The following is a 288,358-nucleotide window of genomic DNA, read 5'->3' as shown; positions in this document are numbered from 1 at the left end:
CAAGAAGCGGAAGAGACGGCGAGGGACAGTGGGACTGCAGCAACTGGGTGTGAGTGACAGAGAGAGAGGCTATGACGTGATGGGCGGATGGACAGCATGACTAACAGCATGGACGCTGGCAGGAAGTGGGTGTGGTGGAGAGAGAGGGAGTGTGTGTGTTTGTCTGTGTCTGTGTGTGTGTCTGTGTGTGGAGGGCTGTTTGTCTGTCTGTGTTTCTGTCTATTTGTGTGTGTGTGTCTATTTGTGTGTGTGTCTGTCTATTTGTGTGTGTGTGTGTCTATTTGTGTGTGTGGTGTGTGTGTGTGTGTGTGTGTGTGGGGGGGGGGGGGGGCATTCATTTAGAGGCTACTGATGGGGTGAAGAGAGGGGGGGCAATGTGTGTCAGAGTGTACTGTACCCACCCTGGCAGCTGGTGAACTGGCAGCTGGTGAACTGGCAGCTGGTGAACTGGCAGCTGTGTATGACTGGCAGGACGACGAGCTCACAGTCCTTGCTGTCACACCTCCAAAATGACATCAATGCTGGACAAACCTCCAAAATGACATCATTGCTGGACAAACCTCCAAAACGACATCAATGATGGACAAACCTCCAAAATGACATCAATGCTGGACAAACCTCCAAAATGACATCATTGCTGGACAAACCTCCAAAATGACATCATTGCTGGACAAACCTCCAAAACGACATCAATGCTGGACAAACCTCAAAATGACATCATTGCTGGACAAACCTCCAAAATGACATCATTGCTGGACAAACCTCCAAAACAACATCAATGATGGACAAAATGACATCACTGCTGGACAAACAGCGCCCTCTACAGTAGCTGACTTCCACGTTGTCAAGACGACAGTCTCCCTTAGTGATGTTCCTGACCTCGGTGTAATGGCGACACTCAACCACGGGCTCCCCCCGTAAGATGAGAGGAGGAACGGCATAGAAAATAGAACAGGGCGGACAGATAAAGGGAGAGGGAGAGATTAGAGAAACGGCTGTGGAGGAGGAGAGTGAAAGGGCAGCTTGGGGAGTTGAGAAAAGAAAATTGGGTTTTGTGTTTGTTAATGAACGAGAGTGAGCTTTAGAGAGAGAGAGAGAGAGAAAGAGAGAGAAAGAGCTTGTTAATGAACGAGAATAAGCTCTAGAGAGAGAGAGAAAGAGAGAGCTTGTTAATGAACGCTTTAGAAAGAGAGAGAGAGCTTGTTAATGACCGAGAATGAGCTCTAGAGAAAGAGAGAGAGCGAGAGCTCATTCTCTTTCAATGCCCCCTTACTAACTGTGATATTTTATACCAGCGAAGTACCAGATAGATAAATGCTGTTTTATTGTACATGCCCTGGAGGGGAAGGGAGAGGGGGAGAGAGAGGGGAGACTGGATGGGAGGACAGGGAAGGGGATGAAAAGAGAGGAGAAGAGTGGGAAGGGAGGAGGAGGACAAGGGCAAACGAGGGTAGCAGAAAAAGGTGAAAGGGAGGGAGAGTAGTGGGAGGTGGGAGACGGTGTGTCTGAAGAGGGAGGCCTACACACCAAACTCTTTTCAATTCAAATACAAGCTTTTGATGAGTTGAATCAGTGGTGCTTATGCTGCAATAGAAACAAAGTAGGACTGAGTTTGGAAACACTGCTCTAGAATGAAAGGCAGACCCCGTCCCCAACTTAGGGCCTACACACTCACCACAACCAGGGGCTCTTCAGGGGCAGAGGAGGAGTGATGGAGGCAGAGAGAGGGAGATAGAATGTAGAGAGAGAGAGTGGCATAGAGCAAGAGGAGGAGCGGTGATGGAGGCAGAGAGAGGTAGATAGAACGGAGGGAAAAAAGCATAGAGGCAGAGGAGGAGTTGGAGAGACAGAAAGCGAGAGGAGGGAGAGATGTGTTGGGTTTGACACAGAGGGATCCAGGTTCTGGTGATCAGGTTCTGCCAGTGGGAAACTACAGCGTTTCCATCTCCCACCTGCTGGCTGTTGCTGGTAGAGCAGCTTTCTAGTTTCCAATGACGTAGTAGCCTCCATATCATATCGACACTGTGCACAGCTACTAATACATTCAGAAGGCCAAAGAACCATACGCATCATCAAATGGGTCCCCGGTACAATTGAATACTTCTCCCCGACAAACACTTAGGAAGAGAGAGAGAGAGAGATTATTCATCAAGAGACTGGTACATTAGACCAGCGGTTCCCAACCTTTTCCGTTCCGGATACCACCAAATCACTGTCAAAAGCTCTTGAGGACCACTATTCGCAGCGAATGTAACAAATGAAAGGCCTATTATTATGATTGTGAAAAAGAATTCCCGGACCACCTGCAGTTAAACATAGGTTGAAAACCACTGCACTAGACAACAGACACGTTAGGATCCAAAGATGAAAAACCAAAGTACATTTTACAGTCAAGTCTCTCAGTCCCTCAGTCTATTAACCATGTATCAAACCCCTTTGTACTGTTAATATTTGAGATACTCAAGTATTCTGTTTTTGAGTTGACCACATCCCGCTTACAATAACTCCCCAAAAAAGAGCTTGTTATAAGCGGTTATGAGAAACCCAGATAAGATGCCTCGGATATACTGATCTTAGATAGGATACTGTGGCATGTAAACATCTTATCCCATTTGCTGTTGTTTTTCGCACTCTGAAAAGGCTCAGTTTTGCATATCATGGGTGTTGTGTGGTGTTTTCATGAGCGGGATATTAAAGGTGCTTATCCCGAATAAGACATTAAGCAAGATATCAAAGGTGCTTATTCCGAATAGGACGTTAAGCGGGATATCAAAGGTGCTTATCCCGAATAGGACGTTAAGCGGGATATCAAAGGTGCTTATTCCGAATAAGACGTTAAGCGGGATATCAAAGGTGCTTATTCCGAATAAGACGTTAAGCGGGATATCAAAGGTGCGTATCCCGAATAAAACGTTAAGCGGGATATCAAAGGTGCTTATCCAGAATAAGACGTTAAGCGGGATATCAAAGGTGCCTATCCCGAATAAAACGTTAAGCGGGATATCAAAGGTGCGTATCCCGAATAAAACGTTAAGCGGGATATCAAAGGTGCTTATTCCGAATAAGACGTTAAGCGGGATATCAAAGGTGCTTATTCCGAATAAGACCTATAGCGGGGTATGAGCTACTCTGCGGAAAAAGTACCAACGGTCATACTTGAGTAAAAGTAAAGATACCTTAATATGTGACTAAAGTGACTAAAGTAAAAGTGAAAGTCACCCAGTAAAATACTACTTGAGTAAAAGTCTAAACGTATTTGGTTTTAACTATATTGAAGTATCAAAAGTAAAGTAAAAGTATAAATAATTTCACATTCCTTATATTAAGCAAACCAGACAGCACCATGTTCTTTTTTTCTTTTTTAAAGGATAGCCAGGGGAACACTCCAACACTCAGACATCATTTACAGAGAGCCAGGGGAACACTCCAGCACTCAGACATAATTTACAGAGAGCCAGGGGAACACTCCAACACTCAGACATAATTTACAGAGAGCCAGGGGAACACTCCAACACTCACACATAATTTACAGATAGCCAGGGGAACACTCCAACACTCACACATCATTTACAGAAAGCCAGGGGAACACTCCAACACTCACACATAATTTACAGATAGCCAGGGGAACACTCCAACACTCACACATAATTTACAGAGAGCCAGGGGAACACTCCAACACTCACACATAATTTACAGATAGCCAGGGGAACACTCCAACACTCAGACATCATTTACAGAGAGCCAGGGGAACACTACAACACTCAGACATAATTTACAGATAGCCAGGGGAACACTCCAACACTCAGACATTTTCTTTAGGAATGTAGTGAAGTAAAAGTTGTCAAAAATGGGGCTCCCGAGTGGCGCAGCGGTCTAAGGCACTGCATCTCAGTGCTAGAGGCTTCACTACAGACCCTGGTTTGATTCCAGGCTGTATCACAAGTGGCTGTGATTGGGAGTCCCATAAGGCGGCGCACAACTGGCCCAGCGTCATCCGGGTTATGGTTTGGCCGGGATAGGCCGTCATTGTAAATAAGAATTTGTGACTTGCCTAGTTAAATAAAGGTAACGTTTTTTTTTTTATGAAAGTAACGTTTTTTTTCACTTAAGTACTTTACACCACTGGAGCAACTGTATGGAATACTGTGCGCATGTAAACATGGTCATTAGGTGTTATATACTGTACAGGATGTGAGGTGGAGGTCATGTACATCTTTCAATCAACAGCTATGACTTCCTAATAAATGTAATAGGCTAGCTCCAAATCTGGAATATGATTGTATATCTTTAAAACAAAATCTACACATTTTTGAAGATCTCCCATAAGCATTTAGTAAGTAACTTATAATGGCTACTGATGGAAGTGTTGACTAGCATGTGTTGCAGACATATCCTAGGACCATCCCAGGGGCCACCTCTTCGTTGGAGTCATCCAGGGGTCATGTTCAGGGTCCCCGAGAGGGAGTGAGGAGAGCAGGGACACGCATGATGAGGGACACATTATCTGTTGCACAGCACCTAATTAAGAAAGACGATCAGATTTAAATTAGATTAGATTAGTTTACAATCATCTTTTTACCTGGTAACTACATAACAACTATCAAGTAACAATGACAAGGCCTTCAGATCTTTTTGAACCATGTGTTACACAGTAATAAGCACATTGTCACGGTTACCGTACTGACCATCCCTATCCGCACTGACCAACCCTATCCGTACTGACCATCCCTATCCGCACTGACCAACCCTAGCCGTACTGACCATCCCTATCCGTACTGACCATCCCTATCCGTACTGACCATCCCTATCCGTACTGACCATCCCTATCCGTACTGACCATCCCTATCCGTACTGACCATCCCTAACTGTACTGACCATCCCTAACTGTACTGACCATCCCTATCCGCACTGACCATCCCTATCCGTACTGACCATCCCTATCCGTACTGACCATCCCTAACTGTACTGACCATCCCTAACTGTACTGACCATCCCTATCCGTACTGACCATCCCTATCCGCACTGACCATCCCTATCCGCACTGACCATCCCTATCCGTACTGACCATCCCTAACTGTACTGACCATCCCTAACTGTACTGACCATCCCTATCCGTACTGACCATCCCTAACTGTACTGACCATCCCTATCCGTACTGACCATCCCTAACTGTACTGACCATCCCTATCCGTACTGACCATCCCTATCCGCACTGACCATCCCTATCCGTACTGACCAACCCTATCCGCACTGACCAACCCTATCCGTACTGACCATCCCTATCCGCACTGACCATCCCTATCCGTACTGACCATCCCTAACCGTACTGACCAACCCTATCCGCACTGACCAACCCTATCCGTACTGACCAACCCTAGCCGTACTGACCATCCCTATCCGTACTGACCATCCCTATCCGTACTGACCATCCCTAACTGTACTGACCAACCCTAGCCGTACTGACCATCCCTAACTGTACTGACCATCCCTATCCGTACTGACCATCCCTATCCGTACTGACCATCCCTAACTGTACTGACCATGCCTGACTGTACTGACCATCCCTGACCATACTGACCATGCCTGACTGTACTGACCATGCCTGACCGTTCTGACCATCCCTGACCGTACTGACCATAACTGACTGTACTGACCATGCCTGACCATAACTGACTGTACTGACCATCCCTGACCATACTGACCATGCCTGACCGTTCTGACCATCCCTGACTGTACTGACCATGCCTGACTGAAGTGACCATGCCTGACTGTACTAACCATGCCTGACCGTACTGACCATGTCTGACCATCTCTGACCATACTGACCATTCCTGACCATTCCTGACCATACTGACCATCCCTGACCATACTGACCATGCCTGACTGTATTGACCATGCCTGACTGTAGTGAGACCCGGGTCCTCTCTCACATCAAAACATACCTGCAGACGAGAGACAGATGGATAGAGAGATATAGATTTTTTTTTAAACAAGGCTTAATCATGCTAACACTCTCAGTCATCATAATCATCAGGGGGTGAAATGCAAAACTGACCTTGGATCATTAACTCTGGGACTACTACATCTCCATCTGTATTTCAATCTAAAGCATATCTTTAATAATACTTCCTGTTGACCCGACCAAGTAACCACTCACCTCTGATTAAGCTGTGCCCTCTATGTCTCAGCCAGTTCAGATGTTGGAGGGGTTCACCGAAACAGCAGATATAACCTAGAGGATTTAGGCAGTATTTGTATTTGTTTAGTATGGTCAGGGCGTGAGTTGGGGTGGGCATTCTGTTGTGTGTCTAGTTTGTCTGTTTCTGTGTTCAGCCTAATATGGTTCTCAATCAGAGGCAGCTGTCAATCGTTGTCCCTGATTGAGAATCATATATAGGTGGCTTGTTTTGTGTTGGGGATTGTGGGTGGTTGTTTCCTGTCTCTGTGTTTGTGTTCTGCACCAGATAGGACTGTCTCGGTTTTCACGTTTGTTGTTTTGTATTGTTGTAAGTGTTCACAGTTCGTTAAATTAAACATGTTGAACACTAACTGCGCTGCATTTTGGTCCTCTCCTTCATCCCAGGAAGAAAGCCGTTACAGAACCACCCACCATACCAGGACCAAGCAGCGTGGTAAACGGCAGGAGAAGCAGCAGCAGCAGCAGCAGCAGCAGGAGAGGCTGCAGCAGCAGCAGCAGGAGAGGCAGCAGCAGCAGGAGAGGCTGCACTATTTGGAGGAATGGACATGGGAGGACGAATTAGACGGCAAAGGACCCTGGGCAGAGCCAGGGGAATATCGCCGCCCCAAAGAAGAGCTGGAGGCAGCGAAGGCGGAGAGGCGCTATTATGAGGCGCTAGCATGGCAGAGCGGCTGGAGGCCCGAGAGGCAGCCCCAAAAATTTCTTGGGGGGGGCACACGGGGAGTGTGGCAGAGTCAGGAGTCAGACCTGAGCCAACTCCCCCTGCTTACCGTAAGGAGCCAGTCAGGGCGGAACTGGAGGTGAGCGACGCAGAGACAGTGAAGGAGTTAATGGGGAAATTGGAGGAAAGAGTTATGAGGGAGGTGCTGGTTTGGTGCATGAGGCACGACATCCGCCCGACTGAACGTGTCGGGGAGTTGATGTCACCGGGAACAGCTCTCCATACTCGTCCTGAGGTGCGTGCTAGCCGTCTGGTTAAGACTGTACCAGCCTCACGCACCAGGCCTCCTGTGCGCCTCCCTAGCCCTGCACGTCCTCTGCCAGCTCGGCGCTACAGCTCTCCCAGCCGTGCTTCCAGTGGAGAGAGAGGGCGTCGTACCGGGCAGGCACCGTGTTATGCGGTGGAGCGCACGGTGTCCCCGGTGCGTGTGCTTAGCCCGGTGCGCAACATCCCAGCTCCCCACATCTGCCGGGCTAGGGTGAAGATCCAGCCAGGGCGGATGGTGCCAGCCCTGCTCTCAAGACCTCCAGTGCGCCTTCACGGTCCGGTCTGCCCAGTACCACCAGTGCCTACACCACGCACTCTCCCTGTGGTGCGTGTCTCCAGCCCAGTACCTCCAGTTCCGGCACCATGCACCAAGCCTCCTGTGCGTCTCCAAAGCCCTGTTCCTCCTCCACGCACTAGCCCTATGGTGCGTGTCTCCAGCCCGGTACCACCAGTTCCTGCACCACGCACCAAGCCTCCTGTGCGTCTCCAGAGCCCTGTACGCACTGTTCCTTCTCCCCGCACTCGCCCTGAGGTGCGTGCCCTCAGCCCAGTACCACCAGTGCCGGTACCACGCACCAGGCCTATAGTGCGCTTTGAGAATTCAGTGTGCCCTGTTCCTGCTCCCCGCACTAGCCTTGAGGTGCGTGTCTCCAGTCCGGTACCACCAGTTCCGGCACCACGCACCAGGCCTACTGTGCGCCTCAGCAGGTCAGAGTCGGCCGTCTGCCCAACGCCGCCTGCACTGCTCGTCTGCCCAACGCCGCCTGCACTGCTCGTCTGCTCAACGCCGCCTGCACTGCTCGTCTGCCCAACGCCGCCTGCACTGCTCGTCTGCTCAACGCCGCCTGCACAACTTGCCTGCCCAGCGCCGTTTGAGCCATCCGTCTGCCCAGCGCCGTCTGAGCAGCCTGCCTGCCCAGCGCCGTCTGAGCCATCTGTCTGCCCAGCGCCGTCTGAGCCATCCGTCTGCCCAGCGCCGTCTGAGCCATCCGTCTGCCCAGCGCCGTCTGAGCCATCCGTCTGCCCAGCGTCGTCAGAGCCGCCCGTCTGTCCCGAGCCGTCAGAGCCGCCCGTCTGTCCCGAGCCGTCAGAGCCGCCCGTCTGTCCCGAGCCGTCAGAGCCGCCCGTCTGTCCCGAGCCGTCAGAGCCGCCCGTCTGTCCCGAGCCGTCAGAGCCGCCCGTCTGTCCCGAGCCGTCAGAGCCGCCCGTCTGTCCCGAGCCGTCAGAGCCGCCCGTCTGTCCCGAGCCGTCAGAGCCGCCCGTCTGTCCCGAGCCGTCAGAGCCGTCCGTCAGTCAGGAGCCGACAGAGCCGTCAGCCAGTCAGGAGCCGCCAGAGCCGTCAGCCAGTCAGGATCCGCCAGAGCCGCCAGCCAGTCAGGAGCCGCCAGAGCCGCCAGCCAGTCAGGAGCCGCCAGAGCCGTCCGTCAGTCAGGAGCCGCCAGAGCCGCCAGCCAGTCAGGAGCCGCCAGCCAGTCAGGAGCCGCCAGAGCCGCCAGCCAGTCAGGAGCCGCCAGAGCCGCCAGCCAGTCAGGAGCCGCCAGAGCCGCCAGCCAGTCAGGAGCCGCCAGAGCCGCCAGCCAGTCAGGAGCCGCCAGAGCCGCCAGCCAGTCAGGAGCCGCCAGAGCCGCCAGCCAGTCAGGAGCCGCCAGAGCCGCCAGCCAGTCAGGAGCCGCCAGAGCCGCCAGCCTGTCAGGAGCCGCCAGAGCCGCCAGCCAGTCAGGAGCCGCCAGAGCCGCCAGCCAGTCAGGAGCCGCCAGAGCCGCCAGCCAGTCAGGAGCCGCCAGAACCGCCAGCCAGTCGAGAGCCGCCAGAGCCGCCAGCCGGTCAGGAGCCGCCAGAGCCGCCAGCCGGTCAGGAGCCGCCAGAGCCGCCAGCCAGTCATGAGCTGCCCTCCAGTCATGAGCTGCCCGCCAGTCATGAGCTGCCCGCCAGTCATGAGCTGCCCTCCAGTCATGAGCTGCCCTCCAGTCATGGACTGCCCTCCAGTCATGAGCTGCCCTCCAGTCATGAGCTGCCCTCCAGTCAGGAGCTGCCCTCCAGTCAGGAGCTGCCCTCCAGTCAGGAGCTGCCCTCCAGTCAGGAGCTGCCCCTCAGCCCGGAGCTGCCTCTCTGTCCGGAGCTGCCTCTCTGTCCGGAGCTGCCTCTCTGTCCGGAGCTGCCCTTCAGTCCGGAGTTGCCCCTCTGTCCTGAGCTACCTCTCTGTCCTGAGCTACCTCTCTGTCCTGAGCTACCTCTCTGTCCTGAGCTACCTCTCTGTCCTGAGCTACCTCTCTGTCCTGAGCTACCTCTCTGTCCTGAGTTATCTCCTCTATTTAGGAGGGACCTTTGGGAAGGTTCCTAGACCAGGGTCGGGGGCGAGGGTCGCCACTCAAAGGACGCTAAGGAGGGAGACAACGACAATGGTGGAGTGGTGTCCTCGTCCTGCGCCGGAGCCGCCACCGCAGACAGATGCCCACCCAGACCCTCCTCTTGAGTTTTAGGGGTGCGCCCGGAGTTCGCACCTTGAGGGGGGGGTTCTGTCACGTTCCTGACCTGTTTTCCCTTGTTTTTGTATTTGTTTAGTATGGTCAGGGCGTGAGTTGGGGTGGGCATTCTATGTTGTGTGTCTAGTTTGTCTGTTTCTGTGTTCAGCCTAATATGGTTCTCAATCAGAGGCAGCTGTCAATCGTTGTCCCTGATTGAGAATCATATATAGGTGACTTGTTTTGTGTTGGGGATTGTGGGTGGTTGTTTCCTGTCTCTGTGTTTGTGTTCTGCACCAGATAGGACTGTCTCGGTTTTCACGTTTGTTGTTTTGTATTGTTGTAAGTGTTCACAGTTCGTTAAATTAAACATGTTGAACACTAACTGCGCTGCATTTTGGTCCTCTCCTTCATCCCAGGAAGAAAGCCGTTACACATAAACATCACAAATGGTCCTTTTGTTCGATTAATTCCGTCGATATATATCCAAAATGTCAATTTATTTGGCGCGTTTGATCCAGAAAAACATCGGTTCCAACTCGCGCAACATGACTACAAAATTTCTCATAAGTTACCTGTAAGCTTTGTCCAAACATTTGAAACTACTTTCCTAATACAAATTTAGGTATTTTTTAACGTAAATAATCGATAAAATTTAAGACGGAATTAACTGTGTTCAATACCGGAGGAAAACAAGGTAGAGCGTGCTTTTCAGGTCACGCGCCTCTAACAAAGATTACACTTCCCTCGAGCCTCGTTCTGAACAGTGCTACTTCTTCATTTCTCAAAGGAAAAACCTCAACCAATTTCTAAAGACTGTTGACATCCAGTGGAAGCGATAGGAACTGCAAGAAAGGCCTTTAGAAATCTGGATTCCCATTGAAAAGAGAGTGACCTCAAAAAAAAATTCTGAATGGTTTGTCCTCTGGCAGAACCAAATAAGTTCTGTTATACTCACAGACATGATTCAAACAGTTTTAGAAACGTCAGAGTTTTTTCTATCCAAATCTAATAATATGCATATCTTAGCTTCTGGGCCTGAGTAGCAGGCAGTTTACTTTGGACACGCTTTTCATCAGAACGTGAAAGTACTGCCCCCTATCCCAAAGAAGTTTCAATATTCTCCATGGTTGGCCCTCTTGCCTATTCTATGACGGTGGAAGGAGCCACAGTTGTACACCTGAGCCTGCTTATTGCGCAACACAATCCATCAATCAGATTGATACATGAGTGTGGAGGTGTGGGTTATAGGGTGTCTAACTGTTCTTAATGTTTTCAATATGGGTGACTCTTAAAAGAGCCTGTTTTGTTTTTGTACAGGCATCACCCTTACCTGAACAGCACCCTCAATTGACAAGTAGAAGAAACTGGGAATTGAATAACTGCAGTTGACATAGATAAGTAAATGGAACAATACTCTTATTGCAATGTGGATGGCTCTTAAAATAGTCTTTGGTTGTGCATAGTGTAGTCTATGGTGTTGCCAGGGAACAGCACCCTCTTCGAAGAAGTAGAAGGTAAAGATCTCCCGCACACGGATTGCCTCCCATGCTGTGTTGTTGGACGCCATCCTTGAAACATCCTGCAGAGCAGCAGACTTCTCCTCTGGCAAACGGCAGCGAGCTGCAGATCCCCTCCTGGTCCTCGTGGCCATCCTCATGAAGTTATGCAGGACACAGATAGCCTTCACATGCCTGAATTCCCTCAGGAGGCAGTCCCAGATGGCCCTGGTCACCCAAACGTGCAGTACACGGTAACTGTAGGCAATCGTTTTGAAGGACTCTCCAGTTACAAGGTATCTGTAGGAATATGGAAGAGAATGTCATTATTAGACTTTTACATCACCAGGTCATGGTGGATTACTAAAGTACAATATCCCTTAGGAACAAGTAATGATAACATTGGGGTGGGCACACACATGTGCATGTGTAGCATGTCACAATAGCAGGATTATAACAAGGATCAAGGATAGCATCACAAATTAATTAATACATGAATACCACTTGAAGCTTGATGATGAGTTGATCATTTGAATCAGCTGTGTAGTGCTAAGGCAAAAACTAAAATGTGCACCCCTTTCAGTCCCCAGGACCAGGACTGAGAACCACTGCTCTTCACTGGGACCTCTTCATCTGCAGACTTTCACAGCTCTCTGTATCAGACGGACAGAAAATATCATAAGAAATAGACTTCATTATACTCAAATTACACGGCACTGAATATTATGTTACTATTATCTCCATCCTCACTTCTAGGGACAGGAACTACACAGAAGTAGCTGCCCTATCCAGAATAGCCTACTCTCTCACTTTGACAGTTGGGGCTGCTATCCTTTCACCCTCCTCCATGGCTGTTAGCTAGCTACCTACAAATGCATTTGGTGTTTGTTTTTTACAATGATGCATCAAGATAGCTAGTTAATATGAAGTAGGTATCTAGAGATATTTAATTCACTTAGCTAGCTAGCTATACAGTATGTACAGTTGGCTAGATAGCTAGCTAACTACGTTAGTAGCTCATTTGAGTTAGCCTGCACCGTAGCTAGTTAGAAAATGTAAAAAAGGTATTATTAGTGTATTTACTTACTTGAATAGGTTCTCCCAGCCATGTGAATGATTGAAAACAGGGCAGCGAAGTGTGTTTGCCACCAGAGCGGTTTAGATCATATTACTATTAACCTGTGAATAAATTCATGATATTGAGAATGGATTAAACTATGTTCCCATTTAATAACCAGACCTTCATACAAACTTGCAATGCAGAATTCTTGACGTACAATCGAACATACTGCTATATGCTGCCAGCACAGACACACGCGAGCCACTCTGGGTGGCCGGAGCGGCACGCGGCAATTTACTGCGTACTAATGTACACGTACGAAGACGGTGGAGAGAGAGGGCGAAGGGATGGGGCAGTGTTGGTCCAAATTAAACTTATGTCAAACTTGTGATCTAAGATCCGTACAAAGTCACATCTTTGAAACCAGGAGAGGTTTCAATACAAATATAGTCATAATTCACTTACATCTAAAACCATCTCAAAGACATTGAGCTATGCAGACTTTATAAGGTAATCTTACTATTCTGTCTATCTGTGTATATTATGATACTGTGGGTGCCATATTGACAATGTCTTGGTTCTCCTTCACTTGATAAAAGTGTGAAGTCACTCACCAGGTGCCTCGGGCCTATAGTGACCATATACCTGTGGGGTGATCACAGAGACAGGTGTCCCTGAGGTGGTGTGTTGGAGGACCACACAGGTCCTATTCTGCTGCAGCAAGCCCTGTGGACAGTAGCAGCCAGGAGCAGCCACTCCCGTTCCCTGTATACAGTTCCTTCTGTCCCCGCTGCTTCTCACAGGGGGTGCCACGTGCAGAGTACTGGAACGGCTTCTCACAACAGTGGAAGAGAAAATATTTTTTTACTTAGATCTCATGTTGCACACACACACACACACACACACACACACACACACACACACAAAACACACACACAGACACACAAAACACACACACACAAAACACAGACACACACACAGCATTATGATGTGGCCTCACCATGAAAGTGTTCCAGTGTGCGGGTTCTGCTCTGGGTGTCCAGATGTGAGCGCTGCTGTCCCCTGGTGGCTGGTGAAAGCACTGCATGGTGATGCCACAGCCGGACCACTCAGTCCAGTCTGACATGGGGCAGTCTGGACACAATAAAAACAGGGAACAAGTCAAAGTTGGAGAAAAGGATAAAGAAACCCAATCTTTATAGCCTCACCGTAAAAGTAAGTCAGTCTAGCCAAGAGGGAATCCAAGGGACTTTTGGGGTGTGTGTACTAATTGTTTTCTTAGTGGCAGAGGGTGGATAGCAGTCTTTCCTGGCCAGACTAAGTAAGTCATTTTTCAGTTTTAATAGCCAGGTTTCCATCCAACCTTTTTATATGAATAATGTACATGTCGGATCAAAAATGTCATGACAGGCTTGATGGAAAAAAACATTTGTCTGTAAACTTTCCAAATGTCGATAAAACAAACTACACCAGACCTCCCGAGTGGCGCAGCGGTCTAAGGCACTGTCGCAGTGTTGTGGCATCACTACAGCCGGGGGTTCGATGCACTCTAGAGAGAGAGTTCTAGAGAGAGAGTTCTAGAGGGAGTGTTCTAGAGGGAGCGTTCTAGAGGGAGCATTCTAGAGGGGAGCGTTCTAGAGGGGAGCGTTCTAGAGGGGAGCGTTCTAGAGGGAGCATTCTAGAGGGGAGCGTTCTAGAGGGAGAGTTCTAGAGAGAGAGTTCTAGAGGGAGTGTTCTAGAGGGAGCGTTCTAGAGGGAGCATTCTAGAGGGGAGCGTTCTAGAGGGGAGCGTTCTAGAGGGAGCATTCTAGAGGGGAGCGTTCTAGAGGGAGTTCTAGAGAGAGAGTTCAAAAGGGAGCGTTCTAGAGGGAGCGTTCTAGAGGGAGCGTTCTAGAGGGAGCATTCTAGAGGGGAGCGTTCTAGAGGGAGTTCTAGAGAGAGAGTTCAAAAGGGAGCGTTCTAGAGGGAGAGTTCTAGAGGGAGCGTTCTAGAGGGAGCGTTCTAGAGGGAGTTCTACAGAGAGAGTTCAAAAGGGAGCGTTCTAGAGGGAGAGTTCTAGAGGGAGCGTTCTAGAGGGAGCGTTCTAGAGGGAGCGTTCTAGAGGGAGAGTTCTAGAGGGAGCGTTCTAGAGGGAGCGTTCTAGAGGGAGTTCTAGAGAGAGAGTTCAAAAGGGAGCGTTCTAGAGGGAGAGTTCTAGAGGGAGCGTTCTAGAGGGAGCGTTCTAGAGGGAGTTCTAGAGAGAGAGTTCAAAAGGGAGCGTTCTAGAGGGAGAGTTCTAGAGGGAGCGTTCTAGAGGGAGCGTTCTAGAGGGAGTTCTAGAGAGAGAGTTCAAAAGGGAGCGTTCTAGAGGGAGAGTTCTAGAGGGAGAGTTCTAGAGGGAGCGTTCTAGAGGGAGCGTTCTAGAGGGAGTTCTAGAGAGAGAGTTCAAAAGGGAGCGTTCTAGAGGGAGAGTTCTAGAGGGAGAGTTCTAGAGGGAGCGTTCTAGAGGGAGCGTTCTAGAGGGAGTTCTAGAGAGAGAGTTCAAAAGGGAGCGTTCTAGAGGGAGAGTTCTAGAGGGAGCGTTCTAGAGGGAGCGTTCTAGAGGGAGCGTTCTAGAGAGTTTGGGGTGAGTCAGATAGAGGTCTATAGTTTAAGGAAGTTTTGAATGAGTGTTGAATTACCTGGTAGAGAGGGCTCTTCTGTTGGGCCGATGATCACTGTAAAAAGCATTACACAACAGATAATCTTACATCATACTGGTATATTGCTAACATGATGGTATTCCGGTCCTGGAGAGTACATTAGCCTGTCGGGACCGTCCAGAACCTGGCAGACTCTTCCCACAGGAGGCTGCAATCTCGGTGTGGGTCTTGAGGCCCAGTCCCCCACAGGACAGGGAGTATTGCTCCAGGGGCCCAGGCTCCCATCGACACGACTTCGAAGAACAGTTCCATAAGCCATGCTGACACTCGCTTACAGAGAGACAGGAGGGTCAGAAAAGACGTCAGGCAAGTGCTGTGAGCTGTTAAACGAGTTTTCCTTGGCTATGACAAAAAGGATACCCACTCACAGATACAGTATGTGCTTTATTAGTGAGCAAAAGTTACAACTTTTCCACCAGGTCTTCATCAGGTAAGGAGAGAGTAATACGAGGTATATAATCTGGAGGTGTATACCACAGACTATAACAGATTTAGATTCTGTTACAGTATACCTCTCAGTTCCATTAAAATTGTTCTAGCTATATTGTAAACACAATCGTAGCAGCTCACGTGGGAGTAAAAGTGCACTCTAATCACAACAAATTGCTTTTAAACAACATATATCTGCTTATTTGTATGATGTGGTGTGTGCTTCTCTCGCCCACCAGACACTACAGTCGTGTATGGACGTTTCCCCAGACTGGAACTCGACCCCTGGGTTAGGTTTTGGTGGGCCAACACTTCGGTCACAGACACATTCTGTAATGAGGTCAGGAGCTCCTCTCTCCACTCTCTTTCCACACGGGACATCACGTTGGAAGACAGCACCTTGCCCTTGGTGCAGTAACACCCCGCCTCACAGAGCCATTCAGTGATGCACAGGGGGGAGGGGCATATTGCTGTTTTCATCAGCATAATCATTATAATACCTATCTACATAATCATTATAATACCTATCACCATAATAATCATTATAATATCTGTCAGCATAATCATTATAATACCTATCACCATAATAATCATTATAATACCTATCACCATAATCATCATTATAATACCCATCACCATAATCATCATTATAATACCCATCACCATATTCATCATTATAATATCCATCACCATATTCATCATTATAATATTCATCACCATATTCATCATTATAATACATATCACCATATTCATCATTATAATACACATCACCATATTCATCATTATAATACACATCACCATATTCATCATTATAATACACATCACCATATTCATCATTATAATACACATCACCATATTCATCATTATAATACATATCACCATGTTCATCATTATAATACATATCACCATATTCATCATTATAATACACATCACCATATTCATCATTATAATACATATCACCATGTTCATCATTATAATACATATCACCATATTCATCATTATAATACACATCACCATATTCATCATTATAATACATATCACCATGTTCATCATTATAATACATATCACCATATTCATCATTATAATACACATCACCATATTCATCATTATAATACATATCACCATGTTCATCCTTATAATACATATCACCATATTCATCATTATAATACATATCACCATATTCATTATCTTTATCATCATGTTGATCATAACTTGCTGCCATCATCACCACCACCATAACCACCATCGTCACCACTACCACCACCACCATATTCACCATCATCACCATATTCACCACCACCATCGCCACCACCTCCATCATAACCACCACCACCACCATCATCACAACCACCACCACCATCGTCACCACCACCATCATAACCACGACCATCACCACCATAGTCACCACCACCACCATAACCACCACCACCATAACCACCATCATCACCACCACAAACATCACCACCACAAACATCACCACGAACCCCCATCATCACCACCACCATCAACACAACCATAAACACCACCACCACCATCATAACCACCACCATCATCACCACCACCATCATCACCACCACCATCATCACAACCACCACCATCATCACCACCACCAACCACCATCACCACCAACCACCATCATAACCACCACCAGCATCAACACCACCACCAGCACCAGCACCACCACCAGCACCAGCACCACCATCACCAACCACCATAACTTCCACCATCAACCACCACCCACCATAACCACCATCATAATCATCACCACCATCACCACCACCATAATCATCACCATAATAATCATCACCACCACCAACCACCATCACCACCACCACCATCAACACCCCCATCATAACCACCACCAACCACCATCACCACCACCATCATCATCATAATCACCACACTATCACCACCACCATAATCACCACACTACCATCACCACCATCATCACCACCACAATCACCACCACCACAATCATCACCCCCACTACCATCACCATCACACAGGCAGGCTGTTAATCCTCTAGACAAAAGAACTTGAGTTTCTCACCGTGCAGACCAGTGGAGGCTGGTGAGGGGAGAACGGCTCATATTAATGGCCGGTACGGAGCAAATGGAATGACATTGATACCATTCCACCAATTCCGCTCCAGTCATTACCAAGAGCCCGTTCTCCCCAATGAAGGTGCCACCAACCTCCTGTGGTGCAGACTGCAGACCACCTCAGACCCAGCTGAAGCTCCCACCTGTCTTTGACTCACACAGGTTCCTCAGAGCCAGGTTACGTCATCTATTCACCTTCTGACTCTGTCTGGAAGTGTACATCATCTATTCAGCTTCTGACTCTGTCTGGAAGACTTCTAGGAATGTGGTCCTTTGTCAACTTTGAACCAGGATGAGTATAAAGATGATGGTGATGGTGGTGGTGATGATGGTGGTGGTGGTGGTAGTAGTATGATGATGATGATGGTGGTGATGATGATGGTGGTGGTAGTATGATGATGATGATGGTGGTGGTGGTAGTAGTATGATGATGATGATGGTGGTGGTGATGATGGTGGTGGTGATGATGATGGTGGTGGTAGTGATGATGGTGGTGGTGATGACGGTAGTGTGGTGATGGTGATGATGGTGGTAGTTTTCTAAGAGATGAAAGGACAAGTCAGGATTGCTGCACTGAAGGAGGAAGAGCAGACAAAGAGACAAAGGAAGATTGATGAGAGGAGCAGAGCAGAGCGATATCATCCCATTCAGACACAATCAGAGACAGAGGAGGAACTGAGAGCGGAAGACGTGTTTATGAGGAATTACCAGGCTATAAAGGAAAGAGCCTTGGAGTGCCAGACTTAGAATGGTTTTCAGGAGTGCTGCTAGATGAGGCAAACACCTGGGCAACCTGCAGTTCAGAGTCTGGGAGAAGATGCAGGAGATTGTTCAATTGACTCCTGTGATTCTAGACCCCAACCACTGCTCACCCCCATCTCATCCTGTCTGACCACCTGATTCGTTTGAGAGGTTGTGACAAAGCAGCTCCCTGACAACTCAGAGAGATTTGATAACTACCGATTGGTTCAGGGCTCTGAGGGCCACACAGCTGGGACGTTGAGGTTGGGGACAATACATTATGGCTTGTGGGTGTGGTCACAGAGTCAGACCAGAGGAGAAGGGGTGTTACTTAAATTAAGGATTCTGGTCTGTATACACTAAGGACAGAGAATATAAATCTCTCTCTTCAGAGCCATGTCATGTCCTTCTCTAAGTGAGTCTGAGACCCCAGAGGATCAGAGTGCAGCTGGATTGGGACAGAGGAGAGGTATCATATTTTTTACAGAGATAGTCTTTCCCTGCTTTTGGAGTAAACATCTGAGCGTTTTACCAGAGAAGGTCTCTATAACAGTGGAACAGCATGGTTAGAATTGATACCACCTCTGTAACAGTAAACTGATACCACCTCTGTCTGTAACAGTAAACTGATACCACCTCTGTCTGTAACAGTAAACTGATACCACCTCTGTCTGTAACAGTGTAACAGTAAACTGATACCACCTCTGTCTGTAACAGTAAACTGATACCACCTCTGTCTGTAACAGTGTAACAGTAAACTGATACCACCTCTGTCTGTAACAGTAAACTGATACCACCTCTGTCTGTAACAGTGTAACAGTAAACTGATACCACCTCTGTCTGTAACAGTGTAACAGTAAACTGATACCACAGCACAGTTGGAGCTAATGTCACTTGTATCAGTGAAACTATCTGTATAAGGAATATGATCATATGTGACCTATTGTAAATATATCAACAATTAATTCTCATAATTTCAAGATCACATAGGCTCCGAGGAAAAATTTGATTTCATACCATTTGTAGTTCTTTACCAGTTTTTCCTGTCTTACTGAATCTCATTAAAGATTGATTTGATAAAGAAGAAAAATTGTACTGTACTGTCATTCCTGAGGGTTGGTACCTACCTGAGATGCAGCCTAAATTAAAAGTGATTTACATATCAAGTGTATTACGATCCTAATCATTACAACCTTGGCTGGGAATCCCCTTTCTTCAGTCTCAGTGTAGTCAGTGAAGGGGCTCAGGACCAGGGCAAAGGCCAGGTGGTACTTTGATAGGTAGCCCCACATCCCTTCAATGCCCTGGATCACCACGCCAGACACCCAGGTGGGCTGGAGGTAGGGCTGAGGTCCACCAGGAGGTAGCGCTGAGGGTTGCATGAGGCACCGGGCGGCAACCTGGCTCCATGATCAGACTATGAGATGAGACAAACATAAGACGTGAGAATGAGAAAATGGGTGAATAACAAAATATGTCAAATCAATAACAAAATATTTCAGGAACAATGAAATATAGTACCAGTCAAAAGTTTGGACACACCTACTCATTCAAGGGTTTTTCTTTATTTTTCCAATTTTATACATTGTAGAATAATAGTGAAGACATCAAAACTATGAAATAACACATATGGAATCATGTAGTACTAAAAAACTGTTAAACAAATCAAAATATATTTTAGAGTCTTCAAATTAGCCACCCTTGGCCTTGATGACAGCTCTGCACACTCTTGGCATTCTCTCAACCAACTTCACCTGGAATGCTTTTCCAACAGTCTTGAAGGAGTTCCCACATATGCTGAGCCCTTGTTGGCTGCTTTTCCTGCACTCTGCGGTCCAACTCATCCCAAACCATCTCAATTGGGTTAAGGTCGGGTGATTGTGGAGGCCAGGTCATCTGATGCAGCACTCCATCACTCGCATTGGTCAAATAGCCCTTACACAGCCTGGAGCTGTGTTTTGGGTCATTGTCCTGTTGAAAAAAAAATTATAGTCCCACTTTAACCAGATGGAATGGCGTATCGCTGCAGAATGCTGTGGTAGCCATGCTGGTTAAGTGTGCCTTGAGTTCTAAATAAATCACAGACAGCGTCACAAGCAAAGCAGACCCACACTATCACACCTCCTCCTCCATGCTTCATGGTGGGAACCACACATGCAGAGATCATCCGTTCACCTACTCTGCGTCTCACAAAGGCAAAGTGGTTGGAACAAAAAATCTCAAATTTGGACTCATTAGATCAAAGGACAGATTTCCACAGGTCTAATTTCCATTGCTCATGTTTCTTGGTCCAAGCAAGTCTCTTCTTACTATTGGTGTCCTTCAGTAGTGGTTTCTTTGCAGCAATTCCACCATGAAGGCCTGATTCACACAGTCTCCTCTGAACAGTTTATGTTGAGACATGTCTGTTACTTGAACTCTGTGAAGCATTTATTTGGGCTGAAGTGCAGTTAACTTCTTGAGCCTATGGGGGCGCCATTTCGACTTTGTTAAAATGAGTTCCCAAATTAAACTGCCTCGTACTCAATTCTTGCTCGTACAATATGCATATTATTATTACTATTGGATAGAAAACACTCTCTAGTTTCTAAAACCGTTTGAATTATTTCTCTGAGTGAAACAGAACTCATTCTGCAGCACATTTCCTGTCAGGGAGTGAGATTTCAGAAATCGAGGTCCCTGTTCTGAGGCCAGTTTATAAGTCCCCATGTAAGCCATCGGGCTACATGCACTGCATACGTCTTCCTCTAGATGTCAGTAAGCGGGGAGAATTTGAATGGAGTGGATTGCGCAATCTGGGCCCTTTATAAGACCGTGGAACGGAAGTACCGTCCTTTTCAACGGTGCGCCTGACGCATGAAGACATCACAATGGCTTCCTGCAAACGCTTTCATTTTAGTAGTTCTATATCTCCGGTCATGTTTTTATTCGTTATAGGTGTTAAAGACATCATAAGGTAGTTAATTTAAACCGACTTAGCAGTTTATAGCAGTTTATTGCGATTTTCTGGAATTTCTTTGCCATGCGCTTTCACGAGTTGGACACCTCTCCAGTTGGCGGCTAACATTAGCGGCTATTTCGACCGGACAAGAGGACATCTTTCAACCCAAAGATGATTGTTCTGGAGAAAGGACACCTTGCCCAAGATTCTGATGGAAGCTCAGCTAATAGTAAGCAGTCTTTATGCTGTTAATTCGTACTTATGTTGACAAATGTCAGATAATAATTCCGCCATGAATTATGGTGCGGTCTCGCTTTAGCGCACGCTGTATGCTTGAAGTAACGTTAATTTTAAAAATCTAACCCAGCGATTGCATTAAGAACTCATTTGTCTTTCAATTGCTGTCCAACCTGTATTTTTTAGTCAAGTTTTGGAATAGTTACTGATTAGAATAGGTGCCTCTTCAAAGATTTCTCCTGCCATTTTCTGGGCAGCTTTGCTACTTTTCTCATTGTATAACCACGATTTGTGCCGCTAAATATGCACATTTTCGAACAAACTCTATATGCATTGTGTAATATGATGTTATAGGACTGTCATCTGAAAAATTCTGAGAAGGTTAGTGAAAAAATTAATATCTTTTGGTGGTTTATACGTTATCGCTATGTTTGGCTTGAATCAATGCGGTTGTGATGTTTGCTATTGTGGTATGCTAATATAACGCTATATTGTGTTTTCGCTGTAAAACACTTAGAAAATCTGAAATATTGGCTGGATTCACAAGATCTGTGTCTTTCAATTGCTGTACGCTGTGTATTTTTAAGAAATGTTTTATGATGAGTAATTAGGTAATACACGTTGCTCTCTGTAGTTATTCTAGTTGCTTTGGTGAGAGTTGTGATGGTGGCTGCAATGGTAAACTATGATTTATACCTGAAATATGCACATTTTTCTAACAAAACATATGCTATACAATAAATATGTTATCAGACTGTCATCTGATGAATTTGTTTCTTGGTTAGTGGCTATTTATATCTTTATTTGGTCGAATTTGTGATAGCTACTGATGCAGTAAAAAAATGGTGGAGTAAAAAAAGTGGTGTCTTTTGCTAACGTGGTTAGCTAATAGATTTACATATTGTGTCTTCCCTGTAAAACATTTTAAAAATCAGAAATGATGGCTGGATTCACAAGATGTGTATCTTTCATCTGGTGTCTTGGACTTGTGATTTAATGATATTTAGATGCTACTATTTACTTGTGACGCTATGCTAGGCTATGCTAGTAGCTTTTCTACTGATGGAGGTGCTCCCGGATCCGGGTTTGGGAGGTGTTAGAGGTTAACTCTACTGAACTTATCCTCTGCAGCAGAGGTAACTCTGGGTCTTCCTTTCCTGAGGCGGTCCTCATGAGAGCCAGTTTCATCATAGCGCTTGACGGTTTTTGCGACTGAACTTGAAGAAACTTTCAAAGTTCTTGAAATGTTCCGTATTGACTGACCTTCATGTCTTAAAGTAATGATGGACTGTCATTTCTCTTTGCTTATTTGAGTTGTTCTTGTCATAATATGGACTTGGTTTTTTACCAAATAGGGCTACCACCCCTACCTTGTTACAACACAACTGATTGGCACAAACGCATTAAGAAGGAAATAAATTCCACAAATTAACTTTTAACAAGGCACACCTGTTAATTGAAATGCATTCCAGGTGACTACCTCATGAAGCTGGTTGAGAGAATGCCAAGCGTGTGCAAAGCTGTCATCCAGGCAAAGGGTGGCTACTTTGCAGAATCTCAAATATAAAATATATTTTAATTTGTTGATCACTTTTTTAGTTACTACATGATTCCATATGTGTTATTTCATAGTTTTGATGTCTTCACTATTATTCTACAATGTAGAAAATAGTAGAAATAAAGAAAATCACTAGAATGAGTAGGTGTGTCCAAACTTTTGACTATATTCAGTATTGATACTCCGGTTTTGAGAGTTCACACGCTGGGCATGATCTTGAGGCTCCCAGCATCCCCAGGGTTGTTCTCGCGGTGGGTGGACGAGGTCAGCTGACCGTAGCGAATTCTCCCATCCTCAGATCCTAGCGCAGAGGAGCAGATGCCTGTGGAACACATCATGTGCATTTATCACAATACAGATAAAGATACTTTCATACTTTCGCCACAATATATCATTTTAACATTTTGTTTTCAAAAATGTCATAATATAATAATTCTACAGGTAAACCTAAATAAAAAAATTGCACTATTCTAAACAACTTTATGCATCCATAACCTACTGATTATGCCTCCATAACCTACTGATTATGCATCCATTACCTACTGATTATCCATCCATTACCTACTGATTATCCATCCATTACCTACTGAGCTCTATAACCAGGGCCACCTGCCTGGGGGAGAAGGAAGAGATGTTATTGTAACATGACAAACAAGAGACACAAAATCAGAAAACATTAATACACACTCAATATTATTAATCCAGACATCATTTCTGATTTTTAAAATGTTTTACAGGGAAGACACAATATGTAAATCTATTAGCTAACCACGTTAGCAAAAGACACCACGTTTTTTACTCCACCATTTTTTTACTGCATCAGTAGCTATCACAAATTCGACCAAATAAAGATATAAATAGCCACTAACCAAGAAACAACTTCATCAGATGACAGTCTGATAACATATTTATTGTATAGCATATGTTTTGTTAGAAAAATGTGCATATTTCAGGTATAAATCATAGTTTACCATTGCAGCCACCATCACAACTCTCACCAAAGCAACTAGAATAACTACAGAGACCATCGTGTATTACCTAATTACTCATCATAAAACATTTCTTAAAAATACACAGCGTACAGCAATTGAAAGACACAGATCTTGTGAATCCAGCCAATATTTCAGATTTTCTAAGTGTTTTACAGCGAAAACACAATATAGCATTATATTAGCTTACCACAATAGCCAGAAACACAACACCATTTACCAGCAGCAAAGGTTAGCGATCGTAACAAACAGGCAAAAGATATATAATTTTTGACTAACCTTGATATTCTTCATCAGATGACAGTCCTGTAACATCATATTACACAATGCATATAGGGTTTGTTCGAAAATGTGCATATTTAGCGGCACAAATCGTGGTTATACAATGTGATTAGTGGCCAAAACTTCAAGCAATCTGTCCGGCGCCATCTTGGAGAGGCACCTATTCTAATCGATAAGTAATCATAAACTTGACTAAAAAAATACAGGTTGGACAGCAAATGAAAGATACATTAGTTCTTAATGCAATCGCTGTGTTCGATTTTTAAAATTAACGTTACTGCGCAATACAGCGTGCGCTAAAGCGAGACCGCACCGAAATTCATGGCGGAATTATTATTTGACATTTGTCAACATAAATACGAATTAACCTTTTGTCAATAGGGGGAGCTGTTAGCACTATTTTTTTCTTGACGTTTCCAAATTAAACTGCCTAGTACTCAATTCTTGCTCGTACAATATGCATATTATTATTATTATTGGATAGAAAACACTCTCTAGTTTCTAAAACCGTTGGAATTATGTCTCTGAGTGAAACAGAACTCATTCTACAGCACTTTTCCTGCCAGGGAGTGAGATTTCAGAAATCTTGGCCCCTGTTCCCAGGTCAGTTTATAAGTCCCTGTGAATGCTGTGGGGCTACAAACACTGCCTACGCCTTCCTCTAGATGTCAGTAAGTGGTGACAATTTGAATGGGGTCGATTGCGCAATCTGGGACTTTATATAAGACCAAGATGCGGAAGTACCTTTCTTTTCTGCCCTGCGCTTGACGCACGATGGACGTCGGACTGGCCTCCTTCCAAGCTTTGGTTTAGCCAGTAATATATCTCCGGTCATGTTTTTACTCGTTATAGGTGTTAAAGACATCATAAGGTAGTTAATTTAAACCGATTTATAGCAATTTATATCCGTTTATTGCGATTTTCTGGCATTTCTTTGTGACGCACTTTCAAGAGTTGGACACTTTTCCAGTACATGCCGAACGTTAGTGGCCATTTCGACAGGACAAGAGGACATCTTTCGACCAAAAGACGATTAGACCGGAGAAAGGATACATTGCCCAAGATTCTGATGGAAGCTCAACTAATAGTAAGAACTATTTATGATGATAAATCGTTGTTCTGTTGAAAAATGTTAAACGCATATTCCGCCATTTTTTTGGGGGTAGCTTCGCTTTGGCGCACCCTGTATTGCACAGTAAGGATAATTTTAAAAATGTAATTCAGCGATTGCATTAAGAACTAATTTGTCTTTCAATTGCTGTCCACCCTGTATTTTTTAGTCAAGTTTATGATTATTTATTGATTAGACTAGATCACTCTCCAAGATGGCGCCCGACATTTTCTGGCCAGTTTGGCTACTATTCTCATTGTATAACCACGATTTTTGTGGCTAAATATGCACATTTTCGAACAAACTCTATATGTATGTTGTAATATGATGTTACAGGAGTGTCATCGGAAGAATTCTGAGAAGGTTAGTGAAAAAATTAATATATTTTGGAGGTGATAACGCTATCGCTCTTTTTGCCTTGAATCAATGCTGGGGTAATGTTTGCACATGTGGTATGCTAATATAACGATTTATTGTGTTTTCGCTGTAAAACACTTAGAAAATCTGAAATATTGTCTGGATTCACAGGATCTGTGTCTTTCAATTACTGTACGCTGTGTATTTTTAAGAAATGTTTTATGATTAGTAATTAGGTAATACACGTTGCTCTCTGTAGTTATTCTAGTCGAGTTGTGATGGTGGGTGCAATTGTAAACTATGATTTATACCTGAAATATGCACATTTTTCTAACAAAACCTATGCTTTACAATAAATATGTTATCAGACTGTCATCTGATGAAGTTTTTTCTTGGTTAGTGGCTATCAATATCTTTATTTGGTCGAATTGGTGATAGCTACTGGTGAAGAGAAAAAATGGTGGACTAAGAAAAATGGTGTCTTTTGCTAACGTGGTTAGCTAATAGATTTACATAGTGTCTTCCCTGTAAAACATTTTAAAAATCAGAAATGATTGCTGGATTCACAAGAAGTGTATCTTTCATCTGGTGTCTTGGACTTGTGATTTAATGATATTTAGATGCTACTATTTACTTGTGACGCTATGCTAGCTATGCTAGTCAGCTTTTTTACTGGTGGGGGTGGTGGGGGGTGCTCCCGGACCCGGGTTTCTGAGGAAGTAGAAGTTAACAGCATAAAGACTGCTTACTATTTGCTGAGCTTCCATCAGAATCTTGGGCAAGGTGTCCTTTCTCCAGAACAATCGTCTTTTGGTTGAAAGATGTCCTCTTCTCCTGTAGAAATAGCAGCTAACGATAGCCATCCACTGGAGAGGTGTCCAACTCGTGATAGCGCGTCACAAAGAAATCCCAGAAAATCGCAATAAACTGATATAAACTGCTATAAGTCGGTTTAAATTAACTACCTTATGATGTCTTTAACACTTATAACGAATAAAAACATGACCGGAGATATAGAACTGCTAAAACGAAAGCTTTTGCAGGACGCCATTGTGATGTCCCTCTTGCGCCAGGCGCCCCGTTGAAAAGAACGGTACTTCCGTTCCATGAGCTTTTATAGTGCCCCAGATGGTGCAATCCACTCCATTCAAATTCTCACCGCTTACTGACATCTAGAGGAAGGCGTATGCAGTGCATGTAGCCCCATAGCTTACATGGGGACTTATAAACTGACCCTAGAACAGGGACCTCGATTTCAGAAATCTCACTTCCTGACAGGAAATGTGCTGCAGAATGAGTTCTGTTTCACTCAGAGAAATAATTCAAACGGTTTTAGAAACTAGAGAGTGTTTTCTATCCAATAGTAATAATAATATGCATATTGTACGAGCAAGAATTGAGTAAGAGGCAGTTTAATTTGGGAACGAATTTTTACAAAGTCGAAATGGCGCCCCCCTATTGACAAAATTAACAACTCATGGTGTGATTGTGACAACATACAGAAACTCAAGTCCTTTCGCTCACCTGACCTAGAATACCTCACAATCAAATGCCAACCGTATTACCACCCAAGATAAAAACTTATCTTCGATTATAGTCACAGACGTGTGAATCTCCCCTCAAGCCGATACCACGACGGCCAACAAGGAACTACACTGGACTTTATGCAAACTGGAAACCACATATCCTGAGGCCGCATTTATTGTAGCTGGGGATTTTAACAAAGCAAATTTGAGGAAACGCTACCAAAGTTCTATCAACAATAACTGTAATCCTCACTTAGGAAAAACACTAGACCACTGCTACTCACCCGTTCAAGATGCCTACAAGGCCCTTCCCTCCCTTCAGCAAATCAGATCACGACTCCATTTTTCTCCCCCCTTCCTATAGGCAGAAACTCAAACAGGAAGCACCCTTGCTAAGGTCTATTCAACGCTGGTCTGACCAATTGGAATCCATGCGTCAAGATTGTTTTGATCACGCAGACTGGGATATGTTCCGGGTAGCCTCTGAGAATAACATTGACATATACACGGACATTCTGACTGAGTTCATCAGGAAGTGTATAGGGGATGTTGTTCCCACGGTGACTATTAAAACCTACCCAAACCAGAAGCCATGGATAGATGGCAGCATTCATGCAAAACTGAAAGCGTGAACCACCTTATTTAACCACGGCAAGGTGACTGGGAATATGGTTGAATATAAACAGTGTAGTTATTCCCTCCATAAGGCAATCAAACAGGCAAAACATTAGTATTGGAATCGCAATTCAACGGCTCAAACACAATACGTATGTGGTAGGGTCTACAGACAATCATGGATTACAAAGGGAAAACCAGCTACCTCGCGAACACCGACGTCTTGCTCCTGGACAAGCTAAACATCTTCTTCGCCCGATTTGAGGATAACACAGTGCCACCGACACAGCCCTCTCCCAAGGACCATGGGCTCTCGTTCTCCGTGGCCAACGTGAGTAAGACATTTAAGCGTGTTAACCCTCGCAGGGCTGCCGGCCCAGACAGCATCCCCAGCCGCGTCCTCAGAGTGTGTGTAGACCAGCTGGCTGGAGTGTTTATGGACATATTCATCTCTCCCTTGAAGCCAATCCACCACCGCTCTTACCTTGTCAGAATCCATCAGAATATTTCCTGCAGCGATGACGTATCCTAGGAAGGAGATGGAGGAGCGATGGAATTCACATTTCTCTGCTTTAACAAAAAGAGGATTCTCCAAGAGAAGTTAAAGGACCTCTCGGATGTGGAGCACGTGCTCTTGAGTTGAACGGGAAAAAACAAGGATGACTGCGTGGCCACGCACGTCTCCAACTCAACCATCAAGTTTGCAGACACAACAGTAGTAGGGCTGTTTACCAACAATGACCAGACAGCCTACAGGGAGAAGGTGAGGGCCCTAGCGGGGTGGTGCCAGGAAAAGTACAAATACTACAAATCAACAGATTTGATATTTTGGTAGATCTCCAACAATATTCACCAGTGGTCTTTACATCAGAGAACAATGTAACAATGTAGCAATGCATCTGACTTTTGTTAATTCAATGTTTTGAAAGTATATTTTCAAATAAATTAATAGATAATAATACTGACCATCAGGTGGAAGGGGTATGTGGGGACCAGGGTTGTACTGCCCTCTGTTGGGGTGGAGGGTTGGACACTCACTGACAGTCACAGTCGTGGTCGCTGCCACAGAAAAGGTGTCGTTGCCACCTGACAATAGGGAGAAATTAAGCACTGACAAAAAACAACGACTTCCCACTGGTAATCTGTCACCACCTAATGTTAACTCTGTTTGGTGGGCCAGATATAACACTTACCTCAAATCAAAATGTATTTATATAGCCCTTCGTACATCAGCTGATATCTCAAAGTGCTGTACAGAAACCCAGCCTAAAACCCCAAATAGCAAGCAATGCAGGTGTAGAAGCACGGTGGCTAGGAAAAACTCCCTAGAAAGGCCAAAACCTAGGAAGAAACCTAGAGAGGAACCAGGCTATGAGGGGTGGCCAATCCTCTTCTGGCTGTGCCGGGTGGAGATTATAACAGAACATGGCCAAGATGTTCAAATGTTCATAAATGACCAGCATGGTCAAATAATAATAATCACAGTAGTTGTCGAGGGTGCAGCAAGTCAGCACCTCAGGAGTAAATGTCAGTTGGCTTTTCATAGCCGATCATTAAGAGTATCTCTACCACTCCTGCGGTCTCTAGAGAGTTGAAAACAGCAGGTCTGGGACAGGTAGCACGTCCGGTGAACAGGTCAGGGTTCCATAGCCGCAGGCAGAACAGTTGAAACTGGAGCAGCAGCACGGCCAGGTGAACAGCAAGGAGTCATCATGCCAGGTAGTCCTGAGGCATGGTCCTAGGGCTCAGGTCCTCCGAGAGAGAGAAAGAAAGAGAGAAAGAGAGAATTAGAGAGAGCATACTTAAATTCACACAGGACACCGGATAAGACAGGAGAAATACTCCAGATATAACAAACTGACCCTAGCCCCCCGACACATAAACTACTGCAGCATAAATACTGGAGGCTGAGACAGGAGGGGCCAGGAGACACTGTGGCCACATCCGATGATAGCCCCGGACAGGGCCAACAGGAAGGATATAACCCCACCCACTTTGCCAAAGCACAGCCCCCACACCACTAGAGGGATATCTTCAACCACCAACTTACCATCATGAGACAAGGCCGAGTATAGCCCACAAAGACATAGCCAACCCAGACAGGAAGATCACGTCAGTGACTCAACCCACTCAAGTGACGCACCCCTCAAGATTTCCATTTGAAAACAGACTTGGGAAGCAAGTCATATTAGCCAACGTTTCAGTAAAATATTGACTTTTGGATCAAACTCATTGACAAAAGAGGAACACATGTTTGGTGGAGACTTCACAATAACAACACCTGCCTTCTCCTGGAATCAGCATCTGGCCCTGCATGAAAAGACACACTATTCTATTTTTGCTAAGACACCGGGCCCTGACAGGAAAGTCGTGGGTCAACAGAACTATAGTTTATTTTATTGAGAATGTAAGGCACACAGGCTGGAACATTTAATTTAGATAAGAACCCTCTAGTCACACAGTGGTAGAAACCCGTTTTCAACATGATGTATTCTGACGCACACATACAGTACACACACACATGGACACATATGCATGAAAGTGATGAATATCATGAATATCACACGCATGAAAGTATGCACACACACACACACAGTGGTGAAAAAAGTACCCAATTGTCATACTTGAGTAAAAGTAAAGATACCTTAACAGAAAATGACTCAAGTAAAAGTGAAAGTCAACAGGTAAAATCGTACTTGAGTAAACGTCTAAAAGTATTTGGTTTTATATATACTTAAGTATTAAAAGTAAATGGAATTGCTCAAATATACTTAAATAATTTCAAATTCCTTATTAAGCAAACCAGACAGCACCTTGTTTTTTTATTTACGGATAGCCAGGGGCACACTCCAACATAATTTACAAACGAAGCATGTGTTTAGTGAGTCCTCCAGATCAGAGGCAGAGAGATGACCAGGGATGTTCTCTGTTTAGTGAGTCCACCAGATCGGAGGCAGTAGGAATGACCAGGGATGTTCTCTGTTTAGTGAGTCCTCCAGATCAGAGGCAGTAGGAATGACCAGGGATGTTCTCTGTTTAGTGAGTCCTCCAGATCAGAGGCAGTAGAGTAGGGATGACCAGGGATGTTCTCTGTTTAGTGAGTCCTCCAGATCAGAGGCAGTAGAGTAGGGATGACCAGGGATGTTCTCTGTTTAGTGAGTCCACCAGATCAGAGGCAGTAGGGATGACCAGGGATGTTCTCTGTTTAGTGAGTCCTCCAGATCAGAGGCAGTAGGAATGACCAGGGATGTTCTCTGTTTAGTGAGTCCACCAGATCAGAGCCAGTAGGGATGTGCAGGGATGTTCTCTGTTTAGTGAGTCCACCAGATCAGAGGCAGTAGGGATGACCAGGGATGTTCTCTTGATAAGCGTGTGAATTAGACCACCTTCCTGTCCTGCTAAGCATACAAAATGTAACGAGTACTTTTGGGTGTCAGAGAAAATGTATGAGTAAAAAGTACATTATTTTCCTTAGGAATGTAGTGAAGTAAAAGTAAAAGTTGTCAAAACTACTTAAGCAGTACTTTAAAATATTTTTACTTGAGTACCTTACACCACAGCACACACACACAGTTAAGCTAAGTGTTTGTGACCTGAGGGCAGCCAGTGGTAGTTTGTAGGCAAATGTTTCTGACCTGAGGCCAGCTTGTAGGTAGTAGTTTCTGACCTGAGGCCAGCTTGTAGGCAGTAGTTTCTGACCTGAGGCCAGCTTGTAGGCAGTAGTTTCTGACCTGAGGCCAGCTTGTAGGTAGTAGTTTCTGACCTGAGGCCAGCTTGTAGGCAGTAGTTTCTGACCTGAGGCCAGCTTGTAGGCAGTAGTTTCTGACCTGAGGCCAGCTTGTAGGCAGTAGTTTCTGACCTGAGGCCAGCTTGTAGGCAGTAGTTTCTGACCTGAGGCCAGCTTGTAGGCAGTAGTTTCTGACCTGAGGCCAGCTTGTAGTTAGTAGTTTCTGACCTGAGGCCAGCTTGTAGGCAGTAGTTTCTGACCTGAGGCCAGCTTGTAGGTAGTAGTTTCTGACCTGAGGCCAGTTTGTAGGCAGTAGTTTCTGACCTGAGGCCAGCTTGTAGGCAGTAGTTTCTGACCTGAGGCCAGCTTGTAGGCAGTCGTTTCTGACTTTAGCGCAGCCAGTGCTAGCATGTAGGCAGTAGTTTTTGACCTGAGGCCAGCTTGTAGGCAGTCGTTTCTGACCTGAGGCCAGCTTGTAGACAATAGATTCTGACCTGAGGCCAGCCCCTGGGCCCAGGCCCGTGAGGGAGTCCCAAGAGGCAGCAAATAAAACAATGTTCTAGTAAGGAATAATATACATAGTACGACGTATATTATATATGTAATATATATTTTGTATTTTTTCACTGCAACAGCCAATTACAGGAAGACTGAGGAGCCCACTCTCTACATGAGTGTAGAAAGATCATCAGATGGGAGAGGAGAGGAGATAGAGGGCCCACGTGGGTAACTGTGGGGGCCTGCCTTGATTGGATAACTGATCAAATAAAATAAACTGGTCAATTGTGTGAGTCAGTGTCACGCCCTGACCTTAGAGAGCCTTTTTTATTTTCGATTTGGTTAGGTCAGGGTGTGACTTGGGTGGGTAAATCGATGTTTCTATTTCTTTGTTGGCCGAGTATGGTTCCCAATCAGAGGCAGCTGTGTATCGTTGTCTCTGATTGGGGATCATACTTAGGCAGACCTTTTTCCCACCTTAGATTGTGGGATCTTGATTTTGTTAGTTACTGTGTAGCCTGCAGAACGTTACGTTCGTTTATATTTTGTTGTTTTTTGGGTGTTCATCAAATAAAGAAAGATGTACACTTACCACGCTGCACCTTGGTCTCCTCATTCCATCAACAAACGTAACAGTCAGGGGCTTGGCCCAAGCCCGTAGCAGGCCCAAGAGGCAAAAAAAGAAATGAAATGTTTTATCCAACTACAGGAGCCCACCCTCAATGTTCAAAATGAACCAGAGAGCATAATTTAGCCACAGAGTATCAATAGTTTATCAAAAATAACTGTGGATTAAGTTTTATCCATCTATTGTTTTCATAAGCCTTTAGAGACAAGAATCCTGTACGGATGGTAACAATTTAAAACTTGAACAGAAGTGAATCCTGGCTCGTGTTAAGGAAATAGAAAATAAGAGAAGATGTAGGGAGACCTCACTGCTCCGGCAACACGCACATCTGGGCGTTTCATCACCCGACCCTCTGGACACCAGAAACCTGTAGGAGGGAGGGCGACAGAGAGAGGGATGAGGTGGAGGGAGAGAGTGAAGTGAAGAACAGTGAAGACTAGGGAACAACAATTCCCCAGCTTGAACAACAGCAATTGTGAGAAAGACAATGCATGTCGTAAACACTTTGTGTGTTTGAGGCAGAGGTGGTTGCATCCCACCCCAGAACGGGGGCAGAGACTGCAACCAGCTCTCTGTAGAGTCTGCCCTGCCACAGAAATCAGGAAGTCCACTGAAACTGAAATGTATTGGACTAGATGTGTAATAATGCACCCTAGGGAAGGACTAATACTTGAAATGAACTGAAATGAACTGCAAAGTCATGTGTACCAAATTTGGAATGATCTCATTTACAGAGACCTGAAAATAGCTGTGCAGCAACGCTCCCCATCTAACCTGACATAGCTTGAGAGGATCTGCAGAGAAGAATGGGAGAAACTCCCCAAATACAGGTGTGCCAAGCTTGTAGCGTAATTTTTTTTAAATGTAACCTTTATTTCACTAGGCAAGTCAGTTAAGAACAAATTCATATTTACAATGACAGCCCACGAGGGAGCAGTGGGTTAACTGCCTTGTTCAGGGGCAGAAAGACTTTCTGAAGTGGTCTCTCTCTCTCTGCGGTGGAGGTAGAGCACATAGCGGTTGCCTGAACACAGGTACGCACGTGAACAGACACACCAGCACACCTTGCTCATTGGAAATCAACAGATGGAAACCCTATAGCAAATAGTGGACTAATATACACATCAAGTCCACTTTAAACATACTTCTACAGTTAACACTAGAGACAGACATCAACATACATTTCCAATCACACCCACCTTGCTCGTCAAACCGTCAATGAAGCCACAGTCCAGGCAACTGGCAGGCGGCACCCCAGCTGGCTGGCAGGCGGCGCGGGAAGCAGTGCCCCCCTACTGGGACTCTGACTCCTGACAGGGAGAGGAAGGGGGCAGGGGGAGGCCTCACATTGCCAAACGCCCTCAGTGCATGAGCTGGAAGAGGGTAGATACACACAGAGTATATAAAACCAATAAAAGCATTTAAGTAAAAACACTTTAAAGTACTACTTAAGTAGGTTTTTTGGGGTATCTGTACTTTACTTGAGTCTTTATAGTTTTGACAACTTTTACTTTACTACATTCCTAAAGTACATTTTGGGTACTTTTTCCACCACTGCTTAAAACGTATGCACTGCAATGCCTACAGGTACACATAGTGCCGAATCCTAACTAGACAGTATCAAAGTTAGTATTCCTGCTATTCATTCACCCAGCCATAGAACCTAGTACAAAACCTATTCACACAATTAATAAAATCTGAGGGCACCACACAGCCTTCACCTGTAAGGGGGAACACAGAGTCAGGGTAAGGATATGACGAACAAAGGAGAACTTCTGGGTAGTGCCAGGTTTTCTTCCATCCAACCACCAACACATCCGATTCAAATTAATCAATGTCCAAACCAAGTTTATAGTTTACTAAGTCGTTTTTTCATGAAATAGTTTTAGTTTCAGTTTTAGATAACTATAATAACCTTGGCCCTCATGGAAGTCCATGGTCTGTTGAACCAGGTGTCTTAGTGCTGAAGTGGAACAAAAGCCTGCATAAACCAGTTGTTCTCCAGGCCCAGTGTGAATGATGGCAGCTCTCCAAGCCCAGTGTGAATGGTGGCAGCTCTCCAAGCCCAGTGTGAATGGTGGCAGCTCTCCAGGCCCAGTGTGAATGGTGGCAGCTCTCCAGGCCCAGTGTGAATGGTGGCAGCTCTCCAGGCCCGTTGTAAATGATGGCAGCTCTCCAGGCCCAGTGTGAATGGTGGCAGCTCTCCAAGCCCAGTGTGAATGGTGGCAGCTCTCCAAGCCCAGTGTGAATGGTGGCAGCTCTCCAGGCCCAGTGTGAATGGTGGCAGCTCTCCAGGCCCATTGTAAATGATGGCAACTCTCCAGGGCCGTTGTAAATGATGGCAGCTCTCCAGGCCCGTTGTAAATGAATGCAGAGGGCAGGGAATATCTCTGAATTGAGACACTGCCATTGTGATCTTAGCTGCCGTCATTTACAACAGGCCTGGAGAGCTGCCATCATTCTGCCTGCGGGGCAGAAGCAGCTCTCCACACAGGAGTGGGTGGCACATTGGGAGTCAGAGCTCTGGGCTGCACTGGGACAGATAGGAGAACACAGACCTCATACACCAGACCATTCTCACACTGCTGGGCTGCACAGATAGGGAGGGTGGAGAGAGGAATGGAAAAAGTCTCTATTTTGTCATGCAGGGTGTTTGTAAAACTGAACGGTCTATCCATTTGAAATGAATGTTGCTCAATCAGTTTCATTCCAATCCGTTGCTGCAGGATTATATTCCTGCTGTAGTAAATGGGCTTAAATTAAGATCAGTGCCTAATTTGAGGTGGATCCTGATGGAACAGGAACCAGCAACTCTCCGTTTTAGGCTGTTTCATTCCAGAACCTATTTGGCTGGATTCGATACCTCTCGTGGCATGAAAAATAGTTACTTTTTGCAATGTAAAAATTCGAATAAACACAAAGTTCATTTGAGTTGCCTCTTCATTAATTCTCCTGTCTGTTCAGAAATAAATTTATTTAGAATAGCCTACTACCCCAACGGAAAGCCTACAATTTTACCACAAAGCATAAATAGCTTCTTTAAAAAACAATTGCTTAGCTGTGGAGTGTAGCCCAATAACAATCGGGAACGTGTGGCAAATCTGTCAGTGAACAAATAGCATGCAGAGAAAACTTGCCTTTTGCAATATTTCAAATAGACTACAATCGCAGGAAAACACAGGTTGGAAAGCAAATGGCTCCTGCTGAAAACAGTTGACTCTAACGTGTCAGCTAGTAGGCTACCTGTAACGATGTGAGCTGAGCGTCGGGAAGCAAGTTCAGGGAGGGAGTGTTTTAATGAATAAACACAACATAATACAAAATAAGAAACACGTCAAAGGGAGTGACAAATAGGGCAAGTAATCAAGGAGGGGATGGAGTCCAGGTGAGTCTGATGACGCGCAGGTGTGCGTAATGATGGTGACAGGTGTGCGCCATAACGAGCAGCCTGGTGACCTAGAGACCGGAGAGGGAGCACACATGACAGTACCCCCTCCCCAACTCGTGGCTCCAGCCTCAGGACGCTGATCAAAAAGAAGATCCCGGGGATCAGGTGCAGCCCGGTCACCTCTGCAGAGGCGTGAGAAACCTGTCAATCCGGCTGAGACGCAGGAGCATGGCGACCTAGAGCGCCGGAGAGAGCGCATACCTAACAGTACCCCCTCCTGGGCAAGTTCAGCTCCAGCCGCAGGACGCCAACCCAAGGGACGAACCCGGGGATCAGGAGCGGACCGGTCACCCCTGCTGATGCGCGGGAACCTGGCGCCGGCTGGGACGCGGGAACCTGACAGACCGGCTGAAGCCGTAACGATGGTGACAGGTGTGTGCCATAGCGAGCAGCCTGGTGACCAAGAGACCGGAGAGGGAGCACACGTGACACTACCAAAATATTTGGTCAACTTCCAAATATATATTTAAATAGTGCAACAAGAGACAGAGAGAGCGAGAGAGGCTTTTGCTATGAGCTCAAAGGCCATCACCAGTTAGTGAGCTGTGCATCATTGGGTGAGCCAGTGAAACTGGAAAGCATTTTTTAGGACTATAATTTCCTTCTCATATTGTAGCATACCATATGTGTCTTTACACACACACCTAGGCCTACTGTAGGCATTGATCTCAGATTCTCAGTTTGTCAGCGTCAAAGTAGCCTGTCATTTCCATCATTTGTGAGGTATTATGGTCAAATCATGACGTCAGTGATCTTCAGGTCGGAATGTCGGAGCTCTAGAAAGAGTCCAGAGTTCCCCAATTGGAATTCCAAGTTGGATGACCGTTCAAAACTCATTATCCAGTCAGAGCTTGCTTTTCCTCGATTTCCCAGCTGTCTTGAACACACTGAAGTCAGAAGTCGTATTTTTCCCAGCTGTCTTGAACACACTGAAGTCAGAAGTCGTATATTTCCCAGCTGTCTTGAACACACTGAAGTCAGAAGTCGTATATTTCCCAGCTGTCTTGAACACACTGAAGTCAGAAGTCGTATATTTCCCAGCTGTCTTGAACACACTGAAGTAAGAAGTCGTATATTTCCCAGCTGTCTTGAACACACTGAAGTCAGAAGTCGTATATTTCCCAGCTGTCTTGAACACACTGAAGTCAGAAGTCGTATTTTTCCCAGCTGTCTTGAACACACTGAAGTCAGAAGTCGTATATTTCCCAGCTGTCTTGAACACACTGAAGTCAGAAGTCGTATATTTCCCAGCTGTCTTGAACACACTGAAGTCAGAAGTCGTATGTTTCCCAGCTGTCTTGAACACACTGAAGTCAGAAGTCGTATATTTCCCTGCTGTCTTGAACACACTGAAGTCAGAAGTCATATATTTCCCAGCTCTGAATTCCCAGTTGTTTTGAACGAGGCATAACAAAAAGATTATGCCAAAGTCTTCAGTCATGTAAAAGGACATTGTGTTTTATAAAAGGCAAAAAAAATCCTGGACCTTAGGCCACAAAAAAATGTTTCCCATGTGTGCAACTTCTGTGAATGTCTCTACTCTTACTGCTCTGTGCCACTACGCAAATGTGATGATATGTGATATGTCATGCGTTCCGGTGCCTCAGAGCTCCCCAGGTCACCCCCAGGTCACCCCCTTACAAGTGAAGCACTGATTAAGAGGTTACATCTTCTCCTGAACAGAGATCAGAGATCAATACATTCTGCTTCATAAGGAAATATTAGATTTAACATTTTGTAACAGTTGGTAGCAGAACAGGTTAAATAGAGATGATTAAATATTTAGGAGAAGTGTATATATAAACGCCAGTTCCCTATGCCTATACAAATGTTAAATCTACTAACGACTCCTTATGAAGTTAGGAGTAGGGGAATGAAGGCAGAGAAAATAATTATTGTACATGCTAGCTAACACAATGTTGCTTGGCAACAATTTCGGAATTGACAGAAAAAGAACGGAGTAGGCGAACTGAGCATTTCAACTGTTCTTCATCTTAGCAAACCATTTTATTTTAGGCTCTTCAGGTGAACCGAGACCAGGTCTAATCCCAGCGTCATCCTCAGGGCCTGACAGAATGACAAATCAACAAACACACACAGACAGATAACAGGGCTCAATGGGCAGCAACAACAATAATAAACAATTGCAATTTTCATTCAACCCAAAGCTCACTCACCAAGTTACTCTGTGGGACAACGCTCACCACACATAGGCTTTCACAGCTCAACGGAAGGTACTGTGCCTTGCTGCATTCTCCCCGACCGTTACACACATTTCTGATGTATGACGTACACAGCTCAGGTCCCGTCTGTGGACCATGCTAGGATGAACATACAGCTGCCCTGGAAATGGAAGTGCTTTCTTTCAAAGTTGCGACAGTGCGCCCCTCCCCACATAATACAGGTGGCAGATCTCCAGAAGCTAAACTTTTAACCCCACAAGAAGAAAAAAAAAACTTTGTCTAAACCTCCTATTCTGAAAGAGTGATATTTGAAAACTTATATTAGACATTCAAAGCCATTAGAATATTTTGTCATCAATCGGACAGTTTTCCTCAATCAAATGATGTCCTCAGTCAGAGTGTAATATTGTGAGTGGCAGAGAAGGCGGCGCTGTGGAGCGAGGTCTAGCCCTGAAGCACTGATCAGGCAGCAGACTGTAGGTACAGGTCTGGTCAGACACATTCCTTCAGCTCAGGTCCCACAGGCTGCCACAGCACAGCTCCATAGGCACCAGAGAGGAGTTGTGCATCCCAGGGAAGTCCTGGCAGCTCCATGTGGCGTAGCAATGGCACACCGACACCTGGACCACAGAGGGGTGGCAGAGGGGGAGAGAGAGATATTTCAATCTCTTCTCAATATGCAGTCCATTTTTACTCCCACCTGCTGTCAAAATGCGGCAGGTAGCCTAGCGGTTAAGCGTGTTGAGCCAGTTACCGAAAGGGCTCTGTTTCAAATCCAAGAGCCGACTAGGTATACAATCTGTCAATGTGCACCTGAGCATGGTACAGGATCCTAATTTCTACCATACAGTGCAGTCGGGAAGTATTCAGTATACCACTTGACTTTTTCCACATTTTGTTACAGCCTTATTCTAAAATTGATCAAATCGTTTTTTTCCCCTCATCAATCTACACACAATATCCAGTAATGACAAACCAAAAACAGGTTCAGAAAATGTTGCTAATTTATAAAAAAAGGAAATATCACATTTACATATGTATTCAGACCCTTTACTCAGTACTTTGTTAAAGCACCTTTGGCAGCGATTACAGCCTCAAGTCTTCTAGGGGATGATGCTACAAGCTTGGCACACCTGTATTTGGGAAGGTTCTTCCATTGTTCTCTGCAGATCCTCTCAATCTCTGTCATGTTGGTTTGGGAACGTCGCTGCACAGCTATTTTCAGGTCTCTCCAGAGATGTTCGATAATGTTCAAGTCCGGGCTCTGGCTGGGCCACTAGGGAGCATTCAGAGACTTTGTGTGTTGACTTGGCTGTGTGCTCAGGGTTGTTGTCCTGTTGGAAGGGGAACCATTGCCCCAGTCTGAGGTCCTGAGCACCCTGGAGCAGGTTTTCATCAAGGACCTCTCTGTACTTTGCACCGTTCAGCTTTCCCTCGATCCTGACTAGATGCCCAGTCCCTGCCGCTGAAAAACATCCCCACAGCATGATGCTGCCACCACCATGCTTCACTGTAGGGATGGTGCCAGGTTTCCGCCAGATGTGACACTTGGCATTCAGGCTAAAGAGTTCAATCTTGGTTTCATCAGACCAGAGAGTCTTGTTTCTCATGGTCTGAGTCCTTTAGGTGCCTTTTGGCAAACTCCAAGCAGGCTGTCATGTGCCTTTTACTGAGAAGTGGCTTCCGTCTGGACACTCCACCATAAAGGCCTGATTGGTGGATTGCTGCAGAGATGGTTGTCCTTCTGGAAGATTCTGCCATCTCCACAGAGGAACTCTGGCGCTCTCTGAGTGACCATCGGGTTCTTGGTCAGCGCCCTTGACCAAGGCCCTTCCCTCCCGATTGCTCAGTTTTGCCGGGCGGCCAGCTCTAGGAAGAGTCTTGGTGGTTCAACCCCTATTACTAGCCTATTAAACCTCTCTTTTGTGTTGTCTGAGATTCCCAAAGATTGGAAAGCTGCCGCGGTCATCCCCCTCTTCAAAGGGGGAGACACTCTAGACCCAAACTGTTATAGACCTATATCCAGCCTGCCCTGCCTTTCTAAAATCTTTGAAAGCCAAGCTAACAAACAGATCACCGACCATTTCGAATCCCACCGTACCTTCTCCACTATGCAATCTGGTTTCCGAGCTGGTCATGGGTGCACCTCAGCCACGCTCAAGGTCCTAAACGATATCATAACCGCCATCGATAAAAGACAGTACTATGCACCTGTCTTTATCGACCTGGCCAAGGCTTTCGACTCTGTCAATCATCGCATTCTTATCGGCAGACTCAATAGCCTTGGCTTCTCAAATGACTGCCTCGCCTGGTTCACCAACTACTTCTCAGATAGAGTTCAGTTTGTCAAATCGGAGAGCCTGTTGTCCGGACCTCTGGCAGTCTCTATGGGGGTGCCACAAGGTTCAATTCTCAGTCCGACTCTTTTCTCTGTATATATCAATGATGTCGCTCTTGCTGCTGGTGATTCTCTGATCCACCTCTATGCACGACATGGCCGTTCTTTGGACACTGTGCTAACAAACCTCCAAACGGGCTTCAACGCCATACAACACTCCTTCCGTGGCCTCCGAATGCTTTTAAATGCTAGTAAAACTAAGTACATACTCTTCATTCAATTGCTGACGGCACCCTACCGCCCGACTAGCATCACTACTCTGGACGGTTCTGACCTAGAATATGTGGACAACTACAAATACCTAGGTGTGTTAGACTGTAAACTCTCCTTCCAGGCTCACATTAAGCATCTCCAATCCAAAATTAAATCTAGAATTGGCTTCCTATTTCTCAACACAGCCTCCTTCACTCATGCTGCCAAACATATCCTCGTAAAACTGACTATTCTACCGATCCTTGACTTCGGCGATGTCATTTACAAAATAGCCTCCAACACTCTACTCAGCAAACTGGATGCAGTCTATCACAGTGCCATCCGTTTTGTCACCAAAGCTCCATATACTACCCACCACTGCAACCTGTATGCTCTCGTTGGCTGGCCCTCACTACATATCCGTCGCCAAACCCACTGGCTCCAGGCCATCTATAAGTCTTTGCTAGGTAAAGCGCCGCCTTATCTCAGCTCACTGGTCACCATAGAAACACCCACCCGTAGCACGCGCTCCAGCAGGTAGATTGCACTGGTCATCCCCAAAGCCAACACCTCCTTTGGTCGCCTTTCCTTTCAGTTCTCTGCTGCCAATGACTGGAACAAATTGCAAAAATCTCTGAAGCTGGAGTCATATCTCCCTCTCTAACTTTAAGCATCAGCTGTCTGAGCAGCTTACCGATCACTGTACCTGTACACAGCCAATCTGTAAATAGCACACCTGACTACCTCATCCCCATATTATTACTTACCATCTTGCTCTTTTGCACCCCAAGTATCTCTACTTGCACATCATCATCTGCACATCTATCACTCCAGTATTAATGCTAAATTGTAATTATTTTCGCCTCTAGGACCTATTTATTGCCTACCTCTCTACTCTTCTACATTTGCACACACTGTACATAGATTTTTCTATTTTTCTTTTCTTTTGTGTTATTGACTTTACGTTTGTTTATATGAAACTCTGTGTTCTTGTTTTTGTCGCACTGCTTTGCTTAATCTTGGCCAGGTCGCAGTTATACATGAGAACTTGTTCTCAACTGGCCTACCTGGTTAAATAAAGGTAAAATAAATCCAAATTAAAACTTTCCGAATAAGAAAGTCACTCTAGATAAGAGCGTCTGCTAAATTACAACTTTTTTTAAAGTTTACTAACTCAGACAATGTTATTGTTAAGACAGACATGTATATTATACACACTGCCGGTCAAAAATGTTAGAACACCTATCCATTCAAGTTTTTCTTTTTTTTTTACTATATTGTAGAATTATAGTGAAGACATCAAGATTATGAAAAAACACATATGGAATCATGTGGTAACCAAAAAAGTGTTAAACAAAACAAAATATATTTGAGAATCTTCATAGTAAAACACCCTTTGCCTTGATGACAGCTCTGCACACTATTGGCATTCTCTCAACCAGCTTCACCTGGAATGCTTTTCCAACAGTCTTGAAGGAGTTCCCACATATGCTGAGCACTTGTTGGCTGCTTTTTCTACACTCTGCAGTCCAACTCATCCCAAACCATCTCAATTGAGTTGAGGTTTGGTGATTGTGGAGTTCAGGTCATCTGATGTCACATATCCCTGGAGGTGTGTTGGGTCATTGTCCTGTTGAAAAACAAATGATAGTCCCACAAATCAGATGCGATGGCGTATCGCTGCAGAATGCTGTGGTAGCCATGCTGGATAAGTGTGCCTTGAATTCTAAGTAAATCACAGACAGTGTCACCAGCAAAACACCCCCACACCACCATACCTTGTCCTTCATGCTTCACGGTGGGAACCACACATGCAGAGATCATCCGTTCACCTACTCTGCGTATCACAAAGACATGGTGGTTGGAACCAAAAATCTCAAATTCGCAATCGTCAGACCAAAGGACAGATTTCCACCGGTCTAATGTCCATTGCTCGTGTTTCTATGCCCAAGCAAGTCTCTTCTTCATATTGGTGTCCTTTAGTAGTGGTTTCTTTGCAGCAATTCAACCATGAAGGCCTGATTCACGCAGTCTCCTCTGAACAGTTGACGTTGAGATGTGTCTGTTACTTGAACTCTGTGAAGCATTTATTTGGGCTGGAATTTTTGAGGCTGGTAACTCTAATGAACTTATCCTCTGCATCAAAGGTAACTCTGGGTCTTCCTTTCCTGTGGCGGTCCTCATGAGAGCCAGTTTCATCATAATGTAGCACTTGATGGTTTTTGCGACTGCACTTGAAATGTTCCAGATTGACTGACCACGTCTTAAAGTAATGTTGGCCTGTCATTTTCTCTTTGCTTATTTGAGCTTTTCTTGTTCTTTGTATTTTACAAAATAGGGCTTTCTTCTGTATATCACCCCCTACCTTGTCACAACACAACTAATTGAGTCAAACGCATTAAGAAGGAAAGAAATTCTGCAAATGTACTTTTAACAAGGCACACCTGTTAATTGAAATGCATTCAAAGTGAATACCTCATGAAGCTGGTTTAGATTTTTTTAACACTTCTTTGGTTACTACATGATTCCATATGAGTTCATAGTTTGATGTCTTCACTATTATTCTATAATACTAAAAATAAAGAAAAACCCTTGAATGAGTCAGTGTGTCCAAACTTTTGATTGGTACTGTATATGTATTTATCAGGAGTTTGGTTTTAGAAGTGGGGAGGACATAACTCAGCGGGGGGTCTGGGAGTCCTCCCATTTTTGGGGGCATAATTTTTACACAGTCTAATATGACCCATAGCCCTTCTAGCAGTCTCTATTTAGAACAAAAAGTAAGCAAAAATGCCCACAGTCATCAACCCCGATGCAAATAGATTTGGTATCATTATTGAACATTTTGGAGTCCTAGTAATGTGATTGGTTATCTCCTGACTTGGGTAAGAAGCAGACAGCCTTGGGACCCAGTTGTTTGTAGTACAGTGTAATGTCGTCATCCCCCCGTGTTTGTGGCGCATCCTGTCTACTTCCAGCCTCCAGTCCTGCATGTTGTATTGACACACCTCGGAACAGTCCACCTCACACTCAAGACGGGGGGAAATCTGGTCCACTCTTTCCTCCACTGTGTGTTTACACCAGTGCCTAGAGTGGTGATAAACAACATGAAATTGAATTAATAATGTAATGATATATGCCATTTAGCAGATGCTTTTCTACTAAAGAGACTTACTGTCATGGATGCATACATCTTTTACATATGGGTGTTACCAGGAATCGAACCCACCATCCTGGCGTTACAAGCATCATGCTTGTGCTTAGCTGGAAGGTCCAAGTAGAGGGGGTCTGCTCCAGAGTCCAACAACGCCTTTATTTTCTACGTCAACCAAAAGTTTTCGGAGTTTACCGATGATGAACAGTATATAATCCCTGGATTGCAGATGGAATGTATTGGCCATTGAGAGGCTTTGAAGCCACCGGTTGGCCATATTGCCTGTCCAACAGCGGTCTGAGGGGCATAGTTGGAAGGGCCACCATTGGCCACCAGACAGAGGATGGTGACACTCGGTGACTCCTGCCTGTCCAACAGTACAGAACATAGCAGGATGGGGGCTGAGGAAGGAGGAGGAAGGAAAAGGAAGTGGGTGACACCTAGTAGGTACAGGTAAAGAGAGGCAGACCTCATTCATGGATGGAGGGATATGTTTGTGCTGTTACTAATCCTATTAAGAAAGGCGTTTCGTGAAGAACGGCAGGGCCGTTTATTTAATAAAGCGGGTAAATGGCCTGGTGGCTTTTTCCTGGTAAATATCCCTGGCCTGACCCTTTGACCCCCAGAGCGACTGACTGCCTGTAACGCTCATGGAAGCCATTTTGTAGACATACTCCACGGCCCCTCAACCAAATGGTCACCAGAGAGAGAACTGAGGCTACTCTCAGACAGGATTACCATTCAAAGCACTGAAACACTTGATTACAGAAACTACTTTGTTTCCACAGAACATCAAGTAGATATAGTAGATAACAGAGTAGATATAGTAGATAGAGTAGATATAGTAGATAGAGTAGATATAGTAGATAACAGAGTAGATATAGTAGATAACAGAGTAGATATAGTAGATAGAGTAGATATAGTAGATAACAGAGTAGATATAGTAGATAACAGAGTAGATATAGTAGATAACAGAGTAGATATAGTAGATAACAGAGTAGATATAGTAGATAACAGAGTAGTTATAGTAGATAACAGAGTAGATATAGTAGATAACAGAGTAGATATAGTAGATAGAGTAGATATAGTAGATAACAGAGTAGATATAGTAGATAACAGAGTAGTTATAGTAGATAACAGAGTAGATATAGTAGATAACAGAGTAGATATAGTAGATAGAGTAGATATAGTAGATAACAGAGTAGATATAGTAGATAACAGAGTAGTTATAGTAGATAACAGAGTAGATATAGTAGATAACAGAGTAGATATAGTAGATAACAGAGTAGATATAGTAGATAACAGAGTAGTTATAGTAGATAACAGAGTAGATATAGTAGATAACAGAGTAGATATAGTAGATAGAGTAGATATAGTAGATAACAGAGTAGATATAGTAGATAACAGAGTAGTTATAGTAGATAACAGAGTAGATATAGTAGATAACAGAGTAGATATAGTAGATAACAGAGTAGATATAGTAGATAGAGTAGATATAGTAGATAACAGAGTAGATATAGTAGATAACAGAGTAGATATAGTAGATAACAGAGTAGATATAGTAGATAACAGAGTAGATATAGTAGATAACAGAGTAGATATAGTAGATAACAGAGTAGATATAGTAGATAACAGAGTAGATATAGTAGATAACAGAGTAGATATAGTAGATAACAGAGTAGTTATAGTAGATAACAGAGTAGATATAGTAGATAACAGAGTAGATATAGTAGATAACAGAGTAGATATAGTAGATAACAGAGTAGATATAGTAGATAACAGAGTAGATATAGTAGATAACAGAGTAGATATAGTAGATAACAGAGTAGATATAGTAGATAACAGAGTAGATATAGTAGATAACAGAGTAGTTATAGTAGATAACAGAGTAGATATAGTAGATAACAGAGTAGATATAGTAGATAACAGAGTAGATATAGTAGATAACAGAGTAGATATAGTAGATAACAGAGTAGATATAGTAGATAACAGAGTAGATATAGTAGATAGAGTAGATATAGTAGATAGAGTAGATATAGTAGATAACTCAGTAGATATAGTAGATAACAGAGTAGATATAGTAGATAACAGAGTAGATATAGTAGATAACTCAGTAGATATAGTAGATAACAGAGTAGATATAGTAGATAACAGAGTAGTTATAGTAGATAACAGAGTAGATATAGTAGATAACAGAGTAGATATAGTTGTCACGCCCTGACCTTAGTTATCTATGTTTTCTGTATTATTTTGGTCAGGTCAGGGTGTGACGAGGGTGGGTATGCTTGTTTGTCTTGTCTAGGGGTTTTGTATGTCATGGGGTGTTTGTTAGTCTAGGCATATTGTAGGTCTATGGTGGCCTGATTTGGTTCCCAATCAGAGACAGCTGTTCATCGTTGTCTCTGATTGGGGATCATATTTAGGTTGCCATTTCCATTTTGGTTTTGTGGGTTCTTGTCTATGTGTAAATGCTTGTTTCAGCACTCGTTGTGTATAGCTTCACGTTCGTTTTGTTATTTTGTTAGTTTGTTTAGTGTTCTTTCTTTATTAAAAGAAGAATGTATTCATATCACGCTGCGCCTTGGTCTCATCACTATGACGAACTTGACAATAGTAGATACAGAGAAGACATTGTAGATATAGTAGATAACAGAGTAGATATAGTAGATAACAGAGTAGACATTGTAGATAACAGAGTAGATATAGAATAAGATTTTTAAAAATACCAGTGGGATGTGACGTTGGTATTTTGTAAGGACCTTAGCTTGTATTTCTCTGGAAATGAAACAGCTGTGTCCTTTCATCAGTTAAATCATTAGAGGAGATTAATATGAAAAACCATCTGTAAACAGGACCAACCCATCACTGGCAGGAAACAGCCAGCATTGTTGTGGTTCTCCAGAATGTACAAAAACGTCAGAATAACGTCCAATGTTAATAACAAGAAGTATCTGCTTGAGATGGAGAGGCATTTCAAACTGGCAAAGGTGTACAAACCATAATAAGCCTGCACGACACAGAGAAAGGTTAATGGTGTCAAAGATGATCAAAATACGAAATCTTTACACTTTAATTTATTTATTTTTTCAACAAAGTAGATATAGTAGATAGAGTGTATATATAGTAGATACCAGTAGATATTGTAGATACGGAAAACACAGTAGATATAGTAGATAGTTATTTGTAGATAGCATAGTAGAAAAACAGATATAGTAGATACAACAGATATAGTAGATAAAACAGTAGATATAGGATAACATATATGAAATAACACAGATATAGTAGATACAGTGTGTTTATAGTAGATAATATAGTAGATGATACAGTAGATATAGTAGATAACCGAGTATATATAGTAGATAACAGAGTAGATATAGTAGATAACCGGGTAGATATAATAGATAACAAAGTAGATATAATAGATAACTGAGTAGATATAGCAGACAACAAAGTAGATATAGTAGATAACAGAGTAGATACAGTAGATACCAGAGTAGATATAGTATATAGCCCCGCAATTGTTATTTTACTGCTGCTGTTTAAATACTTGTTACTTTTATTTTCTATTTTTTTACTTATTTTTCTTAACTTCTTAAAACATTGTTTAATAAGGGCTTGTAAGTAAGCATTTCTCTGTAAGGTCTACACCTGTTGTATTCGGGACATATTACAAATACAATTTGATTTGAGATAACAGAGTAGATATAGTAGATAACAGAGTAGATATAGTAGATAACAGAGTAGATATAGTAGATAACAGAGTAGATATAGTAGATAACAGAGTAGATATAGTAGATAACAGAGTAGATATAGTAGATAACAGAGTAGATATAGTAGATAACAGAGTAGATATAGTAGATAACAGAGTAGATATAGTAGATAACTCAGTAGATATAGTAGATAACTCAGTAGATATAGTAGATAACAGAGTAGATATAGTAGATAACAGAGTAGATATAGTAGATAACAGAGTAGATATAGTAGATAACAGAGTAGATATAGTAGATAACTCAGTAGATATAGTAGATAACAGAGTAGATATAGTAGATAACAGAGTAGATATAGTAGATAACAGAGTAGATATAGTAGATAACAGAGTAGATATAGTAGATAACAGAGTAGATATAGTAGATAACAGAGTAGATATAGTAGATAACAGAGTAGATATAGTAGATAACAGAGTAGTTATAGTAGATAACAGAGTAGATATAGTTGTCACGCCCTGACCTTAGTTATCTATGTTTTCTGTATTATTTTGGTCAGGTCAGGGTGTGACGAGGGTGGGTATGCTTGTTTGTCTTGATTAGGGTTTTTGTTTGTCTTGTCTAGGGGTTTTGTATGTCATGGGGTGTTTGTTAGTCTAGGCATATTGTAGGTCTATGGTGGCCTGATTTGGTTCCCAATCAGAGACAGCTGTTTATCGTTGTCTCTGATTGGGGATCATATTTAGGTTGCCATTTCCATTTTGGTTTTGTGGGTTCTTGTCTATGTGTAAATGCCTGTTTCAGCACTCGTTGTGTATAGCTTCACGTTCGTTTTGTTATTTTGTTAGTTTGTTTAGTGTTCTTTCTTTATTAAAAGAAGAATGTATTCATATCACGCTGCGCCTTGGTCTCATCACTATGACGAACTTGACAATAGTAGATACAGAGAAGACATTGTAGATATAGTAGATAACAGAGTAGATATAGTAGATAACAGAGTAGACATTGTAGATAACAGAGTAGATATAGAATAAGATTTTAAAAAATACCAGTGGGATGTGACGTTGGTATTTTGTAAGGACCTTAGCTTGTATTTCTCTGGAAATGAAACAGCTGTGTCCTTTCATCAGTTAAATCATTAGAGGAGATTAATATGAAAAACCATCTGGAAACAGGACCAACCCATCACTGGCAGGAAACAGCCAGCATTGTTGTGGTTCTCCAGAATGTACAAAAACGTCAGAATAACGTCCAATGTTAATAACAAGAAGTATCTGCTTGAGATGGAGAGGCATTTCAAACTGGCAAAGTGGTGTAAGCTATAATAAGCCTGCACGACACAGAGAAAGGTTAATGGTGTCAAAGATGATCAAAATACGAAATCTTTACACTTTAATTTATTTATTTTTTCAACAAAGTAGATATAGTAGATAGAGTGTATATATAGTAGATACCAGTAGATATTGTAGATACGGAAAACACAGTAGATATAGTAGATAGTTATTTGTAGATAGCATAGTAGAAAAACAGATATAGTAGATACAACAGATATAGTAGATAAAACAGTAGATATAGGATAACATATATGAAATAACACAGATATAGTAGATACAGTGTGTTTATAGTAGATAATATAGTAGATGATACAGTAGATATAGTAGATAACCGAGTAGATATAGTAGATAACAGAGTAGATATAGTAGATAACCGGGTAGATATAATAGATAACAAAGTAGATATAATAGATAACTGAGTAGATATAGCAGACAACAAAGTAGATATAGTAGATAACAGAGTAGATACAGTAGATAACAGAGTAGATATAGTAGATAGAGTAGATATAGTAGATAACAGAGTAGATATAGTAGATAACAGAGTAGATATAGTAGATAACCGGGTAGATATAATAGATAACAAAGTAGATATAATAGATAACTGAGTAGATATAGTAGATAACAAAGTAGATATAGTAGATAACAGAGTAGATATAGCAGACAACAGAGTAGATATAGTAGATAACCGAGTATATATAGTAGATAACAAAGTAGATATAATAGATAACTGAGTAGATATAGCAGACAACAAAGTAGATATAGTAGATAACAGAGTAGATACAGTAGATACCAGAGTAGATATAGTATATAGCCCCGCAATTGTTATTTTACTGCTGCTGTTTAAATACTTGTTACTTTTATTTTCTATTTTTTTACTTATTTTTCTTAACTTCTTAAAACATTGTTTAATAAGGGCTTGTAAGTAAGCATTTCTCTGTAAGGTCTACACCTGTTGTATTCGGGACATATTACAAATACAATTTGATTTGAGATAACAGAGTAGATATAGTAGATAACAGAGTAGATATAGTAGATAACAGAGTAGATATAGTAGATAACAGAGTAGATATAGTAGATAACAGAGTAGATATAGTAGATAACAGAGTAGATATAGTAGATAACAGATTAGATATAGTAGATAACAGAGTAGATATAGTAGATAACTCAGTAGATATAGTAGATAACAGAGTAGATATAGTAGATAACAGAGTAGATATAGTAGATAACAGAGTAGATATAGTAGATAGAGTAGATATAGTAGATAACAGAGTAGATATAGTAGATAACTCAGTAGATATAGTAGATAACAGAGTAGATATAGTAGATAACAGAGTAGATATAGTAGATAACAGAGTAGATATAGTAGATAACAGAGTAGTTATAGTAGATAACAGAGTAGATATAGTAGATAACAGAGTAGATATAGTAGATAACAGAGTAGATATAGTAGATAACAGAGTAGATATAGTAGATAACAGAGTAGATATAGTAGATAACAGAGTAGATATAGTAGATAACAGAGTAGATATAGTAGATAACAGAGTAGATATAGTTGTCACGCCCTGACCTTAGTTATCTATGTTTTCTGTATTATTTTGGTCAGGTCAGGGTGTGACGAGGGTGGGTATGCTTGTTTGTCTTGATTAGGGTTTTTGTTTGTCTTGTCTAGGGGTTTTGTATGTCATGGGGTGTTTGTTAGTCTAGGCATATTGTAGGTCTATGGTGGCCTGATTTGGTTCCCAATCAGAGACAGCTGTTTATCGTTGTCTCTGATTGGGGATCATATTTAGGTTGCCATTTCCATTTTGGTTTTGTGGGTTCTTGTCTATGTGTAAATGCCTGTTTCAGCACTCGTTGTGTATAGCTTCACGTTCGTTTTGTTATTTTGTTAGTTTGTTTAGTGTTCTTTCTTTATTAAAAGAAGAATGTATTCATATCACGCTGCGCCTTGGTCTCATCACTATGACGAACTTGACAATAGTAGATACAGAGAAGACATTGTAGATATAGTAGATAACAGAGTAGATATAGTAGATAACAGAGTAGACATTGTAGATAACAGAGTAGATATAGAATAAGATTTTTAAAAATACCAGTGGGATGTGACGTTGGTATTTTGTAAGGACCTTAGCTTGTATTTCTCTGGAAATGAAACAGCTGTGTCCTTTCATCAGTTAAATCATTAGAGGAGATTAATATGAAAAACCATCTGTAAACAGGACCAACCCATCACTGGCAGGAAACAGCCAGCATTGTTGTGGTTCTCCAGAATGTACAAAAACGTCAGAATAACGTCCAATGTTAATAACAAGAAGTATCTGCTTGAGATGGAGAGGCATTTCAAACTGGCAAAGTGGTGTAAGCTATAATAAGCCTGCACGACACAGAGAAAGGTTAACGGTATCAACGATTATCAACATATGAAATCATCACACTTTGATTAATTTTTTCATTCACAGTTCTCTATCCCCACGACTTCTGTTCCTGTTCATTAATTACTAATTTGGGTTTTTTTTCTTCTCAGATGTTATGAATATTATGAAGGACATTATTAACTCATAGGGTTTATTTCAGAGAGTATGTAATAATCAAAGATAAAAAAAATCCATTGATTAATTAGTTGCATTGCAGAGGATACGGCTGTCACATCTTAATTTGAACCAGTTTCAGACAGGAGATAATAATCCTACAGCAACAGAATAATAATAATTAATGGACGTTCTTTTGTAGAATTTGATACATTTTTCATTAGGGCAAATTAAAGTGGAAATTACTAACGTTAGAAGCCATTTTAAACCTCAAATAGACTACAAGCTTGCATTTGATCAAATGTCAGATATTTTATAATGTAGTTGAAGGTCATTAGGATGCCATAGTGATTTGTTGTGGAACATATTGGTTATACCAGAACTAACCCAGTTGATAGACCTGCAAAGCCACATTCCCCTTATGTTATTAGCATTGTGATAGTGAGGGGGGCTGTGATGGCAGGTTCACAAAGTCATGCAACACTAACATTTGCAATATCAAAACAATATATGTAAATACAAGTTTGGTGCCAATATACACAGCAGTGCAAACACATACTACTCTATATAATGTCCTGTCAATTGTATAGACACTGATTATCTTGTATTTTCCTTTATAGACTGAAGAAACAAATGACATTGAGGATTTCATATGATGTCCACAGGTTTTGTATGAGAACAGAGACAACACAATGTGCCCGAGTTCCACAATAGCCGATCCCTCCACTGGATGGTTTCTAGAAGGTACAGAACGTTTTATATTTGTTATAACAGGCTGTTTTCACCATTATCATAAAATGGTATGTTTGGTTACACCAGGCTGTTTTCACCAACATCACGTTGGCAATATTTTGCATGGTCATTTAAGAATAATATACACACATCCTGTGAAACTTGCCAAGCACTAGGAAGAAGGAAAAGTAACTAAAATAACTAGGCAGAGGGGAAAGTAACTAATATAACTAGGCAGAGGGAAAAGTAACTAAAATAACTAGGCAGAGGGGAAAGTAACTAAAATAACTAGGCAGACGGAAAAGTAACTCAAATAACTAGGCAGAGGGGAAAGTAACTCAAATAACTAGGCAGAGGGGAAAGTAACTCAAATAACTAGGCAGAGGGAAAAGTAACTCAAATAACTAGGCAGAGGGAAAAGTAACTCAAATAACTAGGCAGAGGGAAAAGTAACTCAAATAACTAGGCAGAGGGAAAGTAACTCAAATAACTAGGCAGAGGGGAAAGTAACTCAAATAACTAGGCAGAGGGAAAAGTAACTCAAATAACTAGGCAGAGTGAACAGTCTAGTAACTAAAATAACTAGGTAGTGAACAGTAAATAAAATAACTAGGTAGTGTGAACAGTAAATAAAATAACTAGGTAGTGTGAACCGTCCAGTAAATAAAATAACTAGGTAGTGAACAGTAAATAAAATAACTAGGTAGTGAACAGTAAATAAAATAACTAGGTAGTGAACAGTAAATAAAATAACTAGGTAGTGTGAACAGTAAATAAAATAACTAGGTAGTGAACAGTAAATAAAATAACTAGGTAGTGTGAACCGTCCAGTAAATAAAATAACTAGGTAGTGAACAGTAAATAAAATAACTAGGTAGTGAACAGTAAATAAAATAACTAGGTAGTGTGAACAGTAAATAAAATAACTAGGTAGTGTGAACAGTAAATAAAATAACTAGGTAGTGAACAGTAAATAAAATAACTAGGTAGTGAACAGTAAATAAAATAACTAGGTAGTGTGAACAGTAAATAAAATAACTAGGTAGTGTGAACAGTAAATAAAATAACTAGGTAGTGTGAACAGTAAATACAATAACTAGGTAATGAACAGTAAATAAAATAACTAGGTAGTGTGAACAGTAAATAAAATAACTAGGTAATGAACAGTAAATAAAATAACTAGGTATTGTGAACAGTAAATAAAATAACTAGGTATTGTGAACAGTCCAGCAAATTAAAAACTAGGTAGAGCGAACAGTAAATAAAATGTAAACTGTCACACTGTTGTATGCATCCAAGAGGTTTGTAATACCACATAATTTCCTCGTTGAAACAGTGAAATCCACAGACTCACAATGGGAGTTCATTAAACCAATTGTGGTGTGAATAATCCTTAATGAGCATACAGTGAAAGTGTTACATTCATTTTCCAGACTCTGTGTGAGCAGCAGAGTATCTCAGAACTCCTGCATGTTAGGGGAGCATTACTCATGTGTAATGAACCACTATCCTCTACCAGGATAAATATTTGACTTAGATGCAGTAAATTGACATCAGCATTCCACACTAATGGAATCAGTTCAAAACCACTTGATTCTAATTTTGCCTGGGAGCCTCTTCACACGCAGACCAGTGGAATTAATTATTTATACAGCACTCCTGAGATGTCAACACTTTTAAAATCCCTTGTTGACCAATCACATTCCATCCCTGCCAAGCAGAAGGTTATATATAAACATCTGTTCATTGAGCCCTGTTGTCATACTAGGTATCTTCCATTGGGACTGCAACGGGACGGATTCAACTGCTGGGCTGTTCTGGTTCTGGATAAAGCAACATTGTTTCACTCTGTGCCCTTCAACATTTGAAGTGCATAGCGTAGGTAGGTCAGTTTCTTTGTTGCAAAGGCATGCATTGGCTACAGCGCACTGATTTACATGCTTTTTAAGTTCAGCCTCATCGCAGCAAATCGCAATATTACATAAATAGGGTTAAAGGAGCATGTTATAACATCTAACTGTTTGAAAGAGGCAACTGTAAAACATAAATCCCAGATTCACCTGGGGAGGAGGAGGAGGAGGAGGAGGAGGAGGAGGAGGAGGAGGAGGAGGAGGAGGAGGAGGAGGAGGAGGAGAAGGAGAAAGGTTGCGTTGCCCGATGTGGAGAGAACGGGTGTGAGGGGAATATGTCTGTATCTGGATGCCAGATATGCTGTAAAGTATGTTTTTCTTTTCAGCGTAGGAAGCACTGGATGAAACAGAGAAGGCTATAAGATCAGTAGAGGGTTTACTCAAGTGCTTTTATTAGATAAGCGTCAGACATAGCTTAATAGCTCAAGTGCTATAAGAACACATTCTGCACTGGCTGTCTGTCTTCTCTCCCAGTTGGGTCTCAGTAGACATGGCCATGAGGTGCTTCTGTCTGCTGGTGCTGCTGCTCGCTCTGGATGTGTGTGAAGCTGACCGTGGTCGGGAGTGGGCTCACCACGGGGCATCAATGTTCGCCGACCTGACCCCCAATGAGATGCGCCATGTCCGGGACTACCTGCAAGGAAAGCCAGAGCTGGGTCTGACAGCGGCCCGGGGCAAGTCCCTGAAGAAGAATAGCATTCTGCTGATGGAGCTCCACCTGCCCCGCAAGCACAAGGCACTGAGGGCCCTGAACCGGGGCCAGGCCAAGCCCACGCGCCAGGCCAGGGTGGTGGTGCAGTTCGGGAACCAGTCCCAGCCCAACATCACCGAGATCATCGTAAGTCCACTTCCCTTTCCTACTTCGTACAGGGAGAAGACCTTCAAGGGAGACAAACCCATTCGGTTTGAGTCACGGCCCATTACAGTGGCTGAGTACTCGCACATCATTGACATCTTGCAGAAGATCACCGCCAAGGTCCACAAGGTGCTGTTTGAGACCACGGGGGGATTTTCTTTCCACAACTGTACCGACCGCTGCCTGACGTTCTCTGACATTGCACCCCGTGGTTTGGAGTCGGGTGAGAGGAGGACCTGGATCATGCTGCAGAAGTTTGTGGAGGGCTACTTCATCCATCCTGTGGGCTTTGAGGTCCTTGTGAATCATAAAGACCTGGACCCTGAGCGCTGGACGGTGGAGAAAGTGTGGTACAATGGCCAGTACTTTGACAAGGTGGAGGAACTGGCGGAACAATACGAGAAAGGAACGCTGGAGAAAGTCAAACTTCCTGACCATGACGACGAGGACTTGTACTCCACTTACATTCCCCGTGGGCACAGCAACACCCGCACCGACATCCACGGACCCAAGCTGGTGGAGCCCCAAGGCCCTCGCTACCATGTGGATGGGAACTTTGTGGAATATGCCGGCTGGTCCTTCGCCTTCCGTGTCCGCTCCTCCGCCGGCCTCCAGATCTTCGACCTGCGCTTCAACGGAGAGCGCATCGCCTACGAGGTCAGTCTCCAGGAGGCCATTGCCTTCTATTCAGGCGACACCCCCGCCGCCATGCAGACCAAATACATTGACGCCGGCTGGGTCATGGGCACCCATGACTACGAGCTGGCGCCTGGCATCGACTGCCCTGAAATCGCCACCTTTCTAGACCTGCACCATTACTACGATACGGACAAGCCTGTACATTACAAGAACGCCCTGTGTGTGTTTGAGATGACCACGGGGATGCCTCTGAGGAGGCACTTCAACAATAACTTCCAAGGGGGCTACAACTTTTTCGGGGGTCTGGAGAATCACGTGCTGGTGCTTAGGACCACCTCCACCGTCTATAACTACGACTACATCTGGGACTTCCTCTTCTATCAGAACGGAGTGATGGAGTCCAGGGTCAGTGCCACCGGTTACATCCACGCCACGTTCTTCACGCCTAATGGACTACACTACGGGTCCAAGGTGTATAACTACGTTCTGGGCAACCTGCACACGCATCTCATCCACTACAAGGTTGACCTTGATATTGCTGGTGAGTTCTGTTCTATCAATCTGGTAGTGTGATTATGTCATTCAGGATTCAGGAACCACATTTTGTAATTCTGTGAATGGTTGCTGATTATCTGTCTGTAAAGCTACAAACTTCTGTCTATATGTAAATAGGGCAATTTATAATAACACATGGGTTGGTATACTTTCAAAATAGAAAGGAAATAAAATACCAAAGAAATAAGGTGACAATGTTCACACGTACAGGCTTGTGTTCTAGCCTCTGTTTGATCTGACTTCTAGGGAAGCATGTCAAATTCTTGAAGGTATTTTAGATCTTTGGTCCACCATTGCATTATGGGTGTTGCTCCTAGATGGTTGGTTTATGATTGTTGCTCCCAGCCAAATACAACAACATGAGATTATGTCAGCCATTGTGATGAATCATTGACAAGAAACCCAAAATAACCTTTCATATCATGTGCCATGGGCAATACAACTGATAAATGTGATGATATGCCTAGTCTGTACAATATCAGAACATTACTTCAATGCCTAGGTCCACTGCATTTAAACTCAACAAAGGGCAATAAAGGTTTCAAATGCATTCATTATTGCATCTCAATTCTTCTTTTGAAATTGAAATGGAATTAATTGCAAACACCAGCCCTACTTGACCCCAGCCCTAATTGACCCCAGCCCTACTTGACACCAGCCCTACTTGACCCCAGCCCTACGTGACCCCAACCCTGCTTGACCCCAGCCCTACTTGACCCCAACCCTACTTGACCCCAACCCTGCTTGACCCCAGCCCTACTTAACCCCAACCCTGCTTGACCAAAGCCCTGCTTGACCCCAGCCCTACTTGACCCCAGCCCTACTTGACCCCAACCCTGCTTGACCCCAGTCCTGCTTAACCCCAACCCTGCTTGACCCCAGCCCTACTTGACCCCAATCCTGCTTGACCCCAACTCTGCTTAACCCCTACCCTGCTTGACCCCAGCCCTACTTGACCCCAGCCCTACTTGACCCCAGCCCTACTTGACCCCAACCCTGCTTGACCCCAGCCCTACTTGACCCCAGTCCTACTTGACCCCAACCCTGCTTGACCCCAACCCTGCTTGAACACAACCCTGCTTGACCCCAACCCTGCTTGACCCCAACCCTGCTTGACCCCAACCCTGCTTAACCCCGTTAATATGATTGCTTTTGTCAACCGCTCCAGGTCGGGAGAACAGCTTTGAGTCGATGAACCTCAAGTATGTGAACTTCACCAACCCGTGGAGCCATAAACATTCCGTCGTCCAATCCAAGCTCGTCAAGACGCAGCACGAGACGGAACGCGGCGCCGCCTTCCGCTTCGGCAAGAAGTTCCCCCGCTACGTGCACTTCTACAACCCCAACGAGAAGAACAAGTGGGGCCACCAGAAGGGCTACCGCATCCAGTACAACTCCCACGCCAACAGTGTGCTGCCCCGTGGCTGGATGGAGGAGAACGGCATCAGCTGGTCCAGGTAACGACAACACACAGCTAAAGGGACTGTTCACCCTGAAAATCAAAGTTTAGCAGATGTTTTCATACCTCAATCAACTTCAGTTCATCCCACGCCATCTGTTGAGTAGTTCCCACTGTAGACAGAGGAAATCTGCAGGCCACTACCAAAAATGTATGGGAAAGATTGGCACCATCTAATCATATGATGGGGTAGTATGGGTACTATCCCTTTAAAGGTCAGGTAGGCGAAACAGCACCACTTGCTGCCCCAGGAGCATTTGTTATTGTTTTTTATTCGGAGGAAAAAACGTCAACGTGGTAGAAAATAACTCTACAGTTGTATCGAAGAATGCAGTGATCTGTAATGACGGCCGAGAGATTCAGATTATTATAGCATCTGACATCTACTGTCAAGACAGTTCGGATTCAGTCTGAAGTGCACTACATATGATGTGTACTGGTGAGAGTGGCTTCCTCTGTATGTAGATACCCATTGGCTGTGACCAGACACAAGGACAGTGAGCCCACCAGCAGTAGTATCTACACTCAGAACGACCCCTGGGAGCCGGTGGTGTCTTTTGAGGACTACATCTGCAACGATGAAAACATCATTAACCAGGTGAGACCTGCTGTTACCAATAACTCAACTCATTCTCAGACTCAAAATAGAAGCTTCCCTACCCTGGATGGCATTATAATTGTATAATAACTAAATAATAAATACAATCAATCAATTAATCAATCAACCTGTCTCCTGTATAGGACCTGGTTGCCTGGGTGACGGTGGGCTTCCTGCACGTGCCCCACTCAGAGGACATCCCCAATACGGCGACGCCCGGCAATGCCGTGGGCTTCTTCCTGCGTCCCTTCAACTTTTTTGACGCGGACCCCTCTCTGGCGTCCCGCAGTACCGTCATCGTCCGGCAAGACAAAGAGGGCAAGCCCAAGGTCCAGAGATGGACCCCAGAAGTCGTAGGTCACTGTGTGACTGACAGGCCTTTCTTCTACAACGGCACCTACGCAGGAGTCTGAGGGACTGGTGCGACTGACAGGAAAGACACAAAATGGAGGTTCCATCCTTGGTTCTGAGGATGGAAATCATGTAAATGCTAAATAATATATTCTGACACAGGCATTAATAAAAGTTATATTATGTTGATATTGTTCCTGTTAAAATGTGAAAGAATAACTTTTTTTTTAATGAGTGCAAAAGTATTGCAACAATTTACCATTCCTATACATAGGCACATTTCATTAGAAACTCTCTAAAATCATAACTCAGACACATTTTACCATTGTACATACATACAGTACCAGTCAAAAGTTTGGACACACCTACTCATTCAAAGGTTTCTCTTTATTTTTACTATTTTCTACATTGTAATAGTGAAGACTTGAAGACATGAAATAACACATATGGAATCATGTAGTATCCCCCAAAAAACAAATCAAAATATATTTTTCAAAGTACCCACCCTTTGCCTTGATGACAACTTTGCACACTCTTGGTATTGGTGGGAAAGTCAATACTGACCTGTGACTAATACAGGGAATCAGATCGTGTTTAGCTATAAGGAGTATTTTATTTGTTCTTTCCAGTCAAGGTCTGTCCTGGAACAGTCCACAGACGTCTACAACTCTTGTTCCTTTCCTCTGCTTTTTCAAAACTGATTGATGTACGTTGGAAAGGTACAGAAAAACAGCTGTAAGGATCTTGGTGAGTAAGAGGACCAGTGCAAGCAACGGCATTGACGAATGGGAAGTTATGCTTGAGGATAGAGTATTTGACCACCGTGTCAAGTGTTTAACCTATTTTTTTTTTTAAACACCATCCATGATGAATAAGAAGTTACAACCCCATATGTCATCCATCTTAGAGAGAAGCATTATCAACCTTAGAGTGAGGTTCCCTGAGGAACAACCTTAGAGTGAGGTTCCCTGAGGAACAACCTTAGAGTGAGGTTCCCTGAGGAACAACCTTAGAGTGAGATTCCCTGAGGAACAACCTTAGAGTGAGGTTCCCTGAGGAACAACCTTAGAGTGAGGTTCCCTGAGGAACAACCTTAGAGTGAGGTTCCCTGAGGAACAACCTTAGAGTGAGGTTCCCTGAGGAACAACCTTAGAGTGAGGTTCCCTGAGGAACAACCTTAGAGTGAGGTTCCCTGAGGAACAACCTTAGAGTGAGGTTCACTGAGGAACAACCTTAGAGTGAGGTTCCCTGAGGAACAACCTTAGAGTGAGGTTCCCTGAGGAACAACCTTAGAGTGAGGTTCCCTGAGAAACAACCTTAGAGTGAGGTTCCCCGAGGAAAAACCTAAGAGTGAGGTTCCCTGAGGAACAACCTTAGAGTGAGGTTCCCTGAGGAACAACCTTAGAGTGAGGTTCACTGAGGAACAATCTTAGAGTGAGGTTCCCTGAGGAACAACCTTAGAGTGAGGTTCACTGAGGAACAACCTTAGAGTGAGGTTCCCTGAGGAACAACCTTAGAGTGAGGTTCCCTGAGGAACAACCTTAGAGTGAGATTCCCTGAGGAACAACCTTAGAGTGAGGTTCCCTGAGAAACAACCTTAGAGTGAGGTTCCCTGAGGAAAAACCTAAGAGTGAGGTTCCCTGAGGAACAATCTTAGAGTGAGGTTCCCTGAGAAACAACCTTAGAGTGAGGTTCCCTGAGGAACAACCTTAGAGTGAGGTTCCCTGAGAAACAACCTTAGAGTGAGGTTCCCTGAGGAAAAACCTAAGAGTGAGGTTCCCTGAGGAACAACCTTAGAGTGAGGTTCCCTGAGGAACAACCTTAGAGTGAGGTTCCCTGAGGAACAACCTTAGAGTGAGGTTCCCTGAGGAAAAACCTTAGAGTGAGGTTCCCTGAGGAACAACCTTAGAGTGAGGTTCCCTGAGGAACAACCTTAGAGTGAGGTTCACTGAGGAACAATCTTAGAGTGAGGTTCCCTGAGGAACAACCTTAGAGTGAGGTTCCCTGAGGAACAACCTTAGAGTGAGGTTCACTGAGGAACAATCTTAGAGTGAGGTTCCCTGAGGAACAACCTTAGAGTGAGGTTCACTGAGGAACAACCTTAGAGTGAGATTCCCTGAGGAACAACCTTAGAGTGAGGTTCCCTGAGGAACAACCTTAGAGTGAGGTTCCCTGAGGAACAACCTTAGAGTGAGGTTCACTGAGGAACAATCTTAGAGTGAGGTTCACTGAGGAACAACCTTAGAGTGAGGTTCACTGAGGAACAATCTTAGAGTGAGGTTCACTGAGGAACAACCTTAGAGTGAGGTTCACTGAGGAACAATCTTAGAGTGAGGTTCACTGAGGAACAACCTTAGAGTGAGGTTCCCTGAGGAAAAACCTAAGAGTGAGGTTCCCTGAGGAACAACCTTAGAGTGAGGTTCCCTGAGGAACAACCTTAGAGTGAGATTCCCTGAGGAACAATCTTAGAGTGAGGTTCCCTGAGGAACAACCTAGGTACCTGAACTGTTAAATACTAAGACAAATATACAGTAGATTGTAACATTGTTTTGACCTGGTTTCTTAAAAACTTTGACACAGTGTTAATGATTGATAGACCATGTGACATAACCTACAGTCTGTTAGTCATAATGATAAGCAGTAGGGGATGAATACAAACATGAGTTTTGCAAAGGAGGGAAAACTCCTTACACAGATCAATGCTACAGTGGTCTAAGTGACATTAACATGACCAAGTGTTCAGCAACAGAGAAACCAAAACACAGTGTTAATCATTAGCTTTATACAATATATGTTTGGAGGGCAAAATATACTGTCAAAGCAGTCCATTGATTCAAAAGGAAATCAGTTTCACCGATTCTCAGTGGTTGGTGGTCAGGAATGAGTCTGGGAAGATGTGAGTAGCTACTGCCATCTAGGGGTTAAATGAGAAACAACTCTAATTTCTGCCTTAGAAAATACAATACTTACTGTATATGTATATGGGAAAGGGGGATACCTAATCAGTTGTACAATGACAACTAGAAGAGGTGAATGTATGCCTGTAAATATTAGAGCGAGCAATGTCTGAGTCTGGAATATATATGGACAGGATGGTGTGTATAGACATTATGGACAGTATATGAATATATATATAGATATATATATATAATGGTGTGTGTATAGACATTATGGACAGTATATGAATATATATATATATATATATATATATATATATATATATATATATATATATATATATATATATATATAATGGTGTGTGTATAGACATTATGGACAGTATATGAATAGAAAAGGTGTGTACAGCAGTAGTTATATATGATGAGCCTTGACTAGAATACAGTGTATATGTACATATGAAGTGGGTAAAACAGCATGTAAACATGATTAAAGTGACATAGGATAACAGATCAGACAGGAGAATTATACCAGATAGGACAGACTGACCCTGTCCCTCGGCACAGACTATTACAGCATAGATACTGGGGACTGACGGGGGACACTGTGGGCCCTTCTAAAGTTAACCCCGGACAGGGCCAACCAGGCAGGATGTAACCCCGCCCACTTTGTCAAAGCACAGCCCCCACACCACCAAAGGGATATCAAGAGACCACTAACTTAATACCCTGAGACAAGGCCGAGTATAGCCCACGAAGATCTCCCCACAGCACAAGCCCGAGAGGGGTGCAAAACCAGACAGAAAGATCACGTCAGTGACTCTACCGACACGGGAGAGCGCGAGCAAGCCAGTGACTCAGCCCCGGTAATAGAATCCCAGTGGAGAGAGGGGAGCCGGCCAGGAAGCGTTTATTTTTGCTCATTATTGAGTCAGTACAGAACCTTTAAGTTGTGTTTTTCTTGTTTTAAATATATGTAGTTCTGTCCATGAGATGTTCTTGTCTACTAATGCTCTGTATTTTGTCATGTTTCATGTTTTATGTGGAACCCAGGAACAGCTAATGGGGATCCTAATAATATACCAAAAAAGAACAGGGAGACCAGCATGTCTTGGGGGTATGATCTTTGACACTGATTCAGGATTTTTCCGTAATCATGGTAACATCCAGATGAATGTAGAAGTGTTTAGAAACATATTATATTCTTATTTACAATAAAAGTGACTCCAAAATGACACAATACATTATTTACCATTAATTTCTATTGGGCATAAAATAATCTGAAACAAGACCAAAAACAAATTGCAAATGAATCCAACAAGTTTGTAGAGTCACAAGTTTAATGTAATTATTGCGTGCTAGATATGTGACCAAATACTTAACTTTTGACTACTTTATATGGGTGTCAATATTTCTGACCTCTACTTTTTTGAGAAAGATACGAAATCTCTTTCTCTGAGCAATTGTATTAGTATAAAATAATATAATTTCAACAACAAAAAAAATAGCATACTATATAGCTCAGTATTTTAGTTATTTATTTTATACAGTCTTTATTGCTCATCTTCATCAAGGGTGTCAACTTTCTCGGACCCCACTGTACCTCTCTTCCCTCGCACACAGGAAGCGAGTCTGAGAAAATCTTAGTCTGTTTCAGCCTTAATTTTGTAATAATAATAAAATCTTTATAATACATTTTAAAAAGTTCAGACAGTCCTCCTCTGGGTGCTTACAGGCTGCCTGCACCTGCTTGATTTAAAAACTAATATCAAAGTAGATTAAGGATTAATAGGACAGGCTGATGAGTATTTCTAACAAAATGATTGGTCAAATGATTGACAATCATTACCCAACTATATTACTTGGTCATCTATGAACATCTTGGCCATGTTCTGTTATAATCTCCACCCGGCACAGCCAGAAGAGGACTGGCCACCCCTCATAGCCTGGTTCCTCTCTAGGTTTCTTCCTAGGTTCTGGCCTTTCTAGGGAGTTTTTCATAGCCACTGTGATTCTAAAGCTACATTGCTTGCTGTTTGGGGTTTCAGGCTGGATTTCTGTACAGCACTTTGAGATATCAGCTGATGTAAGAAGGGCTTTATATATATTTTTTGATTTGATTACTTCTTACATTGTATTTCCTTTTAGAGCCAGTGATGTAGTTGGTCCCCCCAAAAAATTGGTGGGTAAACTCACTGGTCGTGGTGAAAAAAGTAACGCTCCCTAAAAGCATTTTTCAGCAAAAGGTTGTTAAACTGATTTCATCAAGATTCCAAAGCTCCCCATTGTGACGTCAGCACTTCCAACTGCCGTTCTTTGTATATTGGGCAACACCCCTGGTTGTGTCTCTGTGTTGACCGTCCACTACACCCCTGGTTGTGTCTCTGTGTTGACCGTCCACTACACCCCTGGTTATGTGTCTGTGTTGACCGTCCACTACACCCCTGGTTGTGTCTCTGTGTTGACCGTCCACTACACCCCTGGTTATGTGTCTGTGTTGACCGTCCACTAAACCCCTGGTTGTGTCTCTGTGTTGACCCTCCACTACACCCCTGGTTGTGTGTCTCTGTGTTGACCCTCCACTTCACCCCTGGTTGTGTCTCTGTGTTGACCCTCCACTTCACCCCTGGTTGTGTGTCTCTGTGTTGACCGTCCACTTCACCCCTGGTTATGTGTCTCTGTGTTGACCCTCCACTTCACCCCTGGTTGTGTCTCTGTGTTGACCCTCCACTTCACCCCTGGTTGTGTGTCTCTGTGTTGACCGTCCACTTCACCCCTGGTTATGTGTCTGTGTTGACCGTCCACTACACCCCTGGTTATGTGTCTGTGTTGACCGTCCACTACACCCCTGGTTATGTGTCTGTGTTGACCGTCCACTACACCCCTGGTTATGTGTCTGTGTTGACCGTCCACTTCACCCCTGGTTATGTGTCTGTGTTGACCGTCCACTACACCCCTGGTTGTGTCTCTGTGTTGACCGTCCACTACACCCCTGGTTATGTGTCTGTGTTGACCATCCACTACACCCCTGGTTATGTCTCTGTGTTGACCCTCCCCTTCACCCCTGGTTATGTGTCTGTGTTGACCGTCCACTACACCCCTGGTTGTGTCTCTGTGTTGACCGTCCACTACACCCCTGGTTATGTGTCTGTGTTGACCGTCCACTACACCCCTGGTTATGTGTCTGTGTTGACCGTCCACTACACCCCTGGTTGTGTCTCTGTGTTGACCGTCCACTACACCCCTGGTTATGTGTCTGTGTTGACCGTCCACTACACCCCTGGTTATGTGTCTGTGTTGACCGTCCACTACACCCCTGGTTGTGTCTCTGTGTTGACCGTCCACTACACCCCTGGTTGTGTCTCTGTGTTGACCGTCCATTTCACCCCTGGTTATGTCTCTGTGTTGACCCTCCCCTTCACCCCTGGTTATGTGTCTCTGTGTTGACCCTCCACTACACCCCTGGTTATGTGTCTCTGTGTTGACCGTCCACTACACCCCTGGTTGTGTCTCTGTGTTGACCGTCCACTACACCCCTGGTTATGTGTCTGTGTTGACCGTCCACTACACCCCTGGTTATGTGTCTCTGTGTTGACCGTCCACTTCACCCCTGGTTATGTGTCTGTGTTGACCGTCCACTACACCCCTGGTTATGTGTCTGTGTTGACCGTCCACTTCACCCCTGGTTATGTGTCTGTGTTGACCGTCCACTACACCCCTGGTTATGTCTCTGTGTTGACCGTCCACTACACCCCTGGTTATGTGTCTGTGTTGACCGTCCACTACACCCCTGGTTGTGTCTCTGTGTTGACCGTCCACTACACCCCTGGTTATGTGTCTCTGTGTTGACCCTCCATTTCACCCCTGGTTATGTCTCTGTGTTGACCCTCCCCTTCACCCCTGGTTATGTGTCTCTGTGTTGACCGTCCACTTCACCCCTGGTTATGTGTCTCTGTGTTGACCCTCCATTTCACCCCTGGTTGTGTGTCTCTGTGTTGACCGTCCACTTCACCCCTGGTTATGTGTCTCTGTGTTGACCGTCCACTACACCCCTGGTTGTGTCTCTGTGTTGACCGTCCACTACACCCCTGGTTGTGTCTCTGTGTTGACCGTCCACTACACCCCTGGTTATGTCTCTGTGTTGACCGTCCACTACACCCCTGGTTATGTGTCTGTGTTGACCGTCCACTACACCCCTGGTTATGTGTCTCTGTGTTGACCGTCCACTACACCCCTGGTTGTGTCTCTGTGTTGACCGTCCACTACACCCCTGGTTATGTGTCTCTGTGTTGACCGTCCACTACACCCCTGGTTGTGTCTCTGTGTTGACCGTCCACTACACCCCTGGTTATGTGTCTCTGTGTTGACCGTCCACTTCACCCCTGGTTATGTGTCTCTGTGTTGACCCTCCATTTCACCCCTGGTTGTGTGTCTCTGTGTTGACCGTCCGCTTCACCCCTGGTTATGTGTCTCTGTGTTGACCGTCCACTTCACCCCTGGTTGTGTCTCTGTGTTGACCGTCCACTTCACCCCTGGTTGTGTCTCTGTGTTGACCGTTCACTTCACCCCTGGTTGTGTCTCTGTGTTGACCATCCACTACACCCCTGATTAGAGCCACTGGGTCAAGTAGATAACCATCTTAGACAGCTTGAGGGAAGTATTCTCTTCACACTCAAGAGTTGAGTCTACGTCTAGAATAGGTTCCTGTTTATATTAGCCACATGTTATCTGTCAATATGAGTCACACCTGGAAGTCCCACATATGTCTGAATGATGAGTAACAGTTAGTGCATGGGTAACATATCCTGGTGGAAACAACATTCAACAACAATCAACACCACATTAAGATGTTAACCATTAACACAAGTTTTACACAAGTCTAGGGGCATCATCAACATCTATGCCCATTGACTTTAAATGTGCGGGTGTAAAAGAGAGTATGGTTTCCTGTCTTATGGAGGCTAAATAAATACCCTTCGAGGGAATCAAATGGCACCTTTTTGTGAACCACACAGGAGGACAAACCATGGCAAAAGATAAAAGAAACTGCATAGTCACCGAGGAACATACAGTACCAGTCAAAAGTTTGGACGCACGTACTCATTCAAGGGTTTTTCTTTATTTTTACTATTTTCTACATTGTAGAATAATAGTGAAGACATCAAAACTATGAAATAACACATATGGTATCCACATATTCTTCAAAGTAACCATCCTTTGCCTTGATGACATCTTTGCACATTCTTGGCATTCTCTCAACCAGCTTCATGAGGTAGTCACCTGGAATGCATTTCAATTAACAGGTGTGCCTTGTTAAAAGTTAATTTGTGGAATTTCTTTCCATCTTAATGCATTTGAGCCAATCAGTTGTGTTGTGACACGGTAGGGGTGGTATACAGAAGATAACCCTATTTGATAAAAGACCAAGTCCATATTATGGCAAGAACAGCTCAAATAAGCAAAGAGAAAACACAGTCCATCCTTACCTTAAGACATGAAGGTCAGTCAATAGGGAAAATTTCAAGAACTCTGAAAGTTTCTTTAAGTGCAGTCGCAAAAACCAAACTGGCTCTCATGAGGACCGCCACAGGAAAGGAAGACCCAGAGTTACCTCCGCTGCAGAGGATAAGTTCATTAGAGTTACCAGCCTCAGAAATTGCAGCCCAAATAAATGCTTCACAGAGTTCAAGTAACAGACACATCTCAACATCAACTGTTGAGAGGAGACTGTGTGAATCAGACCTTCATGGTCGAATTGCTGCAAAGAAATCACTACTAAAGGACACCAATAATAACAAGATACTTGCTTGGGGCAAGAAACACGAGCAATGGACATTAGACCGGTGGAAATCTGTCCTTTAGTCAGATTTGTGGTTCCAACAGTTGTGTCTTTGTGAGACGCAGAGTAGGTGAACGGATGATCTCAGCATGTGTGGTTCAAACCGTGAAGCATTGAGGAGGAGATGTGATGGTGTTGGGGTACTTTGCTGGTGACAAAATCAGTGATTTATTTAGAATTCAAGGCACACTTAACCAGCATGGCTACCACAGCATTGCCATCCCATCTGGTTTGTGCTTAGTGGAACAATCATTTGTTTTTCAACAGGACAATGACCCATAACACACCTCCAGGCTGTGTAAGGGCTATTTGACCAAGAAGGAGATTGACGGAGTGCTCCTTCAGATGACCTGGCCTCCACAATCACCCAACCTCAACCCAATTGAAATGGTTTGGGATGAGTTGGACTGCAGAGTGAAGGAAAAGCAAGTGGTCAGCATATGTGGGAACTCCTTCAAGACTGTTGGAAAAGCATTCCAGGTGAAGCTGGTTGAGAGAATGCCAATAGTGTGCAAAGCTGTCATCAAAAGGGTGGTCAGGCAAAGGGTGGCTAACAGTTTTTTTGGTTACTACATGATTCCATATGTGTAATTTCATGGTTTGATGTCTTCACTATTATTCTACAATGCAAAAAATAGTAAAAATAAAGAAAAACCCTTGTATGAGTAGGTGTGTCCAAACTTCTGACTGATCCTGTATCTATCTGCAGAATCAAAAACCTTTTCACTTACACGTTTGTCTAAACAGGACATTTTTGGTCCTCCAATCATGACTCTCAAAATACTTTCTTAATATTCATCTTTATCTCACCGTGACATAAAGAATAGAATCAGCTGGAAGCACTTAGCAGAGTCATGGATGCAAGACTGGCTGGCAAGTGGCCAAGAATTAATTATTTTAATCTCTACACTAATCTGATGTTCATGTAAGTAAGCATCAACAAGTAAGCTTGAGACACTTCGACAGACGCATCACAATTATTTTGATAGCAGTGTCACGCCTCGACTATCTATAAAAAGGCCTATATGGGACACTCAAGTGTATGTGCATACTGCATACTGTATGTGCATAGATATGGTAACTGGTTTCTATGTACAGTGTTTAAGCACAATCAATATGTCAACATGAGAGGAGAGAGAGGGGAGGGGGTAGTGTGGGACCATGCTGTGCCCTAGCAGCCCAGTGCTGCCACCATGCAGTGGGGTTGGGCAGCCTGTCTGTCTCCCCTGGTATGTCAACCATCCAATTCCTCTTTGTCCACCTCTCAAAATAACCCAGAACAGCTGAGACAAAGCCTGATAGAGCCAGGCGGGCAGAGTCCGGTCCAATCCACTACGCAGGGGCGGAAAATGGAAACAAAGACCCCAGGGTGGTGATCTTAGAGGATCTATTAAATCAATAATGCTCGAGGGGGTGTGGTATATGGCCAATATACCCCATGGCTAAGGGCTGTTTTTCGGCCATTTTTATACCACAAACCCCCCCGAGTTCCCTTATTGTTTTTTTTATCTGGTTACCAACGTAATTAGAAACAGTAAACAAGTACCTGTGGTATGCGATCTGAAATACCCCGGCTTTCAGCCAATCAGCATTCAGGGCTTGAACGACCCGGTTTATAACTAAGTAATAATACATGATAGGCCAGGTGTTATGACATTTCTATCATGGTTGTGAAGTGGTCATAGCAACGAGGCGAAGCCGGCTATTACGCTGACGTGAAAGGTTAGAGACCCTTCTTACACAGTACATGACATACAGTACGATTGTATCACAGTAGGTAAAAACAAATGGTTTTCTTGCCATTTCGTGCCATTAACATGCCACACACTGTAAAAGAACACCACCTGGCATTCATTCCCCCAGGGGTTATGAGAGCGTGGGGACATGCATGTCAGTGAATTTGGAAACACAGAGAAGGGTTGAGCCCTATTGCATAATATCCACCACCCCCAAAGGTTGTTGTGATCCATCTTCCAGGCCTCTCTTTTCACTGTGACCGGGGCCATCACCGCTGTCACACAGCCCCCAGGGAGGCATGGGGGCCGGGGCCATCACCGCTGTCACACAGCCCACAGGGAGGCATGGGGGCCGGGGCCATCACCGCTGTCACACAGCCCACAGAGAGGCATGGGGGCCGGGGCCATCACCGCTGTCACACAGCCCACAGAGAGGCATGGGGGCTGGGGCCATCACCGCTGTCACACAGTACCCAGAGAGGCATGGGGGCCGGGGCCATCACCGCTGTCACACAGCCCACAGAGAGGCATGGGGGCCGGGGCCATCACCGCTGTCACACAGCCCACAGAGAGGCATGGGGGCCGGGGCCATCACCGCTGTCACACAGCCCACAGAGAGGCATGGGGGCCGGGGCCATCACCGCTGTCACACAGTACCCAGAGAGGCATGGGGGCTGGGGCCATCACCGCTGATACACAGCCCACAGAGAGGCATGGGGGCTGGGGCCATCACCGCTGTCACACAGCCCACAGGGAGGCATGGGGGCCGGGGCCATCACCGCTGATACACAGTACCCAGAGAGGCATGGGGGCCGGGGCCATCACCGATGTCACACAGCCCACAGAGAGGCATGGGGGCCGGGGCCATCACCGCTGTCACACAGCCCACAGAGAGGCATGGGGGCTGGGGCCATCACCGCTGATACACAGTACCCAGAGAGGCATGGGGGCCGGGGCCATCACCGCTGATACACAGTACCCAGAGAGGCATGGGGGCCGGGGCCATCACCGCTGTCACATAGTACCCAGAGAGGCATGGGGGCTGGGGCCATCACCGCTGATACACAGCCCCCAGAGAGGCATGGGGGCTGGGGCCATCACCGCTGTCACACAGCCCCCAGAGAGGCATGGGGGCTGGGGCCATCACCGCTGTCACACAGCCCCCAGAGAGGCATGGGGGCCGGGGCCATCACCGCTGTCACACAGCCCACAGAGAGGCATGGGGGCCGGGGCCATCACCGCTGACACACAGCCCACAGAGAGGCATGGGGGCTGGGGCCATCACCGCTGACACACAGCCCACAGAGAGGCATGGGGGCTGGGGCCATCACCGCTGATACAGAGTACCCAGAGAGGCATGGGGGCCGGGGCCATCACCGCTGTCACACAGCCCACAGAGAGGCATGGGGGCCGGGGCCATCACCGCTGTCACACAGCCCACAGAGAGGCATGGGGGCTGGGGCCATCACCGCTGATACACAGTACCCAGAGAGGCATGGGGGCCGGGGCCATCACCGCTGATACAGAGTACCCAGAGAGGCATGGGGGCTGGTGCTATCACCGCTGTCACACAGCCCACAGAGAGTCATGGGGGCCGGTGCTATCACCGCTGACACACAGCCCACAGAGAGGCATGGGGGCTGGGGCCATCACCGCTGTCACACAGCCCACAGAGAGGCATGGGGGCCGGGGGACAAAAGCCCACACTGACCCTACTGCTGCTGCTGACTTGGCTGCACCAGAGAGGAAACATCTGAGGACCCTGATCCACCACATTTCATAACCTGATGATGGAGGATGCCTGCTCATGCATTTACATAGCCAGTCAATACAGCCATTGGAGCACGGGCGTGCGCGCGCACACACACACACACACACACACACACACACACACACACACACACACACACACACACACACACACACACACACACACACACACACACACACACACACACACACACACACACACACACACACAGCAGTCCCCTCTGAACAGAGAACACCCCTGGGATCCAGTTACAGACAGGATCCCATCTGCAGATTGCAACCCTTGGCCTAACATAGGATAAAAACAAAAGCAAAATAACATAAGTCTCCTTATCCTGCCCAGTAACCTCCCCTACTAGATTTACATTTTAGTCATTTCACAGACACTCTTATCCAAAGCAACTAGGGTTACGTGCCTTGCTCTAGGGCACAATAACACCTTTTCACCTAGTCGACTCAGGGATTCAAACCAGAAACCGTGCAGTTATTGTCCCACCGCTCTTAACCACTAGGCTACCTGCCTGCCCTGAGCCTGAAGGCTTTAGGTTACTGTTAGTGTGGACCATGATCCGACTGTGATCCACAGTTGTGTGCTGTGACAGAGAGAGCACAATGGCAGAGCAGTGGGGGGGGGGGGCAGTGCTGAGGGTACTGTAGTACTGTATACCGCTGACCCACATTTATACATAATTTCTGAGGGTACTGTAGTACTGTATACCGCTGACCCACATTTATACATAATTTCTCAGGTTATTACACTGACATGAAAGGGCAACCTTAGATTACATGACATAGGATTGTGTCACAGTAGTAGGTAAGTCAGATAGGAGTCTGCTAAGATTCCCAACCTATTTATAGAATCTATATAGCAGATACTGTATGCTATAGCAGGGCATTATGCCGATGTTTTACCTGTTTTAGATTAGAGGATAGAGTATGGCAAGTATTTCATAACCAATTAATCCTAATTAATCCTGTACAAAGACAAGCCTGAGTTATGTATCACAACAACATAAATGCTGCATTTATGGTAAGGCATAAATCCCCATATAACCCAATAACAACTCACTCCTCTTAACAGTAGAGCAAAACTAAAGTGCTGGGTTAAGTAGGACAAATGCATCCTCCAACCACCTAACAATCCCCTATTAAGTGACTGTCAGGAAGCCAATTTGTTTTATTTCCTTCTCTGAAGAGTCGAGTCACTATGACAACAGCCATCTGAGAGCACTAGAGTGTCAAGAGAAAATTAGGGGTAGCAACCGTGTTAGTTAGCAACCGTGTTAGTTACGACTCCTCAGAGAGCAGTGCACAGTCTGGTGCTGTTATGAATAGTGACAATGAAATATACAGTAGGACCTACAGAGGACAGCATCATGTCTTAGGCTAGATGTTCTTATCAACTCCTTTCCAGTGTTGTAATCTTTCATCCCGGGTTAGCCCAGAACTAAAATATGGTGTGTTGCGGTCAGTCTCTCCTGGATAGTCTCTGCTTTTGCAGTTTTTTCTTTGGTCCTATACCCTACTGTCTCATCCTCAAGGTACAATTAGGCTTGATTTCTGTTAGGCGACACAGATGCCTATGCATTGCCTACTGTATAATTTCCCTCAATAATTGTGCCTTGAGCTACTGTAATTTGACCATAGAGATGCATTTTCACACTTTCGTCTGCCACATTTGGGTGTAGCCGGCTGCAACCACTGGCACGTCTTTTCCTTGCCCGTGTTCTAATTTCTATCACAACTATCTAAAATAAGGAACACTTTACCGCCTACAGTAATTGATACCAGCTACCACTTAAGTTTAATTGAGTAAACTGGGAGTAAATTTAGCATCCTAGGAGGAGTGCTGAATGACAAGCTACCAAAATGAAGGCCTTCACTGAGACCTGGACTAGCGGATCCACCCAGTAATACAGCAAGTCTTTGAGGAAGGAACTCACAGAATAAAACCACATAAAATGTTTCTCTGTCTGGATTGTGGGTGGATTGATTCCCTTTGTGTATTAGATCCAAATGGATCTGTCTATTTCAGACATTTTAATTATATGTCCTAGCAGTGTCGACTTCTGAGTAGTCTACTGGAAACCTTCACCAAAAATATTCAAAATGATATAGTCCCTAGGCATAGTTTACAAACAGTCTACATGCACGTGACTCAAAAGACAGATAAAAGCCTCCTTCACTCCTTCACTTGTAAACTCTAATCTCGTGGGTCTAGTTACAATTCCGTATGAAATGGAGTATAAAACACACTGTTAAAATGAAGGCAAAATGAATAGGCTAAACCCCCAAAGAAAGGCTAAATGAATAGTCTCCAAATCCAGTAGGCTAAACCCCAAATGAATGCTAAATGAGTAGTCTCCAAATTCAGTAGGCTAACCCCCCCCCCAATGAAGGCTAAATGAGTAGTCTCCAAATCCAGTAGGCAAACCCCCCAATGAAGGCTAAATGAGTAGTCTCCAAATCCAGCAGGCCAACCCCGCCCCCCCAATGAAGGCTAAATGAGTAGTCTCCAAATCCAGCAGGCCAACCCCGCCCCCCCAATGAAGGCTAAATGAGTAGTCTCCAAATCCAGCAGGCCAACCCCGCCCCCCCCATGAAGGCTAAATGCCGAGCATGTTTTTGTTTTTTTGTACAGTAGCACTCATCTACTGTACTTTCAGCAGTAGCCCTATGATGGAGACTAAGGAAAGTCTACACTCAGCTAACATGTTGTGGTGGCGTAGAGTTGCTGTCTGTATTGGGAACACAGGATATAAGAGGTGAGTGCTAATGTCTCCTAAACCTCACACTCACTATTCAATGTTTGATTAAATGCCACTCAAACTTGTTTGTCGTGTTTTAGCGGGCAGTTTTGTTGTTAGGACTTTGTTAGACACAAGGGAGAATTAGCCTATCATGAACGCGAACAAAAAACAAACAGACGTGGTTTATTTATGTATCCCTTGAATGAGTACTGAACAAAATATATAAACGCAACATTCAACAATTTCAAAGATTTTTCGGAGTTACAGTTCACATTCGCCTCACTCCCCTCTATCTGATATACCTACTGCAGCCCTCATCCTCCACATACAGCACCCGTTCTGCCAGACACATTCTGTTAAAGGTCCCCAAAGCACACACATCTTAGGTCTCTCTGTATGTAGTGTTGTGGTGTCTCTCTTGTTATGATGTGTGTTCTGTCCTATATTTTTATTTTATTTTAAATGTTTAATCCCAACCCCCGTTCCCGCAGAAGGCCTTTTGCCTTCTGGTAGGCCGTCATTGTAAATAAGATTGTATTCTTAACTGACTTGCCTAGTTAAGTAAACGTTAAATTAAAAAAATACAAATCAGTCAATTTAAAAAAATTCAATAAGCCCCTAATGTATGGATTTCACATGGGTGGGCAGGGGCGTAGCCATGGGTGGGCCTGAGAGGACATGGGCCCACCCACTTGGGAGCCAGGCCCCCCCACTACAGGTGAAGAAGCCGAATGTGGAAGTCCTGGGCTGGCGTGGTTACAGGTGGTCTGCAGTCTTGAGGCCGGTTGGACGTACTGCGAAATTCTCTAAAATGATGTTGGAGGTGGCTTATGGTAGAGAAACTAACATTCAATTATCTGGAAACAACTCTGGTGGACATTTCTACAGTTAGCATGCCAAATGCACGCTCCTTCAGCACTTGAAACATCTGTGGCATTGTGTTGCATGACAAAACAGCACATTTTAGAGTGGCGATTATAATGATCATGCTGTTTAATCAGCTCCTTGATATGCCACATCTGTCAAGTGGATGGATTATCTTGACAAATGGTAAAATGCTCACTAACAGGGATGTAAACACGAATGTGCTCAAAATAAGGTTTTTGAGCATATGGAAATTTTCGGCGATCTTTTATTTCAGCTCATGAAACATGAGACCAACACTTTACATATTGCTTTCATATTTTTGTAGACCCAGTGAGCACAGTATTTTGCACAGTATTTTGCTCATACAATATTTTTCTCATAGAGCCTGCATTTATTTATATCAAGTTATTCACGTTTCAATAAAAGTAGGGTGGATATAGCTGTTCTAATTGCCCAAAACATGACAAACAATACTTTGTGTTATATCAATGCATCAACATAGACATTAACAGGTCTTTCATAACCAATTACCCAATTCTGAATTATATTTCGCACCGGTCTGGGAGCCCCCCAGCCAATGAGAGAACACTAAGGGATGGACACGCCTCGAGTGTAATCAATCGAAGGATTAGCGCGTGTCCTGTACATTGTCATCCCGCTAGTCGACCGGACTGGGAGTTTCAATCACAACGCAAAGCCGGTTTCAGCCTGAAGTTTTTCTCCACGGTGAGAAGTGTCACAAGGGCAGACGCAGGAGGGACATGAGCGAGAGGTTTGTGGTCGTCCGTGTCGGTCAGGGTGACGACGGGGTCAAAAATGATCCCGTACCTGATAGCGGAGGGGCTGAAGGCGACTCCATAGACCCACAAGATTATGTTCCTATCCTCGAGTACAGCAGAGAGCCCAACAGATACGGTAAGATTTTACCTGTCCCCGACTCAGCCCGTTATTATCTAGTGAGGATTAGCTATGCATTTCACTTTGGGTTGTTTATGGTTACGTAACCCCGAGTGTCCTTACAGAACTTTATGTACGGCACTTCCCAGATACATTAGGCACGAGCTGAAATGAGCGTCTGCTTATCGTCCAGGGTACAGCACGCGCATAATTTACCTATTCGATTTTCTGAGTGATCATAGCTAATTCAAGATATCACTAATTAGCCTACTTCTCCATGACATCAACGCTCTTTTTGCTACATACGTGTTTCTGTTCTGCTTTTAATGCACAACTGTAGTTGATGATAGTCATAATTAATAATTTTGTCACATTTAATATTATCATAGCAATTATGTATAACATTAGCTTTGCCTGTTTGCGTCTCACCTACCACACGTCAGGTGTTGCATGGCAACAGGTTGTAATGAAATTGGCACTCCTCTAAAATTAGACTGAAATGTCAAAAAGCATCACCAGGGATAATCATGTTGAAGAATAGATCTTTTACAACCATTACCCTATTTCAGCCAATAGTTGTCCTCCTGAATATAGAAAACTGTGCTATAAGTGACCATATTCTCACAAATAAACTGCATCACTAGTCTAATTTTGGGAGCCTATGCAATGTCTGGACACCTACAATCTCTTGCCTGTTCATGAGGAGGCTATCTACTGTTTCTGAATATAGAATCAAAAGCAGTGAGTGGTGTATTTTAATCGGCTTTCCTGAGTGTATTTGGGGAGTGCACAAGACTATTCAGAGTTATTGGGGCATGGGAAGCATGCTCATAGAGCAGTTATAGGGCAAGTTGGAACCTGGTTGGTGATCATGTTTTTGATATGAAGATATTGACAGCCATGCAAATTAATTCAAACTGTCAAATGAAATGTCATGAAATGTCAAGTGAGAGAGAGAGAGAATGTGTGTGTGTTTGTTTCAGTGTGTGACGAACATATAGAATAGTTTATGTTATCTCGGCTCGTATTTTCCAGTTCCCTTCTATTCGGGAATCTGTGTCCTCTATCTCCTTCCTTCAATAAACTTGATATTTTAATCAATGCTTTAATAATAACTTCATTTCAACATTTAATCGATTCTAATGCATTTAGTGATAAGGGGTAAGTCTGTAAATCAAATCACCCTCTAAAGAAGATAGGATAGTGGTGGGTGGGGTAGGGGATAAGATGATACCTAGGCATTGAAATCATTTATCTTTGTCTTTGATAGATCAGTGTTTTCCGACATTACGCTGGTAGGAAATGGTCTTCAGAGTTTCAGCAAACAAACCATAAGCCTATTTAGTAAAAAACTAAAAATACTTTAAATGTCCTAAGGAGTAGTTTGTTTTCCCTGGCACTCAATACAACAACAAAACAGAAACAACACGTGTTATTTGATCCTGAAAACATTTAAAGGAGTGTTGCTTAGTCCGTCGACATTGGAATTTGGGAATTTAGAAAATAGGTGGCTCTATACAATTTACCCCGTCAAAGACAATTTACCCCGTCAAAGACAATTTACCCCGTCAAAGACAATTTACCCCGTCAAAGACAATTTACCCCGTCAAAGACAATTTACCCCGTCAAAGACATTCTAACCCGTCAAAGACAATCTACTCTGTCAAAGACCATTGCTTAACACAACTGAACTCTCTTGAACCCAATCTACTGCGGTAGAAAAAGGGTTTTGACCAGCAGTTGCAGATTATACAGCAGTTATTCATATACTTATTTTTATAGGGCTTCTTAAATAGAGATTTACTTTCTGGAATTGATAGATTTTAAATGGAATTGGCCCCAAGTGTCAACACTGCTGGTCTTCTATTGTGCACTACGTATTGTGGTCTTCTGTAGTTCAGTTAGTAGAACATGGTCCTCTGTAGTTCAGTTAGTAGAACATGGTCCTCTGTAGTTCAGTTAGTAGAACGTGGTCCTCTGTAGTTCAGTTAGCGGAGCGGGGTCCTCTGTAGCTCAGTTAGCGGAGCGGGGTCCTCTGTAGCTCAGTTAGCGGAGCGGGGTCCTCTGTAGCTCAGTTAGCGGAGCGGGGTCCTCTGTAGCTCAGTTAGCGGAGCGGGGTCCTCTGTAGCTCAGTTAGCGGAGCGGGGTCCTCTGTAGCTCAGTTAGCGGAGCGGGGTCCTCTGTAGCTCAGTTAGCGGAGCGGGGTCCTCTGTAGCTCAGTTAGCGGAGCGGGGTCCTCTGTAGCTCAGTTAGCGGAGCGGGGTCCTCTGTAGCTCAGTTAGCGGAGCGGGGTCCTCTGTAGCTCAGTTAGCGGAGCGGGGTCCTCTGTAGCTCAGTTAGCGGAGCGGGGTCCTCTGTAGCTCAGTTAGCGGAGCGGGGTCCTCTGTAGCTCAGTTAGCGGAGCGGGGTCCTCTGTAGCTCAGTTAGCGGAGCGGGGTCCTCTGTAGCTCAGTTAGCGGAGCGGGGTCCTCTGTAGCTCAGTTAGCGGAGCGGGGTCCTCTGTAGCTCAGTTAGCGGAGCGGGGTCCTCTGTAGCTCAGTTAGCGGAGCGGGGTGCTCTGTAGCTCAGTTAGCGGAGCGGGGTGCTCTGTAGCTCAGTTAGCGGAGCGGGGTGCTCTGTAGCTCAGTTAGCGGAGCGGGGTGCTCTGTAGCTCAGTTAGCGGAGCGGGGTGCTCAGTTAGCGGAGCGGGGTGCTCAGTTAGCGGAGCGGGGTGCTCAGTTAGCGGAGCGGGGTGCTCAGTTAGCGGAGCGGGGTGCTCAGTTAGCGGAGCGGGGTGCTCTGTAGCTCTGTTAGCGGAGCGGGGTGCTCTGTAGCTCAGTTAGCGGAGCGGGGTGCTCTGTAGCTCAGTTAGCGGGGTGCCCTGTAGCTCAGTTAGCGGGGTGCTCAGTTAGCGGGGTGCTCTGTAGCTCAGTTAGCGGAGCGGGGTGCTCTGTAGCTCAGTTAGCGGAGCGGGGTGCTCTGTAGCTCAGTTAGCGGAGCGGGGTGCTCTGTAGCTCAGTTAGCGGAGCGGGGTGCTCTGTAGCTCAGTTAGCGGAGCGGGGTGCTCTGTAGCTCAGTTAGCGGAGCGGGGTGCTTGCAACGCCAGGATAGTAGGTTTGATTCCCAGGACCACCTGTACATAATATTTTGTAAGTCAACTTACCTGATAAAATAAGGGAACAATAAATACCTACATGACTGTATAAGTCGCTTTTGGCTAAAAGCATCTGCTAATTGGCAATATTATTATTATTTATTATTATTGTACATTAGGGACACATGCTACAGATGTCTGGGGCGCCAGGCATTACAAAGGTTTTGATGATGGCTCGCTGGTCTGGATAGAATACTTCTGACTCGTGGCTCAACACAGTCACTGTCATTAGACACATGTGTTGAGTCACTTGTTTCACAGAGCCTCCTGTAATTTATACACACTGTTGTCCCTGACCATGGAGAGAGAGACAAGTCTTGAGTGTTTTGAAATAAACTTATTTTTCACAGCCTGTGACTGCCTTCTCACAGTAGCTGTGTCTCTCCTTCTTGTTTTCCCTCCACGGGGATTACAATCACATTTAATAAAATAAAAATATTTATTTTATTCATTGTAAATTGTACCTTTTATTTAACTAGGCAAGTCAGTTAAAAACAAATTCTTATTTACAATGACGGCCTACACCGACCAAACACGGACGACACTTGGCCAATTGTGCGCTGCCCTATGGGACTCCCAATCACGGCCGGTTGTGATGCAGCCTGGATGTCAGGTTTCTATGTGATGATTTGTAATCTTCACAAGGGGGAAATCAATTTCGAAGCCACACATCTCGGTCAGCATTTGTTTCGGTTAAATGGCAGCTTCTAATGCAGGAACTAAATGTTCTGATCCACACATTTGAACACAGTGATGGTAAACATACAAACATGGATGGCACTTGAGTCAATCACAGAACTGCTTCTCTAATAACAACAGTCTATCAGTTATGTTGCCTGAGGTGTCGGGGGTCTAAACATTTTTGAGGGAGATACGTGGTGTCGGTGTCACGTCACACACGTCCCTATGTCTGGAGTATGTATAGGATGAGGCTACCCTGCTTTCGACACCCTGTCAAAAGTTGCTTGGTGTAGAATTGCAAAATGATGGGAACTTTCAATCAATTCCCTGGTTTTCCCGAAATCCCGGTTGTATGGTTCCCGGAATCAGGAGGGGATTGGCAGGAAATCTGTAATCCTCCAACCAGGATTTCTGGAATTTATTGACAGTTCCTGAAATTTTACAACCTTACCTTTGTGGCGCTATCAACACTCTGGACTCTCTGATGTAACCAGAGGACCCCCCAATGTTTATTTAGCCTACACAGATGTCCTCTTTTTGAAGATTTTCCAAACAGAAAGCTCAGAGGTTTAACTTTGAGGAACACTAAATCTCTAAGGTGATATGCTGTGACGGTCACTAGGAAGTGACGCCCCCCCCCCCAGCCTTGTAGTTTTTTAACTTTTGTAAGCTTTTTGAATGGTCTTCAGTGGGCAAAAACGTATTACAAAGGTTGTCTTATTACAAAGGTTGTCTACAGATGTCTTTAATTGTTTAGCTTAAAAAGACCATTGCACTAATGGTCTTTTTAAGCTAAACAATTAAAGACATCTGGCAGGAGTAAATTCCTCCACAAACACAAATATAATTATATACAGTACCAGTCAAAAGTTTGAAGAACACCTGCTCTTTCCATGACATAGACTGACCAGGTGAATCCAGGTGAAAGCTATGATCCCTTATTGAAGTCACTTGTTAAATCCACCTCAATCAGTGTAGATGGATTTTTAAGCCTCAAAACAATTGAGACATGGATTGTGTATGTGTGCCATTCAGAGGGTTAATGTGCAAGACAAAATAGTTAAGTGTCTTTGAACTGGGTATAGTAGTAGGTGCCAGGCACACCGGTTTGTGTCAAGAACTGCAACGCTGCTGGGTTTTTCACGCTCAACAGTTTCCCATGTGTATCAATAATGGTTCACCACCCAAAGGACAACTGTGGGAAACATTGGCGTCAACAAGGGTCAGCATCCCTGTGGAACGCTTTCGACACCTTGTAGAGTCCATGCCCCCGATGAACTGAGGCTGTTCTGAAGACAAAAGGGGTTTCAACTCAAAATTAGGAAGCTGTTCCTAATGTTTGGTGTACTCAGTGTACGTCTTAAATTACTGTGTTTTCACAAATGTTTTGATGTAATTGTGAAACCCATTCAAAAGATTAGGGGACGTGATACGCAAGTCTAGTGGAAGGAGTGGTTACTTTCACAGGGTATTGCCCATCATGCTTGCCTAACTCAAAATGAAGACCAAAATGCACATTTTCGTTTTTATGAATTTGTACGAATTAGCTAATTCTATTGAACCAGGGCCTACCAGTGTTTAAAAAACAACTTCCCTCTAATCTGTTGATGATCAGATACTTCCGTTGTAACTGTGGCTCTGTTGCGCTCACATTTTACAGTTGATAAAAAAACTTCTGTTACAAATGTACTCCTCTTTTTTTGGTCAAATGTCTCTGATGCTGCTGCGTTGTCTTGCCATCGATGACACAGGCTGTGACTTATTTCATGATCCACTCATATCAACATCTCTGCTCATTAATGCTGGGGTAGGCTAGATAAATAAACAGAATAGGCCTAATTTGAAAGAACGGTGATGAAGGAAATTAAATATACTGGGCAGAGTATGCCCAGAGCTCATGGCTGAGTGCCCTGGAATGAAATTGGAGCAAAATTTGATCGAAAGAGAAGACCGACGCTCCAATTGTTTTTTTTTTATCCGCTCCAGTCAAATTATGCTCCGTTCCCCACTCCACTCTGTTCTTATTCTCTAACTAGTGACACGCTGTCTGTGAGAACTGCAGTTGATTAATCAGATCCTTTCTCAAATGTCACCACACACATGGTATTGACTCAGCTGTCCACTTGACACGGAAGAAATGAAACTTTCTTCTATTTTGTAACAGTAGTCACATACGTGGAGAATTTAGTGTTCTCTGAATGGAACATTGGCATGTGTTCTATCCTGAGCTAGAGAGGGAGGGAACAGAGATGTGAAATCCATTTAAAGCCCAGAGCCACATCCTTTGCTTAGTGGTTCCCAAACTGTGAGGGGCGTGAGTGGTCGGCGGGGGGGGGGGGGGGGGGGGGACTGGGTAGTGAATCATCAGTTCCTCTTGTCATGTTAGTCATTGAATACCTTAGAGAGCTATTTATAACTTGTCAGAAAATGTCCAGATCACCGAGCCCATGTCCAGATCACCGAGCCCATGTCCAGATCACCGAGCCCATGTCCAGATCACCGAGCCCATGTCCTGATCACCGAGCCCATGTCCTGGTCACCGAGCCCATGTCCTGGTCACCGAGCCCATGTCCTGGTCACCGAGCCCATGTCCTGGTCACCGAGCCCATGTCAGCTGTTTTTTTTATTTCTTTTAAAGATTTTTTAGGCCAGAGATATTGTCATTTATTTTGTCACTTAAATATCACATGAATACACATTATACATGGCAAAATGTATAGAATTGCAAGAAAAGTTGCTTTAAAACTGCTAAATTGTCTTTGCACTCCATGACAATGTGTAGAATTGCAGGAAATAAGCTTTAAACCTGCAAAATCCTTTAGTAGTGGTGTTTCTGCCCAATGCAGGGAGTTGCCAGCAGTGTATTTCCTGTCGTGGCCCGAGGGTGCCAGCAGTGTATTTCCTGTCGTGGCCCGAGGGTGCCAGCAGTGTATTTCCTGTCGTGGCCAGAGGGTGCCAGCAGTGTATTTCCTGTCGTGGCCAGAGGGTGCCAGCAGTGTATTTCCTGTCGTGGCCAGAGGGTGCCACCAGTGTGACACCATTCATCTCAAACCCTGCTCTGATTCTATTTACTCTTGAGGAAAGGGGGAGACTAAAACCAGCAGCGTAACGTTTCATGGGAGATGTGTTGTGAAATGGAGAGCCACCCATGTCTGAACAGTTTGAGTCCGCTGTGCCGGTTATGTTATGTGCTAACTGACACGCTGCTGTCACAGCATGTACTGTCTGTGTTGTCAGTGCAGGATCCTCTTCCCCAATATCAACAGGGAGATTGACTTGGCCTGTAATCTTCCCAGTGGGGCAGGAAGGAAGGGTAAATAAACATTGAGAAAGCTGAACCATATAGCTATGTCTCACTGTCCTGGGCTGTACGTTGTGACGTGGATCCATTAGAGACCATATAGCTATGTCTCACTGTCCTGGGCTGTACGTTGTGACGTGGATCCATTAGAAACCATATAGCTATGTCTCACTGTCCTGGGCTGTACGTTGTGACGTGGATCCATTAGAAACCATATAGCCATGTCTCACTGTCCTGGCTGTACGTTGTGACGTGGATCCATTAGAAACCATATAGCCATGTCTCACTGTCCTGGGCTGTACGTTGTGACGTGGATCCATTAGAGACCATATAGCTATGTCTCACTGTCCTGGCTGTACGTTGTGACGTGGATCCATTAGAAACCATAGAGCCATGTCTCACTGTCCTGGGCTGTACGTTGTGACGTGGATCCATTAGAAACCCTATCTGTCTGTGTTTCTGATGTTTCCCCATGGCTCGATATTTTCTATTCCGGCCTGGGCAAGCAATGTGATACAATCTGCTCTTCCAGGAAATGGCAGTAGATAGGATTCTTAGTTCTTACTCTAAAGGTAGTAACTTTATCTTGAAGTCCCATCCCCTACACCTTTTCCCTCCATCCCATGCATAGCCATACTGCATCAATAATATCTGGTATGCATAGCCTAGAAAACCACCTACTGTACCTAATTAGCAATTTTATCATATTGACCAGGGCTCACTTGGAAAATACATGTAAATCTCATTGACTTTTCCTGGTTAAATAAAGGACAAAAAAATACATGAATTCAAATCTCTAGAATTGTTACCAGAGAGCAGGAGCAATTCATAGTTTATTTCAAACACATATCAACATGTTGCAAAACAAGTCATTGATAGTTTGAATGATAGCATGCGCTGCCTTTTTAAAGGAGACACTGTCATGCAGGTGCCACATAATATTGTTAATACATAAGTAATAAAATACCGTAGGAAACACGCCTTACAGAGTTACTTGTTGACCTTCATGGAAAGATGGCATGATGTGACCTGAACACCTCACTGTTTAACCTTTCGGTGACCTTTGGCCCTGGTTAATTGTTTCCCAAAGCATTGTAGAATGTTTGTTTCCCAGGTGTTATCCAATATCCACCTTGATTGCTTTTTCTTACCTGCCAAACCCCACTGGAATGACTTCAGAATTCGAAGAGGGAGTCTCTGTGAACACAAACCAAATCCTTCACGATTTAGACATTCCTGTTGTCTCTACAAGATTGCTCGGATATGATCTCCCTCACTAACCCTCAGGCTGTGGCGGAGTGTGGAAACTCTGGATGTCTGGAGCTCTAGCACTCAACACAACCTTGGGTAGTCTGCATGCTATGATACAGTCAATTCCCACAGTGGACATTGAGTCCTCAATAACACGGCATTCCTTGAAAAGAGGATCTGTTCAGGCTTTCTCAGCATTATCAGACACGGATGTGGATGCATATGTATGTGACCTTGTACTGGTGGAAAGCACTTGTGAGATGAGAAACGCAGCACATCATTGGTTATCTTCTTCCCACTTCCATGGCCTAGGCTAACTCCCAGATGCTTTATTTACCTGGGTAGCTACTGAACTGCTGAGTGACTGAGGAATCTTCCCAGAAGTGGAGGGATATTATCGATTTATCAACACACTTGACAGAGCCTGTTTGCTTAATGCAATTTGCAATCACTGATTCCCAGATCCTGTATCAGACCTATCGGACAAGAGCCCTTGTGCAGGTTAACTCACAATTGTGAAGAAGACAAGCTGAACAGATCCATGTTCCGTCGATATTCTACATGCTACAAGACGGGAAAACGTTGCATTACCTGCATACACAGCAGCTTCAACTGCTTTTACAATGGACAAGTAGTTTGAGGTAACAACAAGCACATGGACAGATTCTCTTTCATCGTGTTGTGGCTAGCTGAATACAACAGCACAGCTTGACATGAAGAAATACAATAACAGGACCCTGAGTGGCCAATGTGTACAGTACCCTTTTGTGTGATTTACTTTTTATATCCTGGAAACGGACATGGGCTGCTGCTTGATATACAGGCGAAAGTGCGGCTCTTGAGGGAAACCCTTTCCCTAACATTTACTGTTGTCATCCGGAGGCCGCATGTTTTTGAGCCAGATTGATCCTGCTAAACATCGGTGATGTCATTCTGAGGAGGGGGTAGGGATTGTTTTCGACTCAGCTGTGAGAGAACAGGGCAGCTGTGTCCTTGTAGCCAGAACACTCTCCATCAACGCGCTTTGGGGCTTATACTGGTCTAGGGCTGTTATTCTGCCTGTGGAGGAAAGATCAGTCAAAATACTAAAATGATTTAACAGTAACACAGTACTTTGTGCTGTGGTCATTGATGTTCTCTGTGAAGTGACAGTTCCCATGGCTTCACACACAGAAACCTAGGTCGAAAAAAATACAGGTTAAGACGACATAATAATTCCGTGCGGCAGCGTTGGGAAATAAACACATTCATTGGACCAGGGCTGTTGGTGATTCTACAGGATTAACATTAAAAACGCGACCAGCCGTCGGTAAAGTAATACAGTGGCTGTTGATCATTTTTGAAAAACTTTTAAATGGATTTGAATGACCGTAAAACAGTTATGCTATGTGTTTGTTGAGATGATAACTGAAATTCACTACGATTTGTGTTTTCATGTCAAACTTTATGTACTGCTAACATTCACTTCCAGTCATTGGTCCAATGAATTTGTTAATTTTTTTTAACGCTTCTGCATGGAATTATTACGTTGTCTTAATCGTTGATATCTTTAAAGGCTGTAGACGTGGAGTCAGAATCACATGGTTACACTATCGAAACCTTTCAGGCGCCATGGGGGGGGGGGGGGGGGGGGGGGGGTCTGATCGTCACGGCCTGAAGAGGCTGTCTGGGTGACGCTGTCAACCCGTCTGAATCACACTGGACAGATAAGCAGGACAAATACAGTTTTAGCAGCGGTTACCCCTCTCGCTGGGACTGATAACTGCACATAGACAGGAAAACTGAAATCTGTTTTACCTCATTTCTACCAGCATGTCACCAGTGCAAATAAAACAACTCTAGATCATCTTTACTCCACACACAGCAAGGCATACAAAGCTCTCCCTCGCCCTCCATTTGGCAAATCTGACCATAACTCTATCCTCCTGATTCCTGCTTACAAGCAAAAAGTCAAACAGGAAGTACCAGTGACTCGCTCAATAAGGAAGTGGTCCGATGAAGCGGATGCAGTGCATTTGGAAAGTATTCAGACCGCTTAACTTTTTCCACATTTTGTTACGTTACAACCTTATTCTAAAATGGATTAAATAGTTTTTTCCCCTAATCAATCTACACACAATACCCCATAATGACAAAGCAAAAACTGTTTTTTTCCCACATCTGTCTCATATCTCTACGTACAATTCCTTCGACTTTATGGCTTTGTTTTTGCTCTGACATACACTGTCAACTGTGGGACCTTATATAGACAGGTGTGTGCCTTTCCAAATCATTTCCATTCATTTGATTTTACTACAGATGGACTCAAATGAAATTGTAGAAAAATCTCAAGGATGATCGCTGGAAACAGGATGCACCTGAATTCAATTTCAAGTCTCAAAGCAAAGGGTCTGAATACTTATGTAAATAAGGTATTTCTGTTTTTTATGTTTTATACGTTTGTTAAAACCTGTTTTCGCTTTGTCATTATGGGGTATTGTGTGTAGATTGATGAAGAGAAAAAAAAGATATATATATTTTTTTAAATTTAATTTATTGAATACATTTTTGAATAAGGCTGTAATGTAATAAAATGTGGAAAAATTAAAGGGGTCTGAATACTTTCCGAATGCACTGTATGTTCCAGGATTCATCAGATGGCATTGAGGAGTTTACCACATCAGTCACCGGCTACATTAATAAGTGAATCGACGATGTCGTCCCCACAGTGACCGTATGTACATATCCCAACCAGAAGCCATGGATTACAGGCAACATCCCACTGAGCTAAAGGCTAAAGCTGCTTCTTAAAGCTAGAGTGACACTTACCCGGAGGCTTATAAGAAATCCCAGTAGGCCCTCTGACGAACCAACAAACAGGCAAAGCATCAATACAGGACTAAGATCAAATCCTACTGCACCGGCTCTGATGCTCGTCGGATGTGGCAGGGTTTTCAAACTATCACAGATTACAAAGGGAAACCCAGCCACGAGCTACCCAGTGACACGAGCCTACCAGATGAGCAAAATGCCTTATACGCTTGCTTCAAGGCAAGCAACACTGAACCATGCGTGAGAACACCAGCTGTTCCGGATGACTGTGTGATCACGCTCTCCGTAGCCGTTGTGAGTAAGACCTTTTTTAAACGGGTTAACGTTCACAAGGCCGCAGGGCCAGATGGATTATCAGGACGTGTACTCGGAGCATGTACTGACAAGCTGGCAAGTGTCTTCACTGACATTTTCTACCTCTCCCTGACCCAGTCTGTAATGACTACCCTTTGCCCAAGAATGCCAAGGTAACCGGTCTAAATGACTATTGCCCTGTAGGACTCACATTTGTAGCCATGAAATACTTTGAAAGGCTGGTCATGGTTCACATCACCATCATCCCAGGCACCCTGGACCCACTTCAATTCACATACCGCCCCAACCGATCCTCAGATGACGCAATCTCTATAGCACTACATACTGCCCTTTCCCACTTGGACAAAAGGAACACCTATTATGAGAATGCTGTTAATTGATTACAGCTCAGTGTTCAACACAGTGGCGGTCAGTGGTGTTTAAAATGAGGGAGGACCTTTTTTTATTTTATTCATGAGCATGGTCTTTATTACAGCATATTGGATGACTGTCGTTCATATTCCATTCACCCAGTCCAATGTAACAGCAATAGGGTTAAGCTACTACATGATACTAACATTTTCACTATACCCATCATGAGGTTGCTACATTCTAGGCTATGAATGAAAGTTTACAACAGGTGCACACAGGTCGAGAGAAATTGACACATTAAATATCGCCTTGCACACTCTTGCCTGCATCTATCTGATATATGGTGTAATCATTAGTCCAACAGTTGCAAACGAGAGTTTCTCTTGGACAAATTTAGGTATGTTTATCCCCGTCTTGTTCCAATTGCTTCCATTTAAGAAACTTTTTTTCAACAGAATTGGCGTAATCAATACAACTCTCATCGCGCAGAAAACACAGTTCACTTTCATAGCTGCCACGTTGTATTCCTTCTTGCATCTATGAGCTCTCCTCCTCTCACCTTTTCCCTTCGCTTGTTTACTTCAATGCACAACACATCAATTGTATGTGACCAGGTGAAAAAAAACGTTACAAACCATATCATAACCGCTACACACAGCCTACATCGTTGTCCCCATATTAGCTAAAGTAACGTCATAGTCAACATAGCTAATAGAACTAACGTGTTAGTAAACCCGCTACAATCATGCAGTAACGTTAGTGTATAGTCAGTAAGCAGTTGCACCGGCGGGCCCTGGTGGCAATAAATTAGTAAAACTAAAAGCTTACCTTGACTTGAAAGAGTTCCAGTGTTGTGTTGTATAGTCATAGCCAGCTAGCTAACATAGCATCCCTCTGTTTGAGCAGGGTGTTTTAGTAGGCTAAATTAGATTGCTGCATTTGCTAAGTAAGTGAAACTGAAATGTTCATTTCTGAAGAAATGTATTTGTTCAAAACTGTTCAACTATTGTCTTTCTCTCTCTTTGAGTCAACTACTCACCACATTTTATACACTGCAGTGCTAGCTAGCTGTAGCTTATGCTTTCAGTACTAGATTCATTATCAGATCCTTTGATTGGGTGGACAACATGTCAGCTCAGGCTGCAAGATCTCTGATGGGTTGTGTAAGTCTACTGTGTAAGTCTATGGAAGGGGGTAAGAACCAGGTTTTGTATTGAAGGTTTTGTATTGAAGGTTTTGAATGTAAGAACTAGGTTTTGTATTGAAGTCAATGTACCCAGAGGAGGACAGAAGCTAGCTGTCCTCCAGCTACACCATGGTGCTACCCTACAGAGTACTGCTGAGGCAACTGTAGACCTTCTTTCCAAAATAGTGTGTTTTAATCAATTATTTGGTGACGTGATTATATTTAGTAAAGTTTTCTCAAAAGGATAACTTAAAAAAAAAAAAAAAAAAATTCAACAATGTAGTTTTGAGAAAATACCCCCCAAAAAAGTAAGAGCTCAGAATAAAACATGATTATAGAGTACCAGTACAGAGTCAATGTGGAGACTATATACAGGGGGTACCGGTACAGAGTCAATGTGGAGACTATATACAGGGGGTACCAGTACAGAGTCAATGTGGAGGCTATATACAGGGAGTACCGGTACAGAGTCAATGTGGAGACTATATACAGGGAGTACCGGTACAGAGTCAATGTGGAGGCTATATACAGGGGGTACCAGTACAGAGTCAATGTGGAGACTATATACAGGGAGTACCGGTACAGAGTCAATGTGGAGACTATATACAGGGGGTACCAGTACAGAGTCAATGTGGAGGCTATATACAGGGAGTACCGGTACAGAGTCAATGTGGAGGCTATATACAGGGAGTACCGGTACAGAGTCAATGTGGAGGCTATATACAGGGGGTACCAGTACAGAGTCAATGTGGAGGCTATATACAGGGGGTACCAGTACAGAGTCAATGTGGAGGCTATATACAGGGGGTACCAGTACAGAGTCAATGTGGAGGCTATATACAGGGGGTACCAGTACAGAGTCAATGTGGAGGCTATATACAGGGAGTACCGGTACAGAGTCAATGTGGAGGCTATATACAGGGAGTACCGGTACAGAGTCAATGTGGAGGCTATATACAGGGAGTACCGGTACAGAGTCAATGTGGAGGCTATATACAGGTGGTACCGGTACAGAGTCAATGTCAATGTGCGTCGTCACCGGTGTCGAGGTAATATCTACATGTAGGTAGTGACTATGCATAGATAATGCAAATAGTCTGGGTAGCCATTTGATTAGCTGTTCAGAAGTGTTATAGCTTGAGGGTAGAAGCTATTTAGGAGCCTCTTGGACCTAGACTTGGCGCTCCGGTACCGCTTGCCGTGCGGTAGCAGAGAGAACAGTCGATTACTAGGGTGGCTGGAGTCTTCGACAATTTTTAGGGCCTTCCTCTGACATCGCCTGGTATAGAGGTCCTGGATGGCAGGAAGCTTGGCCCCGGTGATGTACTGGGCCGTACGCACTGCCCTCTGTAGTGCCTCGCGGTCGGAGGCCGAGCAGTTGCCATACCAGGCAGTGATGCAACCCGGCAGGATGCTCTCGATGGTGCAGCTGTTAAACCTGTTTAGGATCTGAGGACCCATTCCAAATCTTCTCATCTCGTTTCACCTCGTCTCCTGAGGGGGAATAGGTTTTGTCGTGCCCTCTTCACGACTGTCTTGGTGTGCTTGGACCATGTTCGTTTGTTGGTGATGTGGACCAAGGGACTTGAAGCTCTCAACCTGCTCCACTACAGCCCCGTCGATGAGAATGGTGGCGTGCTCGTTCCTCCTTTTCCTGTAGTCCACAATAGTCTCCTTTGTCTTGGTCACGTTGAGGGAGAGGTTGTTGTCCTTGCACCACACTGTCAGGTCTCTGACCTCCTCCCTATAGGCTGTCTCATCATTGTCGGTGATCAGGCCTACCACTGTTGTGTCATCAGAAAATGAAATGATGGTGTTGGAGTTGTGCCTGGCCTTGCAGTCATTAGTGAACAGGGAGGAGGGGGCTGGGCCCCTGTGTTGAGGATCAGCGTGGCGGATGTGTTGTTACCTACCCTTTCCACCTGGGGGCGGCCGTCAGGAAGTCCAGGATCAAGTTCCAGAGGGAGGTGTTTAGTCCCAGGATCCTTAGCTTAGTGATGAGCTTTGAGGGCACTATGGTGTTGAACGCTGAGCTGTAGTCAATGAATAGCATTCTCACATAGGTGTTCCTTTTGTCCAGGTGTGGAGTGCAATAGAGATTGCATCATCTGTGGATCTGTTGGTGCGGTATGCAAATTGGAGTGGGTCTAGGGTTTCAGGGATAATGGTGTTGTTTGTGAGCCATGACCAGCCTTTCAAAGCATTTCATGGCTACAGACGTGAGTGCTACGGGTCGGTAGTCATTTAGGCAGATTACCTTAGTGTTCTTGGGCACAGGGACTATTGTGGTCTGCTTGAAACATGTTGGTATTACAGACTCGAACAGGGAGAGGTTGAAAATGCCAGTGAAGACATTTGCCAGTTGCTCACCGCATGCTCAGAGTACACGTCCTGGTAATTCGTCTGGCCTCAACACGTTACAAAAAGAGATTTAACCTTTCTGGCGCAGGCGTTCCGCTAGCGACCCACCTCGACAACATCCGGTGAAATTGCAGAGCGCCAAATTCAAAATACAGAAATATAAATATTTAACATTCATGAAAATACAAGTGTCATACATCAAAATAAAGCTAAACTTCTTGTTAATCCAGCCGCTGTGTCAGATTTCAAAAAGGCTTTACGGCAAAAGCACACCATGCGATTTTCTGAGGACAGCGCCCCGCATACAAAAGCATGAAAAAAATGTTTCAACCAGGCAGGTGCGACACGAAAGTCAGAAATAGCGATATAATAAATGCCTTACCTTTTGAAGATCTTCTTCTGTTGGCACTCCAAAAGGTCCCAGCTACATCACAAATGGTCCTTTTGTTCGATAAAGTCCTTCTTTATATCCCCAAAAACTCAGTTTAGCTGGCACGCTTCATTCAATAATCCACCGGTTTCCCTCCTTCAAAATGCAAACAAAATGAATCCCAAACGTTACCAATAAACTTCTCCAAACAAGTCAAACAACGTTTATAATCAAACCTCAGGTACCCTAATACGTAAATAAACAATAACATTTAAGACGGAGAATAGTTATTGTCTTTACCGGAGATGAACAACAAAGAACGCACTCTCATTCACGGGCATGAAAACACAACAGCCAAAATGGGAGCCACTTAGAAAAACTACAAATTCTAGCTCATTTTTCCAAATACAATCCTGAAACTCTTTCTAAAGACTGTTGACATCTAGTGGAAGCCATAGGAACTGCAATCTGGGAGGTTTTTGCCTCATAATAAATATGACAGCCATTGGAAACAGTGATATGCGGAAAAACATTTTTGGGGATGGTTTGTCCTCGTGTTTCTGCCTGCCATATCAGTTCTGTTATACTCCCAGACATTATTCTAACAGTTATAGAAACACTAGAGTGTTTTCTATCCAAATCTACCAATTACATGCATATCCTAGCTTCTGGGCCTGAGTAACAGGCAGTTTACTTTGGGCACGCTTTTCATCCAGACGTCAAAATACTGCCCCCTAGCTCAAAGAGGTTAACTGTATAGGAAGTTCTGGGGACAGGTCATCAGGGAAGCTAGCCCTGGTCAGCTAGCCCTGGTCAGCTAGCCCTCCCTGTGCAGACAGCCCTGTGCAGACAGCCCTCCCTGTGCAGCTAGCCCTGTGCAGACAGCCCTGTGCAGACAGCCCTCCCTGTGCAGCTAGCCCTGAGCAGAGTGAGAGCTGTCCCAGAGCACACATACTGGAAATTCCTTTCATTCCAGACCAAAATCCCAGTAATTTATCATGCCTGCTTCTTTTGACCTGCTTGTATGTATGTCTGAAAGAGGTCGGGGGTAAAACATGGCAAATTAAAACCAAGCTAAAGACCTAGTTCATGCATTTTCACAGACCCTGTAACCAAAATACAGCTATCAGGTCTGTGGGAATGCTTCTCTGCAGGCAAATTGATTAACACTTCCATTGTTTAATACCTCCCCTAATTTGAAATGCAGACAGCCCCCATGGTTTAACAACACCTTCCCCACCTCTCCTAATTTGAAATGCAGACAGCCCCCATGGTTTAACAACACCTTCCACCTCTCCTAATTTGTCAGTTACCCACTGATATGTATAAAAGGGCTATACCTGCAAGAAAGTGATCAATAAGGGGCTGTTTAAAAGGGGCTCATATAAACATTATATATTTTACAGGTCTTATGTCTGAAATGGGTCAAAAACCCTACACAACCTGACGTTAGTGTGTGTCGAGCCGAGTCTGCCTCTAAAGGGTGGGGCAGTTCAGTGCTTCCTTATTTGGAGAGGGGGGGCTGGTCACATGGGGCCCACGGTAACCAAGCGATAGGGGAGAAAACTGAGAACCTTGAACCGACGGCAGAGCACGAGCCGACAGGGACAGAGCGAGAGAGGGAAGGAGGTACAGGGAACAAAAGCAGACAACAGAACAGAGAGAAACAGAACAAGGAGCGAGGGGGAGATAAGTGAGGGACGGGCAGAACACTGATAAGCACATGGTGTGAAAATGCCTACAAACTTCACAGTGGTTCCTGTGAAGGATGCCAGGAAGTCCCGGGAAGAGGAGGAGGATGAAGATGATGTGGATGACAACAATGTCTTCAGAGAGGAAGACGAGGCTGCCACCTTCCCAGGTGAGAGGCGGAAATTCTGGGGCTTTCGTTCTCCACACATCTTACTCCCTCTGCCCTGCGAAGGAGATGAGGACATGACTTGTGGGCTGGAGTAGCTGTTGCTAAGTTGCGACTGAGCATGGCTCTGTAGTTTTGTTTTGTCATTAGGTGACTCTGTCGTTTGGGTTTGGCTGTGTTTTGTCAGATCAGGTGTATAGTGAAGGGACGTGGTAGTGTATTGACAGATCAGGTGTATAGTGAAGGGACGTGGTAGTGTATTGACAGATCAGGTGTATAGTGAAGGGACGTGGTAGTGTATTGACAGATCAGGTGTATTAACAGATCAGGTGTATAGTGAAGGGACGTGGTAGTGTATTGACAGATCAGGTGTATTAACAGATCAGGTGTATAGTGAAGGGACGTGGTAGTGTATTGACAGATCAGGTGTATAGTGAAGGGACGTGGTAGTGTATTGACAGATCAGGTGTATTAACAGATCAGGTGTATAGTGAAGGGACATGGTGTATTGTAAGATCAGGTGTATTGTCAGATCAGGTATTTGATCACGACGGAGGTGGTTGGTGATGGAAAGGTCCAAGCAGCCCACTTCCTTGACCCTAACAAAGATGATGGCCAGGGCATTATAGGGTTGCAGTTGCTTTGGCTATACATTTTGTGTTAAGCAGCTTTTTCCTCTAGTTTTGTTGGTTTCTCAGGTAATAAAGATGGGAGACAGTAGACAGGGTCATGTTAGAGAAGTGTTTCCACATACTCCCAGGCTTTTTGTTTTGTCCCGACTCTCACACATGCCCCCTCCTCTCTTCCTCCCCCTCTCTTTCTCTCTTTCTGTTACAGTTTTGCTACCACACTTCCTGATCTCATTGCTCCCTTCCCTCAGTCTCTCCACAGTCACACTGTCAGAAATAATTAGCCGTAGCATCCAGACACATAATGATACATCTTCTCTAATTGAGACGCCAGTGTCTTTCTGTTCCGTTAGCATGCTGCTACACACTACAATACAGCTTACCACTGCAAATCATCATCAATTCTCCCGTGAACCAGAGACAATTCTGAATAACAAGCCTTAACAATGGAATGTCATTAGCTGAGTCTTCCCACAAGTCTGTGCTAACAGACTCCACACAGCCCCCCATTGTTGTGCCAAACCGTTGCTGTTATTTTAGTTTTTCCACTGTTTCACAAGGCGAGGGACAAACAGGTTCCACCGCGGCGCGCAATTATGGCCGCCCACTGTGTGAGATTTGACAAGACTGGGAAGAAGAGTGGTGGCTGGTTATATCAGGTCTCTAGCAGGGGTCTATCTGTGTGGCGCAGAGGGTCGGGCAGGGTTTAAAACCCATGCATTGACGTTGTTTACTTGGAGACTGCCAGAAAGAAAGGGAGAGTCGGATAACGGTCAACGTTATTGGCTTCCTGTTGGTTCTCTGTGGGGAGAGTTGAGATTCCACCTCAGAGTGATCTGTAATGGGTCTGCTTCCTGCTTTGTAGTACTTGTATAATACTGAATAACTCCCCATAATAACAATACTAGACTTTGGTTAGATGAAAAACATGGGGACATTTGAGACAATCATGACCTTGGGTGCAGCGGTCTAAGGCACTGCATCTCAGTACTAGAGGTGTCACTACAGACACCCTGGTTCGAATCCATGCTGTATCACAACCGGCCGTGATTGGCCCAGCGCCGTCCGGGTTTGGCCGGTGTAGGCCGTCATTGTAAATAAGAAATTGTTCTTAAGTGACTTGCCTAGTTAAATAAAGGTTCAATAATAAAAGTTGTTTTGGTGTCTATTGTCTTTACCCCAAGACTTTTTTGTGCTCAACGACCCAGCAGATATTGGAGGGAAGGCAAGCAACTCCTCATGTTTGTCTGTCACTGTCTCTGTCGGTGTTTGTCTGTCTCTGTCGGTGTTTGTCTGTCTCTGTCGGTGTTTGTCTGTCTCTGTCGGTTTATATGTCTCTGTCGGTTTGTCTGTGTCGGTCTGTATCTGCAGATCATTTGTCATCTGCCTTCCCTCTGTCTTTAGGAGTATTTAAACCTCAACTGGAACGAAACAAAACCTGACATCTGTGTCAAATTATTCCTGAGCGTAAAAAACAAACATTGAATAACAGGGTAGCAGTAAACCATTTCAGATGTGGCATGCACTCACTCAAAGCATCTCACTCAAAGGTTTACGAAGCTAAAGCCATCGTGCTTTTAGCATATTGCATAAGCCAGCCAAACTAAACAGCCGGGCTAGTTACATTCAACCTTTGCTTGGAAAAGACTTAGCTCTTTCTATAAACAGGTATCTTTTGAAAATAATAAATGGTTGTTGACATTTCAAAAACTGATTTTTAGACAAAACTGTCCTTCCGCGTCCTGTGGTTTAGTACACAACTTTAATTAAATCTGAATTTTGAGCCTAGCTGAATTTAGTGCTTCTTTCTGAATGAGAAGCAGAGTTTTTCTTTATGTTCGTCCAACTGGAATTCACATTGACCAAAAGTCATCTGTGCTGATGGCCTGTTTGCTCAGTGGACTTGGAAAAACAATGCAGGTGGATGAATGCAACGTTAGGTTGCAACTGGTTGATTTTTTTTTACCATGCATGTGTATGGCCTTTGACATGAATAGGCTATAATGGACACAGTTGAAAATTGTGTACCAGACAAAAGGTACATAAAGCTAAATCAAGGTGTTCAGTTTGCTGCTGTGTGTCTCTGCAGGCCAGCTGGTCACTGTACCGGGGACGTGACATGTGTTTCCTGTTTTTGTTTTTTCTTCTCTCCACGTCCTATATTGTTTAAAACCAGGCTGTGGTAGTGGCGGTGGCGGCGTTACCTCTACCAGCTCTCATGCTTTCGTAGTTGCGCAGTGGTCGTTACCAGTTAATTAGCAGATGGCATCAAATAGCTCTCTAGATCATACTCAGTATTTCCGACCTGTTTCCTCTAGCTCTCTAGATCATACTCAGTATTTCCGACCTGTTTCCTCTAGCTCTCTAGATCATACTCAGTATTTCTGACCTGTTTCCTCTAGCTCTCTAGATCATACTCAGTATTTCTGACCTGTTTCCTCTAGCTCTCTAGATCATACTCAGTATTGCTGACCTGTTTCCTCTAGCTCTCTAGATCATACTCAGTATTTCTGACCTGTTTCCTCTAGCTCTCTAGATCATACTCAGTATTTCTGACCTGTTTCCTCTAGATCTCTAGATCATACTCAGTATTTCTGACCTGTTTCCTCTAGCTCTCTAGATCATACTCAGTATTTCTGACCTGTTTCCTCTAGCTCTCTAGATCATACTCAGTATTTCTGACCTGTTTCCTCTAGCTCTCTAGATCATACTCAGTATTTCTGACCTGTTTCCTCTAGCTCTCTAGATCATACTCAGTATTTCTGACCTGTTTCCTCTAGCTCTCTAGATCATACTCAGTATTTCTGACCTGTTTCCCCTAGCTCTCTAGATCATACTCAGTATTTCTGACCTGTTTCCTCTAGCTCTCTAGATCATACTCAGTATTTCTGACCTGTTTCCTCTAGCTCTCTAGATCATACTCAGTATTTCTGACCTGTTTCCTCTAGCTCTCTAGATCATACTCAGTATTTCTGACCTGTTTCCTCTAGCTCTCTAGATCATACTCAGTATTTCTGACCTGTTTCCTCTAGCTCTCTAGATCATACTCAGTATTTCTGACCTGTTTCCTCTAGCTCTCTAGATCATACTCAGTATTTCTGACCTGTTTCCTCTAGCTCTCTAGATCATACTCAGTATTTCTGATCTGTTTCCCCTAGCTCTCTAGATCATACTCAGTATTTCTGACCTGTTTCCTCTAGCTCTCTAGATCATACTCAGTATTTCTGACCTGTTTCCTCTAGCTCTCTAGATCATACTCAGTATTTCTGACCTGTTTCCTCTAGCTCTCTAGATCATACTCAGTATTTCTGACCTGTTTCCTCTAGCTCTCTAGATCATACTCAGTATTTCTGACCTGTTTCCTCTAGCTCTCTAGATCATACTCAGTATTTCTGACCTGTTTCCTCTAGCTCTCTAGATCATACTCAGTATTTCTGACCTGTTTCCTCTAGCTCTCTAGATCATACTCAGTATTTCTGACCTGTTTCCTCTAGCTCTCATACATACACCGTGTGTCTAAAGTCCAGTGTAGTACAAAGTGTATTTTCACTACTCGCACACTCCTTTTTGGCAATGGAAGTGAGTTATAGACTGTGAGCAGGCTGAACAATCTAGTGCTTACTATTTGAAACCTGCAGAACCAGTCCAGGAATATTTTTTTTAACGTACCCTTCATTCCTGACATGCCATGACCTGACTGTTGTTATCTTTTGATACTACCAGACGTATTCAGAAGGAATTATAAGATTCAGCTCCATTTATGGATTATTCTAGTTGTAAACCTGGAAAATCTTAACAATACAGTAGTTATCTGATGTACGTTACCATTACATGGTATATCGACTGATTTAAAAGAATGACTTCACGAGCATATTGCAACAACTCATGTGAAGGAAGCAGAACATGGATGTAGGAACTACGATCACTTCTGCCTCCATATTGACCCTGACCTCCCTGAGTTCAGCATGATTCCTCCATGCTCCTATGCCCTGCGGTGTTGCTCAACGCTTAGTTGTTTTTACTGAACTGTGTACCGAGGTCAGCTTGCTCCAACAGCAGGTCCAAGGTGTATTCTGAGGCAGGTTCCATTGCAGTACAGCCCAACTCCACAGACAGTGTAGGCCAACTGTGTCTCCAAGTCATGCCACGCCCATTGGGAGTCATGGAGCACGATTCGTTTTCTAAACACGCGCGCACACATCTCTGGAATTCCGAAGACGGTTCAGCCGAGTTGTTCCTCTGAGCGCCTGTCCTGGACTGAGGATTGTGTAATCTAATGTGTTCATTGGGAATGTTTACAGTTGGAGGGAGAATGGAGTCACATGTCAAAAGAGTAGCATGGCCTCTTTCACTCCTTTGCCTCAGGGGAAGCGTTTGCACTGCACAGGATGCCGGTTGTGTGAGCCGGTTGTGAATGAAGAGTCTCTCTGGGAATCTATGTTCTCTGAGTAATGGCAGCCCACCCTCAAGCCTTCGCCCACACACCAGCAGCACTCGTGTTTTCACACTCATTTAATTGACAGGCTCTGTATCACTGGTGTGTTTGTAAAAAGCCTAGTTGGTCAAATAAAAGCGGTTAAACGGATTGGTTGAGAGCCTGGGACGAGTCGGAGCTACATTGACCTCCTCCAATCACACGTCCTGTTTCCAAGTCCTATGAACCCTCCCCACACAGCCCCTCTCCTGGGTGCTTGACCCGCAATGTGGCACCACTGATAAGCACCCTGTGTGTTCCCCCCCTCAGCCCTCACATAGGCACAGTATTGCCTAACACAAGTTGGTTTCCATGCTATTTCCTCAGGCAACGGCTCAGTACCAACCTGCCCTGAGGAGAAAATATTCAACAATAGCCTTTGTTTCATGGACAGAGCATCTATATTTGATAACACTTGAACCCTCTGTCATAAGGCCTACATAGAACTGTTATTATGTCATAAGGCCCACATAGAGCCTACATAGAATTGTTATTACCATGTCAAAGGCCACACATATAGCCTACGTAGAAGTGTTTAGTTTAGTTTATTAATTCGACCTTTAAAAAAAATCAAGCACACATAAAACTTTAAAAAGCCATACGTGCACATGAATAAAATCATGGAGGATAACACACATTAAAGTCTGGGACTTATTTCCATTGTGCTCCTCTTGAGACACGATGGCTAGACAAGATCGAACACAGTATGGCAGTGTTATGTCATATGGCCTGCATAGAACTGTTATTATAAGGACTACATAGAAGTTATGTCATAAGGCCTGCATAGAATTGTTATCATAAGGCCTACATAGAAGTTATGTCACAAGGCCTGCATAGAACTGTTATTATAATGCCTACATAGAACCAATAATATGATAATTAGGTCCCTCATGGAATCTAGGCATTACAGCATAATTCAACAATATAAAAACCTGCGTTGATCTTATTAGCGAATCAACTAAATGTAACAAAGTATTTATTTTCCTAAGTTTGTCATAAGACATGAACAGAATGCATCAGTGATTTGTATTTCCTGTGTACTAAGCTGATATATGGAATTGTTTTAAGATGGTCATGCCATGGATAATTTAGCCATTTTATGAAGAAAAAAAATGTAGGACCCCTTTTAGGTATAAAAAAATACATCTATAAAATATTGAATTTGGCCTTTACTACTATAGCCCATAGAAACACATTGAATAAAACATTCATAATTGGCAAGAAGAGGGTCAAAAAATGTATTGTAAGGAATAAGGTTGAAGTGTTTGTCCTACAGTGCATTCGGAAAGTATCCCTTTTTCCATATTTGTTATTATTCTAAAATTGATTAAATTGATTTCCCTCATCAATCTATCCCTCATCAATACCCCACAATGATAAAGCAAAAACATTTAAAAAAAAATGTTACCAAATGTATTAAAAATAGAAAACAAAGATGCCTTATTTACATAAGTATTCAGACCTGTTGCTATGAGACTCGAAATTGAGCTCAGGTGCATCCTGTTTCCATTGATTCTGTAGCTTAGCATCTGCTTCATCTGACCACTCTTTTATTGATCTAGTCGCTGGTGCTTCCTGCTTTCATTTTTGCTTGTAAGCAGGAATCAGGAGGATGGAATTATTGTCAGATTTGCCAAATGGATGGCGAGGGAGAGCTTTGTATGCGTCTCTGTGTGAAGTATAGGTGGTTCAGAGTAGAGGTCGACCGATTTTATGATTTTTCGATGCCGATACCGATTTATTGGAGGACCAAAAAAAGCCTATACCGATTAATGGCATTAAAATGTTTATTTATTTTATTCGTAATAATGGCAATTACAACAATACTGCATGAACACTTTTATTTTAACTTAATATAATACATCAATCAAATCAATTTAGCCTCAAATAAATAATGAAAGCTGTTCAATTTGGTTTAAATAATGCAAAAATAAAGTAAAAGTGCAATATGTGCCATGTAAAAAAGTTTAAGTTCCTTGCTCAGAACATATGAAAGCTGGTGTTTCCTTTTAACATGAATCTTCAATATTATCAGGTAAGAAGTTTTAGGTTGAGGTTATTATAGGAATTATAGGACTATTTCTCTCGATTACCATTTGTATTTCATATACTATTGGATGTTCTTATAGGCACTATAGTATTGCCAGTGTAACAGTATAGCTTCCGTCCCTCTCCTCGCCCCTACCTGGGCTCGAACCAGGAACACATCGAAAACAGCCACCCTCGAAGCATCGTTACCCATCGCTCCACAAAAGCCGCGGCCCTTGCAGAGCAAGGGGAACAACTACTCCAAGTCTCAGAGCGAGTGACGTTTGAAACGCTATTAGCGCGCACATTGATTGACATTGATTTTTATGGTTAGATACATTCGTGCAACGATTGTGCTTTTTTTGCAAATGCGCTTTTGTTAAATCATCCCCCGTTTGGCGAAGTTGGCTTTCTTTGTTAGGAAGAAATAGTCTTCACAGTTCGCAACGAGCCAGGCGGCCCAAACTGCTGCATATACCCTGACTCTGTTGCACACAACGCAAGAGAGGTGACACAATTTCCCTAGTTAAAAGAAATTCATGTTAGCAGGCAATATTAACTAAATATGCAGGTTTAAAAATATATACTTGTGTATTGTTTTTAAGAAAGGCACTTTTTTCGTGAATGCGCTTGTTAAATAACCGTTTGGTGACGTAGGCTATGATTTAATGATAAATTAACAGGCACCGCATCGATTATATGTAACGCAGGACAAGCTAGATAAACTAATAATATCATCAACCATGTGTAGTTAACTAGTGATTATGTTAAGATAATTTTTTATAAGATAAGTTTAATGCTAGCTAGCACCTTACCTTGGCTCCTTGCTGCACTCGCATAACAGGTAGTCAGCCTGCCACGCAGTCTCCTCGTGGAGTGCAATGTAATCGGCTATGATCGGTGTCCAAAAATGCAGATCACCGATTGTTATGAAAACTTGAAATCGGCCCTAATTAATCGGCCATTCCGATTAATCGGTCGACCTCTAGTTCAGAGTTATTTTCCCTCTGGTTGCGCATTTAACATGCTGATAGAAATTTGGTAAAAACGGATTTAAGTTTCCCTGCATTAAAGTCCCCGGCTAATAGGAGCACCACCTCTGGGTGACCATTTTCTTGTTTGCTTATGTGTCACGCACTGACCTTAGAGAGCCGTTTTATTTCTCTATTTGGTTAGGTCAGGGTGTGATTTGGGATGGTCATTCTATGTTGTCTATTTCTTTGTTTTTGGCTGAGTATGGTTCCCAATCAGAGGCAGCTGTCTATCGTTGTCTCTGATTGGGAATCATACTTAGGCAGCCCTTTTCCCACTTTCTGTTGTGGGATCTTGTCTTTTGTGTTGCAGATTGTTGCACTCCTAGCTTTACGTTCGTTGAGTTGTTTATTGTTTTTTTTTGGTGGAACATTTAATTTAATAAAGATAATGTACGCCTACAACGCTGCACCTTGGTTCATTTATGACAGGGAGTTTGAGGACAGCGAGCGTAACATTATGGCGGAATGCAGCTCATTCAGTGCTATCTTAGTGCCAACCTATGACTGAGGTGGTATGTAAACAGCTATGAAGAATACAGATGAGAACTCTCTAGGTAGATAGTGTGGTCTACAGCTTATCATGAGATACTCTACCTCAGGCGAGCAATGGCTCGCGACTTCCTTAGGTATAGTGCACCAGCTGTTATTTACAAAAAGACATAGTCTGCCGCCCCATGTCTTACCAGACGCCGCTGTTCTATCCTGCCGGTACATCGTATAACCAGCCAGCTGTATGTTGATATTGTTGTCGTTCAGCCACAACTCCATGAAGCATCAGATGTTAGTTTTTGATGTCCCGTTGGTAGTTTAATCTTCCCCGTAACTCGTCGATTTTATTGTCCAAAGAATTTTTTTAATTTTTTTTTTTAGTTGAGTTTATTTTTACAGGGACAGTGCACATTAATCAACGTTTCAGTAAAAGTGCCGGTTTTAGCCAGCCGGCTAATTTTCAACCGCAGTCCCTGGGCAGGTTATTAAAAACAATTACAATATAGACAATAGCAACATAGAACAAGACATAGCATACAGACATAGCAACATAGGACAAGCAAGACGTAGCATACAGACAGAGCAACATAGAACAAAAAGCAGCAAGACAAAATTCATAAAAGCAACAAAGTGTTTCCACACCTCACAAGTTACAGACAACAGACATGGAAAGCGGCAACACACAGCTAGGGACCATGTTCACAAATCTGATTGACCTTTAGCCATGTCTTCAAGCATTTTGTGAAAGTGTGATATGTGGTGCAGTTATGTGTGTCTGATGGCAGTGTATTCCAGACATGGGAAGCTCTCACAGAAAAAGCGGATTTACTAAAGGTGCTTTTCCTTAGGGGAACTACACAGTCACCTCTCATGGCAGACCTTGTGGATCTGCTGCCATATGTTTGGGTTTTCTGTTTAACAAAAATACTGAGTGGAGGGGGAGCCAAGCCATTTAGGATCTTGAATACAAGACATGCATCGGTGTATTGCACAAGATTTTCCCAACTCAGGAGCTCATGCTTTCTGAGGATGTGACAGTGATGATGGCTATTGGGCTTCCTATCAAGCACTTTGAGAGCCTGTTTGTAGACAGACTGAATAGGTCTTACTGTTGTACAGCAAGCTTGGGCCCAACTAGTCAAGCAGTATGTTAAGTGGGGGAGTATCATAGATTTGAAGTACAGTTTTGCTACCTCTGTAGTCAAACAATTTCGTATAAATCGGAAATTAGCTAGGTTGAATTTGGTTATTTGAATTACCTTTTTCACATGCTTTTTAAAAGAGAGGTTGGAATCAAGTATGATGCCAAGGTACTTAAAATCAGATACCACCTGGAGCTTCTCCCCTGACACATAGACATCTGGCTCAGTAGCATCTGTTGCCCTCTTTGTGAAGAACATGCAAACAGTTTTTTTCACATTGAGATGCAAACACGAGTCACTGAGCCACTTTGTAACCTGGACCATTACAGTAGTGAGTTCTTGTGCAGCTTGTTGTTTGCTCTTTGCATGCACATATATCACTGCATCATCTGCATACATTTGAACTTCAGACCCAGTACAGACAGAAGGCAGATCATTAATGTACAGGCTGAACAGGAGGGGCCCCAGTATTGACCCTTGGGGCACACCCACATCATAGCTAAGAGTGGGCGACAGCTCATTGCTCACTCTGACACACTGAGTTCTGCCTTCAAGGTATGATTTCATCCATCTCAAGGCATCGGGGGAAAAGTTGAACTTGGACAATTTTGTGATGAGAATCTCATGGTTAACAGTATCAAAAGCCTTCCTTAGGTCCAGAAACACAGCCCCAACAACGCCCCCTTTGTCCATCTTGGACTTCACATTTTCCAGAAGAAAGCAGTTGGCCGTTTCTGTGGAGTTTTTCGCTCTGAAGCCAAACTGCATGGAATGTAATGTGAAGGGGCTGTTGTTGAGGTGGGCAATCAGTTGTTCTGCTACACACTTTTCAACAACCTTTGACACCACAGGTAGTATACTAATGGGCCTGTAGTTACTCACGTCAGCAGGGTCGCCTGATTTAAAGATAGCCGTTATTATGGCCGACTTCCATACGCTTGGAAACACCCCGAGACCAATAGATGTGTTGGTGACCTTAATAATGGGGCCAATGAGTGACTCTTTGTAGTTTTTAAGAAAGGTAGAGTCCATCCCAAACACATCTTTGGCTTTAGAGTTCTTTAGTGAGATAATCACCTTGTCCACCTTTGACTCAGAAACCTCCCTTATGATGAAGACAGGTTGAGCATCATTTACTAGCACTGAGCCCAAGAAACCAATTGATCGATCGCCTCCGAATTCTCAGAAGGCAGCCTGCTCTCCGGTCTCTCTTTCTCCGCCCTCCTCTTCACGCAGATCACGGGAGTCGGGGCCTGTTCCCGAGGGAGCCGTATATTCTCCGCCTCGGGCTCGTCAGAGTCGTGAAAGAAGAAAAAGGATTCTGCTAGTCCGTGGTGAGAAATCGCAGTCCTGATGTCTAGAAGTTATTTTCGGTCATAAGAGACGGTAGCGGCAACATTATGTACAAAATGAGTAAAAAAATAAGTTACTAACAAGGCAGATAAACAAACAAAAACACACAATCGGTTCGGGGCTCGTAAAACGTCTGCCTTCTGCTCCGGCGCCATCTTAGTACCAGCAAAAACCAAGCCATGAGATTGAAGGAATCGTCCTTCGAGTTCCGAGACAGAATTGTGTTGAGGCACAGATCTGGGGAAACGGTACCAAAACAATTCTGCAGCATTGAAGGTCCCCAAGAACCCAGTGCCCTCCATCATTATTAAATGGAAAACGTTTGGAATCACCAAGACTTCCTAGAACTGGCCGTCCAGCCAAACTGAACATCTGGGGAGAAGGGCCTTGGTCAGGGAGGTTTTAGAGACCTTTCAGCACCACTTTAAAAAAAGTCCTGAATAATTATTTATCAAATTAATTATTTACTCTTTAAATCACTTAGTACCCTCTTTCTTCAAAAACTATTTCACCGCCACATATGAATTCCATAACTACTCAACAAGAAACGTCACCCAAATTTAAGAACAACCAATTCTGTTAAAATCAATAAATGACAAACTGGGTATACTTGAATTAGTTAGTAAAGATATAAAAGAGTTGAAGGCAAGCCTAGAGATGAGTGATGAAAAAGCTGCGGCTTTGGAGAAGGAAACACACGCGCTAAAAGGGACAGTCAATAAGATTGAAACCGAAATGAATGAATTTAAAAAGGAGAACAACGTTCTGAAGGAATGCTTACTGGACATACAAACTAGATCCATGAGAGAGAATTTGGTACTTACAGGTATCCAAGAGAAAGAAGGAGAGGTTCCTGAATCTGTAGTTAGAGAGTTCCTTTTTGCAGCGCTTCAGATTCCACGCGAAGTTATCGATAAGATCCAACTTGAACGTGTACACCGCCTCGGACAGAGAGGGCAGAGGTACGAACGCCCAATCGTTGCCAAATTTGCTTCATTTAAAGATAAAATAATGGTTAAAAGCCTGGGTAAAAGACTTGCTGGGACCAAAATTGGCATGAATGATCAGTTTCCGAAAGAAATTGCAGAACGGCGCAAAGTTCTGTATCCAATTTTCAAAGAAAATAGATTAAAAGCGAAACGAGTAGCTCTCGTCGTTGATAAACTATATATTGATAACCAGTTGTTCAGAGACACAAAGATTACTCCATGGTTATTTTAAAAATTACAAAGTTCTCATAGATGAGGAAAATAAACACAATTCAAGCCCGGTTACTGATTGTAACAATACAATACAAAATATAGCTTTTCTATAAATCTTCACATATAACTAATTGAACACAAGCACTATTTCTACATAGTGAAGATAAAAACTAAGTAAACAGAAGGCACAGTATGTGTGGATGGTGTGGCGTGTGTTTATTTTTATTTGTTATGTTTGGAAAGTTGAGTGAGTGAGTAATGAAATAGTTGCATATCCCAGAGCCAGTGTATTGCTGTGGGCCGGGTATGAGAGGGCTTTCAATGTTGTTCAGATGATGGATATACTTTTATAATGAATTATACGTCTTATTTATTTATTGTCCTATCATGGGGAACTACATTTTTAAAATAAATTATATCTAATTATTTATTATCCTATTTTAATGGTACGGTCCATGGCCCTATACCCTAGACACCCACATGAATGGCCCAGATACTAAGGAGAAGTCCCTAACTGTTTTATGTGCATGCTGTAAGCGGTCTGTATGCAGCCAAAATGAGGTCAGGGACCAAGAGCAGCACTGCCCCCTCAAGATTCTGAGCCTGCTTGGCAGGGTTGGTCCTGCAAAGCCAAAGCCCCCTAAAGGGAGAGCATAATAAACAAGGAAATTCTCAAAGCTGCTAATGAGAACCTTGACGACCTTGTACCTAGCCGGTGGGGATTCCGGTGGGGTGCCCCCACCCAGGCAGTGGCAGTGCTGGCAACACTAGCTGCAGTAACCCATGGGGAGGGGGTCACACTCGGACATTCAGAGAGGGGGTATATTATTGTGGCCCTGGTGGCACGAAACCAATCGGACTGCATGGAGATGCTTGGGAACATGGTCAAAATGGATGACCGTATTGTGGGTGTTTCAGGAAGAAGGTGTACATTTGACCTCCATCATCTAGGATGTGACAATGGTAAATAAATCTCTACATTTATGCTCATTTTTTGCGCGGTCTTGCAGGCCTTCTCATGCAGCTGCAACTGCAAGTACATTTGTAAATCATGACCCATCTTGAGTTGGGCTCTGGGATGGTGCAATTGTTGAGAGGGTGAGCTTATGGTTGTGTGGGGGTAAGGGCTGAATGTGTGTGGGTGTATGTGTGTATCCCACAACTGTTGCGAAGGAAGAAGTAAAAGATGTTAGGGACTATAGAAGATGATTCACAGCAATATGTAATAAAAATCGAGGTGAGGGCGATGGAAATGCATTTGGCAATGGATCTGCTTCGGTTCGGTGGATGGCGCTGTGTGCACTTTTCGAAGGATGGATCCCAGTCGGTCCGGGGCTGTGCGATGCGGGGGGTCGGGGGTGGTCTGCCGGGCATTGGGATGACAACCCAACTCGAGATGGGGGCTTTTGGCGGGTGGAATAGTGGGGACCAATTGGAGGTTTGCTTAGTGGAGATGCAAATGTCATGGTACAACTATATAGAAACTAAATCATTATGTTACTTTTTAATAGGACGTTTACAAACATATATTTTGATAAAAATAATTGAAAGGTGTGTCTCATTATGGTAAGTGGTGAAATAAGTATAGCCAGTTACAATTGTAATGGCTTAGCAGATAATAAGAAAAGACGATCAGTATTTACCTGGCTAAAAGAGAAGGATTATAATATCTACTGTTTACAGGAAACCCATTCGACAGTTTTAGATGAAGTTTTGTGGGAAAAGAACTGGGGGGGCGAAATATATTTCTCCCATGGGCAAAGAAATTCAAAAGGGGTGATGGTTTTAATTAATAATAACTTTGATCCAAATGTGCAACTTGTCCAAACAGATCCTCAAGGTAGATGGATTATTTTAAATATGTTATTGGACAATAAACATATATGGCTTATTAACCTATACGGTCCGAATAATGATGATCCAAGCTTCTTTGACAATATATATAAGAATGTATCAACTCTACAAGCAACACTAGACTCTATTATTATAGTGGGAGATTTTAATACGGTCTTAAATACCTCTATGGACCGGAAAGGAAATCACACTACAAACTATCACCCTCAGGCACTTAAGGAAATCAGGAATGTCATGGATATATTGGAAGTAGTGGATATATGGAGACTTAAATACCCTGACCTAGTGAGATATACATGGCGGAGGCTTAATCAAGCTAGTCGCCTTGACAACTTTCTTATATCATTCTCTCTGGCACCAAAAGTTAAAAAGTGTTTGATAGGGGACAGAATGCGGTCGGACCATCACATAATTGGCATATATATTACTCTTACAGAATTTCCACGTGGGCGAGGATATTGGAAATTTAATCAAAGCCTACTAGATGATAAATTGTTTAGAACTAGGACAGAAGAATTTATAACTGACTTTTTTAGACATAACATAGGTACAGCAGATCCCCATATTGTATGGGACACTTTTAAGTGTGCCTTTAGAGGCCATGCAATTCAGTACTCATCTATAAAACAAAAGCAATTTCGATCAAAAGAGTCCATATTAACAAAGGAAATTGAAGGACTAACAGTACAGTTAGATAACAATAAAAACGGTACCATAGAGGCACAGAATAAGTTAGAGGAAAAACAAAAAGAAATGGAGGAACTTATTCAAGAAAGATCCAGTGTAATATATTATAAAAATAAAGCGAACTGGATGGAATATGGGGAAAAATGCACCAAATTCTTTTTCAATCTTCAATATAGAAATGCTACCAAAAAAAACGTATTAAAACTTGTTACAAATGATGGAGTCACGCATGATTCACCAAATGATATTTTGAAAGAGGAAGTAAAGTACTTTAAGAATATATTTTCGTTTCAGGCTCCTCCATCTCCACTAACTGAAACTAATTGTATGGATTTTTTCCCTAATAATAATGTAAAATTAACATCTGTACAGAAAGACTCATGTGAAGGCCTAATTACAGAGGAGGAACTACTTGATGCAATTGGGGCCTTTAAGGATGGGAAAACTCCAGGACTGGATGGCATACCAGTGGAAGTATACAAACATTTTTTTGATATACTCAAAGGACCATTATTAGCTTGTTTTAACCACTCCTATATAAATGATAGATTATCAGACACGCAACAAGAAGGTGTGATATCATTATTACTGAAACAGGACCCAAGTGGTATATATAAAGATCCAGTCCATTTAAAAAATTGGAGACCTCTTACACTTCAGTGTTGTGATGCAAAAATCCTAGCAAAATGCTTGGCGCATAGAATAAAAAAAGTTTTGTCAGATATTATTCATCCTAATCAGACAGGTTTTTTACATGGACGATACATTGGAGATAATATAAGGCAAGTACTGGAAACAATAGAACACTATGAAATATCGGGGACACCAGGCCTGGTTTTCATAGCTGATTTTGAAAAGGCTTTTGATAAAGTACGACTGGAGTTTATATATAAATGCCTAGAATATTTCAATTTTGGGGAATCTCTTATAAAATGGGTAAAAATTATGTATAGTAACCCTAGGTGTAAAATAGTAAATAATGGCTACATCTCAGAAAGTTTTAAACTATCTAGAGGAGTAAAACAAGGTTGTCCACTATCGGCATATCTATTTATTATTGCCATCGAAATGTTAGCTGTTAAAATTAGATCAAACATTAATATTAAGGGATTAGAAATCCAGGGCCTAAAAACTAAGGTGTCATTGTACGCTGATGATTCATGTTTTCTTTTAAAACCACAACTAGAATCTCTCCACGGCCTCTTAGAGGATCTAGATACATTTGCTATCCTCTCTGGATTAAAACCAAATTATGATAAATGTACCATATTACGTATTGGATCACTAAAAAATACACATTTTACATTGCCATGTAGTTTACCAATTAAATGGTCTGACGGTGATGTGGACATACTCGGTATACAAATCCCAAAAGAAAGAAATGATCTCACTCCAATAAATTTTTATAGAAAGTTAGCAAAAATAGATAAGATCTTGCTACCATGGAAAGGAAAATACCTGTCTATTTGTGGGAAAATCACCCTGATTAACTCTTTAATCATATCACAGTTTACCTATTTGCTTATGGTTTTGCCTACACCTAGTGACCTGCTTTTTAAATTATATGAACAAAAAATATTCAATTTTATTTGGAACGGCAAGCCAGATAAAATTAAAAGGGCCTATTTATATAACGAATATGAATTCGGAGGGCAGAAATTATTAAATATTAAAGCATTAGACCTCTCACTAAAGGCATCAGTCATACAAAAGTTATACTTAAATCCAAACTGGTTCTCTAGTAGATTGGTACGAATGTCTCATCCTATGTTCAAGAAGGGCCTTTTTCCCTTTATTCAGATTACACCTGCTCACTTTCGGTTGCTTGAAAAGGAAATAATCTCCAAAATATCTTTATTTTTTAAACAAGCCTTAGAAAGTTGGTTGCAATTTCAGTTTAATCCACCTGAAAGGACGGAACAAATAGTACAACAAATCTTGTGGTTAAATTCAAATATAGTAATTGATAAAAAAAATGTATTTATCGAAGAAATGTTTAAAAAAGGTATAATTTTTGTGAATGATATCATAAATAGGACTGGTGGAGTAATGTCACACATGCAGCTAACACAGACATATGGAAATGTCTGCTCTACCCAAAATTACAACCAATTAATTGCAGCATTACCACAAAAATGGAAGAGGCAGGTGGAAGGGGATAAAAGTAAGGAACTTGTATGTCGGCCTTATATTAAAGAACATAAATGGTTAAAGAAAAGTGTGATAAATAAAAACATATACCAATTTCATTTAAGGACCAAAAAACTTACAGCTGTGCCATATAAATTGCAAAATAGTTGGGAAGAGATTTTCGATGTACCCATTCCATGGCACATGGTTTATGAATTGATACGCAAAACAACGCCGGATTCAAAACTTCGAATTTTTCAATTTAAATTATTGTACAAAATTCTTGCAACTAATAGAATGTTATATATATGGGGGATACAATCTTCCCAGCTCTGTAGATTCTGCTGTGAGGAGGCAGAGTCATTAGACCATTTATTTTGGTATTGTCCGCATGTAGCTCGTTTTTGGTCACAGGTCCAGGAATGGTTGAAGAATTGCAACATTTGCGTAGAACTAACGCTACAGATAGCAATACTGGGGGATTTGAAAAGCCATAGTCAATCAATCAATAATATAATAATTATTTTAGCAAAAATGTTTATTTTGAATTTACAATCCGTGGAAGCTATGAGAATAGGAAGATTCAAATCTTTTGTGAAGCATCACAGCACAGTTGAAAAATATATGGCAAATAAAAATCCGAAATGGATGATGTTGGAAGATAGATGGGAAAGGTTGAGTGGAGCTGAAGGGTGGGACTAATAACAAGATAAACAATGTAGGGCATACGGGATCTGTGAAATGTGTATAGGTGCGGAGCTATTGTGAAATAGCACAGTTACAAGTGGAAATCAAACTGGATGGACAACAGAAATAGAGGAAGGACTAAGAACAAACAAGAGAACTATTATAAAGTAGACTGTGTCTGTAAAATGTGTATAAGATGTATAAATTGAAGGTAAAAACAGAAATGTTTATCAGTTTACTCCAATTGGGGGATCGGTGGTAGGGTTTGCGGGGAATAATAATAAAGGTATACTCTTTAAAAAAAGTATGTATGTCTATGTAGGTATGTGTATGTATATATGTGTATATGTATGCATACGTGAATGGATATATATATTTACCCAAAAAAATATGGGGGATTGGAAATGATGCAGACAATTACATTGGAAGCAACATTCTTTCCGCAATATTAAGCTGATCCACCCCCCAGAAAAAAAAAAAAAAAAAGAACAACCAATTCTGAATTACCTACATAGGCCCTATGATCTCACTCCTGCCTGACATTGCCAAGCTGTCCACGTCATTGTTAAAAAAAAACAATAAAGAAGTACCTACTGTCCATCAGTTCTACATCCCCAGTAGCTTGTCTTTCTGCTTAGATTTATTATCTCTCTTTTGTGTCTAGTTTTTATTTGATATGTTTGTCCACACTGCTTGAACTTATTATAAAATTCATTCATTTGCTCAAGTCAATCAAAATGCATCAGTGATTCGTGTTTTCCTGCAACTTTTTGAAAACCAACACGGGACACACCAATCTGTGTGCTTGGCGGTGCACTCGTATGTCTATACTCTGTGTAGCCATGATACTAATGATAACATTTCATTGAGAAGGTTAACTACTATTAGCCATCAATCCAGTTTGTTTTGCAAACTCATGAGAACAAAACAACGGTCTCTGGCTGGTGCTCACTTCAACTAAAAGATAACGACACACAAAAATATACATTTCTTAGATTTTTTCCAGACCTCAAAAGTGGTCTCCTGATGTGGTTTAAGCATTGCTGTGGACTCAGAACATCTCATGTTGTTGTTTTTCTATTTAATTAAAGTGTGTATGGCTTTAATTGCATTTTTAAATAACGTTGACAGTACAGACCACACACCCTGCCATTATTCTCACCACTAAGTGAGATTGACATTATTGCCATTCTTCTGTAGTTAATTCTCACTAGATAGTTTTGAGTCGGGAAACAAGACAACTTGGAAGTGTTGTAAGGCGTTAGGTAGTAGTTTTGACATCTAATATGTTCCACTGAATGTGGATAAAGCAACCAAATGAAGATTAAACAGTATCCAAGTCTTGTTGCCTTAGTTTACCCAGTTTATACACTGCATGACCAAAAGTATGTGGACACCTGCTCGTCGAACGGCTCATTCCAAAATCATAGGCATTAATATGGAGTTTGTCTGCCCTTTTGCTGCTCTAACAGCCTCCACTCTTCTGGGAAGGCTTTGCACTAGATGTTGGAACATTGGTGCGGGGACTTGCTTCCATTCAGCCATGAGCATTAGTGAGGTCGGGCACTAATGTTGGGCGATTAAGCCTGGCTCACAGTCGGCGTTCCAATTCATCACGAAAGTGTTCGATGAGGTTAAGGTCAGTGCTCTGTACAGGCCAGTCAAGCTCTTCCACACCAATCTCCACAAACCATTTCTGTATGGACCTCGCGTTGTGCACGGGGGCATTGTCATGCTGAAACAGGAAAGGGTCTTCCCCTAACTTGCCATAAAGTTGGAAGCACAGAATCGTGTAGAATGTCATTGTATGCTGTAGCGTTAAGATTTCCCTTCACTGGAGCTAAGGGGCCTAGACCAAACCATGAAAAACAGCCCCAGACCATTATTCCTTATCCACCAAACTTTACAGTTTGCATTGGGGCAGGTAGCGTCCTCATGGCATTCGCCAAACCCAGATTCATCCATCGAATTGTAAGATGGTGAAGCGTGATTCATCACTCTAGAGAACGCGTTTCCACTGAGTCCAATGGCGGTGAACTTTACACCACTCCAGCCAATGCTTGGCATTGCGCATGGTGATCTTAGGCTTGTGTGCGGCTGCTCGGCCATGGACACCCATTTTACAGACGAACAGTTATTGTGTTGACGTTTCTTCCAGAGGCAGTTTGGAACTCAGTAGTGAGTGTTGCAACCGAGAACAAGTGATTTTTACGCGCTACCCGTTTCAGCCCTTGGCGATCCTGTTCTGTGAGCTTGTGTGGCCTACCACTTCCCGGCTGAGCCATTGTTGCTCGTAGACGTTTCCACTTCACAATAACAGCACTTACAGTTGACCGGGGCAGCTCTAGCAGGGAAAAATTTGACAAACTGACTTGTTGGAAAGGAGGCATCCTATGACTGTGCCACGTTGAAAATCACTGAGCTCTTCAGTACGGGACATTCTGCTGCCATTGTTTGTCTAAGGAGATTGCATGGCTGTGTTCTCGATTCTATACACCTGTCAGCAAGGGCTATGGCGGAAAAAGCCGCATCCACTAATTTGAAGGCGTGTCCACATACTTTTGTATATATAGTGTGTCTCTTAGAGAGGAGCGTCCATTAGACTCCTGGTACATTAGCTGATTCACGCCATCCGTTGCGTCAGTTATTAAAGTGGTCAGCCTGCAGCTTGTTTTCCTACGTTTATTATTTGGCTGCTAAACATAACCATGGCTTCTGGCATTTATAAATAGGCAACTGGAAAACACCTGGTTCCTACTTGAGCTGATCAATTCCCTGTTCATAGCTTTGGCAACTACGGTTAGGAAGTGGACTTTGTTCTTATTGAGTGGGCAACCGTGGCCAAAAAGTATTGTTTTGTGATAGATGGTGCGATCATACTTTTCCTCGCTATCACGCAAAAGGAGGATCTCTAATTAAAAAGTGTGTGTTTGTGAAAATCGTTACTTGTTAACATCTCCAACCTATCTAACAGTGACACCCTCTGGAGAAGCCTGGACTTTCTTCTTCAGTCAAATACTCTTATTACAATCTATTTAGAATGAAGGATGTACTGTAGCAATGTGTCAATTCCTCCCTTAACACTCTGAGTTCATGTTAAATCTCTAAGCTATTGAAATAGAAAATATGATTTTATCATGTGATGACTGTGACTGTACCAAGGATTTTTTTTTGTATGTTTAAGGAACCTATTCCCACAAAATGCAACATGTCACAACCGTTTTACTTATTTCTTTTCACAATTTCAGTCATTGCTTACTAAGGGATTGGTTATGGCATATATTTTTACCGGAGGAGGCAAACAGTAACCTAATCGGTAGCCTATAACCAATTATTAAAATATTACTAGCAGCCAAACAGTCAACAGACATTCCATATTATATTTGTCTATGCAACTCGTGTGGACTCATTAGACCTATATGTGCGATGTCCATTGAATGAAAGGTTTTAGTGACTGTGGGGAAGTCTCTTTAGAAACATCAAGTTATAACATTAGGCTGCTTATCGTTTTTCATTCATCTGTTGGACCTAATTGCCAAAATGCAGTGCATTTTCAAAATGCGAATGCAATGTGTGTAGACAAATATATATTTTCATGTTGAAGCCAATAAAATTTAGATTGGCTACATGTTTGTTATAACTAGGCCTATTGTAGGATTACCATATAATAGTTTTATTAAATATCTTCAATGGCTAGGACAAACATCCATGCCTCCTGCCGAAAAGCTCTTAGGTCTACGTGTGCACACATTGGCTTATGTTTATGGAAGGAGATATGAGATTTATGATTGCGCGCTTCTGATCCAATACTATTTCAAAATGTTGTTTTAAAAAAAAATAACTGATTTTGTTTTTCGTTTTAATTTGATTAAACAACAAACTTGTTAGAAATAATCACCGTCCGTGAGTTTAGAATGTGTGTTTCTGGGCTCGAATGCAACACAATTTCATCTGCTATTTCTGGAGAAGGGCAACTATGATCTGTAAGATGGTTCCATGATGTTTATAAAATATTACATTTGGAAGCAGTATAACCACAGAGATCATATTCAATTAATATGAGTATATTGGAGAGTGGACAGTCACCCTTTCTTTTTATATTGGGTCTTTGTCCAGCTCCTGTGGAAAGTTTGGATGTGCGTAAAACCCGTCGTAGTCTAAATGGCCTGTAACTGTATTTAGACATTGCATTTTTTTATTTTGTTTGTTTAGCCTATTTAAAACAAGTTGTTTCATTTTTATTCTGAATTTATTTGAATAATACATTGTCTTTTTAGGCCTTATCAATAGCCTAGTGAATTTAATCTTGCTTATTGACTACGTTCGGCACGTCCATGTCCCAACTGTAAGTTACAGTAGGCCTAGTCCCTATATCAGTGGTGAATGCTATAGTTTAGCAGGCTATTTAACGAACTAGGCTTCAACGGACTAAGATTCGAATTGGAGTTGATGACAAAGCAATACATAAAAGACCATAAATACACAACTTGAAGCAACCCCATATTTAGCAATGGAGCACATTCTGATTGGCCAGTGAGGCCTTGACACACCTTCAACCTGTTTTCATCAAAACCCAGCCCCTCCGTGCCACTGCCAGCTACTGCGCCCACAATTCTGGATGTGAAAATAGCAAAAATATTTCTGACACACCTGAACCTTTAGCACTACCGCCAGCCCTTAGATTTAGCATTGCGTTAGGTTTGTTAAAACAGAGCCATAAAGGTCAGTTGAGGTTGCAGGCATTCATTTCTGTCTTATTTTTTCCTAGTCAGCCATGACTTAAAAATAATGTTGGTAAAGTTGGACCATTTTATTGATTTATTACTTTATTGCTGTGAATGTGTGTGAGATTTGTAAGTACAGTGTGTGACAAAAGATAACATCTCTTGTGATATTAATAAAACAGTATTTTTAATTTAACAAATGAAAATAAAATCCTGCAATGTTCTGTACAATGTGTTCCACGGTAGCATTTTTTTCACATCAGAACGCCACAAAAAAAGTGAATCAAAGCCAAGTCAGTACATGAGTACTTCTCTAAGAGGAAACTATAGCAACAGTGTGGGCCAGAATTACCTACAGTGCAAGCTTGTAGCGTTATACCTAATAAGACTCGAGGCTGTAATCGCTGCCAAAGGTGCTTCAACAAAGTACTGAGTAAAGGGTCTGAATACTTATGTAAATGTCATATTTCAGCTTTTTATAATTTTGCTAACATTTCTAAAAACGTGTTTTTGCCTTGTAATTATGTGGTATTGTGTGTAGGTTAATGAGGAAAAACAAATGTTGAATCCATTTTAGAATAAGGCTGTAAATGTGGAAAAGTTGAAGGGGTCTGAATTCTTTCCAAATGCACCGTATGTGAGCAGAGAAGAGAGGACCATTAGGCCAAACAAACCAATAGACATTCTCCTCTTTGCCAGAATTGGGGCTGATCAGAAAAGGAGTGCTTTCTATTCTACCTGACTTGTGATGATTGGTACTGTCTGTTGAAAGTGTTCTGGTTAAATGAATATCTCTCTCTGACAGAGAGGTACGAAAACAGACGGACTAATAAAACTGCCTTGAGACAATTCCTACTGCCTAGGATCCATTCAGGTGCATCACCATGTTAACATTACGAACAAGAGTTGTGGGATGATGCAGTAGCCTATGTAGCTAGTTTATAGTAGAAGCTGCTGTTTCTCTCTCTCACACACACACACACACACACACACACACACACACACACACAAGCTTCCCCATCCACCCTGTTACGTAATGGACAACGATGATGTTTACGTGAAGGTCTTAAAAGCTTATGGCTACACGGACTACAACAAACCTGATTGAGCCTCAGTGAGCCTAGCTCCCATCCCCTCTAGTCACCGTAGACCTGACTGAGCCTCAGTGAGCCTAGCTCCCATCCCCTCTAGTCACCGTAGACCTGACTGAGCCTCAGTGAGCCTAGCTCCCATCCCCTCTAGTCACCGTAGACCTGACTGAGCCTCAGTGAGCCTAGCTCCCATCCCCTCTAGTCACCGTAGACCTGACTGAGCCTCAGTGAGCCTAGCTCCCATCCCCTCTAGTCACCGTAGACCTGACTGAGCCTCAGTGAGCCTAGCTCCCATCCCCTCTAGTCACCGTAGACCTGACTGAGCCTCAGTGAGCCTAGCTCCCATCCCCTCTAGTCACCGTAGACCTGACTGAGCCTCAGTGAGCCTAGCTCCCATCCCCTCTAGTCACAGTAGACCTGACTGAGCCTCAGTGAGCCTAGCTCCCATCCCCTCTAGTCACCGTAGACCTGACTGAGCCTCAGTGAGCCTAGCTCCCATCCCCTCTAGTCACCGTAGACCTGACTGAGCCTCAGTGAGCCTAGCTCCCATCCCCTCTAGTCACCGTAGACCTGACTGAGCCTCAGTGAGCCTAGCTCCCATCCCCTCTAGTCACCGTAGACCTGACTGAGCCTCAGTGAGCCTAGCTCCCATCCCCTCTAGTCACTGTAGACCTGTCTGAGCCTCAGTGAGCCTAGCTCCCATCCCCTCTAGTCACCGTAGACCTGACTGAGCCTCAGTGAGCCTAGCTCCCATCCCCTCTAGTCACCGTAGACCTGACTGAGCCTCAGTGAGCCTAGCTCCCATCCCCTCTAGTCACCGTAGACCTGACTGAGCCTCAGTGAGCCTAGCTCCCATCCCCTCTAGTCACCGTAGACCTGACTGAGCCTCAGTGAGCCTAGCTCCCATCCCCTCTAGTCACTGTAGACCTGTCTGAACCTCATTGAGTCTTGTTCCCATCCTCTCTAGTCACCATAGTATCCGTTTAGAGACTGGACTGTATCCCTCTTTAGACTCTCTTAGGACTTGGCTTTACATTTTAGTCAGAATGCAGCACAACCTATGCTTAAGGCTGGCAATCAAACTCTCCTCAGCTTTGCTCCAATGACAAAATGTAGCTAGTTTATCAAAGGCCACTTTTAGAGGGGACATTTGGGGCGGTAGGTAGCCTAGTGGTTAGAGTGTAGGGGCGGTAGGTAGCCTAGTGGTTAGAGTGTAGAGGCGGTAGGTAGCCTAGTGGTTAGAGTGTAGAGGCAGTAGGTAGCCTAGTGGTTAGAGTGTCGAGGCGGTAGGTAGCCTAGTGGTTAGAGTGTCGAGGCGGTAGGTAGCCTAGTGGTTAGAGTGTCGACGCGGTAGGTAGCCTAGTGGTTAGAGTGTCGAGGCGGTAGGTAGCCTAGTGGTTAGAGTGTCGAGGCGGTAGGTAGCCTAGTGGTTAGAGTGTCGAGGCGGTAGGTAACCTAGTGGTTAGAGTGTCGAGGCGGTAGGTAACCTAGTGGTTAGAGTGTCGAGGCGGTAGGTAGCCTAGTGGTTAGCGTGTCGAGGCGGTAGGTAGCCTAGTGGTTAGAGTGTCGAGGCGGTAGGTAGCCTAGTGGTTAGATTGTAGAGGCGGTAGGTAGCCTAGTGGTTAGAGCGTTGGGCCAGTAACCGAAAGGTTGCAAGATCGAATCACCGAGCTGACAAGGTAAAAATCTGTCGTTCTGCCCCTGAACAAGGCAATTAACCCACTGTTCCCAGGCCTTCATTGTAAATAAGAATTTGTTCTTAACTGACTTGCCTAGTTAAATAAATACAAATTTATAGGCCTGACCCCATTTAGTTGACTGGTCGATTGTTTGGTCGATAGGCTGTTGATTTCTTTAGTCGTGCAGTCACTTTTTTTTATGGTGCACAAGACACCTGTCTGATTCTCACCTGTCTCAATGGTCTAATCCATTACAGAGGCCACGGGATGGTACAGTCCATCACTCTAAGACATGTGATACTGAAATTGTATATGGTTATTGTCACGAGAATGTTCAATCCCAATGATAATAACTAACTAATCAATAAGCTTTGACCAATCCCCGAGGTTTGTAAGACCCCGAGTTTAATAATAATTAGGCAAAGACTCATCTTATGCAAAAGGTTCGCACAGTTTATTCACGAGAACGTTCTAAAGTCCACAATACAAAGACATCCATTTTATAACTCACTCCCTACTTACGCACATACCTCCACACAAACAGTAGATAGCCTACACACATACATACACACGAACAGTAGGTGGGTTGTATCCTTCCCCATGGTTCTCAACACTGTTTTATCACTACCAAGCTAGCAGTTCCATTCCCCCGAGATTAGAGGAACGTTGAAAGGACTCCCTGTCCTATCGTAAGTTTCTCCGAGTTCTAGCCAGGTCAGACCATACACAGTTTAATTGTTCTCGATATCTTCTTAGTCACACACACACACACATTTCTACTTGTCTCGACCAAACCTTATTAGACTGAAGTTTTCTAATTCATTATACATGTTACAGAATCGAATGATTACTAATAGATACGTTTGTCTAATTATTCATTATATCTGTTACATAATGTCATAATTACGTTTCAGGGTGGAATTGTTTAGTCATTACCTTTTTAAGCATATACATTCCCTTATCAGTTATATTATGTAAAAATCAGGGTGCAACACTAATAAATATAATATTTTATAACAAATGTGCATTCTCCTGCGTTGGAGACGGTCGCTGTCCGCGGTTCTGAAACATAAGTGTGCTGAAGAATTGGCACCTTTCCCCATGTTGCTATGTGCATAATAGCAAAGTTAACCAGCATATTGGGATTAAGATTTTTTTTTTTACATTTATTTTACCTTTATTTAACTAGGCAAGTCAGTTAAGAACAAATTCTTATTAACAATGACAGCCTAGAAACAGTGGGTTAACTGCCTTGTACAAGGGCAGAACGACAGATTCTTACCTTGTCAGCTCGGGGATTCGATGTTACAAATCCAATGCTCTAACCACTAGGCTACCTGCCACCTCTACACTCTAACCATTAGGCTCCCTGCCACCTCTACACTCTAACCACTAGGCTCCCTGCCACCTCTACACTCTAACCACTAGGCTACCTGCCACCTCTACACTCTAACCACTAGGCTACCTGCCACCTCTACACTCTAACCACTAGGCTACCTGCCACCTCTACACTCTAACCACTAGGCTACCTGCCACCTCTACACTCTAACCACTAGGCTACCTGCCACCTCTACACTCTAACCACTAGGCTACCTGCCACCTCTACACTCTAACCACTAGGCTACCTGCCACCTCTACACTCTAACCACTAGACTACCTGCCACCTCTACACTCTAACCACTAGGATACCTACCACCTCTACACTCTAACCACTAGGATACCTACCACCTCTACACTCTAACCACTAGGCTACCTGCCACCTCTACACTCTAACCACTAGGCTACCTGCCACCTCTACACTCTAACCACTAGGCTACCTGCCACCTCTACACTCTAACCACTAGGCTACCTACCACCTCTACACTCTAACCACTAGGCTACCTGCCACCTCTACACTCTAACCACTAGGCTACCTGCCACCTCTACACTCTAACCACTAGGATACCTGCCACCTCTACACTCTAACCACTAGGCTACCTGCCACCTCTACACTCTAACCACTAGGCTACCTGCCACCTCTACACTCTAACCACTAGGCTACCTGCCACCTCTACACTCTAACCACTAGGCTACCTTCCGCCCCTACACTCTAACCACTCGGCTACCTTCCGCCCCTACACTCTAACCACTCGGCTACCTGCCGCCCCTACACTCTAACCACTAGGCTACCTGCCGCCCCTACACTCTAACCACTAGGCTACCTGCCGCCCCTACACTCTAACCACTAGGCTACCTGCCGCCCCTACACTCTAACCACTAGGCTACCTGCCGCCCCTACACTCTAACCACTAGGCTACCTGCCGCCCCTACACTCTAACCACTAGGCTACCTGTCGCCCCTACACTCTAACCACTAGGCTACCTGCCGCCCCTACACTCTAACCACTAGGCTACATGTTTCACGTGAAGATAGCAAAAGGTTGAGAGAACATGGAATGTTTTCACTAAACAACATTTCGGTAACAGAAATTTTCAGTCAGAAACAATCAGAGGAAACACCGTGCACCCGCCCCCCTTGGTTAGCGCGCACTGCGCCCGGACCGCCACAGGAGTCGCTGGTGCGCGATGAGACAAGGATATCCCTACCGGCCAAACCCTCCCTAACCCGGACGACGCTAGCCCAATTGTGCGTCGCCCCACGGACCTCCCGGTCGCGGCCGGCTGCGACAGAGCCTGGGCACGAACCCAGAGTCTCTGGTGGCGCAGCTAGCGCTGCGATGCAGTGCCCTAGACCACTGCGCCACCCGGGAGGCAAATAGTGTGCTTTTCAAAGCATCAGACAAGCTCAGTGCATACACTACCGGTCAAAAGTTTTACAACACCTACTCATTCAAGGGTTTTTATTTTATTTTTACTATTTTCTGCATTGTAGAATAATAGTGAAGACATCAAAACTATGAGTAGGTGTTCTTAAACTTTTGACCGGTAGTGTATGTAGTTGATTTTATTCGAAAATACGTTTAAAAATTTAGACAAATTGATTGTCGGCAATTTATTTATTTTTTTGTCCGGACAGCCCTAGGACATTAAAATGCAGTAATTTCTATCCCAGTGATTGGATGGCATTGGCAATACGGGGTTGTAGTACTAGTGTTAGTCTCTGACCAGAGACCATCACAGGCCATTGCCTGTCCTGCCAGAGGACAGAGTTCTGCGGTGTGTTTTATAAAAAGGGCAGGATTTGGATAATCTGGTTAAGTGATTTACTGCCTAGTTCACATGGTCTTAGGGAGACAATATATCTCACTGGTCACCCTCAAAGCCAATTCTTCCTTTGGCCACGTTTCCTTCCAGTTCTCTGCTGCCAATGACTGGAACGAACTGCAAAAATCACTAAAGCTGGAGACTCTTACCTTCCTCACTAGCTGTAAGCACCAGCTGTCAGAGCAGCTCACAGATCACTGCACCTGTACATAGCCCATCTGTAAATAGCCCATCCAATCTACCTCATCCCCATACTGTATTTATTTATTTATCTTGCTCCTTTGCACCCCAGTATTTCTACTTGCACATTCATCTTCTGCACATTCTACCATTCCAGTGTTTAATTGCTATATTGTAATTACTTCACCTCCATGGCCTATTTATTGCCTTAACTCCCTTATCTTACCTCATTTGCACATGGTGTATATAGACTTTTCTACTGTATTATTGACTGTATGTTTGTTTTATTCCATGTGTAACTCTGTGTTGTTGTATGTGTCGAACTGCTTTGCTTTATCTTGGCCAGGTCGCAGTTGCAAATGAGAACTTGTTCTCAACTAGCCTACCTGGTTAAATAAAGGTAAAATAAATTAATGGGCAGTGGACATGGGCATTTCCAGTCACCATGCTTTCTCTCTCGATACCTGGATATAGGTGCAAAGCTTGGCAAGTCGGTCCACCATGTTGGCACCATGTTGGCACCATGTTGGCACCATGTTGGCACCATGTTGGCATCGCAGCACCCATTTTGATTCTAAATCTTAAACCAGATTTGTCAAAACACTTTCTAGGAGCTCTGGGCTCTCACATCACACACATTGACTGCCATTGTGCTTGTCAGATGAAAAAGACCTTAGGGAGTGAACGTTATTTATAATAACGGTTACATGGAGAAAATCGGACCTCTGAAATGAAAATGGATGGCACTCCTTTCAGTAAAATATATTTGACCTAAACCCACCCCTGAACGCTTTAAATAAAACAAGTGACCCTCCCCTACACCCAAGCTGATCATTTCAACATAAGATGGATAGCAGAGAACATGCCAACAGTTTACCGTCACTTCTTGGACAGACCTGAAACCCTAAGGCAGTTTTTAGAAACGTCTTCGTCCTGTAAGCGTTGCTACGCAGAAATTCTGATAGCGCACAGGGCTGCAGGTCACACGGTTGTGGGTTCACAGACCTCTTTTGACAACAGTATGGGTTGAAAGATCTCCTTCATAGTAAAAGCGTTGCATGAATCTATCATTGTATTTCAGCAGAATCTGTTTATTTTTTATACCACTCAAATGACCGAAATGTACAGGCTAAGAATGGACAGAGAGAGGTCTATGTGTTCATCTTATCGTATTTATCCATCGCCAAATCACTGTGTCTTGTTTGCAACGAAACTGTCCCTGTTTGAAAATAATAAAATCTGAGACATCATTAGGAATCTGAGCGTGGTACTTTTAAAATGTAGGTCTGCTTTTCCACTCCAGGGAGAGTAGCTTTACCGACACAGAAAAATGTAAGCTTTACCCATGCAGAGCAAGGGGAATAACTACTCGAAGTCTCAGAGCGAGTAACTGCTGGCTATTCGTCTTCTGTGGCTTAACTCAACACAAAAGCTGCCTGGGGTTTAAACATCGTCTTTTGTACAGAAAGTGAATAACTTAATCAATTGATAGTAACAGAATTAGATTACTTCCTAAGCAAAGTCAAATATTTGTCGTCTCAGCTACAGAAGGTTGTAGCTCAGCCTCTGAATGTCAAAGAAATTAAACTGATATCCCATAATGCATCGGAGTCACGTATTTCCTGTTTTTTTTACACCTTGTTTCTAGCATAGAGCATCGTGGTCCAAAGTGCCATTATAGATCACTTTATAGAGTGCCTTCAGAAAGTATTCACACCCCTTGTCATTTTTCCTATTTTGTTTTTACAGCCTGAATTTAAAATGGATTACATTGACATTTTTTGTCACTAGCCTACACACAATACCCCATAATGTCTAAGTGAAAATATGTACATTTTTTTTGTTGTGCAAATTAATAAAAATAAATTAAACTGAAATGGCTTGTCAGTAAGTATTCAATCACAACGACTAGGGAGGTTTTCCAATGCCTGGCAAAGAAGGGCACATATGTAGATGATTAAGACAAAAAGCAGACATTGAATATCCTTTTTTGATCATGGTGAAGTTATTCATTACACTTTGGATGGTGTATCAATACACCCAATCACTACAAAGATACAGGCGTTGCTGGAGAGGAAGGAAACCGCTCAAGGATTTCACCATGAGGCCAATGGTGACTTTAAAACATTTTGAGTTTAATGGCTGTAATAGGAGAAAACTGAGGATGGATCAACACATTGTAGTTACTCCACAATATCAACCAATTTGACAGCTTGAAAAGAAGGAAGCACGTACAGAATAAAACATACTCCAAAACATGCATCCTGTTTGCAACAAAGTCATTCCTGCAAAAAATGTGGCAAAGCAATTCAGTTTTTGTACTGAATACAAAGTGTTATGTTTGGGGCAAATACAATACACCACATTAGTGAGTACCACGAGTCATCCCTTACTATACTCCAAACATCCAACTTCAACTGAAAGACAGAAGACAAACTCATAATGTTCTCAAATCCAAAACCCCATTCTGTTAACACATTATTCTTGCAATACAGATGTTGGATCTTAATTTGATCACCCTGTTGTTGCATCCATTTAGGACAGAATGTGTTTTGAGGATGCGAGTGTCTGAAACTGCACTGTATTGTACAGTCTGCAGTGTATGTGTGTGTTGTAAATCCTTTGTGTTTCCTCTGAAGTAGAGCTACATTCGCTCTGTTCAGAGGCTTGGGATGTAATGGAGCGTTGGATGCTCACAGGTAGAGGATCAGCTGTACATCTCTCTCCTACTTGTCTCTCCCTCTCCTTCTACCACAGACTTGTCTCTCCTTTTTACTTGTCTCTCTCACTCATCCTCTCTCCTCTCACTTTCTCCCGCCCTCTCTCACTGCTCCTCCCCCCTGAGAGAGAATAGAGAGATAGAGAGCAAGAGATTAGGTGATGATTGGGGGGGCTGTGATGCGTGGCTGCTGCCATCTTCATCGGTCAGTGTCTCACTCACACACACAGAGTTGATCCTCGCTCGGGCGACATTGCGTCTCTACCGTAGCCACACAACGCTGGCAGCTCCCGGCCTCTCCTCCTTGACCTCTGCACTTGGGACCTCCCTAACAGCAGCAGCACTACAGGGACGTCTCCCTCCTCAAACCCCCTCCCCCGCCTCAGCCCCTCTTCACTCTAGCATGGAGAAAGGAGAAGGCTCGCTGTCGCGACGGAGGGGTAAGTGCCTGACGACTCTCACCTGGAGGTTTGTTTTTAAACCCTCTAGAGTCTTCTATCTCTCTACCCTGGGCTTTCTTAGTCAGAGCCAGGCTGCTACCTCATTATCCTGCACAGTAAAGGCTTCTGAACTAATATAATATATCTAATATTTAGCGGTCGCTTTTATCCAAAGCGACGTAGTCATGTGTGCATACATTTAACGTATGGGTGATCCCGGGAATCGAACCCACAAACACACTACCCTGGCGTTTCAAGCTCCATGCTCAAACCACCGGCGCTACAAAGAACATTTCTAAAAACACAATTGCATTGTGACGTTGACTTTTTCCAAATGTTGTTGTGTTACAGCTTGAATTTAAAATGCATTAAATAAAGATTTTTGTGTCACTGATCTACACACAATACTCCATTGTATGTCACAGTGGAAATATGTTTTTAGAAATGTTTACAAAATTAATTAAAAATGAAAAGCCGAAATGTCTTGAGTCAATAGGTCTTCAATCCTTTTGTTATGGTAAGGAGCCTAAATAAGTTCAGGAGTAAAAATGTCCTTAACGAGTCACATAGGTTGCATGGACTCACTCTGTGTGCAATAATAGTGTTTAACATGATTTTTAAATGACTACGCCATCTCTGTATCCCTCGTTGACGTTGACAAAAGATGACAATTAATCCAACTTTGTAACACAACATTTGGAAAAAGTGAAGGGGTGGGAATATTTTCTGAAGGCACTGTAAAAGTAAGTTGTGATATATCAGAAATTGTGTACTAAAATAATGATGCTGTTTAGGTTTGTGTACATTTATCTATAGTAGAAGTGAAGGTGGTAGGAGGTTAGTGTACATTTATATATAGTAGAAGTGAAGGTGGTAGGAGGTTAGTGTGCATTTATATATAGTAGAAGTGAAGGTGGTAGGAGGTTAGTGTACATTTATCTATAGTAGAAGTGAAGGTGGTAGGAGGTTTGTGTGCGTTTTATTTATTATAGTCTTTTTCCGTCTTTCCAAACTTGGTATTTTAAGTGGATTTCTGTACTTGGGATGATTTTTGCTGTCTTTATTGGGCTTGAGTTGTAGTAAGGCGAGCTAAAGGGATTGAAGGAAGTACTTTCTGACTCCCACTCTGTTTGTCTCGTACCGTGAGCTGGTCAGGCTGACTAACGTTGGGAGTGCTAGGCAGCTTAATGTGCACAGCTGCCACCGAGGGGAGCTTAGTGGTTATAAATACTGTGTGTGGCCATTTATTACCATAGAGACTGAGATGCTTGGCTTCCCCATTAGGGCACAACTAGCTGATGTGCTGTCACACATACCTTCGGGTTGCAAAATTCCAGGAATTTTCAATAATTCCCTGGTTTTCCTGAAATCCTGGTTGAAGGATTCCCGGTACCAGGAGGGAAGGAGCAGGGAATCCGGAATCCTCCAACCAGGATTTCTGGAAAATGTCACATCCTCTGTCTCTCAGGCTATTGTCTTCTCATGCGTGCCTGCTAGAGGTCAGGTTCAGAACTAGCCTCGCTCACACACCTGCATTCATTCATCAACCCAGACAGGACATGCCTTCCTCTACCGCGTTACCCTCCCCCTTCAATCACACTCATCTACAGATGTAGGATCAATTAATTTGACCAGTTTGTCACAACATGAAAATAATCCTGCAGCAGCAGGAAATATTAATTGTTTGTGTGGATTATAATGAGTGAAAACGCCTGTGCGAAAGAGTTGATTCTGATTCTGCTTTGTTGACATATACACTCAGTACACAAAACATGAAGAACTCTTTCCATGACATAGACTGACCAGGTTTAAGCTATGATCCCTTGTTGATGTCACTTGTTAAATCCACTTCAATCAGTGTAGATGAAGGGGGAGGAGATGGGTTAAAGAAGGATTTTTAAGCCTTGAGACAATTGAGACATGGATTGTGTTAAGTGTTCCATTTAGAGGGTGAATGGGCAAGACAAAATATCTAAGTGCCTTTGAACGGGGTATGGTAGTAGGTGCCAGGCGTACCAGTTTGTCAAGAACTGCAACGCTGCTGGGTTTTTCACACTCAACAGTTTACTGTATCAAGAATGGTCCTCCACCCAAAGGACATCCAGCCAACTTGACACAACTATGGGAAGCATTGGAGTCAACATGGGCCAGCATCCCTGTGGAACGCTTTCGACACCTTGTAGAGTCCATGCCCCCGGCGAATTGAGGCTGATCTGAGGGCAACGCAACTTAATATTAGAAAGGTGATTAGGTAGTAGTAGGTCCTAATGTTTGGTGTACCCGGTGTATCTGGACAGGTTTCTCTTTAATCCTCCAATGAGGAGACTACAGTGGCTTCCAGGAAGTAATGTTTTATGAATAGGTGTCTCCTGTTAGAGAGAACTTTGGTTTGATCTACAACCATTTACCGCAGCAAATGATCTTGTGGATATATTATTTTTCCTGATTGGTCTCTAGAAGAGTCATCTCTGTGGTGGTACTTCCTGTTGGCTCCTCATTGGCTACTCAGAGCCTCCAATTCATCAAAATTTTGGAGGGTTATTTTTTTGTACAGCATTGCTTCAAACAAACGCACATTACTACACATTTACTATTGGGTAAATTGAGCTTAATTATGGCCTCTTTTTTGTTGTGCTGTTTTACAGTAGACTTTGGTGTTACCATTCTTCAGAATAGATCATTGGTTAGGGTTCAGACATCCTTCAGCAATGGCACAACAGAAAGACTAGTGAGCAACGTGACAATGAGTCAACCCAAGAAACAGCCTGTTATCTCCAGAACCTGGTCCTTCAGGTCTGGCACTCGGGTCGTTGTTCCGAAAGAGAATGTGTTCTTAGCAAACCTGGTTGAATAAAGGCAATGCTTCATATTGGGAGTCTGATGCCAAAACCTTTTGGTGAAAGTTGTGGGGACTTTAGCTAAATGGCCATGGCAGCCACTGCTATATTGCTGGATGTCATTAGCCAAGTACAACTTCTCTGGTTGGATGGACTGGGATTGTGTGTCTGCCTGTGTGCACCATTGAGAGCATCTTGACTGGCTACTTCACCACTTGGTATGGCAACTGCGTGACATTTGTCCGCAAGGCATTACAAAGGGTAGTGCGTACGACCCAGTACATCACTGGGGCCGAGCTCCCTGCCATCCATGACCTCTATACCAGGCGGTGTCAGAGGAAGAACCACATTTTTTTCCAAAGACTCCAGTCATAGTCTGTTCTCTCTGCTGTCGGCAAGCGGTACCGATGCATCGAGTCTGGAACCAACATGACCCTGAACAGCTTCTAACCATAAGTAGTTCGTCCGGGTAGGAATTGGTTAACTATTTAACTGTATGCATTAACACTTTTTGCCCTAACTTTTTTGACTCATCACATACGCTGCTGGTACTGTTTATTATCTATCCTGTTGCCTAGTCACTTTGTCCTTACCTATACTGTGCATTTGGGAAATATTCATACTTTTTCCACATTTTGTTATGTTACAGATAAAGTTTTCTTCCTCTCATCAAACTACACACAATACCCCAAAATGACAAAGCAAAAAAAGTTTTTTTATTTTTTACTCTGTACTTTGTTGAAGAAACTTTGGCAGTGATTACATCCTCGAGTCTTCTTGGGTATGACGCTACAAGCTTGGCACACCTGTATTTGGGGAGTTTCTCCGATCCTCTCAAGCTCTGTCAGGTGGGATGGGGAGCGTCGCTGCACAGCTGTTTTCAGGTCTCTCCAGAGATTTCTGATCAGGTTCAAGTCCGGGTTCTGGCTGGGCCACTCAAGGACATTCAGAGACTTGTTCCGAAGCCAAACCTGCGTTGTTTTGGCTGTGTGCTTAGGATCGTTGCCCTGTTGGAACATGAACCTTCGCCCCAGTCTGAGGTCCTGAGCGCTCTGGACCAGGTTTTCATCAAGGATCTCTCTATATTTTGCTCTGTTCATCTTTCTCTCGTTCCTGACTAGTCTCCCAGTCCCTGCCTCTGAAAAGTATCCCCACAGAATGATGCTGCCACCACCATGCTTCACAATAGGGATGGTGCCTGGTTTCCTCCAGACGTGATGCTTGGCATTCAGGCTAAAGAGTTCAATCTTGGTTTCATCAGACCAGAGAATCTTTTATCTCATGGTCTGAGAGTCTTTAGGTGCCTTTTGGCAAACTCTAGGTGGTCTGTCATGTGACTTTTACTGAGGAGTGGCTTCCGTCTGGCTACTTTACCATACAGGCCTTTTTGGTGGATTGCTGCAGAGATGGTTGTCCTTCAGGAAGATTCTCCAATCTCCACAGAGGAACTCTGGAGCTCTGTCAGAGTGACCATCAGTTCTTGGTCATCTCCCTGACCAAGGCCCTTCTCCCTCGTTTGCTCAGTTTGGCCGAGCGGTCAGCTCTAGGAAGAGTCTTGGTGGTTCCAAACTTCTTTGATTTAAGAATGAATGATGGAGGCCACTGTGTTCTTGGGGACCTTCAATGCTGCAGAAATGTTTTAGTACCATTCCCCAGATCTGTGCCTCAACACAATCCTGTCTCAGAGCTCTACGGACAATTCCTTCGACCTCATGTCTTGGTTTTTGAGCTAACTGTGGGACCTTATATAGACAGGTGTGTGCCTTTCCAAATCATTTCCAATCATTTGAATATACCACAGCTGGACTCCAATCAAGTTGTAGAAACATCTCATGGATGATCAATGGAAACAGGATGCACCTGAGCTCAATTTCGAGTCTCATCGCAAAGGATCAGAATAATTCTGTAAATCAGCCATTTCTGTTTTATTTTGAATACATTTTTTAAAATTCTAAAAACCTGTTTTCGCTTTGTCATTATGGAGAATTGTGTGTAGATTTATGCTAACAAAAATGTAGTTTAACTCATTTTAGAATAAGGCTGTAACGTAGCAAAATATGGAAAAGGGAAAGTGGTCTGACTACTTTCTGAATGCACTGTATGTACAGTACCAGTCAAAAAATTGGACACCTACTCATTCCAGGGTTTTTCTTTATTTTACTATTTTCTACATTGTAGAATAATAGTGAAGACATCAAAACTATGAAATAACACATGGAATTTTGTAGTAACAAAAAAATATTATATTTGAGGTTCTTCAACGTAGCCACGCTTTGCACACCGTTGGCATTCTCACAACCAGCTTCGTGAGGTAGTCACCTGGAATGCTTTTCAATTAAAAGGTGTGCCTTGTTAAAAGTTAATTTGTGTAATTTCTTTCCTTAATGCTTTTGAGCCAATCAGTTGTGTTGTGACCAGGTAGGGTTGGTATACAGAAGATAGCCCTATTTGGTAAAGTCCATATTGTGACAAGAACAGCTCAAATAAGCAAATAGAAACAACAGGCCATCCTTACTTTAAGACATGAAGGTCAGTCAATCTGGAAAATTTCATCAACTTTGAAAGTTTCTTCAAGTGCAGTCGCAAAAACCATCAAGCACTATAATGGAACTGTCTCTCATGAGGACCGCCACAGGAAAGGAAGACCCAGAGTTACCTCTGCTGCAGAGGATAAGTTCATTAGAGTTTACCAGCCTCAGAAATTGCAGCCCAAATACATGCTTCAGAGTTCAAGTAGCAGACACATCTCAACATCAACTGTTCAGAGGACACTGCATGAATCAGGCCTTCATGGTTGAATTTATGCAAAGAAACCACAACTAAAGGACACCAATAAGAAGAAGAGACTTGCTTGGGCATAGAAACACGAGCAATGGACATTTAGACCGGTGGAAATCTGTCCTTTGGTCTGACTCCAATTTTTTTATATTTTTGGTTCCAACCGCCGTGTCTTTTTTGAGACGCAGAGTATGTGAACGGATTATCTCTGCATGTGTGGTTCGCACCGTGAAGCATGGAGGATGAGTTGTGATGGTGTGGGGGTGCTTTGCTGGTGACACTGTGATTTATTTACAATTCAAGGCACACTTAACCAGCATGGCTACCACAGTATTCTGCAGCGATATGCCATGCCATCAGGTTTGCGTTCAGTGGGACTATCATTTGTTTTTCAACAGGACAATGACCCAACACACCTCCAGGCTGTGTAAGGGCTATTGGACTAAGAAGGAGAGTGATGGAGTGCTGCGTCAGATGACCTGGACTCCACAATCACCAGACCTCAACTCAACTCAATTGAGATGGTTTGGGATGAGTTGGACCGCAGAGTGAAGGGAAAGCAGCCAACAAGGGGTCAGCATATGGGGGAACTCCTTCAAGACTGTTGGAAAAGCAAGATGAAGCTGGTTGAGAGAATCCCAAGAGTGGTTTCCTAGTTTTGATGTCTTCACTATTATTCTACAATGTAGAACATAGTAAAAATAAACACCCTGGAATGAGTAGGTGTGTCCAAACTTATGACTGGTAGTTACCTCGTACCCCTGCATATCGACTCGGTACTGGTATGTGTATGTGTCTAAGTTATCGTTACTCATTGTGTATTTATTCTATGTGTTATTTGTAATTTTTATATTATTTCTCATTATTTTTCTCTCTGTATTGTTGGGTTAGTTAGCATTTCACTGTTTACACCTGTTGTTTACAAAGCATGTGACAAATAACAAATGATTTTAATTAAATTAAACTGTATCAATTCACCTTTGACTTTAAAGCACTGTTGCCTTACTGGGGAATACGTTCCATTGTTGCTGCCTAAGGATTTGGATGAACCTGTGTTGGTTAATTTTGTGGACAGTGGTTTGCTGTCGCCTGATACTAATGGTTATCCCATGGTTTTTGAGGGGCTGTTTAGAATGGAAGTTTAGGTAAGGGAGCATTGGTTGTATGCCTGCGTCCACAGCATCAGTAAGATGTCTGCTTCACTAATGAGAGTTTTGACTGGGATAGGCCTAACTGTTGGGTCTTTCTCAGTCCACACACACACACACACACACACACACACACACACACACACACACACACACACACACACACACACACACAGAGAGAGCTCTATGTCAGAATCTCACATTACTATAAGGAAGATACTCAACCATTTAACCGCCTACGGCTTGGTTAGCTTGTTTAGTACATGGCGATTCTCTGTGGTTTTTTTGACCTTTATACTATGACGTAGAGAAGCAACAATGAAACTAAACAGTAGGAGACCAAGAGACCACACTGAAAATGGCACCGCGTGGTTCCCGTATCTTCTATCAGAGCTGACCTCGGTCAGTGTGAACGTTTGTTGTGCACAGATTTAGGGAAGAATAACAAGAATTTGGGTATTCTTCTTGAGCAGCCGGGCCGAGGCAAAACAAGATAGGTTTAGCGACACGCAACGTCGCCGCAAAGAATAACAACTGTCAGCCCAATCAGCAGCAGACTCTTTCCCGACTCGCACCCCTTCAGAACGGTGTGTGTTTTTGTCTCTCTCGTGCTCTCTCTGGCCTTCTCACCCAATCTGATGCTCACCCACCCACCCTCTCTCTCTCTCTCTCTCTCTCCGGCTAGTTATCTAATGTGAAGAGGTCCATTGTCTGGCCTGGAGTAGCTGCCTACCTTGAAAAGGGATGAAAAGGTACCTATGACGGCAGCAATGACGCGCCCACATGTCTGTAAACTAGGTCACCATCTTGGCCGTGGTAGGCTAGCCAATATGAAACTGGACCATGTCTCCAGAGACTTTTCTCGTAGTGCTCCTTCGACGTCCCTCTCCCCTCTCCCTTCCTCCTTCACACATGTACACACACACTCAGGCATGTTGCAATACACACTCACATTCGTTCACTGACAAATACACGCGCATACACACCCACACACTTTTAATTTATTGTCACACACTAACCTCCTTCCCCTTTTCACTCCCTCCAACATGGACCCCGTCCCTCCTATACTTCTGATAAGATGCTCCAGACAGTCTGTCTGGAGTTCTAGCTTACTATCAGACCCATAGAGAATACCATGCTAACGAATGTTCAATCTCATTGTCATCTGAGTGATGCTCCTGTGGTCTTTTCAGCTCCCTGCACAACAACATGTCTCTGGTTGGCACATGGATCCATCCTGTGAGTGACAGAGATCAGTGTGAATTTCTTTGGCAAGGTGAGGAGGTGTTGATGCTCATTTGGTGGACTTTGGATCTCTTCACCTGCTGTGTTGTCGGCTGTGTTGTCGGCTGATAGGGCATGATCCAGGGATTCTGCAGCTTCAGTGGCATAGATCGCAGCTACAGTACATGTAACCTAGATCAGATCTGTGTTATGTTGTTAACCTAGATCAGATCTATGTTATGTTGTTAACCTAGATCAGATCTGTGTTATGTTGTTAACCTAGATCAGATCTGTGTTATGTTGTTAACCTAGATCAGATCTGTGTTATGTTGTTAACCTAGATCAGATCTGTGTTATGTTGTTAACCTAGATCAGATCTGTGTTATGTTGTTAACCTAGATCAGATCTGTGTTATGTTGTTAACCTAGATCAGATCTGTGTTATGTTGTTAACCTAGATCAGATCTGTGTTATGTTGTTAACCTAGATCAGATCTGTGTTATGTTGTTAACCTAGATCAGATCTGTGTTATGTTGTTAACCTAGATCAGATCTGTGTTATGTTGTTAACCTAGATCAGATCTGTGTTATGTTGTTAACCTAGATCAGATCTGTGTTATGTTGTTAACCTAGATCAGATCTGTGTTATGTTGTTAACCTAGATCAGATCTGTGTTATGTTGTTAACCTAGATCAGATCTGTGTTATGTTGTTAACCTAGATCAGATCTGTGTTATGTTGTTAACCTAGATCAGATCTGTGTTATGTTGTTAACCTAGATCAGATCTGTGTTATGTTGTTAACCTAGATCAGATCTGTGTTATGTTGTTAACCTAGATCAGATCTGTGTTATGTTGTTAACCTAGATCAGATTCTGGGAAACCTGAGAATTGGATTGTTGACCTAAAACTTTGACGGTGTTCTTTTAATATGGATCGACTTGAAAAAGACATATGTAATTGTCTCTCAGCAATAGGTCAATGCAATTTTGTACTTTCACTTTCCATAGGTCGTAGGATTACCTGTGTCACGAACCGGCTCAAAGCCCGTAACAAAAGGGAGACAACGTGGAGATAAGGAGTAACAAAATATATATTTATTAACTAAAGTAACTAAGTATAATATACAATGGCGTGTGTAATCAGTAATCAGTAGTGTAAGTGAGTGTTTTGCATGCATGAATGTGATAATGCAGGGTGTTGAAGGATGCTAAAACAAACAACCAAAAAACCACCAAGAAACACAAACAAATCTATCAAGAGTCTCCTTCATGAATGGGGAAGTGGTGTATTTATCCTGGGAGACACCGGGCCCAGGTGTTTCCCATGTAGCTGACGACCCTCCCAACTCCGCCCACCGACATCCTAATAAGGAAACAAGAACAAAGAGAGAATACGGCAGACAGAGTGGGAGGGTCGTCACACCTGCTATTGGTGACATAAATAGTTGCTATGGTCTCCAGATGAAAAGGAATCCAGACCAATGAATTTTGTTGGATCGTCCTTACACTGTGTTCCACTTACACACATGGTAATGATGCAATGACTTAAGCACCACACTAAGACTAGACCCAGCACACAGGAATTAAACCTTGGTTCAAAGGGGATTTGATGACGTTGGGATTTAGCATCATTAAAGCCAACGATTACCTGTAGCGTGTACTGTGTGTCAGACCGAGAGTGCGACGTGGAGTTGCTGCCCCTTGCCTCGCCACATATTTACTCACATTCCCTATATTTATGTTATCCCTTCCCCCCCCACACACATTATCAATTCATTCACCATAAGCTCTCTTCTCTTTGCTCTGCGTATAACACAAGGACGTTCTGAATCTCTCTGCGATTACCACAGGGCTTAGGCTGCAAGCCTTTTATTCCCAGCAGCAGGATCAAGCAGCAAAAGTCACACAGATGAAAGTACACAGCAGTCAAAGGTCACACTCCACCAGGTCCATTTGAATGAATTTGGCTGACTCATATAATCACTTCAATGGGTGTGGAAAGGAGACGCTCTGGCTACCGGGTGTGGAAAGGAGACGTTCTGGCTACCGGGTGTGGAAAGGAGACGCTCTGGCTACCGGGTGTGGAAAGGAGACGCTCTGGCTACCGGGTGTGGAAAGGAGACGCTATGGCTACCGGGTGTGGAAAGGAGACGCTCTGGCTACCGGGTGTATTGAAACAGGAGACGTTCTGGCTACCGGGTGTATTGAAACAGGAGACGTTCTGGCTACCGGGTGTATTGAAACAGGAGACGTTCTGGCTACCGGGTGTGTTGAAACAGGAGACGTTCTGGCTACTGGGTGTGTTGAAACAGGAGACGTTCTGGCTACCGGGTGTGTTGAAACAGGAGACGTTCTGGCTACCGGGTGTGTTGAAACAGGAGACGTTCTGGCTACCGGGTGTATTGAAACAGGAGACGTTCTGGCTACCGGGTGTATTGAAACAGGAGACGTTCTGGCTACCGGGTGTGTTGAAACAGGAGACGTTCTGGCTACCGGGTGTGTTGAAACAGGAGACGTTCTGGCTACCGGGTGTGTTGAAACAGGAGACGTTCTGGCTACCGGGTGTGTTGAAACAGGAGACGTTCTGGCTACCGGGTGTGTTGAAACAGGAGACGTTCTGGCTACCGGGTGTGTTGAAACAGGAGACGTTCTGGCTACCGGGTGTGTTGAAACAGGAGACGTTCTGGCTACCGGGTGTGTTGAAACAGGAGACGTTCTGGCTACCGGGTGTGTTGAAACAGGAGACGTTCTGGCTACCGGTGTATTGAAACAGGAGACGTTCTGGCTACCGGGTGTATTGAAACAGGAGACGTTCTGGCTACCGGGTGTGTTGAAACAGGAGACGTTCTGGCTACCGGGTGTGTTGAAACAGGAGACGTTCTGGCTACCGGGTGTGTTGAAACAGGAGACGTTCTGGCTACCGGGTGTATTGAAACAGGAGACGTTCTGGCTACCGGGTGTATTGAAACAGGAGACGTTCTGGCTACCGGGTGTATTGAAACAGGAGACGTTCTGGCTACCGGGTGTGTTGAAACAGGAGACGTTCTGGCTACCGGGTGTGTTGAAACAGGAGACGTTCTGGCTACCGGGTGTGTTGAAACAGGAGACGTTCTGGCTACCGGGTGTGTTGAAACAGGAGACGTTCTGGCTACCGGGTGTGTTGAAACAGGAGACGTTCTGGCTACCGGGTGTATTGAAACAGGAGACGTTCTGGCTACCGGGTGTGTTGAAACAGGAGACGTTCTGGCTACCGGGTGTGTTGAAACAGGAGACGTTCTGGCTACCGGGTGTGTTGAAACAGGAGACGTTCTGGCTACCGGGTGTGTTGAAACAGGAGACGTTCTGGCTACCGGGTGTGTTGAAACAGGAGACGTTCTGGCTACCGGGTGTGTTGAAACAGGAGACGTTCTGGCTACCGGGTGTGTTGAAACAGGAGACGTTCTGGCTACCGGGTGTGTTGAAACAGGAGACGTTCTGGCTACCGGGTGTGTTGAAACAGGAGACGTTCTGGCTACCGGGTGTGTTGAAACAGGAGACGTTCTGGCTACCGGGTGTGTTGAAACAGGAGACGTTCTGGCTACCGGGTGTGTTGAAACAGGAGACGTTCTGGCTACCGGGTGTATTGAGACAGGAGACGCTCTGGCTACCGGGTGTATTGAAACAGGAGACGTTCTCACATTGTGTCTCGGTAGTGCTATACGTAGACCTATGGTATCTTAACCCCATATGTTAGAGGCTGTCCGCTACTCCGCTCACTCAAAACATTAGTTTTGCAGAATCCTGGGGAAGTGCCGGCTCAGCTCACAGTTTGGTGCTAGAATGTTGTGGCCAGACACATGAATCCGCCACCTTCCAGTGTGCTGTGTGCTGATATAGGAGCCCTCACAAGAGGAAAGGTTACACTATTAGTCTCTGAAAACTGCATTATCATTAGCTAAGGTAGCATTTTCAGGACTTCCTCATTTTTAGATTCGAGATATGGGATGAATTATGCCTGCATATTTAAGATATTTAATTTTTGCAAGGCGAACAATGTAGAGCATTGTTCTGCAAAAATATTAAGTGACCTAAAGCATCCTATTAATAACCCTTTCTGAGGAAACCTTATTTAGAATTAATCAATCAAATGTGCAGTGGCAAGAAAAAGTATGTGAACCCTTTTGAATTACCTGGACTTCTGCATAAATTAGTCATAGAATTTGATCTGATCTTCATCTAAGTCACAACAATAGACAAACACAGTCTGCTTAAACTAATAACACACAAACAATTAAGTTTTCATGTCTTTATTGAACACACCATGTAAATATTCACGGTGCCGGGTGGAAAAAGTATGTGAACTCTTGGATTTAATACTCAACCAAACATTTTCTGTAGTTGCGGATCAGACCTGCACAACGGTCATGGGGAATTTTGGACCATTCCTCTTTACAAAACTGTTTCAGTTCATATTCTTGGGATGTCTGGTGTTAACCGCTCTCTTGAGGTCATGCCACAGCATCTCAATTGTTTTGAGGTCAGGACTGACTGGGCCACTTCAGAAGATGTATTTTCTTCTATTGAAGCCATTTTGTTGTTTTTTTAGGGTCGTTGTCCTCTTGCATCACCTAACTTCTGTTGAGCTTCAATTGGCGGACAGGTAAGGTAGCCTTACATTCTCCTGCAAAATTTCTTGATAAACTTGGGAATTCATTTTTCCGTCGACGATAGCAAGCTGTCCAGGCCCTGAGGCAGAAAAGCAGCTCCAAACCATGACGCTCCTTCCACCATACTTTACAGTTGGGATGAGGTTTTGATGTTGGTGTGCTGTGCCTTTTTTTTTCTCCACACATAGTGTTGTGTGTTCTTTCCAAACAACTCAAGTTTAGTTTCATCTGTCCACAAAGTATTTTTCCAGTAGTGCTATGGAAAATCCAGATGCTTTTTTGCGAACTTCAGACATGCAGCAATGTTTTTTTTTTGGACAGTTGTGGCTTCTTCCGTGGTGTCCCATGAGCATTCTTGTTTAGTGTTTTACGTATCGTAGACTCGTCAACAGAGATGTTGGCAACCGTGCTGACCTTTCACCATTTATAGACAATTTGTCTTACTGATAAACTGACTAATGAACATCAAGGCTTTTAGAGATACTTTTCCCTTTCCAGCTTTATGCAAGTCAGCAATTCTTAATCTTGGGTCTTCTGAGATCTCTTTTGCTCGAGGCATGATTCACATCAGGCAATGCTTCTTGTGAATAGAAAACTCAAATTTTGTGAGTTATTTTTTTTTTATAGGGCAGGGCAGCTCTAACCAACATCTCCAATCTCGTCTCAATGATTGTACTCCAGGGTAGCTGACTCCTGACTCCAATCATTAGCCTAGGGGGTTCACATAATTTTTCCAACCTACACTGTGAATGTTTAAATGATGTATTCAATATAGAGAAAATAAATACAATAATTTGTGTGTTATTAGTTTGAGCAGACTGTGTTTGCCTGCTGTTGTGATTTAGATGAAGATCACGTCTAATTTTATGACCAATTTATGCTGATAAGGGTTCACATACTTTTTTCTTTACACTGTATTTATTAAAGCCCTTTTTACATCAGCCGATATCACAAAGGCAGGTGTAGAAGCACAGTGGCTAGGAAAAAGTCTTTAGAAAGGCAGGAACCTAGGAAGAAACCTAGAGAGGAACCAGGCTCTGAGGGGTGAGATTATAACAGTACATGGCCAAGATGTTCAAACGTTCATAGATGACCAGCAGGGTCAAGTAATAATAATCACAGTGGTTGTCGAGGGTGCAACAGGTCAGTACCTCAGGAGGAAATGTCAGTTGGCATTTCATAGTCGAGCATTCAGAGTTAGACAGCAGGTGCGGGAGAGAGAGAGAGTCGAAAACAGCAGGTCCGGGACAAGGTAGTATGTTCGGTGAACATGTCAGGGTTCCATAGCTGCAGGCAGAACAGTTGAAACTGGAGAAGCAGCACAACCAGGTGGACTGGGGACAGCAAGGAGTCATCAGGCCAGGTAGTCCTGAGGCATGGTCCTAGGGCTCAGGTTCTCCAGGAGGGAGGGAGAGAATTAGAGGGACCATACTTAAATTCACACAGGACACCAGATAAGACAGGAGAAATACTCAAGATATAACAGACTGACCCTAGCCCCCTGACACAAACTATTGCAGCATAAATACTGGAGGCTTTATAGAATCATAAGCTTGAGTCATCCAAGATGGCATAGCAGTTCAGACGTCATTTGTCCTTGTATTGTCGTGTCCTGTATATATATATATTTACACCTTTCTTCGCATATCTTTTATATATTTTATTATCCAAGAACTCAACTACAAAAGGCTTTCCTGCAACCCGCCTCACCAATTACAAAAAAAAGTATTATTTACCTCAAATCTGAAAATTCACAATTGAAGCTAACCAGAAGCTAACCAGAAGCTAACCAGAAGCTAACCAGAAGCTAACCAGAAGCTAACCAGAAGCTAGCCAGAAGCTAGCCTGAAACTAGCCAGAAGCTAGCCTGAAACTAGCCAGAAGCTACCCAGAAGTTAGCCGGTTTACTGGCTAACGTTAGTATTTCAGCTACCCACGTTTTGTGGTCATCAGCTATTCCTTTAGCTCGATAATCTATCGGCACTTTTGTACAACGCGACTCAGACCATAACATACCGGACCTATTTTTCTCAATATCCCCGGATTTCAACCGCAAGCTCTGGACATTTACACCTTGATTTCGCAGCTAGCTAGCTGCAAACCGTGTGACTATTGGCTTACGTCGATCCCGGAGCAAACTTAAATTATTCCGGAGCTAGCCAGCTGAAGAGTTCCATCAGCCATTCCTGGGCTACAATCACCTATCCGGACCCGTTTTTTTTTACTACAAATGCGGAGCCCCACCGGGCCTTCACGACTGACTACCGACGTTATCTGCCCGAGGGAGTTATCCAACTGGCACCTCCGTCGCGACGTTACCCGAACGCTCATCTGGGGCCCGCTAATCGTTAGCTGTCTTATCGGCTGCTATCTGAATAAGTATATCGGACAATTTTTCTTGGGTCACTATATCTATTTTGCCAATTGGATTGATCCCCTCTACCACACGGAACCCCACTAATCTACCGACGGAAACGCACGAGGTGAATAAAAATAGACCTCCATCCTATGCTATCTTGCTACCGATAGCCAGCTACCCGGCCAGCTGTCTGGATCGCCGTGACCCCAACCAACCTCTACTCACTGGACCCTTATGATCACTCGATTAAGCATGCCTCTCCTTAATGTAAATATGCCTTGTCCATTGCTGTTCTGGTTAGTGTTTATTGGCTTATTTCACTGTAGAGCCTCTAGCCCTGCTCACTATACCATATCCAACCTTTCAGTTCCACCACCCACATATGCGATGACATCACCTGGTTTCAATGATGTTTCTAGAGACAATATCTCTCTCATCATCACTCAATACCTAGGTTTACCTCCACTGTATTCACATCCTACCATACCTTTGTCTGTACATTATTCCTTGAAGCTATTTTATCACCCCCAGAAACTTCCTTTTACTCTCTGTTCTAGACGACCAATTCTCATAGCTTTTAGCCGTACCCTTATCCTACTCCTCCTCTGTTCCTCTGGTGATGTAGAGGTGAATCCAGGCCCTGCAGTACCTAGCTCCACTCCTATTCCCCAGGCGCTCTCTTTTGATGACTTCTGTAACCGTAATAGCCTTGGTTTCATGCATGTTAACATTAGAAGCCTCCTCCCTAAGTTTGTTTTGTTCACTGCTTTAGCACACTCTGCCAACCCAGATGTTTTAGCCGTGTCTGAATCCTGGCTTAGGAAGACCACCAAAAATTCTGACATTTTCATCCCTAACTACAAGATTTTCAGACAAGATAGAACGGCCAAAGGGGGCGGTGTTGCAATCTACTGCAAAGATTGCCTGCAGAGTTCTGTTTTACTATCCAGGTCTGTTCCCAAACAATTTGAACTTCTACTTTTAAAAATCCACCTCTCTAAAAACAAGTCTCTCACCGTTGCCGCCTGCTATAGACCACCCTCTGCCCCCAGCTGTGCTCTGGACACCATATGTGAACTGATTGCCCCCCATATATCTTCAGAGCTCGTGCTGCTAGGCGACCTAAATTGGAACATGCTTAACACCCCAGCCATCCTACAATCTAAGCTTGATGCCCTCAATCTCACACAAATTATCAATGAACCTACCAGGTACCACCCCAATTCCGTAAACACGGGTACCCTCATAGATATCATCCTAACCAACTTGCCCTCCAAATACACCTCTGCTGTTTTCAACCAAGATCTCAGCGATCACTGCCTCATTGCCTGCATCCGTAATGGGTCAGCGGTCAAACGACCTCCACTCATCACTGTCAAACGCTCCCTGAAACACTTCAGCGAGAAGGCCTTTCTAATCGACCTGGCCGAGGTATCCTGGAAGGATATTGATCTCATCCCGTCAGTAGAGGATGCCTGGATATTTTTTTTAAATGCCTTCCTCACCATCTTGAATAAGCATGCCCCATTCAAGAAATTTAGAACCAGGAACAGATATAGCCCTTGGTTCTCTCCTGACCTGACTGCCCTTAACCAACAGAAAAACATCCTATGGCGTTCTGCATTAGCATCGAACAGCCCCCGTGATATGCAACTTTTTAGGGAAGCTAGAAACCAATATACACAGGCAGTTAGAAAAGCCAAAGCTAGCTTTTTCAAGCAGAAATTTGCTTCCTGCAACACAAACTCAAAAAAGTTCTGGGACACTGTAAAGTCCATGGAGAATAAGAACACCTCCTCCCAGCTTCCCACTGCACTGAAGATAGGTAACACTGTCACCACCGACAAATCCACTATAATTGAGAATTTCAATAAGCATTTTTCTACGGCTGGCCATGCTTTCCACCTGGCTACCCCTACCCCGGTCAACAGCACTGCCCTCCCCTCTGCTACTCGCCCACGCCTTCCCCATTTCTCTTTCTTCCAAATACAGTCAGCTGATGTTCTGAAAGAGCTGCAAAATCTGGACCCTTACAAATCAGCTGGGCTAGATAATCTGGACTCTTAAATACAAGTAAAACTAAATGCATGCTCTTCAACCGATCGCTGCCTGCACCTGCCCGCCTGTCCAACATCACTACTCTGGACGGCTCTGACTTAGAATATGTGGACAACTACAAATACCTAGGTGTCTGGTTAGACTGTAAACTCTCCTTCCAGACTCACATCAAACATCTCCAATCCAAAGTTAAATCTAGAATTGGCTTCCTATTCCACAACAAAGCATCCTTCACTCATGCTGCCAAACATACCCTTGTAAAACTGACCATCCTACCAATCCTCGACTTCGGTGATGTCATTTACAAAATAGCCTCCAAAACCCTACTCAATAAATTGGATGCAGTCTATCACAGTGCCATCCGTTTTGTCACCAAAGCCCCATATACTACCCACCACTGCGACCTGTACACTCTCGTTGGCTGGCCCTCGCTTCATACTCGTCGCCAAACCCACTGGCTCCAGGTCATCTACAAGACCCTGCTAGGTAAAGTCCCCCCTTATCTCAGCTCGCTGGTCACCATAGCAGCACCTACCTGTAGCACGCGCTCCAGCAGGTATATCTCTCTGGTCACCCCCAAAACCAATTCTTCCTTTGGCCGCCTCTCCTTCCAGTTCTCTGCTGCCAATGACTGGAACGAACTACAAAAATCTCTGAAACTGGAAACACTTATCTCCCTCACTAGCTTTAAGCACCAGCTGTCAGAGCAGCTCATAGATTACTGCACCTGTACATAGCCCATCTATAATTTAGCCCAAACAACTACCTCTTTACCTACTGTATTTATTTATTTATTTTGCTCCTTTGCACCCCATTATTTCTATCTCTACTTTGCACTTTCTTCCACTGCAAACCAACCATTCCAGTGTTTTTTTACTTGCTATATTGTATTTACTTCGCCACCATGGCCTTTTTTATATTTTTATTTATTTATATATATATTTTGTTTGCCTTCACCTCCCTTATCTCACCTCACTTGCTCACATTATATACAGACTTATTTTTCACTGTATTATTGACTGTATGTTTGTTTTACTCCATGTGTTGTTTACAACTATGTGTTGTTGTATGTGTCGAACTGCTTTGCTTTATCTTGGCCAGGTCGCAATTGTAAATGAGAACGTGTTCTCAATTTGCCTACCTGGTTAAATAAAGGTGAAATAAAATAAATAAATAAAATTTGCTACAGTTGCCTCTCGTTTTCTTTGATTGTTATAAAAAGTTGTCTTTAGGCCGGTGTCGTGTCAATTTCCTGTATTACCAAATGAGGAGAGTTACAAACCACACACCAGTCAGAGTTATACTTAAACTTCATCTTTAATAATATGAGCTTTACAATAGCCCTTTGACTCTCAGATCAATTCAGTGTCTATAATGAATTCTGAGAGTCCCTACAGTAGAATACAAAGGTCTTTTATAGCCAAGATACACCCCTCTCAACTTGCATGATAAACCACAGATATTAGGAACAGTTCACAAAGAAAGACTTTTACTTGAGAGAGGAGTATCCCATAGCCAGATAGCATTCACTATCAATTATCATTCTGTTTGGTCTCTAAGACGAGGTTCTAATCTCGTTCCTGGTACTTCATAGTACAAAAACACCAACTCATCCAATGGCATAACTCAATTGTCAACTCTAGATACCCCCATCTCAAGTAAACCCCCTCTTGACCCCACTCCTGGACAAGCTCACTGAGGGGAGTGACTTGCGCACAGACATTGTGGAGCCAAGTAATTGGTCCCCCCTTAATCATGCCATCCCTTCACATGGTTTAACAGAAACATTCACATATGAAGACAATGTTCCATCCTGTCCTCTTCCCATTCTGATATTCTGCATAGCACCAGAGACATGTAAAAGACAAGCCTGACCTCTCCCCTCTCTGGGCCCCAAATGACTGAGCCCCAGCTTAGAAAAAAGTGGAACTGCCAACACTATAGTCCACTATAGTCCAAGTATCTCACATAAGCATATCATGTAAATAAAACATCTTATTTATCTATGTTACCCAACTAATTCTGATTCATCCGCCACACCGGGTTGGCGTTTTTAACACAGACCAAACCAACTCCATTCCCCTTGTTTTGTTTAGTCTTCATTCTCTGTCTTGGTCTGTAGTTTTCTCTCTGTTGATACAATCGGCTAGCCAGACTGACGCTAACACTAAAACACAGCAGGTTTGAAATGAGAGACTACAGTAGCTCAGTAGGAATAATCTCCACTTTCCAGCACCACTGCCCTCTGTCGCAGTGGCAGTTATAGTATTTGATTGACATTCTCTTTTTCTTCTGGGTTTTATTAAGCATTAGTCAAGGCTAGTCTATTTATAGCCTGCGACCCAATGTAATCAATGGAAATGACATACGAGAAGTTTTTGAGCCATATCAAACCGTGAGGGGGATGTGTGTTTTACTCCGTTGCAAGCTGTAATAGCTGGATCAATGAACTATTACCACTAGAGTATCCATCACCGTGATGGCCCTTCATGTCCCAGTATAGAACAACTCTGGGGATGACCTGAAACTCACTGAAGGGACAGTTGGAGTCGTTGAGTTGTCTTCTAAACAAACTGGTTGGTTTTAGCTTTTGCCATATTTTCTTCTGATTAAGGTTCACCTCTGGTTAACGGCCAGTTAATCTTTTTAATTACATTTACATTTTTTATTTTACCTTTATTTAACTAGGCAAGTCAGTTAAGAACAAATGTTTATTTTCAATGACAGCCTAGGAACAGTGGGTTAAGTGGTCTAGGAACAGTGGGTTAACTGGCCTAGGAACAGTGGGTTAAGTGGTCTAGGAACAGTGGGTTAACTGGCCTAGGAACAGTGGGTTAAGTGGTCTAGGAACAGTGGGTTAACTGGCCTAGGAACAGTGGGTTAACTGGTCTAGGAACAGTGGGTTAAGTGGGTTGTTCAGGGGCAGAACGACAGATTGTTTTACCTTGTCAGCTCGGGGATTCGATCTTGCAACCTTTAATCTACTCTGTCATCCATTTACTTCCATCAGCCGAACAGTCACTTCAATGACTGCAATGGACGCTTGTTTTCTCAAAAACTGTCTCTTCTGCTTCCACAGGCGATGGCATGCCAAAGGAAAGCAGTCCGTTCATTAACAACACAGACCACGACAAAGGGAATCTATATGATGGGAAGAACATGGCCCTCTTCGAGGTAACTGTCAACATCCAATAACGTTATCTGTGGTATATTTAATGACCTTTGACATAGGCATTTGAATATAAGGCTGTTGATTAGGGATTCAATGATAAACGTGAAGACGGGGGCTTTCCCTCTTTTATACTCATCCGGTTTTCAAAGGCACTGTCTAATGCCATTTGGCTGCCCTAACCTCTCTGTGCTAGCGAACCCTTATACCGAATCCTATGAATCATGGGAATTATGGACTGTGAAATCCATATCTACTTCTCTACTATAATTCACTTCAGCAAAACTATTCCAATCTACTTTGATTTGTGTACAATGTCTAAATTCCTCTAAATGGTTTCACCCACCACTCCGGTTATCAGGTTATTTCTCTGACGTGTAGAGAGCATGCCAAGATGTGTTATGATACTTTTTGTGTTATGTTGTTTTTTTTGTGTGGTTTTTTTTTCACAGGAAGAGATGGACAGCAACCCCATGGTGTCCTCGCTGCTTAACAAGTTGGCCAACTACACCAACCTCACCCAAGGGGTCAAAGAGCACGAGGAGGCAGACGATGACGAGGGGCCAGCCAGGAGTAAGAAACCAGTCAAGGTGAGCCTGTTGTCTCCACAGTGTGTGGACAATAAAGTTTTCCAATTCCAGATACACTTTTAGTGACACAAGCCACTTCTAAGCACAACAGACTCCTACGGTCTGATATTGGTGATAATGACAAGGCAAATGTAATCCTCTCAACGTGTGGGAGTTCCCAAGTATGGAGGAAACGGCTTTGCTTAGACTGTCGGTATATAGGACATCTCATTGTTTCCAGGTTATAAAATGTCTTCACTTGGTTAGTGTACCCCATCATACATATTTACTGTTGATTAATGGTGCCTTTTAAAAAAAAGTTCTGAATAAATAATTCCAGAACAGGGTCTTTGACCAGAGAAAACATTCAGTGTGTAGCACGAAGGACATGTAAACATGCTCACTTTGTTTGTCTGCGTGAGCTACAGTGTGATTGATCATTGTTGACTTTATCATTTTTATGCTCCAAACAAGCCAACACACCCTCCCCTAAAGCCTCCACCACGCCCTCCCCTAAAGCCTCCACCACACCCTCCCCTAAAGGCTCCAACACACCCTCCCCTAAAGGCTCCACCACGCCCTCCCCTAAAGCCTCCACCACACCCTCCCCTAAAGGCTCCAACACACCCTCCCCTAAAGGCTCCAACACACCCTCCCCTAAAGGCTCCACCACGCCCTCCCCTAAAGCCTCCACCACACCCTCCCCTAAAGACTCCAACACACCCTCCCCTAAAGGCTCCAACACACCCTCCCCTAAAGGCTCCAACGCACCCTCCCCTAAAGGCTCCAACGCACCCTCCCCTAAAGGCTCCAACGCACCCTCCCCTAAAGGCTCCAACGCACCCTCCCCTAAAGGCTCCAACGCACCCTCCCCTAAAGGCTCCAACGCACCCTCCCCTAAAGCCTCCACCACGCCCTCCCCTAAAGCCTCCACCACGCCCTCCCCTAAAGGCTCCAACGCACCCTCCCATAAAGCCTCCACCACACCCTCCCCTAAAGCCTCCACCACACCCTCCCCTAAAGCCTCCACCACACCCTCCCCTAAAGCCTCCACCACACCCTCCCCTAAAGCCTCCACCACGCCCTCCCCTAAAGCCTCCACCACGCCCTCCCCTAAAGCCTCCATCACGCCCTCCACCACCACGCCCTCCCCTAAAACCACCAACATGCCCTCCCCTAAAGCCTCCACCACGCCCTCCACCACCACGCCCTCCCCTAAAGCCACCACCACGCCCTCCCCTAAAGCCACCACCACGCCCTCCCATAAAGCCACCACCACGCCCTCCCCTAAAGCCTCCACCACACCCTCCACCACCACGCCCTCCCCTAAAGCCTCCACCACACCCTCCCCTAAAGCCTCCACCACGCCCTCCCCTAAAGCCTCCACCACGCCCTCCCCTAAAGCCTCCACCACGCCCTCCCCTAAAGCCTCCACCACGCCCTCCCCTAAAGCCTCCACCACGCCCTCCACCACCACGCCCTCCCCTAAAGCCTCCACCACGCCCTCCACCACCACGCCCTCCACCACCACGCCATCCCCTAAAGCCACCACCACACCCTCCCCTAAAGCCTCCACCACGCCCTCCACCACCACGCCCTCCCCTAAAGCCTCCACCACGCCCTCCACCACCACGCCCTCCCCTAAAGCCTCCACCACGCCCTCCACCACCACGCCCTCCCCTAAAGCCTCCACCACGCCCTCCACCACCACGCCCTCCCCTAAAGCCTCCACCACGCCCTCCCCTAAAGCCTTCAACACGCCCTCCCCTAAAGCCTCCACCACGCCCTCCCCTAAAGCCTCCACCACGCCCTCCCCTAAAGCCTCCACCACCACGCCGTCCCCTAAAGCCTCCACCACCACACCATCCCCTAAAGCCTCCACCACCACACCGTCCCCTAAAGCCTCCACCACCAATCCGTCCCCTAAAGCCTCCACCACCAATCCGTCCCCTAAAGCCACCACCACCACCAATCCGTCCCCTAAAGCCACCACCACCACCAATCCGTCCCCTAAAGCCACCACCACCACCAATCCGTCCCCTAAAGCCACCACCACCAATCCGTCCCCTAAAGCCACCACCACCACACCCTCCCCTAAAGCCTCCACCACCACACCCTCCCCTAAAGCCTCCACCACCGCACCCTCCCCTAAAGCCTCCACCACCGCACCCTCCCCTAAAGCCTCCACCACCGCACCCTCCCCTAAAGCCTCCACCACCGCACCCTCCCCTAAAGCCTCCACCACCGCACCCTCCCCTAAAGCCTCCACCACCGCACCCTCCCCTAAAGCCTCCACCACCGCACCCTCCCCTAAAGCCTCCACCACCGCACCCTCCCCTAAAGCCTCCACCACCGCACCCTCCCCTAAAGCCTCCACCACCGCACCCTCCCCTAAAGCCTCCACCACCGCACCCTCCCCTAAAGCCTCCACCACCGCACCCTCCCCTAAAGCCTCCACCACCGCACCCTCCCCTAAAGCCTCCACCACCGCACCCTCCCCTAAAGCCTCCACCACCACACCCTCCCCTAAAGCCTCCACCACCACACCCTCCCCTAAAGCCTCCACCACCACACCCTCCCCTAAAGCCTCCACCACCACACCCTCCCCTAAAGCCTCCACCACCACACCCTCCCCTAAAGCCTCCACCACCACACCCTCCCCTAAAGCCTCCACCACCACACCCTCCCCTAAAGCCTCCACCACCACACCCTCCCCTAAAGCCTCCACCACCACACCCTCCCCTAAAGCCACCACCACCACACCGTCCCCTAAAGCCACCACCACACCCTCCCCTAAAGCCACCACCATCACACCGTCCCCTAAAGCCACCACCACCACACCGTCCCCTAAAGCCTCCACCACCACACCGTCCCCTAAAGCCTCCACCACCACACTGTCCCCTAAAGCCTCCACCACACCCTCCCCTAAAGCCTCCACCACACCCTCCCCTAAAGCCTCCACCACGCCCTCCCCTAAAGCCTCCACCACGCCCTCCCCTAAAGCCTCCACCACGCCCTCCCCTAAAGCCTCCACCACACCCTCCCCTAAAGCTACCACCACGCCCTCCCCTAAAGCCACCACCACGCCCTCCCCTAAAGCCACCACCACGCCCTCCCCTAAAGCCTCCACCACGCCCTCCCCTAAAGCCTCCACCACGCCCTCCCCTAAAGCCACCACCACAACGTCCCCTAAAGCCACCACCACGCCCTCCCCTAAAGCCTCCACCACGCCCTCCCCTAAAGCCTCCACCACGCCCTCCCCTAAAGCTACCACCACGCCCTCCCCTAAAGCTACCACCACACCCTCCCCTAAAGCCTCCACCACCAATCCGTCCCCTAAAGCCTCCACCACCAATCCGTCCCCTAAAGCCTCCACCACCAATCCGTCCCCTAAAGCCTCCACCACCAATCCGTCCCCTAAAGCCACCACCACCAATCCGTCCCCTAAAGCCACCACCACCACGCCGTCCCCTAAAGCCTCCACCACCACGCCCTCCCCTAAAGCCTCCACCACGCCCTCCCCTAAAGCCTCCACCACGCCCTCCCCTAAAGCCTCCACCACGCCATCCCCTAAAGCCACCACCACGCCCTCCCCTAAACCCTCCACCACACCGTCCCCTAAAGCCTCCACCACCACACCCTCCCCTAAAGCCTCCACCACCACACCCTCCCCTAAAGCCTCCACCACCACACCCTCCCCTAAAGCCTCCACCACCACACCCTCCCCTAAAGCCTCCACCACCACACCCTCCCCTAAAGCCTCCACCACCACACCCTCCCCTAAAGCCTCCACCACCACACCCTCCCCTAAAGCCTCCACCACCACACCCTCCCCTAAAGCCTCCACCACCACACCCTCCCCTAAAGCCTCCACCACCACACCCTCCCCTAAAGCCTCCACCACCACACCCTCCCCTAAAGCCTCCACCACCACACCCTCCCCTAAAGCCTCCACCACCACACCCTCCCCTAAAGCCTCCACCACCACACCCTCCCCTAAAGCCTCCACCACCACACCCTCCCCTAAAGCCTCCACCACCACACCCTCCCCTAAAGCCTCCACCACCACACCCTCCCCTAAAGCCTCCACCACCACACCCTCCCCTAAAGCCACCACCACCACACCGTCCCCTAAAGCCACCACCACCACACCGTCCCCTAAAGCCACCACCACCACACCGTCCCCTAAAGCCTCCACCACACCGTCCCCTAAAGCCTCCACCACACCCTCCCCTAAAGCCTCCACCACGCCCTCCCCTAAAGCCTCCACCACGCCCTCCCCTAAAGCCTCCACCACGCCCTCCCCTAAAGCCACCACCACGCCCTCCCCTAAAGCCACCACCACGCCCTCCCCTAAAGCCACCACCACGCCCTCCCCTAAAGCCTCCACCATACCATCCCCTAAAGCCTCCACCACCACACCCTCCCCTAAAGCCTCCACCACCACACCCTCCCCTAAAGCCTCCACCACCACACCGTCCCCTAACGCCTCCACCACCACACCGTCCCCTAAAGCCTCCACCACACCGTCCCCTAAAGCCTCCACCACACCGTCCCCTAAAGCCTCCACCACACCGTCCCCTAAAGCCTCCACCACACCGTCCCCTAAAGCCACCACCACACCGTCCCCTAAAGCCACCACCACACCGTCCCCTAAAGCCACCACCACACCGTCCCCTAAAGCCACCACCACACCCTCCCCTAAAGCCTCCACCATACCGTCCCCTAAAGCCTCCACCATACCGTCCCCTAAAGCCTCCACCATACCGTCCCCTAAAGCCTCCACCACCACACCGTCCCCTAAAGCCTCCACCACCACACCGTCCCCTAAAGCCTCCACCACCACACCGTCCCCTAAAGCCTCCACCACCACACCGTCCCCTAAAGCCTCCACCACCACACCGTCCCCTAAAGCCTCCACCACCACACCGTCCCCTAAAGCCTCCACCACCACACCCTCCCCTAAAGCCTCCACCACGCCCTCCCCTAAAGCCTCCACCACGCCCTCCCCTAAAGCCACCACCACGCCCTCCCCTAAAGCCACCACCACGCCCTCCCCTAAAGCCACCACCACGCCCTCCCCTAAAGCCTCCACCACGCCGTCCCCTAAAGCCTCCACCACGCCGTCCCCTAAAGCCACCACCACGCCGTCCCCTAAAGCCACCACCACGCCGTCCCCTAAAGCCACCACCACGCCGTCCCCTAAAGCCACCACCACGCCCTCCCCTAAAGCCTCCACCACGCCCTCCCCTAAAGCCTCCACCACGCCCTCCCCTAAAGCCTCCACCACCAATCCGTCCCCTAAAGCCTCCACCACCACACCCTCCCCTAAAGCCTCCACCACACCGTCCCCTAAAGCCTCCACCACGCCGTCCCCTAAAGCCTCCACCACGCCGTCCCCTAAAGCCACCACCACGCCCTCCCCTAAAGCCTCCACCACGCCGTCCCCTAAAGCCTCCACCACGCCGTCCCCTAAAGCCTCCACCACGCCGTCCCCTAAAGCCTCCACCACGCCGTCCCCTAAAGCCTCCACCACGCCCTCCCCTAAAGCCTCCACCACGCCCTCCCCTAAAGCCTCCACCACACCCTCCCCTAAAGCCTCCACCACACCGTCCCCTAAAGCCTCCACCATACCGTCCCCTAAAGCCTCCACCACCACACCGTCCCCTAAAGCCTCCACCACCACACCCTCCCCTAAAGCCTCCACCACACCGTCCCCTAAAGCCTCCACCACACCGTCCCCTAAAGCCTCCACCACCACACCCTCCCCTAAAGCCTCCACCACCACACCGTCCCCTAAAGCCTCCACCACACCGTCCCCTAAAGCCTCCTCCACCACACCCTCCCCTAAAGCCTCCACCACCACACCCTCCCCTAAAGCCTCCACCACCACACCCTCCCCTAAAGCCTCCACCACACCGTCCCCTAAAGCCTCCACCACACCGTCCCCTAAAGCCTCCACCACCACACCCTCCCCTAAAGCCTCCACCACCACACCCTCCCCTAAAGCCTCCACCACCACACCCTCCCCTAAAGCCTCCACCACCACACCCTCCCCTAAAGCCTCCACCACCACACCCTCCCCTAAAGCCTCCACCACGCCCTCCCCTAAAGCCTCCACCACGCCCTCCCCTAAAGCCACCACCACGCCCTCCCCTAAAGCCACCACCACGCCCTCCCCTAAAGCCACCACCACGCCCTCCCCTAAAGCCTCCACCACGCCGTCCCCTAAAGCCTCCACCACGCCGTCCCCTAAAGCCACCACCACGCCGTCCCCTAAAGCCACCACCACGCCGTCCCCTAAAGCCACCACCACGCCGTCCCCTAAAGCTACCACCACGCCCTCCCCTAAAGCCTCCACCACGCCCTCCCCTAAAGCCTCCACCACGCCCTCCCCTAAAGCCTCCACCACCAATCCGTCCCCTAAAGCCTCCACCACCACACCCTCCCCTAAAGCCTCCACCACACCGTCCCCTAAAGCCTCCACCACGCCGTCCCCTAAAGCCTCCACCACGCCGTCCCCTAAAGCCACCACCACGCCCTCCCCTAAAGCCTCCACCACGCCGTCCCCTAAAGCCTCCACCACGCCGTCCCCTAAAGCCTCCACCACGCCGTCCCCTAAAGCCTCCACCACGCCGTCCCCTAAAGCCTCCACCACGCCCTCCCCTAAAGCCTCCACCACGCCCTCCCCTAAAGCCTCCACCACACCCTCCCCTAAAGCCTCCACCACACCGTCCCCTAAAGCCTCCACCATACCGTCCCCTAAAGCCTCCACCACCACACCGTCCCCTAAAGCCTCCACCACCACACCCTCCCCTAAAGCCTCCACCACCACACCGTCCCCTAAAGCCTCCACCACACCGTCCCCTAAAGCCTCCACCACACCGTCCCCTAAAGCCTCCACCACCACACCCTCCCCTAAAGCCTCCACCACCACACCGTCCCCTAAAGCCTCCACCACACCGTCCCCTAAAGCCTCCTCCACCACACCCTCCCCTAAAGCCTCCACCACCACACCCTCCCCTAAAGCCTCCACCACCACACCCTCCCCTAAAGCCTCCACCACACCGTCCCCTAAAGCCTCCACCACACCGTCCCCTAAAGCCTCCACCACCACACCCTCCCCTAAAGCCTCCACCACCACACCCTCCCCTAAAGCCTCCACCACCACACCCTCCCCTAAAGCCTCCACCACCACACCCTCCCCTAAAGCCTCCACCACCACACCCTCCCCTAAAGCCTCCACCACCACACCGTCCCCTAAAGCCTCCACCACCACACCGTCCCCTAAAGCCTCCACCACACCGTCCCCTAAAGCCTCCACCACACCGTCCCCTAAAGCCTCCACCACACCGTCCCCTAAAGCCACCACCACACCGTCCCCTAAAGCCACCACCACACCGTCCCCTAAAGCCACCACCACACCGTCCCCTAAAGCCACCACCACACCCTCCCCTAAAGCCTCCACCACACCGTCCCCTAAAGCCTCCACCATACCGTCCCCTAAAGCCTCCACCATACCGTCCCCTAAAGCCTCCACCACCACACCGTCCCCTAAAGCCTCCACCACCACACCGTCCCCTAAAGCCTCCACCACCACACCCTCCCCTAAAGCCTCCACCACCACACCCTCCCCTAAAGCCTCCACCACCACACCCAACCCTAAAGCCTCCACCACACCGTCCCCTAAAGCCTCCACCACCACAACCTCCCCTAAAGCCCCCACCACCACAACCTCCCCTAAAGCCCCCACCACCACAACCTCCCCTAAAGCCTCCACCACCACACCGTCCCCTAAAGCCTCCACCACACCGTCCCCTAAAGCCTCCACCACACCGTCCCCTAAAGCCTCCACCACACCGTCCCCTAAAGCCACCACCACACCGTCCCCTAAAGCCTCCACCACACCCTCCCCTAAAGCTACCACCACGCCCTCCCCTAAAGCCACCACCACGCCCTCCCCTAAAGCCACCACCACGCCCTCCCCTAAAGCCACCACCACGCCCTCCCCTAAAGCCTCCACCACGCCCTCCCCTAAAGCCACCACCACGCCCTCCCCTAAAGCCACCACCACGCCCTCCCCTAAAGCCTCCACCACGCCGTCCCCTAAAGCCTCCACCACGCCGTCCCCTAAAGCCTCCACCACGCCGTCCCCTAAAGCCACCACCACGCCGTCCCCTAAAGCCACCACCACGCCGTCCCCTAAAGCTACCACCACGCCCTCCCCTAAAGCCTCCACCACGCCCTCCCCTAAAGCCTCCACCACGCCCTCCCCTAAAGCCTCCACCACGCCCTCCCCTAAAGCCTCCACCACCAATCCGTCCCCTAAAGCCTCCACCACCAATCCGTCCCCTAAAGCCACCACCACCAATCCGTCCCCTAAAGCCACCACCACCACACCCTCCCCTAAAGCCTCCACCACCACACCCTCCCCTAAAGCCTCCACCACACCGTCACCTAAAGCCTCCACCACCACACCCTCCCCTAAAGCCTCCACCACACCCTCCCCTAAAGCCTCCACCACACCCTCCCCTAAAGCCTCCACCACACCGTCCCCTAAAGCCTCCACCACACCCTCCCCTAAAGCCTCCACCACCACACCGTCCCCTAAAGCCTCCACCACCACACCCTCCCCTAAAGCCTCCACCACCACACCCTCCCCTAAAGCCTCCACCACACCGTCCCCTAAAGCCTCCACCACCACACCGTCCCCTAAAGCCTCCACCACACCGTCCCCTAAAGCCTCCACCACACCCTCCCCTAAAGCCACCACCACAGCAAGAAGTGAATGCAGGTGTGTGTCTGAAATGTATCTGTATTCGTACCCCACCAGAGTTCTACATGGGAGAGGGTGCCAGGTCTGGGTGTTGTGCAATAAGCCAAGCAGAGTACCTCTTCTTGAGACAGTGTGATAGTTGAAGGGGCCTGTGTGGTCCTTGGGATGAAAGCATAATTGATAATCATTCAAGCAATCTTTTTTTCCTACTGGGCTGAATTTATTTGCTGTTCAGTTGCTTTATCTGATGCTGTTAATCAGGTGCTGTCCTTTTTTAAGAACAGAAGGCCTCATTCTCTTACATGTGTCGGACATACAACCCAGTCCTTTATACCTCTGTTCCTACAGTTCCAGCCTGGAGAAACCTTTTATTAAGATGTTGTTGTCCTACCCCAGTTTTGTTGCTTAAAATCCAAAGGAAATACCCACAGTCCAACATTGTTCTCCAAGTGGTGCGTCAATTCCACTGTAACCACAAACCCTTTCCCATGCCAGTTGCCCCATCACATTTTCTGCACGGAGACCGGATGGGCAACTCCAATTGGTCTCAGAGTGCTAAGGATGGCTCAAAGGGGGAAAAGTTGACACCTCTTTCCTGTCCTCCCCTCTCAGACCACGATCAGTGGGACTTTCCTTTGGGTTTAGATTGACAGATGGTCAGAAAGGTAGCTACTACTTTGGACAAATAGGGGATGGTACTCTATTGGGCCAATTTTAACAATTGTGGTGCCCCCTTTTTTGAGCTGTTGTGAAACGTCCCTTTTGATGGAATGTACCTGTGAGGGTGATACCTGTGATCAAATGTCTTGAAAGTTCCATCACGGTACAGGGTGGGCCTGTTTGCTTCACTGTACATTTGTTGGAGTATCTGTGGTGGATTTGGGATGCCTTGCACTTCAGGTTTAATTCTAAAAGTCCATTTTCCAGCACTCTGAAATGTTACAGTTACTTTGAGGTTAAAGTACAAACTGTCAGCTTTAATTTGAGGGTATTTCCATCCATGTCAGGTGAACCATTTAAATATTGCAGCACTTGTTGTACATAGTCCCCCCCCATTTTAGGGGACCAAAAGTATTGGGACAAATTCACTTATGTGTATTAAAGTAGTAAAAAGTCAAGTAGTTGGTCCCATATCCATATTACGCAATGACTAACTACGTCAAGCGTGTGTCTACAATTTTGTTGGATGCACTTGTTTGTTTTGGTTGTGTTGCCGATTTATTTTTGTGCCCAATATAATTGAATTGTGTATATAATGTATTGAGTCACTTTTATTGTAAATAAGAATAGAACGTGTAAGATTAGAATGTGAGAAAGTTACAGATGCACAAATATCATACCCCCAAGACATGCTAACCTCTCACCATTACAATAACTGGGGAGGTTAGCATTTTATATCATACCCCCAAGACATGCTAACCTCTCACCATTACAATAACTGGGGAGGTTAGCATTTTATATCATACCCCTAAGACATGCTAACCTCTCACCATTACAATAACTGGGGAGGTTAGCATTTTATATCATACCCCCAAGACATGCTAACCTCTCACCATTACAATAACAGGGGAGGTTAGCATTTTTGGGTGGGTATGATATTTGTGCGTCTGTGCGTCTCACGATTCATTCAGGACTATCTGTAACCGTGGTAGCATCCACATTTAATGGACAAAACACACAATGCCCCAATACATACCCTTCTTTGCAGCACTTTACCATATCACCGGGCAGTACTAAAGATTATATAAAACTAGAGCCCGCAGGACTTGTTTTGTCGACTGTGGGCCTAAAAAGGTTGGGACATCTCTTTATCACAGTCAGACCTCTCCCCATCTTTCCAACAATTGAATCAATACCATGACAATTTACAGTCTAAGTTGACACCAAGAAGTTTAGTCTCCTCAACTTTCTCAACAGCCACATAATTCATTACCAGATTCAGCTGAGGTCAAGAATGATTCATACCAAATACAATGCTTTTTAGTTCTAGATATGTTCAGGACTAGTTTATTACTAGCCACTCATTCCAAAACTGACTGCAACTTTGTTTAGGGTTACAAAAATAGAATTAGCTGTGGTTACTGGCGTATAATGTTGAGAATTACCAACGTACATAGACACACACACAGGCTTTGTTTAAAGCTTGTGGTAGATCATTAGTTAAAAAATAGAGAGCCGTAAACGGCCAAGAGAGGGACCAACAGTATTGGGACAAAGAGAGAGAGCTGCCTTGCAGAATACCACACTTTATGCTTTACATTAAAGTAGCTTGCATTAAAGAAAACTCTGTTCTGTTAGACAGTTCTGAATTCACGATATGGCAGAGGTTGAAAAGCCACAACACATACGTTTTGCCAAAAACACACTATGTCCAATAATATCAAAGGTTGCACTGAAAGCTAACAGTACAGCTCCCACTATCTTATTATTATAAATTTCTTTCAGCCAATCATCAGTAATTTGTGTCATGGCATTACATGTTGAGTGCCCTTCTCTAAAAGCATGCTGAAAGCCTGTTGTTAATGGTTCATGAAAAGAAACCTGTGTTCAAGCTATAATGACTAATGAATCCCTTTTTTTGTAAAAGCGTATCCTTGTGTAAAAAATATCCTTGTGTATTTTGTTCTAATAGGCAGTGGGTGGGGTGTTGGCTAGCCCAGCATCCTGAGCAATGTGATATTTAGGTGGTACACCATGGTGGTGGATGGGATTACCAACATACAGTGCATTCGGAAAGTATTCAGACCTCTTCACTTTTTCCATATTTTGTTTGTTATTTTATTCTAAAATGGATTATGTTAAAAAAAATCCTCATCAAGCTACACACAATATCCCATAATAACAAAGCGCAAACAGGTTTTTTGAAATGTTAGCAAATGTATTACAAATAAAAGTATTTTCTCTGACTCGAAATTGAGCTCAGGTTCATCCTGTTTCCATTGATCATCCTTAAGATGTTTCTACAACTTGATTGGAGTCCAACTGTGGTAAATTCAATTGATTGGACATGATTTGGAAAGGTACACACCTGTCTATATAAGGTCCCACTGTTGACAGTGCATGTCAGAGCAAAAACCAAGCCGTGAGGTTGAAGGAGACAGGATTGTGGAAGGGAACTAAAACATTTCTGCAGCATTGAAGGTCCCCAAGAACACAGTGGCCTCCATTCTTAAATGGAAGAAGTTTGGAGACTAGTCAGGATCGAGGGAAAGATGAACGCATCAAAGTACAGAGTGATTGTTGATGAAAACCTTCCAACAGGACAACAACCCCAAGCACACAGCCAAGACAACGCAAGAGTGGCTTCAGGACAAGTCTCTGAATGTCCTTGAGTGGCCCAGCCAGAGCCTGGACTTGAACCCGATCAAACATCTGGAGAGACCTGAATATAGCTGTGCTGCAACACTCCTCTTCCAACCTGACAGAGTTTTAGAGGATCTTTAGAGAAGAATGGGAGAAACTCGCCAAATACAGGTGTGCCAATCTTGTAGCGTCATACCCAAGAAGACTCGAGGCTGCAACTGCTGCCAGAGGTTCTTCAACAAAGTACTGAGTAAAGGGTCTGAATACTTATGTAAATGTCATATTTCATTTTTTATATATACATTTCCCAAAATTAAACATTTCCCAATTTCCCAAAATTGTGTAGATTGATGAAGGGGGGAAAAACTATTTAATCAATTTTAGAATAAGGCTGTAACATAGCAAAATATGGAAAAAGTCAAGGGGTCTGAATACTTTCCAAATGCACTGTATAATGTGTCATGACACCTAATGAAAAGCAAAATCTTAAATGTAATCTGTTATAATTTACAAATAATAATTTGTTATTAACTGACTTGCCTAGATAAAGGTAAAAATAAATAAATAAATAATTTGGTTGCCCTGGTTGACCCTTGAAACACAATCACGTCCTCTGTTGGTTGAATGATTTGATATGGTGGAACTTACTACCTAATGACCCCCTGCCTTCTCTCCCTCTCATCGTTCCCTCTCACTCTCACTCTCCTCTCTCACTCTCCTCTTTCCCTCCACAGAGTCCCGCGTTGGGCACATTAATTGGGGTGTACCTGCCCTGCCTCCAAAACATCCTGGGGGTCATCCTGTTCCTGCGTCTCACCTGGATCGTGGGAACCGCCGGCATCATGGAATCCCTTGCCATTGTGGTCATGACCTGCTCCTGTGTAAGGAATATCATATAATATGATTATTGCTATTTGTGTCCCACCACCTGGATTGGTTCCTATGTAGCGTCATTTGAAATGGTGTTTTTAACATTGGATAAAAGTAGAGACTCCGAGCTAGAAAATGGTATATCATACACTTCAGTTGAGGAACAATGGGAAATAAATTCTGCTTTAAAAGTTGATTAACTTCTAACCCCACTTTGGTACACATACTGCGGAGATCTCCTTTGTCTATAACCATTCAGCATCTTTCACACCCTCTTACGCCTTAACCCCACTCATCTCTTCAAGGATTCACAGTGTAGACTAAACGTGGTGAAGGTAGTAGCAAAATGTAGTAGTAAAAATTCACTTCATCTATTCCTTAGCCTATATCTTGGGCGGCAGGTAGCCTAGTGGTTAGAGCGTTGGGCCAGTAGCCGAAAGGTTGCTAGATCGAATCCCCGAGCTGACAAGGTAAAATTCTGTCGTTCTGCCCTTGTACAAGGCAGTTCCTAGGCCGTCATTGTAAATCAGAATGTGTTCTTAACTGACTTACCTAGTTAAATAAAGATAAAAATAAAAAATAAATAAAATATCTGACTTTGGTGCAGGTCATGTTGTTCTTTACATTACCGTCTCTGGTATCAAATAAAATCTATGTTTATTTGTCATAGGATACAGGTGTAATCGTTACAGTGAAATGGTTACTTGCATAGAGTCTTGTTTATAGCTAGCTAGTTAAACAATGAACCATAATCCCAACTCTAATGCGACGTTCAAAACACCAGGGATCTCGGAAATCTCTGACTACCGAGCGTTCAACTCTGGGGGGGAAAAAACGAGCTCCGACTGGGGACAAATCTATTTGAACGGTCATCCAATTTGGAATTTACACTCGGGAACTCGGTCCTCTTTCTAGAGCTCCAACTTTCTGACCTGAAGATCACTGACATCATGATTTGACCTCGTATTTTTCTAAGTTTCCTTTTTGTTTTGAACGTGGCGATACTACATGACTCTGCAGGTGGCAAAAGTTAACCTACTAAGTTAATAGGCTAAACTAGCAATAGAAATGGTTTCTTCTTTCTGGGTTCTCTTTTTGGACTCTCCGCATTTGGCAATCATCTCTCTGCTGGGTTTCAGGGGCCAAGCTGAATTTCTTCAGCCTCCTTAGCTTGAAGAGGCGCTGTTGCGCCTTCACAATACTGTTTGTGTGGATGGATAATTTCAGATCGTCAGTGATGTGAACGCCGAGGAACTGTAAGCTTTTCACCTTCTCCACTGCGGTCCCGTCGACGTGGATGAGGGCGTGCTCCCTCTGCTGTTTCCTGAAGTCCACAATCAGCTCCTTCATTTTGTTGACGCTTAGGGTCGAGGTTATTATCCTGGCACAACTCCACCAGGGCCCTCACCTCCTCCCTGTAGGCTGTGTCATCATTATTGGTAATCATGCCTGCTATTGTTGTGTCTTCAAACTTGATGATTGAGTTGGAGGCGTGCGTGGCCACGCAGTCATGAATGAACAGGGCGTACAGGAGGGGGCTGAGCACGCACCCTTGTGGGGCTCCTGTGTTGAGGATCAGTGCAGTGGAGGTGTTGTTTCCTATCTTCACCACCTGGGGGCGGCCCGTCAGGAAGTCCAGGACCCAGTTGCACAGGGCGGGGTTCAGACCCAGGGCCTCAAGCTTAATGATGAACTTGGAGGGTAATATGGTATTGAAGGCTGAGCTATAGTCAATGAACAGCATTCCTACATAGGTATTCCACTTGTCCAGATGGGATAGGGCAGTGTGCAGTGCGATGGCGATTGCATCGTCTGTGGACCTATTGGGGCGGTATGCAAATTGAAGTGGGTCTAGGGTGTCAGGTAAGGTGGAGCTGATATGATCCTTAACTAGCCTCTCAAAGCACTTCATGATGACAGAAGTGAGTGCTATGAGGCGATAGTCATTTAGTTCAGTTACCTTTGCTTTCTTGGGTACAGGAACAATGGTGGACATCTTGAAGCAAGTGGGGACAGCAGACTGGGATAGGGAGAGATTGAATATGTCTGTAAACACTCCAGCCAGCTGGTCTGCGCATGCTCTGAGGATGCGCCTAGGGATGGCATCTGAGCCAGCAGCCTTGCGAGGGTTAACCCATCTTAAATGTTGCCACGGAGAACGAGAGGCCACAGTCCTTGGGTGCGAGCCACGTTGGTGGCACTGTGTTATCCTCAAAGCAGGCAAAGAAGGTGTTTAGCTTGTCCGGGAGCAAGATGTCGGTGTCGGCTGGTTTTCCTTTTGAAATCCTTGATTGTCTGGAGTCCCTGCAACATACGTCTCGTGTCTGAGTCGTTGCATTGCAACTCCACTTTGTCTCTAAACTGACGTTATGCCTGTTTCATAGCCTTACTGAGAGCATAACTGCACTGTTTGTATTCAGCCATATTCTCAGTCACCTTGCTGTGGTTAAATGCGGTGGTTTGCACTTTCAGTTTTGCGCATATGCTATCAACTATTTTTGGTTTGGGTAGGTTTTAATAGTCACAGTGGGAACAACATCCCCTATACACTTCCTGATGAACTCAGTCACCGTGTCCGTGTATACGTCAATGTTATTCTCAGAGGCAATCAGGAATATATCCCAGTCCGTGTGATCAAAACAATCTTGAAGCATGGATTCCGATGGGTCAGACCAGTGTTGAATAGACCTTAGCATGGGTGCTTCCTGTTTGAGTTTCTGCCTATAGGAAGGGAGGAGCAGAATGGAGTCGTGATCTGATTTGCAGAAGGGAAGGCGGGGGAGGGCCTTGTAGGCATCCCGGAAGGGAGAGTAACAATGGTCGAGAGCTTTTGATGCACGAGTACTACAGGCAATGTGTTGATAGAACTTCGGTAGCGTTTTCCTCAAATTTTCTTTGTTAAAATCCCCAGCTACAATAAATGCGGCCTCAGGATATGTGGTTTCCAGGTTGCACAAAGTCCAGTGTAGTTCCTTGTTGGCCGTCGTGGTATCGGCTTGAGGGGAATATACACGGCTGTGGCTATAACCTAAAATAATTATCTTGGGAGGTATTTAATTGTGAGTTATTCTAGGTTGGGTGAACAAAAGGACTTGAATTCCTGTACGTTGTAACAATCACACCATGTGTAGTTAATCATGAAACATACACCTTTCTTCTTCCCGGAGAGTTCTTTATTCAAATCAAATCAAATCAAGTTTATTTTATATAGCCCTTTGTACATCAGCTAATATCTCGAAGTGCTGTACAGAAACCCAACCTAAAACCCCAAACAGCAAGCAATGCAGGTGTAGAAGCACGGTGGCTAGGAAAAACTCCCTAGAAAGGCCAAAACCTAGGAAGAAACCTAGAGATGAACCAGGCTATGAGGGGTGGCCAGTCCTCTTCTGGCTGTGCCGGGTGGAGATTATAACAGAACATGGCCAAGATGTTCAAATGTTCATAAATGACCAGCATGGTCAAATAATAATCAGGAGTAAATGTCAGTTGGCTTTTCATAGCCGATCATTAAGAGTATCTCTACCGCTCCTGCGGTCTCTATTCCTCTCTGCGCGATGTACTGAGAACCCAGCCAGCTGTATGGACGGGGACAGTATTTCCTGACCATGACGATTTTCAGAGTCAATCATGCTCCAGAAAGTAGTCCATCACATCTTTTTCCCCCTGAGCTTTGTCGATAGCACAACTTCAGGGCAGCAATGTTGAGAGCAGTAGCAAAACCTTTTCAGTTCTTAATGATATCTTAAATAAAAAAGCTGTGGTAGGAAGGATTATCCACACATTATAGACAGAAGCATGCCACATGGCAGACCAATCCGAACTTTCATCTCTCTGCATGCCCAGCCAATCCATTATCTTAGCCAATCATGGCTAGTGGGAAGGTTCCGTGGCTAAACCAACTAGGCTCATAATTTAACAATTGTATTCGTATTTACAGATGGATTACAAGTTTGTTATTAAGGCACATGAAAGTTCACATATTCCAGAAGGCATTTCTGGGGGGGGGGGGGGGGGACAAACAAAAATAAAATAAAAATGCCTCTCCTGTGAAGTAGTGCCGTATGCCTAGTTTATAAAACAGGTCACATTTATCCAGAGCGACTTGCAGTCATGCATGCATACATTTTACATACGGGTGGTCTCGGGAATCGAACCCACTATCCTGGCGTTGCAAGCACCATGAGCTACCAATTGATCTACAGCGGACCACTACCCATCCAGAGTCTGAAGACCACGCCCGCCGTGGGCCTACACACACTGCACGCCCGCCGTGGGCCTACACACACTGCACGTCCGCCGTGGGCCTACACACACTGCACGCCCGCCGTGGGCCTACACACACTGCACGCCCGCCGTGGGCCTACACACACTGCACGTCCGCCGTGGGCCTACACACACTGCACGTCCGCCGTGGGCCTACACACACTGCACGCCCGCCGTGGGCCTACACACACTGCACGCCCGCCGTGGGCCTACACACACTGCACGCCCGCCGTGGGCCTACACACACTGCACGTCCGCCGTGGGCCTACACACACTGCACGTCCGCCGTGGGCCTCTACGACGCCCACCGTGGCCCTCTACGACGCCCACCGTAGCCCTCTACGACGCCCACCGTGGCCCTCTACGACGCCCACCGTGGCCCTCTACGACGCCCACCGTGGCCCTCTACGACGCCTATCCTAGCAAGCTTGGTAGCTTAGTAGCCTTAACTTAGCATCAAGTATTTATATATAACTCTATTTAACTTTTTGGCTTCAGACGGAACATTGCCCTATTTCAGGGAAAAGGGGCTCATATCAATTACCCAGCTGCCTGCGATTGTGTTCCTAAAGATTTATAAGCCACAGCTGAGTCGTTTAGCCACTAAATATGGGATAAGCTCCCCCCTGATTATTTTTCTTTGGATTCCATGCATTTTAGATTCACAAATATTGCCCCTGCTTAACGTAATCTAAAATGTTGGGATTTTTTCTCTCTCTTCTTCACAGACAATGCTGACAGCCATATCAATGAGTGCCATCGCTACGAATGGTGTAGTTCCAGGTAGGTTCACTGTGGATAATGGTACATTTCTACTAAATAGAATTGGGCTGACATTTCCTTCAAGAATTTTAACTGAGAATTAAGATGAAAATCGTTTAGCGATTTGGGTTCCAGCACCAGAGGGAACAATATGTACCACTACACCTCAGTGAGTTTTCTCCACGGCTGTGGTTGTGACTGGCTCTGTCCCCCGTTGTTGTTGGTCTGTAGCTGGAGGCTCCTACTACATGATCTCAAGGTCGCTGGGGCCAGAGTTCGGCGGGGCCGTGGGGCTCTGCTTCTACCTGGGGACCACCTTCGCTGGCTCCATGTACATCCTCGGTACTATAGAGATTCTGTTAGTGAGTATCCTTTGCAAAGATACTGTTGTTTTTACTACTATCTCATCTGTAGACATTAATACATGAATGGATAACAACACCCGATAAGGCTGTTATCTGAACATTTCATAACGCTGTACCCTACTGAACTGTACGTCTCTGATGACCCCCGTCTCCTCCCAGACCTACATTGTGCCTAGTGCGGCCATCTTCAAGGCAGAGAAGAAGGAGAATGAGCCAGAGGCACTGCTCAACAACATGCGGGTGTACGGCACCTGCTGCCTCATCCTCATGTCCCTGGTGGTGTTCGTAGGGGTCAAGTACGTCAACAAGCTGGCCCTGGTCTTCCTGGCTTGTGTCATCCTCTCCATTCTGGCTATCTACGCCGGAGTCATCAAGACCGCCTTCGACCCGCCAGACTTCCCGTGAGTCTAGTCTGAACTCACGGCCTTGTTGAAAAATACAACCAGAAACCACTAGAAGCGAACACCCTCACACACACGCGCACACAAACACACACACACAAATGACTCTTGGTCTTACCTCCGATCAGGAAGACCAGGGCCAGAACATCAAAAACAGTTTTTGTTTGTTTGTGAGATTAAAAAAATAATAATGTTTCGTTCTATATCCTCCTCCCAGTATTTGCCTGTTGGGGAACCGCACGTTGCAGAACCACAACTTTGACCAGTGTTTGAAGACGATGGAGGTGGACAACGTGACGGTCACCACCAAGCTGTGGTCCCTGTTCTGTGACTCTCCAGACCTCAATGCCACCTGCAACGAATACTTCACTCTCAACAACGTCACTGTGATCCAGGGAATCCCTGGCCTGACCAGCGGGGTCATCAGAGGTGAGAGACCCCCCCCCCCACAATTTTTGTTGTGATTTAAATTATACATCAAACTTTAATTGTGGGGTGAATGTTCCCATGATGTAAAGTCTGCCCTCACTGCTAAAGCAATGCTCTTTCCCCTCAGTCCTGACACCCTATCCTAATGGAAACCAGGATTACAATCATTAGTTTTTATCTGTCGTAGAGCATAACGCTGTGTCAGTTCCTCTGACTACTTACTATATTACCCTTGAAGCTCTTATGAGAATTAGATTAGGAAGATTCCGTGTGGCTCAGTTGGTAGAGCATGACACTTACTACACCAGGGTTGTGGGTTCGATTCCCACGGGGGACCAGTACTAACAAATATGAAAATGTATGCACTCAATACTGGAAGTGGCTCTGGATAAGAGTGTGTGCTAAATGAGTAAAATGTCAAACGAAGATGTACAGGCAATGTGATCGTGACATCCAATAGAGAGTGATGTTTTTCCCTTGCTGGGAATACTGACACCAAGGATGAGCTCCTCTCTGTCTGCGTTTGGTTATCTGCTTAACACTATTGAGATGGACCCCTATAAAGAAGAATGCATTGGGTCCATCTCGATGGTGTTAAAAAGTAGTGGAGACCGGGGGAAGTTTTCGGGACCATGCTCCGTGTCTAGTTTATTTACTGACAGGATCTGTTTTTATTAAATCCAATGATGGAGGGGAACTGTCTTCAATCAGCATAGTATCATCTACATCCATCCTAGATTTTAGGCTGAGATGCAGGGATACCACGGCCGTCAGAACAATTGACATACTATTGTGTTATCATAACATATTCAAGACATTCCCGAACTCTGACGTTGATGTCCACTCCCCCATCATCACTTCCAAATTGCTCAAATTCCTTAAGTTATGGAATCAGGCGTGTGGAGGCAGGTGATTTGACGTGTTCTTCCTTCAGAGGATAGTGACGAGTGATTGCCCTTCCTCTCTCTCTTTTCTCCCTTCTCCTCTCACTCCCTGTCTCGTAACCACCCCTACGCTCCCTCTTCCAATCCCTCCACTTCATCCTCACCCTTCACCCCCCCCCCCACACCTTCCACAGACAACATCTGGGGGGACTACGGTCCCAACGGCATGTTGGTAGAGAATAAGCACCAGGTGTCGGAGCCGGCTGCAGACACCTCCCAGGACATATACATGCCCTACGTGGCCAATGACATCACCACCTTCTTCACCCTGCTGGTGGGCATCTACTTCCCCTCCGTCACAGGTATGTTCACGTGGACATCTACTTCCCCTCCGTCACAGGTATGTTCACGTGGACATCTACTTCCCCTCCGTCACAGGTATGTTCACGTGGACATCTACTTCCCCTCCGTCACAGGTATGTTCACGTGGACATCTATTTGTATAAACAGGAGGAAAGGGAAGTGCTGCTAAGGTACACAATAACATGTACGTGTTGGTGAGAGTCTCAGCTTACAATATCACATCGGCGGATAGACGGCATAGACCCCCCCCCCACCTAAAGAACAAGCAGCAGGACAGTAACCCGGCCTAGACCCCCCCCCCCCCACACACACCTAAAGAACAAGCAGCAGGACAGTAATCCGGCCTAGACCCCCCCCCCCCCCCCCCCACACACACCTAAAGAACAAGCAGCAGGACAGTAACCCGGCCTAGACCCCCCCCCCCCCCCCCACACACACCTAAAGAACAAGCAGCAGGACAGTAAACCGGCCTAGACCCCCCCCCCCCCCCCCCGACACACACACACCTAAAGAAGAAGCAGCAGGACGGTAACCCGGCCTAGACCCCCCCCCCCCCCCCCCACACACACCTAAAGAAGAAGCAGCAGGACGGTAACCTGGCCTAGACCCCCCCCCCCCCCCCCCAACACACACCTAAAGAAGAAGCAGCAGGACAGTAACCTGGCCTAGACCCCCCCCCCCCACACACACCTAAAGAAGAAGCAGCAGGACAGTAACCCGGCCTAGACCCCCCCCCCCCCCCCCACACACACCTAAAGAACAAGCAGCAGGACAGTAAACCGGCCTAGACCCCCCCCCCCCCCCCCCCACACACACCTAAAGAACAAGCAGCAGGACAGTAACCCGGCCTAGACCCCCCCCCTCCCCCCCCCCACACACCTAAAGAACAAGCAGCAGGACAGTAAACCGGCCTAGACCCCCCCCCCCCCCCCCCACACACCTAAAGAACAAGCAGCAGGACAGTAACCCGGCCTAGACCCCCCCCCCCCCCCCCCCACACACCTAAAGAACAAGCAGCAGGACAGTAAACTGGCCTAGACCCCCCCCCCCCCCCCCACACACACCTAAAGAACAAGCAGCAGGACGGTAACCCGGCCTAGACCCCCCCCCCCCCCCACACACACACCTAAAGAACAAGCAGCAGGACAGTAACCCGGCCTAGACCCCCCCCCCCCCCCCCCCCACACACCTAAAGAACAAGCAGCAGGACAGTAAACCGGCCTAGACCCCCCCCCCCCCCCCCCCCCACACACACCTAAAGAACAAGCAGCAGGACAGTAAACCGCCTAGACCCCCCCCCCACCTAAAGAACAAGCAGCAGGACAGTAACCCGGCCTAGACCCCCCCCCCCCCCCCCCACACACACACCTAAAGAACAAGCAGCAGGACAGTAACCCGGCCTAGACCCCCCCCCCCCACACACACCTAAAGAACAAGCAGCAGGACAGTAACCCGGCCTAGACCCCCCCCCCCACACACACACCTAAAGAACAAGCAGCAGGACAGTAACCCGGCCTAGACCCCCCCCCCCCACACACACCTAAAGAAGAAGCAGCAGGACAGTAACCCGGCCTAGACCCCCCCCCCCCCCCCCCCACACACCTAAAGAACAAGCAGCAGGACAGTAACCCGGCCTAGACCCCCCCCCCCCCACACACACACCTAAAGAACAAGCAGCAGGACAGTAACCCGGCCTAGACCCCCCCCCCCCCCCCCCCCACACACCTAAAGAACAAGCAGCAGGACAGTAAACCGGCCTAGACCCCCCCCCCCCCCCCCACACACACACCTAAAGAACAAGCAGCAGGACAGTAACCCGGCCTAGACCCCCCCCCCCCCCCCACACACCTAAAGAACAAGCAGCAGGACAGTAACGGCCTAGACCCCCCCCCCCCCCCCCCCACACCTAAAGAACAAGCAGCAGGACAGTAACCCGGCCTAGACCCCCCCCCCCCCCCACACACCTAAAGAACAAGCAGCAGGACAGTAAACCGGCCTAGACCCCCCCCCCCCCCCCACACACCTAAAGAACAAGCAGCAGGACAGTAAACCGGCCTAGACCCCCCCCCCCCCCCCCACACACACACCTAAAGAAGAAGCAGCAGGACAGTAACCTGGCCTAGACCCCCCCCCCCCCCCCCCACACACACCTAAAGAAGAAGCAGCAGGACAGTAACCCGGCCTAGACCCCCCCCCCCCCCACACACACCTAAAGAACAAGCAGCAGGACAGTAACCCGGCCTAGACCCCCCCCCCCCACACACACACCTAAAGAACAAGCAGCAGGACAGTAACCCGGCCTAGACCCCCCCCCCCCCCCCCACACACACCTAAAGAACAAGCAGCAGGACAGTAACCCGGCCTAGACCCCCCCCCCCCCCCCACACACCTAAAGAACAAACAGCAGGACAGTAAACCGGCCTAGACCCCCCCCCCCCCCCACACACACACCTAAAGAACAAGCAGCAGGACGGTAACCTGGCCTAGACCCCCCCCCCCCCCCCCCAACACACACCTAAAGAACAAGCAGCAGGACAGTAACCCGGCCTAGACCCCCCCCCCCCCCCCCCAACACACACCTAAAGAAGAAGCAGCAGGACAGTAACCTGGCCTAGACCCCCCCCCCCCACACACACCTAAAGAAGAAGCAGCAGGACAGTAACCCGGCCTAGACCCCCCCCCCCCCCCCCACACACACCTAAAGAACAAGCAGCAGGACAGTAAACCGGCCTAGACCCCCCCCCCCCCCCCCCCACACACACCTAAAGAACAAGCAGCAGGACAGTAACCCGGCCTAGACCCCCCCCCTCCCCCCCCCCACACACCTAAAGAACAAGCAGCAGGACAGTAAACCGGCCTAGACCCCCCCCCCCCCCCCCACACACCTAAAGAACAAGCAGCAGGACAGTAACCCGGCCTAGACCCCCCCCCCCCCCCCCCCACACACCTAAAGAACAAGCAGCAGGACAGTAAACTGGCCTAGACCCCCCCCCCCCCCCCCACACACACCTAAAGAACAAGCAGCAGGACGGTAACCCGGCCTAGACCCCCCCCCCCCCCCACACACACACCTAAAGAACAAGCAGCAGGACAGTAACCCGGCCTAGACCCCCCCCCCCCCCCCCCCACACACCTAAAGAACAAGCAGCAGGACAGTAAACCGGCCTAGACCCCCCCCCCCCCCCCCCCCCACACACACCTAAAGAACAAGCAGCAGGACAGTAAACCGGCCTAGACCCCCCCCCCACCTAAAGAACAAGCAGCAGGACAGTAACCCGGCCTAGACCCCCCCCCCCCCCCCCCACACACACACCTAAAGAACAAGCAGCAGGACAGTAACCCGGCCTAGACCCCCCCCCCCACACACACCTAAAGAACAAGCAGCAGGACAGTAACCCGGCCTAGACCCCCCCCCCCACACACACACCTAAAGAACAAGCAGCAGGACAGTAACCCGGCCTAGACCCCCCCCCCCCACACACACCTAAAGAAGAAGCAGCAGGACAGTAACCCGGCCTAGACCCCCCCCCCCCCCCCCCCCACACACCTAAAGAACAAGCAGCAGGACAGTAACCCGGCCTAGACCCCCCCCCCCCCACACACACACCTAAAGAACAAGCAGCAGGACAGTAACCCGGCCTAGACCCCCCCCCCCCCCCCCCCACACACCTAAAGAACAAGCAGCAGGACAGTAAACCGGCCTAGACCCCCCCCCCCCCCCACACACACACCTAAAGAACAAGCAGCAGGACAGTAACCCGGCCTAGACCCCCCCCCCCCCCCCACACACCTAAAGAACAAGCAGCAGGACAGTAACGGCCTAGACCCCCCCCCCCCCCCCCCCACACCTAAAGAACAAGCAGCAGGACAGTAACCCGGCCTAGACCCCCCCCCCCCCCCCACACACCTAAAGAACAAGCAGCAGGACAGTAAACCGGCCTAGACCCCCCCCCCCCCCCACACACCTAAAGAACAAGCAGCAGGACAGTAAACCGGCCTAGACCCCCCCCCCCCCCCCACACACACACCTAAAGAAGAAGCAGCAGGACAGTAACCTGGCCTAGACCCCCCCCCCCCCCCCCCACACACACCTAAAGAAGAAGCAGCAGGACAGTAACCCGGCCTAGACCCCCCCCCCCCCCACACACACCTAAAGAACAAGCAGCAGGACAGTAACCCGGCCTAGACCCCCCCCCCCCACACACACACCTAAAGAACAAGCAGCAGGACAGTAAACCCGGCCTAGACCCCCCCCCCCCCCCCCACACACACCTAAAGAACAAGCAGCAGGACAGTAACCCGGCCTAGACCCCCCCCCCCCCCCCCACACACCTAAAGAACAAACAGCAGGACAGTAAACCGGCCTAGACCCCCCCCCCCCCCCACACACAACACCTAAAGAACAAGCAGCAGGACGGTAACCTGGCCTAGACCCCCCCCCCCCCCCCCCAACACACACCTAAAGAACAAGCAGCAGGACAGTAACCCGGCCTAGACCCCCCCCCCCCCCCCCCCACACACACCTAAAGAACAAGCAGCAGGACAGTAAACCGGCCTAGACCCCCCCCCCCCCCCCCACACACCTAAAGAAGAAGCAGCAGGACAGTAACCCGGCCTAGACCCCCCCCCCCCCCCCACACACACCTAAAGAACAAGCAGCAGGACAGTAACCCGGCCTAGACCAAAACACACCTAAAGAACAAGCAGCAGGACAGTAACCCGGCCTAGACCCCCCCCCCCCCCCCACACACCTAAAGAACAAGCAGCAGGACAGTAACCCGGCCTAGACCCCCCCCCCCCCCCACACACACCTAAAGAACAAGCAGCAGGACAGTAACCCGGCCTAGACCCCCCCCCCCCCCCCACCTAAAGAACAAGCAGCAGGACAGTAACCCGGCCTAGACCCCCCCCCCCCACCTAAAGAACAAGCAGCAGGACAGTAACCCGGCCTGGACCCCCCCCCCCCCCCCCCACCTAAAGAACAAGCAGCAGGACAGTAACCCGGCCTAGACCCCCCCCCCCCCCCCCCAAAGAACAAGCAGCAGGACAGTAACCCGGCCTAGACCCCCCCCCCCCCACACACACACACCTAAAGAACAAGCAGCAGGACAGTAACCCGGCCTAGACCCCCCCCCCCCACCTAAAGAACAAGCAGCAGGACAGTAACCCGGCCTGGACCCCCCCCCCCCCCCCCCACCTAAAGAACAAGCAGCAGGACAGTAACCCGGCCTAGACCCCCCCCCCTAAAGAACAAGCAGCAGGACAGTACCCGGCCTAGACCCCCCCCCCCCCACACACACACACCTAAAGAACAAGCAGCAGGACAGTAACCCGGCCTAGACCCCCCCCCCCCCCCCCCACACACCTAAAGAACAAGCAGCAGGACAGTAACCCGGCCTAGAACCCCCCCCCCCCCCCCCCACCTAAAGAACAAGCAGCAGGACAGTAACCCGGCCTGGACCCCCCCCCCCCCCCCCCCCCCACCTAAAGAACAAGCAGCAGGACAGTAACCCGGCCTAGACCCCCCCCCCTAAAGAACAAGCAGCAGGACAGTAACCCGGCCTAGACCCCCCCCCCCTAAAGAACAAGCAGCAGGACAGTAACCCGGCCTAGACCCCCCCCCCCCCCCACACACACACACCTAAAGAACAAGCAGCAGGACAGTAACCTGGACTAGGGGTGGTAGCCTAGGTCCTACCAGGGCACCCAGAGCGAAGATCAGACTTAATAATGTAACCAACTTCCTATTTCCCCTCGTCACAGGAATCATGGCTGGATCCAACAGGTCTGGTGATCTCAGGGACGCCCAGAAGTCCATCCCCATAGGAACCATCATGGCCATCGCCACCACCACCTTCATATGTATCTTTAATGACAGCAACAACAGACCAACCATACAAGTGTCTTAATAGGACAAATACAAGCATCCAGCGGTGGAACTTTCACTGGGGACATGTCCCCCCCCCCTCATTCTGAAATATAATTTTTGTCCCCTACAGTTTTATCATTGGAATGTGATACAAAACGAGACAACGCTGTGCTTTAGGACCTTTTGGACATCTCTGAGTGATCGGGTAAGCTGTTTTGGAGTGTTTATCCGACTGGGAAATACAGAAAATGTCCCACTTCTAAAACCAAAGTTGTGCCCCTGCGAAGCACCTACCAAATGATTATAATACATAAGTCAATGTGTTATTGTATCAACTTTAAACTGTAAAGGTAGGTCGTGTTCACTTGGATTCTCCATAGCAAAACGTAGCAATGGTAATCGCAAATGACAATTCTTTATTGGACAAGTTCAGGTAGTCTTACCGGACTTTACTCCGTTTGGTGCTCAAATGAATGTGATCATGCTTTTGTTTTTCACCTCTTTCCATCCCGATGTTAATTTCCTTAATGGTGCCACCCAGACATTAGTTCTGTCATACTGTTTGGCGCCTGTATCGAGGGGGTGGTGCTCAGAGACAAGTAAGTGCTGTTTCACTTTTCACACTTGGTATGAAAGCAATACAAAATGTCATGTTTATTTGTTAAAGAAAGCAATACAAAATGTCATGTTTATTTGTTAAAGAAAGCAATACAAAATGTCATGTTTATTTGTTAAAGAAAGCAATACAAAATGTCATGTTTATTTGTTAAAGAAGGCATTACAAATGTCATGTTTATTTGTTGAAGAAAGCAATACAAATGTCTTGTTTTTATTAGGTTAATGAAAGCAGTACCAATGTCTTGTTTTTATTAGGTTAATGAAAGCAGTACCAATGTCTTGTTTATTTGTTTCGCCCCCATATGGGCATTGCGAGAGAAATTATCATCTAGATTGAAAACATCTGTTTGCCTTCATAAAGCTGTTTGTCCGAGCCACATAGTAGGCCCTTGTAACACACAGCATTATAAGGGGGAGAGTTCAAGTACATTTATACTGGGTACACAATGGTCAAAGCTAGTGTGTGTCTTTCTGGCTAGGCTTTTCTCTGTTTCAGAAGTGTGGTTATGCATATCCCAGTGTGAGCGTACTATCTGAGTACTTTTCTAGTGAATACATCTGTTTGTCCTAGGTTTGGGGACTCGGTCAAAGGGAACCTGGTGATTGGCATCCTGGCTTGGCCCTCCCCCTGGGTGATTGTGATTGGCTCGTTCTTCTCGTGCTGTGGAGCAGGTCTACAGAGTCTCACTGGAGCCCCCCGGCTGCTGCAGGCCATCGCAAGAGACGGCATCGTGCCATTCCTACAGGTCAGACTCACACATACTGTAGATACATAAACGCACACGTGTGCACGCACACAAACAAACTCTCTGGCTGTCCCTGTCTCCCAGGTGTTTGGTCATGGCAAGGCTAATGGAGAGCCCACCTGGGCCCTGCTGTTGACTGGTGGGATCTGTGAGATCGGTATCCTCATCGCTTCTCTGGACGCTGTCGCCCCCATCCTCTCCATGTGAGTACCCCCCTCTACCATCCTCTCCATGTGAGTACCCCCCTCTACCATCCTCTCCATGTCAGTACCCCCCTCTACCATCCTCTCCATGTCAGTACCCCCCTCTACCATTCTCTCCATGTCAGTACCCCCCTCTACCATCCTCTCCATGTCAGTACCCCCCTCTACCATCCTCTCCATGTCAGTACCCCCCTCTACCATCCTCTCCATGTCAGTACCCCCCTCTACCATCCTCTATGTCAGTACCCCCCTCTACCATCCTCTCCATGTCAGTACCCCCCTCTACCATCCTCTCCATGTCAGTACCCCCCTCTACCATCTTCTCCATGTCAGTACCCCCCTCTACCATCCTCTCCATGTCAATACCCCCCTCTACCATCCTCTCCATGTCAGTACCCCCCTCTACCATCCTCTCCATGTCAGTACCCCCCTCTACCATCCTCTCCATGTGAGTACCCCCCTCTACCATCCTCTCCATGTCAATACCCCCCTCTACCATCCTCTCCATGTCAGTACCCCCCTCTACCATCCTCTCCATGTCAGTACCCCCCTCTACCATCCTCTCCATGTCAATACCATCCTCTACCATCCTCTCCATGTCAGTACCCCCCTCTACCATCCTCTCCATGTCAGTACCCCCCTCTACCATCCTCTCCATGTCAATACCATCCTCTACCATCCTCTCCATGTCAGTACCATCCTCTACCATCCTTTCCATGTCAGTACCCCCCTCTACCATCCTCTCCATGTCAATACCATCCTCTACCATCCTCTGCATTTTAGTACCCCCCTCTACCATTCTCTCCATGTCAGTACCCCCCTCTACCATCCTCTCCATGTCAGTACCCCCCTCTACCATCCTCTCCATGTCAGTACCCCCCTCTACCATCCTCTCCATGTCAATACCATCCTCTACCATCCTCTCCATTTTAGTACCCCCCTCTACCATCCTCTCCATGTCAGTACCCCCCTCTACCATCCTCTCCATGTCAATACCATCCTCTACCATCCTCTCCATGTCAGTACCCCCCTCTACCATCCTCTCCATGTCAGTACCCCCCTCTACCATCCTCTCCATGTCAGTACCCCCCTCTACTATTCTCTCCATGTCAGTACCCCCCTCTACCATCCTCTCCATGTCAGTACCCCCCTCTACCATCCTCTCCATGTCAGTACCCCCCTCTACCATCCTCTCCATGTCAGTACCCCCCTCTACCATCCTCTCCATGTCAGTACCCCCCTCTACCATCCTCTCCATGTCAGTACCCCCCTCTACCATCCTCTCCATGTCAGTACCCCCCTCTACCATCCTCTCCATGTCAGTACCCCCCTCTACCATCCTCTCCATGTCAGTACCCCCCTCTACCATCCTCTCCATGTCAGTACCCCCCTCTACCATCCTCTCCATGTCAGTACCCCCCTCTACCATCCTCTCCATGTCAGTACCATCCTCTACCATCCTCTCCATGTCAGTACCCCCCTCTACCATCCTCTCCATGGCAGTACCCCCCTCTACCATCCTCTCCATGTCAGTACCATCCTCTACCATCCTCTCCATTTTAGTACCCCCCTCTACCATCCTCTCCATGTCAGTACCCCCGTCTACCATCCTCTCCATGTCAGTACCCCCCTCTACCATCCTCTCCATGTCAGTACCCCCCTCTACCATCCTCTCCATGTCAATACCCCCCTCTACCATCCTCTCCATTTTAGTACCCCCTCTACCATCCTCTCCATGTCAGTACCCCCCTCTACCATCCTCTCCATGTGAGTACCCCCCTCCACCATCCTCTCCATGTCAATACCCCCCTCTACCATCCTCTCCATGTCAGTACCCCCCTCTACCATCCTCTCCATGTCAGTACCCCCCTCTACCATCCTCTCCATGTCAGTACCCCCCTCTACCATCCTCTCCATGTCAGTACCCCCCTCTACCATCCTCTCCATGTCAGTACCATCCTCTACCATCCTCTCCATTTTAGTACCCCCCTCTACCATTACCCCCCTCTACCATCCTCTCCATGTCAATACCATCCTCTACCATCCTCTCCATGTCAGTACCCCCCTCTACCATCCTCTCCATGTCAGTACCCCCCTCTACCATCCTCTCCATGTCAGTACCCCCCTCTACCATCCTCTCCATGTCAGTACCCCCCTCTACCATCCTCTCCATGTCAGTACCCCCCTCTACCATCCTCTCCATGTCAGTACCCCCCTCTACCATCCTCTCCATGTGAGTACCCCCCTCTACCATCCTCTCCATGTCAGTACCCCCCTCTACCATCCTCTCCATGTCAGTACCCCCCTCTACCATCCTCTCCATGTCAGTACCCCCCTCTACCATCCTCTATGTCAGTACCCCCCTCTACCATCCTCTCCATGTCAGTACCCCCCTCTACCATCCTCTCCATGTCAGTACCCCCCTCTACCATCTTCTCCATGTCAGTACCCCCCTCTACCATCCTCTCCATGTCAGTACCCCCCTCTACCATCCTCTCCATGTCAGTACCCCCCTCTACCATCCTCTCCATGTCAGTACCCCCCTCTACCATCCTCTCCATGTCAATACCCCCCTCTACCATCCTCTCCATGTCAGTACCCCCCTCTACCATCCTCTCCATGTCAGTACCCCCCTCTACCATCCTCTCCATGTCAATACCATCCTCTACCATCCTCTCCATGTCAGTACCCCCCTCTACCATCCTCTCCATGTCAGTACCCCCCTCTACCATCCTCTCCATGTCAATACCATCCTCTACCATCCTCTCCATGTCAGTACCATCCTCTACCATCCTTTCCATGTCAGTACCCCCCTCTACCATCCTCTCCATGTCAATACCATCCTCTACCATCCTCTGCATTTTAGTACCCCCCTCTACCATTCTCTCCATGTCAGTACCCCCCTCTACCATCCTCTCCATGTCAGTACCCCCCTCTACCATCCTCTCCATGTCAGTACCCCCCTCTACCATCCTCTCCATGTCAATACCATCCTCTACCATCCTCTCCATTTTAGTACCCCCCTCAACCATCCTCTCCATGTCAGTACCCCCCTCTACCATCCTCTCCATGTCAATACCATCCTCTACCATCCTCTCCATGTCAGTACCCCCCTCTACCATCCTCTCCATGTCAGTACCCCCCTCTACCATCCTCTCCATGTCAGTACCCCCCTCTACTATTCTCTCCATGTCAGTACCCCCCTCTACCATCCTCTCCATGTCAGTACCCCCCTCTACCATCCTCTCCATGTCAGTACCCCCCTCTACCATCCTCTCCATGTCAGTACCCCCCTCTACCATCCTCTCCATGTCAGTACCCCCCTCTACCATCCTCTCCATGTCAGTACCCCCCTCTACCATCCTCTCCATGTCAGTACCCCCCTCTACCATCCTCTCCATGTCAGTACCCCCCTCTACCATCCTCTCCATGTCAGTACCCCCCTCTACCATCCTCTCCATGTCAGTACCCCCCTCTACCATCCTCTCCATGTCAGTACCATCCTCTACCATCCTCTCCATGTCAGTACCCCCCTCTACCATCCTCTCCATGGCAGTACCCCCCTCTACCATCCTCTCCATGTCAGTACCATCCTCTACCATCCTCTCCATTTTAGTACCCCCCTCTACCATCCTCTCCATGTCAGTACCCCCGTCTACCATCCTCTCCATGTCAGTACCCCCCTCTACCATCCTCTCCATGTCAGTACCCCCCTCTACCATCCTCTCCATGTCAATACCCCCCTCTACCATCCTCTCCATTTTAGTACCCCCTCTACCATCCTCTCCATGTCAGTACCCCCCTCTACCATCCTCTCCATGTGAGTACCCCCCTCCACCATCCTCTCCATGTCAATACCCCCCTCTACCATCCTCTCCATGTCAGTACCCCCCTCTACCATCCTCTCCATGTCAGTACCCCCCTCTACCATCCTCTCCATGTCAGTACCCCCCTCTACCATCCTCTCCATGTCAGTACCATCCTCTACCATCCTCTCCATTTTAGTACCCCCCTCTACCATTACCCCCCTCTACCATCCTCTCCATGTCAATACCATCCTCTACCATCCTCTCCATGTCAGTACCCCCCTCTACCATCCTCTCCATGTCAGTACCCCCCTCTACCATCCTCTCCATGTCAGTACCCCCCTCTACCATCCTCTCCATGTCAGTACCCCCCTCTACCATCCTCTCCATGTCAGTACCCCCCTCTACCATCCTCTCCATGTCAGTACCCCCCTCTACCATCCTCTCCATGTGAGTACCCCCCTCTACCATCCTCTCCATGTCAGTACCCCCCTCTACCATCCTCTCCATGTCAGTACCCCCCTCTACCATCCTCTCCATGTCAGTACCCCCCTCTACCATCCTCTCCATGTCAGTACCATCCTCTACCATCCTCTCCATGTCAGTACCCCCCTCTACCATCCTCTCCATGTCAATACCATCCTCTACCATCCTCTCCATTTTAGTACCCCCCTCTACCATTACCCCCCTCTACCATTCTCTCCATGTCAGTACCCCCCTCTACCATTCTCTCCATGTCAGTACCCCCCTCTACCATCCTCTCCATGTCAGTATCCCCCTCTACCATCCTCTCCATGTCAGTACCCCCCTCTACCATCCTCTCCATGTCAATACCATCCTCTACCATCCTCTCCATTTTAGTACCCCCCTCTACCATTCTCTCCATGTCAGTACCCCCCTCTACCATTCTCTCCATGTCAGTACCCCCCTCTACCATTCTCTCCATGTCAGTACCCCCCTCTACCATTCTCTCCATGTGAGTACCCCCCTCTACCATCCTCTCCATGTCAGTACCCCCCTCTACCATCCTCTCCATGTCAGTACCCCCCTCTACCATCCTCTCCATGTCAGTACCCCCCTCTACCATCCTCTCCATGTCAGTACCCCCCTCTACCATCCTCTCCATGTCAGTACCCCCCTCTACCATCCTCTCCATGTCAGTACCCCCCTCTACCATCCTCTCCATGTCAGTACCCCCCTCTACCATCCTCTCCATGTCAGTACCCCCCTCTACCATCCTCTCCATGTCAGTACCCCCCTCTACCATCCTCTCCATGTCAGTACCATCCTCTACCATCCTCTCCATGTCAGTACCCCCCTCTACCATCCTCTCCATGGCAGTACCCCCCTCTACCATCCTCTCCATGTCAGTACCATCCTCTACCATCCTCTCCATTTTAGTACCCCCCTCTACCATCCTCTCCATGTCAGTACCCCCGTCTACCATCCTCTCCATGTCAGTACCCCCCTCTACCATCCTCTCCATGTCAGTACCCCCCTCTACCATCCTCTCCATGTCAATACCCCCCTCTACCATCCTCTCCATTTTAGTACCCCCTCTACCATCCTCTCCATGTCAGTACCCCCCTCTACCATCCTCTCCATGTGAGTACCCCCCTCCACCATCCTCTCCATGTCAATACCCCCCTCTACCATCCTCTCCATGTCAGTACCCCCCTCTACCATCCTCTCCATGTCAGTACCCCCCTCTACCATCCTCTCCATGTCAGTACCCCCCTCTACCATCCTCTCCATGTCAGTACCATCCTCTACCATCCTCTCCATTTTAGTACCCCCCTCTACCATTACCCCCCTCTACCATCCTCTCCATGTCAATACCATCCTCTACCATCCTCTCCATGTCAGTACCCCCCTCTACCATCCTCTCCATGTCAGTACCCCCCTCTACCATCCTCTCCATGTCAGTACCCCCCTCTACCATCCTCTCCATGTCAGTACCCCCCTCTACCATCCTCTCCATGTCAGTACCCCCCTCTACCATCCTCTCCATGTCAGTACCCCCCTCTACCATCCTCTCCATGTGAGTACCCCCCTCTACCATCCTCTCCATGTCAGTACCCCCCTCTACCATCCTCTCCATGTCAGTACCCCCCTCTACCATCCTCTCCATGTCAGTACCCCCCTCTACCATCCTCTCCATGTCAGTACCATCCTCTACCATCCTCTCCATGTCAGTACCCCCCTCTACCATCCTCTCCATGTCAATACCATCCTCTACCATCCTCTCCATTTTAGTACCCCCCTCTACCATTACCCCCCTCTACCATTCTCTCCATGTCAGTACCCCCCTCTACCATTCTCTCCATGTCAGTACCCCCCTCTACCATCCTCTCCATGTCAGTATCCCCCTCTACCATCCTCTCCATGTCAGTACCCCCCTCTACCATCCTCTCCATGTCAATACCATCCTCTACCATCCTCTCCATTTTAGTACCCCCCTCTACCATTCTCTCCATGTCAGTACCCTCCTCTACCATTCTCTCCATGTCAGTACCCCCCTCTACCATTCTCTCCATGTCAGTACCCCCCTCTACCATTCTCTCCATGTGAGTACCCCCCTCTACCATCCTCTCCATGTCAGTACCCCCCTCTACCATCCTCTCCATGTCAGTACCCCCCTCTACCATCCTCTCTGCCTGTCAGACTCCCTCCCTCTCTCCTACTCCTTCCAACTTTTCTCCACCTACACATCCACCTCTCTCTACCTTCCTCTCTTTCTTCCCCTTGTTTGTTTCATCCTTCCATCCCTCCCTCTCACACTTGCTGTCCCATCTGCTGCAATGTAGCCTAATCGTAGTGTTGCAGAACTGGTCTCTGGATGTTAACTGACAGATGGTAGTCGTGTGTAATCTCACCTCTCCGTCATTGTATATCTCTCTCCCTGTCAGGTTCTTTTTGATGTGCTACCTGTTTGTCAACCTGGCCTGTGCCCTCCAGACCCTGCTCTGCACCCCCAACTGGAGACCCCGCTTCAAGTTCTACCACTGGTAAGAGGAAAGCCCTCTCTATTACTTTATCATGGTGCTGGCTGTTCTAATCCCCTCTCAAATTAGCAGTCTAAGCTTCTCTGTTTTCTCCTGCTTCATCAGGTACTGTAGCAGTCTCTTGGGACTCTGTTAGCCTAGCAACTAACCAGCTAACTTCACCTGAGGAGGTTGTTATTGAGCTCAGTGACAGGACCTCTGAGGACAGACACACATATAGATACACGTGCACACACACACACACACACACACACACACACACACATACATCTGGCACAAACACCCTATCCCTGGAGCCGGGGCTTGTGGCAGCTATGGGCCAGGTGTTTCTATAGCCTAGCTAAGGAGCTTTGACTCTGCTCCCATGGGCGACTCCAGAAAGCAGGTCCCTGCTGGGCCACTGGTGTGTCTGAGGGGGCAGCTATCTACCTGTCCTTGCTGAGGGGGCAGCTATCTACCTGTCCTTGCTGAGGGGGCAGCTATCTACCTGTCCTTGCTGAGGGGGCAGCTATCTACCTGTCCTTGCTGAGGGGGCAGCTATCTACCTGTCCTTGCTGAGGGGGCAGCTATCTACCCGTCCTTGCTGAGGGGGCAGCTATCTACCCGTCCTTGCTGAGGGGGCAGCTATCTACCCGTCCTTGCTGAGGGGGCAGCTATCTACCCGTCCTTGCTGAGGGGGCAGCTATCTACCCGTCCTTGCTGAGGGGGCAGCTATCTACCCGTCCTTGCTGAGGGGGCAGCTATCTACCCGTCCTTGCTGAGGGGGCAGCTATCTACCCGTCCTTGCTGAGGGGGCAGCTATCTACCCGTCCTTGCTGAGGGGGCAGCTATCTACCCGTCCTTGCTGAGGGGGCAGCTATCTACCCGTCCTTGCTGAGGGGGCAGCTATCTACCCGTCCTTGCTGAGGGGGCAGCTATCTACCCGTCCTTGCTGAGGGGGCAGCTATCTACCCGTCCTTGCTGAGGGGGCAGCTATCTACCCGTCCTTGCTGAGGGGGCAGCTATCTACCCGTCCTTGCTGAGAGGGCAGCTATCTACCCGTCCTTGCTGAGGGGGCAGCTATCTACCCGTCCTCGCTGATGGGGCAGCCATCTACCCGTCCTCGCTGATGGGGCAGCCATCTACCCGTCCTCGCTGAGGGGGCAGCCATCTACCCGTCCTCGCTGAGGGGGCAGCCATCTACCCGTCCTCGCTGAGGGGGCAGCCATCTACCCGTCCTCGCTGAGGGGGCAGCCATCTACCCGTCCTCGCTGAGGGGGCAGCCATCTACCCGTCCTCGTTGAGGGGGCAGCCATCTACCCGTCCTCGCTGATGGGGCAGCCATCTACCCGTCCTCGCTGAGGGGGCAGCCATCTACCCGTCCTCGCTGAGGGGGCAGCCATCTACCCGTCCTCGCTGAGGGGGCAGCCATCTACCCGTCCTCGCTGAGGGGGCAGCCATCTACCCGTCCTCGCTGAGGGGGCAGCCATCTACCCGTCCTCGCTGAGGGGGCAGCCATCTACCCGTCCTCGCTGAGGGGGCAGCCATCTACCCGTCCTCGCTGAGGGGGCAGCTATCTACCCGTCCTCGCTGAGGGGGCAGCTATCTACCCGTCCTCGCTGAGGGGGCAGCCATCTACCCGTCCTCGCTGAGGGGGCAGCCATCTACCCGTCCTCGCTGAGGGGGCAGCCATCTACCCGTCCTCGCTGAGGGGGCAGCCATCTACCCGTCCTCGCTGAGGGGGCAGCCATCTACCCGTCCTCGCTGAGGGGGCAGCCATCTACCCGTCCTCGCTGAGGGGGCAGCCATCTACCCGTCCTCGCTGAGGGGGCAGCCATCTACCCGTCCTCGCTGAGGGGGCAGCTATCTACCCGTCCTCGCTGAGGGGGCAGCTATCTACCCGTCCTCGCTGAGGGGGCAGCTATCTACCCGTCCTCGCTGAGGGGGCAGCTATCTACCCGTCCTCGCTGAGGGGGCAGCTATCTACCCGTCCTCGCTGAGGGGGCAGCTATCTACCCGTCCTCGCTGAGGGGGCAGCTATCTACCCGTCCTCGCTGAGGGGGCAGCTATCTACCCGTCCTCGCTGAGGGGGCAGCTATCTACCCGTCCTCGCTGAGGGGGCAGCTATCTCCCCGTCCTCGCTGGGGGGGCAGCCATCTACCCGTCCTCGCTGGGGGGGCAGCCATCTACCCGTCCTCGCTGGGGGGGCAGCCATCTACCCGTCCTCGCTGGGGGGGCAGCCATCTACCCGTCCTCGCTGGGGGGGCAGCCATCTACCCGTCCTCGCTGGGGGGGCAGCCATCTACCCGTCCTCGCTGAGGGGGCAGCGTTCTACCCGTCCTCGCTGAGGGGGCAGCGTTCTACCCGTCCTCGCTGAGGGGGCAGCCATCTACCCGTCCTCGCTGGGGGGGCAGCCATCTACCCGTCCTCGCTGGGGGGGCAGCCATCTACCCGTCCTCGCTGGGGGGGCAGCCATCTACCCGTCCTCGCTGGGGGGGCAGCCATCTACCCGTCCTCGCTGGGGGGGCAGCCATCTACCCGTCCTCGCTGGGGGGGCAGCCATCTACCCGTCCTCGCTGGGGGGGCAGCGTTCTACCCGTCCTCGCTGAGGGGGCAGCCATCTACCCGTCCTTGCTGCCATCACCATAAGCCCTGCTGGGCAGCCTAAATCTCATGATCTTAAACTGGCCAGCTAGTCAAGGTCCACGCTAGAGGTCATGTAAGCGTTGTGAATACACACACACACTTATTTTATCCATAGGTAAATAGATCTGTGTTAAAGGTCCAATGCAGCTGTTTTTTTCTCAATATCAAATCATTTCTGGACAGCATTTAAGTACCTTTACTGTGATTGTTTCCAATTAGTGGTAAAACATAAACAAACATATCTTCTTAGCAAAAAGCAAAAACAGGCAAAAATGTCAAGCTCTTCTCTAACAGCTTTTACTGTTTGAGAGGAAATTATCATAGTTTTCACAATTTCACAATATTATTCCAACCTCCGTACTGTGGAAATGTATATAAAACACAGGGAAATCAGGTTTTTTACTGCACTGGGACTTTAAACAAGTGAGGGTATTTGCTGTCTGGTACGGAAGTCCAGAGAGAACATGTGATTGGCTGTGGGTATGCTTAAATGAGGTCTAACATGCTAAAATGTGAATGATCCCTTTCAGGTGAGTGACTTTGACCTCCATTTTGTCTGTCTTTCTCTCGTCCCCCAAAGGGCTCTGTCTTTCCTGGGCGCCAGTCTGTGTGTCTCCCTGATGTTTATCTCCTCCTGGTACTATGCCCTGGTGGCCATGCTCATCGCTGGCTGTATCTACAAGTACATTGAATACAGAGGGTAAGAGCTAATTTATTCACCATTTTGTTCCCTTAACATAAATAGGATATATATATATATTATAATAATGGTGAGATCCTGGTTAGTTTTAGCTCTCTCTGTTTGTCCTGGACCTCCTGACACTCCTCCTCTTCTCGTTCTCTCCATCTCCAGGGCGGAGAAGGAGTGGGGGGACGGTATCCGTGGTCTATCGCTCAACGCTGCCCGCTACGCCCTCATTCGCCTGGAGGAGGCACCGCCCCACACCAAGAACTGGAGGTGTGTGTGTCTGCGTGTGTGTCTGCGTGTGTGTCTGCGTGTGTGTCTGCGTGTGTCTGCGTGTGTGTCTGTGTGTGTCTGCGTGTGTTTAGGTTCATGTGCATATACGTTTGTTTGCTCCCAACAGTGACACCACATTTGTGAACAACCAGCAATAGCCAGATGTGGGACTCTGCAACAGAGGCTAGACAACATGGTGTATTCTTACCATTAACTGAGTAATCCAGAGAATGAGAGAGAATTACTATTTGATTAATCTCTGAGCCTTCTCCGTAATCTCACTGTGAAAAAAAGATACCGGTAAGCCTAAACAGCATAGCAGCCCCAGGACAGTGCCTGTCCAAAAAGTGGAGCATTTACATCAGGAAAGATTGAGGTCAAACTTGGGTATTGGGTCCTCTCCCTCCTGCCACTGGCGTCATCCACAGTGCCATTCCCAGGGCATAGCCTCATCTACAGTGTCAAAATCAAGATTTCTCCCTGTGCCATCTGGCGCGGCGTGGCGGGATACAGAGTACTTACGCCCGCCCATCGCCCACGCTCGGCTCGCGACGTGCCCCCCTAAGCCTCTTTACACAGTAGCTGATGTGCCACCAGCCTTCGACAGCAGAAACCGTGTACCGAGACTGTTAGGAAGCAGGAGCCATGTACCGAGACTGTTAGGAAGCAGGAGCCATGTACCAAGACTGTTAGGAAGCAGGAGCCACGTACCGAGACTGTTAGGAAGCAGGAGCCACGTACCGAGACTGTTAGGAAGCAGGAGCCACGTACCGAGACTGTTAGGAAGCAGGAGCCATGTACCGAGACTGTTAGGAAGCAGGAGCCATGTACCTAGACTGTTAGGAAGCAGGAGCCATGTACCTAGACTGTTAGGAAGCAGGAGCCATGTACCTAGACTGTTAGGAAGCAGGAGCCACGTACCGAGACTGTTAGGAAGCAGGAGCCACGTACCGAGACTGTTAGGAAGCAGGAGCCACGTACCGAGACTGTTAGGAAGCAGGAGCCACGTACCGAGACTGTTAGGAAGCAGGAGCCACGTACCGAGACTGTTAGGAAGCAGGAGCCGTGTACCGAGACTGTTAGGAAGCAGGAGCCATGTACCTAGACTGTTAGGAAGCAGGAGCCATGTACCGAGACTGTTAGGAAGCAGGAGCCATGTACCGAGACTGTTAGGAAGCAGGAGCCATGTACCGAGACTGTTAGGAAGCAGGAGCCATGTACCGAGACTGTTAGGAAGCAGGAGCCATGTACCGAGACTGTTAGGAAGCAGGAGCCATGTACCGAGACTGTTAGGAAGCAGGAGCCATGTACCGAGACTGTTAGGAAGCAGGAGCCATGTACCGAGACTGTTAGGAAGCAGGAGCCATGTACCTAGACTGTTAGGAAGCAGGAGCCATGTACCGAGACTGTTAGGAAGCAGGAGCCATGTACCGAGACTGTTAGGAAGCAGGCGCCATGTACCGAGACTGTTAGGAAGCAGGAGCCATGTACCGAGACTGTTAGGAAGCAGGAGCCATGTACCGAGACTGTTAGGAAGCAGGAGCCATGTACCGAGACTGTTAGGAAGCAGGAGCCATGTACCGAGACTGTTAGGAAGCAGGAGCCATGTACCGAGACTGTTAGGAAGCAGGAGCCATGTACCGAGACTGTTAGGAAGCAGGAGCCATGTACCGAGACTGTTAGGAAGCAGGAGCCATGTACCGAGACTGTTAGGAAGCAGGAGCCATGTACCGAGACTGTTAGGAAGCTGGATTGGATGTATAGTTTTGATCTGGTTGTTTAAATCTGATCATCAGTTTGTTTTGACTCCAAATGACCTCTAGTGAGAGTGTATCCAGGATTCCCCTTCACTATTAAACCCTGTGTGTTGTGTGTGTGGCTAACAAAACCATCGGACAATATACAAGTTTAGTTTGTTATTTGATGTGTTCCATCAAATTAACTCTGAGCCATCCAGGCTGAATGACTCTCATACCGTTCTCTGGTTAACTCTGAGCCATCCAGGCTGAATGACTCTCATACCGATCTCTGGTTAACTCTGAGCCATCCAGGCTGAATGACTCTCATACTGATCTCTGGTTAACACTGAGCCATCCAGGCTGAATGACTCTCATACTGATCTCTGGTTAACACTGAGCCATCCAGGCTGAATGACTCTCATACTGATCTCTGGTTAACACTGAGCCATCCAGGCTGAATGACTCTCATACTGATCTCTGGTTAACACTGAGCCATCCAGGCTGAATGACTCTCATACCGTTCTCTGGTTAACACTGAGCCATCCAGGCTGAATGACTCTCATACTGATCTCTGGTTAACACTGAGCCATCCAGGCTGAATGACTCTCATACCGTTCTCTGGTTAACACTGAGCCATCCAGGCTGAATGACTCTCATACTGATCTCTGGTTAACACTGAGCCATCCAGGCTGAATGACTCTCATACTGATCTCTGGTTAACTCTGAGCCATCCAGGCTGAATGACTCTCATACTGATCTCTGGTTAACTCTGAGCCATCCAGGCTGAATGACTCTCATACTGATCTCTGGTTAACACTGAGCCATCCAGGCTGAATGACTCTCATACCGTTCTCTGGTTAACACTGAGCCATCCAGGCTGAATGACTCTCATACTGATCTCTGGTTAACACTGAGCCATCCAGGCTGAATGACTCTCATACTGATCTCTGGTTAACTCTGAGCCATCCAGGCTGAATGACTCTCATACCGTTCTCTGGTTAACACTGAGCCATCCAGGCTGAATGACTCTCATACTGATCTCTGGTTAACACTGAGCCATCCAGGCTGAATGACTCTCATACCGTTCTCTGGTTAACACTGAGCCATCCAGGCTGAATGACTCTCATACCGTTCTCTGGTTAACACTGAGCCATCCAGGCTGAATGACTCTCATACCGTTCTTTGGTTAACACTGAGCCATCCAGGCTGAATGACTCTCATACCGTTCTTTGGTTAACTCTGAGCCATACAAAGCATTTTTGTGCAAATCTCCCATGGACAGACATTAATGATCTACATGATAATCCAAGTTACGCTTAGATACTGTCATAGGCTAATGCAGTGTAATGCAACTTATAATACAGTATGTTCACCCCCGTCTTCCCTGGTCGTATACTATAATACAGTATGTTCACCCCTGTCTTCCCTGGTCGTATACTATAATACAGTATGTTCACCCCTGTCTTCCCTGGTCGTATACTATAATACAGTATGTTCACCCCTGTCTTCCCTGGTCGTAGGCTGTAATACAGTATGTTCACCCCTGTCTTCCCTGGTCGTATACTATAATACAGTATGTTCACCCCTGTCTTCCCTGGTCGTATACTATAATACAGTATGTTCACCCCTGTCTTCCCTGGTCGTAGGCTGTAATACAGTATGTTCACCCCTGTCTTCCCTGGTCGTATACTATAATACAGTATGTTCACCCCTGTCTTCCCTGGTCGTAGGCTGTAATACAGTATGTTCACCCCCGTCTTCCCTGGTCGTAGGCTGTAATACAGTATGTTCACCCCTGTCTTCCCTGGTCGTAGGCTGTAATACAGTATGTTCACCCCTGTCTTCCCTGGTCGTATACTATAATACAGTATGTTCACCCCTGTCTTCCCTGGTCGTAGGCTGTAATACAGTATGTTCACCCCCGTCTTCCCTGGTCGTATACTATAATACAGTATGTTCACCCCTGTCTTCCCTGGTCGTAGGCTGTAATACAGTATGTTCACCCCCGTCTTCCCTGGTCGTATACTATAATACAGTATGTTCACCCCTGTCTTCCCTGGTCGTATACTATAATACAGTATGTTCACCCCTGTCTTCCCTGGTCGTATACTATAATACAGTATGTTCACCCCTGTCTTCCCTGGTCGTATACTATAATACAGTATGTTCACCCCCGTCTTCCCTGGTCGTATACTATAATACAGTATGTTCACCCCCGTCTTCCCTGGTCGTATACTATAATACAGTATGTTCACCCCCGTCTTCCCTGGTCGTATACTATAATACAGTATGTTCACCCCCGTCTTCCCTGGTCGTATACTATAATACAGTATGTTCACCCCCGTCTTCCCTGGTCGTATACTATAATACAGTATGTTCACCCCCGTCTTCCCTGGTCGTATACTATAATACAGTATGTTCACCCCTGTCTTCCCTGGTCGTATACTATAATACAGTATGTTCACCCCCGTCTTCCCTGGTCGTATACTATAATACAGTATGTTCACCCCCGTCTTCCCTGGTCGTATACTATAATACAGTATGTTCACCCCCGTCTTCCCTGGTCGTATACTATAATACAGTATGTTCACCCCCGTCTTCCCTGGTCGTATACTATAATACAGTATGTTCACCCCTGTCTTCCCTGGTCGTATACTATAATACAGTATGTTCACCCCTGTCTTCCCTGGTCGTATACTATAATACAGTATGTTCACCCCCGTCTTCCCTGGTCGTATACTATAATACAGTATGTTCCCCCCTGTCTTCCCTGGTCGTATACTATAATACAGTATGTTCACCCCTGTCTTCCCTGGTCGTATACTATAATACAGTATGTTCACCCCTGTCTTCCCTGGTCGTATACTATAATACAGTATGTTCACCCCTGTCTTCCCTGGTCGTATACTATAATAGAGTATGTTCACCCCTGTCTTCCCTGGTCGTATACTATAATACAGTATGTTCACCCCTGTCTTCCCTGGCCGTATACTATAATACAGTATGTTCACCCCCGTCTTCCCTGGTCGTAGGCTGTAATACAGTATGTTCACCCCTGTCTTCCCTGGTCGTAGGCTGTAATACAGTATGTTCACCCCTGTCTTCCCTGGTCGTAGGCTGTAATACAGTATGTTCACCCCTGTCTTCCCTGGTCGTATACTATAATACAGTATGTTCACCCCCGTCTTCCCTGGTCGTATACTATAATACAGTATGTTCACCCCTGTCTTCCCTGGTCGTAGGCTACAATACAGTATGTTCACCCCTGTCTTCCCTGGTCGTAGGCTGTAATACAGTATGTTCACCCCCGTCTTCCCTGGTCGTATACTATAATACAGTATGTTCACCCCCGTCTTCCCTGGTCGTAGGCTGTAATACAGTATGTTCACCCCCGTCTTCCCTGGTCGTATACTATAATACAGTATGTTCACCCCCGTCTTCCCTGGTCGTAGGCTGTAATACAGTATGTTCACCCCCGTCTTCCCTGGTCGTATACTATAATACAGTATGTTCACCCCCGTCTTCCCTGGTCGTAGGCTACAATACAGTATGTTCACCCCTGTCTTCCCTGGTCGTATACTATAATACAGTATGTTCACCCCTGTCTTCCCTGGTCGTATACTATAATACAGTATGTTCACCCCTGTCTTCCCTGGTCGTAGGCTACAATACAGTATGTTCACCCCTGTCTTCCCTGGTCGTAGGCTGTAATACAGTATGTTCACCCCCGTCTTCCCTGGTCGTAGGCTGTAATACAGTATGTTCACCCCCGTCTTCCCTGGTCGTAGGCTGTAATACAGTATGTTCACCCCCGTCTTCCCTGGTCGTAGGTTATAATACAGTATGACTTGTCTTATGTCTCATTACCCTTGTCTTCCCTGGTCGTAGGCCCCAGATGCTGGTGCTATTGAACCTGGAGTCTGACCACACGGTGAAACACCCACGCCTGCTCTCCTTCTGCACCCAGCTCAAAGCAGGGAAAGGCCTGACCATCGTGGGCTCTGTGCTGCAGGGCACCTACATGACCAAGGAGGACGAGGTCAAGAAGGCTGAGCAGGTACTGTAGGCCCCGGCTCAGATTCTACGCTGTGGATTTGTTTCAATAGTCGTACGTGGCTTCTTCTTCTTCGTCAGTAATGACGTGAAAGAACCTGGTAGGTGAAAGGAAAATGGTGGGGAATCTCTCTCCTAACGTCTTTAATGTAGCAGTGATTATGGAGGAACGGAGCTGAGGAAAGAAATACCCTTTAGACTACAGTAGATGTGTCCTATGTCTCTGAGACACCTGTTCAGAGAAGCAACCAGCGTGAGAGGAGTTTAGAGGTTGCTGCCGGTTATTCCTTTAAAGAGACTGCCATCTACTGGTAGACCAAAGCAATTTTCAGAGAGCAGTTCCTCAGATTACCAAGAGAATGCTACAAATATCATGCCTCAACACCTAAAATACAAACATAGGTATTGATTACCAGGGTTTGAGTCCATTACGATTCTTTCACATCAGGAAATCATATTATTGTCCTTCTTTTCTCTCTCTTTCTCCATCAGAACGTCAAGTCGTCGATGACGACGGAGCGTACCAAGGGCTTCTGCCATGTGGTGGCATCGTCCAACCTGCGCGATGGTTTCTCCCACCTCATCCAGACGGCAGGCCTGGGGGGCATGAAACACAACACAGTCCTAATGGCCTGGCCCGGCACGTGGAAACAGTCTAATGACCCCGTCTCCTGGAAGAACTTCATAGGTTAGTCAGTGTGACCCACTGGGATTTGACACTGGGCCAATCTCAAATGTATTTTTCGGAATATAGTAGTCACCATTCATGTAATACATTAAATATATACATCCGAGTTTACAAAAAAACACACAAAAAAACGCATGTTTCTTTTCTTTGTATTATCTTCTACCAGATCTAATGTGTTATATTCTCCTACATTAATTTCACATTTCCACAAACTTCAAAGTGTTTCCTTTCAAATGGTATCAAGAATATGCATATCCTTGCTTCAGGTCCTGAGCTATAGGCAGTTAGATTTGGGTATGTCATTTTAGGCGAAAATTGGGGGAAAAAAGGTCCGATTCTTTGAGGTTAAATATATACATCCGAGTTTGCAAGCGACGTTGTGTACTTCTTCAGAGTGAACCGGTGAGCAACAACATCACTTCACAGAGACATCTATTCATTGATTGAATGAAACCATATCACTGCTTGTGAATCATGACGGTCGTTATGACTGGAAAAGGTCAAACAATTCAGATTCACGTTTGTCCTACAAGAGGAAATCGTAGCACTACTTACACATCACATAGGCCTAAACAACACATAGACAACACAGCCTCAACTTCAAGTTTAGCACCATAACCACACATTTTTGAATGATGCTGATTTATGATGGTGAACAGGGTGATTGAATTGACAATATACAACGGGGGTTGGCAACTAGGTTTGGCCTCCACCAATTTGTTCCTGAGCTTGTAGTATTCGGTGGGCCAGACTATAATTAGCCAATAGCCTACTAGCTTCGCAGTTCATAGCCCTACGCTAGTCATTTAACACGTTGTTAGTGGGATAATCAATTCAATAACAAAAACATTATAATGTGTATCTGATTTAGTGGTAAAATCACCAACGGCTCTATTAATAGTCCTACCTACTCTATTCAAATATATTCATCTTACCTTATTTATCCAATGCCAAACCAGTGTTTGTTTGCAACGAACCTGTCGCTGTTTGCAAAGAAATCAATCTGATGTCATTGTGAATCTAAGCATGGTACTTTCAGAAGTTGATTTTCCGCCCCAGACATGAGGCCCGAGTCCGACGCAGAAAGGAGGTGGGCCTATTTAAGGAATGCAAGGTGACGGTATTGGAGGAAATAGCTATCCCGACAAATAGGCTCTATATGGATAACATAATTGCGTCTGTAAAACAGGTAAGCCTTCCTCCTATGTCTTAGTGTTCTAGTTGGTGCGTTTGCCTACTCAACATTCATATGGATTTAAGAAACGCCGATCTACACTCGAGTGGAGGCTGCATCTCAACTCGTATTTCCACACGCGAGTGACGGCTGCATCTCAACTCGTGATTTCACACGCGAGTGACGGCGGAAAACTCATTTTTTTCCTAATTGATCCAATTCCATTCTCTTGTTTTTATCATGGCCATAATATTGTAATTAAGCTTTCACATGTCAGCTGTTGGTGCTTCTATTTCTATCAAACCATTTGACCACTGTAGGTCAAGATTGTTCTTTCCTAACATTACTTCCTTTACAGTTTTCTGTAGTGAATAGAAAACAACGTATACCCATCACATCCCACATTATGGTAATGAAGTCCTGTGTGTAACTCGTGTGTTTTGTGTCTGGATTGGGAAGGTGGGAAACGTATCAACGAGAGAAGGAAGCCAATCAATCTTAACCAATCTTAAGTTCTCTTCAGTTTATGAGCTGCCACTCCTCATGCCACAAAGGAGAAAATAATACCAACATTCAACTTTGATTCATTGATTGAATGAAACCATATCACTGCTTGTGAATCATGACGGTCGTTATGACTGGAAAAGGTCAAACAATTCAGATTCACGTTTGTCCTACAAGAGGAAATCGTAGCACTACTTACACATCACATAGGCCTAAACAACACATAGACAACACAGCCTCAACAACACATAGAAAACACAGCCTCAACAACACATAGAAAACACAGCCTCAACAACACATAGAAAACACAGCCTCAACAACACATAGAAAACACAGCCTCAACAACACATAGAAAACACAGCCTCAGCAACACATAGACAACACAGCCTCAACAACACATAGAAAACACAGCCTCAACAACACATAGACAACACAGCCTCAACAACACATAGAAAACACAGCCTCAACAACACATAGAAAACACAGCCTCAACAACACATAGAAAACACAGCCTCAACAACACATAGAAAACACAGCCTCAACAACACATAGAAAACACAGCCTCAACAACACATAGACAACACAGCCTCAACAACACATAGAAAACACAGCCTCAACAACACATAGAAAACACAGCCTCAACAACACATAGACAACACAGCCTCAACAATACATAGACAACACAGCCTCAACAACACATAGAAAACACAGCCTCAACAACACATAGAAAACACAGCCTCAACAACACATAGACAACACAGCCTCAACAACACATAGACAACACAGCCTCAACAACACATAGACAACACAGCCTCAACAACACATAGAAAACACAGCCTCAACAACACATAGACAACACAGCCGGAAACACACAATAGGACCAGTCAGACAGATACTTTCCACCCCACCCCACCCCACACCAGCCCATATGTCAGACAGATACCTTCCACCCCACCCCACCCCAGCCCTGCCCACCCCACCCCACCCCAGCCCACCCCACCCCACACCTGCCCATATGTCAGACAGATCCCTTTCCCACCCCACACCTGCCCATATGTCAGACAGATCCCTTTCCCACCCCACACCTGCCCATATGTCAGACAGATCCCTTTCCCACCCCACACCTGCCCAGCCCTGCCCACCCCACCCCACCCCACCCCACCCCACACCAGCACATATGTCAGACAGATACTTTCCACCCCACCCCACCCCACCCCACCCCACACCAGCCCATATGTCAGACAGATACCTTCCACCCCACCCCACCCCTGCACATATGGGGAGTTGTCCATAACCGTCATAGCCCCTGGGATGAAATTCCTCCCGAAGCGTGCAGCGCGCCCCATCTAATGGTCTGATTTGTCTGACCTGATGGGTGGAGTGGATGGTCTGGACAGGAGGTCAGGTGACGTGCTTTTCGCTGTATAGCGTGTTTGTTCTGTAAATGAGGGGGGGGGGGGGTCATCAGTTTAGATGCCGTGGACAAATGACATGGTAGACCTACTCCAGTGATATGTAATAGCCTATATACTTCATTTAAATAGAAACCTTGAGATCCTCTGGTTCTCACGGTCAATGTAATGATACAATACCTCATCAGTGTACTCTGAAGAGGGAACAATGATATGCAGTTTAAAAACATTGCTCCAAAAACAGCACAGATGTGAGTTTTTTTAAATTTTCGCTATAGAATCACTGGTCCTCATTCCAAGTTGCACATCACATTCCAAGTTGCACATCAAAATATTTAGGGTCATATTGACGGTCTGCTCTGCCATTCCTCTCCATCACACCAGGGCTGCCCAGAATATCGGGTTTCTATAAGACGTAATGGGAAAATAATGGACCTGTGAAAAAACGATCAAATAGCTTCCCACTACCATGAGATGTATATATTTAATGTATTAATTCAATGATGACCACAGCCCTTCCAAAAAAAGACATTTAAATCATGTTTTAATGAGAGAGAAAATCACACCCTGCTCCATGTATTCAATGTATTTCATTTCAAATGTGGCTCCCAGTAAGACTACTTCCTGGCTATTATGAAGCATCTGGCAGTTCCTTCTCTGTATGTCCCCAGTCATACATGTGTCTTTCAAATGAACATGATGCACAATCCCCTATAATAACATTACTGAGATGGGGGCGTGTATGTATTTAACCGCCTTTCTCTCTCTGTCCCCTCCACAGAAACTGTGAGGGAGACCACGGCGGCAAATCAGGCCTTACTAGTGGCCAAGAACGTGGACAGCTTCCCCACCAACGCGGATCGCTTTGGCGAGGGCACCATAGACGTGTGGTGGATCGTCCACGACGGAGGACTGCTCATGCTGCTACCCTTCCTCCTCCGCCAGCACAAGGTATCTACGGTTAGCATTTCACCAGGATGGAATAAAAAATACACACACTGGCCAGTTTATTAGGTACGCCCATCTAGTACCGGGTCGGACCCCCTTTGCCTCCAGAACAGAGTTTTTCAGGGCATGAATTCTACAAGGTGTGGCGTTTAAACGTTGCTAATTAGTATCAAGGGCCCTAACGTGTGCCAGGAAAACATTCCTCACGTCAGTACACCACCACCACCCGCCTGTACTGTTGATACCAGGCAGGATGGGTCCATGGACTCATGCTGCTTACGCCACTTCCTGACTCTGCCATCAGCCATGACGCAACAGGAACCAGGAGTCGTCGGCCCAGGCGATGTTTTTCCACTCAATTGTTCAGTGTTGGTGATGGCGTGCCCACTGGAGCCGCTTCTTCGCGTTTTTAGCTGATAGGAGTGGAACCCGGTGTGGTCGTCTGCTGTAAGTAGCCCATCCGCGACAAGGACTGACGAGTTGTCAGTCCCGAGATGCTGTTTTTTACACCACTGTTGTACTGCGCCAACATTTGCCTGTTTCTTGCCATTCTCCTTCGACGTCTCATCAACAAGCTGTTTTCTCCCACAGGCCTGCCGCTGACTGGATGTGTTTGTGTTTGTCGCACCGTTCTCTGTAAACCCCAGACACTGTCGTGAGTGAAAAGCCCAGGAGGCCGGCCGTTTCTGAGATACTGGAACCGGCGCGTCTGGCAACGACGATCATACCACGCTCAAATTCACTTAGGTCACTTGGTTTTGCCCATTCTAACGATGCCTGTCTGCCTGCTATATATAGCAAGCCACGGCCACATGACTCACTGTCTGTAGGAGCGAACCATTTTGGTGAACGGGGTGGTGTACTTAATAAATTGAGGAGATTAGTATACTGTACAGTACTTACATTTTTAACACACTTTAAAGGCACACATAATAATACTCTATAATTGACACGTTTCATTGGGTTACACACAGATCAAATGGAGGGTTTCATTCTCCTGTCTTTTTCCCTCCATCTCTCCTACTCTTTCTCTGTTTCCTATACCATCCTTGCTCTCTCCTCGCTTTCTCTCATGCTTTCTCCTCTCTCTCCTCGCTCTTTTCTCACGCCCTCTCCTCGCCCTCCTCTCTCTCTCTGTCTCTCTCTCTCTGTCTCTCTCTGTCTCGCTCTCTCTGTCTGTCTCTCTCTGTCTCTGTCTCTCTCTCTCTCTGTCTCGCTCTCTCTGTCTCTGTCTCTCTCTGTCTGTCTCGCTCTCTCTCTCTCTGTCTCTCCAGGTGTGGAGGAAGTGTAAGATGCGTATCTTCACGGTGGCTAATATGGATGACAACAGTATTCAGATGAAGAAGGACCTGCAGATGTTCCTCTACCACCTCCGTCTGGACGCTGAGGTGGAGGTGGTGGAGATGGTGAGCTTACCTGTACACCTCTGGGGCACTGACATGTAATAGTAATAACTGACATGTCCCATTAATAACCGGCATGTCCCATTAGTATCCGGCATGTCCCATTAGTAACCGGCATGTCCCATTAGTAACCGACATGTCCCATTAGTAACCGACATGTCCCATTAGTAACCGACATGTCCCATTAGTAACCGACATGCCCCAGTAATAACGGACATGTCCCAGTAATAACGGACATGCCCCAGTAATAACGGACATGCCCCATTAATAACGGACATGCCCCAGTAATAACGGACATGCCCCAGTAATAACGGACATGCCCCATTAATAACGGACATGTCCCATTAATAACGGACATGTCCCATTAATAACTGACATGTCCCATTAATAACTGACATGTCCCATTAATAACTGACATGTCCCATTAATAACGGACGTGCTCCATTAATAACCGACGTGCCCCATTAATAACCGACGTGCCCCATTAATAACCGACGTGCCCCATTAATAGCCGACGTGTCCCATTAATAGCCGACGTGTCCCATTAATAGCCGACGTGTCCCATTAATAGCCGACGTGTCCCATTAATAGCTGACGTGTCCCATTAATAGCCGACGTGTCCCATTAATAACCGACATGCCCCATTAATAACTGACATGTCCCATTAATAACCGACATGTCCCATTAATAACCGACATGCCCCATTAATAGCCGACATGCCCCATTAATAGCCGACATGCCCCATTAATAGCCGACATGCCCCATTAATAGCCGACATGTCCCATTAATAGCCGACATGTCCCATTAGTAACGGACATGCCCCAGTAATAACGGACATGCCCCAGTAATAACGGACATGCCCCAGTAATAACGGACATGCCCCAGTAATAACGGACATGCCCCATTAATAACGGACATGCCCCAGTAATAACGGACATGCCCCAGTAATAACTGACATGTCCCATTAATAACTGACATGTCCCATTAATAACTGACATGTCCCATTAATAACTGACATGTCCCATTAATAACTGACGTGTCCCATTAATAACTGACGTGTCCCATTAATAACTGACGTGTCCCATTAATAACTGACGTGTCCCATTAATAACTGACGTGTCCCATTAATAACTGACGTGTCCCATTAATAACTGACGTGTCCCATTAATAACGGACGTGTCCCATTAATAACGGACGTGTCCCATTAATAACGGACGTGCTCCATTAATAACGGACGTGCTCCATTAATAACGGACGTGCTCCATTAATAACGGACGTGCTCCATTAATAACGGACGTGCCCCATTAATAGCCGACGTGTCCCATTAATAGCCGCCGTGTCCCATTAATAACGGACGTGCCCCATTAATAGCCGACGTGTCCCATTAATAGCCGCCGTGTCCCATTAATAGCCGACGTGTCCCATTAATAGCCGACGTGTCCCATTAATAACCGACGTGTCCCATTAATAACCGACGTGCCCCATTAATAACCGACGTGCCCCATTAATAACCGACGTGCCCCATTAATAGCCGACGTGCCCCATTAATAGCCGACGTGTCCCATTAATAGCCGACGTGTCCCATTAATAGCCGACGTGTCCCATTAATAGCCGACGTGTCCCATTAATAGCCGACGTGTCCCATTAATAGCCGACGTGTCCCATTAATGACGGACATGTCCCATTAATGACGGACATGTCCCATTAATGACTGACATGTCCCATTAATAACCGACATGTCCCGGCAATAACCGACATGTCCCGGCAATAACCGACATGTCCCGGCAATAACCGAAATGTCCCGTTAATAACCGACATGTCCCGTTAATAACCGACATGTCCCGTTAATAACCGACATGTCCCGTTAATAGCCGACATGTCCCGTTAATAACCGGCATGTCCCGGCAATAACCGGCATGTCCCGGCAATAACCGACATGTCCCGGCAATACCCGACATGTCCCGGCAGTACCCGACATGTCCCGGCAGTAGCCGACATGTCCCGGCAGTAGCCGACATGTCCCGGCAATAGCCGACATGTCCCGTTAATACCCGACATGTCCCGTTAATACCCGACATGTCCCGTTAATACCCGGCATGTCCCGTTAATAACCGACATGTCCCGTTAATAACCGACATGTCCCGTTAATAACCGACATGTCCCGTTAATAACTTTTATTTCCCATTAATAACTGACATGTCCCATTAATAACTGACATGCCCCATTAATAACTGACATGTCCCATTAATAACTGACATGCCCCATTAATAACTGACATGCCCCATTAATAGCCGACATGTCCCATTAATAACCGACATGTCCCATTAATAACCGACATGTCCCGGCAATAACCGACATGTCCCGGCAATACCCGACATGTCCCGGCAATACCCGACATGTCCCGGCAATACCCGACATGTCCCGTTAATAGCCGACATGTCCCGTTAATAGCCGACATGTCCCGTTAATAGCCGACATGTCCCGTTAATAGCCGACATGTCCCGTTAATAACGGACATGTCCCGTTAATACCCGGCATGTCCCGTTAATAACTGGCATGTCCCGTTAATAACCGACATGTCCCGTTAATAACCGACATGTCCCATTAATAACTTTTATTTCCCATTAATAACTGACATGTCCCATTAATAACTTTTATTTCCCATTAATAACTGACATGTCCCATTAATAACCGACATGTCCCATTAATAACTTGTATTTCCCATTAATAACTGACATGTCCCATTAATAACTGACATGCCCCATTAATAACTGACATGCCCCATTAATAACTGACATGCCCCATTAATAACTGACATGCCCCATTAATAACTGACATGCCCCATTAATAGCTGACATGCCCCATTAATAACTGACATGCCCCATTAATAGCTGACATGTCCCATTAATAACCGACATGTCCCATTAATAACCGACATGTCCCGGCAATAACCGACATGTCCCGGCAATAACCGACATGTCCCGGCAATACCCGACATGTCCCGGCAATACCCGACATGTCCCGTTAATAGCCGACATGTCCCGTTAATAGCCGACATGTCCCGTTAATAGCCGACATGTCCCGTTAATAGCCGACATGTCCCGTTAATAGCCGACATGTCCCGTTAATAACCGACATGTCCCATTAATAACCGACATGTCCCATTAATAACCGACATGTCCCATTAATAACCGACATGTCCCGGCAATACCCGACATGTCCCGGCAATACCCGACATGTCCCGTTAATAGCCGACATGTCCCGTTAATAACCGACATGTCCCGGCAATACCCGACATGTCCCGTTAATAGCCGACATGTCCCGTTAATAGCCGACATGTCCCGTTAATAGCCGACATGTCCCGTTAATAACCGACATGTCCCGTTAATAACCGACATGTCCCATTAATAACCGACATGTCCCATTTAATAACCGACATGTCCCATTTAATAACTGACACGTCCCGTTAATAGCTGACACGTCCCGTTAATAGCTGACACGTCCCGTTAATAGCTGACACGTCCCGTTAATAGCTGACACGTCCCGTTAATACCCGACACGTCCCGTTAATACCCGACACGTCCCGTTAATACCCGACACGTCCCGTTAATACCCGACACGTCCCGTTAATACCCGACACGTCCCGTTAATACCCGACACGTCCCGTTAATACCGACACGCCCCGTTAATAACCGACACGCCCCAATTAATAACCGACACGCCCCAATTAATAACCGACACGCCCCGGTTAATAACCGACACGCCCCGGTTAATAACCGACACGCCCCGGTTAATAACCGACACGCCCCGGCAATAACCGATAATAACTGACGTGTTCCTACAGAACCGATAACAACTGACGTGTTCCTACAGAACCGATAACAACTGACGTGTTCCTACAGAACCGATAACAACCGACGCGTTCCTACAGAACCGATAACAACCGACGCGTTCCTACAGAACCGATAACAACCGACGCGTTCCTACAGAACCGATAACAACCGACGTGTTCCTACAGAACCGATAACAACCGACGCGTTCCTACAGAACCGATAACAACCGACGCGTTCCTACAGAACCGATAACAACCGACGCGTTCCTACAGAACCGATAACAACCGACGCGTTCCTACAGAACCGATAACAACTGAAGTGTTCCTACAGAACCGATAACAACTGACGCGTTCCTACAGAACCGATAACAACTGACGCGTTCCTACAGAACCGATAATAACTGAAGTGTTCCTACAGAACCGATAACAACTGACGCGTTCCTACAGAACCGATAACAACCGACGCGTTCCTACAGAACCGATAACAACCGACGCGTTCCTACAGAACCGATAACAACCGACGCGTTCCTACAGAACCGATAACAACTGACATGTTGTGCCTTACTCTGCATAATAATGTGTGTGAACAGCACGACAGCGACATCTCAGCCTTCACCTATGAGAAGACCCTGGTGATGGAGCAGCGCTCTCAGATGCTGAAACAGATGCAGCTGTCGCGGACGGAGAGGGAGAGAGAGGTAACCCCCTGTCTGCAGGGCACACTCACTACAACAGTCGGCCTTTAAGGTTCCGTACCAAATGGAACCCTATTCCTTTTATAGGGCACTACATTTCACCAGGACCTATAGGCTCTGGTCAAAAGGAGTGCACTAATTAGGGCTTAGGGTGCCATTTGGTATGTTACGCATGCCAGTGTAGGTATTCTGTTTCTATAAAGAAATATAATCTGTTACTGATTTTCAACACCTTCATCAGAAAATTCATGTTATATTCCTTTAGTACTTTTATCTTGAAGGATTTTAATTGCAGTGCTCGTTGTTATGTGGTTTCATGTTTCTTTCTTGAATGTACTTATTGTGACTTGCAAGTCACTCTTGATGAGACAAAAATGTGAATAATGCCATTGGAATGTGGGTACATTTCTGACTTGGGGTCACATTTTAGCTGTTATTGGTCCCTGGATGTACCCTGACATCACCAATGAGGTTACATTTCCAGGGTTTTATCTAAGGGAGGTTGTGTAAACACAACGTAGATATGTCATTGGGTTGTGGGTATCAGAGCTCTCCTAGCCCCCCCTTACCCTACTGTTCGTTGTATGACCTTTGGCCCCCTGTACTGTCTGGCTGCTGATGCGGGGCTCAGATTCAGGGTATCACCGACACGTCACGTAGCTCCATCAGAAGGAAGAACCAGACCGGAGCCTCAGGCTCTGACCCCAGTCGACAGCTGGAGGACACACAGGAGGACGAGGTAGCCAACATCCCCTCATCTGTAACCCCAACAGCTCCTCATCTGTAACCCCAACACCCCCTCATCTGTACCCCATCACCCCTGTGACTGCAGGCCCCTACCACCGCAGAGACCAGCATCATCATTACCCCCCCCAGTCACCAACCCTCAGAGACCAGCATCATCATTACCCCCCCAGTCACCAACCCTCAGAGACCAGCATCATCATTACCCCCCCAGTCACCAACCCTCAGAGACCAGCATCATCATTACCCCCCCAGTCACCAACCCTCAGAGACCAGCATCATCATTACCCCCCCCAGTCACCAACCCTCAGAGACCAGCATCATCATTACCCCCCCCCCCCCCAGGCACCAACCCTCAGAGACCAGCATCATCATTACCCTCCCAGTCACCAACCCTCAGAGACCAGCATCATCATTACCCCCCCAGTCACCAACCCTCAAGGACCAGCATCATCATTACCCCCCCAGTCACCAACCCTCAGAGACCACGCTTACACAGCCACAGCTGCTAGAAGTCAAAGACCTGGAGTAAGTCTAGTCAAAATGTCCAGTTAGTCGCCCCCCGGACAGACCCACTATGGTAGATAGTGGCTGTGTAGGTTATTCACCGTAGTGGGCCCTATGGATGTCATGGACTCACCTCTTTCAGCATGCGTCATTGATCAAGTGCACCGTGGTGTCATCCTTCTTTTGTTTATCTCTCCCTCCTCCGTCCACCCCCCACCCCCCTCCACCTGGTTCATTCCCCGTGGATCTTCACTCCGTCGACCCCCTCCACCTGGTTCATTCCCCGTGGATCTTCACTCCGTCCCCCCCCCTCCACCTGGTTCATTCCCCGTGGATCTACACTCTGTCCACCCCCCTCCACCTGGTTCATTCCCCGTGGATCTACACTCTGTCCACCCCCCCCTCCACCTGGTTCATTCCCCGTGGATATACACTCCGCCCCCCCCCCCCCTCCACCTGGTTCATTCCCCGTGGATCTTCACTCCGTCGACCCCCTCCACCTGGTTCATTCCCCGTGGATCTTCACTCCGTCGACCCCCTCCACCTGGTTCATTCCCCGTGGATCTTCACTCCGTCGACCCCCTCCACCTGGTTCATTCCCCGTGGATCTTTATTCCGTCCCCCCCCTCCACCTGGTTCATTCCCCGTGGATCTACACTCCGTCCACCCCCTCCACCTGGTTCATTCCCCGTGGATCTTTACTCCGCCCCCCCCCTCCACCTGGTTCATTCCCCGTGGATCTACACTCCGTCCACCCCCTCCACCTGGTTCATTCCCCGTGGATCTTTACTCCGCCCCCCCCCCCTCCACCTGGTTCATTCCCCGTGGATCTACACTCCGTCCACTCCCTCCACCTGGTTCATTCCCCGTGGATCTACACTCCGTCCACCCCCTCCACCTGGTTCATTCCCCGTGGATCTACACTCCGTCCACCCCCCCCTCCACCTGGTTCATTCCCCGTGGATCTTCACTCCGTCCACCCCCCCCTCCACCTGGTTCATTCCCTGTGGATCTTCACTCCGTCCACCCCCCCCTCCACCTGGTCCACCCCCCCCTCCACCTGGTTCATTCCCTGTGGATCTTCACTCCGTCTCAGTGTCATAGCTCCAACTAGCATGTTCCCTCACTCCTTACTAAAGCGCTGTTGGCCTGTGTAAAGAACACGTTTGCTATCATAGATGTTGGTATGACTGTAACCCTGTATACTGTCCATGTCATTCATGTTTATTGTGATGTAACACGTGTTTTTGCTATGTGAGTTGACTGCATGAGTGGTGTCTTTCTGACTACCAGGTTTGTGGAACTCCATAGTTCAGTCTCTCCCTCTCTGTATATATCTCTCTCTCTTCCTCTGTCTCGCTCTTCTTCCATCTCTCTCTCTACGCCACTGTCTTTGTCTTTCGTTCACTCTCGCTCTGTCTCTCTCATATATAATATCTCTCTCTCTCTGTCTCTCGGTCTGTCTCTCTGTCTCTGTCTCTCTGTCTCTGTCTCTCGGTCTGTCTCTCGGTCTGTCTCTCGGTCTGTCTCTCGGTCTGTCTCTCGGTCTGTCTCTGTGTCTGTCTCTGTCTCTCGGTCTGTCTCTCTGTCTCTCGGTCTGTCTCTGTCTGTCTGTCTGTCTGTCGGTGTGTCTCTGTCTCATCATTTCCATCTCCTTCAGGCCCAGCTGATCCACGACAGAAACACGGCGTCCCATGCCGCGATCAACGACAAGCCCGACATCGGCCCTGACCGAATCCACATGACGTGGACCAAGGATAAGTTCCTCTCCGAGCGCAACCGTAACCGTTCCGAGGCCAACATGGGTGTGCGCGACCTCTTCAACATGAAGCCGTGAGTCAACCACATCGAACCTCTTATCCTTAATCCTTCCAGATCCAAAATGGAGTAGCCAGTGACTCTTCAGCAAGTGTCCCTGTTGTACTGTTAGGACCATCTGTAGAAACCTTTTATTGAAATGGTTACACGGCCTGCACGGTGTGTGTTCAGGCTGCGTTGGCATGGTGACTGTGTGACTGTGTGTGGGCACATCCCAATGCATGACTCCACCACGCAGAGCATCACATGCACCGTTTGGACTAATGACCATCATGTCTTTGTCTCTCTGAACCCACCATCTCAAAGGGCAGATTAGAACGTCTAGTTGAATACACAGCCTCAAATCAAACAAGCCCCAACATTATTAGGAAACTACTGGACCTGACCCACAGAGGCCAATAATAGAGAACATGCATTTAAAAGGGATAGTTAGTTTGTCCGATTTGTTTTTCCCATCTCTTGATTACAGTACATTTGAGCTGTGAAAACATCTGACTGGAACCATCCCCCTAAAATTAGGGAAGCACTGTGATTAACTGTGCTACAATAGATACACCAGGGGTGTCTGTGTTTAACTGTGCTACAGTAGATACACCAGGGGTGTCTGTTTAGCTGTGCTACAGTAGATACACCAGGGGTTTCTGTTTAGCTGTGCTACAGTAGATACACCAGGGGTGTCTGTGTTTAGCTGTGCTACAGTAGATACACCAGGGGTGTCTGTGTTTAGCTGTGCTACAGTAGATACACCAGGGGTGTCTGTGTTTAGCTGTGCTACAGTAGATACACCAGGGGTGTCTGTGTTTAGCTGTGCTACAGTAGATACACCAGGGGTGTCTGTGTTTAACTGTGCTACAGTAGATACACCGGGGGTGTCTGTGTTTAGCTGTGCTACAGTAGATACACCAGGGGTGTCTGTGTTTAGCTGTGCTACAGTAGATACACGAGGGGTGTCTGTGTTTAACTGTGCTACAGTAGATACACCAGGGGTTTCTGGAAAGTGTCTAAGCCTGTTTGTTGTTTTGTCTCGTTTTCCTCCTTCTAGAGAGTGGGAGAGTCTGTAAGTCACATTTCATTTTGCCATAGGCTGTGTGCATGTGTGTGCCTATTGCTCTGTAACAGTAGTCATTTTCTGTGTCCTTCATCTTGTTTACCTCCCAGCCATATCCCATTCCTCCCAACATTTGTCTCGTAAACTGGAAGGACCTCCCTAGAGTTAAACTGGAAGGGCCTCCCTAGAGTTAAACTGGAAGGGCCTCCCTAGAGTTAAACTGGAAGGGCCTCCCTAGAGTTAAACTGGAAGGGCCTCCCTAGAGTTAAACTGGAAGGGCCTCCCTCGAGTTAAACTGGAAGGGCCTCCCTCGAGTTAAACTGGAAGGGCCTCCCTCGAGTTAAACTGGAAGGGCCTCCCTCGAGTTAAACTGGAAGGGCCTCCCTCGAGTTAAACTGGAAGGGCCTCCCTCGAGTTAAACTGGAAGGGCCTCCCTCGAGTTAAACTGGAAGGGCCTCCCTCGAGTTAAACTGGAAGGGCCTCCCTCGAGTTAAACTGGAAGGGCCTCCCTCGAGTTAAACTGGAAGGGCCTCCCTCGAGTTAAACTGGAAGGGCCTCCCTCGAGTTAAACTGGAAGGGCCTCCCTCGAGTTAAACTGGAAGGGCCTCCCTCGAGTTAAACTGGAAGGGCCTCCCTCGAGTTAAACTGGAAGGGCCTCCCTCGAGTTAAACTGGAAGGGCCTCCCTAGAGTTAAACTGGAAGGGCCTCCCTAGAGTTAATTTGCATGTGATTGCGTCATGTTATGTAGCAGGTGCAACCAAAAATTGCGCTTTCCATACACAGACCTTAGTCATAGCAAACAATACTGTCAACGCCTTATTGTTTAGTATAGGGACCAGATCCAAAGACTATCAGGCGTTCAAAATCCATTTAAATTGGTAATTACAATCAGTCTGATATTGTCTTTACACTGTCAAATCTCAACTGGATGGAAAACAGCAGTTTCTTTGGAAGTGCCTCATTGTATTAGTGACGTGTTTATTCCGCTACAAGCCATTCATATCATGCTCTGCATTTTCTTTTTACTTTGCTGTTCGCTCTATCTCAAGAAGGGCTTTTCAATATTGCACCCAATATCATAATGAACTGGTCAATTAAAGAACAAGTTAAATACTGGAGTGCTGTGTATACAACACAGTATTATACTGAAGCAATAAGTTCCAAGGTGTGGTATATGCCCAATATACCAAGGCTTAGGGCTGTTCTTAGGCACGATGCATCGCAGAGTGCCTGGACACAGCCCTTTGCCGTGGTATATTGACCATATATCACAATACCCCTGAGGTGTCTTATTGCCATTATAAGCTGGTTACCAACGTATTTAGAGCAGTAAAAATACATGTTTTGTCATACCCGTGGTATACCCTGCTATACCATGGCTGTCAACCAATCAGCATTCGGAATATTTCATACCCATAGGCTTACCCATTGTGTTAGTCAGTACACCAGGCCCCTCCTGCCACGGCTGCATTGTGTTAGTCAGTACACCAGGGCCCTCCTGCCACGGCTGCATTGTGTTAGTCAGTACACCAGGGCCCTCCTGCCACGGCTGCATTGTGTTAGTCAGTACACCAGGGCCCTCCTGCCACGGCTGCATTGTGTTAGTCAGTACACCAGGGCCCTCCTGCCACGGCTGCATTGTGTTAGTCAGTACACCAGGGCCCTCCTGCCACGGCTGCATTGTGTTAGTCAGTACACCAGGGCCCTCCTGCCACGGCTGCATTGTGTTAGTCAGTATACCAGGGCCCTCCTGCCACGGCTGCATTGTGTTAGTCAGTACACCAGGGCCCTCCTGCCACGGCTGCATTGTGTTAGTCAGTACACCAGGGCCCTCCTGCCACGGCTGCATTGTGTTAGTCAGTACACCAGGGCCTCCTGCCACGGCTGCATTGTGTTAGTCAGTACACCAGGGCCCTCCTGCCACGGCTGCATTGTGTTAGTCAGTACACCAGGGCCCTCCTGCCACGGCTGCATTGTGTTAGTCAGTACACCAGGGCCCTCCTGCCACGGCTGCATTGTGTTAGTCAGTACACCAGGGCCTCCTGCCACGGCTGCATTGTGTTAGTCAGTACACCAGGGCCCTCCTGCCACGGCTGCATTGTGTTAGTCAGTACACCAGGGCCCTCCTGCCACGGCTGCATTGTGTTAGTCAGTACACCAGGGCCCTCCTGCCACGGCTGCATTGTGTTAGTCAGTACACCAGGGCCTCCTGCCACGGCTGCATTGTGTTAGTCAGTACACCAGGGCCCTCCTGCCACGGCTGCATTGTGTTAGTCAGTACACCAGGGCCCTCCTGCCACGGCTGCATTGTGTTAGTCAGTACACCAGGGCCCTCCTGCCACGGCTGCATTGTGTTAGTCAGTACACCAGGGCCCTCCTGCCACGGCTGCATTGTGTTAGTCAGTACACCAGGGCCTCCTGCCACGGCTGCATTGTGAAGTATGATGCTGCTTTGACTACCATCCTGATCTCTAATTCAGAGTGTAATGATAACACCTAAGGCTTCGCTATCATAACCACCCAGCGGTTCTGCTTTATGTCCTGCTTCGCGTCCTGCTTTATGTCCTGCTTCGTGTCCTGCTTCGTGTCCTGCTTTATGTCCTGCTTCGTGTCCTGCTTCGTGTCCTCATCTCTTTGTGTTAAAGGCTACCAATCTCACGATACAAACTGTATTTGCTCAATATTATCAAGAAGTGTTTTATCAATCATCACTGAATGCTTTGATTTTGACAAATCCCGTTTTCTTACCAATATTTAGTGTCAAGTGAAAACAATGACAGATTTTTAGATTAGCTGTTGTTGGTTGAGTCATAATTTTAGACCATGTTTTATACATTGATGACGTACATGGAGGATCACTGGTCAAAGTTGGAGCTGAGCATCGTATTTCTACTAAGGATTCAATGTCAATATTGGAAAAGTCAGGTTCGAAGGTTAGAGGTCAGGGTCGAGGTGTGTTCAGCCTGCTCTCTTCACTGTCACCATTGTGTGGTATAGGAACCAGTCCAACGTGCGCAGGATGCACACTGCGGTCAAGCTGAATGAGGTGGTGGTGAACAGGTCACAAGGAGCCCACCTGGTCCTGCTCAACATGCCGGGACCGCCCAAAAACAGAGGGGGTGACGAGAACTGTATCCTTTTAAAGACAAATGTCTGTTTTATTCAACTTTGACTATTTATGTCAGTAGAACCCAAAGTTAACTTCAAATGCATCGTCATCAGCGATCTGACAAGGTTGAGGATGACTCTCTTTACAAAGGTTGTTTAGTTGTTAATAGTTGAGTTGTATCTCTAACTGTATGTGTGTTTTATTCCATGTGTAACTCTGTGTTGTTGTATGTGTCGAACTGCTTTGCTTTATCTTGGCCAGGTCGCAGTTGTAAATGAGAACTTGTTCTCAACTAGCCTACCTGGTTAAATAAAGATGAAATAAAAGAATTAAATATTTTAATACATATTATAGCTAATAGCTTTACAGCTGATGCGCTCCCCTTGCCAGTCACGTGACCTGTATCCACCCCTGTCATGTAATGTGACTGGTTTCTTCCTTGACCCCTGGCATCTCAGACATGGAGTTCCTGGAGGTTCTGCTTGAGGGTCTCAACCGGGTCCTCCTGGTCCGCGGGGGCGGCCGCGAGGTCATCACTATCTACTCTTAAAACGCTCGTTCCCAAGAAATGGCGTGCACGGGCCACGGCAATAGGTGGCATTTTAGGGAGAAATAATCCTTTGGGTTGCTGTGGGATTGTCGGAGGGGGGGGGGGGGCCATGGTATTGGACAGAGGACTTCTTGACCTCGGAAGGGACGACCAATCAGGGTTGTGTGATGTGATAGCATCGCCCTGATTCGTGGAGAGAGCACAGGTGTCCTGGGGCCTGCCTATCACGCCGAGAGACTGGAGGATACAGCATTCATACACTTTAACTTTTAATTTGACACGTGTTGATGTTTATTGTTCAGATTTTCTTATTCTCTCCTCACTCTCTGTCTCTATGTGTTGAGTTGTCATGTATGTTCATGGTAATTGTGTACCAAGGGCCCTAGTCATGTGTAATGCACTATGTAGGGAATCATCATTTAGTTTGTCCTCATTTTGGTTCGAATTGATGTCAACCGGCTGCCTCGAAGGTATCTTTCAGCTCAGAAATCCATCTCCTATGAACCCTGAAATAGATGAATATATCCTGGTCCATCTAATATCTGTATGAACTAAATTAGAATAATTTTGACCTGGAATAACATGCTTCGGTGAATCGGTGCAGTATCCTAACCCACAGCAGAGCTCTGTTAGAGTGGATGTTAGGTGGCAAGTCCAAAACAAAGCTTACTTTTATTTCAAATTTGTCCCACACATCAAGTTGTTGCTATAGCTTTCCTGAGCTCCCTTGTCCCTTGATTATTAAAGGTTGTTGAGTGCAGCACAACGTCTGAAAGAGGTGTGTGTGTGTGTGTGTGTGTGTGTGTGTGTGTGTGTGTGTGTGTGTGTGTGTGTGTGGCGGGGGGCTTTGGCAAGGGATAGGCCAAGGATTTGATTGTGCAATAGATGCTGTTGATGTGGTGACTTGCAGACATCTCACTAAGCCCTGAGACATTGAAGGTGGTCCACCTTGCCTGGGAGGTCTCCTAAATGGACCCTGTGGTATTTTGCTCTGTAGCATTGGTCAAAGCCCCCCCAAGTACAGCCGTTCCAATGGGAAGATAGCCATACTATATACTATTGTATTTAGCCCTTGTTGCATATTTATATAAAGATTCACAAAGTTGAGATTTATTGGAAATTGTATTCAAGGGTGCAGGGAATGGAAATTACTTTTTTGTTGTAAAGATCCTGTGTTCAGGAGTGCTGGTTTAAATTCACGTGCTGTTCCACAGTTTAACAAGTCTAGGACAACTGGGGTCATTAAGGTACTTCCCCTACCAGAGCCCGTTGGATCTATACATCAACGTACAGGACAAGTCATGAGCTGGTTTGACACGAGAGCTCAATCTGACTTAGTCATCAACTAAAACAATTGTTCAATTGTCTTTGACCCTCAATCAGAAACAAAAGGTTGTTGTTGGAGCCATCGTCCCAAATAGTGTCGTCGCCCCCCCCCCCCCCCCCCCCCCCCCAAATAGATATAGCAACGGACGCTAATGGTTTAGAGGGGCACACTATTTGGCATGACAGAACCACTGTTGTGTCCGTTTTAGGTGTCGTTAGGGACATCGTCAACACACAGCATTTTGCTCCGTCTTTCGATGTTTGGTAGTGCAGTATTTTCTGTTCACTGCATAGTTTAGCTCTGCTAATAGAAGTCTTTAGGCTGGGATGCTGTCAGAAGGGTTGGGTTAAATGCGAATGACACATTTAAGTTGAATGTATTCAGTCGTACAACTGACTAGGTATTTCCCCCCCCTTTCCCTTTCCTTGTAATACAGTGACCACTACATGGTAGAACCAAACATGGTTGGGATTTGTGAGTATCACTTGTCTATCGCAGGACACCAGACCAAGATTCTGTACTGGAATAGAATAGACGGGAAGAGTGTCAATATGAAGTAGCTCTGTTCCATGTTGTGGTCCGAACCATCAATGTTTTCTCTCTCTGAAGATGAGCATGCAGAGAGGGGGGAGGGGGGGGGGGGGGGGTTACTGAAAACATGCTGTCTCTTAGAGCAATCATATAGGACAGAGGATGTGGGGTCCATAGGATGTGGGGTCCATAGGATGTGGGGTCCATAGGATGTGGGGTCCATAGGAATCCGCTGATCACACTGTTCAATGTCAGGATTTGTTCTCCTATTATTTATATCCTTATTCTCTAGGTTTCATGTCAGCTGACCCCAATGAATCATTTTGACTTTGTATAGGAAGAAGCGTGCCAAATAGACTGATGTGAAAGTATATGTTTGTCAATGTCAGCCACAGTGCACGCGTTAACAGATGAAGGTGCTTGTAGGGCACCTTTAATTTGTAAATGCATTATAAGGCATTATAACCACTTAATTATTTTGATTTGGAAACACAGATTTACACACATTTGAACACAAATTATTAGCTAAAAGAGCATTTTGAGTTTCTGGTTACAAAATTGAAAAGGCACTCGTACATCTGAGCTCTCTTTGTTACAGGTGCTTGGTAACAGTTGAATAAGATGAGGGGGGAAAAAGAGAGCTCTGACGAAGGCCTTGAGGCCAATACGTAAAGCTTAATAAAGAGCAGTGATACCAACGAGCAGTATGCAGGTTCCTAGTTACAACATGACTTCCTTGTAGGCTGCATATTAACAGTGGAGGCAATGGTATCTGTGATTTCTAGGTCACATGTAGGCTACTTCTATAGGCAACTGGCGCCAGATATAGGAAACTATTGGGACAAAGGAAGGAATCACTCCCCTAACTCCTGTATATACCTCCACTTTTTTGTAGCTGTGTAGTATTTTGTAACCAGAACATTGTATTTTTCAACAGTATGTCTCAATGAGTGTCTCTGTTGTTGTAGAGTCGACCATCAGTTAGACAATGTTGTGTCTAGTAGTCGTAGTGTCTGTCTGCACTTAACAGTTACGTTATACCTGACTCTGACTTTTCAGGACTGGAGTCTTGTGATTTTAAGGAGGGGTGGGGGTTTATATGTCAAGATGTTTGCAGGTATGTTTGTGTTTTTTCCTAACCCATTGGAAACACAAAGGTTTTTGAAGACCTCTGCTTGGACTCAGGTGGAGATTTCACAGAAAGGATTTTAGAGGAGCCAGTTGGAGAATGGGTTATGTTACTAATATGATTTTAAGTTAATTTTTACATGTTTTATTATTTTCAGGTTTCTAGCCCCCAAAGATCAAATCTTTGAGTCTGATATGAAATATCACATTGTTAATAGTGTAAAGAAACCTTAGAGGACACAAAGCTAAGGCTTCTGGGTAACTGTATAGGACGTGTAAGCAGCATATGTTCCACCAATCTGGTTTAAGTGACGAGAGAATGTAATCTACCTCGAGGTGAATACCGTGGAGGCTTTGTCAAAGGAGAATAAACCTGTTCGAATCGCTTTCTTTCTTTCTCTCTGTAAATGGTAACAATCTTCTATATGAAGCGATTCCAAGCGATTGAGGAGTGAGCCTCCGCTCATTCTGAGAGAGAAGCAGTGTATCCAGCGTGTGGTGGTACTGCTGCTGTCCAGCTTAGTGGATACACGTCACAGACTCTAGTAGGAAGTCACTTGTGGGGCGCACACATAGTGGAGGGTGGCCCTTTTAAATTGTATCTGTGCCTCTGAGTAAATATAAATAAAAGTGCTGAATTATGTCAGAACTGTATAGCCTACTGTGTCATTTTGTTAGGTTTTTCATTGGATAAAAATATTTATTTCAGCAGGGTAATATCTCCTATTCCAACATAATCCTAGGCTACATTGTTGGACACAACTGAATGTAATGTTGCGCTTTACATTATATTCTGTTGAGATAAATACAGTATATTGTGTAGAATATACACTGCATTCGGAAAGTTTTCAGACCCCTTGACTTTTTACACATTTTGTTACGTTACAGCCTTGTTCTAAAATGGATTACATTTTTATTTTCCCTCATCAATCTACACACAATACCCCATAATGACAAAGCAAAAACAGGTTTTTAGAAATGTTTGCAAATGTATTAAAAATGTAAAAACATACCTTATTTACATCAGTAGTCAGACCCTTTGCTGTGAGACTTGAAATTGAGCTTAGATGCATCCTGTTTACATTGATCCTCCTTGAGATGTTTCTACAACTTGATTGTAGTCCACCTGTGTTAAATTCAATTGATTGGACATGAGATCAATAAAGGTTAAATAAAACACATTTGGAAAGGCACATATGTCTATATAAAGGTCCCAAAGTTGAGAGCTTGGTTTTTGCTCTGACATTTACTATGAGGTCGAAGGAAATGTCCGTAGAGCTCTTGACAGGATTGTGTCGAGGTGCAGATCTGGGGAACGGCACCAAAAACAATTCTGCATCTTTGAAGGCCCCCAAGAACACAGTGGCCTCCATCATTCTTAAATGGAAGAAGTTTGGAACCACTTAAAACCAAAGGTTCATTATGTTGACCGCAGGATAGGTATGCAGTATATTGTTATATTGAGAAGTGGCAAATAATGCATCTACTTACATAAGTGATATGAAGACTCTATTGTTTTTATAAAGGGCCTTTATTAATGTAACTGGTCCCATGATATTGCATCTGTCATAAGAGGGTATAACATTGTAGAATCTCTCCACCAGGGGGCAGCCAACGAGAGAGCGAGAGAGAGCTGTAGAGTCCATCACATGACTTGGCCTACCTCACAGAGCTCATGGAGATGCTGCATGTTTGCAATCATATAGGAATCTCAGGGAGCTTACAGTAGTAACCCCATATGTTATAGTATTAAAATGAACGCGTAACATGCCAGTCGGTGTGAATTGCTGAATAGAAACAAGGGTTATAAAGATGCACCTTCTATAGCCTCCTGAATGACCTTTGATCTGGTTTAACAATACCGTAGTGTTAAAGTAGTGCCCTCTGTGTGACCCTTTCTGACCTTAGTCACATCTGATATGTACTGCTGAATTGCAGTTTAATTTAGATTTGGCATTAAACACCCCTGTTTAGCAGCGGAACAAAAATGTATGAGGATGGTTTGGATAATTTCAGTCAGTGGAGCCTCCTCAGAGGAGGAAGGACCCCCTCAGTGAATTACATAAAAATTGTAAAACATTTAAGATAAAACTATCCTAAATATAATCACGTCACCAAATAATTGATTAAAACACACTATTTTGTAAAGAAGGTCTACAGTAGCCTCAGCAGCACTCTGTAGGTTAGCACCATGGTGTAGCTGGAGGACAGCTAGCTTCCGTCCTCCTCTGGGTACATTGACTTCAATACAAAACCTCGGAGGCTCATGGTTCTCACCCCCTTCAATAGACTTACACAGTAATTATGACAACTTCCTGAGGATGTCCTCCAACCTATCAGAGCTCTTGCAACATGAACTGACATGTTGTCCACCCAATCAAGGGATCAGAGAATGAATCTAGTACTGAAAGCATAAGCTACAGCTAGCTAGCACTGCAGTGCATAACATGTGGTGAGTAGTTGACTCAAAGAGAGAGCAAAACAGTAGTTAAGAGTTTTGAACAAATTAAATTAAGGAATTAAGGAATTAAGGAAAAGCAAGATGTATAGAGAGATGTCATTTTTTAAATTCAGTTTCACTTACTTAGCTAGCAAATGCAACTAGCTAGTTTAGCCTACTGAAACACCCGGCTCAAACAGAGGGATGCTATGTTAGCTAGCTGGCTCTGACAATCCAACACAACACTGGAACTCTTCCAAGTCAAGGTAAGCTTTTGGTTTTACTAATTTATTGCCACCGAGGCCTGCCGGTGTAACTGCTTACTGACTGAACACTAATGTTACTGCATGATTGTAGTGGGTTTACTAACGAGTTAGTTCTATTGGCTATGCTGACTATGACATTACTTTAGCTAATATGGTGACAACGATGCGAGAAGGAATACAACTTGGCTGTGTGTTTACGTGTGATCAGGGATGTATTCATTCCGCCAATTCTTAAATGGAAAAAACGGAAAAACATAATTGAATTTGAGTACCATGTAGTAGCCTAAACCTATTGATGTTACATTGAACTGAGTGAATGGAATATGATTGACAGTCATCCAATATGCTGTAATAGATCTAAGGCCATGCTCATGAAGAAAAAACATTTGTCCTCCCTCATCCTAAACGGGACTGACAGCCACTGATTTCAGTGCATATTCCATCTGCTCTTGCTAACGTATAAATACTCCGTTTGGAACTTGTATTTGTGTATTTAGAGTGTTCTATGTACATTTATGAGTATTCATACAATATATAAAACACTTGAGTTTTATATAACAAGTCGGAGGAATTGTTTGTTTACAGTACAATCACGACAAGCCGTTGGTGCTGCAAAAGCCTTCTGATCAGGGCCGGCCTGGGTCTCAACTCGCTGTTGACAGTTAGAATAGTAGAATACAGCTAGAATAGTAGAATACAGTTACACACAGTGAAATTTGGTAGCGCATCAGCAAATTTCCTCTTGTACCAGTCACTGACGGTCACTCAATGAGCCCATGTCAACTACATTTCTTTTTAGATTAGTAAGTTAGTCTCTAGTCAGCTATCTGGAAAAATACACATTTTCCACGGAAAGAGAGGGGCCACTTAAAGAATGTGCCTGCAAGGTGCCACCCCCGCCCTGGCTCTGAACGTAAACAGGAAATGACATATAAAAGATGCTGCATATAGTCTGGTACTAATTAGTTGACTTCCTATTCTTTGTCCATTAGGAGCTCTCCCCTGACAGTATAGACTCCGGCTGAGGCGACACAGTAACCATCTGCCATTATGACCAAGTCTATAAGCATCATACCTAAGGAATGGTGCAGGGAGGGGCTAGGAACGTGTCTCGTGTGAGCTGCTGGCTGACACACGGTTTCATGGAGAATCCCCACCGATCTGTGATTAACCTGACGGCAGAGGATGAGGTCTTGTATCTGTGTGTTGTATCACTTTACAGGAAGGACGTCTACCACCACTTTATCTCTATGTCAAACCAGGGGAAGGTTTTGGGGTTTGTCTGTGTGTGTGGTGACACTCCTATTTTGTCATGTTGATGGACAGAGAAAATGTTTCGAGTACATTCAGGCTTCCATACTAACACTCTCTATCCCCAGTAGATCCCAACCAGAGCCAACCAGAGTCAAGGAGAGTCAAGGAGAGTCAAGGAGAGCCAACCAGAGTCAAGGAGAGCCAACCAGAGTCAAGGAGAGCCAACCAGAGTCAAGGAGAGCCAACCAGAGTCAAGGAGAGCCAACCAGAGTCAAGGAGAGCCAACCAGAGTCAAGGAGAGCCAACCAGAGTCAAGGAGAGCCAACCAGAGCCATGGTAAATTGTTGCCCTCGTCCCTACCTCGGTGCCTCTTGTCACTCCTAGCAAGACAGACAGACACCCCAGTCACATTCTGCCCGGTCACATGGCCCATAGCAGGACGTCACTGCCATCCTCAGCAAATCAACAGCACGAGCATTGAATTAAATTAGAGAGCGAACAGAGAAAGAAGACATACCAGAAGTGTGTTGCAATGTTATTCAGTCTGTTTGTGATACTGTGTCACACACACACACACACACACACACACACACACACACACACACACACACACACACAGATGACTCACCTTGGCATGAACCTGCTGGCCTCACTTTTGGCTTGAACACTTCTTGCTCAGACATGAGAATGGGTAGTCATGGTGACTGTGAAGCTCCACATAGCCTATGTGGAATGTGTTGGTCTCTGTTACTGTAGGTAGGTTAAAACAAGCCAGTGCTTGTAAACCATGTCCCTTACTAGTCCCATGTCCTTCCTATACCTACAGGCTCGTATGGACGCTCAACAGATGGATTCTCTTTGCCATCCTGCAAGCCTGCACTGTGGCTGCTTCAAGGTGGAGAAGGGAGATAAATGCATAGCGACCCCAAGCCCTGTAACCCCTCACTCCGAAGTTGAATTGCCCTTAATAACCTCTGGTCCAGAGTCAGATATTCTTCTGTCCCCATAAGATTAAGGGTTTGGATTGGGGTTAGGATAATCTGATCCTAGATCTGTGGTTCGAGTCAACTTCTCAAGTTCTTCCTCCACTGGACCAGGAAAGAACCAGAACTTTGGCCTTGAATGACCTTTGACCTCCTACGTTATATGAATAGTCAGCACAAGCTGGGCAAAGTACCGCCACGGTTTGCGCTGTTGTTTACCAAATCAATGGCACACTGATGGATTACACTGTGGATCATCCCACCAAGTCCACTGACGTTACAAAATAAATGGAAGATATGTAGTGTACACTGACACAACATGCTGAAGCCTAAACTAACCATCTGTATATTGACTTATTAGGCTAACTTATTCCGTTGTACAGCTAACTTATTCAGCCTTCTCCATTCAGTGAATTGATTTGATTGTTGTTGACTTGTGTCCGTTGTACAGCTTGTCAGTTCAACAGAGTTGTGGTAACACTATGCAGCATCTGCCAAAGAAGACAGCTCTGCCTCACTGCTCTGCCCAGTAGGCCTCGGAATAACTCCGTCAGATCATTTCAGAGTGAATAGAAGTGAAATAAGGCGAACTGACAGAATTCAGGAAAGGACTTCCCGCTGTGAAGTTTCCGTGCGTGTTCGTTCACACTCTGAAAAGATGTCTAGGAGCAATGCAACGTTACAGCATCACGATGACTTTCAAATCCTCACCGCCACCAGGGCTTTGTTCTACACTACAGAATTCAAAGTAGCTCAAGTCATAAGATATGACTGCTACCAATGACGTTCCAAGCTTTATCCCTTTTGTTCGCCAGACACAAGTATATAAAGTGTGTAGCCCTGTGTCACGTGGAGAAGTTTCCTCATTTGAGAACCTATTGTTTAAAAAATAAAAATGCTTTCTCCTCCTTCTAAAAATGTGTCTATCCACACTTGCTGTCGCTTCATTAACTAAACAATTGCTAGAGCACCTACCAATCCGCTATATCCTGTCTGTTCTTTGTCATCACTCCAATCATTTGCTGAACATTTTCAATGACATAAAGTGCCTTCGGAAAGCATAAAGACCATTTTGACTTTTTCCACATTTTGTTAGGTTACAGCCTTATTCTAAAATGTATTTAAACTGGGGTTTTTTCCCATCAATCTACACACACAATACCCCTATAATGACAAAGCAAAAACAGGTTTTTATAAATGTTTGCTAATTTATCAAAACAAAAAAACAAAACTGAAATATCACATTTACATACAGTGGCAAGAAAAAGTATGTGAACCCTTTGGAATTATCTGGATTAATGCATAAATTGGTCATAAAATTAGTCACAACAACAAACACAGTCTGCTTAAACTAATAACACACAAATTATTGTATTCAATATAGACAAGAAAAATACATCATTTAAACATTCACAGTGTAGGTTGGAAAAAGTATTTGAACCTCTAGGCTAATGACTTCTCCAAAAGCTAATTGGAGTCAGGAGTCAGCTAACCTGGAGTCCAATCAATGAGACGAGATTGGTGATGTTGGTTAGAGCTGCCCTGCCCTATAAAAAAAACTCACACAATTTGAGTTTGTTATTCACACGAAGCATTGCCTGATGTGAACCATGCCTCGAACAAAAGACATCTCAGAAGACCCAAGATTAGGATTTGCTGACTTGCATATATCTGGAAAGGGTTACAAAAGTATCTCTAAAAGCCTTGATGTTCATCAGTCCACGGTAAGACAAATTGTCAATAAATGGAGAAAGTTCAGCACTGATGCTACTCTCCCTAGGAGTGGCCGTCCTGCAAAGATGACTGCAAGAGCACAGTGCAGAATGCTCATTGAGGTTAAGAAGAATCTTAGTGTCAGCTAAAGACTTAGAAAAATCTCTGGAACATGCAAACATCTCTGTTGACGAGTCTACGATACGTAAAACACTAAACAAGAATGGTGTACATGGGAGGACACCACAGAAGAAGCCACTGCTGTCCAAAAAAAACATTGCTGCACGTCTGAAGTTTGCAAAAGTGCACCTGGATGTTCCACAGCGCTACTGGCAAAATATTCTGCGGACAGATGAAACTAAAGTTGAGTTGTTTGGAAGGAACACACAACAGTAAGTGTGGGGAAAAAAAGGCACAGCACACCAACATCAAACCCTCATCCCAACTGTAAAGTATTGTGAAGGGGGCGTCATGGTTTGGGGCTGCTTTGCTGCCTCAGGGCCTGCACAGCTTGCTATCGACAAAAAAATGTTTATCAAGACATTTTTCAGGAGAATGTAAGGCTATCAGTCCGCCAATTTGAAGCTCAACAGAAGTTGGGTGATGCAACAGGACAACGACCCAAAACACAGAAGTAAATCAACAACAGAATGGCTTCATCAGAAGAAAATACGCCTTTTGGAGTGGACCAGTCAGAGTCCTGACCTCAACCCGATGGAGATGCTGTGGCATGACCTCAAGAGTGGTTCACACCAGACATCCCAAGAATATTGCTGAACTGAAACAGTTTTGTAAAGAGGAATGGTCCAAAATTCCTCCTGACCGTTGTGCAGGTCTGATCCGCAACTACAGAAAAGGTTTGGTTGAGGTTATTTCTGCCAACCTGTTATTAAAACCAAAGGTTCACATACATTCCCCACCCTGCACTACAAATGTTTACGCGGTGTGTTCAATAAAGACATGAAAGCGTATAATTGTTTGTGTTATTAGTTTAAGCAGACTATTTGTCTGTTGTGACTTAGATGAAGATCAGATCAAGTTTCCTGACCAATTTATGCAGAAGTCCAGGTAATTCCAAAGGGTTCACATACTTTTTCTTGCCAATGTAAGTCTTCAAACCCTTTACTCAGTACTTTGTTGAGCATCTTTGGCAGTGATTACAGTCTTGAGTCTTCTTGGGTATGACGCTACAAGCTTGGCACACCTGTATTTGGGGAGATTCTCCCATTCTTCTCTGCAGATCCTTAAGCTCTGTCAGGTTTGATGGGGAGCGTTGCTGCACAGCTATTTTCAGGTCTCTCCAGATATGTTAGATCGGGTTCAAGTCCGGGCTCTGGCTGGGCCACTCAAGGACATTCAGAGACTTGTCCCAAAGCCACTTGTGCGTTGTCTTGGCTGTGTACTTAGGGTCGTTGTCCTGTTGGAAGGTGAACCTTCGCCCCAGTCTGAAGTCCTGAGTGCTCTGGAGCAGGTTTTCATCAAGGATCTCTCTGTACTTTGATCCGTTCTGCTATGCCTCGATCCTGACTAGTCTCCTAGTTCCTGCCCCTGAAAAACATCCCCACAGCATGATGCTGCCACCACCATGCTTCACCGTAGGGCTGGTGCCAGGTTTCCTCCAGACGAGACACTTGGCATTCAGGCCAAAGAGTTCAATTTTTGTTTCATCAGACGAGAGAATCTTCTTTCTCATGGTCTGAGAGTCTTTAGGTGCCTTCTGGCCTACTCCAAGAGGGCTGTCGTGCTGTTTACTGAGGAGTGGTTTCCATCTGGTCACTACCATAAAGGCCTGATTGGTGGAGTGCTGCAGAGATGGTTGTCCTTCTATTAGGTTCTCCCATCTCCACAGAGTAACGCTGGAGCTCTGTCAGAGTGACCATCAGGTTCTTGGTCACCTCCCTGACCAAGGCCCTTCTCCCCCGATTGCTCAGTTTGGCCGAGCAGCCAGCTCTAGGAAGAGTCTTGGTGGTTCCAAACTTCTTCCATTTAAGAATGATGGAGGCCACTGTGTTCTTGGGGACCTTAAATGCTGTAGAAATGTTTTGGTATCCTTCCCCAGATCTGTGCCTCGACACAATCCTGTCTCTGAGCTCTACGAACAATTTATTTGACCTCATGGCTTGGTTTTTGCTCTGACATGCACTGTCAACTATGGGACCTTTATACAGACAGGTGAGTGCCTTTCCAAATCCTGTCCAATCAATTTAATTTGCCACAGGTGAACTCCAATCAAGTTGTAGAAACATCAAGGATGTTCAATGGAAACAGGATGCACCTGAGCTCAATTTCGAGTCTAATAGCAAAGGATCTGAATACTTATGTAAATACATTTCATTTTATACATTTGCAAAACTATTTTCACTTTGTCATTATGGGGTATTGTGATGTCATTATGGGGTATTGTGATGTCATTATGGGGTATTGTGTGTAGATTGCTGAGGATTCTTTTTTTTAATCCATTTTAGAATACGGCTGTAACATAACAAAATGTGGAAAAAGTCAAGGGGTCTGAATACTTCCCAAAGGCACTGTATGTAAGGCTACTTTAGACTCAGTGACACCAGTTAAAACCAAGAATAAACTGTTTGCCATGAGTCTCACCCTGGTTAAACGACCACACTCGTGCCTTAAAAAGTGAACTTAGAAAGGCTGAACGTAAATAGAAGGCCTGCAAACTTCCAGTATTCTATGAAATAATGAAGAATCTGATGATCAATTTCACTGCTGCGATTAAAGATGCAAGAGCGAACTACTTCTCTACCCTAATCTGAGAAACTCCACAAATCAGAAATGATGTTTAAGACGATTGAGTGTTGTTGGTTTTCATTTTCATGCCATTCTAAACATTTATTTCATGGCTTATGACGTGTTCATCTATCTGGGGGCAAAGATCATTCGGTCACTCATCTGTAGATTTTTTTTGTATTTCCCCTGTATTGCATGCGTTTAGTTCAGTTTCCCAAATATGTCTGTCACATAGGCATATTGTATATATCTATATCCGAGTTCTGCGCTGGCTCGGCTCTTTTGCCGCCCGTTGCTTTCGGTGTATCCATTCTAGGTCAATGGGTGTATCATACAATAGGTCTATATGGCAGAGGGAGACACATTCATAACTAAAGTGTAGAGGCCTGCGCGCCATGCCGCCATAGATGGATGGAGCCCCATAAATTACCAGGATTTAGAAAATTCTCCCTCGACCCCATTTTCATATCAGGCGTACCCACATGGGGTCGCGAACCCTAGTTTTGTAAGGGCTGCACTATGGTGAACGTTACATTCATGCCAGGAACGAGAGGGTTAAAACGGGGAGGGGATCATGCTGGGAGGCTGACGTATCGAGAACAGTCAGTGGATAACTGGGTTGCAACATCAATAACAATCGGTATAATACCGCTGGATCATCGGCGTTGCATGCGTTTAAATACAGGAATCCTCCCTGGCTTATTGAATGCGATTGGTATGCATTTTCACAGCCCCAGTAGAACACTGCAAAGAGGAAATTCTGACTCATTTTCGTGGTTTCGTTATCTGTGACGAGGGCGTTACAGGAAAGATGCCATGTCCATCGGTGAGTGCGGTGCGCGATCGCTGATCATAAAGAATGGTGCATTTGAATGTTGATATGTAGAAATAACACACGGCTTATCGTGTTGTAGTTGGAATAACGGTGTATAGGACAATATCTATGACAAATGGAGTAAAACGAATGATAAAATGAGAGGTGCCCGGTCGATCTGCGCAGGTGGATCACCAACCTGATGTTAACAATCTCGTTTCTCCCCGCGTCTGCCGGGTCGGTATGCTGTGAAGCTGGTTGTGAATACCGGAACTCGAGCCATGCTTCCCGGGGTCGGCGTGTTTGGCACCAGCTTGACCACGCGGGTGATTATCCCGCTTTTGAAGAACGAAGGATTCGCGGTCAAGGCTCTATGGGGACGGACTCAGGAGGAAGCCGAGGAGCTGGCCAAAGAAATGAACGTACCGTTTTATACCAATAGAATCGACGACGTTTTGCTGCATCAGGATGTGGATTTGGTGTGTATCAACCTACCTCCACCTTTAACGCGGCAGATTGCTGTCAAAACATTAGGTGAGTCGTGGTGAAGAAATGGGATGCTGTGACATTCGCGATATTGCCTTTGGGAAATCAATAGAGAATACTTAAATCACAGTTTATTACAAAATTGAAATGTATTATTCTCCATGAACAGGGGTATAGTAAGGTAGACTATTTGTGAATAAGAGTTGGCCTGTTTGATGTGAACATACAGACAGGTGTGGCATTCTTTCTCAATCAACTGCAATATTTTGTATTTTGGGGGGGGGAGGGGGGTGCAGTGTGGTGTAAAATATATAAATATATATTGCAGTTGATTGAGAAAGAATGCCACACCTGTCTGTATGTTCACATCAAACAGGCCAACTCTTATTCACAAATAGTCTACCTTACTACACCCCTGTTCATGGAGAATAATACATTTCAATTTTGTTCTAAACTGTGTAACTGTGATTGAACTGTTCTCTATTGATTCTCTAATGCCGTAAAAACCAAAAAATCAGCTGCAATCTGAATGAAAATCAAAATGCACAGCTGCCACTTCTGTGTAATCCACCTCTTTTATACAGACGGGTTTCTCCATCACTAACCCAGATAGTCAGGGTCTTGTCTCATGTTGGCCTACATTGAAGGGTTGGGTAGGCTACACCACACTGTCCAGTATCCATTACACAACCTGGATCCAAATGTATTTGTATTTTATTAAGGATCGTCATTGGCTGCTGCCTTGAACACACAACCCAGCCTGAGTCTCAACAGGGAAGTAGAACAGAGGGATGGAAGACTAGTAGCTCATCTAGACCATCCCCCTCAACATGAACCAGTTCACATCTGCTAGAGCAGGAACTTTTGCAAATTGAATTGTTACATCATTCTGACACTGATCCCTGTCTGACTATTGACCTTCTCTAGACCATGTGATAATGGATACGTCAGATGGACGGACTGACACACACATGCAGATGTCCAGTGACGATGATCATATAGGTAAATAACCCTGGGAGTAGTCATGGTTCATATCCTGACATGGGACCTGGCACAGGGAGTCTCAAGGAGGACCCCGAGCTGGCCGACCCAGCAGAGGGCAAAATGCGTCACTAGGGCAACGTTACAGAAGATGACACCCTCTTAATAAGTAGCCTTGCTCTCTGGGTTGCTGGGAGCTGTGGCCTTGTTACATCAGCAGAGACTGAGTATTCATAGCATATGGGTCAGACTCAGCAGTTGGGAAGTGATGACCTTAAAGGAGATGTTCAACAGAGTACTGGTACTACTATGTTGTTACTGTAGTTCTGACAGGTTTACTGCACAGGTGGGCCAGTGTGTGTGTTCCTGAGACTTTTAATTTATCTTTCTTTCCACTGTAAATCTCTCTGGATAAGAGTGTCTGCTAAATTACTCAAATGCTAATGGGATGTCAACTCTTCCTAACCTGGAAGGCATAGGCATGTGCCCAGACCAATGTATTTGGTTATCATTGATGAGTGACGATTTTGACTTTTTAATTTCTCTTTCTTTGCACTGTTGCCCAATCAGCGGCAGCAGCTGGCAGCAACACCAGATAACATCAGCCTCAAGGACACCGCAGTGGTAGAGCTGGATGGGGTCGTGGAGGTTCGTTGACCTAAAGTCAGACCAGACCCTGTTTGACAAGAATAACCACAGTACAGACGCTACGGAGCTGAGACGTGTGTCATCACTGTAACTTTCAGAGTAAATTCATAGTGCTGGTTTTGTTACGGGAGTGTCGGAATGCATGGCGATGATCTCTGTCATAACTTGAACTTTACTCTGGCGTGACGTACGGTGTAATGTCCCCAACAGTGACTGTTCACTCAGAGTCAACATGTCCTCTAGCTTCTAATCTTACACAGTTGTCTTTAGAAGAGCCTCCTGTTCATTTCTCCGCTCCTGCTTTGTTTGTTTTGGTTAATTTACATTTACATTTAAGTCATTTAGCAGACGCTCTTATCCAGAGCGACTTACAAGTACATACATTCATACTTTTTTGTACTGGTCCCCCGTGGGAATCGAACCCACAACCCTGGCGTTGCAAGCGCCATGCGCTACCAACTGAGCCACACGGGACCACTGTGTGACCACTAATGTGGTGATGGTGTTATCAGACGAGAAAGGAAAGCCTCGGTCTATTTCATGACTGGACTAATGTATCGGAACGTGTGTGCGCACACGACTTCTAGGAATGTGTTCCATTTATAGCTGTGGTGACTGTCCTCGTGTGTTATCTCCCCATCTGAACAGGTACAGACACTTTGCATTATTTTACATTGTCGTGTCTCAAGTTGGGATGCAGGCCTGTATGGAAATGTTGGACCTGGCTACATAGTTTATGATGTCAACCTGGAACGCTGTAGCCCTGCCTCTCCATTGTGTGTCAGAAACATTCTTTTTAGCTCGCTCTCTGAGGTCGAAGGTCGAGACACTGGTACTGTGACAGCGGCCCATTATGGCTCAGGAAAGTGCTGGCTTGGAATAGTTTGCAGTGGAATACAAAACTATTTCCCCTTTTGGGAATGTGCACTTGGAAGGCATTTGCCAACACTGTCCAACCCAAACTATGGTGCCTGACTTTGGGCATTGAACCAAACCAAGTGAACCAGGCTAAAACATTAGCATGAGCCCAGTGTTTTCCCCCTAGCAACTGCTATTGTTATGCGGTTTTACCTTTCAGTGTGACAATCTTAGTCACATTACAGCCAACTGGTATATCCAGCCAGGCCACATCTCTTCTTCAATAGTGATTTTTGTTGTTAGGTTTTTCACCCTCCTCCTTCCTACTATAGCATTCTGTTGACACAGAGAGTCTGATACGTTTCTCAGGGAACTGGCTCTTTGGCGAGCAAGTGTGCCGGTTGAGATTAGTATCTTGTCTCCCAGTCTGCGTTTTTAAAGGACTCGCGCGAGCGACTAGCATTTCTTGACCGACGACCATATGAAAGTGCGTTTTCAGGCTGTTGAGGATTAGAAGTTCTTTTTGCTCATTACATTTTTTTTTACCCGAATACATTTAGCGCTTCTGATCCACTCCGGCCCAAATAACATCCCATTTTGCTTCTGTGATGTTCGAGCGAAGCACACAGTAGAGGAAAAAGAGCAGATTCCTTCTAGCGTCTGGCCTACTACATTCATACAATCAGAGACTCTGAAAGAGGTTCACACATGTCATTCTGGGAGAAAAATGAACAGCCAGAACACAACGCCAAGTAGTGAAACCACAGAGTGTGGACGTTGTACAATAATTAGGCTACAGACAACATTTGTCAGTGCTATCGGTCTGTCAGTCTCTTCTAACTATGGCATGTCAATCATTGGGTTTATCAGTGTCTGTTTTTATAGACTGCTCACACCCACTATGAAGTTGGTTCAGAGGAACAGAAACCTTGTGGAGATGTGATCGGTGAGGTGAATTAGTTGGACCTGAGAGGGAGGTTAAAACTTAGTCTTCTCAACATTTCATTTTCCTTTAAACCTATTCACACTTTTCATATCAGTGCATGCAAAGGAGAGGAGACGAGGAGAAGAAGCCACTTTAGACTAATGAGGTGCACCCTACAGCCTCTTTGATCTTGAGATGCACCCTACAGCCTCTTTCGTCTAATGAGACTCACCCTACAGCCTCTGCTCTCTGGCTCAGTGCTGGGTCTATGATGCAACTAACCTTTACAGCACCGCGTAAGCCTTCCTGCGGTCCTCAGCCTGGCCCTGGCATCAGTGGCCGGGCTATCAGGTAACAGGTCAGCGTCCTCTGAAGCTGAACAGACAGACACTTCCTGATCCCCGCTGACTGTAGGATGCCGCTAAAAATAGAAGAAGCCCAGGAGGAGCTAGAGGGGTGCCGCAGTACTAATCATGTCCCGTTGAAAGGGCAAGTAGGCCTCCCTTAGCTTGAACACTGACACCCACATGCTAGACTTCTGATACACCTGGTACCTACCCAACTCTGCCTGGATTGGATATCATCATGTCCCCTGCAGTTGCTTCACGTGCGTGTAAGTTACACTAGCTGCAACTGGCTAACCTCTGTGACACTTTGTGTGTGCCGCTGTCCTTTCCATGCCAAAAACTTTCCTCTGGTGGATCTCATACCTATCAGGCTGTAGAGAAGTCTGAAGGTGGTCATTCTAAGGAGCTTGAGTATGGACTAGTCTGAAGGTGGTCTTTCTAGGGAGCTTGGTTATGGACTAGTCTGAAGGTGGTCTGTCTAGGGAGCTTGGTTATGGACTAGTCTGAAGGTGGTCTTTCTAGGGAGCTTGGTTATGGACTAGTCTGAAGGTGGTCTGTCTAGGGAGCTTGGTTATGGACTAGTCTGAAGGTGGTCTTTCTAGGGAGCTTGGTTATGGACTAGTCTGAAGGTGGTCTGTCTAGGGAGCTTGGTTATGGACTAGTCTGAAGGTGGTCTTTCTAGGGAGCTTGGTTATGGACTAGTCTGAAGGTGGTCTTCTGTCTAGGGAGCTTGGTTATGGTCTAGTCTGAAGGTGGTCTTTCTAGGGAGCTTGGTTATGGACTAGTCTGAAGGTGGTCTGTCTAGGGAGCTTGGTTATGGATTAGTCTGAAGGTGGTCTGTTTAGGGAGCTTGGTTATGGACTAGTCTGAAGGTGGTCTTTCTAGGGAGCTTGGTTATGGACTAGTTTGAAGGTGGTCTTTCTAGGGAGCTTGGTTATGGACTAGTTTGAAGGTGGTCTGTCTAGGGAGCTTGGTTATGGACTAGTCTGAAGGTGGTCTGTTTAGGGAGCTTGGTTATGGACTAGTCTGAAGGTGGTCTTCTGTCTAGGGAGCTTGGTTATGGATTAGTCTGAAGGTGGTCTGTCTAGGGAGCTTGGTTATGGACTAGTCTGAAGGTGGTCTTTCTAGGGAGCTTGGTTATGGACTAGTCTGAAGGTGGTCTTTCTAGGGAGCTTGGTTATGGACTAGTCTGAAGATGGTCTTTCTATGGAGCTTGGTTATGGACTAGTCTGAAGGTGGTCTGTCTAGGGAGCTTGGTTATGGACTAGTTTGAAGGTGGTCTTTCTAGGGAGCTTGGTTATGGACTAGTTTGAAGGTGGTCTGTCTAGGGAGCTTGGTTATGGACTAGTCTGAAGGTGGTCTGTTTAGGGAGCTTGGTTATGGACTAGTCTGAAGGTGGTCTTCTGTCTAGGGAGCTTGGTTATGGATTAGTCTGAAGGTGGTCTTCTGTCTAGGGAGCTTGGTTATGGACTAGTCTGAAGGTGGTCTTTCTAGGGAGCTTGGTTATGGACTAGTCTGAAGGTGGTCTTTCTAGGGAGCTTGGTTATGGACTAGTCTGAAGATGGTCTTTCTATGGAGCTTGGTTATGGACTAGTCTGAAGGTGGTCTGTCTAGGGAGCTTGGTTATGGATTAGTCTGAAGGTGGTCTGTCTAGGGAGCAGCCATCCACTAGAGCAGCCGTCCATGTGATCTCTTACTCTGAGAGAATGATGATGGCCAGAATGTAAATCCGGTTCTGACTAAGCTTCAAGGCAGTCAGAACATGGTGGTCTAGATGATCTACTAGTCTTCCATCCCTCTGTTCTAGGTCCCTGTTGAGACTCAGGCTGGGTTGTGTTCAGTTTTCTGGTTAGCCAGGCGTATAGGAGACAGAATGACAGAGCCATTCCCTTACTTCCTTGATTGGCACCGCTTGTTCTTGTTGGGAGTTTACAGGCCCTTCATGTTCACTCCTCCAGGACAGTCATTTACATGCACAGCAAATTGGCCAGTGTTACTTAACATTTCTAGTGTTGTTAAATTAACACTTGCTGGTGTAAAATAACCCAAGAGTTGGTGTTAATAACCAGTGTTTAACCAAAACCACACCCATCATATTTCCCTAAATGCTCTATTGCAGGTAGATTTTTAAAATAGTTTTGTTTCAATATCTATGTTTTTATACATTGATTAATTAATCTTATGCTATTCAAATATAACATACGTTTTTCTAAACTAATCCAATCTGTTTTATTCCACCCATTACTGAAATTGTTGTTCCAGTTTAGGTAGTCTCCTATCTTAGACTTCCCATCCCGGCAGTCATTCTGAATTCAGGTTATTGGTGAATACAAATTCCATATGTTGGACATCCCAACTCTAGCTGGATTCCATTAGGAAGTAAACTTCACAAGGAAGCATAATGTGACTTGCATTCCTAAAAACCATGTGTCTCAGGCCACTGTATTAGGGTAAACCTAAGCCCTCAAAATAAAGCCTTTTTATTTTTTTATTTTTTAGTTGTAACATGTTGAATAATTCAATGTTTACTGATAATATATTCACTTAGGATCTCACTTGGTGTGAAGGCCATAGGACAAAAAAGACTGCAAAAACCATGTCTCTGTCACTAACAAATACAGTCATGGGTGGTAACTCCACAATTCACCAGAAAGGCAAGGTGTTCTGGGAAACATGTAACATTGGAGAATTTGCTGTGTGCTAATAGAAGCTGGAGTGGGAGAAAGACAAAGGGCCTACTCTTGCGGTCCTGTGAAGTTGTCTATGTTTGCAAAGTGAATCTCAGAACTTGAGCTCTACCAGCCTACCTTCTCCCAGTACTGAAAAGTGAGCATTGCTCAAGTTAGGGGAAGAGTTTACTCATGGAAGCCCATCTATCTCTATGAAATGAGGGTCTGTTCTTTTGCTGTTTTGTGGCCCCACTTGTTAAAGTTTGTTTTGACAGTGCCAGAATGGCTACATCTGGCCATGCATAAAGCCTTATTTTGCTGCTGCCGTTCATTATTTCCATTCATGTTGAGATACGCTGTGTTAACCGTCTGTAATTGTGCCACTGATCCAAATATCCATCCAGAGATTTTCTACAGGATTGCCTTGTTGTTGCCCAATAATGAATATGCTGACTGTTGTGGGGACGTGATGTTCCTTTTAAGCAGAAGGAAAGTGTAGGCGTTTTCCCTAAACCACTCCTTCTAGGTGAGTTTTTAAACGGGGATAGTCTTGTCTACACAAAGTACAGACTTGCAGCTACTGTACCAGTCAGTAAGAAACCAGGGATTACAGTATTTCTCTGCACAAACTCATAGACATGGAACCTATTGTGAAAAGCTATTGACACAGAACCTATTGATGACAAGCTATTGACACAGAACCTATTGTTGACAAGCTATTGACACAGAACCTATTGTCGACAAGTTATTGAAAAATGATTTATTGTTGGTAACTACAAACCCAAGCTAGTGCAGTGTTAGGTTTCCTACCTATCGTCATTGCCAAGGGGAGAACTTCTCAAATATCCTTTATGTGAGTTTGTACGGGAGCAGCCACACTCGTGTTTCATAATTGGACGATGGGGACTAGAGACGGGAGGCAGGCCCACATGAGGCAGTCCCGTGAGGGGACAGCAGATTTCACTACTCAAAGGTCCCCATCATTCATCTGCATTAGGAAAAAGCCTCTTAACATACGGTTTTCTGGCTGACAGTACAGTAACCCAGATGATCAATTAAATAGATTATATTAATAATGCAGCTATTGTGTTTTAATGCTAACGGGGGTTTGTAACGCCATTGAAAGAAGAGACTTGTACTGTAAAAACGGTAAGGACATGTGTATCCTATGTAGCCGCAGTACATTTCTCACTTCCTGTGTTGTGTGTGTGGTGTGTTCACGCTCCAGTATTTGAGAGTATTCAAGTGCACCTTTGCAGGGTGTCTTGCTAGCAGCAATGAGCAACAGGGGAAAAAGGAAGTTCCCTGCTATGGCAATGCTAATGATGGCCACAGACACTATGGGCGGCTGTCGATGAGAGCCTATTGAGGGTACAGCATCCGAAGGCTTAAGAACAATGCCTCAGTGCCATCCTCCAAAACGTCCCTCCTGAGAACAATGCCTCAGTGCCATCCTCCAAAACGTCCCTCCTGAGTGATGCGTAGTTGCATACCCTTTATCTTGCTTCTAATCTCTCAACACGTTTCCTTCCCGGCAACAATTTAAACACGTGTCTCCCTCCTGGTGAAGTCAGACGTGTTTTCAGCCTCAAAGAAAATGACTTCACAGGAACAAAGACTCCAACATAAGTTTTGCATGTTGATTTTGATTTCCTGACATTGTGGACATCTATCACTTAATTTAAATTAAATATTAGCTTTCTTTATTTAGGCATGGACTACACTGAAATGTAGCTCTTAGCTGCCAATGTTGTACACCATGATGATAAACTAAACCTTGAATATAAATAAACCTTTTTAATGATAATCATGGAATTGGGATTTTCTATTCATGTTATTCAGACACAATATGCACTGACTCTTGACATTTCCCACATTCATCATAGCCATTGATGCTGCTTCACTTCACAATGTCTATTTTTATCTCCAATCCTCCGTACTACCAACACAAGGCAGGCACGAGGGCCCTACGCCATGAAGGGCTCAGTAATGAAGCAGTCCTACTCTCCGCTTCGTCCTCTAATACACTGTACACAGCAAGTCACTGTCATTCAGAGGGTACGCTGAATGGTCTGCAGAGTTTTTGTCTGCATAGCTCTAGGTCAGAATGAATTGTACGCCATAGGCATTCTAGACATTCTAGGAGAATGATGGCTGTGGCAGAATGTAAATTAAAATGTTTTCTTTCTTAGAGTATTCTGGGTTGGTCTGCATTGAAGTTGGATGGCAGAATTTGGACAGGAAGTAAATGAGTGATGCTTAAGAGGTAGGCCATTTCCTAGAATAGAGAACTGAGCAGAGAGATGGTCAGGTTTTGTTGGAGTGTGTGGTGGTTGTTATGGCCTCTCTGCTCTGTGACCTTTGGCACACCGGCACGGTAAAGGCCTCTCTGCTCTGTGACCTTTGGCACACCGGCACGGTAAAGGCCTCTGCTCTGTGACCTTTGGCACACCGGCACGGTAAAGGCCTCTCTGCTCTGTGACCTTTGGCACACCGGCATGGTAAAGGCCTCTGTTGAACCCTGTGTGCTGAGTAATGGCTATAACACTCATACCATCTGTTTGCTCATGTAAATAATTGTCTTCTTAACATGCTGTGCATATTTCATCGTGTTTATCTGACGTCTTGAGGCAAGAATCACACAAATTATTCATTGTGGCATTGCTGTCAGCCACGCTTTTCTTTCACACAAACGCTCCACTATCTGCTGAGTGGACCCAATATGCTCAGCCAAGGTACCTGCTGAGTGGACCCAATATGCTCAGCCAAGGTACCTGCTGAGTGGACCCAATATGCTCAGCCAAGGTACCTGCTGAGTGGACCCAATATGCCCAGCCAAGGTATCTGCTGAGTGGACCCAATATGCTCAGCCAAGGCAATTTAAGGCTGGATTATCCAGTTGTTGCTGTAGGTTACCAGATGGCCAAAAGCAAAAAGAGCAATTTAAACCCATCGCTATGGTATCTCAATATATTGCGTGTGTTGAAGAGGTTATCTGGGGTAATTGACCTCAAAATGAACCCTGATCTTGTATGTTTGTGTTACCTTTATACTAGAGGTCGACCGATTATGATTTTTCAATGCTGATACCGATACCGATTATTGGAGGACAAAAAAGCCGATACCGATTAATCGGCCGATTTATTTAAAAAAAATGTTTTTTTTAAATATATATCATACACACACACACACACATTTTTGTAATAATGACAATTGCAACAATACTGAATTAACAATGAACACTTTTATTTTAACTTAATATAATACATAAATATACACACGCAGACAGCTCTGAAGTGACAATGATACTGAAGAGTCTGCTTAGGAGACAAATACTCTCAACTGTTTGAATAAAATAGAGTTTAAGTTACCTGTGATGAATGTTGAAAACAATTTTATTTCTATATGCAGGAAATCCTATTTTAATAATGGGCATGGTAAGAATTGACAACCAAAGTGCGAGTCATAATTCCCATGACACCTAGCAAAATCTGAAAAGCGGTTCCTTCATTTATTCCAAAATAAGGTCTGTGTTTTGTGTAGGCTTACATCACCGTGCCAATTTTATAACTGTGTAGATATCCATAGGACAAGGTAACTCTGATCAATATTGGCTAAATATAAGCGAAGATAAAAAAAATTGTAGAGTGGATTTATGAAAATATGTTGACAAACGTTACCTTATCCTAGTGAGATTTACACGGGTATCAAAACGTAGAGGCGGTTTAAGCCTGCACGAAACACAGACCTTATTTGAAGTAGATCAAGACATTCTCTATGGAAGACATGAACGGTAAAATAACGAAGGAACCCCTTTCAAATTCAGCCGCAAGTTATTACAGGAATTATAACGCGTCGACTATTTCTCTCTAAACCATATACCTTTGACTAATCCGGAAACTATCACCTCGAAAACAAAACGTTTATTTCGTTCCGTATTTTATCTAACGGGTGGCATCCATGAGTCTAAATATTCCTGTTACATTGCACAACCTTCAATGTTGTCATAATTACGTAAAGTTCTGGCAAATTAGTTCGCAAAGAGCCAGGCGGCCCAAACTGACTCTGCGTGCAATGAACGCAAGAGAAATGACACAATTTCACCTGGTTAATACTGCCTGCTAACCTGGATTTCTTTTAGCTAAATATGCAGGTTTAAAAATATATACTTGTGTATTGATTTTAAGAAAGGCATTGATGTTTATGGTTAAGTACACATTGGAGCAATGACAGTCATTGATTGATTGTTTTTTATAAGATAAGTTTAATGCTAGCTAGCAACTTACCTTAGCTTACTGCATTCGCTAACAGGCAGGCTCCTCGTGGAGTGCAATGTAATCAATGCAAGATTGGATCCCCCGAGCTGACAAGGTTAGAAATCTGTCATTCTGCCCCGTTTCTAGGCCGTCATTGAAAATAAGAATGTGTTCTTAACTGACTTGCCTAGTTCAATAAGGATTAAAAAAGGTGTAAAAAAACAAACAAACAAAAAAAAACGGCAAATCGTTGTCCAAAAATATCGATTTCCGATTGTTATGAAAACTTGAAATCGGCCCCGATTAATCGGCCGACCTCTACTTTATACCTGTGCTGTCTTTGTGTGGTAATGGTGGCTGTTCTCAGCACTGTCTATAAAGAGTCTGAAAATGGTTGACCCTCTTTCCTTTAGAGAGATATCAGTGTGCTCTCTCTCTTGTGCTTTCACTCTCCTCTCTCGCTCTCTCTCGACCCTGAGTGGGAGGATGACAGAGGTCATCGCCATGCCAACAATGTGCACCCCCTTCTCTCTCACGCCAACTGACTCCTCTTTCCCAGTTACCCAGGCCAGCTCATTGTGTTTCTCTCTTCCACTGAATAAGAGGAAGTTCAATTGTAGCCCGTCTTTACAAAAAGGACTGGCAGTGAGGCGTACAATGCAAGGGAAGCTGTATTTGCCCATAGCTGTTATATATGCCTTTGCCCTGCAGTCACTGTGAGTCAATGGAGATGTCTGCCTCCATTAGTCAGACCTGGCTGAACCCCGTCCAACACCTTTGGGATGAATTGGAACACCGACTACGAGCCAGGCCTAATCGCCCAACATCAGTGCCCCGATCTCACTAATGCTCTTGTGACTGAATGGAAGCAAGTCCCCGCAGCAATGTTCCAACATCTAGTGGAAAGCCTTCCCAGAAGAGTGGAGGCTGTTATGGCAGCAAAGGGGAGACCAACTCCATATTAATGCCCATGATTTTGGAATGAGATGTTCGAGGAGCAGGTGTTCACATATCTTTGATCATGTAGTGTATCACTCTAGGAAAGAGAATGAATGTAAGGAATAGTGTTGTTAGTGAACGATCATGTGGATCGCTCTTATAGGATGATACAATTGGTCAGGAGCCGAAATATGTTTTTCTCTCTACCCCTCCCTACTTATCCACTGCTATGGCATCTTCTTTAATGAGATTAGGAACCACGCTCCAAACCAGCCTGTTGTCTCAAGAGAACGATGGGGGTCCTAGAAGGTCACTTGTGTTTGTCCTTTTAATTAATAAATTAATTTCGACAGGAGGAGGCTGCATGAGGCTGCCCCCCCCCACCTCTCCCCCAGTGTTGTGGCCAATTACTCACTCTACGCTCGGCCATAACACACACGTTACCGCTTCAAAGTAGCCTGTAATTGTTTTGACATTTATACTGACAGATGAATTAAATGGAGTGCGCTTTACGGCCAATATGCACAGCTAATTTCCACAGCTTGTGCCTGATACGACATGCGTTCATTAACATGAAAATGAACCGAGTGACTGACTGAACAGAATGTAATAATGCCCCATCATTCTTCTCCTTAGTGTGGTTCCATCTTTTATAGTACACGTGTAATGTTGTTACAAAGGTGTGATATAGTATGAAGGGACGTCTGCTGATTTTAAGTAGACAATAGCGGTTAGCGCACATGGCTAATTGGTCCCTCGGGACTAGAGACTAGTGGAAGGTTGATCGCCACATGACACCTTGACAGGATGTCAATATCTTTTGTTAGCCTCTAAAAGGGAGGAAATCACAGGCCTGCAGATTGTTTTGGTTTAAAGATATACCACTGTATGCTGATTTTTAAACGCTAAGCCAGATGTTGTAGTAGCACTGCACCTACCGTCAACTCCACTGTCAATTGGAGCCAATTTAATAAACAGATCACTGACCATTTCGAATCCCACCGTACCTTCTTCGCTATGCAAACCGGTTTCCGAGCTGGTCACGGGTGCACCTCAACCACGCTCCAGGTACTAAACGATATCATAACCGCCATCAATAAAAGACAGTACTATGCAGCCGTCTTCATCGACCTGGCCAAGGCTTTCGACTCTGTCAATCACCGTATTCTTATCAGCAGACTCAACAACCTTGGTTTCTCTAATGACTGCCTCTCCTGGTTCACCAACTACTTCTCAGACAGAGTTCGGGGTGTCAAATCGGAGGGCCTGCTGTCCGGACCTCTGGCAGTCTCTATGGGGGTGCCACAGGGTTCAATTCTTGGGCCGACTCTTTTCTCTGTATATATCAACGATGTCGCTCTTGCAGCGGGTGATTCTCTGATCCACCTCTATGCAGACGACACCATTCTCTATACATCTGGCCCTTCTTTGGACACTGTTAACAAACCTCCAAATGAGCTTCAATGCCATACAACACTCCTTCCGTGGCCTCCAACTGCTCTTAAATGCTAGTAAAACTAAATGCATGCTTTTCAACCGTTCGCTGCCCGCACCCGCCTGCCCGACTAGCATCACTACTCTGGATGGCTCCGACTTAGAATATGTGGACAACTACAAATACCTAGGTGTCTGGTTAGACTGTAAACTCTCCTTCCAGACTCATATCAAACATCTCCAATCCAAAATCAAATCTAGAATCGGCTTCCTATTTCGCAACAAAGCCTCCTTCACTCACACCACCAAACATACCCTCGTAAAACTGACTATCCTGTCGATCCTCGACTTCGGCGACGTCATTTACAAAATAGCCTCCAACACTCTACTCAGCAAACTGGATGCAGTCTATCACAGTGCCATCCGTTTTGTCACCAAAGCCCCGTTGACCACCCACCACTGCGACCTATATGCTCTCGTCGGCTGGACCTCTACATATTCGTCAGTGGGTCTGACCTGGAGCCAGACCCACTGGCTCCAGGTCATCTATAAGTCTTTGCTAGCTAAAGCTCCACCTTCTCAGCTCACTGGTCACGATAACAACACCCACCCGTAGCACGCGCTACAGCAGGTATATCTCACTGGTCATCCCCAAAGCCAACACCTCCTTAGGCAGCCTTTCCTTCCAGTTCTCTGCTGCAAATGACTGGAACTAATTGCAAAAATCGCTGAAGCTGGAGACTTATATTTCCCTCACTAACTTTAAACATCAGCTATCTGAGCAGCTAGCCGATCGCTGCAGCTGTACATAGCCCATCTGTAAATAGCCCATCCAATCTACCTACCTCATCCCCATATTGTTTTTATTTACTTTTCTGCTTTTCTGCACACCAGTATTTCTACTTGCACATCTATCACTCCAGTGTTAATTTGCTAAATTGTAATTACTTCGCTACTATGGCCTATTTATTGCCTTACCTCCTCACGCCATTTGCACACACTGTATATAGATTTTCTTTTTTTCTATTGTGTTATTGACTGTGCGCTTGTTTATTCCATGTGTAACTCTGTGTTGTTGTTTGTGTCGCTTTGCTTTATCTTGGCCAGGTCGCAGTTGTAAATGAGAACTTGTTCTGAACTAGCCTACCTGGTTAAATAAAGGTGAAATAAAAAGGTAGGCTTATCCTAGATGGTTAGCCTAATTGCGAGCTCTGGTTATTACCTGTGTGGAGTTGAAAACACAGCTACCAGGTGAGCTCCATCCACGTTCACATTAGCATCATGGCTCTCTTGTCCAGTATCGCAGGAGAGGTGGTTGACCTGCTATGTGTGTCTGGATATGAGCACTCCTCTCTGGGTGTGCTGCTGCAGCTGGGTGTGGATCGATGGTGCATGGTGGGCTGTGATTAGCCTATGTGGCCTGTTGGGGGTATAATGTGTGTGTATAGTGTGTAGTTGGACTTCAATGTAATTCGGTGCACGTATTGGTGTTTGGACATTGTATGCAGGAGACACATGCTTTTGTGTTATTGGGCGTTGCATTTGTTATTTTGCCAAGATATGCAGTGTGTGTCACCTGTGTCACCTGCTCCCCATCATTAATTATATTCCCAGGGCTTATCTTGCTCCCAACATGCCTGCCCTGGCCCCTCTGTGTATCTGGTGCTGTGTGAGGATGGGGCGGTATGCCTGCCCTGGCCCCTCTGTGTATCTGGTGCTGTGTGAGGATGGGGCGGTATGCCTGCCCTGGCCCCTCTGTGTATCTGGTGCTGTGTGAGGATGGAATGGTATGCCTGCCCTGGCCCCTCTGTGTATCTGGTGCTGTGTGAGGATGGGGCGGTATGCCTGCCCTGGCCCCTCTGTGTATCTGGTGCTATGTGAGGATGGGGCGGTATGCCTGCCCTGGCCCCTCTGTGTATCTGGTGCTGTGTGAGGATGGGGCGGTATGCCTGCCCTGGCCCCTCTGTGTATCTGGTGCTATGTGAGGATGGGATGGTATGCTACATTTTGTTTTCTCAACTGGTAATTGAAGCTCGCCTCCCATTCACCATGAGACATTCTGGAGAGAGACTCGCCTATCTCTTCGCCACACACCCCTCCCCTTCTTCTTGTCTCAACATTTTAAATTATACTCAACACATCTTCACACACACACACGCAACTCAATAAAATAATAACGAGGCTTCATAATGGGGGTACCGGTACCAAGTCAATGTGGAGGCTATATACAGAGGGTACCGGTACCAAGTCAATGTGGAGGCTATATACAGAGGGTACCGGTACCAAGTCAATGTGGAGGCTCTATACAGGGGGTACCGGTACACAGTCAATGTGGAGGCTATATACAGAGGGTACCGGTACCAAGTCAATGTGGAGGCTATATACAGAGGGTACCGGTACCAAGTCAATGTGGAGGCTCTATACAGGGGTTACCGGTACACAGTCAATGTGGAGGCTATATACAGAGGGTACCGGTACCAAGTCAATGTGGAGGCTATATACAGGGGGTACCGGTACCAAGTCAATGTGCGGGGGTACAAGTTAGTCGAGGTAATTTGTACATGTAGGTAGGGGTGAAGTGACTATAATAAAGAGTGAGTATTAGCAGTGGAAAAACAAGTGTGGGGAGTGTCAATGTAAAAACGTTTTTTGAATGATTTTATTTCTTTATGTATAGACAGGATTGATTATAACATTTTTGGCACATTTCTTTCCATTGACTTCCCTATTGAGCCCACCACTATGTCATCTCTCTCCTGTTCTATTTGTTTTCAAATCAACTTTCTTAAATTGTCCAGAAGCCAAATGCACAATCCTAGTCATATTATCAACCCATCCTAGTTGTTGTGTCTCTTTCTAAGTTTCTAACAGAGACTTTCATCTCTATCACATATAGAGAGGGGGGGGGGGGGGGGGGCATTGTCGTGCCCTCTTCATGACTGTGTTGGTGTGTGTGGACCATGATTGATCCTTTAGTGATGTGGACACCGATGAACATGAAGCTCTTGACCTGCTTCACTACAGCCCTGTCGATGTGAATTGGCCCTCCGTTTCTCTTCCCTCCATTTCCTGTAGTTCACGATCGGCTCCTTTGTCTTGCTGACATTGAGGGAGAGTTTGTTGTCCTGGCACCACACTGCCAGGTCTCTGACCTCCCTGTAGGTTGTCTCATCGTCGTCGGTGATCAGGCCTACCACCGTTGTGTCGTCTGCAAACGTAATGATGGTGTTGGAGTTGTGCGCGGCCACGCAGTCGTGGGTGAACAGGGAGTACAGGACGGGACTAAGTACACACCACTGAGGTGCCCGCATGTTGAGGGTCAGCGTGGCGGATATGTTGTTACCTACCCTCACTACCTGGGGGCGGCCTGTCAGCAAGTCCAGGATCCAGTTGCAGAGGGAGGTGTTTAATCCCAGGGTCCCTAGCTTAGTGCTAAGCTTGGACCGCACTATGGTGTTGAACGCTGAACTGTAGTTAATGAACAGCATTCTCACGTAGGTGTTCTTTTTGTCCAGGTGGGAAATGGTGTTTGAGATGATGGTGTTGAGGTGAGCCATGACCAGTCTTTCAAAGCGTTTTATGGCTACAGATGTGAGTGCTACGGGGCGGTAGTCATTTAGACAGGTTTGCCTTGGCGTTCTTGGGCACAGGGACTATGGTGGTCTGCTTGAAACATGTTGGTATTACAGACTGGGTCAAGGAAAGGTTGAAAATGTCAGTGAAGACACTTGCCAGCTGGTCAGCGCATGCTCTGAGTACATGTCCTGGTAACCCGTCTGGTCCTGTGGCCTTATGAATGTTAACCTGTTTAAAGGTCTTTCATCGGCTATGGAGAGCATGATCACAAAGTCGTCCGGGAACAGCTGCTGCTCTCACGCATGGTTCAGTGTTGCTTACCTCGAAGCGAGCATTGAAGGCATTTAGCTCATCTGGTAGGCTCGCGACACTGGGCAGCACACGGCTGGGTTACCCTTTGTAATCCGTGAGTTTGCAAGCCCTGCCACATTCGACGAGCATCACAGCCAGTGTAGAAGGATTTGAACTTAGTCCTGTATTGAAGCTTTGCCTGTTTGATGGTTCGTAGGAGGGTGTAGCAGAAATTCTTATAAGCGTCCTGATTAGTGTCCGGCTCCTTGAAAGCGGCAGCTCTAGCTTTTAGCTCAGTGCGGATGTTGCCTGTAATCCATGGCTTCTGGTTGGGATATGCTTGTATGGTCAATGTGGGGACAAAGTTGTCGATGAACTTATTAATGAAGCAGGTGACTGATGTGGTAAACTCCTCATTGACAATCGGATGAATCACAGAACATATTCCAGTCTGTGCTAGCGAAACAGTCCTGTAGGCAGGCGGGCGGGTGCGGGCATTAATCGGTTGAAGAGCATGCATTTAGTTTTACTAGTGTTTAAGAGCAGTTGGAGGCTACGGAAGGAGTGTTGTATGGCATTGAAGCTCATTTGGAGGTTTGTTAACACAGTGTCCAAAGAAGGGCCAGATGAATAGAGAATGGTGTCGTCTGCGTAGAGATGGATCAAAGAATCACCCGCAGCAAGAGCGACATCATTGATTTATACAGGGAAAAGAGTCGGCCCGAGAATTGAACCCTGTGGCACCCCCATAGAGACTGCCAGAGGTCTGGACAACAGGCCCTCCGATTTGACACTGCTCTCTATCTGAGAAGTAGTTAGTGAACCAGGCGAGGCAGTCATTTGAGAAACCAAGGCTGTTGAGTCTGCCGATAAGAATACAGTGATTGACAGAGTCGAAAGCCTTGGCCAGGTTGATGAAGATGGCCACACAGTACTGTTTTTTATCAATGGTAGTTATGATATCGATTAGGTCCTTGAGCGTGGCTGAGGTGCACCCGTGACCAGCTCGGAAACCGGATTGCATAGCGGAGAAGGTACGGTGGGATTCGAGATGGTCGATCTATTTGTTCACTTGGCTTTCGAAGACTTTAGAAAGGCAGGGCAGGATGGATATAGGTCTGTAACAGTTTAGGTCTAGAGTGTCTTCTCCTTTGAAGAGGGGTATGACCGCGGCCGCTTTCCAATCTTTAAGAATCTCAGATGATACGAAAGAGAGGTTGAACAGACCAGTAATAGGGGTTGCGACAATGGCGGTGGATAATTTTAGGAAGAGAGGGTCCAGATTGTCTAGCCCAGCTGATTTGTAGGGATCCAGATTCTGCAGCTCTTTCAGGACATCAGCTGTCTGGATTTGGGTGAAGGAGAAGTGGGGGTGGGCTTGGGCCAGTTGCTGCGGGGGGTGCAGAGCTGTTGGCCGGGGTTGGGGTAGCCAGATGGAAAGCGTGGATAGCCGTAGAGAAATTATCGATTATCGTGGATTTATCGGTGGTGACAGTGTTTCCTAGCCTCAGTGCAGTGGGCAGCTGAGAGGAGGTGCTCTTATTCTCCATGGACTTTAGTGTCCCAAAACTTTTTGGAGTTAGTGCTGCAGGATGCAAATTTCTGTTTGAAAAAGCTAGCCTTTGCTTTCCTAACTGACTGTGTATATTGGTTCCTGACTTCCCTGAAAAGTTGCATATCGCGGGGACTATTCGAAGCTAGTGCAGTGCGCCACAGGATGTTTTTGTGCTGGTCAAGGGCAGTCAAGTCTGGAGTGAACCAAGGGCTATATCTGTTCTTAGATGGAAGGCCGTGTTGCCCAGCAGGGATCTCTTGTCCTCTGAAGAATGTCTGGTGGTAGAGTGGATACGTTGTAGTACCGTCGTCGTGTGTTAGAAGAGATACTTTGTCCGTCCTTTCCTAGCCTACGTTTACAGCTGCTGCGGCTAGGAGGTATCACTTCTTTAGTGAATAAGAGTTCAAAGTTCATACCAAGTTGCCATACTTTGAGCTCACGCTGAGGTTGGCTTAGTTCTGTAGTTGATATTAGCCCTTTTAACGTCTGGACAGCAGTCCTCACATCCTCGGGAACACAAATGTTACATTTTCGTAACGTGCTTATATAGTGGTGGAGAGAAGGGCGTGTTTCATAGTTCACAACCAATGTCTGTTCACTTGGGCGGGGCCACTGAGTGAACAGAGTTTACCTTATGGAAACAATTCTCATTTAGAAGCTAAAATTACATTTAATCTTTTCACAAATAGTTTCATATTTCAACATTCACATGGTATTGTTGTGCAATTTAAATCTGATAACTAGAATGTGTATACTTTCCAAGATACAGTTTATGTTGTCCTATCATCAGTAATAATGTCTCAGATGACAACTGATCTAATATCATATTCTTCAAGTACCAACGCATATTTTCAGCTGGTTGGATTACCGAAATATGGTTCTGTTCACCAGACTCTCTTTAAGAAAGGGCTTTCCAATAGTCACTCTGTAGAGAGAGAGAGAGAGGAAAGGGGGAAAGGTATTTATGGGGGTCATAAACCTCACCAAAAGGCCAACGTCATGACACCATGTTTACAGATTTGAGGTTGTACCTGGTAGGTTCCTTGATCATTTGTGTGAGATTGAGGGCATCTAGTTTAGATTGTAGGACGGCCGGGTGTTAAGTATATCCCAGTTTAGGTCACCCAACAGTACAAACTCTGATGATAGATGGGGGGCAATCAATTCACCTATGGTGTCCAGGGCACAGCTGGGAGCTGAGGGAGGTCTATAACAAGCGGCAACAGTGAGACTTATTTCTAGAGAGATGGATTTTTAAAAGTAGTAGCTCGAACTGTTTGGGAATGGACCTGGATAGGAGAACAGAACTCTGCAGGCTATCTTTACAGTAGATTGCAACTCCGCCCCCTTTAGCAGTTCTATCTTGATGGAAAATGTTGTAATTGGGGATGGAAATTTCAGATGGCCTTCCTAAGCCAGGTTTCAGACACGGCTAGAACATCAGGGTTGGCGGAGTGTGCTAAAGCAAACTTAGGGAGGAGGATTCTGATGTTCATATGCATGAACCCAAGGCTTTTCCGGTTACAGAAGTCAACAAATGAGAGCGCCTGTTGACACACAGGGCCTGGGTTAACCTCTAGAGGAACAGAGGAGGAGTAGGATAAGGGTACGGCTAAAGGCTATAAGAACTCTGTCAGGTCTCCTCTCTGAAATGCCAATCTGGTGTCACCCACACTCTCAGAGAAGGGTGGGATCTACCCACTACCAGGTGAGCTTCACCACTTTGTCAGGTACAGCTCGTGGGGTCTTTGAACTACTGTATTCCTGGCGTTTAGCATGCATTATTGATGGTTAGGGGCTGTGCTGCGATGCCTAAGGATTTTTCTACTCCATTACTGTTCTCCCACTGGGACGTAGACACTTCACCCTGGCTAGCGCTGGTTAACACAGTGAGCATTGCATCCCTGTATTTCTACTTGGAACGCTTCACCCTGGCTAGCGCTAGCTAACACGGTTAGCAGTGCCTCACCTTATTTCTACTTGGAACACTTCACCCTGGCTAGTGCTGGCTAACACGGTTAGCATTGCCTCACTGTATTTCTACTTGGAACATTTCACCCTGGCTAGCGCTGGCTAACACGGTTAGCATGTAGTGACTCTGTATGTTAACTCTTCATCCTGGCTAGCGCTGGCTGACACCATTAGCACTGCGTCCCTGTATGGAGATTTCACTAGCAGCTAGCAAACTACGGACAACTGCAGGAAGTGTGTGTTCCGCAGTCCTCCTACTGGAATAAGCTCTCCTCCATTCTACCTGGAGTAGCCTCTGTCCTTCAGTCTCCCTTTTCGTTCTTTCTCTCTTTACTTTTCTTGCTTGCTTTCCCGTTACCACATCAGCGCTCTCACTCACATGTGCACCTCTTTCACTCTCTCCTCCTCTCATGTCCTCCGCACATTCTCTTCCTCACACTCAATCTCCTACCCGGCACAACCAGAAGAGGACTGTCCACCCCTGGTTCCTCTAGGTTTTTTCCTAGGTTCCTGCCTTTCTAGGGAGTTTTTCCTAGCCACTGTGCTTCTGCATCTGCATTGCTTTCTCTTTGGGGTTTCAGGCTGGGTTTCTGGTATAGCGCTTTGTGACTGCTGATGTGAAAAGGACTTTATAAAATACATTGATTGACTCAATCTCACTTCCTCTCCTTCTTTCCTCTCATATATACAATCCCCCTCTCCCCTCAGGTATGGCTGAGCTTGGCTGATGACTCATCAGTCTGACCTTCATAAGCTACAGTGCCTTCAGAAAGTATTCACACCCCATAACTTTTTCCACATTTTGTTGCGTTACAGCCTGAATTTAAAATGGATTTCATTGAGATGTTGTGTCACTGACCTAAATACAATACCCCATAATGTCAAAGTGGAATGTTGTTTTTAGAAATGAAATCCCGAATGAAAATGTTAAATGTCTTGAGTCAATAAGTATTTAACCCCTTTGTTATGGTAAGCCTAAATACATTCAGGAGTAAAAATGTGCTTAACAAGTCACATAATAAGTTGCATGGACTCACTCTGTGTGCAATAATAGTGTTTAACATGATTTTGAATTTTTTATTTTATTTTTTTATTTCACCTTTATTTAACCAGGTAGGCAAATTGAGAACAGGTTCTCATTTACAATTGCGACCTGGCCAAGATAAAGCAAAGCAGTTCGACACATACAACAACACATAGTTACACATGGAGTAAAACAAACATACAGTCAATAATACAGTGAAAAATAAGTCTATATACAATGTGAGCAAGTGAGGTGAGATAAGGGAGGTGAAGGCAAACAAAATATATAAATAAATAAAAATATAAAAAAGGCCAAGGTGGCGAAGTAAATACAATATAGCAAGTAAAAAAAAACACTGGAATGGTTGGTTTGCAGTGGAAGAAAGTGTAAAGTAGAGATAGAAATAATGGGGTGCAAAGGAGCAAAATAAATAAATAAATACAGTAGGTAAAGAGGTAGTTGTTTGGGCTAAATTATAGGTGGGCTATGTACAGGTGCAGTAATCTATGAGCTGCTCTGACAGCTGGTGCTTAAAGCTAGACAGGGAGATAAGTGTTTCCAGTTTCAGAGATTTTTGTAGTTCGTTCCAGTCATTGGCAGCAGAGAACTGGAAGGAGAGGCGGCCAAAGGAAGAATTGGTTTTGGGGGTGACCAGAGAGATATACCTGCTGGAGCGCGTGCTACAGGTAGGTGCTGCTATGGTGACCAGCGAGCTGAGATAAGGGGGTACTTTACCTAGCAGGGTCTTGTAGATGACCTGGAGCCAGTGGGTTTGGCGACGAGTATGAAGCGAGGGCCAGCCAACGAGAGTGTACAGGTCGCAGTGGTGGGTAGTATATGGGGCTTTGGTGACAAAACGGATGGCACTGTGATAGACTGCATCCAATTTATTGAGTAGGGTTTTGGAGGCTATTTTGTAAATGACATCACCGAAGTTGAGGATTGGTAGGATGGTCAGTTTTACAAGGGTATGTTTGGCAGCATGAGTGAAGGATGCTTTGTTGCGGAATAGGAAGCCAATTCTAGATTTAACTTTGGATTGGAGATGTTTGATGTGAGTCTGGAAGGAGAGTTTACAGTCTAACCAGACACCTAGGTATTTGTAGTTGTCCACATATTCTAAGTCAGAGCCGTCCAGAGTAGTGATGTTGGACAGGCGGGCAGGTGCAGGCAGCGATCGGTTGAAGAGCATGCATTTAGTTTTACTTGTATTTAAGAGCAATTGGAGGCCACGGAAGGAGAGTTGTATGGCATTGAAGCTCGCCTGGAGGGTTGTTAACACAGTGTCAAAAGAAGGGCCAGAAGTATACAAAATAGTGTCGTCTGCGTAGAGGTGGATCAGAGAATCACCAGCAGCAAGAGCGACATCATTGATGTATACAGAGAAGAGAGTCGGTCCAAGAATTGAACCCTGTGGCACCCCCATAGAGACTGCCAGAGGCCCGGACAACAGACCCTCCGATTTGACACACTGAACTCGATCAGAGAAGTAGTTGGTGAACCAGGCGAGGCAATCATTAGAGAAACCAAGGCTGTCGAGTCTGCCGATGAGGATGTGGTGATTGACAGAGTCAAAAGCCTTGGCCAGGTCAATGAATACGGCTGCACAGTATTGTTTCCTATCGATGGCGGTTAAGATATCGTTTATGACCTTGAGCGTGGCTGAGGTGCACCCATGACCAGCTCTGAAACCAGATTGCATAGCGGAGAAGGTATGGTGGGATTCGAAATGGTCGGTAATCTGTTGACTTGGCTTTCGAAGACCTTAGAAAGGCAGGGTAGGATAGATATAGGTCTGTAGCTGTTAGGGTCAAGAGTGTCCCCCCCTTTGAAGAGGGGGATAACCGCAGCTGCTTTCCAATCTTTGGAAATCTCAGACGACACGAAAGAGAGGTTGAAAAGGCTAGTAATAGGGGTGGCAACAATTTCAGCAGATAGTTTTAGAAAGAAAGGGTCCAGATTATCTAGCCCGGCTGATTTGTAAGGGTCCAGATTTTGCAGCTCTTTCAGAACATCAGCTGACTGTATTTGGGAGAAAGAGAAATGGGGAAGGCTTGGGCGAGTAGCAGAGGGGAGGGCAGTGCTGTTGACCGGGGTAGGGGTAGCCAGGTGGAAAGCATGGCCAGCCGTAGAAAAATGCTTATTGAAATTCTCAATTATAGTGGATTTGTCGGTGGTGACAGTGTTTCCTATCTTCAGTGCAGTTGGAAGCTGGGAGGAGGTGTTCTTATTCTCCATGGACTTTACAGTGTCCCAGAACTTTTTTGAATTTGTGTTGCAGGAAGCAAATTTCTGCTTGAAAAAGCTAGCCTTGGCTTTTCTAACTGCCTGTGTATATTGGTTTCTAGCTTCCCTGAAAAGTTGCATATCACGGGGGCTGTTCGATGCTAATGCAGAACGCCATAGGATGTTTTTCTGTTGGTTAAGGGCAGTCAGGTCAGGAGAGAACCAAGGGCTATATCTGTTCCTGGTTCTAAATTTCTTGAATGGGGCATGCTTATTCAAGATGGTGAGGAAGGCATTTTTAAAAAATATCCAGGCATCCTCTACTGACGGGATGAGATCAATATCCTTCCAGGATACCTCGGCCAGGTCGATTAGAAAGGCCTGCTCGCTGAAGTGTTTCAGGGAGCGTTTGACAGTGATGAGTGGAGGTCGTTTGACCGCTGACCCATTACGGATGCAGGCAATGAGGCAGTGATCGCTGAGATCTTGGTTGAAAACAGCAGAGGTGTATTTGGAGGGCAAGTTGGTTAGGATGATATCTATGAGGGTACCCGTGTTTACGGAATTGGGGTGGTACCTGGTAGGTTCATTGATAATTTGTGTGAGATTGAGGGCATCAAGCTTAGATTGTAGGATGGCTGGGGTGTTAAGCATGTTCCAATTTAGGTCGCCTAGCAGCACGAGCTCTGAAGATAGATGGGGGGCAATCAGTTCACATATTGTGTCCAGAGCACAGCTGGGGGCAGAGGGTGGTCTATAGCAGGCGGCAACGGTGAGAGACTTGTTTTTAGAGAGGTGGATTTTTAAAAGTAGAAGTTCAAATTGTTTGGGAACAGACCTGGATAGTAAAACAGAACTCTGCAGGCAATCTTTGCAGTAGATTGCAACACCGCCCCCTTTGGCCGTTCTATCTTGTCTGAAAATCTTGTAGTTGGGGATGAAAATGTCAGAATTTTTGGTGGTCTTCCTAAGCCAGGATTCAGACACGGCTAAAACATCCGGGTTGGCAGAGTGTGCTAAAGCAGTGAACAAAACAAACTTAGGGAGGAGGCTTCTAATGTTAACATGCATGAAACCAAGGCTATTACGGTTACAGAAGTCATCAAAAGAGAGCGCCTGGGGAATAGGAGTGGAGCTAGGTACTGCAGGGCCTGGATTCACCTCTACATCACCAGAGGAACAGAGGAGGAGTAGGATAAGGGTACGGCTAAAAGCTATGAGAATTGGTCGTCTAGAACGTCTAGAACAGAGAGTAAAAGGACGTTTCTGGGGGCGATAAAATAGCTTCAAGGAATAATGTACAGACAAAGGTATGGTAGGATGTGAATACAGTGGAGGTAAACCTAGGTATTGAGTGATGATGAGAGCGATATTGTCTCTAGAAACATCATTGAAACCAGGTGATGTCATCGCATATGTGGGTGGTGGAACTGAGAGGTTGGATATGGTATAGTGAGCAGGGCTAGAGGCTCTACAGTGAAATAAGCCAATAAACACTAACCAGAACAGCAATGGACAAGGCATATTTACATTAAGGAGAGGCATGCTTAATCGAGTGATCAATAAGGGTCCAGTGAGTAGAGGTTGGTTGGGGTCACGGCGATCCAGACAGCTGGCCGGGTAGATGGCTATCGGTAGCATAGGATGGAGGTCTATTTTTAGACACCTCGTGCGTTTCCGTCTGTAGATTAGTGGGGTTCCGTGTGGTAGAGGGGATCAATCCAATTGGCAAAATAGATATAGTGACCCAAGAAAAAATTGTCCGATATACTTATTCAGATAGCAGCCGATAAGACAGCTAACGATTAGCGGGCCCCAGATGAGCGTTCAGGTAACGTCGCGACGGAGGTGCCAGTTGGATAACTCCCTCGGGCAGATAACGTCGGCAGTCAGTCGTGAAGGCCCAGTGGGGCTCCGTGCAAATGTCCAGAGCCTGCGGCTGAAATCCGGGGACACTGAGAAAAAAAAAGGCCCGGTATGCTCCGGTCCGAGTCGCGTTGCACAAAAGTGCCGGTAGATTATCGAGCTAAAGGAATAGGTGATGACCACAAAACGTGGGCAGCTGAAACACCAACGCTAGCCAGCAAACCGGCTAACTTCTGGGCAGCTTCAGATTAGCTTCTAGCTAGCTTCCGGCTAGCTTCTGGTTAGCTTTCTGGCTAGCTTCTGATTAGCCCCTGGCTAGCTTCCACTGTGGATTTTCAGATTTGAGGTAAATAATACTTTTTTTTGTAATTGGTGAGGCGGGTTGCAGGAAAGCTTTTGTAGTTGAGTTCTTGGATAATAAAATATATAAAAGATATGTGAAGAAAGGTGTAAATATATATATATATACAGGACACGACAATACGAGGACAAAATGACGTCTGAACTGCTAAGCCATCTTGGAACATTAAATGACAAGCTCATCTCTGTACCCCACACATACAATTATCTGTAAGGTCCCTCAGTCGAGCAGTGAATTTCAAACACAGATTCAACCACAAAGACCAGGGAAGCTTTCCAACGCCTCGCCATGAAGGGCTCGTATCGGTAGATAAACAAAACATCTGACATTGAATATCCCTTTGAACATGGTGAAGTTATTCATTACACTTTGGATGGTGTGTCAATACACCCAGTCACTACAAAGCTAAAAGTGTCCTTCCTAACTCAGTTGCCGGAGAGGAAGGAAACAGCTGAGGGATTTCACAATGAGGCCAATGGTGATTTTAAAACAGTTAAGAGTTTAATGGCTGTGATAGGAGAAAGCTGAGGATGGATCAACAACATTGTAGTTAATCTACAAGACTAACCTAAATGACAGAGTGAAAAGAAGGAAGCCTGTACAGAATAAAAATATTCCAAAACATGCATCCTGTTTGCAGTAAAACTGCCAAAAATGTGGCATAAGAAATAAACTTTTCGCAGCGGGGAAGACCCAGGGCCAGGCCTCCTCGATGGGGGGACACTGTAGCCAGCCTCTGTGCCTTCGTCAGAAGGGGAAGGTTTTTCCTGTGGCACCACAGACCTGGGTCATGGTGATCCATTTCCTGGCCTGGCTGGATCTTGCCTTTCGGAGATAATGAGAGATTAGCTGGGAAATTTTGAATTCCAAAATGTCTCTAGGAGATGCCCGCTTGTTCTTCCCATGAGTTTGGGGGCTATTTAGGAAGAGATTGACACCTCTAGATAGGGTGTGGGGGGAGGTTGATGTAGAAGAGGAATGGGGGGTGGGTGTTTTCCCACCCCCGCTGTTCATCTATGCGACTGGGGTAATTACAGCGGGCATTGAGGGTTCACAGAGGGCTGGCTGGCCAGGAATCCCGTGGTGTAGGGGGGAGGTATCAATACTCTGTTACCACTGGGAGGTACTTAGTATAGCGTCTTTTGATTGGCCGCCCCACTGCCTTTTATTTTCGTGGATGTTTAGTATCCATTATGTTTCTGAAAGTCACTCAGCGTTATGAAGAGGGTAACTGCTCGTCTCAGGGAAATGAGCTTAATGGTGAAGTGAGCTATTAGCGGCTCTATGTTAATTGTTTTAGCCTTTCTAGTGGCACGGCCAGGGCAGTATGTGAATAGCCTCTCTCTCTGCTCTGCTGTTAGATGTGTCATAGAGGCTATTTTCTGCAGCAGTTTCATTCCTCAGAGATATCTGTAATGAGGCTCTGTGAGCAGAGCACCATTCCTCCATAGATATCTGTAATGAGGCTATGTGAGCAGAGCACCATTCCTCCATAGATATCTGTAATGAGGCTATGTGAGCAGAGCACCATTCCTCCATAGATATCTGTAATGAGGCTATGTGAGCAGAGCACCATTCCTCCATAGATATCTGTAATGAGGCTCTGTGAGCAGAGCACCATTCCTCCATAGATATCTGTAATGAGGCTATGTGAGCAGAGCACCATTCCTCCATAGATATCTGTAATGAGGCTATGTGAGCAGAGCACCATTCCTCCATAGATATCTGTAATGAGGCTGTGAGCAGAGCACCATTCCTCCATAGATATCTGTAATGAGGCTATGTGAGCAGAGCACCATTCCTCCATAGATATCTGTAATGAGGCTATGTGAGCAGAGCACCATTCCTCAGAGATATCTGTAATGAGGCTCTGTGAGCAGAGCACCATTCCTCAGAGATATCTGTAATGAGGCTCTGTGAGCAGAGCACCATTCCTCCATAGATATCTGTAATGAGGCTGTGAGCAGAGCACCATTCCTCATAGATATCTGTAATGAGGCTATGTGAGCAGAGCACCATTCCTCCATAGATATCTGTAATGAGGCTATGTGAGCAGAGCACCATTCCTCCATAGATATCTGTAATGAGGCTATGTGAGCAGAGCACCATTCCTCAGAGATATCTGTAATGAGGCTCTGTGAGCAGAGCACCATTCCTCAGAGATATCTGTAATGAGGCTCTGTGAGCAGAGCACCATTCCTCCATAGATATCTGTAATGAGGCTGTGAGCAGAGCACCATTCCTCCATAGATATCTGTAATGAGGCTATGTGAGCAGAGCACCATTCCTCATAGATATCTGTAAGGAGGCCTTGTGAGCAGAGCACCATTCCTCCATAGATATCTGTAATGAGGCTATGTGAGCAGAGCACCATTCCTCATAGATATCTGTAATGAGGCTATGTGAGCAGAGCACCATTCCTCATAGATATCTGTAATGAGGCTATGTGAGCAGAGCACCATTCCTCATAGATATCTGTAATGAGGCTATGTGAGCAGAGCACCATTCCTCATAGATATCTGTAATGAGGCTCTGTGAGCAGAGCACCATTCCCCATAGATATCTGTAATGAGGCTATGTGAGCAGAGCACCATTCCTCATAGATATCTGTAATGAGGCTATGTGAGCAGAGCACCATTCCTCATAGATATCTGTAATGAGGCTATGTGAGCAGAGCACCATTCCTCCATAGATATCTGTAATGAGGCTATGTGAGCAGAGCACCATTCCTCAGAGATATCTGTAAGGAGGCCTTGTGAGCAGAGCACCATTCCTCCATAGATATCTGTAATGAGGCTATGTGAGCAGAGAACCATTCCTCATAGATATCTGTAATGAGGCTCTGTGAGCAGAGCACAATTCCCCAGAGATATCTGTAATGAGGCTCTGTGAGCAGAGCACCATTCCTCCATAGATATCCGTAATGAGGCTCTGTGAGCAGAGCACCATTCCTCAGATATCTGTAAGGAGGCCTTGTGAGCAGAGCACCATTCCTCCATAGATATCTGTAATGAGGCTATGTGAGCAGAGTACCATTCCTCCATAGATATCTGTAATGAGGCTCTGTGAGCAGAGCACCATTCCCCATAGATATCTGTAATGAGGCTATGTGAGCAGAGCACCATTCCTCATAGATATCTGTAATGAGGCTATGTGAGCAGAGCACCATTCCTCATAGATATCTGTAATGAGGCTATGTGAGCAGAGCACCATTCCTCATAGATATCTGTAATGAGGCTATGTGAGCAGAGCACCATTCCTCCATAGATATCTGTAATGAGGCTATGTGAGCAGAGCACCATTCCTCAGATATCTGTAATGAGGCTGTGAGCAGAGCACCATTCCTCAGAGATATCTGTAATGAGGCTGTGAGCAGAGCACCACTCATCATAGATATCTGTAATGAGGCTGTGAGCAGAGCACCACTCCTCATAGATCTCTGTAATGAGGCTGTGAGCAGAGCACCATTCCTCCATAGATCTCTGTAATGAGGCTGTGAGCAGAGCACCACTCCTCATAGATCTATGTAATGAGGCTGTGAGCAGAGCACCACTCCTCATAGATCTCTGTAATGAGGCTATGTGAGCAGAGCACCATTCCTCATAGATCTCTGTAATGAGGCTGTGAGCAGAGCACCATTCCTCATAGATCTCTGTAATGAGGCTGTGAGCAGAGCACCACTCCTCATAGATCTCTGTAATGAGGCTGTGAGCAGAGCACCACTCCTCATAGATCTCTGTAATGAGGCTGTGAGCAGAGCACCACTCATCATAGATCTCTGTAATGAGGCTGTGAGCAGAGCACCATTCCTCATAGATATCTGTAATGAGGCTGTGAGCAGAGCACCACTCCTCATAGATCTCTGTAATGAGGCTGTGAGCAGAGCACCACTCCTCATAGATATATGTAATGAGGCTGTGAGCAGAGCACCATTCCTCATAGATCTCTGTAATGAGGCTGTGAGCAGGGCACCACTCCTCATAGATCTCTGTAATGAGGCTGTGAGCAGAGCACCATTCCTCATAGATCTCTGTAATGAGGCTGTGAGCAGAGCACCACTCCTCATAGATCTCTGTAATGAGGCTGTGAGCAGAGCACCACTCCTCATAGATCTCTGTAATGAGGCTGTGAGCAGAGCACCACTCCTCATAGATCTCTGTAATGAGGCTGTGAGCAGAGCACCACTCCTCATAGATCTCTGTAATGAGGCTGTGAGCAGAGCACCATTCCTCATAGATATCTGTAATGAGGCTGTGAGCAGAGCACCACTCCTCATAGATCTCTGTAATGAGGCTGTGAGCAGAGCACCACTCCTCATAGATCTCTGTACCGAGGCTGTGAGCAGAGCACCACTGGGGATTTAGTAAGTAGTGGAAGTAAAGGAAAGGGCTTAATGAGGTCTCTTCAATGTGCTTTGACTCTCACACTCGCCTTTTTCTCCCGTCTCCTCATCCCTTTGCTCCCCACAGCAGTCTAAAGTCAACTCTATCTGCACACTCATGTCAAACAGAGAGACTCTTTCATCTCAACGACAACAACAGTATTGACAAAGCTTCTGGAATGTGTTTTCATGTTTCATTATCAGATTCCCTTGTTGACCTAATGGTTTAAAATAGTTTTGGGGAAGCTATGTTGAAATATTTGTGTCAGCTATTTTTTGCATTGATTCGTTGTCTCTTCAAGGGATGTTTTCATGGAGAGGAGGATATTATGTCTGCATGTGAGTAACACTGGCCTCTCTATCTCTCTCCACTCCCCTCCCTCTTTCCCTTACCGCAGGTATTGGTAAGAACGTGATCTGCGACCGCACCGCCACCCCACTTGATGCCTTCCGCATGATGTCGGCCGCCCAGTACTACCCCAAACTACTGAGCATCATGGGTAACGTGCTGCGCTTCCTGCCCGCCTTCGTACGGATGAAGGAGCTAGTGGAGGAGGGCTACGTGGGGGAGCTGCTGGTCTGCGAGGCCCAGGTCCACAGCAGCAGCCTGTTGGGTAAGAAGTACAACTGGAGCTGTGACGACCTGATGGGCGGTGGGGGGCTGCACTCGGTGGGTACCTACATCATCGACCTGCTCACCTTCCTGACGGGCCAGCGGGCGGCCAAAGTGCACGGCTTCCTCAAGACATTCGTCAAGCAAACGGCGCACATCTGTGGCATCCGCCAGATCACCAGCGATGACTTCTGCACCTTCCAGATGGTGCTGGAGGGCGGCGCCTGCTGCACAGTCACGCTCAACTTCAACATGCCCGGTGACTTCCGCCAGGAGGTGATCGTGGTAGGCACGGTGGGCCGGCTGACAGTCAGCGGCACGGACCTGTACGGCCAGAAGAACACCATGGATGGAGGGCCAGAGCTACTTCTGAAGGACAGCACCCCTCTGGAGAAGGCCTCCCTCCCGGAGAAGGCTTTCAGCGACATCCCCTCGCCCTACCTGACAGGAACTATTTGCATGGTACAGGCGGTGCGGCAGGCCTTCGAGGACCAGGATGACCGGCGCACATGGGATGGAAGGCCGCTGACTATGGCGGCCACCTTCGAGGACTGCCTGTATGCACTGTGCGTGGTGGACACCATTAAGAAGTCCAACCAGTGCGGCGAATGGCAGAACATTGAGGTGATGAAAGAGGAGCCCGAGGTGAGCCCGGCCTACCTGATCAGCGAGGCCATGCGGCGCAGCAGGATGTCACTCTACTGCTAGCACTGGCACCAAAATGGCCGACTGGTGCTAGAGACTGGGGGTGAGAGAGTGCCCTCATTGGCTGGCTGTCTGACCAATAGGGGATAAGGGTCCTGTTTCGCTTGTCCCCAAAATGATGTGAACAGTGATGAACACTCTATCTCTTTGTCCTCTTTCCTGGATGAATAAGCCTCACACTGTGGGTCTGAGAAAGGGAAGCCGTTTCTATGGATGCTAGACTCGGGTCAACAGAGGGGTTTTATTGTACCTCTAGAGAGGTGAATGTTTAAACCACAGGGGGCTTGAATGGTTCAGTCCCTGTCTCAGTGTATGTGTGCTGTGTATGAGTGTGAAACCAGAGTGCAAAAAAACGCCTGAAAAATCTATAGTTTGGCTGGTAGGGCTTTTAGTAAGGTCCCCCCCTCTGGTAAAGTGTGCAATAAATCCTGCCAGAGCTGCAGGCTCGTGGAATTATGTCATCCTGCCTGAATAAAGGGAATACCCTTTTTGCCTGCTTCTCGTTTTTGTAGTAACGTCCTTATGCAATAGACAGACACACAATCTGTGGATGGCGACTCAATCCCGTGCTATGCTGTGAGTAAAGCCAAGTGTTTTTTTCTAATCTCAAGGTCATTCCCGTTGCCTAGCTAGCCAGCTAGGTTAGCATTTGCATGCGCTAAAGCTTCTTACACAATAGCGAGAACGTAGGGTAAAACAATCAGTACTAAACCTCTGGGTTAGTGCATGGATGGGACATGAGCATGCATCAAGCCTCCAGATAAACACCCTTTAAGTCTCCCACTAGGAACACTCTGCTTGGCTAATAGTTTCTGTGAATATGTAACTTCGTGCTACTAACTGAAGAACATGGGTTAATTCGTTTTTTTTTTTTTTTGGAGAGAAGAGCACTGATGGTCATGTACTCATCACTATCCACACAGGTTACAGGAGAGAATGGTAGTAGCACATATTGACCTACAAGCCAAAACGTTGGATTCTTGTATTTTATTCAAGCGCTATCTCATTGTTTTCCCAGTGTTGATTATGCTACGTCACAGTCTGCATAAGCCTACATGTCTATAGTCTTGTATAAAACAAAAAGTGAATTGTTTAAAATGAGTCATGATATAAATGTACTGTTTTGTATTTTATTTGTTTGTTTTTTTAAACTGCGGTGCGAAAAGACTGGAACATGTTTTGATGAACACACTGTTCAGTATAAAAGTATTCATTTTGTGTTTTGGACTGATCCGTACGGGGGGTGTCTAGTTAGTGGGAGACAGGTGAGGTGAGAGAGGCCTTTGAGCGTTCAGCTCCTACGTGCGTTGGTCCTGTCTCTGGGATCTCTGAAGAAAATGACTACTGGAAAACGACTATTTTGGTTGGAGTATAGAAACCTTTTTGAAACATGTGGTCCTCATTTGTATTCCATTTTTGATAGGTGCAGACATTTTCAAAAATGTTATCAACTTCCCTTAGGGCTCAACAAGCACGCTTTGTTAGGGCTCAACAAGCACGCTTTGTTAGGGCTATTCAACAGTTATCATCTGTCCAGTCAGTCACCCATTGGGCACACACTGGTTGAATCAACGTTGTTTCCACACGTTGAACCAACATTGAATTGACATCTGTGCCAAGTGGGATGCCTTCGCCTATTCAATGAAACCTGGAACTGTAAAATTGATTTACAATTTTGGTCGAAGTTCTCAGTTCTGGACATTCCAGGGCCTATATTCACAGGGTGTCTCAGAGTACGAGTGCTGATCTAGGAACAGGTCCTTCCTGTCTTATTCGTTATGATCTGAAAGGTAAAACTGATCCTAGATGCATTGTGAATACGGGCCTTGGTCTCATAAAGAGTTGCGGTCTTTAGTGTAAGAATCCCTGTTACATGTTGGCCTTTCCGATCGTCAGTAAGCGAGAAGGAGAGATTCAACATCCAAAGATCATGTCTTGGTATTATGTACTTGACCATCCTAATTCTTTATCCAATTCTCAGTTAGTCCCCTCTGTTCCTAAGCCGGGTCTATGGCCTTGTTCCAAACCATGCACCTCTAAAGCTGCACCCAGAGAGGAAGTCTGTGAGGATTCCCTTTTGAGGCCTTATAGGGAGGATGTGTTAGGACCTATGGTTTAGTCCCCAGGCTTCCAGTCCAGGATGGAGCCCGATAGCTTTACTAGATGAAATCAAACCCTAAGTAAACCGTTAAATTTGACCTTGAAGATCGCTAACGCGTCACATTAAACGTGACGTGTTAGCGCTAAATCAGACATTTTATCAAGTAGAATCAATGAAGGACAGAAAGGATCCAAGTAGAGTCCGTTTAGCGGTTTGATCTGGCACACCGGCGTATTTAGCCGTAAGCCTACATCTTGACCAGGTGCTCTAGATGCCATTTCCTTCAACATTTTTAGGCCAGTTGATGAAAATTGAGTTTGGGTATTTAAGTGATTGAATATTTAATGTTTGAAATTAGAAATTAATGTTGTGGAAGATTTCATGCATTTGGTGTTCGCTGACTAATTTGTACATTTTAATTTAATGTCTTCATGCCATTTATTATTTTTCTTTTTTGCTTTTTATAAAAGTGGACATTTCAGGTCACAGCCAATGTTGGTTAAGTTCTATGATAAAATGGACAACTGCTGTACCACCTTCAAACTGTAACAACTGAGATTTTAATATTATAGTGTGTGTGTCTATACCTGAAGGTGTTACCCTTAGAGCACTGTAGATGCTCCTTTGACTGTACGCACCCTTCTCTGCGGGACTGTGGTATGAAAAAAAAAAAATCGTCATATTGCCAATTCCTTATTGTCATTGCCTGTGGCTTTTTAGGGTGCATCCTCTTGGCTTAACAAGACATGGAAAAAGAAAAACTGTGAACATGGGGGGGTAGATGTTACAGTTCAATAGGTTAAGTTTGTTTGTTCTGCTTCGTTTGCTGAAATGTGAATATTTTAGATCTTCTCCGTGCTGTGCCAACATTTACAAACAACTTAAGGAGATTGGGGGTTCCTGATTTAATATAGATAGTAGTCTAGCTCAGTGGGATTTAGATTAGATAGATTTTGGGAAACAAAGACTTTAAAATGTGGTTAGGATACATTATCCCCCCTCCCTCCCTGCGGTACCCTAAGGGGGGGTCACTCTGTTCATAATGAGAAACAACCGCAAAGCTGGTTCTTGTGCACCCTCAGTTCGTCACCTAGCAACGGTGGCAGCCACTGTGCCAACACTCGGCCATCTTGGATTTCTTTCCACTTTCTCTCATTCTCTCTTGTTTTCTGTTTCTGTCTCTCATTCTCTCTTACCCCCACTCTCTCCCTCCTCGTTCTCTCTCTCCTGCTCGCTCTCAGCCTGAAGGACAAATTGACTTGGTGCTTCTGCAGACCCCCTGATAGCTTGTTCATTAAGCTTACCGTTCACTCACAATTTATTTTATATTTTTGCCTTTTTAAACATGATATTGATAGATTTCCCCCACATTCTTTTTACCATACAGTGGCCCCTTTTCATTATGGCACAGACAAAGCAACCACCGGTCAAGGAAGCTTACATTGAGCCTGCTTATTTTAATGAAAATATAATGATTGTTGATTTATTATGATAATGGTAATTTTATATTTTAAGTCCAATGTCAATGATGTCAGTAGACTAGAGTCAGAATAGCTGTTTGTTGGGTGACTGTTTACCCTTCACACTGGGGAACCTTACTACTTGTCCTAGTGTCTGTTTCCTTGACTACGGGCCGGAGTGGCAGTTATTTGGCCCAATAGTCCCAGACTCCCGGCACCTTCTTTTTCCTGGCTCAGGTCAGAGGTGGTGACTGCTGAAAAGGGCCACACACTTACACACACACACAGGAACCCTCCCTCAACAGGTTAGTAAGTGCTGGTACAGTAAATATAATTGCTGAAGGTAATGTCCATCTTGATACTGTATTGACGTTTGTTGACTCTTTATTGTACTGTATGTATATCGTGGATGCATGGACTTTTTGGTATATATTGAACCAACAGGCTCATATTGATCAGTCTTAAACTAGAGAATGTATTGTAGGAATATATTTATCTATTTTCTATATATGAGAAAATGACAGTTGTGGTTTGGGAGATGGGGAGGGAGGGAGGGTGGGTGTCAGTAATATGTCCTCTTAGTTTGCTGTATATGGAAAGGCTGTGAATGGAGTCCCCCTTAATTCCTTAGCCTGGCTCTGTGTCAGTGTTCTACTGTTTGATCTCCCGCTCCAGTACTTTGCACTGCTACTGTGTGTGTGTGTGTGTGTGTGACTAGTGAGAAAGTGTGAGTGTGTGTGTGTGTGTGACTAGTGAGAAAGTGTGAGTGCGTGCGTGTGTGTGTGTGACTAGTGAGAAAGTGTGAGTGTGTGACTAGTGAGAAAGTGTGAGTGTGCGTGTGTGTGTGTGACTAGTGAGTGAGTGTGCGTGTGTGTGTGTGACTAGTGAGAAAGTGTGAGTGTTTGTGTGTGTGTGTGTGTGACTAGTGAGAAAGTGTGAGTGTGTGTGTGTGTGTGACTAGTGAGAGAGTGTGAGTGTGTGTGTGTGTGTGACTAGTGAGAGAGTGTGAGTGTGTGTGTGTGTGTGACTAGTGAGAGAGTGTGAGTGTGTATGTGTGTGTGTGTGTGTGTGTGTGTGACTAGTAAGAGAGTGTGTGTGTGTGTGTGTGACTAGTGAGAGAGTGTGTGTGTGCGTGTGTGTGTGTGACTAGTGAGAGAGTGTGTGTGTGTGTGTGTGTGTGTGTGTGACTAGTGAGAGAGTGTGTGTGTGTGTGACTAGTGAGAGAGTGTGTGTGTGTGACTAGTGAGAGAGTGTGTGTGTGTGACTAGTGAGAGAGTGTGTGCGTGCGTGTGTGTGACTAGTGAGAGAGTGTGTGCGTGCGTGTGTGTGTGTGTGTGTGTGTGTGTGTGTGTGTGTGACTAGTGAGAGAGTGTGTGTGTGTGACTAGTGAGAGAGTGTGTGTGTGTGTGTGTGTGACTAGTGAGAGAGTGTGTGTGTGTGTGTGTGACTAGTGAGAGAGTGTGTGTGTGTGACTAGTGAGAGAGTGTGTGTGTGTGTGTGTGTGTGTGACTAGTGAGAGAGTGTGTGTGTGTGTGTGACTAGTGAGAGAGTGTGTGCGTGCGTGTGTGTGACTAGTAAGAGAGTGTGTGTGTGTGTGTGACTAGTAAGAGAGTGTGTGTGTGTGTGTGTGTGTGACTAGTGAGAGAGTGTGTGTGTGTGACTAGTGAGAGAGAGTGTGTGTGTGTGTGTGTGTGACTAGTGAGAGAGTGTGTGTGTGTGTGTGTGTGTGTGTGTGTGTGTGTGTGTGTGTGTGTGTGTGTGTGTGTGTGTGTGTGTGTGTGTGTGACTAGTGAGAGAGTGTGTGTGTGTGACTAGTGAGAGAGTGTGTGTGTGTGTGTGACTAGTGAGAGAGTGTGTGTGTGTGTGTGTGTGTGTGTGTGTGTGTGTGACTAGTGAGAGAGTGGGCGTGCGTGTGTGTGACTAGTAAGAGAGTGTGCGTGCGTGTGTGTGACTAGTAAGAGAGTGTGCGTGTGCATGGGGGTAAATGTCTTGTTCTGACTCCATCATCCTGGTGTTCAACAACATGGTTTACCGCTTCAGAACTTGTCCAATGCTGCAGTTTCTAAGGATTAAAACAAATAATACCTACCTACACCTTGTCATGGGTTTCCTTTCTTCACTGCATCACAGCCTTATCGCAGCATCACAGCCTTATCGCTGCATCACAGCCTTATCGCAGCCTTATCACAGCCTTATCGCTGCATCACAGCCTTATCGCTGCATCACAGCCTTATCGCAGCATCACAGCCTTATCGCTGCATCACAGCCTTATCGCAGCATCACAGCCTTATCGCTGCATCACAGCCTTATCGCAGCATCACAGCCTTATCGCTGCATCACAGCCTTATCGCAGCCTTATCGCTGCATCACAGCCTTATCACAGCCTTATCGCTGCATCACAGCCTTATCGCTGCATCACAGCCTTATCGCAGCATCACAGCCTTATCGCTGCATCACAGCCTTATCGCAGCATCACAGCCTTATCGCTGCATCACAGCCTTATCGCAGCATCACAGCCTTATCGCTGCATCACAGCCTTATCGCAGCATCACAGCCTTATCGCTGCATCACAGCCTTATCGCAGCCTTATCGCTGCATCACAGCCTTATCACAGCCTTATCGCTGCATCACAGCCTTATCGCTGCATCACAGCCTTATCGCAGCCTTATCGCTGCATCACAGCCTTATCACAGCCTTATCGCTGCATCACAGCCTTATCACAGCCTTATCGCAGCATCACAGCCTTATCGCTGCATCACAGCCTTATCACAGCCTTATCGCTGCATCACAGCCTTATCACAGCCTTATCGCTGCATCACAGCCTTATCGCTGCATCACAGCCTTATCGCAGCCTTATCGCTGCATCACAGCCTTATCGCTGCATCACAGCCTTATCGCAGCATCACAGCCTTATCGCTGCATCACAGCCTTATCGCAGCATCACAGCCTTATCGCTGCATCACAGCCTTATCGCAGCATCACAGCCTTATCGCTGCATCACAGCCTTATCGCAGCCTTATCGCTGCATCACAGCCTTATCACAGCCTTATCGCTGCATCACAGCCTTATCGCTGCATCACAGCCTTATCGCAGCATCACAGCCTTATCGCTGCATCACAGCCTTATCGCAGCATCACAGCCTTATCGCTGCATCACAGCCTTATCGCAGCATCACAGCCTTATCGCTGCATCACAGCCTTATCGCAGCATCACAGCCTTATCGCTGCATCACAGCCTTATCGCAGCCTTATCGCTGCATCACAGCCTTATCACAGCCTTATCGCTGCATCACAGCCTTATCGCTGCATCACAGCCTTATCGCAGCCTTATCGCTGCATCACAGCCTTATCACAGCCTTATCGCTGCATCACAGCCTTATCACAGCCTTATCGCAGCATCACAGCCTTATCACAGCCTTATCGCTGCATCACAGCCTTATCGCAGCCTTATCGCTGCATCACAGCCTTATCGCAGCATCACAGCCTTATCGCTGCATCACAGCCTTATCGCAGCCTTATCGCTGCATCACAGCCTTATCACAGCCTTATCGCTGCATCACAGCCTTATCACAGCCTTATCGCAGCATCACAGCCTTATCACAGCCTTATCGCTGCATCACAGCCTTATCGCTGCATCACAGCCTTATCGCAGCCTTATCGCTGCATCACAGCCTTATCGCTGCATCACAGCCTTATCGCAGCCTTATCGCTGCATCACAGCCTTATCGCAGCCTTATCGCTGCATCACAGCCTTATCGCTGCATCACAGCCTTATCGCAGCCTTATCGCTGCATCACAGCCTTATCGCAGCATCACAGCCTTATCGCAGCCTTATCGCTGCATCACAGCCTTATCGCTGCATCACAGCCTTATCGCAGCCTTATCGCTGCATCACAGCCTTATCGCAGCCTTATCGCTGCATCACAGCCTTATCGCTGCATCACAGCCTTATCGCTGTATGGAAATCTAGGCATTACCATGATGCATATTATTAGTTTTCAGACATCAGTAGTTACACATACATACATGCAGTTGAAGTGGGAAGTTTACATACACTTAGGTTGGAGTCATTAAAACTCGTTTTTCAACCACTCCACAAATATCTTGTTAACAAACTATAGTTTTGGCAAGTCGGTTAGGACATGTACTTTATGCACGACACAAGTCATTTTTCCAACAATTGTTTACAGACAGATTATTTTCACTATCACAATTCCAGTGGGTCAGAAGTTTACATACACTGAGTTGACTGTGCCTATAAACAGCTTGGAAAATTCCAGAAAATTATGTCATGGCTTTAGAAGCTCATGATAACTCAAATTATGTCAATTAGCCTAATTGGAGGTGTACCTGTGGATGTATTTCAAGGCCTACCTTCAAACTCAGTGCCTCTTTGCTTGACATCATGGGAAAATAAAAATAAATCAGCCTAGACCTCCACAAGTCTGGTTCATCCTTGGGAGCAATTTCCAAACGCCTGAAGGTACCACGTTCATCTGTACAAACAATAGTACGCAAGTATATACACCATGGGACCACGCAGCCGTCATACCGCTCAGGAAGGAGACGCGTTCTGTCTCCTAGAGATGAACGTACTTTTGTGCGAAAAGTGCAAATCAATCCCAGAACAACAGCAAAGGACCTTGTGAAGATGTTGGGGGAAACGGGTACAAAAGTATCTATATCCACAGTAAAACGAGTCCCATATTACGAAATAACCTGAAAGGCCGCTGAGCAAGGAACAAGCCACTGCTCATAAATCGCCATAAAAAAAGCAAGAAAGCGGTTTGCAACTGCACATGGGGACAAAGATCGTACTTTTTGGAGAAATGTCCTCTGGTCTGATGAAACAAAAATAGAACTGTTTGGCCATAATGACCATTGTTATGTTTGGAGGAAAAAGGGGGATGCTTGCAAGCCGAAGAACACCATCCCAAACGAGAAGCACGGAGGTGGCAGTATCATGTTTTGGGGGTGCTTTGGTGCAGGAGGGACTGGTGCACCTCACAAAATAGATGGCATCATGACGAAGGAAAATTATGTGGATATATTGAAGCAACATCTCAAGACATCAGTCAGGAAGTTAAAGCTTGTACGCAAATGGGTCTTCCAAATGGACAATGACCTCAAGCATCAAGCATACTTCCAAAGTTGTGGCAAAATGGCTTAAGGACAACAAAGTCAAGGTATTGGAGTGGCCATCACAGAGCCCTGACCTCAATCCTATAGAAGATTTGTGGGCAGAACTGAAAAGGCGTGTGTGAGCAAGGAGGCCTACAAACCTGACTCAGTTACACCAGCTCTGTCAGGAGGAATGGGCCAAAATTCACCCAACTTATTGTGGGAAGCTTGTGGAAGGCTACCCAAAACGTTTGACCCAAGTTAAACAATTTAAAGACAATGCTACCAAATACTAATTGAGTGTATGTAAACTTCTGACCCACTGGGAATGTGATGAAAAAACAAAAGCTGAAATAAATCATTCTCTCTACTATTATTCTGACATTTCACAATCTTAAAATAAAGTGGTGATCCTAACTGACCTAAGACAGGGAATTTTTACTTGGATTAAAATTCAGGAATTGTGAAAAACTGAGTATAAATGTATTTGGTTAAGGTGTATTTAAACTTCTGACTTCAACTGTACATACACAAATTTTCCCATCATGCAATGCAGGAACTGACCAGGACCCGGGAGAGCGGTCTAGTGTGACGTGGTAGATGTGTGTGTGTGTGTGTAGCATATATGGGCCATCTGAGTGTGTAGGAAGTGGTTTGTTCTGGCGAGTTACACTGCTCCGCTAGCAGAGTATGACCTGTAGTGATTCTGAAAACGGCTCGGGTCCTTCTACCATTCACCCTTTCCTCCTCTTCCTCTCCCTCCATCATGTTCCGTATTGACTGACCTTCATGTCTTAAAGTAATGATGGACTGTCTTTTCTCTTTGCTTATTTGAGCTGTTCTTGCCATAATATGGACTTGGTCTTTTACCAAATAGGGCTATCGTCTGTATACCACCCCTACCTTGTCACAACACCACGGATTTGCTCAAACACATTAAGGAAAGAAATTCCACAAAGTAACTTAACAAGGCAGATCTGTTAATTGAAATGCATTCCAGGTGACTACCTCATGAAGCAGGTTGAGAGAATGCCAAGAGTGTGCAAAGCTGTCATCAAGGCAAAGGGTGGCTACTTTGAAGAATCTCAAATATAAAATATATTTTGATTGGTTTAACACTTTTTTGGGGTACTACATGATTCCATTAGTGTTATTTCATAGTTTTGATGTCGTCACTATTATTCTAAAATACAGAAAAACCCTTGAATGAGTAGGTGTGTCCAAACTTTTGACTGGTACTGTACACATTTCACAGCTGACTTGGTTTTCCATTTGGTGTTTTTAACCTCCTGACAGCAGTAAGACCAGCATTGACCGAGGCCCTCTGCTGCCACCTAGTGACCGGAACAGAAACTGCCTGTCCTCAACACCCACTACTAACATAATGCACAACTATTGGTATTTAGGGCTAAGATACCTCTGATTTTCCTTCTTTACATCTAATCAGGTGCTAAATCAGACATCTGTAAGCAATGGACTCTGTGTAAGCTGAACAGATTTGGCTTAATTCTATCTCTTATGAAAGTTGTCTTCTTCTCTTGTTTCACCTCAGATAACCCTCACATTTAACTCCGAAGAATATGCGACAGGAAAGAAGCAAAAGGAATTAATTATGGCCCACAACATGTTCCTGTTCCACCAAACAACATCAAGCAGACAGTAGAGGTCAGAGGCACGTGTGTGTGCAATGCATGAGAAAACCAGCTGTAAACTCAATGAAATATGTGGCTGTGGTACTTTATAACGAGTTCAAGGGGGGCGAGAGCAATCAAAAACATGATTTTTTTTGTAGCTTGCAAAGTTTTGTGATGGACTTTCTTGCCCCTCTGTCCCTTTTTCTCTACCAATTGCTCTCTCTCTCCCCATGGGAGATCATTATCTCCATGTTAAAGTTGTCTCAATCTACTGACACCGTGACAGGATGAGATTAACCCAGATTGATGCGGATATTAAAACATTTTGATAAAGCAGGAGAGGAGGATATAGAACACTGCCATGGTTCTCTGTAGGGGAATCACAACCTCCCTCTCTCTGTCCACCCTCAAGCTGTTTCTCAACCCTCTCTCTCCCTCCGCCCCTCTCCTCTCTCCACCCTCACGCTGTTTCTCAACCCTCTCTCTCCCTCCGCCCCTCTCCTCTCTCTCCACCCTCACGCTGTTTCTCAACCCTCTCTCTCCCTCCGCCCCTCTCCTCTCTCTCCACCCTCACGCTGTTTCTCAACCCTCTCTCTCCCTCCGCCCCTCTCCTCTCTCTCCACCCTCACGCTGTTTCTCAACCCTCTCTCTCCCTCCGCCCCTCTCCTCTCTCTCCACCCTCACGCTGTTTCTCAACCCTCTCCTCTCTCTCCGCCCTCACGCTGTTTCTCAACCCTCTCTCTCCCTCCGCCCCTCTCCTCTCTCTCTACCCTCACGCTGTTTCTCAACCCTCTCTCTCCCTCCGCCCTCACGCTGTTTCTCAACCCTCTCTCTCCCTCCGCCCCTCTCCTCTCTCTCCACCCTCACGCTGTTTCTCAACCCTCTCTCTCCCTCCGCCCCTCTCCTCTCTCTCCACCCTCACGCTGTTTCTCAACCCTCTCCTCTCTCTCCGCCCTCACGCTGTTTCTCAACCCTCTCTCTCCCTCCGCCCCTCTCCTCTCTCTCCGCCCTCACGCTGTTTCTCAACCCTCTCTCTCCCTCCGCCCCTCTCCTCTCTCTCTACCCTCACGCTGTTTCTCAACCCTCTCTCTCCCTCCGCCCCTCTCCTCTCTCTCCACCCTCACGCTGTTTCTCAACCCTCTCTCTCCCTCCGCCCCTCTCCTCTCTCTCCACCCTCACGCTGTTTCTCAATCCTCTCTCTCCCTCCGCCCCTCTCCTCTCTCTCCACCCTCACGCTGTTTCTCATCCCTCTCTCTCCCTCCGCCCCTCTCCTCTCTCTCTACCCTCACGCTGTTTCTCAACCCTCTCTCTCTACACCCTCTCTCCTCTCAACTCTCTCTCTACACCTTCTCTCCTCTCAACCCTCTCTCTCTACACCCTCACGCTCTCCTCACCCTTTCTCCTCTCTCTCTAACCTCTCTCTCTCTCCAACCTCTCTCTCATCACTGTGAGTGACACTCAGATGGTCAGGTAGTGAGGCACTAGCTGAAAGCTCCCCCTCTGTTTGTTTGTGTGTGCGCGCGCACGCAGCAAAACCTGAGTGGATTATAAAGTATTGTAGATGAAGACATACCAGTGGTTCTGTGGTTATTCCCATGTTCTGCTAGATACTTAAATATTTATGTTCCACTGTCATGGTCTGTAGCTAGAGGATATGAGCTAGTTCTCTCTCTATATATAAAAAAGATGGGGCTTCACAACCCAATAGCTTAACATTCAAAAACATTACCAAAAAATCAGTTTAGAGAAAAACTAATATTTTTTAACATGTTTTAATGGCTCAACCAGTGAACAGATGGTCTTTACCTGAGCCCCCAACATTGGCTATCCCACCAAGAACCCAGGGCTGTCTGAAATGACTATATTCCCCAATATACGTGGCTATGTTGAGGATAAGGAACCATTTCAGACTCAACCCAGGCCCGCATTGTAGACAGGTAGTGAAGAACAGAGAGAGCACCAGTGCAAGTAGGCGGATCCCATTTTTTTTTTTAGGAGGCGGTTGCCGTGGTGGGGAAGGGGAGCTTCAGGTACTGGTACCACTGTTTGAGATGCCGTGGCAACAACAGCAGCACGTTCTCCGTGAGGAAGAGCAGTGCTTCCTGCATGGCCGGTCGAAGCAGCTGATTGGGTGACATGGAGAGGACCAGGAGACAGAACTTCTCCTTCAGAGAGAGACAGGGTCATGTTCATTAGGCATCACACAAAAGAAAACAGTACTGAAACAGGGTTCATCTTGTCCAGTAAGAACCGCTTGTTTTTTAGTTTCCGTTACAGAACGTTTTGCTAGTGTGCCCTAATGAGTACGATCCAGGTTGAGTATGTTTCTGTGTCTTCTAGGACAGGTGAAACTTTCAGAATGCTGCAGATAGAACTGCCACGCATAGATCCGACACGATTGCCTATTCTCTGTGACAAAGGTTAGTTCTACACTGTATTTCTATCTGAGCGTTCTGTCACGTTCTATACCTTGGAGTAGGGGAGCTTTTTGTTGGAGAAGCTTTGAAACTCTGAGATCTTCTGCAGTATGATGTTGTATTTGGAGTCCGTGTCTCCGGACAATTCTGTGGCATCACTCTGCAGGGTCGCAAACCTGTTCATGTGATTAACATTTTATTATTTTACATTTCTGATTCTGTTCCAACTTTCTAACATGAACTGAGGATGAAGGAAAGCGTTTCAAGCCACTTGGAAGTATTGAGTTACACCACATGATGTTTACATGAGAGAGGCGAGAAGGGGCCTACCAGAGACCAGTGGTGGATTTGGGCTTCACCTCACTCTTCAGAGAGGTAAGAAGTGAGGACAGACCAGCGTCGGACTTTGAGGCCATTAGAGCATTGAAAAGAGTTCTAATCCTCTCCTCTCGGTTCCTAAGGACAGAGAATGGGACTACAATGAGTCTCTGTAGGACATCTTGATGACAAAGTAACAATTTTTGGTCATGAAATCTAAATCCATGTTTTGCGAGGTGAAGGGAGGTTTGCAAGTGCATTTTGGCCAAAATCCAACTTTTTTTTGTAATTTCAGATTGATTGTGTTTATACTTCCTGTTACTGCCATATGAGACAGAGAACCTACAGATTGCGCCTCTAATGATTAACTTCAACAGGCGTGTTCCTGTGTGGCTCAGTCGATCGAGCACGGGTTCGATTCCCGCTGGGGACACCCATACGTAAAATGACTGTAAATTGCTTACGGTAAAAGCGTCTGCTAAATGGCATATATTAGTATATTATAAACTGGGTGGTTCGAGCCCTGAATGCTGATTGGCTGACAGCCTTGGTATATCAGACCATATACCACGGGTATGACCAAACATGTATTTTTACTGCTCTAATTACGTTGGTAACCAGTTTATAGTAGCAATATGGCACCTCGGGGGGGTTGTGATATGGTCAATACACCACGGCTAAGGGCTGTGTCCAGGCACGCCGCGTTGTGCATAAGAACAGCCCTTAGCCGTGGTATATTGGCCATATACCACATCCCCCTCGTTGCTTAAATAACAGGTAGATCATCCAGAACAAACGATCCTCTACAAAAACACTGTCTGACTGCGACATGTACTGTAGATTGACAGTGTCCTCCTCACTTTCTCTTTTGAAACACGACCGACTCCATCGGGATGTTCAGAACCTTCTTCACATCCTGGTAGTGGGCCTTGGCTCTCTCCAGCATGCCTGACTGGTCTACACCAGGCCTAGGTGAGGGAATGAAAAACACTCGTTTTATCTTTACAGCTCAACTATGCAAATAAAATATACATTTTACGTATAGGAAATCAATCAATTTAGTTTTTGTTTAAAACTCACTTGACTGTTTTCTCTAGGGACGCTGTCGGGAAAAAGGCAAAACGAGGTGAGTAGAAAAGCAAAAATTAGAGATACTGTATACACAACAGTGAATTTATTTATCTAATGTAGAATGCATTGCCATTTCTAGAACCACATAGAATTTTGGTATTTCAAAGGATTTGTACTGAAGTGATGTGTTTAATGGCAACACATGAACACAGCCTGGCCACGGGTGGAATGTAGTTGGTGAGGTATACAATCCCACAATCCTTCAGGAATTCATGCTGTGGCAGAGTCCAAAACCCACAACCAACAATGCCACCAGTGGCGCTGTGCTTGCAGTCTGGACATTGAAAGTTTTGGCTTTCTGTATTTCCTTAGCCTTAGTGTAGGGAAATAATCACATAATGAAAGTGTTACAGAGCCACATAGTGTCTAAGTGGGAACAACATGGGACATGGATGGCATCATCGTCATTGTTGTGTGTATGTGTATACTTGGGTCTGCTTGAGTGTGTGATCTCTACTCTCAGTCCTGTGTGTGTGTGTGTGTGTGTGTGTGTGTGTGTGTGTGTGTAATATTGTGCAGACTGACTGTTCTCATCCAGCAGCAGTAGCAGCCATGGGGGCATGTATCCATCTCCGTCTGGCTCTCTCTGGCCAACCTTGCGCCTGGGCCCCGACAGCAGAGCTTTATATCTATGATTATAGACAAGCAACGTATTACTACATGGGAGAACGGATCTGTAATGTGTTTTTATTGTTCATTTTCTTACCCTGTGGTTCGGATGGTGGTTAACTTCAAGGGCTCTGAGATTCACAGGAGAGACAGTCGCATCATGGGGTGAGACAGTCGTATCATGGGGTGAGACAGTCGCATCATGGGGTGAGACAGTCGCATCATGGGGTGAGACAGTCGCATCATGGGGTGAGACAGTCGCATCATGGGGTGAGACAGTCGCATCATGGGGTGAGACAGTCGCATCATGGGGTGAGACAGTCGCATCATGGGGTGAGACAGTCGCATCATGGGGTGAGACAGTCGTATCATTGTTTGTTTGATAATTGAATATTGCAATTCAGGTGACACTCAATAGATTGTTCCAATCGACTAGGTCATATTGTCACCTGTGGTGTCCTGGTGGCTGATAAAGGTGTCCCACACGTCACGGCTGATGCTGTGACAGTCCTCGGTGGCCAGGGACACCAGCTGCCTGGTGTAATTCAACGTAGGGTTGTAGGTGTGCGACTGCTTCAACAGGATGTTGGTCTTCTCGGTGTCCTTCATGATGATGTTCACATAGCTGCTGTTGAGAGGAACCTGGAAGCTTCTGTTACTATTAAATGCCTTCCAACACATCCCAGAGGTAGTCCGGTAGACTCTGCAATATGACGTATGACTGCACTAGCTTAGGCTCACCAGTGTCTTCAAGTCTCTGTTTCGCATGTGAGAGATGCCACATAGGACCATGTAAATCCACTGGAGTTTCTCTGAGAACAGCTTCTGCTTCCTGTACTGTATCCTCCTAGGAAGAGAGCAGGAAATACAAAGGCCTATAGCAAGTGGCAGACAAAACTTTCTTATCAATAAGTAATCTAGCATCGTATGGGAGTATGATTGATAAAACTGCAGCAATCTATGTTTAGTAGTAGTATCGGGTGTGATTTAAAACTTGATTTACAAGTCACATAAATAGACAGTACACAACGTACTGTAAGTTCTCCTCTTCCTCTGGGTCCAGTGCCTGTTGGTTCATGGACATGGACAGTGGTGGTATAGTCTCTTTATCAGCTGAGGAGACAGAAGGATCGTAGGGTATGTGGTCAGCATAGTAGAATGTCTCCGTAGTAGAGCATTGTAATTCATTCTGCATTGTGCTTTAGGTGACCAACCTGATAGGGCTCGGTCACATGGTGTCTTGGGAGACACATGTTTCTTCATTAGCAGTAACGGTTTATCCTTTACAATGAGAAAATAGAGGAGACAACATGAATTCTTCATGTTACAGCGAAACGGACCTACATTCTGTTACAGCGAGACGGACCAACACCCTGTTACAGCGAGACGGACCAACACCCTGTTACAGCGAGACGGACCAACACCCTGTTACAGCGAGACGGACCAACACCCTGTTACAGCGAGACGGACCAACACCCTGTTACAGCGAGACGGACCAACACCCTGTTACAGCGAGACGGACCAACACCCTGTTACAGCGAGACGGACCAACACCCTGTTACAGCGAGACGGACCAACACCCTGTTACAGCGAGACGGACCAACACCCTGTTACAGCGAGACGGACCAACACCCTGTTACAGCGAGACGGACCAACACCCTGTTACAGCGAGACGGACCAACACCCTGTTACAGCGAGACGGACCAACACCCTGTTACAGCGAGACGGACCAACACCCTGTTACAGCGAGACGGACCAACACCCTGTTACAGCGAGACGGACCAACACCCTGTTACAGCGAGACGGACCAACACCCTGTTACAGCGAGACGGACCAACACCCTGTTACAGCGAGACGGACCAACACCCTGTTACAGCGAGACGGACCAACACCCTGTTACAGCGAGACGGACCAGCACCCTGTTACAGCGAGACGGACCAGCACCCTGTTACAGCGAGACGGACCAGCACCCTGTTACAGCGAGACGGACCAGCACCCTGTTACAGCGAGACGGACCAGCACCCTGTTACAGCGAGACGGACCAGCACCCTGTTACAGCGAGACGGACCAGCACCCTGTTACAGCGAGACGGACCAGCACCCTGTTACAGCGAGACGGACCAGCACCCTGTTACAGCGAGACGGACCAGCACCCTGTTACAGCGAGACGGACCAGCACCCTGTTACAGCGAGACGGACCAACACCCTGTTACAGCGAGACGGACCAACACCCTGTTACAGCGAGACGGACCAACACCCTGTTACAGCGAGACGGACCAACACCCTGTTACAGCGAGACGGACCAACACCCTGTTACAGCGAGACGGACCAACACCCTGTTACAGCGAGACGGACCAACACCCTGTTACAGCGAGACGGACCAACACCCTGTTACAGCGAGACGGACCAACACCCTGTTACAGCGAGACGGACCAACACCCTGTTACAGCGAGACGGACCAACACCCTGTTACAGCGAGACGGACCAACACCCTGTTACAGCGAGACGGACCAACACCCTGTTACAGCGAGACGGACCAACACCCTGTTACAGCGAGACGGACCAACACCCTGTTACAGCGAGACGGACCAACACCCTGTTACAGCGAGACGGACCAACACCCTGTTACAGCGAGACGGACCAACACCCTGTTACAGCGAGACGGACCAACACCCTGTTACAGCGAGACGGACCAACACCCTGTTACAGCGAGACGGACCAACACCCTGTTACAGCGAGACGGACCAACACCCTGTTACAGCGAGACGGACCAACACCCTGTTACAGCGAGACGGACCAACACCCTGTTACAGCGAGACGGACCAACACCCTGTTACAGCGAGACGGACCAACACCCTGTTACAGCGAGACGGACCAACACCCTGTTACAGCGAGACGGACCAACACCCTGTTACAGCGAGACGGACCAACACCCTGTTACAGCGAGACGGACCAACACCCTGTTACAGCGAGACGGACCAACACCCTGTTACAGCGAGACGGACCAACACCCTGTTACAGCGAGACGGACCAACACCCTGTTACAGCGAGACGGACCAACACCCTGTTACAGCGAGACGGACCAACACCCTGTTACAGCGAGACGGACCAACACCCTGTTACAGCGAGACGGACCAACACCCTGTTACAGCGAGACGGACCAACACCCTGTTACAGCGAGACGGACCAACACCCTGTTACAGCGAGACGGACCAACACCCTGTTACAGCGAGACGGACCAACACCCTGTTACAGCGAGACGGACCAACACCCTGTTACAGCGAGACGGACCAACACCCTGTTACAGCGAGACGGACCAACACCCTGTTACAGCGAGACGGACCAACACCCTGTTACAGCGAGACGGACCAACACCCTGTTACAGCGAGACGGACCAACACCCTGTTACAGCGAGACGGACCAACACCCTGTTACAGCGAGACGGACCAACACCCTGTTACAGCGAGACGGACCAACATCCTGTACATTTCAAGAAGTATGAATAGAACCCTAAGGCTGAAATTATATCAAAACAGCATCGCCGGAAGCCCACATGTGCCGTTAAGTACAATCAGGCTATCTACTACACAAAAACTGATTTTGAAGTTAAAACATTTGTTTTTTACTGGGTTTCTCCTGAGTTCTGTTTTCCCCACAGTGCTTTACCTGGTCCCTGAGGCAAGAAATGAGGGGGCGTCCAGAGTGGAGAGCACGTCTGATGGAGACCATCTCGCTCATGTACTGTTTCAGCTGGAGGAAACCATTCAGGTTCTCCACTGGAGGGGCTCTGACGTTCTCCTCCTGGGGGAAATAATACACTGCTCAAAAAAATAAAGGGAACACTAAAATAACACATCCTAGATCTGAATGAATGAAATATTCTTATTAAATACTTTTTTCTTTACATAGTTGAATGTGCTGACAACAAAATCACACAAAAATGATCAATGGAAATCAAATTTATTAACCCATGGAGGTCTGGATTTGGAGTCACACTCAAAATTAAAGTGGAAAACCACACTACAGGCTGATCCAACTTTGATGTAATGTCCTTAAAACAAGTCAAAATGAGGCTCAGTAGTGTGTGTGGCCTCCATGTGCCTGTATGACCTCCCTACAATGCCTGGGCATGCTCCTGATGAGGTGGCGGATGGTCTCCTGAGGGATCTCCTCCCAGACCTAGACTAAAGCATCCGCCAACTCCTGGGACAGTCTGTGGTGCAACGTGGCGTTGATGGATGGAGCGAGACATGATGTCCCAGATGTGCTCAATTGGATTCAGGTCTGGGGAACGGGCGGGCCAGTCCATAGCATCAATGCCTTCCTCTTGCAGGAACTGCTGACACACTCCAGCCACATGAGGTCTAGCATTGTCTTGCATTAGGAGGAACCCAGGGCCAACCGCACCAGCATAGGATCTCATCTCGGTACCTAATGGCAGTCAGGCTACCTCTGGCGAGCACATGGAGGGCTGTGCGGCCTCCCAAAGAAATGCCACCCCACACCATGACTGACCCACCGCCAAACCGGTCATGCTGGAGGATGTTGCAGGCAGCAGAACGTTCTCCACGGCGTCTCCAGACTCTGTCACGTCTGTCACATGTTCTCAGTGTGAACCTGCTTTCATCTGTGAAGAGCACAGGGCGCCAGTGGCGAATTTGCCAATCTTGGTGTTCTCTGGCAAATGCCAAACGTCCTGCACGGTGTTGGGCTGTAAGCACAACCCCCACCTGTGGACGTCGGGCCCTCATACCACCCTCATGGAGTCTGTTTCTGACCGTTTGAGCAGACACATGCACATTTGTGGCCTGCTGGAGGTCATTTTGCAGGGCTCTGGCAGTGCTCCTCCTGCTCCTCCTTGCACAAAGGCGGAGGTAGCGGTCCTGCTGCTGGGTTGTTGCCCTCCTACGGCCTCCTCCACGTCTCCTGATGTACTGGCCTGTCTCCTGGTAGCGCCTCCATGCTCTGGACACTACGCTGACAGACACAGCAAACCTTCTTGCCACAGCTCGCATTGATGTGCCATCCTGGATGAGCTGCACTACCTGAGCCACTTGTGTGGGTTGTAGACTCCGTCTCATGCTACCACTAGAGTGAAAGCACCACCAGCATTCAAAAGTGACCAAAACTTCAGCCAGGAAGCATAGGAACTGAGAAGTGGTCTGTGGTCACCACCTGCAGAACCACTCCTTTATTGGGGGTGTCTTGCTAATTGCCTATAATTTCAACCTGTTGTCTATTCCATTTGCACAACAGCATGTGAAATTTATTGTCAATCAGTGTTGCTTCCTAAGTGGACAGTTTGATTTCACAGAAGTGTGATTGACTTGGAGTTACATTGTGTTGTTTAAGTGTTCCCTTTATTTTTTTGAGCAGTGTATATATATATTTTTTTTTGGGGGGGGGGACAGTTGAAATATATACAATTCAAAATCAATGAATGTGATAAGGAATAATGATTTACTGCATGATAATGAATTATGTTTGGTCGTAATTATACGATAAGTTCACCCCCCCTCCCTCTCTCCCCCTCCCTCCCTCTCCCCCCCCCCCCCCCTCCCTCTCCCCCCCCCCCCTCCCTCTCCCCCCCCCTCACCTTTTTAGTCTTCTCCTGAGTGAATTTGCTGGAGATCACTGTCTTTTTTCCAAACTTCTTTTCCCACTGTGTCTGTCATAAAATGACTCAGAGTGAGGAACCAGCCATGTTAAACAACTATACAAAACACATTGAGATGTGTGTCACCTTCAGTGACGTTTGGTCCTCTGATGTGAGCCAGGTTGAGAAGAGATCAACGTTGTCAGAGTAAAGCATTCCCACTGTTTTGTACGGTCTATCCAAGGGGACAAGGCAATGCATTAAGTTTACAGTGTATATACACACACACACACATCATGGATACCAAGGTGTTCTTAATGTTTTGTATGGTCTATCCAAGGGACAAGGCAATGCATTAAGTTTACAGTGTATATACACACAGACATCATGGATAGCAAGGTGTTCTTAATGTTTTGTATACTCAGTGTATTATGTTTCATACGTGTTGACAGGGGAGAAAAAGCCTTTACTGAGCAGCTCCTGTCTCCTGTAATAGTTCTTCCTGGCCTGGCCATTTTGTATGAGGCCATACTTTGTGTCACTGCGGGTAACAACCTTCTCAGAGAAGTAACTGTGGTCTTGGAAAACACAAAGCAAAGTGTGGTAGCAGTCAGTAGTGATTCATTGCATTACATTTCATCCATTCACTCCAGTGGCTTTTGATGAAGTAAGGTGATGTTGTACAGTAGCCTAGTAGGGTCACTCGCTCACCTTTTTTGAAGTCGGTGGCAAACTTGTGCTTGACGTAAGTGATGAGTTCTTGGTCTCTCTCACTCAGAGGCTGATCTAGCAGAGCAGCTATTCTCCTGATCTCGTCAGCCATGAGGACGGTGGAGGACAGGAGGCTGCTTCAACTGTTAGACAAAGGAAGGTGTGTATGGTGTACGCGTCATAAACATACAAGTTGGAATTACTACATTTCTCTCTAATACCCAGGGCAGGCTACATTTGTGTTAATGATGTTAGCTAAATCAGGACTCAAGTAGAAAGGAGTCTTGTAACATTTAAAATATATTTCAAATATGAGTCTTGCAAAATGATTACATTGGTGAATAATTATTTGTGGTCAAATAATTGTGTAGCCTATCGAGCCAATAGGCATATACAGTTATAAAAGATGTCCTTATATGGTATTTTTCTTGCATCCTCAATCAGCATAATTTGATGCACCTGGCTAAAAGATGAGCAGGGGGTAGCTGCATCTCAATATGGCGACCGGCGAGTGGGTGTGTCGAAAAGAAAGGAGTGGGCGTGTGGAAAGTAGTGGGCGTGTCAAAATGAAAGGAGTGGGCGTGTGGGAAGGGAAGTAGTGGGCGTGTCAAAAGGAAAGGAGTGGGCGTGTGGGAAGGGAAGTAGTGGGCTTGTGGAAAGTAGTGGGTGTGTCAAAAGGAAAGGAGTGGGCGTGTGGGAAGGGAAGTAGTGGGCGTGTGGGAAGGGGTGGGTGTGTCAAAGCGCTCTGCTATAGGTTATACGGTTTTGATTGAGCTGTGTTATCTGCCGTTTCTTACCATGCATTTGAGCTACCATACCACAAGAGTTTGTACTTTGTTTTAAAGCGAGAGGATGTCTGTCGTTTTACACAAATAATTATTGTTCAAAACAAAAAAAATTAAACTGCCGATTTTGTCATTTTTAAAAATAAAAATAGGCCTACTCATGGATGTACCGTTTTTATGCGTTGTATGCAATGATTTATAAATACACTAGATGACAACAGGGGCGCTATTTTGAAGCCACCGCGCCTCCATCTTGGCACTACCTCACCGGATGTAAAAATACATATTTTTGAAATTATAGAAATGCATTTACTAATCTCTTTTTTTTGTTTCCATGTCTATTCTGTCTATTAGACACCTAAATTCATACTTTTACATTATATTATGTGAGCTAAAAACATACAAGGGTGATTATGAAACTTCAGGCACTTTGGCCATGCCAAACTTTCAGAAATTAAAACTTATTCAAACACCATTTTACCAGTATTTGATTTGTCTAGAAACTATATCTGATAATGGCTGCGATCGTACTATTCAGGAAGTTATATATTTTTGTCATTTTTCCCCAGACAGCCATAGACAAATGTCATTTCCATCACATCATTAAACATCAATTTTAGTTGAAAATCAAATATCATCCAATTGATTTATAATGGATTTCTTATACATTTGTACATGAACTTGTATTGAATATTATTTAAAAGTGATTTTAAGGTTTTCCTAATATTAATAATTCAGCCTTTGGAGAAGGTAAATTATACAGAATATACTCATTACCTCAAAATATGGGTTGTGGTGGAAATGACAAGGTGTGGGTGGAAATGACAAGGTGTGGTGGAAATGACAAGGTGTGGTGGAAATGACAAGGTGTGGTGGAAATGACATGGTGTGGTGGAAATGACAAGGAGTGGTGGAAATGACAAGGTGTGGGTGGAAATGACAAGGTGTGGGTGGAAATGACAAGGTGTGGGTGGAAATGACAAGGTGTGGTGGAAATGACATGGTGTGGGTGGAAATGACAAGGTGTGGGTGGAAATGACAAGGTGTGGGTGGAAATGACAAGGTGTGGGTGGAAATGACAAGGTGTGGGTGGAAATGACAAGGTGTGGGTGGAAATGACAAGGTGTGGGTGGAAATGACAAGGAGTGGTGGAAATGACAAGGTGTGGGTGGAAATGACAAGGTGTGGGTGGAAATGACAAGGTGTGGGTGGAAATGACAAGGTGTGGGTGGAAATGACAAGGTGTGGGTGGAAATGACAAGGTGTGGGTGGAAATGACAAGGTGTGGGTGGAAATGACAAGGTGTGGGTGGAAATGACAAGGTGTGGGTGGAAATGACAAGGTGTGGGTGGAAATGACAAGGTGTGGGTGGAAATGACAAGGTGTGGGTGGAAATGACAAGGTGTGGTGGAAATGACAAGGTGTGGTGGAAATGACAAGGTGTGGGTGGAAATGACAAGGTGTGGGTGGAAATGACAAGGTGTGGGTGGAAATGACAAGGTGTGGGTGGAAATGACAAGGTGTGGGTGGAATTGACAAGGTGTGGGTGGAAATGACAAGGTGTGGGTGGAAATGACAAGGTGTGGGTGGAAATGACAAGGTGTGGGTGGAAATGACAAGGTGTGGTGGAAATGACAAGGTGTGGGTGGAAATGACAAGGTGTGGGTGGAAATGACAAGGTGTGGGTGGAAATGACAAGGTGTGGGTGGAAATGACAAGGTGTGGGTGGAAATGACAAGGTGTGGGTGGAAATGACAAGGTGTGGTGGAAATGACAAGGAGTGGTGGAAATGACAAGGAGTGGTGGAAATGACAAGGTGTGGGTGGAAATGACAAGGTGTGGGTGGAAATGACAAGGTGTGGTGGAAATGACAAGGTGTGGGTGGAAATGACAAGGTGTGGGTGGAAATGACAAGGTGTGGTGGAAATGACAAGGTGTGGGTGGAAATGACAAGGTGTGGGTGGAAATGACAAGGTGTGGGTGGAAATGACAAGGTGTGGGTGGAAATGACAAGGTGTGGGTGGAAATGACAAGGTGTGGGTGGAAATGACAAGGTGTGGGTGGAAATGACAAGGAGTGGTGGAAATGACAAGGTGTGGGTGGAAATGACAAGGTGTGGGTGGAAATGACAAGGTGTGGGTGGAAATGACAAGGTGTGGGTGGAAATGACAAGGTGTGGTGGAAATGACAAGGTGTGGGTGGAACTGACAAGGTGTGGGTGGAACTGACAAGGTGTGGGTGGAACTGACAAGGTGTGGGTGGAACTGACAAGGTGTGGGTGGAAATGACATGGTGTGGGTGGAAATGACAAGGTGTGGGTGGAAATGACATGGTGTGATGGAAATGACAAGGTGTGGTGGAAATGACAAGGTGTGGGTGGAAATGACAAGGTGTGGGTGGAAATGACAAGGTGTGGGTGGAAATGACAAGGTGTGGGTGGAAATGACAAGGTGTGGGTAGAAATGACAAGGAGTGGTGGAAATGACAAGGTGTGGGTGGAAATGACAAGGTGTGGGTGGAAATGACAAGGTGTGGGTGGAAATGACAAGGTGTGGGTGGAAATGACAAGGTGTGGGTGGAAATGACAAGGTGTGGGTGGAAATGACAAGGTGTGGGTGGAAATGACAAGGTGTGGGTGGAAATGACAAGGAGTGGGTGGAAATGACAAGGTGTGGGTGGAAATGACAAGGTGTGGGTGGAAATGACAAGGTGTGGGTGGAAATGACAAGGTGTGGTGGAAATGTCAAGGTGTGGTGGAAATGACAAGGTGTGGGTGGAAATGACAAGGTGTGGGTGGAAATGACAAGGTGTGGGTGGAAATGACAAGGAGTGGGTGGAAATGACATCTATGTAAAAAATAAAAAGTATGAAAACAATATTTTATTGCAAACATTTTGAACAACAACCATCGTTAAACATTTCATACCTATACTGGGTTGTAGGCCCATCACTCACAGCAGTAGCCGATGGGCAGAGCTTAAGGAAGTAGGCCAGTGTTTTTGAGAGATGGGCCCAGATAACAGAGGGGTGAGCTCAGTGAGCAAAGTGAAACGGTATCATTTATGGTAATACCCAACACAGGTGTGGAGGGCCACCTGCTTGTGAGAATCACCAAAGTGAACTGCCTGGATTTCACTGGTGTATTTACACAGGTACTTCTCTGCAAAGTCAATATGCACAATGATCTCCTCTTCCCCCAGATTCTCTTAATTCTCTCAGTTGAGTATTGGTGTTGAATGTTGTACACGTGTTTCTCTTTCAATCCTTTGGAGAAGTCCTCCAATAGAATCTGCAGTGTGCCACATACCTTGTCTTTTACTGTCAAATGTACAGTGAACTTCTCCATGTTTCCCTCTTGGTTTTTCTTCTCTCTCTTCAGCTTTGTTTTCCACTCAAACCACCATGTCTGCTCACCACCAAAGTCAGATGTTTAAGCTATTGGCTTGGCAAAGGGAGCACTCTCTACACATTGCACTCGTTCTTCAGGTTCTCACAGCACAAAGACTCAAACACGTTCTCAATGTAGCTGCTGCTGATCACTTTGTGATGTTGTAGTTTGTCCGCCATGAACTGGAGGTTGCCATGGGTTTTGCAGAGACATGTGTCCCTATCCTGGACTGTTGGCTTGACAACCCAAAAAATGACGTATTTTGCAGAATTCACAGTAGGACATTTGAATTCCTGAATATTCCCTCTTAAACTTGAATTGTGCCATTCAAGAAGTGCTTCTGCTTTTTCTTCTTGTTCCTCGTTAGTGTGCTCGGCTGTTGTCATCACATTCATAGAATCTAGTGATTTTCTCTTCTGTGGCTGTGCTAATTCTGTTACACTGATTTTTCCTGAAGTATTGAAGACTTGTTGGCCTGTTTTCATTTGCCCAAATTCTCTCTTTGCGGCTTTGACCAGGCCATACTTTCTCAGGATGTTGCCTCTGAGCATTTTTGAAGCCACTTGTTTGTCCTTGGCACTGCAAAACATTTTAGACTTTTGTTTTAACTCTGAAATGATGGCATTTTGAAACAATAAAATCCTTCTCTAGTTCTTTGGAGTTCCCTTCATTTGCTGTTTTGTCTTTGTCTTTGGGGAATCTTGTCTCTTCATTTTGTTCATCAGTCGATCATACATTTTTTTGTATTTCTCAGCTTTCCGTAAAGCTTTATCAAGTTTGACATTTGTCATACTAAGATCTTTGTATGCTTTTGAGTGACCTCTTCCAACCTTTTTCCTTCCAGCAAGTATTCGACTTCTCATTCATGTTGCAGACGATGAGGAAGGGGTATCAGGGTGTGCATCAGGGCAGGTAAGTTAAGGTCAGGTATGTTGGCCTCATGTTCTGGCTGCAGGTCATCTGGTGACTGAGGTGGTGTGTTGCCTGATAGGTAGGTCTCCATTGTAACTGTTCTCTTTAAAGTCTGTCTTCTATTCCGTTGGTTACATTTTCATTGCCATCTCTTGTTTCTTTGTTCTCGCTTTGTAAGCTCAGAGATAGATTTCACTTTTCCCTTCTCTTCCAGTACCTCTCCCTGTCTTTTTGCAGATGTTCCTGGTATCGTATAGGATCATTTGTTTCTATATGTCTGTGACCTCTGTGCTGTTTTGTGGCATCTTCTAAAAATAAAGACAAATACTACTTAGTTTTCAACTTTCGACTTGCACACCTTGGAGCATGTTTTAGATTAAATGAATTTAAAACATGATTAAATAAGCCTAAAGTAAAAACGAATAAGATAATGGATTTGTGTCATTTCCACCACACTTAAGTTTGTGATGGAAATGACATTTCTACAGTTTCTGGAGAAAATTGACAGACAGCTTAGCATGCTTTGATTAGTATTACAGCTAGCATATCGTTTACCTTAAATACATAAAATATTTGTAAAAATTCAAAATTTCTACCACAAATTAAAGAAATTATAGCCTGTTTGGAAATGACTGACAATTAAAATATTCTCTACACAAGCAATATTTATCTCGATTTTTCTTAAACTTCTGGACATCACATCTGTAACAACTGTCCACTGCAGCCATGTGCTTCAGTGTCACAATATTGTAGCGACCCGCACAGACAGCTGTGTGTTATGTGTTAGGCTAGTAGGTGGTTGTGTTGTACTGACCAGTACCCAGTGTTCGCGGGTTCCGACATGCCAATCAACCTGCTATCTGCCAATCACGGGAATGCCTGGAATGTTCTGATGCCGGGCATCGTGGCGGTTGGCGGAGTGGCGTGGAGGGGGGTTGGTCAGGGGGATGGAGCATTGGAAGTTAAGACCAGGTTTAGCCTTTGTTCTCTCTCTTATGTCTGGCCTTCACAAGAGAAGGTCACAGTTGGCTTGTGGTTATCTTTCATTTATTTGGCGTGGGCTACAGCCAAACAGTAGCCTGTGTGAAGTTGGGTTAATAAACCGTCAATTCGTAAACTCAAGCCTCTGTCTGGACAATTGTTCCTTTATGATCTAGTCAGGTCATTACAATATGTTTCCATGGTAACTAAATTAACATTCTCTTGAAAAAAAAGTATTAATGAGGAATTTGTTCTCAGTGGTGGAAATGACACCACTCCCAAAGGACAGGTATATTTTGTAGCTAAAATACTTGATAGAGAGGTGTTTAAAAAAGTATGGGGTGATTCCAGTGTGAACTTAACATACAAATAATTGTATTTGTTTTATTTTTTTATAAAATCCCCAAAATTGACCCGAGGACATGGAAGTGCCCGTAGCTGCATAACCACCCACAAATAACATTTTTTAATTTTCCTTAGTATAAGGAGTGCCAATATGGCCGACTGGTGGCTTCAAAGCCTCTCCGTGGCCAAAACATAGCATCCGCAATCCAGGGTTTATATAAATCCTGAAATGTATGCGTGTGCTTACTGTGACTAGCTAGCTTTCCAATTAACGACCAGATTTGATGCAAATGTTCTAAAATCCGCATGAAGAAATTATGCACAAAGTGTTTGACCTGAGAGTTGCTAGAATAGATCATATCACAAAACAGTGGAACATTTTATGATATTTCATCACTAAGGACATGTGTTCTGGGTCGAAGGTAGGCTACGTCAAGCCTATGAATTAGTCTGGCTCTTTAGTAAGTTGTAAATTGTGTTTCCTCCAAACGGACCTGTTGCAGGCAACAATCAGTGCGTGATGAGTGCGCACAAAATGTACTTTTTCACTTAAGTTTTATGTACCGAATTTAAATCTTAAGTTCAGTGCGTTTCCATGACATTTTCAAACTATACTGATAGTTTTGTCACAAAAAACATTACGTTAAATAGCAAATGTGCCAACTCTGGTCTTGACACTGAGCTCTAGACAACAACTCTCTGATACAGTGCGGGTAGCCAAGTGATGACATTATCATGGATAAGAGCGAGAATATGTTTATTTGTCAAATGGCAATCACACATCGATCGCCATGTCACCAGAATAAGACCCTCAATATGTATTGGAAAGGAGCATCAGGCTCGTCACCGTGCACTTTCACCACCCTGTGAAGCTCATCATAATGTATTTAACCTGTAGCCTAAAACTGCATGGTTTCCCTGAGTCGTAGTGGGACGACCACACATGTCATCGTGTGACAAGTTTACTTCGATATGATGGTTATTATCTCAATATTTGCACAAAGGTGTTTCCACTGCTATTTCTCGCATAATTAACTTTACCAACATAAAATGATCCCACCATGTCGAACAAACAAATTGTCTGTCGGCATTTATGAAATTGTACCTTAACTTCCTGTTTCCACCACATTTGTTGTGATTTTTATTTATTTATATGGTATGACTTGTGGTTGTCACCCTGATACTAGCTACTTCCCACGCCATTGAAGGGCGCTGTGTTGTTGACCTTCATACCCTCCCCATTGATTAGACTGTATGTATCAAGGTGACATATATATATACATGGCTATCAATATTAGTTCAATATGGGGGGTGATGCTGGAACCAATGGGATGCTCGAGGGATGGGGAATACCTACATGTAGGAACGCCCGAATTGCGGGCTGCAGTTACCCGTTCTTCCAAAACATTACCTTTGAGCACGCCCTTCACATGTCTGTCCTGATCGCCATCCCCGATGACACCTGCTGGAAATCCACAAGAACGATGTTGGAACTCCGCAAAAACTGGGAAGAACACGCAGAACAGAAACTACATGAGGTGAAAATGAAATACAAAACGAACTAAAAAAAGAAAGTGTAGGAAAAGCCTACCTTTTGGGGAGCGTGTTTGTAGACCTGTGTCAGCAGTACGGAAGGAACGTAAACAACGTTCTTTATTCACCGCGTCACAAAGGGGCTTCAGTCATTTAGACGTTTGGGAATAACCGAGCGCGCGCCACTCCGTTCCCCGATTCGTTTGCGATTGAAAAACGTATTTAATTGTAGTTCAATTTCCAAATGAATTTATCAGTTAAACATCTTAACTGGCCGCAAACACGAATTAGCTAAATTACCATACCACGACACTGACCATAAATTGACATGATAAAATGATAAATGGAATTGTTATTTTCAGAGGCAATAAGTGTTCCAACAATGTCCAGAAGATGGGGCTTATGCCCCGACCAAAGTGTTTGACCTGAGAGTTGCTAGAATAGATCATATCACAAAACAGTGGAACATTTTATGATATTTCATCACTAAGGACATGTGTTCTGGGTCGAAGGTAGGCTACGTCAGGCCTATGAATTAGTCTGGCTCTTTAGTATTTTATGAGAACATGTCTTGACACGTCTGCTGGCCTAACCAAAGGGATGACCTTTGTAGTAGATGAATAAAACCATAAAGACAAGTCCTGTCATGGAACACTCCTCCGCTGTCATCAGTCACATTATAAAGCCCTGGCGTGATTTTCATTAGTCTGATTCTGACTAAACGTTTTGTCTGTTTTTTAAAATAAAATCTTTTGCAACAGAAACCGTTTACTTCAAACGTAAAACATTTAGCAACGAAAACCAAAGTTATATATATATTGGACAAATTCAGGTAGGTCCCGCCCCCGTTTCAAGAGTAAACGGTTTCCGTTGCGGCACAAAACATTTTGCAACTGAATCCAAATAATGAATACACCCAATGTGATCTGTGTAGTCTATTATACGGTACCAAATGGTTCTATTAGAGGAAGTTACCCCTGCAACTATCTGTTGAGACAGCCTGGCTCTGTTCTTTCGTTTAGGAGCTCCGGGACCGACCTCTGGACTAGAGACCTCGTGGAGGGTGGGAATGATTGTCCTGAGGCGACCCACTCCAGGCAGCTCTGATGGTTGTTCCCACTATCTCTAGACCTCTCCAGGTATGGGGGTAACAACATTTTAATCCCAGCCTGCCCTGCAACAGGATGGAACATTTCTTTGTGAGTACCATACTCCCTCCCTCTCTTCACTCTCTTCCGGGCCTCTGACATGGCGCAATCCAATCTGCATATTTTTTCTTCTCTTACCAACGCATTGGGAATCAAATCATCAAATAAAATGTTATTGGTCACGTACACATGGTTAGCAGATGTTATTGCGAGTGTAGAGAAATGCTTGTGCTTCTAGTTTCCGACAGTGCAGTAATATCTAACAAGTAATCTAACAATTCCACAACAACTACCTAATACACACAATGTAAAGGGGATGGAATAAGAATATGTACATATAAATATATGGATGAACGATGACAGAGCGGCATAGGTAAGATGCAGTAGATGGTATAAAATACAGTATATACATATGAGAGGGAAATGTCATGTCTTGTGTAGTACATAGGAATGTTTGATACTGCCGTCTAATTTCCAGGCAGATGCATCTCTTCACATGAAGGCCAAAGTTAATCTCTATTACATTTAGTAATTATCATTCTAACGATTGCTGAAAAACACTGTAGACTCCTTACTCAATAGCTTGGTACGGTCTGTAGCAGGCCTAAATGCATTTTGAAGATACACGGGGTACGTTCAAATCATTTATTTGAATTGGGACTGGTGAACTTAAGTGTACTGAGTTGGAATTTCTCCAGTGTTCACTTCAACAAGAATCAACTGTAGACATGTTCTAATGACTTTTGAAATAGTTGCATAATCATTTACTGGACCCCTCTGATTGCACAATACGATCCCACTGCTTCTATTTGGGGTTGTATATTGTGTTGTCTGATCATAGTGAGTAGTGTATACTTTAGGCATGTGTTGAGAGTTGGCAGAACCCTGCAGAACCCTGCAGTGCCACCCCGTCTTCCTTCAGTAGGCCTTGTCTCTGTGACTGAGCAGCGTCACTCCGCACCGACGGCCTTTAATGTCTCATGAGGTTTCCTTCCCTGCTCTTAGTTTCCATTGGCAGGGATGCTCTGATCATGTGGTTTGGAAATGCCCGTCGTGCCACTCACACTTTCCACAACTATTTCAGCCAGGCAACACAAGACCGCCACCGACAGCATTGTCTGCTCTGTGAGTCTGTGAGAGAGCGAGGGTCTGCTCTGTGAGTCTGTGAGAGAGCGAGGGTCTGTTCTGTGAGTCTGTGAGAGAGCGAGGGTCTGCTCTGTGAGTCTGTGAGAGAGCGAGGGTCTGCTCTGTGAGTCTGTGAGAGAGCGAGGGTACTCTTGGGTGTGTGTGTCTGCGTGTGTGTGTGTACATGTGCATCCATCTCTCCCTCCTTCCCTCTCTCTCGTTCTCCTCCCTCCCTCCCTCCCTCCCTCCCTCCCTCCCTCCCTCCTCTCCCTTTCTCTCCTTCCTATCTTCCCCTCCCCTTTCTCTCCCTCCCTCACTCCTCTCTCTCCTTGTTCCTGTGATATGATGGCCGGGCCAATTGTCTGAGCTTGTTTTTTTTATTACTTGGCCCCTGTCCTCAGTCATTACAGTGTGTGGAAGTGGATGTCTTTGCATAGCTACTAAAACATGTGGGACAATGCGTTACGCAAGGTCCGACTAATAAGTGGATTCATCTGGATTTTGCATCAATAGAACTGGACCTAGTTCTTTCTCTGCTGTGGAAAGGGAGGAGGTTGTCGGCTCGTTTGTCCTGTCGCAATTTCCCTTTTGTGTCCTGAATATTGTGACGCTATATTGATTCGTATGTGTGAGCCTTTCCTCTCTTAAAGGAAGACCGTCGTGAGCAGAAAATACTTTCCTTGGACGAGGAGGCTGACGGTTTGATGAGACAGGCTAGTCTTGTGTGACCTTGTGTGTCAGTGCAACCAGGTTAAATTACACTTGATGTTCGGTTGGACTAAAATAAATTAGGCTTTCTCATTAGCTTTTGACCAACTTAAAGGCAATGCTATCAAATACTAATTGAGTGCATGTTAACTTCTGACCCACTGGGAATGTGATGAAAGAAACAAAAGCTGAAATAAATCATTCTCTCTACTATTATTCTGACATTTCACATTCTTAAAATAAGTAGTGATCCTAACTGACCTAAGACATGGAATTTGTACTCAGAATTAAATGTCAGGAATTCTGAGTTTAAATGTATTTGGCTAAGGTGTATGTAAACTTCCGACTTCAACTGTACATAACCCCCAACTCTATTGATTGATACCTTAATATGTATGTTTTAGTCCGCCTTGAAAATATAAATCCACACTCCTTTATTTTCATGTACATGAATGGGGTGAGAGTCCTGATAACCCGTGGCTACTGGATCAGTCTATAGACACGCTGGCATGTATACATGAGAACCTCAGACTCATCTTGTCCTGGGCTACATGTGTTTTGGCTTAGGCTGTTGTTTGTTCCGAGGGAGATTTACATTGGGATATGTGATGCCGCCAGGGTCACCAGGTTGAGTTTAGAGATAGTGATGAGCTATGCAGGGACTGGCTCCAAGCCCTATCGGGTGTTAACCCCTGTATGGGGGCTTCCTGCTGACCTTAGCAATGGAAAATCAACTGAAGCTCCCTCAGTCAGACACATATAAACACACGAACACAGGCACACATGCGTCTTTACAACGTGTATATGCCAGGAGCAGTAAGTAATCTAGGCCAGAGTGACCGATCCCAGGGACTACAGAATCCTGAGCTAGGAGAGAGGCCTCTCAGAAACACACACGCATGCTAACCCACACCGTGGAACCCTCCCAGTGTCCTTTAGCCTGATGGGGAGTGATATAACGCCTAGGGCTGTGACAGGCATGGAGTTTCGGATGACTAATTGGCCAGCCAAATGACGGCGTTAACCGTAATAACTGTTTTTCAGACGCACATTTTCTCCTTTCCTCCGCTCCTGACTGCATCTGCTGTGTACATTCATGGAAATAGAATGAATACAACAGGTGTCCCCATTCAAGTCAATTATGGCATAATGGATGGACTGGCAGCCGTTGCGAGAAGTAAAGCAGGAAGTAAAAGCAGAAAGTGTACCCATCGATATGTGCTGTGATTTGTTGATTCCACTCAACTGACATTACAACAAATACATTCCATGAGTCACATCGGTTAAACATCATTTGAATGAACATTCTACATTACCATGGAAATGATTGCATCACAATACCAGGCAGCCATTGCGAGTGCACCCATGAGTTTACCAGTCATATTGCCAGGGTTAGACGTTCCAAGATCGTTCTATTCATTATATTTCTATGTGTGCTGCTACAGGGAGGGGGGGCATTGCCTAGGCAACTGAAGACTTATTTGCTCCAACACATTGCTTCTTTCAGCAAAGAGCAACACAGTTTCATCACTTTATTAAGAGTCCAGTTTCCGCAGAAATGGACGAACCGATTTTAGATTTGACCATTTATAAACGATACAAAACATACACATACAAACGACAACATCATACTAGGGCTGTCCCTGACAAAAAAAAAACATATTACTCGACCGAAAGTGACTCTGTTCTTTCGACAAATCGATTGGTCAAAATGTTCCCGCTCCAATGAGCTCAGGACCGACACAACTGTCGGCTATTTGCACAAGGGATAAGAAGTAGAGCTTGACTTGGGCAGGAGCTCACCAGAACGGAGTACTGGCAACTCAAATGTTCTACTGATTGAGCTGCTGTTCCTCTTATAGAATATTACCTCAAGTGTTGTGGCGCTCCTGTACCTACATATAAACAGTACCAGCACCCACAATGAGTACCAGAACTTATCTCAGTCCAAGTCAATCACTGATAAGAAGTAATCAGGTAGGCCTATTTTATGATGTTTCCACTGGATCAGAGCATGACAATTTTGTCTTTCACACCGAGTAGGTCTTCTAAGGGAGAGAGATGGAAAGATTTTTCAAATACATTGAGGAACTATTGTCAATAGATGTAAAAACAGACTTTGTTTGCTTGCTGTTTGAGGTGAAGAAAACATGACTTCACAGCTCATTAGGGGTGGTGTGTTAAGCCAATCAGAAATACTATCGGATCCCCAAAAGGCGAAATTTGTATGACAACATTTGCATATAAATAGGCCTACTTCTATGCGTACTCAACATTGACAGGAGCGCTCCAAACAAAAGACAATAAATGAATTGACAAAACTCGTAAATGAAATAAACCAACACCTGTTTCTCACAAGTGTAGCATAGATTGTGCGCTCTGCAAACAATGTGTCCCCTCCGACAATGAGATTAGTAGAATAATGAAAAATGTAATGCAGTAACAGAAATGACCGTAACCAAACAAACGTTGTATAGTGAACACAAACATAAACACAACATGCAACAATTTCAAAGATTTTACTGAGTTCTACTAAGCTATATGGATGTCACGAAAGTCGTAATCCTCCTCGTCTGAGGAGGAGTAAGGATCGAACCAAAGCGCAGCGTGGTTTGAATACATTCTTCTCTTTAATAAAGAATAAATGAAGAACACTTGACAAACTTACAAAACAACAAAAACGAACGTGACGCTATAATACGAAAGTGGAATTGTTTTAAGAAGGTCGTACCGAGGACCATTTTGCTATTGGATTTAGAATTTTATGACCCCTTGAAGTTATTGAAAAATATATTTATTTGATGAAACATTTTATTTGGCCTTACTGCTATTAGCCCATACAAACGCATTGAATGACAGATTCAATAGATAGATAGTCCCCCCTCCCCGCCCCATCCTATATCGGAGATATTTAAGAAAGACCAGGATACATTTGTATTTGTTTCTGTACATGTGTGTATATATACAGTACTTCCATT

The 288,358-nt window shown here is 45.8% G+C and overlaps 3 protein-coding genes across 11 annotated transcripts; all 3 read left to right on the top strand.

The window, feature by feature from the left end:
• The first annotated feature begins 54,778 nt into the window (after window positions 1–54,778).
• LOC120027726 (amiloride-sensitive amine oxidase [copper-containing]-like) lies at window positions 54,779–58,733 on the top strand. The gene is made up of 4 exons (XM_038972718.1): window positions 54,779–56,249; window positions 57,432–57,720; window positions 58,188–58,320; window positions 58,464–58,733. The coding sequence occupies exons 1-4, from the start codon at window positions 54,800–54,802 to the stop codon at window positions 58,731–58,733; spliced, it is 2,142 nt and encodes a 713-aa protein (XP_038828646.1). The 5' UTR covers window positions 54,779–54,799.
• A 34,041-nt stretch (window positions 58,734–92,774) lies between these two features.
• On the top strand, window positions 92,775–211,684 carry LOC120027612 (solute carrier family 12 member 7-like). Of its 7 annotated transcripts, none has more exons than XM_038972610.1 (26): window positions 92,775–93,048; window positions 144,918–145,012; window positions 145,460–145,597; window positions 158,390–158,536; window positions 163,517–163,571; window positions 163,782–163,912; window positions 164,075–164,316; window positions 164,534–164,745; window positions 165,824–165,991; window positions 171,756–171,854; window positions 172,403–172,460; window positions 173,051–173,225; window positions 173,310–173,428; window positions 180,144–180,242; window positions 183,445–183,564; window positions 183,718–183,822; window positions 189,450–189,618; window positions 190,107–190,302; window positions 194,174–194,343; window positions 195,615–195,746; window positions 200,166–200,273; window positions 200,902–201,009; window positions 203,182–203,354; window positions 204,382–204,396; window positions 207,385–207,518; window positions 207,955–211,684. In XM_038972610.1, exons 1-26 carry the CDS (start codon window positions 92,922–92,924, stop codon window positions 208,044–208,046), a joined length of 3,387 nt encoding a protein of 1,128 aa, XP_038828538.1. In that variant the 5' UTR covers window positions 92,775–92,921; the 3' UTR covers window positions 208,047–211,684. The 7 variants fall into 7 exon arrangements, 6 of the variants coding, with proteins under 6 accessions (XP_038828538.1, XP_038828532.1, XP_038828533.1 ...); XM_038972608.1 differs by lacking the exon at window positions 200,902–201,009 and adding an exon at window positions 132,747–132,829 and having other exon boundaries at window positions 92,948–93,048; XM_038972606.1 differs by lacking the exons at window positions 92,775–93,048; window positions 200,902–201,009 and adding exons at window positions 132,283–132,305; window positions 132,747–132,829.
• Window positions 211,685–221,037: 9,353 nt separating this feature from the next.
• Window positions 221,038–257,199, top strand: LOC120028034 (glucose-fructose oxidoreductase domain-containing protein 1-like). 3 transcript variants are annotated; one of them, XM_038973170.1, is made up of 3 exons: window positions 221,038–221,259; window positions 221,502–221,781; window positions 252,440–257,199. In XM_038973170.1, exons 1-3 carry the CDS (start codon window positions 221,140–221,142, stop codon window positions 253,360–253,362), a joined length of 1,323 nt encoding a protein of 440 aa, XP_038829098.1. In that variant the 5' UTR covers window positions 221,038–221,139; the 3' UTR covers window positions 253,363–257,199. The 3 variants fall into 3 exon arrangements, with proteins under 3 accessions (XP_038829098.1, XP_038829099.1, XP_038829100.1); XM_038973171.1 differs by having other exon boundaries at window positions 221,434–221,781; XM_038973172.1 differs by lacking the exon at window positions 221,038–221,259 and having other exon boundaries at window positions 221,626–221,726.
• The last annotated feature ends 31,159 nt before the right edge of the window (window positions 257,200–288,358 follow it).

This window comes from Salvelinus namaycush, chromosome 33 (genome assembly GCF_016432855.1).
Source record: "Salvelinus namaycush isolate Seneca chromosome 33, SaNama_1.0, whole genome shotgun sequence".
NCBI classification, from domain to species: domain Eukaryota; kingdom Metazoa; phylum Chordata; class Actinopteri; order Salmoniformes; family Salmonidae; genus Salvelinus; species Salvelinus namaycush.
The sequence above is the reverse complement of the archived record's forward strand: the minus strand, read 5'-3'. Positions and strand labels throughout refer to the sequence as shown.

What these genes read in the sequence shown, in the direction of transcription:
- LOC120027726 (XM_038972718.1), top strand. Translation starts at nt 54,800, where the DNA reads ATGTTCGCCGACCTGACCCCCAATGAGATGCGCCATGTCCGGGACTAC. An exon ending in AACGGCATCAGCTGGTCCAG is followed by an intron (nt 57,721 to 58,187) that starts GTAACGACAACA and finishes CTCTGTATGTAG; the next exon opens with ATACCCATTGGCTGTGACCA. An exon ending in ATGAAAACATCATTAACCAG is followed by an intron (nt 58,321 to 58,463) that starts GTGAGACCTGCT and finishes TCTCCTGTATAG; the next exon opens with GACCTGGTTGCCTGGGTGAC.
- LOC120027612 (XM_038972610.1), top strand. Translation starts at nt 92,922, where the DNA reads ATGCCTACAAACTTCACAGTGGTTCCTGTGAAGGATGCCAGGAAGTCC. An exon ending in CTCCTGGAAGAACTTCATAG is followed by an intron (nt 190,303 to 194,173) that starts GTTAGTCAGTGT and finishes TCCCCTCCACAG; the next exon opens with AAACTGTGAGGGAGACCACG. An exon ending in GGACGGAGAGGGAGAGAGAG is followed by an intron (nt 200,274 to 200,901) that starts GTAACCCCCTGT and finishes TGCGGGGCTCAG; the next exon opens with ATTCAGGGTATCACCGACAC.
- LOC120028034 (XM_038973170.1), top strand. Translation starts at nt 221,140, where the DNA reads ATGCGATTGGTATGCATTTTCACAGCCCCAGTAGAACACTGCAAAGAG. An exon ending in GAAAGATGCCATGTCCATCG is followed by an intron (nt 221,260 to 221,501) that starts GTGAGTGCGGTG and finishes TATGCTGTGAAG; the next exon opens with CTGGTTGTGAATACCGGAAC. An exon ending in GATTGCTGTCAAAACATTAG is followed by an intron (nt 221,782 to 252,439) that starts GTGAGTCGTGGT and finishes CCCTTACCGCAG; the next exon opens with GTATTGGTAAGAACGTGATC.